At 47.2% G+C, this 213,664-nt stretch overlaps 4 protein-coding genes across 8 annotated transcripts; 3 read left to right on the plus strand and 1 right to left on the minus strand.

Annotated features, from left to right (window-relative positions):
- Nucleotides 1–3,581: 3,581 nt before the first annotated feature.
- Nucleotides 3,582–81,735, plus strand: LOC142560667 (putative ferric-chelate reductase 1 homolog). 3 transcript variants are annotated; one of them, XM_075672912.1, is made up of 17 exons: nucleotides 40,502–40,619; nucleotides 41,776–41,807; nucleotides 47,617–47,825; nucleotides 48,556–48,689; nucleotides 54,515–54,606; nucleotides 55,757–55,853; nucleotides 56,691–56,912; nucleotides 59,958–60,056; nucleotides 66,221–66,386; nucleotides 67,040–67,147; nucleotides 70,360–70,475; nucleotides 71,193–71,279; nucleotides 73,197–73,253; nucleotides 74,439–74,538; nucleotides 76,602–76,748; nucleotides 78,884–78,984; nucleotides 80,675–81,735. In XM_075672912.1, exons 1-17 carry the CDS (start codon nucleotides 40,578–40,580, stop codon nucleotides 80,774–80,776), a joined length of 1,911 nt encoding a protein of 636 aa, XP_075529027.1. In that variant the 5' UTR covers nucleotides 40,502–40,577; the 3' UTR covers nucleotides 80,777–81,735. The 3 variants fall into 3 exon arrangements, with proteins under 3 accessions (XP_075529028.1, XP_075529029.1, XP_075529027.1); XM_075672913.1 differs by lacking the exons at nucleotides 40,502–40,619; nucleotides 41,776–41,807 and adding an exon at nucleotides 3,582–4,282; XM_075672914.1 differs by lacking the exon at nucleotides 41,776–41,807 and having other exon boundaries at nucleotides 40,492–40,619.
- A 4,095-nt stretch (nucleotides 81,736–85,830) lies between these two features.
- Nucleotides 85,831–166,106, plus strand: LOC142560668 (uncharacterized). 3 transcript variants are annotated; one of them, XM_075672916.1, is made up of 16 exons: nucleotides 85,831–86,121; nucleotides 98,791–98,927; nucleotides 102,843–102,928; nucleotides 104,363–104,615; nucleotides 106,039–106,239; nucleotides 108,714–108,812; nucleotides 112,941–113,103; nucleotides 116,659–116,766; nucleotides 122,547–122,633; nucleotides 125,784–125,883; nucleotides 126,060–126,218; nucleotides 154,784–154,977; nucleotides 155,492–155,619; nucleotides 158,234–158,328; nucleotides 160,514–160,589; nucleotides 165,657–166,106. In XM_075672916.1, the coding sequence occupies exons 1-16, from the start codon at nucleotides 86,013–86,015 to the stop codon at nucleotides 165,798–165,800; spliced, it is 2,139 nt and encodes a 712-aa protein (XP_075529031.1). In that variant the 5' UTR covers nucleotides 85,831–86,012; the 3' UTR covers nucleotides 165,801–166,106. The 3 variants fall into 3 exon arrangements, with proteins under 3 accessions (XP_075529031.1, XP_075529032.1, XP_075529033.1); XM_075672917.1 differs by lacking the exon at nucleotides 116,659–116,766; XM_075672918.1 differs by lacking the exon at nucleotides 98,791–98,927.
- Nucleotides 166,107–172,085: 5,979 nt separating this feature from the next.
- Nucleotides 172,086–184,498, minus strand: LOC142559594 (uncharacterized). The gene is made up of 4 exons (XM_075671177.1): nucleotides 184,364–184,498; nucleotides 181,424–181,518; nucleotides 176,753–176,819; nucleotides 172,086–172,335 (listed from the first exon to the last, which is right to left on the minus strand). Exons 1-4 carry the CDS (start codon nucleotides 184,493–184,495, stop codon nucleotides 172,174–172,176), a joined length of 456 nt encoding a protein of 151 aa, XP_075527292.1. The 5' UTR covers nucleotides 184,496–184,498; the 3' UTR covers nucleotides 172,086–172,173.
- Nucleotides 184,499–201,661: 17,163 nt separating this feature from the next.
- LOC142559283 (putative ATP-dependent RNA helicase DDX5) lies at nucleotides 201,662–202,482 on the plus strand. Its single transcript, XM_075670904.1, has 2 exons — nucleotides 201,662–202,046; nucleotides 202,133–202,482. The coding sequence occupies exons 1-2, from the start codon at nucleotides 201,662–201,664 to the stop codon at nucleotides 202,480–202,482; spliced, it is 735 nt and encodes a 244-aa protein (XP_075527019.1).
- The last annotated feature ends 11,182 nt before the right edge of the window (nucleotides 202,483–213,664 follow it).

Genomic DNA, 213,664 nt, shown 5'->3' on the forward strand with positions numbered 1-213,664 from the left:
CATGCTCCAAACAGGCGCGCATGCTGCTCCACGGCTTTAGCGGGCTGATGGTGACACGGCGATCAAAGACGCGGTTGCCATAGTATGCATTGAATTTCCGGAGCATTGCAAGCCTCCGGCCTCGGTCGGCGTGTGGGGAAAGAGAGGTGAAACGCTTCGGCTCGGCATCACTCGGGTCTCGCAAGCACAGTGGGCAGTCGCTCTACCACAGCCGCACAGTCACTGCTCGTGCTCCTCCATTCTTGTCCGATTTAAAAATTTTTGCGCCCTTCCTGTCAAACTCTAGAAAAAACGATCAGTCGGACATGTCAAACCGATTACGTCGGTTAAATGAAAGGTGGACATCGATGAAGATTAATCGCATTGCGGGATACTTTTAATCGATTAACCGTTCATCAATATCACCGAGCCTAGTCCGCAAGTTTAGTGACTATGATGACAATGGCGAGTTACTGATGCTGTTTAAGCCTCCCGGGACAATAGCACCATCGCTTACTTTGATGATTTCTTCATGAACGCTCCCGGTTTCGCTTATGCATCGCTCACCTATAAGAATTCCTTGAAGAAAGGATAAATGTTTAAGATTTCACTAGTGGTGACGAACGTTGTATCGACAACGTGGCACCTTAGGGGGTATTAGAGATGCGCTGCAGCAGCGGATTCTAGGCTGGGGATAAACTCTCGCTGAATTTTCTTATCATGCGGATCACATTATCAAGTTGCTTGCTCGCTGACTAAGCTGCGTTTTCCGCACGATACATGCGCTCTTGTTCTGCGCGCTCATGTTACAAAAGGGGTGTAGACGCTTTGCAAATAACTGTGTGAAGTCAAGCATACAACGCTTTTGTATTTACGTTTCGCGCGCCGCATGTATTTTTGTCTTATTTTGCCTCCAAGCAGGTTTCGCGAATGTACATCGAAGTTTGCTCGACTTTGAATCGAAGCGTTTATTCCTTTATTTTTCTCTTCTTGTGAAATTCTTGGTTAACGTACTGGCGTCCGTTTCGACCGTTTCTGTACACCATAAACTTTGCGAAAGTGAGAGCGAACGCAAATGTAACGCAAGTTCGTGCGCTTTCGCCGCTGCGTTCATGGAATGCGTCAATAGCACCGAGTACAACATATGCTGCCTTCACGTGTAACCTTGGATGCAGCTCACTATGAAGGTTGGTATGTGCTATTGGCTGACAGAGGTATTCGTAATAACAATCCCGATAATGTTGTCACACGCACACGCACACGCACACGCACACGCACACGCACACGCACACGCACACACACACACACACACACACACACACACACACACACACACACACACACACACAAACACACACACACACAAACACAGAGAGAGAGAGAGAGAGAGAGAGAGAGAGAGAGAGAGAGAGAGAGAGAGAGAGAGAGAGAGAGAGAGAGAGAGAGAGAGAGAGAGAGAGAGCGCTTGTTCTTAACCGACCGGGTTTAAAAAATCAAGCTCTGAAAAATGCGTTCGTAATTATATTAGCATTTCGTTGTACGCTGAACTAAACGCGAATAAAAAAATAGTAATATAATTCCTGTCAATGCGACGACAAAAGTCAAGCTGTAGAAACCGAGAATTTTACCATAACATTGTAAAAGTCAGGTGCACCTGTCCCCTTTAGTCTAGAATAATAAAACATTGTGAATAAGTGTGCAACATAACTTTATTTTCAATCTGCCACAGACTATCTCGAAAAAGCGCAACGATGGCAGGAAGATGTTTGTGGAATTTTCTACCTAGTCCTCGTAATTAGAGCTTGAATTTCTGACTTGGTGCATCGTCGGTAATGTCGCGTATTGAAGACAATGTCTTCTTTGCTCAGTTCAGATCGATTTGGAGTTTTTGGGATCTCGGTGTTGGTCTACCTTCGTTTCGTAAATTAGACGATTTGAGGCCTTATAGAATACGCAGGACGACGTGAAAGGAGTCAGTGAAACTTGGAACGAATGCTTCGGCCGGCCAGTCACGCAGGAATTTTGCGTGTATTCGTTGGCTTCTTTCACGCTCGGACAAACACTATTACGTAGCAATATATGTATATTCGATAGAAGAGAATGAAAACCGATTACCTTTTTTTTCGGTCTTGTTCGTCCCGTCTTCTACGGCGCACTCACTCATTTTACGGAAACAGTATCCGTAATATATATATATATATATATATATATATGTCAAGTCTACGGCAGAGAGGCTTGTATCGCAAGTTCATCTCAACGTACAGCGGTCCATTCGTGATACTCAGCCGGTTAAGTGACGTCAACTACGTCATCACAAAGCTGACCGCCAATAATCGCCAGTCGCGAAAGGCTCAAGTGGTTCACGTGGCCCGCCTGAAGCACTACCATCATAAGGTTCCCGAATCAAGAACTACCAATCATGTGGTTACATCGCTCGCTCGAAGAGCTTCGTCTGCGCCGGAGGAAAGTGTTACGCTGCGCGGCGGAGCCGAAGAAGAGGAGATGGAAGAACTGCGCGTGGTGTACGTGGTGTCTCTACGCCCTCTAGATCACTTGTAGTAAATAAATCCATGTATGTATGTATGTATGTATGTATGTATGTATGTATGTATGTATGTATGTATGTATGTATGTATGTATGTATGTATGTATGTATGTATGCATGTAATCTGGTGACGTGTTCAAGTCAAACGTGACGTCACGCGTTGACGTCTTCGTCAAGCGATGATGTCACTTGTCGTCATGTGAGGCCTCTTGGAGGAGCAGTACAGTGTGCACGTTCGGCTTTTTTGCACTGTCTCCGGGATCGGCCCACATTACTGTGTGAGCAACGGGTACGCGGACACCGGAAATACCGTTCAACTAGAGGCTAGCAGCTTCGCTGTGAAACCAGGTTGCTCCGGCGAGATCGTTCGTACATCGCGTACACGCCACTGTGGCGTTCTTTGCAGTCAGGTAAGCAACCGTTGCCACTGTAGAAAAGAAATTACTGGCGTTTCTTTTTTTTTTTTTTAGAATTTAACCACGCATTGTCGGACGTTTTCTCCGGCTTCTGCCTGCGAAATACCTCCAAGCGTACCGACTAACGACAGCCTTCGACGCCGAGGTCGAGATGGCGCCACAGCCGCTGAAGCCGCATATTCTGCAACTTGACCTCGGAGATTGACGACAGGCTCGGCGTGCCGGCAGTCTCGGGCGCGCACCTAAGCAATCCCCACGACTCGAATGCACCTGGCTACGCTGCCGAAAAAAAAAAAAAAAAAAAACGCGCGCCGCTCGAACGCCTGCGCGCGCGCGTGGCGGTGACGAAAACGTGTGGGATAGAGAGAGTGGAACAGTAATAAACAAAAGGAACAGGAAGAAGCACGACGCGGGCGCGTAGCCCAAGGGGCGAACGGGGGGAACCGAACGACCGTTCAACAGGAGCGAGGGTGCGGGAAGAACCGGCTTCCCACGCCCGAATCCGAGCGTTTCTTTCTCGGTTCCTGCCGCGGCCACATGGCAGGCTCGCCGTACGCGATTCGCAGGCTTCCTGCGCCGGTGAAGGAAGGGAGAAGGATCAAAGACAGAGAGAGTGCGCGGCAGAGAGAGAGCGGCATCCTCCTCGTTCCTTCGCTCCTGGCGTGCGCGAACGCGGGCGCGCCGCTGGGCTTCAAAGCTGCCTGCCTGCCTACCTGCTCGGCGGCATTCCTACGTGCCGAGCGAAGCGGCGGCGTTTCGGCCCAAGCTCGCCAGGAGCCCAGCGGGCCTTTTTTACCGCCCGAAGACAGAAGTGGTGGTTGCACCGCGTACGAAACGGCGCCTCAGCTGCGTTCCGGCCCCGTTTTGTTGCTTCTCGTTCTCGAGAACGTCAAGCTCCCACGCGACGACCGCGCTTCTGCTGCCGACGCGGGACGAATCCAGTGAGCCTACGGGGTAAATCTTTTGGTAGTGCGGATTTACGGCGCGAGTGCTTGAGTGTCGAACGGATTTGCCTCTTCGCTTCGAACGAACGGGATGCACCGCAGCATCGGGGGACGACACCGTGCTCGTGTCAGTAGCCATCGGCCGGCTTCGAGTGACGACGTCCCGTCATCGACACGTTCCCAAGGCGCGGCAGCGCACGCACCGACGGTGTGAGGATCAACGGCGACGCCGTTCCGTTGCGAACGCCACAGTGTCGGCAATCGCTTCCTTTCGGAAGCAGTGCGAACAGTGAACCCGTGTCGAAGGAGCCGAGCGAACGCAGGCCCGAACCGGGAAGTTTCTCTTTTGACCGCTTCATCTGGGCCCGCCCGAGCCTCGTATCCAGTTCGAGCAACAGGTGAGTCCCCGCTCACACCCCTCACCCCCCGCCTCTTTACGACCGGTCGTCTTCCGCGCTAGCTTCGTGGAAGGAAGACGCTCCGTTCCGCCGCCCCTGTAAAGCGGCCCGCGGGATTAATGTGGGACCAGTCTGGTCCTGCTGCACCCAACGGAACTGGTCGTCGTCTCGCAAAAATGTCTGTCCCGGGTGAACGACGTGCACGTTGCTGCAGTCTGCGACCAAGGCGTGACCAGACGTAGAGGCCCCATCGACGTTCGCGTACAGTTGTGGCCGCGCGTTCTTGAGACCGGAAGGGCACGCCGCGGAAGCGGCTTTCGTCTCGACGCTCACTGAACGAGGCCGACGCTGTTCCAGTGACTCGCGGGGCACGAAGCTGTTGTGGGCGGCGGTCGTGAGACGCACAATTTTGTAAATCCCAACTCATTCTCGAATGCACACGTTACGCTACATATTTAGCGTCGCTACTTTGTGTCTTCTGTCATCTATCTGCTTTCCATTTGACGCGAAGTTTCGTTCGTGCCCGCCGGTGGGTGCTCTTTGGCTAGAACTGCCCTCTGCGCCATTAAAACCTTTTGGTCAATCAAATCAACCATGCCCGTCATTGCGTTTGCCACTTTGGGACATTAATAGAGCTATCGAAAACGAAAATGGTGGGCCGTGGATTGCGGTCGTCGAAGAACGGTGCATAACAGCATGATGCCTACCCACTCATCTTAATTCTAATCAGAACTGCTTGTTGGCCTAGTTGGTGCTTGCTAAAAGACATGTTGTTTTGCCGCAAGTTAACACACACAAAAGGAAGACACATAAAGACAACACCAGACAACGTGTTGTCTTTATGTGTCTTAGTTTTGTATGTGTTAGCTTGCGGCAAAACAACGTCTTTTAATTCTAATCAATGGCAACCTACCGAGAAGAGTAGAAAGAAAAAAAAAGAATGGTATGGAGATCCAACGCATATGATGGAATCTTGCAGCGATTAATCAAATTCTCCGAAACCTAATGCGATGCCTACACAGTTCTATTTGTCATCCCAGGAAGCGTGCGATCTCGTGCACCGTTCACTTTTTTCACCGCTCAGGTCACAGTGTCGTTCAGTGTTTATGTTCATGCGCACTACGCACGCCGCTCACAAGTTGTGCCGAAATGCAAACTGACAGTTCACCCGGATGCCCGCTGCTAGACGTGTCGAGGCACTCATGTCACGTGGGGCGAAGGCGATGTTAAGATTTTTATGGAAATGTGTGCTTAGACAGAGAAGTATACGACGGGAAAGACAACTGCGTGAGACTGGACCATTATTCGTCCGTTTCAATCCCGCCTCTTTAGCCTAATACGAATGTGCGCGCGCCTGTTTTATTCGGCAAGAGAGCAGGAACACGGTCAGAGAGACCCGGGAGGTTTCGCAAAGAAAGCTTCTCTTGAATAACAAGCTTTGCGAAGCTCTTTCCTTTTTCATGATATTGAGCAAAATTGCGCCCTTAGCAGTGGCCGTGCCTTGCACAGCGCGTGCACATCCCGTTAGAAACGACGCACTCCTTTCATATTTGCTAAAAGTACCGGGCACTTGAGATGCTAGGTCAACAGCAATAACTCCCTCGCCCAGAGGAGGGTGCCCCCTTAGCCGTTTCTTGGCGAAAGCACGATTGGGGAGGGTGGCGAGAGGAGGAGGGAGGGGGCATTTACTTATGACGAAACCATTCGGCACAAATCGCCGCCCCAAGTTCGCTTACGGCCTGGAGAGACTGCTTTGTAAAGCGCAGTTAAAGCGAGGCTATCGCGAAGCGGTGACGAAAAGCTCATGCGCTTTATATGTGGCAATGTGGACTTCACCACAGTGCCGCTGACTTTGCTTCTGAATCGGCCTCCGCATTGAACGCTCGAAATGGAGTCATCTTTCGCTCGGATGCTGCCGACGACGTCTTTCCCGCTTCGCACCTGGCCTCTCGGTCTGTTGTGTTCGAATTGAGTGCGTTCCACTCCTATTCGTGGAACCACGTACTCTCGTACCGTGGCTATATGCAAAGTAGGACTCGCAGATGGCGATAATCTGGATGGATACATACGTGCTGCGAATCGCCTTTCGTGGGAAAACCTGCAGCGTGTCCGTCTCGCATCGGCAATTCCTATTCGCGATAATGTAGACACTACGGCACAATGATAAGCTAAGCTACGCGCGGCAAACAGTTCTGTTTGCAACGTGGTGTAAGTTATAAAGACGCAATCGCAGTACCGGGCTAACGTGCGCTGGTTAACGAATCATATAGTTAATCGCAGTGCACGGGTTAACGAATCTTCGCGTGAGAAGCGTATACGAGCTCATCGAAGTAAATTATATAATATAGTGACCGTTCGTCGACTGAAATACCGGTTACCCTACGAAAGCGTGGAAACTTCGAAGCATTGTGGTTTCTTTCCCGACTGCGAATAAGTTTCATCGCAGTAACAACTAAGGCCGTGAAAGAGTGCTTCCAGCATTTTGTTCTTCTGGGTTGAGAGTGAATTTTTTTTTTTTTACTCGCCATGGCGTTGCGCAACCCAGCTCCAAGTCACGGCGGCTGCATTCCGATGAAGGCAGAACGCAGGAGCCTGCGTGTAAAACGGGCATCACAGGTGCGCGTCAGAGCGCCCTGGGTTGGTCGAAATTAATCCGGAGTCGCCCACTAGGGCGTGCCTCGTGATCAGATTGTGGTATTGTCTCGTAAAACTTCGCCATTTATTTTAATGTCACGTGGCGGTATATGATACCGCTAAGAGCTATCGTCTCCACATCGTATAGTATACCTGCAAGTTTTCGTTGTAGACGCGCCCTGTGAAGTTCTCACACCAGACAAAAAAAAAAAAAAATTCTGGCCACTGCGCAGCATTGGTGGTTCTGGCCACACGCGTGCTGTGTGTGTGTGTGTGCGTGTGTGTGTGTGTGTAAATCAAACGCACATTTTATTGTTTTGGCGTACACAATGCATTGTTACTGCGCAAATAGGGTGCTAAAGAAAGAAAAAAGCTGCATGTGCGCAGCTGGAATACAATTTGCGCACGCAATTTTCCTGCGGAATCCCCCCATCGGCCTCGCTTCATTGTTCGCCGGTCGTTCTTCGCCGCCGAATGGCCGGCGGCCCTTTTAATTGCATTTCCGGCTCGCGCATTCAGCCTTAACCTTGGCGACAGGCCGTCTATACGTGTACGCATATACGAACGCGTCGAGCGGCAGCTGAGCTTGTCCGGCGCCTCGCGCTCGCGGCTTATCGATAACACGGTGGACTCGCTTTCGTTCCCCGATCAGAACCTTGAAACGTTCGGGGAGCGGGGCCGCTATATGCGGGGCACGCGCAATAAACGGCAAGCAGCGTGTCTGTCTGCGTGGGTAAAGGTGTGTGTGAGTCATACAAAATTATCCCTGCTCAGACAGAGCAAGAAAATATGACATCTTAAGGGCAGAGTGATCAATCAGATTTACGGTCTGATTGACTAGTATACACTAAGAAATGGTCAAAAGACTAAAAAAATAAAGGTGCGAGTAAAAGAAGAGAAAATATATGAAGAAAGGTTTGTTCAAGCACAACAAGAAGGCAACTGACAATGGATGTAGTTTTAGTTTTCTTCGTTTCTTTTTCTCCTAGATTGCGGCGAAATGCGGAAGCGACCGCGTACCGTTCGATAGGTGTACGACAGAAAACGCCAGGTGGTTAAGATCAATCTGGTGTGCCCCACTACGGCGTGGCTCATCATCAAATCCTGGTTTCACCACGTAAAACCCCAGAATGTTTAAAAATGTTTTCTATTGCTTAAAAAGGAAAAAAAACGTGCTTTTAGCAGCAACTCTAGCTGAAGTGTTTAAGAGAAAGCACGCGCCGGGTGGTAGGATAGCTTGGATTACGTCAATTGAGCATAGAAATCGAATTCGATGTACCGAATTCTGGTGAGGGGCATGTGGGCGAGCGGATAACATGCGAGAGTGAAATGAGAGGCATAGGAGGTTCTTTGATCGCCTAATTCGTGCACTTTGATTTTTGTCGCGAATTTCAAAATAATAATAATTACTATGGTAACCGACTAAAAGAAACGCAATAGAGAGGAGCGTTAAATTATAGGCCGTATGATTTAACCGTGCTTGTGCTATAGTAACAACGCCACTCTCATCGTGAAAGATGGCTTGGTAAGCCAGAATTGTCCCAAAAACTAAATATGATGGGTGGCAATGCACAACACTCCGTGCCTTCCAAGATTATGAGAGTCTCCTCGAATCCAGTCAGGTGTCTAACGGTCCTAACCAATCATTTATCATCGTAATAACTACAACACTCTCGAAAATATACTTTAATAAGGATGAGGAAAGCCTTGTATGCGCATAGGTATATAATCCAAGTTCCCAAGAAATAAAAATTGAGTCACTGAAGTATACTTACGTGACTTTAATGCGAAAGCATTAGGACTTGTCGAAGTTATCACCTTAAATTGAAACTGTACCTCAATCCAGCTTACTATAATTCGTACCAACCTTAATCCACTTTCATCCATCTTAATCCACCTTGCTCAAATTTGTATCAAACACTCTCCACCTTAATCCACTCTAATCGACCCTAATCTACCTTAACCCACTTTAATTCATCGTAATGCACCTTTGACCCACCGTAATTAAATTTTTGGAGTGAGCCACAGCGTCCGTCCGACGCCGCGCGGTTTCGCAGTGCGAGCCTCAGCAGCTTCCGCGCCGGGAACGTGACGTCATCACTTGGTCACGTGGGTTTCCTTGCCGGACGCTCGCCGACGTTTTCCGCGTCATGGGGCTATAAGGCTTTCTCCTGAATAATATACGCCGAACGTAAATTGCAGGTAGCGATTACTTTTTCCCATTAGCGAATACGATTCGATCACACGTATACGTTCTTGGCCACGCAAGCTAGAGCTGGACGATCTGGTGCTGGTTGCTGGTGGATGTTAAGATGTCTGTGCAGCACGTGTCATTTAGTGCACACGCTGACTGTAAGGGCATTCATGCAATTGTGCGGCTGGTCCAAGTTCCTGTGCAAAAAAAAAAAAAAAAAGGAAGATCCGGCAAGAGTTTGCCATTAACTGCTCTGGTTAATACCCTACGATCTGTCGTATCGCCGAGTCGTATCATTGCTTCAGAATGTAGGTTTTTTATGGGCGCTATGATCTCGAGAAGTTCTTGCGAAGAAGACTCGGTGAATGCTCTCGCGGGATGTATTTCGCGCACGTCCCTGTGCAGGTTCCCGTTGCGCGGGGTGCGCGGAATTCCAATGGACGCAACAGCTCGGCACGAGACCGCTGTCCTCGTGCAGTCTGCTGCACCGGCCTACATCTGTCGTATAAATTTTGAACTCCCGTTGCGGCTGTGGAACGTAGCGCTATCGGGGAGATGTTTTTGCTCGGCAATAAGCCGGTATGGGCTGGCTGCAGTGTGCCTCGGTGGTGTGGAGCAATGCTAGTATAGCGGCCTATACGTAAGCAATGAATTCTCTCTCTCTCTCTCTCTCTCTCTCTCTCTCTATATATATATATATATATATATATATATATATATATATATATATATATATATATATATATATATAATAGGCATTATAGAAAATTAATTTGAAGGACTGGTTTTCCGCATAATTTCATCCGGCTTGCTCATTTAGATGGGGACGAAATGCGAAAACACCCATGTACATAGATTTAGGTACACGTTAAAAAACCCCGGGTGGTTGAAATTTCCGGAATCCTCCACTACGGCGTGCCTCATAATCAGAAAGTGGTTTTGGCACGTAAAACCCCATAATTTTTTTTTTTTTTTGCTGATTGCGTCACGTGAAGGATACGAAGAAACTGTGTCATTCGTAGAAAATGCTGCGAGATTCGACGTCGTAAGGATGAGCTTTCCTCACTCGAGGTGAGAGATCCTAGCTGAACCGCGCTAGCACGTACGCCGTCTTATAAACTGGTTCGAATCGTAATTGTATGTGTATAGATGTGTCGAATTGTAGTCACGTCTGTTCGCTCAAGTTTTTTCGTCGGGCAGGACGCAGCTTCAAAAAACATGTTTTTTTCCCCTTTATTATAAAGAAAGTGTTGTTTTACGGGTGCTGTGATCTTCGGGAATGTTTTTCAGCAGGGATGTTGCCAACGTTGTTTAAAACGAAGGAAGGCAAAGGAGTGCTGCCCCTTGGAGAGTGTGTGCATTTAGTTGTCTGCACAATAGTACGTCTGCTGTTCATCTTTCTTCTTTCTTTTTTCCCTAGGGAATAGCAGCGCTACATTTGTTACAAACGTCCAGGTTGTCTGTGTTGTGTGTCGAGCACCGGCCACATTATAACTTACTCCTCGCCTCCTTTCTTTATGCTCGATGCTTATTTGTCTCGTCCGCAGATCAGTACGGACACACAGCAGGGGTAAAACAAGTGCAGAGAGACGGAAAGAAGGCTAAAACGAGGCAGAATTAATAAACGACCTATAGAAGTGTTCCGCAATTGTCCAGCTTGCCTACGTGACGAGGTGCGTAATGGCGGAGCGTATCTGTTATATGCATGCAGGCAAAGAGCCGTCATTTGCGTGACCTTATCAATATAGGCAGTCGTCGTACTGTTGAACCACATCGCGACACTGCGCCGCAACAGCCACGCCCCGAATGCGTGTGGTCGGCGCTGAGAGGCTCCAGATCGACAGCTTTAATTGTGCGTTTCGCCACGTTGTGTAGAACTGAAACGCGCTGCTGAAGCCTCTGTAGGAACAACAGAAAGCACGGACAAGGCACCAATGTAGATTTCACGATTTTCCATTCTCCAGGCATCGTATCTGTCCTTTCCGTCGTCCGTTTTATAGGGCCTCAGGAATGCGTTTCACTTAAAAGTTTGAAGTCAACTACCCTAACCCTTCAAGCCCTTTCTCGCCACGTTAGTTTATCGACGTGCGACGCGGTTGCTAACTTAACGTTGCCAGCGTTCCGGAGCTTCGCTCAATGCTACACTGCAAATTGGGCGACTGAGGCCTGCCTTCAGTAACTTAAAGCTCGAAAAAAAAATGCCATCACCCGTCGAAGGCACAGTATACCAGATTTAGTTGCACCTACAGGAAAGAAGCCCTGCATTAAAACCTGGCTTCTTGCCGGGCAATTAATAAAACGCGTGGTCAACATGTCCTGCTTTGTTTCTGTTTTGCAGGTTTCTCTTTATTTTGTCAGTACATTGGATGGCTCAAAATCTGGCACTCAAATGACGTCGTTTTGTTTGCGTAACAAGCTGATTTGGTCACGTGACCTACTGCCACCGTCGGACTTAACCAGAACATTGAGCGTCGCAATTGTCGGGGCTTTGATTTAACAAAAACGAAGTGTAAGGACTCGGGAGCAAACATTGAATAGTTTGTAAGGAAGGCGCGTTAAACTTACTCCATGCGAAGCACTCCAGAAAGATCCAGCAAGCACGCATCCGCATTGGAGAAATAAGAAGGCGTGTTATGGTTAAATTCGACGGTTACTCCACAGTCGCCAACAACATTAGAGAGAACACTCACTTCTTTTTCTGTTTTGTTTTTTTTTTAGTCAGGTATCACTCGTGATGCGTGGATTCGATCCTGACTTGTTAATATGTAATGTGTAGTCTTCCCCCTTGAGCCATTCCCATTGAACGCTTTATTACGGAATATGTATGCTTTAGCCACTACGGCGTCTCAAAGCACCCCTTCCATACAGCGCGAATGCCTACTGATACTTCTTTTTTGATGCAACGTGCAAAAAGAAAACATCAGGGAGGGTTTTGAACGGATATCCACGTATTATTAGCCTAGCGAGAAAAAAATGTTTCAACAGAAGGGAGACAGATAATATCTCTTGTTTAGAAATTGTTTGCCAACACGCAAATGACCGCCGCGATGCTGTTAAGCACATGCAGCTCCAAGGAGATATCGAAGGATGCTAAAGGACAGGGTAACGGAGAAAAACAAATCTGTCGAAGGAGATTAAACTCGTACTCATGCCTGGGGCTTTCCATATCACGACGCGAACTTTGGCTCAAGCATTCCCGAAGCGTCAATTGAATGAATCCGAGGCAAACGCTGTATCTAAGGGCACGGCGAACTGATTCTAAGGGAGTTACGACACATGGTTGCCAGGCATAGCGAACGTGCTACGTACGTGATAAGTTGTTTGGCATGCGGCTTGATAAGGGAGTATCTCTGATCACGCAACACTGTCAGCGCAACACTGTTATGCTATACTGTGGCCTGTTGCCAGCCTATGTACACGCGGGGCGGTAAGTGAAGGCGGAAGCGATACCTTTTAATACCGCTGACACTGCGGTCAGATAGCTTTGTCGGCCGCTGCGGCCGACAATAGCTTTCGTTGTTCAAGCGCAACACTTAAGCCCTCCACTGCGACATCTTCAATGGAAGCAAAAAATAAAAAAAAAGAAATCGGCGGTGACGTCGCAGATTAGAAATTTCTCGTTGTTTCGCTCGCTGCGTACGACGTGAATACAGTCACGTACACGCGGCCGAGCTTCGTGGCGTGAAATTCGGCGTGACGCAGGCGGGTTGACACTTCTTCATTGTCTCTCTCGCTGCAACATTTCTTTTGCCCCAACTCCATAAATAATCGACGGGGGATGAGCGACTGTCCCTTCGAACCTGTTGTGGTCGAGAGAAGCGTTTTGTTGATCTTGAGTCACGGAGGACGACTGTGGGTGAGAAACCCCACAGGGGCTTTGTGTATTCTAACCTTTAAGCGGTAATATCTACGCCGCGCTGTGCATATTGCATAGTGTTTCAAGGTCGCGGCGTGAAGTACGGGTTGCGCTTGTGTTACACGGTGCTTTGGGCTTACCGCAACAGTGCACGTGACTGTGTCAGTGCCTGTTCTGTGTTATTTTCTCCTCTTTATTTGCGTTGCCGTGAGCAGTTTTATGGCGCACTGACCGTGTCACGTCTCTTGTTGGATTGAAGTAATTGCATTTGTACCTTGTTATTTCGAAAGGCTTTTTCGCGTGTTTGGGGCGTTTATTTTTTTTTTTTGTCGAGGAAGAAACGTACGATCTCTCTGGGAGTTGAGTCCTTGGTTGCTCTCTCAAGCGGTGTCATTTTTTATTGTCGATGAACAAATAAATAGTCGCGAGAAGGCGCTGCTAAAACCTAGGGACGTCGCGAATGGATAGCGGGTTAACGTCAAGCCCAGGCTACGTTGTTGCGTCTGTTCTGGCTTGCAAAGACTCCGTTCACAGTGAAGGCCAGGGTTTTGTGGCCCCAGAAGTGCAACTTACCAGTCCATCTTAACCTAACGTTCACCTTTAATCTCCCTTTAACAGGGAGCCGTAGTTGCATCTGTTAAAGCATCTGAAGAGGACACACATGGTACGTGAGTTCACAGTCCACATGAAATTTTTTTACAAAGTTTATTGGAACTTTGAAAATTTATCGACTGCAAAAAGAAATTGCTCTGTAGACGGATCAATTCGCAATTGTTCTTAAATTGCGTTAAACTGTGATTTTATAGAAAATTTAGGAGCATAAACCGTAATAAATGACGTCGCGAGAACGTTTTGACGCCACAAGTGCGAAGATCAAATACATGTACTAACCGTCCTTATTGATTGCAGTGCTGGAGTTCCCTCTAGTAATATGTTACGGGAAAATTTCACGGCTCCACCCTAGTGTTTAAGCCACATTGTAGCGCCCATTGTTTCTCAGCTGAGGAATGCTGCCGCTTCAAATATAATCGCCCGTCTCTTTTTATTTCTTCTTTTTTTCTACTCCTCGCTGCCGTGTGACCGTTCGAACCAAAAGCTTTCCTCTCGTTGTGACATTATCCAGCTGTCCGATAACGGGATCGGGGTCCTATCTTGACACAACGCGGTTGGGCACTGTTGAAGAAATACTGTTCACAGTATCTTCGGCATTTAGTTTTTCTCGGGCACTGGCAGAAAGTGTGCACATAAAAGCTCTCTAACTCTTCCTGTCAGCATACAGGGCTCTTGCGTGCTTGGCCGTCCTCGACGGAACGATAACGAGGCAGGTAAGAACTTTGAGATCCGTAGAAAAAGGTTTGTCGATGCAAATTGCTTCCTAATTATGGCATAATTCAGCCGTTCGCGGATAGATCTATTCTCCGATTACGCCCGAATGCTGAGCGTTGGGAACGCTCGTTGCGTATAGGTTTGGTGTGCGCGTAGATTTAATCTCGTGGCTTCAGATTGCTTTAGGGAGTGAGTTTTTAGTTTTTCTTTCTCTTTGCTGGAAATGTGGCTTTTTTTTTGCTTGAGACAAAAAAAAAACCCTTGTGCGAAGATGAGCCTGTTCTTGTAAGATCGCCGCCTTCCACACAGGCGGCGTCAAAAAGAAATGACCGAACGCGGCGTCCGAGAAAAGGTGGGGTGGGAATATTTCCGCAACCTGAGAACCCCGCTTTGTATAAGGATTTCCTACATGTATTTCCTACGTGCGAAGAACGTTGTGTCTTACGATTTGGCTGAATTTCGCGATTTCGCTGAATGAAAACGTCTCGCAAATTCGACGTTTCCCTCGGGCCCAGTCGTCCGTAAGCTTTCGACGCCCGACTCCGCGAAAGCGAAGCCACTGCTTCGCGCGGAAGGAAAGCATGCAGCAGCAGTGGTCTTCGTTTATTAAGATTTCGCCGGGCGCAAAAGGCATCGTGCAATACTGTAAGCACCTTTCAGTCAAGGTGTGTCGATTCGTATGCGCGACTTGGTTTTACCAGCTCCGTCCATAGGTGGTAAGGACCCAGTTGTCTATTATCTGGCTCGTACCCCACTGGGTACGATCACCACTGGGTACGATCACCACTGCGTACGATCACCCGGCTCGCCTGGGTACGAGCCGGGTGATAACCAAACCCCGATTTGTTGTCTACTAGGTGAGACGGCAGGAGCCAGCACCCGCAAAGAGTGGGGTAGACGCAAACACAACTTCACTTTAAAAATAAAGTACTTTTTGAGTAAACGACACTCGTATAGTGCGGACATAGAAACGGATTATCGCGCTCGGACCCACCTACACTCGCAGTTCACCGGGAGTGCACCGCCAAGCAGCCGGTATTTCCCCGTGATCGCGTGCCGCCGTGTCGCGTTCGCGGATGTGCGCCCCGAATACGCTCGCCTAGCTAACCGTCCACGTGTATCGGATCACCAGCGCTCCCAATATAGGTCTGTGTACGCGGTGGTAAGTGACTTCCTTTTACGGGCTTCGTAACCGCTCGTTGTGTTTCTGGGTGCCAGCGCTCGGTGTTTATAAACGTGAACGCTGTTGCAGGCGCTGTCCCTCCCTCGAAAATTTGGAGGCCACCGTCGCACCCGGCCTGGATGTTGCGTGCTTGCGGCTTGCTTTTCGAGCGTGCGCTCACCTGTTTGTCATCTTGAACCAAAAGCGGATGCCGACGCTTCGCGCGTTTGCCTCAACATAAACAAATGCCGCGAGATATTTGTCTCGTGGAAGCGCGAGCGCCTACGAAATTACCTTATTCATTCATTTTTTTTTAATTCCACAGAGCAGTATTAATCTGAGAAGCAGTAAAAAAAAAGAGTGGATAGCTATTTTTTCTTTATTCTAGGGTGGTTTATTATTTTATAACAGAGAACCATCTGGGCGTTCATGATGGGGGCTTGGGGGGGGGGGGGCGTGATACGTGGCTTGCATAGGATCAGACAAATCAGTCTCCAGAGCGCATGTCCACTGGCGGTACGTCTGTAACTTTTGCTGCACTGAATGCAATCAGTGACACAACTCTCTTCATCAGTACGTGAGCCACACGTAGACCTCAATTCAAATGGCCTATCTTATCGGAATGTTGCCACTGTAGATTGCGCATGGAGGCAACACAATTTACGCCCATCGCTGTAGCATAGGCTCGGTGTCACATGAAGTTGTAATTTCTTGAACGATGTTATCACGTTGAATGACAAAAAATGACAGTTAAAAAAAGAAAGCTAGGTTAGATATGGGGCCGTACCTTCTTCCATTGTTACGTTGGAAACGCACGCATGTTCACTGAACTGTCTGCTTTTTCTTTGTTTGACAAGGGCCGATGTAACCTCTGACCTTACTGTGAAATCGAAATAATGGCCTCTATCGATTGCATATGGCCTAGCAACCTCACACTAATTTCTGAACCGTATGCGAAGCAACAGTATCAACGATATCATGCTGAAACATCGATGCGGAATATCTTGCTACGTGCATGAAACGCAATGGCCTTCTCTTTCTTATTTTGTTTTTTCGTGTTCTATCGGGTGCAAAACGGACAAGGTTTCAACTGTTGTCTTGCGTCAAGCAAATGGGAGGTGGGGGCTAGGGGTGGGCTTCGTGCGAAAGCCGAACTGTGCGTCGAGGGCGGGCAAGGAAAATAAATCCGTCATTGTTGTGATCAAGAAATTTGGAAGTTTACTTAAGCTTGGTTCATTCATCCCCCCCCCCTCCCACCAGTGCCCCCGTAAGTGACACTTGTGGCCGTAGAGACGTGGAATTTGTATGCAATTAAATTTGCTGAACTGTTCACGCGAGCAGACTAGAGTGCCGTTTTTTGGGGAACATTTTTATCCGTTCAAGCCGACGCCTAAAACAAAACACATAAAGTAACACCTTATTTATCATACGTATATTTTCGGATATTTCCTGTGTTTTCACCTTTTATCTTTTTTTTTTTGCGTTCTCATACGATGGTGATTGCAAAATAAGCCAAATGTCTCATTTCTCATATCTTTCACTTTACGGCTTGGCGTCTTGGCGGTGAACCTATTTCGCAAAAGGGGTAAAAAAATGATTGAATCGGTAGCACTTGCCCTGAAGGAGGACAGCTTACAGACTAAACAAAAAAAGCACGTCTCTCTCCTTTATGAAGTCATACACAGTTCTAGGGCCACCTACCGTGGTTATTAAACTGCTATGATGCTCCGGTACTTAAGGCGCTCCTTCCCCTCTCACCCCCCCCCCCCCTTAAGCAGCTCTGATAGGCAAAAGTTGTATAAAGTTTGTAAACAGCGATAAGGTGCCTCAGAAAGGCTGGCCAACGTTTTGATAGGAGGACCTATGTCAAGTGCTCGTCTGTGATTTTACGGTTCCCTGCTTCACACGTCGGAACGTCACAAGGGTGACAAGCTGTCGATTGGCCTGTATTCGAGTGGCAGCGGTTGTGATCCGTCTACCAGCGCGTGTTTGCCATGCAGCCACACGTTCGCTTTCGTCGCCTTGCGACGTCAAATAATTTCAGCTCAAAGCGGGTTTTGGACAGAGGTTGCTGCGACCCGCCGTGGTTGCTCAGTGGCTATGGTGTTAGGCTGCTGAGCACGAGGTCGCGGGTTCGAATCCAGGCCATGGCCGCCGCATTTCGATCGGGGCGAAATGCGAAAACACCCGTGAACTTAGATTTAGGTGCACGTTAAAGAACCCCAGGGGGTCCAAATTTCCGGAGCCCTCCACTACGGCGTGCCCCATAATCAGAAAGTGGTTTTGGCACGTAAAACCCCATAATTTTTAATGGTTGCAGCTGTTGTTGGGTCGGTGTGTATTGAAATACGTGAACAAAAATACGTTTGACATTGAGTATAGACACTTTTGACATGGTCAATTTATACATATGACAATGGGCGAACCGGAAAGGCTCGGCGCAAGCGCCTGTATCAACCAAATGGTCCGCGGTAACATGGACCGCGATAACGTTGATGTACTCTTTAGTAAAAGCTGGTAAAATGCTCCAGTTGGCCGAAATAAGTCTGGCGTTATTGACTCGCAAGATCGCCGGCTACGATTCATAAATTGCGCCATCTGCCGTAGTGACTTAAAGTTAATTAATTGAATTTTTAAAATCAATTGATTGAGCATCATTTTGTTTCGCTTGTAAGCAACGTTCTTCGAGTAATCTAGCTCAAGGACTACCGATAAGTTGTTGGAAGTCAGCGCTGTGCGCATGTGTCCTCGTTCGTTCCTGTCTCTCTCGTGCTGTTCATATTTTAAACATGAACTACCAACATCACGCAAGTCTCTACGCTTCATGGCCACAATTACGCTATCTTCCACAGTTCGAAATCGTCGTCGTCGTCGTCATCAACCTGTTTTATGTCCACTTTTTTATTGGCTTCTAGCGCGAAGTGAAACACGGACACAGAAAGGAGCAGACAGGACGAGCGCTCGCCCTGTCTGCTCCTTTCTGTGTCCGTGTTTCACTTCGCGCTAGAAGCCAAAATCACGTTACCGTACCAACTCGCCCAACTGTCTATCCTTTATGGCCACTGCAGGACGAAGGCCTCTCCCTGCGATCTCAATTACCCCTGTCCTGCGCCAATAACAATTATTATTATTATTATTATTATTATTATTATTATTATTATTATTATTATTATTATTATTATTATTATTATTATTATTATTATTATTATTATTATTATTATTATTATTATTATTATTCACCACAAGAACAAATAAATAGTAGGCGGGCCTGTCGAAGCCTAAATAGCTTGTGTGACTAGGCCCGGCAGCACCGGCAACAGCGATCAGGTCAGTGTATGTACATACAGGCGTTACCTTAGTGCCGACAAAACGTTGTGCAAACAAAAGGAAAATTGAAAATATGTTATTACAATGTAGCGTGAACATATTTTCACGCTTAATAATAATAATAATAATAATAATAATAATAATAATAATAATAATAATAATAATAATAATAATTAATAATAATCCATAGGCAGAGGTAAGTTGATGAAATAAAGCATTGGCATTCACTCGACTGTAGCTCCAAGCTGCAAAGGCAACACAATGCCAGTTTCTCAGAAAGATTCACAGTTGAAAATATGGAGAAGAATGCCAAACCACGGGAACGAGATGCTTAAAAAAAAGGAAAAAAAAACAGCGTGTGGTTCAAGCAGGAAGTCCCCTTTATCCTCGCCTCTGACGAATATTTCTCGCGTTTTGCTCTTTGGCCTACTTTCCTTAGTGCGTATAGACCTCGTATCGACTGGCTGACATTATTCGCGTATACTGCGCGTTTATGTTGCGACCTGTGCCCGGAAAGCGACAGGCTCGCGCCGTAGGAGGCGTGGTTTATCGACAGGTGCGACCGTAGTCGATGCGAAAGGTCGTTTGCTGCCGCAACACCGGCTGTGTGCGTATATCAGGTAATACGCTTATTGTGCCGCTGTGGAGTCGAGGCTGGCCTTAGCGCTTGGCAGCTGTTGCCGGATCGCTAGCGTGGTGCCGGTATTTGAAGCGCCTCGTTTATGTTGTGCGACGGTGTCCTGGACACGTCATCGCCATCTCTGGAGACGGATCTTCTCTAAATGAATGAATGAATAATTTATTATTGAATGTGATGGCGAAAGTATTGGCGTGTCAGACCGTTCTAATCGTTTAATATATCTTTTGAACTTCTGAGATTGGGAGTTATTGGGCAATGTTAAACTCGTCTAACGCTCCCTTGATACCGATTTTTTTTTTAATTATGGGGTTTTACGCGCCAGAACCACTTTCTGATTATGAGGCACGCCGTAACGAAGGACTACAGAAATTCGGACCACCTGGGGTTCTTTAACGTGCACCTAAATCTAAGTACACGGGTGTTTTTTCGCGTTTCGCCCCCATCGAAATGCGGCCGGGATACGATCCCGCGACCTCTTGCTCAGCAGCCCAACACCATAGCCTCCGAGCAACCACGGCGGGCAATACCGAAGTTTGCAGCGCTAACGGCTGCATTTTCGTTCAAGTTCTCTTTTTCCTACCTACACGATAATTGTTGTCCTACTTAGATTGTATATTGCACTAATCATTCACGCGAGCTGTTTTCAGTGCTGCACTGCTTTAAGAATAAAGATAACAAAGCGGCAATCAGATCGCGGCGCGTGGGCGAATTACTCGACGGCTCGAAGTGCAGGGACAACAAATTTGGCAAATTGGTCCTGCGGAAGCTTGCGAAAGCAGAGGAAAGTTCATGAAATGACGCATTGGCATCCACTCGACCGTAGCTCGCAGCTGCAAAGGAAACCCAATACGGGTTTTTTCAGATAGAAAGCTTCACAGCTGAAAAAATTCGTCCCGGCCGCTTATATTGAAAATCTAGAAGGCACAGCGCCTTAGAAACAGAACCGTGCAGCTCCATTTGCGACAGAGACTATGACTTCACGAACCGGTCGTCTAATATTGTGTGTGCGGCCTTTGCTCTCTGAGAGGCGCAAGTATTACGACTAACATGACTTTCTAACATTCTAAGAAAAACCGGAACTAATAGTGAAGCTTACCTAAGGGAACCCGCATACGTGCCCGCTCGCGTGGACAAGAGTAAGGAAATGCGAGAGTATAACTGCCGACTAAATATTTCTAAATTTTCGTTTTTTCGCCGTGCTATACACGATTGGAACTGTTTGCCCGGCCTAATTGTTACTGCGCCTTCCACTCCAGAGAGGCTTTAAAGTATGCTGCACGTCAAATGCACTCGACGGCTCCATCCCTTTTCACATTTTTATATGACCACGTTTTATATCTTGACAAAACTGAATTGTGCATCGTTTGCCAATGTTTTCTTGTTTTTTTTGTGTGTGTGGATGTTGTATCTGTGTATTGTGTACTGTTCATCATTGTTTTATCATTCAACTGTTGCATTGTTTTTAATTCGCATTCTGGATGTATTTTGTATATAGCACCGCGTGTCTACAGCCCATGTTTATTACGTTCCCCCTACACTAATTCCCAGAAGGGCGCTGTAGGAAACTGTATAAACAAAAAAACAAATAAACCGCGGTCGAACGCGATTGGCTTCAACGCCGCCGGCCACGCTCGACGCCCTTTGCAACCGCTGTGATAGCACGCCGCGCCACCTAACAATGCCTTTTACGCTAAACTAACCTAGCCTAGCCTACCGCGGGTTGACGTCAGAGCGTCGCCGGGGCCGTTTCAGCCAATCGCGCTCAAGCGCGGTTGCTAAGGCCTTCTAGATTTTCGATATACGTGTTCCGGTCCGAACATCGAACGTGGGACCGTCGCCTTTCACGGCCGTTGGTTCTCGATCGGGCGCTGTTGGATCAATAGGGCCGAGAGAGGCACTTCGGAGGGCCTTGTTTATTGCCTTCTGGTTGGCGATCAGCGTATCGAGAAATGGAGTATAACGAACGTATGTTCACGCCACTGGTGTACCTTACAATCAACGCAGCGCTCTTTACGTTGTGTTGCCAGTATGCGTAACGTCCTATATCACATGAAAGTAAAGGACAGCTTCCCACTTTTGACGAAGGCCCGCTGGCCTCCACTTTTTTTGGGTGTGTGTGATGGGCTCTACGTGTCCAATTTGCGTCCCCTGCGCCACTGCACCAGAAAATGATCGTTCTCTGTAGGCTGACGGGTCCGAAGGACGTGAGTCTTCGTGTCTTAGTGACCGCCCTTAGGACACCCTATCAAGTGATTCGTGAACTGTGACTTCTCTACATTCTGCGGTGTGACGGCGAAGCAAACCTCGCAATGTCTCGGCACACACTCTACTTTTTTTTTTTTTTCGAGATGCCGAGGCCGCGAAGAATCATACCGTCCCATCGTCCGGTCGTCCACGGACGGCTTCCGGGTTATAGGGTACGCCTGTAATCATCTATCCGTGCTCCTGTAAGTGGAGAACCCTGCAATTTTGACGACCGTGAAGGACTCGGTCTCGACTGTTCGGCTGTTTCCACATCGTCGGTGTCTCGAGGAGCTCCTTCTCGCCGGGACGACATTGAGCGGATGCGCAAGTCCTACCCGCGTTTTTTTTTTTTTCTCCCAGTCTACCGGAAGGGCACGGCGACTATCGTCGTAAAAGAGGGGGGGGGGGGGGGGGCGTCGCGCGTATCCTTTCTTCTCCGGATGCATCGCCGAGGGTCAAACGCCATTGCGCGTTTCCTACACGCCCATATCCTGCAAGGGCGGTAGACGGGCGCGTTTATTCTGGGAAGCAGGAAGTAACGGGTTGAGAAAAGGGTTCATAACGGAACACCAGGGTTTCCAAAAAACATCGGGTTTCCTTCATACTCTCGGTTGCGAAGGAGGCCGAAACTTTTCTGGCATTTCAGATACGTGTGCGGGAATGCTTACAACTGAAGTCGAGGGAATTTTTTTTTTTTTCTGATGGGTGTTTATTACCTGCTGCTGCTACTCTGCTGGACGCTCAACTGCTTGGTCGTGACGTTCTTTCTTTCTTCATTCATTCATTCATTCATTCGTTGAGTTTGTAGTTCCAACACAATGCTAGGGCTACGAGAGACGCCGTAGTCGAGGCGCTTGGATTAATTTTTTTTTTTTGGGGGGGGGGGGGGCTCTCTAACACACACCGACCGATGTCTGAGCATACAATCCCTTTTCAATGTCGCTTTACATGCGGACACCGCGGCTGGGACTCGAACCGTCGACTCCGTGATCAGCAGCAGAACGCCGTAGTGTTCTGCTACTGAGAACAGCGTGATATTAACGACTAACGAAACACGTCGATAAACGCAGTGTGCTTCTCACAAACGTATTTCGATGGTGATGCGCACGCTTCTCCGATGGAAGAGGCGCCCTTTTTACCGAGGTTTGCTTTCAATTACCTGTAGCACTCGAAGCCCCTCCCTCTGTTGCAAATCTCCTAGCCTAAACATATCTTTCCGCGTCTCTCTCTCTCTCTCTCTCTCTCTCTCTCTCTCTCTCTCTCTCTCTCTCTCTCTCTCTCTCTCTCTCTCTCTCTCTCTCTCTCTCTCTCTCTCTCTCTCTCTCTTTCTCTCTCTCTCTCTCTTTGCTCGAACTTGTCTGCTTCCTTCAGTGTCAATGGTTTCGGCGCATTGCGTTTAGTCAGAACTGCCGCGACTCTGGCTAACATGTCGTGCTTTCCCAGTTTTCTTGCCGCGCTGTTCTGGAACAGAAAACAGCGCAGTAAGGAAACAGTGCATTTTGCCCTATTGTGCGTCTTTGTGTGCCAAAACAGCACGCTAATAAAACTTAAGGATGAGGATTTAGTTAATCCGAGTTGTCTTTTTATGTGCCCTCAAGCACGGCATCTTTGGCACTGCTCTGCCTGTCCCTCATCAGGCTCGTCTAGTTCCGACTGCCTGGAGCTTCAGAATTTTTTTCGTCAATAATAATAATAATAATAATAATAATAATAATAATAATAATAATAATAATAATAATAATAATAATAATAATTACTATGTATTTGTTCTTGTTGGGCATAAATATTATTATTATTATTATTATTATTAAGAACTGTTAGACCGTACTTAAGTTACGGATATAACCGTCACGTAACTTTCTTGGCGTTGCCGAATGATATTTGCTTTTAGTACCTAGACATCAAATTGAGAGTAATGCTTGAATAAGGGAGGGTTAGATTGCCGGAGCGCCTGAGCAGAGAAGGAAACAAGATGCCTCGAGGCATTTCGGCACCGTTTAACTTGGCGCGAGTGTCTTAACTGGCCGGATACCGGTGACGTAATTACGCTTGGCACACTGCGAGAGCCAGGAGCGACAGATTGCCGCCATTACCCCACCCTGTCCTGGCACGGTCGCGCATACTGGAAAGTCCTGCGGTAGCAGACCCGCTGTGTGCGCCGACGTAGTCAGGGGTGACTGATCGCCACAGATTCAGCGAGTTTGCTCGTGTGCTCGTTACGGTTAAGCGTTCTGGCTGCGCGTTGGTTTGTACAGTCTTATCTCAGCATCGTGATTCGTTCGTCGGAAAAAAAAAAAAGAAGCTGCACCGACGATTACGATACTGCGAATTTCGAGCGCAGCTGTTTCGGCCGACGCGAACTGTTGTTTGAGGTAGCGAAATGTCCGAAGAACGCACGCCCTTACACCTCTAGGCTTACATCACGCCTCCCACCTTCCCTAAAAAAAGAAGAATGTGAACTTCAACACATTCTTTGGCTCTGAAGCCCATAGCCTGTGTGACTCACCGCTGCACTATTGTCTGATGTGGCCTCCGAAAGATTTGAAGGACACTAGAGCTTCCCCTGTAAGAGCGGAACGCGATAGTATTCAAAGATCATTGACTGCTTGTCACGATTCGCGGCAACCGCAGCTTTCTTTGCGGAGGCGAGCGCGATGGTGTTATTGTCGCAAGGAACCGAGCGGGCCGCGCAGCTGTGTGTATGGCAGGAACGCTGGATAAAAGTGTTTGCATTTGAGCTTCCGCATAACAGAACTACGTTTATTGGTGCATTGAGATTATACTCCAACGCTGTCGTGTCTGTCGGTCAGGTTTAAGTCGTACTTCACGATTTTTCTGACGCGTTTTGCCCTGAGGAATTCAATTAGTTCAGTAACTCCTCTGCGCCACGCGGAGCGCTGGCGTGGTTGGGGTTCGGAACGATTTTTGGCGAAACGACGTCCGACGCCTACAACGGCTTTTTTTTTTTGTGTGTGTGTGTGTCTGTGACAAGGGGGCTTTAACGCTATCGCGTTAATAAATGCACGGAGGTCACCACTCTCAGTCTTTGTAGCGGGCCCGCATAAGTTGCAAAGCTCCAAAGCTTCGTGCCAACGCACTCGTTAGCGCGTCAGGCTTGCCAACTGCAGATTGCTTGAATTGTAGCCCGAAGTGACGCAGGCAGGCTAGAAGCAGACAGGACGGAAAATCTAGTCTCTGTCTGCGTCACATCGCGCTACAATTCAATATCATATTACCGTATACCAACTCGCCCAACTTCCTCTCCTTTTGCATATTGCCACCTGGACTTTAGTTCAAACCCATGCGGCCGGCAAAGTATTAGCTTCCTTTGCCCTCTGGCGAGGTTGCAGCCGAGCAAGTGGCTTGACGATGATATCTTTACGACGATGACTTGACAGGTGTCGGCATAACGGAGAAGACAGACTGTTGGAGCAAACCCAGTTTAAAACTCTTAACTGCTGTGTTACAAATGGGAACCAGGTAAACGGAACGGCCAAGCAAAAGAAAAAAAAAATGGAATGAACCGTCATCACTGTACAATATGGGATGCGTTACGGTTAGGACAGAGGTACAGGTTTGCTCTAGGCAAAACACGAGACTAATGGGCCTCGTCTTCTTATATATGTATATATATATATATATATATATATACTTCTGCTATTATTTCATCTCCAAAGCAGAGCATGAAATTTTAGTATGAGGGCGCCAGGCAGGATGTCTGTCCGCGTTCAGTCCCTTCTTCATGCTGGGATGGCCAGCTGTGCTTACGCGCAGGGGCACTTTTTTCGTTGTAGCTAACTCTTTCTTTCTTTTTTAAACGTGCGATAGCAAGTTAAAATTTCAAATCTGGGTTCGCTGTGCGCGTGTGTTCTTTCCGTCACGCCGTCGCCATGACGACGTCATCGTTGTATCGTGCCGTATTCAGGCCACTTCCTCGATCTACGCTACGCCCTCGGCACATGGGCAAACAAACACGTAACTCCAAATGGCAGAGCTTATTAAAGAAAAGAGAAAGTGGCTGGTTGAGAAAATTCAGCACGAGGCAGGTTGTTTCTACTGCTACCTGGGACTAGAGCAAAAGAAAGGAGGTGCTACGTAATTCACCAGCAAAGACGTAAAAAAAGTAGCAAGAGCAGACAAATGCATCTCGCGAATAATTCCTTACGCGGGCGACGGTATATCATATATAATGATGCCGTTACAACGGTGATGAGGCAATTTTCGACGTGTTTCACATCTCCTTGTGAGTTCTTAAGAGTCACCCAGTGCTGTTTGTTGTTCTCCTTCGATATACGTTACGAACTTAATGCAACAGAACGTTTGTATTTAGAACACTGCGTGTAGTGTGCGTTAACCATTAAAGCATCTCCCACTTCAGCCGCTGGGAGACAAATTCGGGGCGCTGCGCGGGAGGAGCGTGCGGTGCGGAGTCGGACGCGCTAGGCCAGGACTGAGCTGTCGCGCAACATTCGCGCTTGTTTCAAGTATGTTGCCCTTATAGCGAAGCTTTCTTGCGACATCTTCGGATGGTCGACGGGATCCTCCGAATCCGAGCCAATCCATTCTGTAGGCACTGCGAGTCTGTGTAGGAGATATCTCGCGCCAACCGAGCGGTCGGCTGCTTTCTGGAGCAGTGAGAGGGAAGGAAGCGAAAGCTGAAGGGGAACTTCCGATAACGCGGCCAGGCGCTACCGCTGGATGCGTTTAGACGTGGAACGTGCCAGCGACTGGCGGCGGCGTGGATGATAATCGTCGCCGCGAATGCGAGCGCAAGCACTCGAACGGTTGGAGTCGAGTCACGTGACCGGAAACCGACTGTAGACTTCTCGGACGCGCGCTGAAGGCGATACTGGGAGCGCCTGTCGTGCGCTCTGATCTGTAGTCGGCCGCCGACGTAGTGAAAGTTCTCGGCTCTGTCACAGATGGTTGCTAAGGCCCTGTGGCGTCCAGGAAGCCCAGCGGCACTTTGTGTGGCCTTCTGCAGCTGTGAAATGCCCCCCCCCCCATGGTCTCGAGATCTTCTCCGACTACAAAGGTTGTCCGTGTAGCTGGTTTAGAGCCTCGCGGAAAGTCAAGCTTTTCATTTTCAGAAGAAGGGGCAGTATAGCACAGAAGGTGTTCTGTAGTTTCTTCGACACCGCAGTCGTTGTCAATCGGCGTTGTCGGTCATTCCATTCAAGAATGAGTCTGCATTGGCTTGAACAGAAAATGTATTTCGAGCTTACGGATGCCCACGCGGCTTCACTCAACGTCTGGGGAAGTAGTTTTCAGTCACGTACTGGCGGGGCATTTCCTTTCCGCATCAATTCCTTCGAAAATCGATTTCGCGCCGTGGAACTTAAAATCGCAGTAATACGTATGCAGTTAGATTAAGCTCGCGCATCTCCGTTTGTCTTGGAAGTGTTTCTACAATGTTCCGTCGCGTTTACTCATTTGTGTGTGCATAAATGCGGTCATGAGTTTATCTGAAGTCTTTCCGCGGCTGGCATACTTGGTGGCAGAGCGTGTTCTTGAGCTCTTCGTGGAGTACTTTTCGAGTACTTGGAATTGTGAATTTTGCGCTCGAGGCCTTTACTTAGCTGCGCTAACAAAAAGAAAGCACGTCGGAGAATAGCAGAACTATTTCTACAAGTGTCACCTGGACAAGGGCATGGCAAGTTGCTGGACACACAACGATGAAAGAAGCAGGACACCGATATGACGTTGTAAAATTTCGGTGCAGAAACTTTTATGCGTAGAAACGACTACTGCACGAACGTACCAGTGACGTGCTTCAAGTGAACACAACTCGCTTTCACAGGTGTAGGCTCTCGTGTGCTGCAACCCAAGCAAAGTTGCATATTGTTGCATGCACTTGTTGAAGCGACGCATGAGGCTCGGGTTGAGGCTAACACTGCGCACGCAGCGCTAGCGACGCCAGTTTCTACTGTGTGCCCTGCGTTTTCTACGCAGCCGAATAACGAAAGGAAATTTCCGTCTGGGCCACTCAATTTGATTTCTTCCCGTCTCGTTCCGCTTGCGATCCGGCAGTCGCATGTGTTCGCGCGCGTATTAAATCTTTGGTGGCTAATAGTTGTCGCTGAGTGCCGTGTCTTCACACTAGGTGCTTCTCCGTACTCTGCTGCACAGAATAACGGACACCGCTGAAGAAAAAAAAAAAAGGCATCCATGGCGGCACGTTCGACGTCTCTCAGGCCACGTGATTCAGTGCGGACGAGCGAAAGTAGCGGCCGCGTTCGCCACGAGCACCCATCTATGACGCAAGCATCATCGACAGGGCGGGGGAAAGGGCGCGGAGGACTGAGAGAAGGTGTAGGAGAGAGAGAGGGGGGGGAGCAGTCGAGACGTGATCCGCTTGGTGAAGCGAGGGAGCGGGGCGTGCAGGCCGGATAGGTATGGGGTCGCTGTGCATGCCGCCGCTTGACCTAGAAAGCGAGGCAGAAAAGAAGCGAACATTGTTGCTCCCCCTGCCGTGCATTGAACCCCGACGGCTTGCTCAAGGCGAGTGAGCCGTGCTTGTGCAGAGGGTGACGCTGCCGGCTGCCTTGACATCCTTCCGAACGCCGCCGGATGGCTTGAAAGAGTAGCGCTACTATGCAAACTCGCTTTCTCCTTTTTGTTCGGCCTCCCCCCCCCCCCAACCCCCAACTCTTCGCTTCCATTCTCTATTTTTTTTTTTCGAGTTTGACATTCTTAAGGGGGCGCGATTGCGCTGTCAGTTCGTATAGCCGTTTTCTTGTCTCTCTCTTTCTCTGCCTGCGAACCGTAAAGGTACACTTAAGACACACTTTGAATCAGTTTATACCGATAAAGTGTTCTGTCAAAGCAATAATTCCGTTGATTTCGTGGTAATAATATAATTACTAGAAGAGAAATTTTGAAACATTGAAATTTGAGAAATTTGTATTTGAGCTCGTTTTGGCTCAGTATAAGTTCAGGGAATGCGCTAACTTCACTCATTGGCTCTTTTACAATACAATGAAATTGACTTCACCTATCAAAAGGTTAATTGCGGCCGAGCAGACGCCGTGCAATACCATGACGACACGGCTAGCTGTTGCGGGAACTTCACGGCGGCGGCGCCAGCAGTACATATGTATTATGTCTTTCCTGGCTTACCAAGCGGCCCCTGACGATGGCAGCTACTCTTTTCCTGTCGCAAGAGGTTCATTTGCTAATATAGCTCGAGTTAGTTTTTTTTTATCCTCGCTATAACTTAAAGGGTTAAACACGGTATTCTCAAACTAGCCTCCACTCGGTGCTCTCGCTCGATTCCACAGAGTAAGTTAGTTCACACGAACTCGACGCGAGCGGGTCGAGTCGGAACTCGAGTCGAGTCGGCCCGACTCGACCGCGTTTACAAGCATCTCGCCGAGCTGGTTGATCGAGTTGCAGGTGGGTTGACAGAACTCGCCGCGGAGGTCGCTCGGCCCTGACCCGCTATAGCGTTTACACGAAGGGTACGCTATACTTCGGTCCATGCGAACTCCATCCGAACTTATCGGATTCCTGTAAACATAGCAACAATAGCGTACCTGTCTGTGTCCGTGCACGGAAATAGTATGCGGTAGGCTCCAGTGCAAGCATATAAATGAACATTACCACAGATCGTTCCAAAGTGGAGTATATAGGCGCCCCTCGAGCTGAGATACTGCGCTTTAATTCTCTCGTTTGGTGTCTACTGCGAGGAGTTTCTCGCGAAAGACAACTCCACTTCATTGCGTTCGAGTAGAACAGGAGAACCGCCTCGTTACAGAATTCAACGCCTCGAGAGTCCTGGCGGTCTCAACATTACTTAAGGGAACAACCCTGTCGTGACAACGTGTGCCATAAGGCAGCCATTTCAAGAAGTTTATGAGTGATAAAACTGGTGTATCTCGATTACGACCATTGAGTCACGTCCGCTCGTGATTAACTTTTTTAGTTACCGCTCCTACACAAATCGATCAATTTGACGGACCGTTCACTGACCCATTGTTAAACATTTCCTTCGAAATTCTATTCGCAACAATCAATGCACCGTCTGAAATCACGACTGAACTTTTTGTCAGATTTGACAATTTTCGGCAGATTGGGGAGTCTACAAAAAAAAAAATTAAACTTCGACTGGAGGTATCGTCGAAATTAGCCTCCAGTACTCCTAGCACTCTTTTCATTAGAGAGACGCAAATTTTGTCCTTTTTTTTCGATTAAGCAACATAATTTTTAAATGACAGCAGCAGTGAAGACACAGAAGCTTCTTTCGGTTTGTCAATTTTGGGATCCCGACGTATAGGCTGTTTTAACCAAGCTTCAAACAACGGCAAATGCTCACAAGTGCGTATTACTTCCATAGTTGTGTTCGACTTATATCAAGTGCAATTTTATTTCCACGCCGTGGGGTTGCTTTTATCCATCAGCACTTTGACACCGTACGTACAAATTATTACGAGGAATCCTTCCCGCCATGGGGGGGGGGGGGGGGTGAGTTTCCTCCACACCCGACCAGATTTCAGACCACGCAGGTTTCAGACCGACCTTCGACCGAAGGTTGACTAGTCGTCTAATCTCTTGCATTTTGAACACAGCCTGTGCAAGTGCCCTTATTCGTTGCTGCACAATATTTTGCAGCACTCCACGTTACTGCATAACATTGTACGGGAACTTAACAAAGCACGCGGAGGCTTAAGCGACAGTTGAACGCACACTACACCACCTTGGTTGCATGCACAGACAAGCCGATCGAATGCGTTAATCAAGTACGAGGGGGCTCCTGCATGCTCCCTGACCTGCCGTCCATTGCTTCCCGAGCCTAAAGAATGCAGTAAAAAACCAGGTGCCTGCTGCAATGGCTAAGATTACCAGAACTTACCCGTTTTCACATTTCTGAAGCTGCGCCATTTCGCAGAGCATGGGCATCAATAGAGCTAATATAGACGCCAATAAGTCTTTATAATACTTTCTTGAGTGATCTGACTTACAAAAGTTGGAAACTAGGAACCAGGTGCGTATTTTGCACATTTCATGCTATTTTTACTCTTATTACTTATACTAAAAATAGCAAATTATTGTTTTCATTCGTGTTCCTTGAGGTGCTTCTTTTGAAGTTTCATATGAGTCACCCAAAAATTGTTGGCGCAATTATCACTGCTATACATCCATTCAGAGCACCAGTGATGAGGGTATAATTTTGTGTGTCCCAGTGTACGTTGCGAGCAATACGTGATGAAACATAACGTTAAAACATATAAGCAACGAAAATGCGCACATCGTTAGCAGTAACGAAAGAGTCACTGAAAAGCATCCAACACTAACTTAATTTAGTTTGGTCGTGTATATAATGAAAACTTGACTTGCATTCATTTCACAACCCTCGATTTCGTACACTGCCGCTTCAGTAATTTGATTAACTTCGCCGCAACACACCAGCGTATATGAAAGAGGGGCGTTCTTAAAAAAAAAAGCATATTTCAGATCTACCTAGTTTTAATCAGTTTGAAAAGCTTAGATGGACCTAGACAAATGTTCATTAAGAACGTTGAGAGGGTAATTTCTGCTAGTAACATATGAATTTATGACACTTAATGAGCACTAAGTGTTGCGTCATAGCAGGGTTCTGGTAAACTGCTCAAACACTGCTATAAAGCAGCAGCAAGGTTAGAAATAAGTGTCGCAAATGCCTATATATTGGAAGGAAGTGCCCTTTCCACGTTGCTGTTTGAAACTTGTTAAAATTCTGCTAAACTTGGGAAATATATGCGTGTTGCTCATTGAGTTACGCTAGTGTGCTGCGGTGAAGTTCAGTAGATTACCGAAGGGGCAATGTCCGAAATTCCTGGACATGGACGAAATAGGATTGCCTTTAGTGCTATAAACTTCTAAGTCTCCAATCTGGAATTCGGCTCCTGAACGGCAGTACCGATGCGTTACGGTATGACTTCATGAATTTGAAACTATATGTTGATATTGTTGCTCGTTCTGGTTCAAAAAAAAAAAAAATATCTACAAGCTCACCGAGCCTTTAGTACCTTGGAATGCATGGAAATATAATTTGCCAAATAAAACTACCAATATATTCTGAAAAGACGCTTTCCAGTTGGCATGGCATCAACAAACTGATCGTCGGAGCTTCAAGCCTATTTTTTTTTCTGGCTTAGCATGGTGTGATCGATGCTTTGGTATGTATTTAATGTCCCTCTGAATAATGGCCCCTACAGAGGTGGATACTCGAGCTGTCTGAGTGAATCGCTCTACTGAAGTACAAAAAAAAAGCCACTCTTGCCGCGCCTAGAGCCATCGCAAGGCAGATGAGACGTAAACGCAAGAACGAAATACGGTTGATACCAGTTCTAGTTACCTGATACGTAGTTCTGGTACTAGGTGCCTATAGTACTATAGAGAGAGAGAGAGAGAGAGAGAGTTTAACGGTAACTGTAGATGTCAACCCTGCTATGTGCATGCAGGGCTTGCTATCATTACCTTTCACTGTTTATAACAAAACTTCCTCCTGCAAATCAGCTGAAACAAAAGGAAAAACTTCGTCAGTTTTTTCCGCCTTTGCTACGCCGCCACTTCGTCAGACTGCAACCATGCACCTACGAGCGACACACATATATATGTATATATACACTGCCAACGTCGTTGGCGCCAGCGCAAAAACTTTCATACGCAAAAAAAAAAAAAACATGTGTGCGCGCGCGCGCGCCTCCACATTTCGCAACTTTTGCGCCGCGCGGGGTATTATGCGACAGGCAGTGGCGTGCATACTAAATAAACTTCGCGGGCACGTGCTCGACTCGGTGCCGCACCCCACCCCATGGGCTTGCTCAACTCGGTGCGCCCACAGCCAGCGGGCGCGTTTTCCACGATGCATGGCAAATGATACCACCACCACCGCCGCACTCCTCGAGCGAAGCGGCTTGAGCGGTTGGCGTTCCGAGACTTGCCCCCCTCACGCATGCGCGAATAAATAACCGTGCAAAGAAACAACAACAAAAAAGCAATAACGCAGAGCAGAGCGCTTACCGTAAGAGACTGCCTCCGGCCGAGCTTCGCGAGTTACTTTGTCGTTTTTAATTTTCATCTTTTTCGCGCGCTTGTTGAGTAACAGCGAGTAAGAGCCTCAGTTGAGCAAGTAACTGTCTGGGCGCGAGTATGTATACCCCCGGTATCTCTGTCCCGGTGTCGCGATATCATCTCCGGGCTGGGTGGGGCGCCCGAGCACTTCACCTTATCGCCGGGTCGCCGCTTGACTCGCGGAGGAGAGGTGACTTTCGTTGCGACACCGCTACGCGTTCTGTCGAGTGTGCCCTGCCGGCTCTAATTTATGCGGAAAGAAGAGAAAGAAAGGCCGTAAGGGGTGGCAGTCCTGCGTGCGTGTGCAGGAAGAAGTGGTTGCGTGAATCAGTGGGTCGCGTTACGTATCGTGTTTGGGCGGAGACTTGATTCTTCGAAACAGTGGAGTGAAAGTAGTGCGCGTGTGCTCCCTTTATCTCCCTTCGGGGGCGTGGCTCTCTTAGCGGCGGCGGATGCTGGGGAGCCTGCGATAATATGTCCCCTTATTTTGCCTTCTGATCCGTTCTGTAAGAAATTGGCTGCTGAGATGTTGCGGTAGAAAACGCCTGAGCTATTCCGTTTGTCTTCGTTATCAATAAATAAATAAATAAATAAATAAATAAATAAATAAATAAATAAATAAATAAATAAATAAATAAATAAATAAATGATGGTGCTACTGATGCCACAGCGCTTCAATTACTTCAGGACGCACTGTTCAAGGCGTGCCGATAGTCCTAGGAGTCCTCAGACAATACCACCACCTTGGATGTATTCGTCCCTATTGCTGCTGCAATAGGGCTAACAGTATTTTCATCCCTTCCTATGCGTAAGGAAAGCTTTCCGGTAAAGTATCTGGAACGCCATTATTTCTTTTTTCTTTTTTGGGTCGCAAGATTGTGAACGGACGTCTGGAAAATCGTTCTAATTTCTGGATTACTTCAGAGCATGGGGTATGCCATGTGGAGAGACTGGCTTTTTTAATACCGCAATCGTAAAATGTTCCGCAAAATATAATTACGCAAATGGTAATTGATAAAGTGAAAGCCATCGAACAAATCTTCGTTTATGAATCCTGATTATCTGAAGCGATAGCAAATGATAATCGCTCATTATCTTACGCCTGCCGGCTTTAATAATGTATCCGCAATAATTAAGCTACCTCTACTAGTTAGGCTGCACCTTTCTTTCTTTTTTTTTGGGGGGGGGTGCATCTTGTATACATGCACTTACGCAACTGCGGCTTGCGGATTCTACATCCTCAGTAAGAACGTCACGTGTTCGACTCCCAGCTGCGACGGCCATGTTTCTAAAGGGAGCGTATAGTAATGACAGCGGCGCATCGCTGCATATTGCTGAACGCTTTTCTACACGAAACGTCACCACTCAATTCCTCGCGTCAACGACGCGCATGACAGCTCCGCGAACGGAGTGCATTTCGGACACATTAGAGAGATTTAGGTAAGGGGACGCAAGAACTAGGGGCCACGGTACTGCGCATGCGCAGTGCTGTCGCCCCTAGTTCTTGCGTACGCAAGCCGCTTGCGTCCCCTAACCTAAATCTCTCTATTATTGGCGAGACTTCGACCGGGGTATGGCTGCGTGCCCTTCATCATAAGCGACGCATAGAACGTCTAAGCTTGAAAGGCGTAACGCAGCGCCCTGCTTAGAAATTGTGACTGAAACGTGGCGCCCTTTTTTGCATATCGGATGTGCTACCCTCACTTGTTTAAAAAGCGAAGCCAGCCTACTGGGCACGCGAGAAAAATGTGTTGCATTCGGTTAACGATCTGGAAAATCGCGTGGAGGAGGAGGAGGATGAAACTGAAGGAAGGAAAGGTAGGAAGGTCAACCAGAGGCACGTCCGTTTTGCTACCCTACACAGGGGAAGGGGTTTAAGGGAAGAGAGGGAATGAGAGGGAGGGAAGAGAGCACTATCGGTGTGAGTACATGCGGATGTCCATAACTTCAGGTCTATAATCGGTCGCTTAGGCCAGCCGCTTTCATGAAACTTTGCAGAGGCCGCGTCGCTTTGTAAACCTGCGACGCGTGGGGCCATGGTCCGAGAATCTTAGTCTCTGGATGTAGTTTTGTGCAGCCAATGGTATAAATGTTTTTTGCGCGCTTGTTAGGAAAGGAAAACCTCAGTATACGTCTGTGCTGAGGTTCTCCTTTCCGTTCGAAGTTCGAAACGCGGTAGTTCGGAACCATCAGACGAAATTCAACAGCGTTCGTATTCATGTAGTGGGAAAGAAAAGCCCATAAATATCAGTTTGTTTTTCGCCGATTTGTAGCTATAAGGAGATCCGCGTTTAGCGCATTCGAATCAGCCAGTTGCGGCGCATACCCGCCGTGGTTGCTCAGTGGCTATGATGTTAGGCTGCTGAGCACGAGGTCGCGGGATCGAATCCTGGCCACGGCGGCCGCATTTCGATCGGGGCGAAATGCGAAAACACCCGTGTACTTAGATTTAGGTGCACCTTAACGAACCCCAGGTGGTCGAAATTTCCGGAGTCCTCCACTACGACGTGCCTCATAACCAGAAAGTGGTTTTGGCACGTAGAAGCCCATAATTTAATTAACTAATTTACAGCGCGTCGTTGTAAGCCGACCCCTCAAACCACGGGGGGAGAGCCTTCGCAGCTATCCTTTCCTCAAATATCCGAATTTATTGCTTCATCCAACCACTGCCTCGCCTGTGTTCAGCCTGCACTTATTCGTATGATCCTATATGTACCCAGACTCCCAAGGTACGGGCTTAATATGTGGCTTGAGTTGGCGAAATGCTAAGGTACGGAACTTCTGCCCGAGAAATTCGTAGACGGATCTCTTTCATACCAGTTTCACATCTCCGCCGAGAACACGCCCTCCCCCCCCCCCCCCGCTCGCCCGCCCCCCAAAGTGTACGCCCATAATGCCGACTGTGGAGAAGGAAGGGAAGATGGCTAGCGCCGGCCTTCGTCGGCTGTATTATTCGCCACGACCTTCGGCGACATCTTTCTTTTTTTTTTACCCGTCCACTCTTTTGTCTTGTTTGTTTCATTTCGCGAAAAGCCGTGTCGCTCGGCACCACTGTGCGGGAAGCGCAGTGCACTCGGTAGGTCCCGAAACAACTTGTGGTATGCGTGTGCCGAACCCGGAACCTTCGGATCCACGGGGCAGGCTGTTTATATAGGGTTCCGCCTATTCGCGCGCGACATCCCTTCTTTGATTCAGCTAGCAGCGGGGGAAATAAAATTGCCCGCAGGAAAGCAACGAAGAGAAAGAGAGACAGAGGGAGAGAAAAGAAAATCGTGTACACGTACCCACCCACCGTGTCAGCGATCTGCGGATGCATTGCATACACGTGGGCTGCGCCACGGTTGGTCGCGCCTTCCGGGCCGCACTGGTTGCATGTTCAGTTGCGCTCCGCTGGCCGCCTTGACCTTGGGGCCAGGCGCCGCGAAGAAATGGTAATACCGCGCGTCTGAGGGGGTGTCCCCCCCGGGTGGAAGGGCCCGCGCTTTCGATGCGCCCGTGCGTTAATGAAGATGGGCCAAACGTTACCGCAAAGTTGAAGAAGAACGTGGAATACGGAGGGGAGGCGCGGCTTGCTCAACGCTGTTGAGGGCACGTATGCGTGTGGCAATGCTGTTTTGCAGCGGTGCGTGACCGCCACGGACCTGCCCGCGCCAAAGTGCGTGGAGATAAGCAGATCTGAAACCGCACTTTACAGATTCGACAGCCGCCAAACTATTACAACGATGCATCTTGTATCCCCACAATGGTCACTACGAACGTCTAGATACGATAAAGGCTGCCAGGATTCTTGCCTTCGGCAAAACCTGCGGGTTGGCTATGAACGTACAGTAATTGCGTAACCATCTCATAACTGCTTTTCCGTTCATGAAGCCTTCTCTCTCTCTCACTCTATAATGTAGCGCAGTGCAGCGCCTCTCCATTTATGGCCGTGGCTGGTGTTCCCTTATTTTCTGCGCCCATCATCATCATCATCATCATCATCATCATCATCATCATCATCATCATCATCATCATCATTTATGTCCACTGCAGGACTAAGGCCTCTCCCTGCGATCTCCAATTACCGCTGTCCTGCGGCAACCGATTCCAACCTGGGCCTGCGAATTTCCTAATTTTGAGTTGGAGCGCATATACGGCAGACATTGCTAGATCCTGACTGCAAGCTTACCAGTATCATTGAAAAGAAAGGTGTACACTCAATGCAATCTACCGGTGCTAACATATGGGGCAGAAACTTGGAGGTTGACAAAGAAGCTCGAGAACAAGTTAAGGACCGCGCAAGAAGCGATGGAACGAAGAATGTTCGGCGTAACGTTAAGAGAGACAGGAAGGGAGCGGTGTGGATCAGAACGCAAACTGGGATAGCCGATGTTCTTCCCCTGGTGCAGGGTAACAAATTGTACTTTTGTGTAGTTAAGCTTCGTTCTCCTTTTCTCTTGGTTCCAAGGCTGGTTGCTTTTTAGTGTAAACGGTTCAGTGGCACAGGCTTTAAGTTACATACTGAACACAACTTTGCTTAACGTTGTAGTCGCAATATTCCCGATAACAGTTAGATTTATGCGTTAGGAATTAAGTAGTTCTCTGATTTTGCGGCCTCCTTTCACTGGTTGGCAAGCCGGATCGGACGCTGTAAAATTGTTCCGGTTACCTGCCAGATGAAAAAAGCGGACGCTGGTCACGGACCTTCGGAAGCACTTAACAAGTGTTAGCACACTACAGGTAAGTTTCGAGCTCTGGACAAGGCGTCGAATGTCAGAAATAAAAGAAAGCAAAACAGCAACAAAAGAAGACAAAAAAGACAACCTCACTTAACACGGACGAAATATAAATTTGAAATACGAAATAATATAAGAATAAAGGGGACGATCCCGGTTGCTAAACACAAAACTAAGGGACGCTACATCTAATATCGCTACGTCTGGACAAAAGGTTGCGTTCACGCTTCGCGAGCGTGCATGTTTGAAGAATGTTTCTTGGAAACAGGCCCGACAGGCAATTGTCCGGCTGCTTCGCGTGCCTCCGTGCAGTCGCCATTCGCCGTGACATTAGCGCTTAAACGCCCGGCTCTGTCCTTCAGTTGGCTCGTTTCACGCTTAGCTCGTCGTCCGACGCTTCCTAACGGTCCTGTTTACTCGCTTTAACGAACTTCGCTCTCCGCCCTCGCGCGCGCTTACACCGGCGAGCGCGGTTCCACGCGTCGCCTGCTGTCACTCATCTGAACGGCGTGAAAGCTGCAAACGTCGCTCGTTGTTCGGAATGTACGCTGCCCGTGCTTTAATCGCATTCTCCGCGGCGGGGTCTCGGCTAGGCGCGTTGCGGTGGGCTATCAGAGATGGTTTTATTCCTTTGTTGTTCTTTGCACAGGAAGCATACCTCGCGCTGTCTGGCGGCGTCATAGTGTTTCTCTTCTTCGTTACTTTTTTTAGCGCTGTTTCGCTTCGCCCAGCCCTGTCACTCTGGAATGCACATTCGATAAAGAATGGACAAACACGCCAACTATTGGTGTGTCCAAAGAGTTCTCGCGCTGCACTGCGCACCTAGATGACTTCCTAACGACCTTGTTTTTCTCGTTTTAGTCAGCGTCGCTGTTTGCCCTCGTGAAAAATAGTTAAGCCGGTAAATACTTCGCTCTTTGCCACTCGGAACCCTTGACGAGCGAACTAAGAACAGCAAAACGACCACGTATTATTCAGCAAATACCGCCGCTGACGGTGTGTTGCTCAGTTTGAGGCCTCTGGTTTGGCTCCTGGCCGAGGCCGTCGTTTTTCGATGGGGAAGGGGGAGAGGAGTGGAATGCGCACATTCGTGCGCTTATATTCCATTGCATATTGAATCACCAAAGGTCATTAGAGGTTCAGTATAGCGCACGCAAAACAGGGAAATTTACAAATATGGAAACCAAAGTATAGGGGAACGTAATTGGCCGTACATACGCAAAAGAAGGCAAGAACTGTAAAATAGAATGCAAGAAAGTTTAGATTTTTGCGTATGCAAAGTCGCTAGGATATGCCTATAGCTAGTCTAAGGTGCGCGTGCGCAGAACGCAATGAAGATCTTTTCGGTTTACATACGCGGGGCTAACTTTTTGGGGCTTAGCGCTGTGCGGATTGCGTAGATGAATACCATATATGTGCCGTAACAATTTGACGACGGCCAGGCCGTCGGCTTGGATTCGCTCTTGCTACTTGCTTTTTGTGGCGACAGCAAGAAATGAATAGCAAAGTCATATTGGACTTATGTTTACTATAATGACATTGCATTAGCGACCTTTTGTTATTACTGTGGTAAGCTTTGCTTCAACGCTGTTAATTTTAACGCAAACAGCCGTTGCTGTCGCGAATGTGTCTCACTTCTATCTAGCAGGTGGCGCAACATCATTTGGCGACGGGCTGTACGTTGGCGATGGGGAATGTCTAAAAGCCTGCAGCGCAGCCGTAACCGTCTTTGCATCTGAAACGCTGTACTGAAGCTGCCTATATACTTATAGTTTGAGAGTGCCACATCAATACAGGGTATGAGAGACGCCGTAGTAATATGATGGGCCGGATTATTTTTGACCACCTGTGTGCTCCCATAGCACAGTACGCAAGCGTTCTTGCATCACTACTCAATCATAATGGGGATCGAACATCCGGGGATCGAACCTACGACCACGGGCTCGGCAGCAGAACGCCACTTCGACGGGTGGCTCGTTAGGAGTTCAGAAAAGCTACTCGAAATTGTTCATATATAGTTGTTCTTTGTCTTTATCCGTTGCCTTCTTCGATACTTCTCTTCCAAGCTCTGTGTATTAAAGAGCGCTCGTGTGTACAGCGTCCGTATTCGCTGACTCATTGCACTCGCTTGTCCCGTCGGCGTTCCAGTATAGTTGACCTTCTAACGGCGCTGTTTACCCTTTTTTAACCAACGTCACCCTTCGTCCTCGAGAACAGAACGCTAAGCACGCGGCCTGCCGTCGCTCAGCCGACAACGTAGACGACCTTCGACCACCGCGCACCGTTACAAGCAGGGGAGCGGACAGAGCTCAATTTAGCCGTACCTCGCGCACGGGGACTGTGTGGATACGCGGGCGCTGTCGCTATAACTGCTAGTCGCTCGGATTGCGCAGGTGGCGTTTCAAGGTAGAAACAACTGCAGCGCGCTCGCTAGGGGGGGGGGGGGGAGGGGAGACGCATCGCGACGACGCTCGGGTTTCGCTATACGCGAGATGGGACTGAGAATAGGTGGTATAAACTTTATTTAATGAAGGCCAAAAAAGAAAAGAAAATTAAGATGCCGCCGTTCCGTGGGTGGCCTTCAGGCTGCCGGTCGTGGCCACCAGATCATGCCTGGCGGCGACTTCCGCTGCCCAGATCGTTAGCCGTAGCTGGACATCCGGCTCCGAGCTGGCCAAAGCAGCCTCCCACAGCTGCGGACTAGATACATTCCAAGAGGCAGGCGGTGTGTGTTCAGGGCATGAATACAGAATATGAGCATAGTCTGCTCGTGGGTGTCTGCAGAGCGTGCATTCAGGTGAGAAGGCACCGGGGTGAATAAGCGCAAGTCGGGCAGGAGAGAGGAAAGTGTGGGCCTGTAAATGGCGCCACGTGCTCTGTTGGAGCTTAGAGAGGGATTTGTGAGGGGGAGGGAGGGCTAGGCGAGAGTTGCGGTAATGAAGGGTAATGTCATGGAAGGTGAGGAGGGAGTCACGCGTGTCCATCCCGGAGTGGAGGGGGCCAGCTCGGTTATATATAGGTTTGCTTCTCTTTACGTGCGTTTGAGTTCTTTTAGTCTTCTGCGTATACTCTTTGATCGCACCGGAACTGGTCATTCTTTGGTCGTTACGGCGACTTTACGATTCGTCGTTTAGCCCGTCTAATGTTTTTTTGTCGCCTTGTCTACTCGACTGAAGAAGCTTTGGTGAGCAAACATTGTTGTCGGAAGCTGTCACAACCTACAGCGCTCTTTTTCTTCGTTTCTTTCTCGCTTTACTTTTCTTTTTTTGGAGGGGGATGAGGGAGGAGCGTGTATCCACTCACGTGCGCTATCTTACGGTTGTTTCCAGTAGTGTTCCTTGACAGGACTTCTAGCTCTTGTAAACCTCAGACATGACTTCTTTTTTTAATCGCTCATTCACGCGCATTACTAGCTCATAGCGCAGCTTATGGCGTCGCTTTATCTAGCACGACCTAGTTGTGGACTTTCGAAATCGCCTCTGCCAGTTTGTAACGTTGTATTGAATGTGCCGTTTCTATTTTATACATTTACTTCTTTTGTTTGTTACCAAGTTTTCATTCTTCAATAGACAGCAACACGACAAATGTGTACGATAAGAACTTCTTGTACTTCAGAATTTGCTTGATAACCTTTTCGGCTACATGGTGCAGCTCGGGGGATTTGTATACGTTCCTGTTTTACTTAGCTATGTGCTGATATCGCCATTGAGGAACCCGAGCAAATTGCGATTTAATTGACGAATGATAAAACCCGCGTTGTTGACGGTTCACCCAGCTTCCCTTCAGTGTTGTTTCCATCAGTTTTCATTCGGAGCCTGTTGCCTATGCGAACGCCACTTCTGTCCCGACGGGGCCGTGAAATAGACGACACGATGGAACGGCACTGAGTTGCTGGACGGTGTAGCATCAAGACATGTGCCTCCGTATTTGGGTGCAGCAGGTCTTTTCCCCGCATGTTGCTAAGCGCGACGCAATTGTCTGTGTTTAACGGTTATAACACATCGTTAAGCGAAATGTTAGTAATGATATAGTATTCTTCGGGAACTTTAGACGTTATCAAGGGACGATATGCCTTTATTGAACCGTTTTCCTGCCAACTTGGTCGCTAGGTATAGTCCACGGTCTAACGGGTACAACATCGGGTATAGAGTTAGTTATACTAAATCCTAGAGGAAAAGCCGTTTGGGAAATAGTGGCAACCGGGAAGCCACTGCCATGTTGCTATCTGTCATTTTTGTAACTCAAAATATACTTAAAATATGATGCAAAAACAAGCATTTGCGCGTATTACGTACTTATGACAACGTCTAAAGTTCATTTTGTTTTTGTTTTTTTTTCAGAAAGATCCGACGGCGATGTATGAAGTTTTGATGTAAGATTTTCGGTGCGCATTGCCATGTACGGCACTCAATACGTTCACTTTAACCGCATCCACGCACTCTGCTCTGAAAGCCGCGGCATCGCTGGAAGAATTACTTTTTCTTTGCTTTTGTCAGGACGTGTCAACAAACTTGTGACAGGCTGAAGTTTCGTGACATACCACACTCGATGAGTCGACGCGTAGGTGACACTTTCACGTAGTGCTTGTTTTTCACTCGACGTCTCAGTTCGCGCCGGTACCACATGAAGTACGCATAATGTACATGGTGTGTAACTCAGTGACCGAGTATTTGCTGATGCGAGCACGCTAAGAAACAAACAAGAGCAGTAGTTATATTCTGGGATTTTACGGGTCAAAACAACGGTCTAATTATGAGGCATGCCGATGTGTGTGTGTGTGGGGGGGGGGGGATGAACAAGGGAAGCGGTCAGCTAAACTTCACCGCGATAAGTGACGCGTAGTTAACAGGCACACTAATCTCATTATGCCAGCGTACCTATGACGTCACGCGCTGTTCACATAACCGGAACAATAGAACAAGCACACTCGCGCAACACGTAGTGAGCACGGCTTAAAGTACCCTTCGGTGGATTTCCTCATACGTGCACGCTGTAAGAAACTAACAAAGTCAAGCAATAAACTCGACAACGTGGGGTAACATGCAACGAACCAGTTCCAGACGCGCGCGTACACCATTACTCTAGTCCTCCCGAACACCACGCCGCGATCCGGTATACCGGAACAGCCAGCTAGCTCTCAGCGGATGCGAGCCGGCCCCGCCCACGTCGCGAAACCAGTTAAGAAATGGCGTGGAAAAGCAACGTTGATATCGCGTCTGGCCGGCTTCATTTCGCCGCCATCTCCGCATCTTCTGGTTTCCGCGTTTCGTTCGTCTGCTCGGCACAACACCGACTCGGAACAGCCCGAGAGCTCTTCGACCAGACGGCGCGCAGCGTTGCCATGCGGGCGCAGCAGACGTCTCGTGTTATTTGACCTTGCCTCGCGTCTTGGCGCGTGCGCAAGCTTCGTTTGCGTGCGAGGCCCCCGACGCGTACGGCGGGTCTGGCATGTCTATGGCTCGTACCTCCATTGCCCATTGCAGGGGGCTTTTGTTTCCGGCTCGGCTTTGGCACACGCAACGACGTCGCTGCCTGCTTCCCTGCGCCGCGGCTATTACGTGGGAGTCAGTGAACCGACGGTGCTTGGCCCTTCCTTCCCGCTTTCTTGCGATCATCACGTCTGCTTTTGTGGATGTGTGTGTGTTTTGTGTTTTCTTTCTTTTGTCTTCTTTGTTCTCTCCTGCAACCTTGGCGTGCACTTTCTACGTGTTCTTCCATCACGTTCGGTATTTTTCTTTTTTTTTCCGCGGACATAAAGCTAGCTGGTGCTTCTTTTTGTGTGTGCCCGTGCGTTTGTGAGAGGAGGAAGGGCGGAAACGTGCTTACGTTCCTCTTCGAAACATTCATTACCGCGAAGGACAACTCCGCACCCTGAAGCACAGGGAACGTTGGGAACGGGATTTACGGAGTCCTCGAGCAGCATTCAATAACTGACGAGAAAAAATATATGTGTAAAAAAAAAAAAACAGTGGAAGGCGGTCAGTTCTTCCAGCAGCGCGTAGTCGTAAAGGCAAGAACAACAATGGAAAAAGTGAATTTTTTTACTCCTGTAGCACGGTCGGCGTAAAAATAATTGTGGGACATTGGTTCTGCGACAGAGGTGGGTTTTGGCGCAATTTTGTCTTTCCGTGGATAGAACAGCACAAAGCCGTGTTAGTCGCGTATGCACCATAGTGCAGGTAGAAGATCTACGTGCTAGGTGTCGTGCCCGGTCTCTAGAAATATGGCCCTTTCCTTCAGGGTACGCGTTCTGTCAATTTTTGCTGCCGACTTTACGAAATACGAGTTTCAATTCGGACTTTGTTTGGTCAGGAAGAAATTGGAGCGAACGCTTAGCAGCATGCACAGCAAGCGCTTCTGGACTGGTGCATGAAAATTTGAATAATCTCGTACTCCTAGTCAGAAAACGTCGCATCAGAATAATTATAATGTGTAGGCCTAATGCTCGTTTTGTTTTAGTCAACACATGGTAAATAAAGTGGACGTGGGACTGCGTGCGTAGACAGCCTAGACTGGTTATATTGTAAAATAATTTAGACCCTTAAAAACGATAAAGGTTGTAAATTGGCATATAACTCGCACCAGTTAAACCAACAAGGGGGTAACGGTGCGGGTTATAGATAAAGGCGATGAAATCGGATGCCCAAGGACGTGTGTGGGATCTGTTCTAAGGAAATCGTCGGTCGAGAAGATTTCAGCAACTGGCTGCCCGGTTTATTACCTCTGACGGCAAAACGTCATCAGTTTATAATGCGTTTAGGAAGCTTGGACCGGATCGCTTAACGTTGACCGCTATTAGTCGCCCAAGCAAAATTCTTCAACGTGGTTTATCACGGCTAAAGACATTTGCCAACACAGATCACCATGCACTAATTACTCTATAACATGCCTTTCAAGATAATAATTTCCTACTACGTGCCAAAATAGGAAATGTTTACTTGTAAATGATGTCGAATCCACGACCACTCACTTCATTCGAAAGAAATCTGGCAAACTCTCTCCTCCTTGGGCAGCACAGTTACCTGCAGTTTGTGTCAATCAATCAATCAATCAATCAATCAATCAATCAATCAATCAATCAATCAATCAATCAATCAATCAATCAATCAATCAATCAATCAATCAATCAATCAATCAATCAATCAATCAATCAATCAATCAATCAATCAATCAATCTTGATGTTTTAAATTCTTCCTTTTCATTCCAGCTTGAATATCGGCTACCTTCGTAATCTGTAATCCACGCTGCTGTCTTCCTGTTCTTTAACGTTGTGCCCATCACTTTCTGTATCATCGCTCGTTGCGTGGTCCTTAACTTCTTCTCAAGCTTCTTTGTTAATCTCCACGTTTCTGCCCCGTGCGTCAGTATCGGCGTAATGCGATAATTGTGCACTCGAGGACAGAAGCTTGGACGCCAATGGCGCAGCGAAAACTTGTTTTGCTTCGCAACTTAATAGCGCATGCCGGCTGAAATAATGTGCTACTCCCGACGTGCGCGTTATCGATGGGCACAATATATTCAACTATAATTTCGTGTTTGCGGCAATGTGCTAGAAATATTACAGTTTTGCCGAAGCCGTGGTCTCCAAACTTTTGCTCAGTACTGTAGGCTTTTATTTTCGAGGACAGCGGCAAGCTGCTGGACTTGAATGGGAAATGCCTGCCGTATGCTGCTCCGCCCCATTCTTATTCTTTTGTGGATTTCCTTCTCACGATCCAATCAGCCAAGTACCCTTGCACAAATTCCAGAGGATGACTGCCAATCACGCCTTACCGGTCTCTTGCTCGGTTATTGAACGTTACGTTAGTCTCCTGCCAGTTAATCTTCGAACTTACGTTTACACTTTGTTGGCTAATGTCCTCCATCATTCGTTGCAAGTCATTTACAGCGTCGCCGAAAGTCATTTACAAACCTCAGGTTCCACGTTGATTTTTCACACATAATCCTTACCCAGTCTGCAAGCTAGAATACCACTTCTAAGCATACAGCGAATAGCACTGGAGATATTCTCCCCTGGCCTGACCCCCCTTTCGTAATCGGTATTTTTCTGCTCTTCCTATAAAAAAATTAGGACAGCGGTGGAATCTTTAATAAAGATAGGCTAAGGTATTCACAGTTAGTTCCTGTACCCTTTGATTACGCACTATACATTAATGACTGCTGGTATCTCCGCGAATCTAATGCATTTTCGCAATCTATAACACTTTGAGTTGGGCACGCCGTAAAATAATTCACACCCTTAAAAGAGAAAAAGGGTGTAAATGCGTCTATAACTCACACCCTTATGGTGTCAGTTATATTCAACACCCTTTTTCACGTTTAACGGTGTAAATTATTTTACAGTGTATTCGCGCAGCGATCGTTGTTACGTAAACGCATCGCAGGCGTCCGACGATGCCGGAAAGAGTTGGCTTCCGAGGTGCCGACGAAACTGGCCGATATTAAAAAGGAGACTCTTGCGTCGAAGTGGGCCGCCGCTCTGCGCAGCTCCAACCTCAAGACACAAGAGTGGGCTGTCCAGCAAGCCCGAGAGGCGGCGACGAGGCAAGGCCTCGAAGTCCCCTCATGGGAGACCTGAGCCCGGGTCGTCAAATTTGCCGGATTCAAAATAAAGTTGTTTCTATCCAAGACGCAGAATCGGAGAGTGCGCGAGATTTTATGTCCTGATCACGGGTTCTTTTTTTTTTTCTCTTCAAATTTTCTAACCCAGCGCGGTTGCTCAGTGGCTATTGTGTTGGGCTGCTGCGCACGAGGTCGCGGCATTGAATCCCGGCCACGGCGGCCGCATTTCCTTGGGGGCGAAATGCGAAAAACACCCGTGTACTTAGATTTAGCTGCGCGTTAATGAGCCCCAGTTGGTCTAAATTTCCATAGTTCCCCCACAACGGCGTGCCTCATAATCAGATCGTTGTTTTGGCGCGTAAAACCCCATAATTAATTAATTGAAATTTTGTCATTTGTAGAACAGCACTGACGAGGAACGGAAGGGGACGTGGCAAAATGTATGCGGCGCAGCGTGGAACTTGGTCGCGTGAGAAACGCGATTACGATGAGGCACTCTCGCCTCGCACGCATGAGCATTGACCTGATGAGAGGTCCTGAGAACTCGGCTCCAACCGGCCTCCTTTTTTTTTTTTACCTTGGAAGTCACGGAATGCTTGCGGCGTGCCGGATAACCGTCGGTCACGGTCGCCCAGGGATTATCCGCGACGTCCCGCTTCCGGCGTGCGGGGCATAGGCGTATGCGCATATCCTCCGCACATTTGAGTCGTTATTTCGTCGAGATTCCGAATGCAGTCCGAGTATTTCACATTCCTGGCATAATTATGCGCCGCATATGGAAGCGTCGTGTGCGTATATCTAAATTCAGGTATTTATTATTTTCTTTCCTGCAAAGGCCTACGTAGAAATGTTTCCTGTTCAAATGGGTTTTGTCAGCGGCTTAAGGATAGGAGGGAGGGGAGTTTCTTGTAAGGAACGTCTGACAAGTTTTGGTAGCCGATTGTATCGGAAGGCGACAGATGTGTCGTTATACCAATCTTGAGGCAACGCTTCCGCTTGGACCCTTCCTAATTAATCACGTGCCCGTAACGCTCTAGTGGTGTTTTACGAAATACGCAGTGGTTGTATAGTTAAGGTACTGGTTCAGTTGTAGGTAAAGTCCTCAGATAGGCCACCAAAAAAGTAAATAAAGGTAAACAACATTTGACAACATAGACGCGAGCAATGAAATTTACAGTTTTGGTAATGTTTTAGCTTGTAACTTCGCAGTATATTGCAACTTGACTCCCGGTCTGTAACAGGGAGCCAATGCCCAGTGAGCCCTACCGCCTTCTGCCTTGGCTTCCCCTTTCGTTTGAAAGAAATAAACATCGAATCAAACATCAAATCAAAATGTGTAACTACGGCGTCAAACCCTTTACGTTAGTCAAGTCATCTCTATTGCACAATTTCCCCATCAAGGGACCCACCTGCACAAAGAGACAACATACCCATATGGGAAATAGGGAACAGGGATTCACTGGGATAGGGGGAGGGGCTGACTAAGCCGCCAGCCTATGTTGGCTTTGCATTTTTTGTTTCGTGTCATCCCAGCGAGTCTGTCCTCTGTCGAAAGTCTCCTAGAAACTCGTGTCTTGACGCAAGTTTCTTTTTTTTTTCTTGTTCCTTTCTCTGCCAGATATCAGGGTCGAACAGCCGCCATGGCTACGCGGTTGCCCTTCTTCGTGGCTGTGCTGCTCGTGCTGCTTGGTGGAGCGCTTCCCTATCACACCGGCTCCCCGCAGAGCGCCTGCGACAACATGGTTCCGGGACACGGCGGCCCTTCGGAGACCTCGGCCGACGCCTACACGCTGACGGCCCAAAAGCAGGCCGACCAGAGCGTCAAAGGTGAGCTCCACTGAGCGCGCGAGGGGCAGCTTTTAACGGGCGGTTCTGCACCATGACCACAGGTAGGTCGTGCGGAATGAGTGGACGAATCAATTAATTCGACGTTGTTTCGAAATGCCAGCTACTGTCTTACCGCCGAATTCCCCCAAAAGCTATTCGAGGTGCTTTGAAAACTCAAACTTTAAAACTTAAACACACGTTGGCCGGCCTCGCTGGGGCACCTTATCCCTTTCTGTCACTTTTATACCAGGGTATCTTTAACTGTACTTGGAATGGTTTTCAGGCCAGAATATTCAGGCTATAAGAGGTTACGATTAATATTTTTTTTCGGCCTTGACGTTAAGCCTTAGGCATCATTTGAAGCGCACTGTTGTCACCGTCGCGCCAACTGCAACTGCCTCCGAGACCGTGTATACGCCGCTTCGGACGCGCTCCTCGACTGACTCGCTCCTGCGACGCCGGAGAAATCCTCACGAGGTCGTCGGGGCCGTGCCCCGGCGTGACTCTGGCGTAAGGCGCCTCAGCGCGTAACGGCACGTCGCAGCCGAGGCGTGGGCGAAAATTGCAACGCTCGCGGACGTGCTAAGCTTGCGTGCTTGTCGAGTAGCTTCTCGTATTTTTCGTCTTCTTCTTTCTTTTCTGTTTTACGATGTTGCAAAGTGACCTTTGGTGTTTCTTTGCTCACCCCTTCCCCTCCCCCCCCCCCCCCCCCTCGTTTGCGGCTTCGCAGTCACGCTGGCTGGCACCTTCAAGGGCTTCTTGATCCAGGCGAGGAAGGCCGACGACGTTGACAGCCTCGTGCCGGGAAAGTTTGTCCCCGAGGGCAACGTCAGCCACACGGTTGACTGTGCGGGAGAGGACGCGGTGAGCAAGCCACGAATGCGTGGTCGACGCTGGTTTTAAAAAAGTCCGTTGGCTGCCGAGTGTTACGTGCACCACCGGGCCCTCCGTATACCGACTATATATTTCTCAGCGCTGCGCGAACTACCGCTATCGTGTCTCTTTATGAAATGCTATACGGTAAGCATCCTTGAAAAAAGAAATGTGAAAAAAAAATTTGGTTTTTGTTTACAATAGTACGTGGTAGTTTTCAGATAGCTGCCAATCACAGATTTGCTTCCGCGCGAAGAGAAAGAGAGAGAAAGCGATAAATAGAAGAGAGCAAAGGCAGGTAGGCTTGGTGCCCAGCAATAGGGGAAGTGGCTATATAGGGATGAGAGAGAGAGAGAGAGAGAGAGAGAGAGAGAGAGAGAGAGAGAGAGAGAGAGAGAGAGAGTACATTTCAATGTGCTATGTACCGAGTATACGAACGATCGCCGCGTCCTGTCGACTCGAGTTACTGCAATAACAGAAGGGCTTGCAACACTAAGGTTTCCAGAGAGCAGCCCACTTGCTTTCACTCCCACTTGCTTCCGTTTATTTAAGCATTACGAACTGCACTCTTTGCACCGACGTGATGCGTCTTGTTCGCCACGATTCGACGGAGTCTGGCCCGGGAAAATGCGCCCATTGCGCTGCCTCAAGTCACATATAGGTATTGGAATGTGCGCGAACGCACTGCAAATATCAGCTAAAAATTGAAAAAAAAAGAATCTCTAAGCACCACTCAATTAGTAGACGCCACATTGCCGACTGTTGGCAACTTTCTAAACATGTTAAGCATATTAAGCATACGTTGGCTATCGCACCATCTACGAATTTCTTTTCAAACCTGTACTGGCCAATGTGCCATATGTGCTTCGATGGCACTGATCCCTCATAGAGTTGATTTAACGTTTGGAACGTAACACAAAGGCTGTAGTTGCTTTTTTGATACGCTGTAGTGAAGTTTCAGCTGTGCATTACTTCAGCAAACACCAATTACTAATTAATTATAATAGTAACTATGTTCTGAGTCAAATAACTGTTTTCTTTTTCTTCTTGTAGAAATGTACTCTATGGGACCAGAAATAAAGCTAAGCAATTTGTTCAAATTCTTTTTTTGTGTGTGTGTGGAACGTTCAGCAGCGCACCTTAATACCTTTACACTATTAATCCAACAGTGCGTTCCACAGGGCGAGTCACCGAATTTGGCAAAATGACCCCCATTCTAACGCCTGGTGCTTCGATTCTACCTCTAGGAGTGCATTACTGTTTTCTGTGTCCGAGTATGTTATTTTCTTGCGCCCAATATTGCCAACTGAGGTCCCGTTTCTGCTCCTGAATTTGAATCGCCCGCGCCAAGACGGACGAGCTGACGTAATAGTCACGTCACCTTCCTCTGTAACACACAGTCATCCAGCACTCACGTCGCGCGGAAAGTACCGTGGCCACCGAATAGGTGACGTCATTCCAAATTTCCATTTCTCGTAATTCTCTCGCTTGCGCAAGTTCTGTTATTTTCTCGACCTAGCTCGACCTAACGTTTTCCTTTTGTGTTCCTCCAAGCTGTGACGCCAAATGTGATGAACGCTGAATGGAATGATGCCTTTCCTAAGCGGTCTGTCTACCATATCTGAGCTAACCAGGAAGCTAACACATCGCAGGGCGCACCGACGAGCTGGATCGCAAAAGGCAGCACTAGTTTCCCCAAAACGGTGCTATACACACAATTTATAGCTAATGAACGCGAGCCTTGTGTCCTGGCTGGACTAAACTTCGCAATTTCAACGTGCACTCTAGAGTTCTTGTTAAAGAATTTAACTTGTGACTTTTATTTGATTATTCTATTCAGTGGTGATTATCACATAGATCACCATGTCCACAGGAGCGAATGCTGTGTTGCAGGAAAGGAATAATCTCTTGATAACCGCTACACTCCGTTTTATAATCACTTAGTGTCTTCCTGAAACCCTTATAGATAAAACTAGATATATAGCGGAGTGCTCCAAGTACCTCAGATAACGCAGAAGAGAGTAGGAGGACCTCTTCACTCTATCTAGTCGTTCGATTGGGTGGGTCTCTTGTCATAGCTGCTTTGAGGTGTTGAGGTTTTGACAAGGTGTTAATATTGCTGGTCCCTTTGATGGTGCCGCGAAGCATACAAAGACCTCTGTAATGGAAAATATAAAAAAAAAATTCCACGGAAGTCAAGCGGAGTGACAGCTGTCCTTTCTGTTTGTCCTCTCCTGCGCCCTGTTCTTTTTTTGAAAGAGAGAGAGAGAAAGGCAAGGGAAAGAAAAGGCGGTTAACCAGAGATTATCTCCGGTTGGCTACCCTGTACCGTTGGAGGGGCAAGGGGATGTGGTAGGTGAGAGCGAAAAGGAATAAAACACGCACGCGCACACGCGCACAGGCGCGCACACACAATACAGAACTGTTTCTGTGAGCACTGCCTTCTTCTAACTTGGGTGCTAACCCAGTAGAAGTAACCATCCCCCTTTCTTGGTTGGACTTCGACGGGTTGACTCAAGCCACTTGACGATGACTGGATCCAGTCATCGTCAGAACGTCCACGTCCAGAGAACGTCCACGTTGCTTGGAAAAGCTTCAACCGCGATATTTTGCGGTCTTCGGCTGTACAAAGATTTGCCCCCGCGGTGATATATGAAGTATTAAGGCCGCGTATGGTGACGAAGTGCAAAATGTTGGTTTATAGCGGAGAAATTGCACGGGACCATAGTGAAGAGTCTGTAATGTCTTGGGTAGATTTCGGACAGTGCCAAAACAGACCCCTAGTAACTCCCCAGTCTATGAGGACTGGCTCACACAGGCTCGCTGTCTTTGATGTATTAGTTGCTCTGATTACCTTCAAATTACCAGTCAGTTATTACCAATGATTACCAGTGAAATACACATATCCGAAGTACCTCTCTCTCTCTCTCTCTCGCTTTTTCTTTCCTTGCCATTACTGAACATAACTGGTTAAAATAAGTCACATACCCACACATGTAAACAGAAGGTGACATTCTATACTGTGACGGCAACAAAACAGATCTGAACCAAAATATAGGTTAATCAGCGCATTGCGTAGCACAAGAGCCGATCGCAGAACGAAGCACACAGGGCGCTGTTCCGCAGTCGTACCTCGTCCTACTATATGCCCAAATTTATGCGCGACCAACCAGCCAGAATTTGCGTTTTGTGGTAACTATAAACTAGAAAATGGCGTGCGCGTGAGTGGCCAATGCGAGCAGTTATACTGGTGGAACGAGACGACGGGTATATGGTGGGGGGGGGGGGGGGGAGGGGTGCTCCAGAGTAGCACAGAGTACCACAGAGTAGCAAAGTGTGCCGTGGAACGACTGAGATCCGTCACTGTCTATGTTGGTACGAACTATCAAATCGAGTGCATGATTGATTCTCCGTGTTAGCTATGGCACGGGAGGGCGCATTCCACCTTCTGGCACTCGTTGTGGATAGAAGGGGGGCAAGTGGGAAAGGGGGAGAGCAGAGGGATATATTAGGGGGGGGGAGGTTCTGCAGCCCGCTCACCGCCCTCCGCGGCCGCCACTGCCGTAGGTGACATTTAATTCGGGAATGACTCCGCAATAACAATTACATACAGTTAGTCAAAGAATAACTGCAGGAGTACGCGCTTGGAGGTGTTGTTGCAAGCTCCGAGGAACACAAAGCGAGGAAAGAAGCAATAGTACAGAGAACGCCTATTATTTATTCCATCCACCGTAAATGCTTTCAGTGCAAGGAGACAGCTTAATTTTTGACCAGTGCAATTTTCACAAGTTGATTTTATACAGGCGCAATAAGGTCCGCATGCAGACTACGTTTGGGGTAGCTGCCCGATTTCAAAAGTTTTTTTTTTAGTTTTTATAGCATCGGATGGCGGGTTTTCGCGGTTTTCGGCGGCTTGGCTTTAGCGTTTTTCGATCTTTAGTTATGAGCACTGCTTGAAAGATCTGAAAGCCGGCGTTCCGTTGGGCTTAAACTCGAGCCTAACCAATCGCCTAATGTGACCGGGCTAGCGCCGCCATCTCCAGTGAAAAGACGGAACGAACGAAGAGCGTTGCGAGCACAGTATCTGAAATCCGCAACTAACAGCACATCTCCGAGGCACTGTTTCAAACGTTCCAGCATCGATCACTGCGTGTTTTCCTCACAGATGGCGAAGTGAGTCCATCCGCTAGGGAATTTTCACCATGCTCCCGATACGGTTTCAGTAGTCCTTCTGTAGCGCTTTCTTCTGCCGAACAACAATACGTAAACCGTTGTTTTACGTTTGCTTTGCTCCTGTGCGCATCCCTTCCTCCCGTCCTCAAAACCAACTTTTATAACTCTTTTGCGACACCTGTCTTTCTTTCCCTGTGCTGAGCAGCAGGGCAGAGCATATTAGCTCAGGCCGACCCAACGACAGGTTTTCCTTCCCAACCCAACAGAATCGCAAGCCTGTTGACATCTCTGTTTCTTGGAGCCGCGGTATCCATCACTGCGTCTCTGAATGTACTGCGGATGTGATGGTTCCGAAGTCCTCAGCATCCTCGCAGTAGAACTCGTAGTGTAAAACTATTAGTATAAATGGCTTTGAGCGATAATAAAACAGACAGCAGATGCAATCATTGAGTTTGTCCAAGAAGCACGTTTGGTCGAGCGAATCTTACAGGACTGTTACCACCGTGTAAACGTCATGCTATTGTCTGTCCTACCTGCCTTCCCCTCTAAGAAAGTCCCTAATCAATAAGTTCCGTTGTTAGGCCTAGCAGGGGCAAAACCCCGTCGGTTTTACGAGTTTTCATGAAAATGGAGTGCTTTATCAGCCAACCAAGCGAAGGCGGCAGCTCGGACGGGAAAACGCCCACCTCATTAGATCACTGAGAACACAATCAAAGCAGGAAAAAGAAAATAAAGTAATGATAAATAAATAAAAATAAAGAACACTAAACTAGCCCTAGCTTAAACTCCCGGACATGTTTTAGTCGAGCATTATGACGTCGCATAACCACCTTTACCTTTAAACCAAACAGAGGTTTTCAGCAAGACAAAAACGATGGCATTAAAAAAAAGCAGTTTTACCTGCAAAAACTACGAACTGATTGTGAGACATGTTGTAGAAGGGTGCTCCGCGTTTTAATGCTTACCACCTGCGGTTATTTAACATGCATCTAAGTCCAACTACACGAGCGTTCTCTTTTCATTGTTACTTTTTTCTTGCATTTCGCCTGCATAGAAATGTGGCCACCGCGTCTGGGATCGCACCCACCACTTCGACCTCAGCAGTGCAATGGCCTAGCAGCTGCGCTACCGCGGCGGGTACGACGTCATCCGCATGCGCATGCGCAGTACCGTGCCCCCTTGCGCTAAGGGGCCCCAACGTCTTGCGTCCCCCTAATCTAAAACTCTCTAATAGAGAGTTTTCGATAAAGGCCACAGACCCCTACGTCTGAGTCTGCGTATTCCCAGTAGCGTGGCCCCTAGTTCTTGCGTACGCAAACCGCTTGCGTCCCCTAAACTAAAGCTCTCTAATGTCTGAAGTGGCAACGTATCGACGGCGTATTTCCGGCCAGCAACAATCTTCGTTTAACCGCGTTTTAATTTTGATGTTTGTGGTCGCTATATAGAAGAGGATGACATCTCTCGCAGTCGTGATGGGATATCCGAAACGCTTGTCTGTTGTATATACATATTTATTTTTTTTTGCTGATCGTTCATTACCGACACGCTGCGCTCGGTTTCACTATTCTGCCTTTTCCAAGAATCTCTTGCCACGGGCGTCTCCCGGCATGCGTCGCCGTGCTATATTTGGGCTTCGTTTTCAGACGGCGCTGACTCACAAGGACGGCCAGGTCAAGAGCCAGGTGACGACCACGTGGATACCGCCGGCCAACTGGGAAGGCCAGGTGGTTTTCCGGTGAGCTGGCGCTTTTTCTGAGCTTGGGACAGCAGTCGAAGGACGCTTGTTGTCCATTTTCTTCGTCCCTCGTTTTGTTTATTAATAGGTATGAGGAATTCGCATGTTTCGACTTCCAGCTGCAGGACGTGCTGTAAGGTTGCAGCCCTTGGACGTCATTTTTAGCGCTTAGATGCCCGTTACTAAGTCATACTGACGAGGCTAAAAACCAACATTTGTTTGTATAGACATTTACATTCTTGGTGCCTAGGTTATTGTGTAAAGACTGCATGTGTAAAGACAACTGACTCACAAAGAAGGAAAATGTCTATCACGACATGTGGACATCATATCGTCTCACGTTTTCCTCTGCTGTTACTATATTTTCTGCAAACAGTAGGTTTGGAAGCGCATTGACTGTAATAGGCAAGAAAAAAAGAAGACCTGTTAGCGGGTTATAGACAGCATGGAGGCTCTATAAAGCGAGAATAAAAAAAAATAGTTAGGCGACGTGTTGGTGTTCTGTCAGTGACATGTAAGCGATCTACAGACTGTTCATGGGAATTATTTTCTATAAGGGGCTGGGGGGGGGGGGGGGGATGGCTGCTGTGGAGGCGAGACAGCGACCGCATACCGGCATTTCACTGTAGTTTGTCAAATTCCGTGAGGACAGTAGTAAATTTATAAACGATGAGATAGATCGAGGAATTTCGCTAGACTCCGCTTTTCTTGACGAGGGACGTGTTTTCGTCGGGGAAAGTAGCTTCTCGTAATGTTGTCCCCAGCGACGTTCCTTGTTTATACCGCTGTTCATCGATCCCTTCACGCCTTCATCTTCCCGTGAACTTCTCTCTTGTTTTGCGTAGTATGTTTAGAGGCATCTGCCGCGGTGCGTTTCGTAGGCGATGTGCGACTCTTTGCGAGCAACTGATGTTTTCTTCGCGCAGATACGTGCTCATTCATGCTCATTTTTCTTTCTTTTAGGATAAATGTGTATTCACTTTGGCATGTCCTTCAGTGGTCTTGCGGGGCATGTCCTTTAAGTGTTTACTGTCTTTTACATGTCTATTCAAGCCAGCCTTGTGTGACACGTAATGCCACGCATGAGATTCGCTTCTTAAAGGAACTCGTATCTCTAGTGATTGTTTTTATTTTTTTGTGTCTTTCTCAGTGCTACGATAGTGCAAGATTACCGGCATTACGTGGAACGTGTCCTTTCGGTGCCCGTCTCCATTCAAAAGTCGTCTCTTGAAGCAGACAAAAAAGGGGTACGTGTCATTTCATTCGCTCCGGTGACAATTGTAGGCAGAGTAAATTCCCTCTCAAAGCACCCGAGGGAACTTATTCGTGTGTATGTTCAACACCGTTCTTAACGAAGAAAAAAAGAACTCAACTATCCTAGACAACTTCCTCTCCCCGTCCCCTTTCTAAAAAAATAAAATGAAAAAAACATATGAAGATACGCCAGCATACACACATGTGTATGCTTGCGCATCTACATCTGTGTATGCTTGTGTATATACAAGGCAAAAAAAAAAAAAGACACGCCTACGCAATATACACCACCTATGCTGCAGACCACGCGTGGGCTGTACACGGAATGGCATATCAGCACTCCAGAAAACTTGTCAAGTCTTCTACACAGCTCCCTCAGTATTAATCGTCAAAGCGTTAAAAGCTTACGCGTTCGTAGGCACCGCTTCACTTATCGCTTGACTTGCACAGTCACGACTAACACCCCCTCCTCCCCCCGCCCCCCGTCCTTCAGTGTTTCTGCTAAATTTATAATTACTATCTTTGTTAATTATTTATTTCCTCATTGGAAACTTAACTCACCTTCGCTGAAATACAAGGTGTTTGTTTTGTTTGTTTTCTCCTGCCTCCTCACGTGCCGTCTATGCGCACGATCCCGCCTGTCCTTCTGAAGTGAAGGCGCGACAACGACGGTGGACGAAGAGGGACCACACACAGGGCGCCCTGTGTGAGGCTGTGTGTTCCCTCTTCGCCCACCGTCGTTGTCGCGCCTTCACTACAGATCATGCTTAACCAACGCGCCCAACTATCCATCCTGACGCGTGTCTCCTTGTGCTGCGCATGCTTTGCAGGACGCGGCGAGCACCACCCCGGCGACGAGCGCGGCGGCGTACCCCGGCTGCGGCCAGACCATGGGCTGCTTCGGCACGCCCAAGGGGTGCGTGTCCCGCGGATCCTGCTCCCTGCTGCTCACGCACGTTGCCCGCGGCGACGGCGTCGACTTCGAGCTCACCGCGACGGCGCGCCACGAGAACATGTGGATCGCCGCCGGCATCTCCGAGACGCCCAGCATGGTGCGTTACACACTGCACGCGCGGTCCCATGTACGCGCGGTCCCACATACCGTAACGAGAAAAAAAAGCTAAAGAAGAACGTGATGTGTATCATGCTTGCTTTTTTTCTTTTATTGGCTTACGAGAGCCGCTAATAAAGTTGGCATTATTGCCGCGAAGGAACAACAGAGGTTAAGCGATGAAAGGCTCCTGGCGAGCTTAATCTGAGCATGCACTCGCGATAACCTGCTGCCCCCCTTTTTTCATTCAGCGCTTGTCCGCCAGCAGTATTGTAGCGTCTCCGCGAGCGCGTCCAATTGCAGCTTGCCATCGAGTGACGGCCGGCCGTTGCGTCCTTCGTCGTCCAGGCTCGTGGACCGCGTCGAAATCGTGTACGCCACTTCACAACAGCGTCGCCGCGGTGAGCTGAACCGTCGCCACCGCGTACACCGCCACCAACTGGGCGCGAATCTGCTAGGCATCGGGTTCCTCGAAATGCAAACGACGGGTCACTGCTCGGGCTTGAAGCGACCTTCCCGATGGACGCCGCCACTTTTGATGTCCTCCGGCTGTCGCGCGGTACTATACGGAAAAAAAGTTTTTTCCGCTATAACTAGAAAGACGTGCGAACATTTTGGGCACACATAGCACCAACTTTATCCACGCCTTATTGCGAAGTCTTGACACTATCTCCGGTTCGGTCCGTCGCCTCTACACTGTAATTTACACCCTCAAAAGTGAAAAAGGTGCAAATCAGTCCGTGATTACACTTTTACCTCCGAAATAGGGTGTAAATGTGTAATCGCACTCCTACACCCGGAAAGGGTATAAGGGTGCTAGTTGTAGATTAATTTACACCCTTATTCCTATTTAAGGGTGTAAATTATCTAACCGCGTATTCTGCTATTCGTTGTAAGCGCCTGGATGTAGCAGCACCGAGCGTGCCGGAACGAGCATCGAAACTTGGCGATGTCCTGCTCTCTCGTGAGCACCCTCTGCCTCAGTGTGTGACGACTCGCACTGCACCTAGCTTGAGCAGTAAACCGAAACTGGTTATTTAAACCGAAGAAGTTACTTAAGGCACTCTGACACTTGACCTTTGTGTCTCCTGTGGTTTAAATATCTAGGACCATCGTTTAACGCAACAAAATGGCAAGTCGGAAATGTCGTGCAAGCCCCCCCCCCTTTTTTTTTGTGTACCTGAATCTAAGTGCACGAGCGTTCTTATATTCATGCCCTCATGATGCGTATACAATACGGCCGCCCTGGCCCGAAAATTCGACGCGCTACTTCACTAATGCGAAACTACATAGGCGGCTGATCCCACCGTCACAAAAAATAAAAAATAAAAATAAAAATATACAGAGACTCCGCCTTCAGTCTAGTGAATTTAATACCATGTCCCGAGGTCCGCGATACTGTGACGCAATCCAGAACATGGGAATCCGCGCGCCCGTTGTCATAACTACACCTGCGCTACCTGCGCTGTTTAAGCAAGCAAAAAATGGTTTCCGCCTGAAAGAAAAGTAGACGCTCACTTTGCAAACGCGCATGCTGCTATGTGCGCGTAGCCTTGAAGAAAGCACAGACAGCGGGCTTTGTCTGCGTTAGTCCGCTATTGCAGGTTTACTCATCCTTTTGTCCCGCGCATTTAGCGGCGCCTAACCAAGTTGCCCTACTGTTTCCACCTTGATATAATTGGAACCAAGCATCTTGAAAAAGGAGGCTTTGCACGGTCACAGCAACATTACTTCTTGTGTTCCTTGCGGTATTATAGTTGTAGTTATCGTCCCTTATGTGGCTGTAGTGGCGCGTGCCTTGAAAACCGGTATCCGCCTGTAGTTCTCAAAACCCTCCTTCTCGTGGTCCTTTAGACTTGGAAAGGTATTGTCTCGTCGGATGTTTGCGGCTGCCGCGAGGCTGTCTTGTGAAGCGTGCAGTTCCGAATATCAGAACCTTTGTGTGCTCTCTTTTGTCTCAGAAGTGTTGTAGCCGAAGTTTGGTGTTACGTGCGTTTTGCTCGAGGCTGCCTCCTTTGCTCGGGAAAAGCCTCCAATATTCAGTTTCACACGCTTCAGGCAATCCTCCGAAGTGGGGAGACTTCTCTAATGCTCGCATTTGCGACCCCCCAAAATAATGTGACATATGAAGAAAAGAAAAAGTGTAATGAGTGCATCATGTAATAGAGCGTAACATTAAGTCTCGTATTTTTATGTCGCAAGACATTTGCGCAAATGTCGTACGCAATTCCGAACACATTTACCGGCAAACTAGCCAAGCGACACGTCTCAGCTACCGCAGCACACCGCCTTCGCTATTTACTATATACGTATACTATACGCTGCATACTGGAAGCACAAAGGTGGACCTCTAATGCGTAAGCTATAACTTAACCTAACGTGTCCACTAGTCGTGGTTGCAACGTACTAAGTAGTTATTCCGCAGGAATTGTCGCAGAACGAGAACAACGGCCCTGCGAAACATGCATAGCTAAGAGTTCTATGACCGCGCAATAGCGTGACTGCCGTAAAGCGCTGCCTGCTGAGTACTGAACGGAGTATTAAGTACGCGAGCACTTTTCTTTCTTGGTATCGCCGAGCGTAAAAATAGCCGAATGGCTGTAGTTCTCACTGTGCATTTCATGTACTTCCGTGCTCGTTATGGCAGTACGTTTGGCTCACACATATGTTGTTGTTGTTCACGTAAGAACACTCTTCGGCGTGTTTTTTGTCCTTTACACTGTCGGTATCGTCAACTTCTTTTGCAGATAAAGAATGCAAAACACCGCAATTTATGAAACAGTCGTGATTAGAAAAAAACTTAATGAAAACGCGCCTCTCCCGCCCCCCCGTGCCCCCTCCTCAGAAGACAACGAAACTAAGCTTTGCGTAATGCTTTATATCGCGAAAGACGAAAGACACGTGTATAAATACAGTCCTTTATTTTTTTCGGTATTGATATCCTGCGAATGTTGTTTGGAAAAGGTACGATGGAGGCCTATTTATGCCCCTGTCTTTTGTTACGCTTTCAACGTGCCAAGGTTATTTTCCCTCTGTGTCCTTTCAGGATATGGCCAGTGTTGTCGAGTGCCTGCGCCACAATGGAGTGATGTCGATGCGCGAGTCTTGGAACAGCGACGGCAAGAAGAACATGCTAATTGTCAATGTGAGTGCTCTTGTTCTGAAAGGGCGACTGCGGAGCTGTAAAGCTTCTGCGTCTTTTACATATATTGTGGTTTCTAGGAAACGGCACAGATGTGTAGTTTTTTATTAAACTGGTTTAAAATTGGATCAGCGCTAGGTACGGAATATTTCTTATGGCTGCACTGTTTTTGTTGACTTCAATATACCGTGGTGTCCCAAATAATCTTAGCCAAGCTGTTCAAAGGAAAAACAAAAGAAAGACTCATGGTTCAAGATTCAATTTTGAGACCTATGGTGTCTTGGCGTGAGAGCTCTGAATACCGAACACCATAGGCCTTAAAATCGTATGTTGCGCGAAGTTTTAATATTTTTTTTCCCAACAGCTTTGCTAACGTTAGCTGGGACAACATATATGTAGCGCAAATAGAAGTCTACGACTCGTTCGAATTCATGATTAATTTTACGGCGAAGAGTATTCTGCTGTGCCTTGAGGCTATAATTATTCGTTTATGACTCCGCTGTGTTGTTCAGAGGCCTCCTATGTTAGCCTGAGGATGCTCGCGCAGATATTTGCGTCGTGCGCACAGGTTTTCCGAGCCACACAATCTGCTTGTCGCTTGTTGGCTCGTGCTTGTACGGAACTGTCATGTATGTTTAATTCTGACGACAGAAAAAAAAAGTGGATCATTATCCTAGCACTGGTGGAAGAATAATACAACTTGACTCTTGAAGGCATCCTTCTATATATATATATATATAATCATGCCTAAGAGCACACTGAAATGAATAAGATGCCGCTCATTAACTATACCTCCCCCTCCCCCGCGGAGAAAAAAAATTGTTGTACCGGAGACATGTATAAAGGACACATTGTTTAGTATCCATATTTTCCTTCAACTTCACTTTTCTTCACAGCTGAAGCGGCGCCGGTAGCAATACTATGCCTATTTGTCTCTTCTTACATTTTATTCTTTTCATACTGCACTTGAGATCAACCTTAAAAGCTAGTGTTCGACAAAGGTGCTGGAGAGTGAGAAAAGTGCAGCGACAGAACCGTCGGGATGTGTCAACATTCGCTTGCCCAATATGCCATAGGAGATTGAACGGATGTGCGCGTGCGTGCTCTGATATTTCGCTCTAGAGTAACTGACGATCATGAATTGCCGTACGGCTTGTGTCGAAGGATGTTGTACGTATCTCTGACCCCCTATAGGCGGTACGATAAAGGGGACCCGGAAAGTCGCAGGAGATATCGAGCGAGCGACCTTTTTTGCGAGATTACGAACTCCCTGTTGCATGCAGAGGAGTATTATTTGGCTTCGGCATTCAGGTATGGGTTGTCGACAGAGCGCAAACGTGTTCATTGCCGCGCTGAGAAAGTGTTGCCATGGTCATATAAATTTCATGCGCGCATTGTGCGTTGCGCTTCTTGTTTTTTTCTGTATCGCGAGGCTTCGGGTCGTTTATAGGAATAAGCGACGCAGTTCATTGATGAAACGGGTGGCTTGACCGGAAGAAAAAAAGAAAGGAAAAGAAAAAGAATTTATAATTACTATTATTTAATTATAGGTAATTCTGAACAATAAGTTAATGGGAAGCAAGGACTTAATATTGCGTTTCCATTGCGAACCATGACCCGTCCCCGTCCACACCCGCCCTCTTCGTGGGTACGTACCATAAGTTGAAGGTGACAACAACAACAGCCGGATGTTTTCACGTGCAGCGAGATTAATCGATGATACCTTCGGACTGATGGTGCGTACATGATGGAACGGCTCGTCTGCCATGGTATCCCAGAAGAGCGCCAGTGAAGCTCACTGCCCCTTTCAGTCAGGAGGCGGCACGTCGAGTGGTGGAACGTTTAAGAATGCGGGGTGTGCCTGGAGTTATTTCTCCTACCCTAAACCTTATAAAGCCGGTTTGATCTTTGCAGAACGAATTGATCCTAGCTCCGAATTGACGGTGCAGAGCACTGTAGCATTTATCGTACGAATAGCGATATTTCTAGCGCGCTGAAAAAAATGTGTGAAAAAAAGTTCCTGGCAGCTTCTTAAAAGTTCGCTTTTAAGTTTATAGACATCTTTTTTATTATAGACATCTTAAGTTTCGTTCCATCCGGAACTACCTCTGGTTAACCATATACGTCATTTATCGCGTATACCGTATTTACTGCTGTAGAACCCGCCATCGTGCAAGGCCCGCGCTACCCCTACTCTGAAGTACAAAAATTTGAAGAAAAAAAAAGTTTCCCTAAGTGTCACGCCCACCCGCGTGCCGGTTAGTTTCTGCAAGCCACTACTATACATGGCGCTAGTCCTGTCGACGATGACTTATCATCACTTTGCATACCTCGCGGGATCGAATCCCGGCCACGGCGACCGCATTTCGATGGGGGCTAAATGCAAAAACACCCGTGTGCTTAGATTTAGGTGCACGTTAAAGAACCCCAGGCCGTCGAAATTTACGGAGTCCCCCAGTACGGCGTGCCTCATAATAGGGTCGTCGTTTCGGCACGTAAAACCCCATAACTTAATATTACTGTGTATACCCCGCACTCAGCACAAAACGGCAGCTGTGGTTGCGGGCTCCGGCGAAGCACTGCCGTGGCACTGGCTAGATGCCTAGCCGACGAGTGCGGTGTGCACCAGCAGGACTTTGGCGGAAAGCCCTCACCCTTAAAATATCTCTTACCAGTAGACCACGCCCGGCGATCAAGCGCGGGATCGCGTGGGCGGGCTGGATTGTAGACCACGTGAGCGAAACGGAAGCTTGGATCCGTGGTCGATCAGCCGGCAACTGTACCGCGAACGCTGTACCAGGTCTGCGTATGGCCATAAAGCCAACAAAGTTGCACGCGGATTTAGCGCAACGCAGCCTGAACCGACAGTGGCGAGAAGCACGTGGTCACGTGCGTGGTATATACCGGGGTTTCACTTGACTACCAGCGACACACGTTGGGCTGCGCCACTGGTCACGTGAACACGAACCGGAGCCGCGACCACCAGCTATCGCAAATTTTCGAGTAAACTTTTTACAGAGAAGCTGTCAGGCTACCGGTGGTTGCATTCTATGTGTCCGTGGGCAAAAAAAAAAAAATGTTGGCCGATCTCGGAGGTACGGCGCAATATCGGGCCGTTCCCCTGTGGAGGTGAAGCAGGCTTCAGAAAGAACTTAGCAGAGTGAAGCAAAAAACTGTATACATTCTTTGGAATCGTGCATACAACATGCAGAAGAGCACTCGCTTCACTAAAGAACGAGCACAAAAGAAGCATCCGAAACACATATTTGATGACAAGCCGATGACAAATTCGTAAGGGCGCGTTCTGTGTCGCTTCTCGATGCATGCGCCCATGGCGTAATGGTTTCGTGACCGAGCTTCTGTATGCATGAATGCTAAGGAACGTTTGATTCTGAAACACCACGAGCTCCGGTCCCAAATGCTAGAGCCAGGGACAAATGTCACGGACTGGGCTGATGTGCGTTGTGCAAAGACCAGTGACGGAGGGCTAATCTTCACAGTCTACATCAACCCTGCACCATTCAACACAGACATTAAGAACTTCACGCGGAAACACTTTGCACGGGCGAGACCAGAGCGAGGCACGCAAGTGGTTATCGTCGGCGACTTTAATGTTGGCATTGCGAAACCCAACAAGGACTGGTTCCTGTCGTTTGTCAGGGCCAGCTTAGGACTCGCTTGCTTCAACGATCCCGACCAACCAACCAGGCAGTACAGATAGTGTTTGCATTGGGTCTTCGCCAAGAATGTAGAGAAAATTGTCGCGGCACCCGTCACGGTCTACCACAGCGACGACAAAGCGATTATCGATTCCTCCACTGTAATAAAACATTTCATACCCACGCCAGCCCGCGTAGTGATTTCGCAACAACTTCGCAGGACATCCACTTTCGCAGGGCTGGGATGGCGAGTCAACTTTTTTTTTCTTTTTTTAATTGAGCACAACACTGCGTAAAAGTCTACAAACAAAGTTTCCGTGAAAGTGGTGCTTTAAACAAACAATTAAACCTCTTTTTACCGTAGCAAATCGCCTTTTCTGGCTGCCAAATTCACTCGGACACTTCCGCGGCGTTATCCGTGCCAGAAAAATCGGTCGGCCATTGTAAGTGTGATCATATGGTCGGCCTCCAGTGGTTGCATTATTTCGCATAGCACGTCTGAGCGCCGTGCGGGGATTCAGGGAGCGGCTAGAGGGCTGTCCCGCGTAATACCGGCATCCAGTAAACATTCTGTAAAAGAAGTGCGGGCCTTACAATAGTAAATACGGTATTTCTTAAATGTTTAATTGTATGCCAAAGTGTGCTCTTCTGGTTCGAGCGTTAAATTTATTTCGGCGACAGGCGGAAGAACCTGTATTTTTTTCAAGTTAGCTATATACTCCGAACCAACACCTGTCGAAGTGGAAATCTTTTCTGGCGTCAATTAGTGCTGCCAAAGCGTCGAAAGCAGACAACTCACTCAAAAAATAGTTTTTAGCCGGGCTTGTTAGTATGACGACATAACACGGTGAACATCGCGTGCAAGGACTGGTACCAAGACAGGATAAAAGTACATGCCCGTATGTCGTCGCCGATAACCATGCACCGAACTGTGTAATACTTCAATCATTTTTTTTCGGCCACATTTCCTAAATGGTAAGCGATTTTAATGCCTTGTTGGCGTGTAAAAAATTTTGCCCACGTCGCACAAAAGCGAATAATGCGGCTGTACATTCTGACCAGCACTAAATGCGATGCGTTGGCGAGCATGGCCTCCGAGATTGCGGGCGCTGCTAGCGCGCGCAATCTGGACTTGTCATGGGTGTGACGGTATATAGTGACGACTGCGTAGAAAAAGCCGGGAGGGCAACACCACGAAAGGCCACTGAGGGCCCCGAATCAAGCGCGTGTGACAAAGTGCTCCAGCTGAGACCTTGACACCGTTGCCACATCACTCTCGCCTGTCAAGTTGGACGTTTCGCAATCCGAGCTATCTAATTCATTTCCGTTTTGTTTTCGCAGCGGTCGCTAAGCGGTGTAATGCGCCAAATAAATTTACACAAAAGCATAAGGGCCCCATTTTGTGCCGATACTGCGAAAGGGACTTGTGAAATGAACTCGAAGTTAACGATAGCTCACAATCGTCAGGTTGGCCAGTTCATAACTTAAAGGGACCCTATAAGTCTAAATCAGTTTGCAACGACAGAGTGTTCTTCGAACACTGCAATTTGGTTAAGTTCGCGCAAATGTGCTGATTATAACAAAAAGGAAGCAAAGTTAAAATTTCTATTCTATTGAATTTCGCTCCGAAACCCCACCGCTGGTACGGCACTGTGACGTTACAGATTTAAAACATTTTTTTTTCGCATTTGGGCATCGTGGGCACAGTAAAGGTTCGTGAAACTTGCCAAGTTCAATCTTTATGTGCCTTAGAGTGCAATGTAGTCAATTTTTGTTGAGAAAACGATTAACTAGGCTTTAGCAGACGGCGTCAGAACCTCTGACGTCACGGTGATAGGTTGCGGGAACTTCAAGGCAGCGTCGCCACTGGCTTTGTTTTTACGGATTTTCTAGCTTACCTTGCGCGACCGACTTTGAAAGTTGTAGCGCGTTGCGTCGCATTATTGTATGCACTTTTCCTTTCTCAATTATTTCTTGTTTCTTCTATCACAATTTATGCCCTTTACCCCTTTCCTCAGCGCAAGGTAGCCAGCCGGTACACACAATGGCTAACCTCCCCTTTTTTCCCTCTCTTTCTTTCTTCTCATCCTTTCCGGTTTACCAAACCTCTTCTCGTGATAAGAGTGGCTCTTTTGGTATTGTACAAGGGTCATCTACAAATACAGGTGAGATAACCTGTTCTTTTGTTTGACACCCATCCCTATCGCATAATCACGGATGGTCTTTAGTGTGTCATGCGTGTCTGAAGCAGATGACCCGCGCCCTCCGCAGACGCAGGCGGTCAACAGCTTCGGATATTTGACGTGAATTGTAGACCCCAGGTCCAAGTGACGGAAGGTGTAAGCGCCGTAGTGGCCGAGATTGTTCCGTGAGAGAGACTTCCTCCACTCGAGAAATGATTGCGAGTAAAAGTGCAAGAAGCATGCGGGGATCAGATGATGGGAGTCGCTTTCCGCCAAAGAAGATATTTTTTTAGCAGACGAACTCATTTTTTTTTGTCCGTTTCAGCAAACTCCTGGGCTGACGTTCCTAAAGCGAGACTACAGCGACGGCATGCTTCGTTGCTCCTGGCACCGAGCCCACGTCACTAGCGTGCAGAAGACCACGTTCAACACCGCGACCAATAGCTACCACTTGCTCTTGGCAGCCGGCCAGTTTGAAGGAAACAGCGATGGTACGTTGCTTCGTCTTTTAGTCCGTTTGGTGCATTCAAACTGTCTTGTGCAGCGAAAGCGGTCGGAACGAAAAGGGCCTTTGGCGACGGCGTCCTTCCGGTTCTTGAGAATCGTCGTGACCGTTGTCGCAACTATACAGCTTTCGCTTCGGCACGATTTGTCCCACAATAATGTCAAAATATGCAGTATTTTATCTTAACATGAGTGAGGAATATCAGGGTTACCCGTCTAAAGTTCGGTGGTTTTTAGCTTCGCGTGTCAATAATGAAAATGCTGAATTACTTCGTTATTGTGCGTCCATTTTACAACGCTTCCCCTGTCATGTTTCGCCGTGATGGTCGTGTCTGTTCACTTCTGATGGAAGCGTTCCTGGTGTTCATGAATGATTGAATGGTCAGTTTATTTCCGCGTTTGTACAAAAAAAAAAAAAGCCACCTGTGCCTTTATCAGCACTGCCAGTTCTGGGCCCGGCCATAGAGTTAATACAAAACTTCATTGTAAAAAAGTTTGAAAGGTCACGTGAATTCCATGTTCAGATTCTGATAACGTAAAGAAAATTGTTACATTACGTGCTTAGCGAGCGCGCCACAGAACTTTTTCTTTTTTACCACATTTCGTACCTCTTAAGCGACTCCTTTCTCTTGGTTTTCAGTTAAGAAAGAACACTACGAACGGGATTACACCAAGACTCATGTAAACCTGAAAGCAATGCAGGTAGCTCTCGGCGGGGCAGGCTCCGACATTTTCATCAAGCTTCACGGTAAGTCATTGCATAGGATACCTTGCCCTTTTGTATCGTTTCCGTTGTTTCGTAAAATTAGTTACTGTTTTTCTCTCTGCCGAACAAACCACACCTAATGCCGAATGAATGCAAAACGCGCGTTTTTTAAACAACAACGAGGGATTTACTGCTTGTTCCCTTGGGCAACTCGTACACAAGCTCGTAGTTTCGATACCCAGTCAAATATGCTCGTAAGCTCGAGCGTTTCTTCAACCTGTTCTTGGTAATTCAACCCGCCAGACATTTGGATTCCGTCAGCCCCGTAAAGGTCAATGAATGCAAGTCGATTGTACTCACTGTAAGTAATTGTATTGTGCTGTACGCTACTGCACTATGCCGCACTGTACTGTCCCTCATTTTACTGTACTGTACTATACTGTATTGTACTGTACTGTGCTGTACTATATTTGTGCAGGATGAAATACCCCAGGTAGTCACATCTAATCCGTAACGCTCCACTATGGCGTCTCTGATAAGGCTCAATGATATTAGGGACGTTAAACTACAGTAATAAATAATTCAGTCAATAGTTAATTACGATCGGAATGGCGATGACTGCGACGAAACATGAAGCATTACAGCCTGCTCAGCGCTGAAGAAAAAACTGGCAACGACCAACGGCAACGACAGCTCGGAATGACTGATACATATCATTAGCAAAGTGTTGTAACCAAAAAGCTCAATATATTTGTAAAGTTCTGGAATAGGTTTTATTTTGTCTTTCGAGTTACTTTGTGATTTAACTGCGGATTTTGTCAAAAGGTTTTTTCTTTGGGGGTGGGGGGGGGGGGACTTAACCCTCACATCACAAAGCCGGTGGTCTCACGTCGGGCGTTGACGCAGTGTTGCCAACGCAACACTGCTTTGGAACACTGCGTTGGCAGTGTTCAAAAGTGAAAACATTTTGCTACGAAACCCGCCGCGGTAGCTGAGCGGCTATAAAGCGTTGCGCTGCTCAGCTGGAGGTCATGGGTTTGATTCCGCCTTGACGGTCGCATTTTCACGGGGGGCTAACTAGAATGGCACCTGTGTACATATATATGCAGGTGCATGCGGTGAATTGTATTCCTGCCTACCCCTATATACGGCATGCCGCATTATAGGATCGTGGTTTCTCGCGCGTAAAACACCACAGAACAAAAACAAACTATCCTAGCTAAAGTTTCACTGAATTTCTTGCCAAACCCACCCTACTTACGCATCCTGTGTGTAAAAAAAATTGTGTCTGCAAAAAAAAAAAGAAAAACTCTTCTGCACTTAAACGCTGAACACGGATACTTGGCTTTCAACGTCGTTCTCCTGGCAACAACACTTAGTTGAACAATTTTCGACCGCCCACCCCCCCTCCTCCAGAAAAAGGAAGTCCTAAGAAAAAAAGGAAGAAGTTCTCTTTACCAGCTGTCGGAAGCATTCCCAGATTCTGTACTACAATGAAAAGCGGAATGGAGGACATTCTTGCCCATTCTTCAAGGGTCCCAGAGAACTGGAACAATGCGAACCTTATATTAATAAACAAAAATGGAGACGTTAAAGAATTGAACAATTATAGGCCTATTAGCTTACTTCCAGTATTGAATAAAATATTCACCAAGATAATTTCTAATAGAATAAGGGCAACCCTGGAATTCAGTCAACCAAGAGCTCAGGCTGGTTTCTGGAAGGGATACTCAACGGCGGATCACATTCATGCCAATAATCAGGTTACCAAGAAATCCGCAGAGTACCATAAGCCTGTCTATATAGCTTTCACATTTTACTTAAAACCATCTTATTCTGTAGAGATACCAGCAGTCATAGAGGCATTGCGTGATCAAGGAATACAGACTGCTTACGTAAATACCCTGGAAAATATCTACAGAGATTCCACATCCACCTTAATTCTGTACAAGAAAAGTAGGAAAATATCTATAAAGAAATGGGTCAGACAGGGAGACACAATCTCTCCAATGCTACTCACTGTGTGCTTGGAAGAGGTATTCAAGCTATTAAACTGGGAAGGCTTAGGAGTAAAAATCGACGGCGAATATCTCAGCAACCTTTAGTTTGCCGATGACATTGTTCTATTCAGTAACAGTGCAGACGATTTACAACAAATTATTGAGGACCTTAAACAGAAATAGTGTAAGAGTGTGATTGAAGATTAATATGCAGAAGACAAAGATAATGATAAATAGCCGAGCAAGCGAACAAGAGTTCAAGATCACCCGCCGAGGTTGCTCAGTGGCTATGGTGTTGGGCTGCTGAGCACGAGGTCGCGGGATCGAATCCCGGCCACGGCGGCCGCATTTCGATGGGGGCGAAATGCGAAAACGCCCGTGTACTTAGATTTAGGTGCACGTTAAAGAACCACAGGTGGTCGAAATTTCCGGAGTCCCCCACTACGGCGTGCCTCATAATCAGAAAGTGGTTTTGGCACGTAAAACCCCATTTGTTTTTAGTTCAAGATCGCCAGTCAGCCTCTAGAGTCTGTGAAGGAGTGCGTTTACCTAGGTCAATTAATCACAGGAAACCCTGATCATGAGAAGGAAATTGGGTTGGATCGGCATACGGCAGACATTGCCAGTTCCTGACTGGAAGCTTACCATTATCATTGGAAACGGAAATGTACAATCAGTGCATTTTACCAGTACTGACATATGGGGCAGAGACTTGGAGACTGACAAAGAAGCTTGAGAACAAGTTAAGGACCGCGCAAAGGGCGATGTAACTAAAAATGCTAGGCATAACGTTAAGAGACAGAAAGGCAGCGGTTCGGATTAGGGAGCAAACAGGGATAGCCATGCTCTAATTCACATAAAGAGGGGAAAATGGAGCTGAGCAGGCCATGTAATTGCGTAGGGTGGACAATCGGTGGACCATTAGAGTTACAGAATGGGTGCTAAGAGAAGGGAAGCGCAGTCGAGGGCGGCAGAAGACTATAGGTGGGGCAATGAAATTAGAGAATTCGCATCGGCTAGTTAGAATCGGTTGGCGTAGGGCAGGGGTAATTAACGATCGCAGGGAGAGGGCTTCGTCCTGCAGTGGACATAAAACAGGCTGACGATGTTGATGGGGATGAGTTACCAATGGACCGTTTTCCCCCAGACGCAGCCCCAAGCAGCAGCCTCGTGACTAAAAGCCCACGTACAGTTTTGCCTTTCTTATGTCGTGTCAGTTCATGGGAGTCACTTGTCGTCCTAATGCTTTTCCAGGCTCACTGATGATTGTCGCCTGGGTGCTGCTTGTTAGTGTCGGCATCCTCCTCGCCAGGCACTACAAGAACGTATGGGAGGCCACCACCGTATGCGGCGTCAAGCCATGGTTTGCTGTAAGGGCGCTTCTGGAATTCATCTCGAACAATGTGACCAAGAAATGCTGGAATGCTCGGAATTGCTTTCTGGGAACATGCAGTATGCTGGCGGGAGAAGTGTGTCCAAGTTAATTAAGATAATCGTTAGGAAGGTGCTCGTTTTTTAAAGACAGATACGAATGAGTGGATATGAATTGTTGCAAAATATGAATTCTCGGTGAAAAGTGCTGACATCTTCTTTTTTTCGGGGGGGGGGGGGTAGACAGAGACCGGTTATCTCTGCACATGCCGAGTGCGTCTACTTCTCCATCTTTATTATGTGTTTAAATTTGCTCGTTTTAATGTATGTAAATTTCCACCTTCCGATGACTTAACTCCTATGAAATATTTCCGAACAGTCGGCGCGGAATGATTGTCGAATGCATTTATTATGCCTTCGCAACTTTTGGCAATACCTACGGTTGCCCTGAGACTGATGACCCGGCATAATCAGTGAATAAAAAGAATTTTATTCATTCACTCAAAAAAATAAAAGCATAGCAACAACATATACAGAAGGAGGTGTCAAAGCTCAAGGCTGTAATGGGACCTCCTGTTTCTAATTAAAAAGGGCAAAACAAATTAGGGCTAAGCAAAGCCAGTTTCGCACCGGTCATTTATTTCTTTGGGGTTTGCCGCATAATTTCCTGCCAACAAACATCTTCTGAGGAGTCTCTCGTTTCTTCACATTTCCAGTTCCACCGGGTCCTCATGATGCTTGCGGTGGCCATGATGATTGCAGCCCTGGTGCTAATCTTCTACAAGGTCGGCCAGTGGAGCGTTGTGAGTTGAGGCGTCATTTATGGATTACTCATTTCCAGCAGCGACTGGTGTACTGATAGTTGAGTCTGATTATCGATACTTAAAGCCGTTGTCCTTTACGGCCTGTTCGTGCAAAGCTTCGATCGCTTGCGTAACAAATAATTGTTGGTGCCGTGAGAGGTCGCCCGTCATGTCTTAGAAAATTGCGCTTGAAGTTTACCTATCGGTTCCTAACTACGCGAGACTGTGTAGTCTTGGGAACAAATGTTTCGCCTACACCATTTTCGTGTTGTGGAAATGGCGCGGCGCCGTTAGCTTTTCACCATCTTGCCCGCAGAGTGTTACTCCACCATGGTGGATTTCTCCACCGGTGTCCAATTTGCAATCACTTTTAATTACCATGCTTTAGGTTAAGGCTGTTGTGTTCACGGTGTCGGGAACAGATAAACTATCATAAAAACAATTTGCAGTTATACAGCGAAGCTCTATATGGCTAGCCGATTCGTCCGTCCATCCGTCTGTCGATCACCTGTGCACCGAAAACTCCTCCGACGCAAGCCCATGCGCGTGCACGAAAAAAAAAAAAAAGAGGCGCGCTATAGCCAACATCGAATAGATAGCACAAGGCCTGTTTACTCCGATCCATTACGTGACGCTACCTGGCCCGAAATTTCCACTGACAAGGCTGGCGTGATGAAAGCGATGACGTCAAAATCACTGTTGTCTACTTGGGAGCACCCCATTAGATTCTATGGCAGTCGGGCCAAGTAACATGACGTCATGGATCGGAGTGAAAAGGCTTTGTGCTATCTAGATGGTGTTGGACTAGCTCCGCCAGTAGTCAGGTCGTTGCTTTTAGTCGCAGCAGAGCGCGCGCGTGCAGCAGTTTCTCTCCGACTCCGAAATTGGTAGGCCACGTGTCATGCGTGCCCCTGAGCAGCAGGCAGCTTGCGATCAGCAATGCCGCGAGCAGAACCAGGAAGGAGCTCGTCTACGCCCGGCCGATGGTGCAGCCCGGGCACAAGAACAGGCTCGTGCAGCCGAGCGCAAGCACCAACTGCGTACCGAAGATCTGGCAGCTTACTAAGCCGCCGTTTAATGAACCGTTGGGATTAATCCAGTGATAAACACCGGGGCAGCACGTTTCAGCTCGCTGGTTAACCATCTGCACGGAGTGCTTGGACGGTGTTCTTTTATGTTTGTTTTGTAAGGGGGGAGAGATGAGGGGTTGGAGGTCGTATGTGTCAACACAGGTACAAGGAATCTGCCTATATTTAAGGTCGTAAATTAACAGTTTTGTTATGTCGTATACGTGGTGGGTGACGTACTTCACTGTGCTCTCTGCTGTCAGCTCCAGTTCCAGTGTAACTTTCGAGGATTCGCAGCTATTGGACGAGGCGAGACTTAGGTCAGAAGTAATGGTTGGACACGTTTGCAACACCGGCTTAAATTTTGCTATTTTTAAGGCCGCTTTCCATTGTAGACCTATTTGCTGGTTATATGAAATTGTATTAGGTCTAATTAAATCAGGCCATGTTTAGGTCAAACAAGACTTTTTTTTTACTTCAGCGAATGCTTGCTATGTTTATTATCTGTTATGTGATGGGTGTGTCCGGAGGGGGGGGGGGGGGAGTCATCAGGTTTGTTTTGTACGACATTCAAGTCAAAGAACAGTGTACCTCAAATTGAAACCCTGTCTGATATCATCATTGTCGGCTGACATGTGGTAATATTACACGTTTTTAATTCATTGTGATATGTCCCTTAAGTGCATTACTTGCATTCTGGCAGAAGGTTGACTACAGGCCAGCTTAAGTATGCCCCTTTCATGCTTGTATGAATTGCACCTGTATGTATAGAAAATATCATCGTTTCAGAATGAATTTTAGAATAAGCAAGCCGCATCAAGTTTGACTGGTTTGTTATGCTTTCTTCCAGACTGAAAATCCGCATCCAATCTTGGGCATTGTGTGCTCAATTTTAGGGATTCTGCAGGTAACATTACTTTCATGTACCTTTCTCCTGCTGTCTCTACCTAAGCATTCTTGGGAAGTCTTTAAAAATGTCAAGATATATTTTCTTACTTTTGGTGGGGTTGGGGAAAAAGAAGGAGGGGGTGACTCCTTTTGTAGCTGTGCGCTATATGTATTCTCAACTTGACCTGCCGTTTTCTTTCACAGGGGGACCGCTTCATCGCTTTCTGTTAGATATTGGGATGTTGCTTGGTAATAAACATAGTTCATTAAGATATAAGTGATTTTGTTAGGTCCTCACGTTTCACTAAGTCATGATGACGACGTGCAGGACAGACTGGTTTCTACCTGTGATCTTGGGATACCAGCCTCTGTAGTTTCCCCTTTTTCGCAGTTAACTAAAAAAAAAAAAAGTCGAGGATCATGAAAACCGAAGGCAAAAAGTTTACTTGCTATTTCGGTGGTGAGAAGCAAAAAAAAATTTGTTGGCTGTGATAGTTATCAACGCAGTGATCTGGGTATGATTTTGCAACTGCGATTACAGGTGGCCGCTCTTTTCAATTTGCCATAAAATAAAATGATTATACAGTAATCATAAAGGTAATAATGATTATGATAGCACTTGCGGATGCACTAGTCGCGATGAGTCAGCAGTATACTTTCCAAAAACGTGTCAGGACCAAGGCAAATGGAAAGTCCCGTTTCCAAGCAGTTCCACCGGGGCCGGGACGAAAAGATTTGTGGTCATTACAGATCCGCATATGAGATCAGAGCGAATGAAGGCACCGATGACATATTTTTTGGGGTTTCGCGGGACACGTTTCTTTTTTACTGAAATAGCCACGCCAGGCTTATCTTGCGTGACAAACTTGATCAGGTGTTTGTGAGTGCGTTCTCCTGCATGATTTTTTTTATCATTAAAGGAAGTTCTTTAAATATGGGCCAAATAATTATTTAGAGCGCTGAAAATACGCAGGTATGATGAGTAGAAACGAGTTTATTAACGACATGCTACCTCTTATGCTTGTGTATTTGATTGTTGGGATAAACTTCGTTGTTTAAAATGTTTTATGCACTTGTTGGGTCTGTTTGTAGATCAGAGACCGCCTCACTGCTTAATGGTGTCGTATCTCTGCTAATAGGCAGACCCTGCGGATATTTGGTCTGACATGAAATATTGCAACTGCGCCGTCATTTAATATTTCAGCCCATCATGGCGCTATTCCGATGCCACCCCCACGAAGAAAACAGGTATATCTTCAACTGGGCTCACTGGTTCAATGGCAACGCTGGCCAAATAGTTGCAGGTAAGCGTTTCCGTTGAAACAATCTAGTACACTGAACGTATCAGCGAATAACTTAAGCTTTATTTTAAAATGTGTGTTTCTTTAAAGAAATAGAAGTATCGTTTGTTTTCGCCCCTGGTGTAAGTGCTGGCGGCGTACCGATGAGATGCGGTAATTATAAGGCCATTTAACTAAAAACATCTAATCACCGTTAGAACAATCAAACTTAGAATCATCTTTAATGGGTAAGTGGAACCGAGCTGTCCGTACGTACCAGATCGTCTTTTTCACGCCGAAAATTGCGAGTCCGCCTTCATTTGTGGCAGGACGAATCAGTGTTGTTGAAGCCGAAACTATGAGGCTGGGAGGCCCTCCGAACATACGTCAGTGGGCGACGTCACTCAGCGGCGGAAAGCCAGGGAAGGTATTCTGTAAGAGTCCACCCAGTGGACATGTCCGTTCCGTCAGCTTCTGAAGTGCTGATTGGCTGGGGGCGGACTGCGCGTGCACAGCTGCCACGCGGCCACAGCCAATCAGCGCTTCAGCAGCTGACGGAACGGACGTGTCCACTGGGTGGACTCTTACAGAATGCCTGATACTCGGGCTCTGGCCACATCCGTCACTGGCACGAAAAGCGATTCGAGCACTAGTGCAATACTTGAAGTGCACCGGCTTAAGAGACCGTTTATAGTGTCCCTGTGTGTAGTATACCTCCCACTTGCACTCAGTGCTTACTCTCTCCCTTTCTCCCTCTTTCTATTCCCTCTCCCCCACCCCAGTGTAGGGTAGCAAACCGGGTGCTCTTCTGGTTGACCTCCCTGCCTTTCCTGTTCTTGTTCTCTCTCTCCTCGCTGCGCGTGCGTCTGTATTTGCATAGCTCAAGTAATTAGTCATCGGCGGCGAGGAGCACGTATTTGCTTAGCCACGCTGCGGGCGCGTAGATTGCCTGGGCGCTGCAGGCCGCACATCTCAGAACATTCACGAGGTAGATATGAAACAGAATACAAGAGTGTGTCAACAGTGCGGCAATGGTTTTGACACGTTTCCTTGACGGTAAAGAACTACGCGGAACCAAAAGTATGAGTCACCAGTTTTATCTGTTTATCGGGCGAAGTTGTACTCAGAAAAACAAGTGACGCTCAAAGCACAACGATAGCGGTGAGCACGCAATCTGATTGCGAAAAGACTATTTCGCTGTATACTCGGTGACATTATCCGAGAAAATTCTAATACATGTAGGCGTGCGCTGAGAACTTTGTAACCGTTGTGATCCGGTAAACCGGCGGTTACCGAAAAAAAAAATAGTGTACGTGCGTCCATACAAAAAAGGCTAGCTGACGGTTCGCGAGCCTTTAAGGATGGTGCTGTTTCTTTTTTTTTTTTTGCCTCCTAAGCGTGATTTAGAAGGCAAACTATTAGAGTGTCAGTAAGGATGAATCTTGATTTGGGGCGCCGATTACGAAGTTGCTCTTCCTGAATGATGAAAAGTTCACTTTTACCGCGAGCGGAGGTCTTGTACTGCAGAAAACCACGGAACGGCGAAGTCAGGCGGCGACGCCTTGTTGAAGTAGCCCCGCCAGCTTTTCGTCACGTGCCGTATTTCGCGAGCTCCTCATTAGGTTTTGATAATTGTTCACGCACAAGTGAAGGCTACAGTTTGAGTTCTAAGTAAGGCATACGCGATCCACTTAAGAAGGTTGGAGGAATTTTTCGGAGCTAAAGTGGGCCAAATGTGGTAAAATGTTTTGAATTCCGTTACATCACACTGACGTATGGACGTTGTAGTTTGTGAACGGAATTCAGCGTAGGGAGCTTTGACCTTCATTTTCTTCCTCTAGTAATCAACGTGTCTGCGCCGAAAAAAAAATGTTTTTTTGAATAATGCTTTAAATGTCGGAACTGATCCAGTGTTTCGGCTTGGCGTCCATTTAGGGAAATGTATAAGCGAACAACGGGGGCGGCAGCAATGTCAGGTGTAGTCAGACTTGGAAAGCACGCCCTTAAGTTGTGCGGCGATGCTTGTAATGACGAGAGATACGGCAAAGCTGTTGATGATGACAGTTGTCCTCTTGCCCTCTGTCCAGTGGCCACCATATTCTTCGCCGCGGGCCTGGAGAAGGCACAGCTCAAAGGCGCCGACTGGTTCGTCTACATACTGGCGGCCTTCGTGGGCTTCCACGTCCTGGTGCACATTGTGATGCAGCTGCACTCTGCGCTCATGTCCAAGAAAGGTAAATTACTCACTCACTCACTCACTCACTCACTCACTCACTCACTCACTCACTCACTCACTCACTCACTCACTCACTCACTCGCTCGCTCACTCACTCACTCACTCACTCACTCACTCACTCACTCACTCACTCGCTCACTCGCTCACTCGCTCACTCACTCGCTCACTCACTCACTCACTCACTCACTCGCCCACTCGCCCACTCACTCACCCACTCGCCCACTCATTCACTCACTCACTCGCCCACTCATTCACTCACTCACTCGCCCACTCACTCACGCACTAACATACACACAGAAGTACACACGCTCTCTCTCACACAAACACAAACATGCACACACAGACACACGCTCACGCACTCACACACACAAACATGCACGCACAGATTCACGCACCCACACCCATCCACACTCACATTGTCGCGCATGAACTAGACACACGCACACCGCTACCACCACCACCTCTACAAAAATTGAGCGAATCAACCAACTCTGAAATGAATTACTTTAGCAAAAGCTTGTTCTCACTGCGAAAAAAGCCACCTTTTGAAGGAAGACTTCACTTAAGTTGACTGTAACAAGCGGAGCTTCAAGGAGTCCTTTTGTTTTGTTTAGAAACCGGTGATAGAAAAAAAGAAAAACAGCGAGTAATACATTCAATTGCCCTGCAAAAATAGCGTAGCGCAAGGATTACCAGAGCAGACCTGTGTACATATAGATATAGGTTTCATGAAAAGATACGGCAACGTGACCGTGTAATCGACACATCCAATTATTTTAATGGACGCCGTCGATTCCTCCAGAGAAACCCGAGCTGTTAGGAGTCTGTCAAGAGTGATCATGTTTAGATGGAGTCTCTAAGTACCGGAAAGTTTCACTAAGTTACCGCTGCCACGTAAGCCTATGCTGGGACGATTGTCGTTCCGTTGGCACCGGGTGCCCGCCGTAAGCCGCCAGCGGCGTTCTTGCGAATAGCGCCGCCAACGGCAGCACACTTGAGAGCACTGGCACGGGAAGGGGACGACGTGACGAAGGCGCTCGCGGTGCTTCCAGGAATTTCGCACTGCGGGTTTTAAGGCCTGACGCACCGGGAAACGCATCTTAGAGTGTCTGCTTTTGAGATAGGTCGCCGCCTGTACGAGACAGGTCACGTTCATGGCATCAGGTAGTGTATCAAGTAGAAAACTAGCGCAAATTGCGATGCAGATGCACCCCGCCAACAGCCCTCACCGCGGTGAGCTAAGACGCGGAGCTCCAGCAGTTATTTCCCGCATGTTATTTTACTGTGCACGTTAATATCGTCGTGTATTTAATTACGTAAATGAGCGAAGCAGCACTAAAATTGCGGACAGAAACGGAGACGTGCGTTTGCTTTTCTCTTGTTTGTTTGTTTCTTGAGCTGCTTGAGTCGATTGCACATGAATCGGTAGGTTCCCGTTCTCTGCCCGTTCTAATTCTTTTTATCTTAGCCATGCTTCGCTGATCTAAATGTCTTAGAAACTAGCCCGGTCTTCAGTTATGGTCAATTTCAGACAGCAAAACGAGAGCCATCGGTGACGGCGAGTTCGAACACACCGTTGCGTTTGCGTTCGCCGTCGGTGCACAGCAAGCAGTCACGTACCAGACGCACCGAGAGTTGGGAAGCATGACGAAGTAAAATGTATCCCAAAAGGAAGACTGGGCCGCTGAGAAGACGGCAGAATCACGACTACGAATATGAGTGTTTGCCTTCGTAAGCGCTCCGTACGCATGGGACACGAGGCTGTCGCGTATGAGCGTCTCCGCTGTTAACGTTAGAACAACCAGGCCAAGGCGGAGCAGCGTCGGAAATGTAGTGCTCAGCGATTGAAACGCCATACTCGGAGTGCGCGGCTGCCGCCATCTTTTTTTTTTTTTTTTGCCGCCTCCCCACCTCTCTTCCTTGCGGTGAGCGCTCGGTTGTCGCCGTGGGACCACACACACGTCGAGAGAACTGACCGAGCTTCCTCTCGGTGTACTTGGCACTTTCTTCTGCTGCCAACTGCAGACATCGCGTTGCTTTTTTTTTCTGTAATAGCAGTGTTTTAGCTGTATATGAGTTAATAAACGTTTATCAATTGCATTGCTGTTTTATTTTTATTTCGTTCCTGCGCAGAAGTCTCCAACGATATAAAGTTGCAAGACAGGACGCCCGGAAATGGCGTTCACTCTGTGGAGCCAGGCCTTGATATGCAACCGCCAGCGACGGACGCACCGGTATGTGATCATGTTGCCTGCGCCTTATGAAGAGCTTTGTTAGTCTATAACGGTAGGCGTTTTGTATTGGGTGTCTCAGCTAACCTCAGCAAGAGCTTAAAGAAACGCGAATGCCGAGTAGGTGGACAGAACCAAGGTGATGTTGTTTGCCGTCGCTTGGGGATGCTCAAATTATTATTTTTTGTCATTCGCCGACATTCGGCGACTTCGGCGATCGTGAAGTCTGTACAACGGTGCACGCAGTTTCTGCGTAGCGTAAGCTGCTATCAGGAAAGTACTGAGCAAAGTGCACTGGTCCCGGACATGTTGAAGTTTGACACGGTGCCTCAACCGCCAGCTGTCACATGAAAAAGAAAAAAAAAGGTAAGGCGGCAAATTGGCACGGGGTGCGCGCGCGTAATGTTTGAACGAGCTGACAGGCTTTGGGGAGTTAACTGGCGTGCATGCCGCAACCTGGAGACCGTTGAACACGTCTTCGTAGACCTCGTGGAGGGCGGACTCTTTTGGGACGCATTACAGGGAACTATTAAGAAAGGACTTGCACCTGTTATGCACGTGGCATGAAGTGTTTTTTTTTTTTTTGCCATTACCTTGTGAAGAGGACGTACTGTTTGACGCTGCCATGCTCGTTGCTCTGTATAGCATTTGGAAGAAGCGTTTGACAGTGTTTAATGCGGATGTTGACGATAGACCAATTCGTCTGTGTTTCCGAGAACTTATTGCAACATTTCTTGGAGTATATCGACGGCAAATACCTGTACCGGATTGGCTGAAGAAATTGGAGCTGCTTGAATGCTTAGACGAATTTTGAAACTTCTGATTCGGCCAATGATTGGCCGGCATGTTTTATTCTCTCTTACTATTGTATTTTGAGCAAACTCAGGAAATAAAAAAAGAAAGAAAGAAATGATCGTGTTCTAATGATAAAGCACCCGGCTGCTGTGCTCGACGGCAGAGGTTCGATTCCCCCCTCGGTCGCGCATTATTTAATTTTCCTAAAGCGAGGCGAGTCAGGAGCCTACTTACCTACCACAGCGTGCCAAGAATGAGGCAGATGATGCTTAACATTAAAATAGAGGTAAAAAAAGCACAGAACGACATACACAAGAAAACGGAGATCGAGATGGGGTACTAAAGACAGATGCCTTGAATGCTCTTTTAAATCACTATAGCGACGTTAGTGGCTTTATATGCAGTGTAGCTTTGAAAAAAGAAATGTGCATCAGTAAATGGCAGAGTTTTTGAACCATAAATATTATGCTCACGTGGCAGTTACTTCGTTTGGCTGCAAAATCTGTACCGTTAGCATTGCACAATAAATTCTTACTGATATGTCCGAAAATCAATTCGTTTGGCTGCAAAATCTGTACCGTTAGCATTGCACAATAAATTCTTACTGATATGTCCGAAAATCAATTCATATTAACGAACAAACAATAATTCAGTACTACCTTAATTGACGTATCGTGTTTTGAAGAGGCCGCTTATGTGAGTGTTTAGACCAGATGGTGTGCTATTCATGCGCTGTTGCAGACCACAGAAGAGAAAGTTCGAACATTTAGCCACTCGTCTTGGGTTTCTGGCATTTTTATTGGACGGCCCAAACGCGCGCGTCGTGCAAAAGCCCATTCATTACGCAACTGTCGCATAGCTGCATGCAGTGTTCCAATGTTACGCTATTTCGTTCCAGGGAGGCGGCTTCAGGCGCTTCATGCTCGGTATCTACCTGGTCGTCGCCATACTCGTCGTAGCTGCTTTGGTCTCGACCATCTGGTTCGCCACGGCGCCTTGACGACGACGTCGTGATAATGCCTTCATGGAGTGATGAGAGACGTGGTTGCGACCACCACTTCGTGTCTTGGTGAGGACGCCCCCATACCTGTTGCCCCCACGGCGCAAACTTCACGGCGTGTCAAAGAAGCTGAAGCCTGTTCAACGATCTGTGGTCTTCTCGTTTACGGACCAACTTGCGGACAGTTACCGACCGAGCAGACGACTTTATTTGCCGTCACTGGTTGTGCCTTCGCAAGTGAAATGCGACGTCGGTAGGGTTCCTCGAAGACTTTGCGAAACAAAAATACCGAAACGTTGTTCATTCATCGCGAGGGTTTCGACGAACCGGCGTACAGCGTCGTGCCAGGAGGCTCGCACGAGAGCCTCGACGCCTGCCCGTTTTGGACATGAATAGTGCCAATGCTTCGTCGAAGGAAGCTCTTCTCGTGCGTGTGCATTTTGTCTTTTCGAAGACTTTTGAACAGTTTTTTGTACCGTCGTCTACGTTTTCCGGTGTGTGTTATGTCGTTTTTTTTTTTCCTTTTAACCAAGTACGTGCTGTTCGAGTGAGCGAGGCCACCTACATACGTTCGCTTTTTAGAAGCAGCTGGCGCTTTCGTGCTTTGTCAGCGTTGAGATTTATATAAGCGATGAGTTTGGTTTGTCATTTTTTTTCTTTGCTTTGGATGACTTTTAACGTTTCTGACACCTCGTTGAAGGCGTAAGAGCGGCATGCTTAATTTTTTTTTTCGCTTCTACCTCATATGAAATGTCTATAGGCATAGTGCTTTAGCCAGCCTAACAATAATATAGACCGTAAATTACGTTAGTAAGCTTTGCTTCACAGTTATTAGATGCCGCCACGCATAGCGTACTGTACATAGGGAAGCAAACTTCTATGATACCTATGTCAATGCAAATCGTGATGTAAATAAGCGAGTAATATATTGTGTTAATAAATAGTTGTTTTCTTTTTTAGTGATGTCTTGTTTTCCTGAATGCCAGGGTACTATGGGGACTGCTGAAGCATCCAGTGACAAAGGCTTTACTCGTTGGACAGATTGAAAAAATTGTAGCCTAATCACAAGGATAAACTGGACTGATGCGACGTGTCCTTGACACGGATGTGTTACTGATCGAAATATAGCTGTCGACTTTTCTGTAGCCTAGTGGAACATAATCAGAACCCGCCGTGGTTGCTTAGTGGCTTTGGTGTTGCGCTGCTAAGCACGAGGTCGCGGGATCGAATCACGACCACGGCGGCCACATTTAGATGAGGAGGAAAGGCAAAATCGCCAGTGTGCTTAGGTTTAGGGTCACGTTACATCCCCAGATAGTCAAAATTAATCTGGAGTTCCCCACTACGAAGAGCCGTTTCAAATAAAGTTTTATTCAGTTACGGCGTGCCTAATAATCAGATCGTTGTTTTGGCACCTAAACCACATACTTCGATTAATTGAAATTGACATAATCAGTTTCTAAGACCACTTATTTTACAGACTGCTGTGTTCCGAACGTGAAAAAATCATAATTTGTTTAGAGACTGGTTAAGCACTAAAATCAGCATCTCCATCTGTGCATACAAAGTAACCGCCGCTTTATATGTGTTATGAAAACTACCTCGCCTGAACACTGAGCTGAACATGTCGAATGGTGTTGTGGGTTGCATTGTGAAGGCAGCATCTGTTTTCATGCCACATTAAAAGTAATACACGCTTGAGTGAAGTGATTGTTGACGCCTCATCGTGAAGGGAGATGGAGAATGATAAATGAAAGCTGGGGATTTTAACTAGCCCGACATGCATCTAAATTTTACCGTGTTCGCTCTCAAGCCCGAAAACATCTTCCTTCCTGAAGAACATTTATTTTTAAGCATATCGCAAAAATTTTCTCCCCTCTAGCTGTGATGACTAACATTTGAGAAAACTTTACAGGCGCCATTTCAGTATTCTCTTATTGCGTACAGACGTGGAAAAATTCAGTGTTTCCCGTGTATTCGAATTTGTATTACATTTTTTTTTTGTGCAGCAGTCTCGTAACATTAAAGGGTTAAATTCTTTGTATCGTAGTCGGGGTAAAATAGCGCGCAGTGATTAACAGTGCACAAGACAAGAACAGAAACTGAAGGTTTAGGGAGCTGCACCATTGGAATAAATGATTTGAGCAGCGTTAAAAAGATTCCTTCACGGAAGATGTTACCACCGAATCGGGAAGCATGTTCTGTTCTCTCGTTAGCTACCGAAATAGCTTTATTTTAAGGCATTGTTGCGTGTGTGTGTGGTGGATAGATAAAAATCGTGTCCGTAAAGTCGTGGTGCATTCTTGACTGGTCACAAGAAAACAACGAAAAATAGAAATGTAAAATCTTCACTAAATGAAAACTCTCCATGTTGCCGTAGCATGATTTGCAAGGGTGTGCGCACACATGTGATGACAAAGCACCACGAACCGCGCCACGCAGGCGATGACGCAGCACCGCGAACTGCACCACACAGGTGATGACGCAGCACCACGAACTGCGCCACACAGGTGATGACGCAGCACTACGAACTGCACCACACAGATGATGACACAGCACTACAAACTGCGCAGCAGCGAATCAGCGCACGCCAGTCTAGAGGTGGACGGTCCAGAGGAAAGTTCAATGTGTTCTGCAGCTTTCTAAATTCCAATCCGTGACCAAAGTGTGACGTGAATATATCCTCGCGTGTACAACGAAACGCCACCGCATAGGAATAACATTGATCGATGGGATAAGCAGTCCAAGGATACCAGTAGTTTGTTGGAGAAACCCCGTTCTGGATGGATATCGGTAAGTGACGAGTCTGTAGGAGGCTTACACCTAAGCAAGACAAACTAGGAGAGTTTTCCTTTTATTTGCGAAGATTTCGCGTTTTTATCTTGCTTCGTTGATTTCCTGTGACCGCTCAAAAGTACACCATGACTTTACGGACGGCACTGCGTACGCTATGCCGATGGCCTGAACGCTCAGTGGGCTGAAATTTAAGTTGCTTGCGTTGATTTTTACTTCATTGTGGGTTATTAGAAAAACAAATTTTAGTGTTTCTAACTTTGTCCTCAGTTGTAAAGCTGGTAGATTTGCTGACCTGGAAAGGTCTGTACGAGAGTAGAAGCGGCGACATTTGTTAAAAAACAAACCGGGAGTTTAGGTGCTGTACTTTTTATAGCTTATAGCGATTTGCCACTGTGCGTGTATGCCTAACTATTTTGGCTTACTCTGTCATATACCTCATGAACGTCCTATAAGCCAAGTCAAGCGTTTTTAGCATAGTGCAATCGACCGTCGCGAAAAACTAACAGAATAATCCGCGTTCTGCAAGCAGCTGCAAATAACAGAGGTGAGAGGGACGCTAATATATTCACAGAAGGTCACATAAAATCCAACGGGCAACTCGTCCGGCCCGGAGGCCAAACCACGCTTAATCGAAGATAATACAGCCTTCATCACATCAGCTAACGGCCGTGCTCAAATATGTTCAGCCACCTCAGGTGGTTCCCGAGGCAGTCAACTAAGCTTTGTATGAGATACGCGATAAACATGCTCCGTTGGCGTAGTCTTACTCGCCATGATTTTTTTTTTCTTTAATGTGCTACAAGGAGCGACGTCATCCTCCATCCCAGTGTTCTCCCCCTTGTTCATGTGCAAATCTGTACGTTAGAGCACCCTAGCTTGGACCGACCCTCCCTGCCCTTCTATAAATAAACTCGATGCGAAGCTGGTAAATAAATCCTATGCATCGAAGTGTGATGTCAATAGCAGTGTTTAATCCAAACCTGCGCAGAGGGTATACCATACTGGAATGAAGAATGTGCATGTCTATGACACGGCGCAGGTTGCAGCTTTAGCGTTTATGCGTTACATGTTTCACAAGTTAAGGCTAAATAAGAACATAAAATGCTACTACTACTACTACTACTACTACTACTACTACTACTACTACTACTACTACTACTACTACTACTACTACTAATAATAATAATAATAATAATAATCAGCATGGGTGGGAGGGAGAGGAGGATGAGCTTGGTGTTGTTGTATGAAACTTAATTCAAGCCGGAAAGGTCAAGAGGTCGGCTGGAACGATTTACAAAGTGAATGTGTGTCACTTTGTGCTTCAGTACATTGAGAGCGCCTCTACGTCGATAAATATGAGCTGCTTCGTGAAACAGAGAACGACGCTTTAATGGCATTCCCCAAAATGTATCTTCCTAAACTTTTTCTAATGCAGTTCGTTCGCTGTTTATTTAGTAAACCCTCGTTGTATACGAAGATTCGACGAAAGAACAGATATCGTTCGTTGCGCATACATGCCCGTGGTAAATAGAGTGTACACATGATGTACTAGTTAACTTTAGCCAAGCTGTTGAACGAAAAAAAAAAAGATTGAGAAAGAAAGAGAGAAAGCATGGTGCAAGATGCACTTACGATAGCCACGATGATCTCTCACTAGATCTCTGTGGACCGAACACCATATTTCTTAAAATCGTGTCTCGCACTGTGTTTTCTCAACCGTTTCCGTTGAACAGTTTGGCTGAAGTTAGCTGGGAGACCCTATACGCTTGAACATAACCTACTCCGAGAGGAGGCGGATCTGTTTTTTATCCAACTAACACCGAAGTAGTTGCAAAAGCCTAAACGAGCATACTAGGAACCCGAGGTGCGCTCTACCGTTTGGTTACAACATCGTAACTCTAACCAATTACGATGTTCGAGGATTGTCGGGCTAGTTTAATCGTGATCAAATGAGAACAGTACTAACAGTCGGGACGAAGCAAGGAGCGCTCAGACATGGTCATGCTCCTTGTTGTTTCGTCCCGCCTGGCAGCCATAACGATATCCGTCTTGCGCCGTCAGAGACCGAAGCTTGCGAGCGATGGCAGACGGACGGCAGAAGGCCGAGATAACTGCATAGCTTCGTCACTTCGCATCTCGGTACAGTCTGGTTTAGAGAACGCACCAAGCGCATTCATTTTGCGGTCGCAGGGGTGGCCGCGCTACGGCAGCCTTACTTTTGCGGAGCGGGTCGCAGAACCATTGACGCCGTATGCATAGGCGCTGTCGGACGCATTCTTTTGGTTTCTTGCACGGTTTCTTGTTTTTAGTAGCGCCGGCGCCGTGACAGACGCCCCTTAGCGACCCAGAAGCCACTGTACCCGGGGCGTGTATAGTAATGCATGCGCCATCTTTCGCGCAACCATTGCGGCTTGCTGAAGTTTCTCTTACGGGGTGATATATGTTACAAAAGCTGAACCATGCGAATATGCGAGAGTGGAGTCGCTGTACGTCAAATGGATTTCGCATCGAGCGACTTAAAGGATCTCGGAGGAGGGAGTTCGACCTTGGTGAGTTCAATTTGGTGTGACGGCGCTGCTGTTCGGCGAATTTGTGCGCAGCCGTCTCCTTCGACCGCTTCCCGTGTCTTTTGTCGCTTGATAAACGCCGAGCATTTTTTTTATGGAATGCATATCGCATAAACGTAAATTATCTGAAATCTGTGTCAACTATGACTGAAGAACTATAGCAAAAGCACTAAAAAATACTGTAAGCGATAAGTGGACGGACACACACACACTGCGCTGCGTGTGTTTCCCTTTAGTGTGTACGCTGTGTTTTAGCACGCACTCAGGATAATGAAGACAATGCAAATATTGTTGCTGCTGCCTTCTCAAGACACGTTTATGTAATTTCCACACTTACTATAATATTAGTATGGTATGTATTAACAAATTATTTGCAAGCACACGGGTGAGTTTAGGAGTGAACCAATAGATTTCGTTGCCTTTTTATTGTGTATTATTCCTGCTTCGTTCTTCTTTTTTCGCCGTAGAAGAGACGAGGTAGTAATATGAATAGGCGACTGCCGCTTACTCTGTGTACAACCGGCGACAAAGTATTACGGACCGTGAAATATGAGAAAAAGCTGAATATCTCGGCAACGTCACAACGCAGTCTCGTGGCATTTGCATTTCGGGCCTCGACTAGAATGTGGTAACCTTGTCGTGCATAGTTTTACTGGCTACTTTTGCAGGCTGCTCGGGATTTGAATGTTTTCGGAGATCCCGGAGCCCCTAAACTTTTGTCGCCGGGCGTACTATCGCGTTCAATATGAGCCGCAACACTCGAGCCGTGGCCGCAGCGACATTCTCGAAAAAAAAAATGGGGAGAGAGTTCCGCGCATTCCAGAAGTGCGTGTACCGCCTTGATTCGCGCCGTCTGCTTTCTTTGCGGAGCGATAACGCGGTGGTCCGCAGGGCAGGCCGTGAGCCCTCAGCGCTTAGCCCAGAGTGCTTCGTCATGACACACGCTACCCTAGCAACAGCCCTGGCTTCGTAAACATTCCTTTTTTTCTTCTTTCGCGTCATTTTCGTTTATCTGCGATGGAGTTATAGCTACTTGGTGGGCCCGGTGTGTTATCGCTCCGCGAAGGAAGCAGACGACGGAAAAGGGTATGTGCATTGTTCAACTGGCGATATCCTCTCCACTTCTGTTTTCTCGAGAGCATCGTTGGAGCCAGGGCTCACATGTTGCAACTCATATTGGGCGTGATGTCATTTGTCCCTTGCTTGCCAGAGGAAAATGGTAGGTGATCCTTATCTTTGACTTGGATCTCTCTCAGTGGTACTCGCGCTTCGGCGTTGTTCTTTAGGTTAACTTTAGGCGAACGCAACGCACGAACCGAACTCGGAGGCAACTGTTTTCGATTAATTAACCGGTTAAGTATCATGCCACCTTCTTGCGCGTGACGACGTAGTTAGGCACGTCGTTACTTCCGCTTTCTACTTAAGGGTTTTCAGGAATTTCGCCAAAGTCGTGCTCTGGTGGCGGGTCTCTAAAGTCTACGATTCTATGCGTTGGTGTGCCGTAATCAGTGATTTCTAATTGAAATTATTCCAGACACTTCAGTAACACAACTTGTAACTAACCTTATACTCTGATGTCATAGCTACAATAAAACCGAGGAATTTCGTACTGTACTCGAGGTTTTCCAATCCATATTGAGTTTCGTCCGCGGTCGTCTCAGTGGTTTACAAATAATTCTGATTATTCCACAGTCTTCAGTAACTCAACTTGTTACTAAACCTATACTCTAATAACATATCTATAATGAAACCCAGAAATTTTGTACTGTACTTTTCTTTCTATTATTTTTTTTCTGACTCATTTTGAATTTCGGCCCCGGTAGTCTCAGGAGCTGAACCGGAAGTGCTGCGCAAGAAACAGGAGTGTGACACGATGCTCATGTCACTAAAGAAAGGAAAAAAAAAGAAATAAAAACTATGGATAAATTAAAGACACCAATATGAGCCCTCGTCTACAAGCAGTGCATCCGGGGTGAGCACATTTCGAATCGTTGCGAGGCGGTTGTAGGGATCTTGTCAGCTCTGATTTCGCATGGGACGGGCTCAAGCCGATAGCCGAACTAGCGTTTACTTCCTACAAAAATCGGCAACTATCACAATCTCAATTTATCATTCAGATTTGAACACCGCCACCATCATTTAATCCTGCTTCAAAGCTAACAGCTATGGATCTGCGGGGCCGTTTGTTTGCAGGAAAAAGAAAAGGGAGAGTGATGGCGTTTCGCATATCAGCCTATAGGATTCCGCGCCGACAGCCATTCACATATTAGACGCCGAGTACGCTACAAACTGCGTATGTAAAACGTGTGTAAACTTACGCGCGCGCACCGCAAAAAAAAAAAAAAAAAAGCGCGTCAACCGAAAGGGCAAGAGTCACGGGAAACCGTGGGCGGCGAGGAGACCAAAAGGAGGAGCTGCCGGGAGACAAAGAATGCTACTTCTTGCAAGTTTTATTCAGGGGTCTTAGCTCTGCCGGTATTGGCATCATCCGCGTACTTATGTACCACGTAGCATACTATTATAGACGACACTGGAACTTCTAGCGCCATCTAGCCAACATCGACGCCCGTCGCCAGCTTGTCTAACGGTGTGTCCGAAAAAGTCCTGCTGTGCTAGGCTATCTCATGTCATATTGTATGTCGCACTGTCTTAACGGCATTTTGGAAATTACATTTCTCCCGCGAGCAACATAAAAGAAAATACACAAATTTCTTTCTAAAGGCTTGTGTGCGTAAATACATTCCCCGCGCACAAAAAATGTTCCATGAGACTAAATTTTCGACGGGAAACCTATAGATTACATCTTAGCATGTCAGGTTCGAATCCACAGATCACGAGTTATAGTTGCCTAAAATTCGGTCTTCCTTCTCATATGCCCTTGAGTCACGAATTATGATGCCCCGGCAATAAATGTGTCAAAATTATGCAATTATATTCTAAGCTGTCGCTTTGTCCACTGAAAGAAAGTCAAGGTGGTAGGAGGATGTCATTACGCATATTGTGGTGAGTCCTCGCGTATACATAAAGAATAAATTTTGTCTTAGCCTAATCTCTATTATTCCGCCTTTTTATATATATAAAAGGAGAATATTTGAGTCACTTGGTCTAAACTACATGCGCAATTTGCTTATTTGATGTGGGCATTAGGAAAAAGGGAAGAACTGTTCCTTCACATTGGTAATGGAGCGCGTCGCGTCGGGTTCAAAGCTCGTAGCGCATTTAGTGATGTAGTCGCGTAGAGAGAGAGAAAGAGAGCTTTATTTACAGAAAGGCAGGGAGGTCGGCCTGAGCTATAACTTGCTCTGGCCTACCACTCTACACTGTTTAAAAGGGACGGGGAGAAAAAGGTCTGATGAATGGTGATGATGCTATGAGGAAGTTATGCGTATATACTAGTTCATAGAGTTGTGGCATCTCCAAAGCGGTGCGTTCAGCCCAGTGGCTTGGAGAAAGGCTATAGCGGCACTTGGTTATCAAGGCTGTGCTGTTTGCGATAGACGAAGGACCTAAAAGAAACTCGTCTGATAGCGGCCTCTTATCTACGTTTGCAATGGAAGAGACCACTTGATGTCGTGTATAACAGTACCTTGCTCTCTCTTTACCGAAGTACCGGGTTACGGTCTAAGCGGACGGCAAAACTAGAGTTATTGCACATGCTCCCAAGGGAGCCACATACACAATAACGCGGCCAGCGATACCTTGCGGCGTTTTGCCTAACAACCACGGGAGACGTTTCTTTTTTGGTTTATTTGTGTGTGTGTTATATGGGTGTTTTCGATGAAGGAATGTAAAACAAAAGGACTGCTCATCGTAGATTGCGTCGCTGCTGACGTTTTACCCCAGCATATAAGCAGTACGTGATTAATTACTGCAATGGTAGCCTTGTGACAAAAGGTGACGCCGCCAACTCCGCTGCCCAAGTTTGTCACGGCTAACCGCAGCATTCCGTGAACGAAAATTTCGCATACGCACAAGCTAAAACTCTCGATTCTGTAAGCAGATGAACCAATCGTGCAGCTCCATCGACGACGGTGATTTATTTCCGTATCCCTACTGGACAGAATCGGCGGAAACACATCCTACACGCAGGTGACTAAACTGTTACGAAACAGTCTAAAAGCCCTCTTCAGTACTGAAGGGTTTTTTTTTGGTCTCGACTCGTCGTACACATTCTCAGGAGGATCGCCGTAAAGTTTCACTGTGAGGGAGAAAACAACCGTTTGTTCTGAGTAAACGCACTGTGCCCCCTAAATGGGCGGCCTGCTCATGCCAGGTTGCCGCGGGCGATGGCCATTTCCCGTGTCCATTCGATCAGGCTGCGCTGTTTCTTCGGGTCCAAGTCTGTTAGCTTGGCCTACCGCTGCTGCTCAGTTAGTGTTCGGATATTTACTGGGCCACATTTTCGCACACATCTGCATACCATATGACATAGGGTGTCCGAGGCACCACAGTACTTGCAGATGTATGAGTGCTCATATGGCGAAATTCGATGCAGTAAGATACCGTGGACATAAGTATTGGTTTGCGATTTCCTGAATGTTACTGCTTCTTCCTTAGTTAGGCTTTGGTGAGGTGGAGGGTAAGTTCTTCTGTCTAGCCTGTAGTGTTGTAAAATGTGTCGTAAAATTAGGCTGTATTTTTTCCGCACTTCATCCTTCGTCCTTAGCGCGTCCTCTGAGAAAGCCTGGTGAACGTGAGCTCGGGCAGAGGCGTCGGCTCCCTAATTTCCCAGCAGAGATTCGTGGCCTGAAGTCCAAACAATGTATATATCTAGTAGGTACTTCTTTGCCGGGGTTGTGAGGATTTGCTGGGCTTGCCTGGAGATTCTCCCTTTCTGGCAATTTTGGCAAGCCGTTTTTTTTTCACGTTTCATTGTGAAAAAAAAATCCGTGATGGTTTCCGTATTGGAAACATACGTTGCCATCAGTATACCTTGCCATTACCGCGGCTCGTTCGTACTTATGCTTCGTCCATCTTCTCATACTTCCTGTAAGGTATTTGCTAAAACCGGAACTCTGCAAGCGCAGACGAGACTGAAGAACGCTTTCGTCGCCTCAAATTTGCTGACGCAGACATAAAGCAATTCACTTCTTCAGAATGAGATGAGTATTACATTTAACAACACACCACGTGACCTAATACCTGCAGATTTGTTTGGAAGTATGCGCAAGTGATGACGCGTACGAACACGTAAAAACTACACAAGACGACGATGGGAAGGGAGGAGGCGTGGCAGGGGAGATGATGATAATGATGATGATGATGATGATGATGATGATGATGATGATGATGATGATGATGATGATGATGATGATGATGATGATGATGCAAGAGGGCTGGTTTAGCCTGGCTAATGGTCCGGTCCCCTAGTTCAGGGCTCTGCCGGCTCTTGCCATCTTCTCAGCTCTCAGGACCAGCTTGAGCTGGACAGAAGTGCCTCCCGTTGCTCCATCGTGGTGTTCGTTTCGGGGTGGTTTGTGTTTTGCAGCGTGCGCTCCCACGTAATGTGGCCGAAGGTTGGTGTGGCCTCGCATCTCGGGCATTCGTCCCTGCAGGCTGTGGGGTGTATGCGACGTAATATGTGTAGGTTCGTGCAAGTGCTTGTCTGGAGTGTACGTCAGACAGCGGCATCGTCCTTCTTCAGCTTTCGACGGGGTGGTGGATATCGTAAGCGGCTCCCTCCGTGGAAGTTCAGGACGGCTGAATGCACGAGGTCGACCGGGTCCGGGTCTTCTGCAGTGGCGTGATGAGCGCTCGGGTTACGTACAGTCGCGATCAATTTGAAGGTGATCGCTCGAGCGACGACCAGAACTAGGAGCAGCGCCACTTTACGTCATCACCGTCGGCCGAGAGGGAAACATCAGATATCTCCCCTCTCTCTCTTTTGGTGTTCCCTGAAAAGCCGTCATTCCCGTTACCGTTCACGGCATAACCTGCGAATTTATTTCGATTGCGTTATGAGCTTTTGCAGAGAGGCGTCATTGTTTAGCCAAGACATGCATTAGGAAGCGACGCACACAGATCACTGCCATGAATGGGAAACAAACACAAAAGTGTGGCGAGTTGGTCTTGGGGGTTATGGTTGCCGGCTGGAAGAGCCTAATCGGGGAAGAAGGCAGCGCAATTTTTATCTTCGCAGTTCCGAAATCGGCCGCTATGTTGCTTGGAAGGCCCGCCGGTCGATGCTCGCACGATCACCTTCAAATTGATCGCGAATGTACGAGGCCTCGATCTGCTCTGTCGGCGTGCAGGTTACCCATGATGCCAGCGTGGTCCGGCATCTAGACGATGGTTAGGGTGGTGAGGCCCCCAGTGTCCTCCTTTGGTATTTGGGCTGCGACTTGCGCAGCGGGTCTTCCGATTCTTCCATGTAGGAAGCTGCGGCGAAACACAAGGGGGAGGTGTAATATGTATCTTTTAATGATCTGGTGGTCTTCCTGGAGTCACTAAGGGCTGCACACAGCCGGATGGAAATTCCTTTCTTGCTGGCCATTGAGTTGTGGGTCTCACTTCGCAGTATAACAACGAGCGAAATCCTCTTGTTCGTGTTTTCTTGTACCTGCTGTGGTATACATAGTCCAGTGGCTATGACTTCGCGCGGCTCAGCCCGAGGTCGCAGTTTCGATCTCAGCCACTGTGGTTGCAACTCGATGGGAGCGAAATGCAATTAACGCTCGAATATTTAGATTTTTCTTGTGCTTGCAGTTGTTGACCTCAGTGGTCCTGGATTTAAGTGCACATTAAGGAACCCCAGGTCGGCAAAATTAATACGCAATCTCCCACTACGGCGTGCCTCATAATGAGGTCGTGGTGTTGGCTAGTGAAACTCCGAACTTTTGAATGTTTTCCTTTGTGACTTGCGGTTTTTTATGAACAGTCGCTTATGCAAACAATAGCGCATCCACAAGCCCACTGATATATCCCAACGCCTTTACCGGGGGCACACGACTTTCTCCGACCCATTTTGTTAGTTTATAGTCATGTAGACGTGGTCCTGTTGTAACCGGAGTGAAGTGGAATTTGCTGCAGTGCCATTCGGCGAGTTGGACCGTGGCCTCCGAAATGGGACAGCGCACGGTGTTTGATATACCGCGCGCACCACCGGATCATGAAGGCCTTGTTTGAACCCGTGGTGCCAGTGACGTCACGCCGAGACCACTGGCATGCTTACTGTCGAAGCCCACTTTCAACGACGTCCGGAAGAAAACGGAAAAATCGTTTGAGCTTGTGAAACAGCGAATTCAAAACTAGCTTTCTAAAAGGTGTAAAACATTAAATTTGCCCTTCTTTACGATAATTCGTGTCTTTTTAATTTCTGCTGGGAATCTATGTATACGGGTGCACTTATAATAAACCGCATCATAAGAAGCCAACAAAGACACCAAGGACAGCATAGGAGAAATTACTTGTACGTATTAATTAAGTTTTAAAAAATAATAATGAAAATGAAATCGGATGAAAGAAGTTGTTGGCTAGTTGTTTTTTTCATACACTTTCAATTCCATTAATTGATCATCTCTTTAATTCAAATAAGTACAAGTAATTTCCCCTATGCTGTCCTTGGCGTCTTTTTTTGCTTCTTTTGATACGACCAATAAAAATCGGGCCCCTCGGTTTGCTTTCTTCTCGTTCATTATGAGAAACCAGTTAGACGGGACAAACATAATGTGATTAACGTTCATAACGCGCGTGATGTGTTAAGTGCGGCCAACATATCGCGCAAGTCTGGACAGGTTAAGACAAAGGGTGGCCGTCACTGCTTGCACGCCGTTTTTTTTTTTTGAAGTTTTTCGATGACCCATTGGCACAGAAGATTTAGCAGCATTTCTAGAGCCTCACGGGGTACAATATTTGCCATACGACTAATAGTGGCTTGCAAGTACAATATTAAAAAGAAAGCAGAAATAGTATCGTTTTTTTTTTTCAATCTAGGGTAGGCAAAGCGCTGGTGTGTTTTCCATAGGCATCGCGACTAGTTGAAGAAACTATAGCCGCTGTAGATGAATTCACCGTGTTTGTGCAGACTAATGTTCACATTTTCTTTTCTCATCTTCTGTTCTGCCGATTGCTGTGCACGTCGTGCGTGGGTTCAACGATAATTGCATAATGTTTCAGCAGCATGAACGGCAATAACCTTAAAGGCCCAAATATGACTCGCGATTAAATGAGAGTAACGTTTTCCGCCTACTGAGGAAAATGCTAGCCGGGCAAATTAGGCGCCTCCCTCATTCGAATGGTTAGAAAAGTAAATGGAAGAAGAGGCAGTTGAAGTCGCCGACGTCCGCTCGCTCCCAGGTAAGCGGCGGAACGGGATAACGTCGGATAAATAAGGCCCTTGTCTTCTTTTACTGCATCATTCTGCATGTTGGGGGTTCAGACCGCTGTTGATTTTCTTCGCTGACGGGGACTACAAGACTATAACTTGAGAGGAGAGTGGTTATGAGTATCAGATGGAGGCGAGCGCCTGCGCCAAATCTCGTTTTGCTGTTAACTGGATGTGGTAGCTTTTGTAGGCATAGTTTTCTGCTGGTGCTCGAGCACAATGTCGTGGGTACAGTAGCATTAAAGCATTAGCATAGCATTAGCAATAGAATTAAAATGTTGCTGTCTTCATATTTGCGTATCTGTGAGTGCGTTTGGAACCCTGCTGAATAAGAATAAATAAATAAATAAATAAATAAATAAATAAATAAATAAATAAATGAATGGATTAACCATTTATCGATTGAACGATCGAATGATGAACGTTTGAATAAATAAATAGTCTTGATTTCTGTTAGGCATTATCATACACCAGGCAAGTTTCCCATTACATGTCACACGCATACCAGGGTATTCCGCAAAAGTTGCGAAGGACCAAGTATAGCTCGCTTAATGTTTCAGGAGGATCAGGTTTGTTCGACATTTATGTACACTAAATTCGAACTGGTGGCTATTGCAACGTTAATTGTAAGTAGGCTGATATGAACAACAGAGTGACATAGAGCGAGTTTGAAATTGCGTTTTAGGTGAAAGATCGGGGTAACAGAGGATTTTGATAATGTGATAAATTATGCTGGGTTATAGTTTGATGGTATGGTTTATGATAAACTTGTTTCCTTCTGCGAAACAGTGTAAATTCTTGGACGATTTCCATGAATCGAGATGATCAAAGAAAGTGTGAGTGCCTGACAGAGGGTGCGCGTTGAGACACATAGTATGCCGCAAGAGCCATATGACCAGCGAATAACCATTACTCATTATTCGTTTCATCATCGCCTTCTACCCTGCACACGGACAGAACCCGAAAAAACAGCGCACCAAGATGATGTCTCTTGGCAGCTACCTGATTTTTATTTCCTTGATGACTCGCTACGCCCACACTGGCTGGGCTCCCGAAGATCCGTGCGCTGCGTTCGAAACGTGGTCCGCGTCGCAGTCGCGGTCTGAAAGCGACGACAGTGCCACCATGGAGGACGACGGTGATGAAGCCAAGCTTGTGGTGACGCTGCTCCCGGACAACCGCAGCGCCGAAGGTGAAAAATAGGAAGGAGTTTGCAAAGCGCCAGCATATTTATATTCGCGATCCGTGTATATTTATTAACATATTATTTATTTATTTATTTATTTATTGGTACCTTACAGAACCCTCGTGCGGCATTGTGTGAGGGGGGCAGTACAGTAAATATGTACATAAAGATTAAAATAAACACCTTAACAAAGTAAAACATCGTTTAGTTCAGAAAGTTGCCCATGAACCCAATAACTTAAGAAGACACACTTATAAAAGCAAGGCAGTAACAATAGCATTCAGAGATGAAAAACAAAAACAAAAGCATTCAAATGAAAAAAACAAAAAAAAAACAACGCCATGGCAACAGCGCTTCGGAGAATAAAGGCAAATGACAAAACGTTTTCATGTAAAGAAGACAAAGAAATGTTCATATCGGCAACATTTATATAGGCAAAGGCAATGGTGAACGTGGCAAATTCAGAAACATCAGATTTTGGAGCATAGATACCATTAAGATTATCGCAAAATTTTGCGTGATCTCGCTCCGATGCAAGGTTATCCGGAAGGTAATTCCACAAACTGAGAGCTCGTGGAAGAGATAATTTAAATGCGTCAGTATCCCTGTACTTACGCGCTTGAGCCAAGGTAGATATAAAGTTTGATGATCGCGATTAAGGTGCACAGAGGAAGTCATACTGGTGTGAATGAATTTATGCAATAGTGATAAGAGTGCAATGTCACGATGAATAATTAATGGCTCAAGTGAAAGGTCTAGTTTATGGCTATTTGTAAGTATGCGTAGTGAACTGACTGGCTCTGTTCTGAATAGCTTCTAACACGTTGATAAGATATTGTTGATGTGGGGTCCGAATTGACGAGGTGAACTCAGGCTGTAGGCAAATTAAAGCGACATAAACCTGTTTACGCATACTAGAGGGATACTTATGCAGGTTACGGCGACGACAACGTAATAACCTAGATGGGTTAGCACAGATGGAAGTGATACGTGGGGACCAAGAAAGTTTCGGGCTTAGGTTTGTACCTAGGCACTTATAATGCTTAGTGCGCTCCACAATGTTGTTCACAGTTTTATATAGACCACTAGAGTTATGAAGTTCACCGCTAAACGTGATTAGCTGGCCCTTGGAGACGTTTAAAGTCATTAACCAGGTCTTATATACACCACTCACCGATACATGTAAGGTCCTGTTGAAGGGCGACATGGTCACTGGTGTTGTACATTGGACGGTAAATAATACTGTCAACAGTAAGCATGCGCATAACATAATAGCCCCGCTCTAGAAAAGCAAATCCTGGCCGTCCAGCGTGCCCGCGACCGGGCCGGTGGGCTAGACCTGCCGGTCCCGACGTGGGACTAGCCGGGTGCGCGACTAGTTCGCGTCCTCGCCGGACCTGCAATAAAATTGATTCGCGCACTCACTCACTCATAATCGGGTCCCCTCGGCTGTTCCCATTCTGCTCATATATATATATATATATATATATATATATATATATATATATATATATATATATATGTTATATGACTGCAGTGGCTAATGTAGATGTATTCGTTTTCTGTAGACAGGATGATGGTACTCGCCTGTGCAACTAGGCTTGCAAACTTTGGTTACTGGTGATCATTATGGCATCACTATGAGCGACTTCTGGTCTCCGACCTTCCGTGCCTTTCATTATTCGGTAACTTGCTTAAATTATCCCGAGCCTTAGCGGGTCAAGTTTTGTCAGGGTAAGGCAGCCCGATGCCACAGCGCGTGGTGAATTCCCATCCTGAGTGCTCAAATAGCGGTAGCCTGCGCCGAGGTGAGACAACACAGGAGCGAAGATATCGCGTTTTACTTTTTTCATTGCTGCTTCCAAACCAACACACCGAGCCGTCCGCGTTATAGCCTTCACCCCAGAGCAGATAAGCTTAGTTAACTTATGAGCATTTAGCCCGGCCTGACTCTGATTACAACCCCCGTTAGCGTTGGCGTACACCCGCTGGTCAACTTGGTTTGATTGCAATTTGGAAACAAGAGAGAAACCGCGGGAAGGCGATAAGCCACAGATTCCGACTTGAGCCACTACACAGTGTCATTACGGTGCTTCATCCAAAAAAGTACTACGTCAGAATTGCGGAAGTTTCAAATCGAATAAGAACATCGAAACTTGGAACGCTGAATTGAATATCGAAGATATTTTCTGCTGAAGAGAAAGAAAGCTGAAGGCGAAAGTGGCCAGAAAGAAGATTGATGATTTGCTTATTTTATTTATTTATGCAATACCCACAGCACCTTTTACAGGCATTACAGGGGGCCGGGGGATACAGAACATCAAGCGTATTCGTGCAATAGGATTTAGTTCAATTTCATTTACTTCAGCATGCACGATGTTACTTCGAGCGCCATTCATCAGAACAACTGGGATATGAGAAGATACGAGAGATATGAGAACTTTCTGAATAACCTTCAAAGGGCATTCGATGCGCTCTGTGTACCATATGTATGTTTTTTTTTCTTCCATGTCAGGCAGGTTCCAATAATCTTGACAACTTCGTACGTTCGGTATACTTGAATACAAGAAGTAGCCATACATCAATATTTTAAACTAATGCTTATGTTCAAAGCATCCGTATTCCCACTGTAGTCAAAATCTCCAGCATTTGCACACCATTAAAGCATATCAGCAAATTGTGTCAAAAGTTAAGGACCGCGCAAAGAGCGGTGGAACGAAAAATGTCAGGCGCAACGTTACTAGACAGAAAGAGAGCGGTGTGGATCAGAGAGCAAACGGAGATAGGCGATATACTAGTTGGCAGTGAGAAAAGAAAGTTGCTGGGCAGGCCAACTAGCACTTAGGGCAGATAACCAGCGGACCATTAGAGTTCAAGAATGGGTGCCGAGGAAAGGGAAGTGCAGTCGAGGACGGCAGAAAATACGGCGTGGTTATGAAATTAGGAACTTTGCAGGCGCAAGTTGGGATCAGCTAGCACAAGACAGGGGTAATTGGAGATCGCTGGGAGAGGCCTTCGTCCTTTCAGTGCACATAAAATTATGATGATGATGATGATGATGATGATGATGATGATGATGATGATCAAAATGTATTATGGGCAGTGGTTTGTTTATTCACCCTCGTGTTTGTCTTTGGGACAGTGATCCTAGAGGGCTCGTTCCGAGGTTTCGTAATTCAAGCCCGGAAAAGTAATGAACGCGGTTCGCTGGTGCTGGGAGAGTTCAAACCCGGGTCAGACGACAGCACCCGGACCCACACCTGCAGTGGCCACGAGAACGTGAGTCACTAAAACACATGTTATTAACCTTACGTCACGCGTGCATTTTTGTAGCTATTCTACCGGTGAACCATTTTGCAACGGGTTATCGCTTTCATCGTGCTACCTCTCGGCGCAAGACGAGCCTATACTGCATCCGAAATGTGTTGAGTGTTGCCGTGAATTCTATAGCGAGTAAATCGTGTCTAACTGAGCGCTCGGTCCTCAATAACCTTGCAGATTCTCGGGTGTACGCCAGAATCGACGATTACGCCTAACTGCACGGAGATACGTTGATAAGTAGCGAACGGATTCGACGCGTGAGATTATTAGTCACGAATGGGCTGACCTCTATCACAGTTGCTTGATTGTTGCATTTGTTTTTGTGTACAGGTTCGCGCAATGAGGACTCGGCGTCCATATTCGCAAAGGCGTTCTTACGCCGGTGCATTTCGTAAGACCAGATGTCAGTGGATCGTGATGTCAAGCGTACTATTGAGCCAAAGGTAGTGATCCATTAGTATTAGTATTGTATATCAAAGGTAGTGATCCATTAGTATTAGCATTAGTATATCCAACACTTAGTATTGAAAAAATTTTGTGAATTCGTTCCGAGGGACTGAATCTACAAAAACATTTCGTTCGTTAGGGCAGTTTGCTTGTTGGCAGGCATTACCTTATACCTTCGCTGGCATTAGGTGCAACGTCGCGGTTGATTTGCATCTGCTCTCACGAACAGTGACACTGAAACCGGCTCCCACCGACTGCAAAGTTTTTTTCAACGACTGCAAAAAAAAAAAAAAAGCACACTTTTAGGCTAGAATGTCCTCGTAAAACCTAATTCCAGTCGATTCTGATGTCGTGCAGGACATTAGCGAAGGCGGCAAGCCAATAGCAAGGAGCACTTACGAATGAAGCGCTTCGTGAATTTTGCCCTTGAAGCTACATCGCAAATTTAGCGCTCAGTATTAATAGTTACACACTTCAAAAGAAACTAAACACCCTTTGATAAAAATGAAGTGCTACTGAAAGCGTTTGGGATAGCGTTTTTGTAAAAGCAGGATCAGTGGGTCGCTGCAAACACTAGTACCTGGCTGCCACACAGGACTTAGCTATTTCATTAATTCTTCGAGTCTCTTTTGTACACGGTGTCACCGAGGTACCGGCTCTTACTCATCAATCACCATTTCAACCGTGCGTCAAGGAACTTCTGCTGCCAAAACGCTCATACTACGGGTTAAGTTTTTTTTAAAATGTTACTAGACAGAAACCTGGTGCTAGCGCGTACAGAAACTGCAAGCGTAGCAGTTCAGCCAGCACGGGAACGGCGGTTAGTTAATGGATCTGTCTAAATTTTGTCCTTCTGGCTTCAAATGGCTTTGTACTTTTCGGATATTGATAATTTGCATCAAAATATTGCGTTGCAAATGCCAGAACTGGCAAACGATGCTGGCAGAGACCATAGGTCGGCAGACTCATGAGTCGACTCACTCATGCTCAGTTAGGCCCACACCGATCCGTGAGTCTGAGTCTGATGCAGCGAGGCTAAGAGAAATTTTGGTCACTCCGAGCCCAAGTAAACCTGCTTGAGTAAAATTCTGCTTTGCCTGATTCCGAATGAGCCTTAAGGAAAATATGGAATTTGGGAATGAGTCTAGTGAGTCCAATTCATTTTGGGGACCTTTGGTCGGCTATGTTTATAAATATTTGAGTGCTTAGAAATTTAGGAGAAGAAAGCGTAATAAAAAACGTCCCAAGGAAGTTTGAAGGAACAAGCACCAAGACAAGACAAATTCATGTATTTAAAATTATTCTCATGGTACCTTAGTGATCGCAGCGCCAGAGTCCCCTACAGTATTATCTGTGTTACAAACTGTATGTTCCGGGCATTGGTGTAGCCTCTCTATTCGCTGCTGTGTTGCTGCTGCTACACAGCAATGGAGTGGTGGCACACGGCAGTAAACTAATTATTTTAATTTTTCTTGTTTTACGAATTTTTTTTCACGTGACACTAATCACCAGCGTCCTTATTCTGCGTTTATAAGCTGATAATCTGTTTATTATCGTTATCTGGTGCCGACCGATCCCCATTATTTCGTTGCTCCATAGTTGTAGCGCTCTTTGTGGTGTTAAACTCCGCCAGTCATCGTTATATACAACCTTCCTGGTCTGTCTAATTCCGTAGCTAGTTTCCATACTCTAGTCAATATCATCCAATAGAGAAAGTTCGCTTCATCGCAGGTTTTGCCTTTTCTTACTTTAACATTCTTCAAGCCGTCTCTTTGTAGTCTCCACCGCAGAATAAATTGTTTGCCCAACTGTGCTCAAAACCTGACCTGGGTCAAACCAACTACTTCCGCATTTATAATTTGATCGATGCACCGACAATCTGCCACAAGTATGGTCAATCGTTTCGGCACCATTTCGACAACCTTACACAGGAGCCAATTTTCGATAACTATGTGTTCTGCGACTCGGACGCGTTCTCGTTCACACCTGGCTTTGAGCAGTTGGCCAGTTCCTTTTGAATTATCACGGAAGTTTTACCTTCATGCTTCATTTTTTTTTGCTGTTCTACATTGCTCTATATTATGCTTCCTCTTTGTCGCTCCCATCCAGCTCACTGTTTATGCATCTTCGAATTTACATTGAACACCCTTTCCTCTATTGCCGCTCACCACACTAGCATCATATCTGCCAGCTAGTTTCCTGTTGTTTTCTTTAAATAAGGCGCCATCTACTTTGTACCTGGTGAATGGTGTTGCCTCAGAGATGTTGGTGCACACATTTCCGTCTGTCTCCCTGCTTTAGTGGTGGTTTCAGACATATTACTCGAAACAGGCTTCAGAGAAAATGACAAGAATGAGTAACACACGAGCTAGCTTCTGCAAGAAACACTAAATGAATTTCCTTGAGGCTGTTCTCGGATTCATTGCATTTTGGCTTTACATGGCTACTGATAATCGAGCCCATTGGTTTTCCTTATTCTCACTCAAGCCAAGGGGCGTCGCTAGGGTCGTCGGCACCCGGGCGGGGGCCCGCCACGACACCGAACACTTCCACAACACCGCGACAAAAAGAACGCTTCTCGAAAACTAATCTGAGCAAAACGTCTTCGTCAGATGGATGTCCAGATTAAACGTGCGCATAAAACACAAGAAATGCAAACTTTTAACATGTAGAAAGACCTGTCGCGATATGTTCATGCACAGTGCATGCACAGCTTATGCACGGCGTCTGCATAACCACATGCAGTACGCGTTACGTACGTAGCCGCGTAGGGTAATATACAAGAATACACTATCCGCGTTCTTCAGGGAAAGTTGAAAAAACGACTTCCGAAGGAGGAAACTTGAAAAAAAAAAGAGGTTAAATAAAGACGAGCCAGAAATTGTAGGTGACTAGGATGAAGAAGAATACACTCTCAGTAGAACATGTGGTGCTTTAAAAGAAGTTTCGTAAGAAAATTAAAGCACACATTCTAATCTGGCCCTATCCGCTAGCGCTGTCGGGTGCCGGAGGGGAAGTATTTCTACAGCAGTTACCACGAAAGGCTACACGGGTGTATCTGCGAAACATTTCACCTAAATCTCAGGGTCGACGTCTCTAACGTGTATTTCATTTTGATGTTCTAAAGCACCCAGGCAAGCTAAGCTTTGCTAAGGACACCCTACTACAAAGTTCAACTTTTCTATTTTTTTATTTTTGTAGTTAGAGCACAGGGCCACTGTTCCACTCAGCGAAAGGTATTCGTAACCTTCTCGCTTCTGTGACGAATAATTATTTGCCACTTAACCGCCACTCCCTTACGTTGCCCTGCTGCGACCCCCTGAGTGCTGCACCCGGGGCGGACCGGCCCGGGTGCAGCGTTTCGTGCCTGCCCCAGTGCAACTTTAAATACTAATTTTTTGTTGTTGTTTCAACTGCATTTTTCAGGCTGTCATTTCGGGCGCAGACGGTTCGACGAAGGCGACGGCGACTTGGCAGGCGCCGTCGGATTGGACGGGTGCCGTTGTTTTCCGGTGCGTCACTTCCGTGCTTTGTTCTGTTTCTGGTAATGTATGGTGTCTAAAACACGGCCTCTATGACGCCTTTCCGGCTCCCGCAATCACTTCTGGCGCGTGCAGCCTGCGTAAGCACAGCCTTCGAGATCCGTTTCGGTTAGCCAGAGGGAGCTGTCAGTGGGGCGCGAGTTTGGACGCCACCTATACAGTGATTGTGATTAGTCGCGTAACGAAATTCGAGAGTTGATCTGCGTGAATGATCGTGACAAACAGGGTCAAAATATGGCTAGTTGGTGATGTGGTATGCAAATTCACAGCGCGGTATTAAGGCAGTAACCAGAAGTACGTGAACGAGGAATAGCGTTGATTTCAAGTTTTTCTTGCAACTCTAAACCAACACGTTTTCTGACGAGTCTCTCTTTCTGAGATTGGGACACGAGGTGGTAAGTCAGTCATCTGAGTTCATGTCGAAATGAAAACCTTGTGTAACGACAGAGAGACAGAAAGAGTGAGAGAGGAAAAGCAGGGAGGTTAATCAGAGGCGAGTTTCTGGTTTGCTACCCGGTCATGAGGTGGGAAATATAGGGGGGGAAAGAGGGCCGAGAGAGCTTTCCCATAGTAAGAGTGAGCCCAAATTTAATGAATTAAGTTGAATGCACCATTACTTTCTTCTATAAATTGCTGGGATTTATTAATAAACATTCTTGCTTGTCAAAATCTGATGGTTCTTATTTGAAAGAAAAACAGAGGACCACAATTGTCCTTGTTTACATTCCTCTCATTCATGTCTTGGCAATTCTAAGGCGAACACCCTTAAAAAATGCCCATCTCTTTCCAAACTCCTAGGGGGACGCTTCAGAGAAGCACAACTGGAACTAGCATTTTTAAAATAGTATCGCGAAAGTTGCCTTTGTCTCATTATATCTGCTCAGAGGACATAATTTCACTAATGGTCCGCTTCAGTTTCGGAAATTGCAATATATCCTAAATGCATAGCTGAAAAGCTAATATTACCTTCGTGAACTTTCCGATCTTTCTTTCAGGTATTTCTTCTCCTCTCCCAGATACAATACACACGTTGAGAGAGAGAGAGAAAAACAAATCTTGATTTTCCAGATGACTCTTAGTCACCTTAATAATTGCTTAGAGAGACTTGCTTAGCGCTTTTTGCTTATCTACTCCCATGACCCGCCGTGGTTGCTAAGTGGCCACGGTGGTGTGCTGCTGAGCACGAGGTCGCGGGATCGAACCCCGGCCGTAGCGGTCGCATTTCGATGAGGGCGAAATGCGAAAACACCCGCGTGCTTAGATTTAGGTGCACGTTAAAGATCCCGGGGGAGTCGAAATTTCCGGAGTCCTCCACTACGGCGTGCCTCATAACCAGAAAGTGGTTTTGGCACGTAAAGCCCCCATAATTCAATTTGTCTACTCCCGCAACTCTCCGCCTTTCAGGGCGCTGGTTATGAGAAACCACGAGGCGACGCCGCACTACGTTGTCTCCGATTCCGTCGTTTTGGGAAAGAAAGCACCGCGAATGCCGCAGTCGGCCGAGCGTCTTCGCGACGTGGAGAGCCAGCAAGACGACGAGCAGCCCAGAACGACCGACTCCCCGATAATCTCGGTCGACGAAAATGACCGCGAGACCAAGGTGGTCGAGGCGCTGGCGGTAGACGACGAGAAACACGAAGGGAACAAGGAGGCGCAGGTGAGTTGTGCAGGGATAATTACTGTCCCTATTCCCACTGCGAAGCGTTCCCTGTACTTGCACACCTCCTCGCAATTTCCTTCATTTTTTTTTTTCGCCGTCGTCGTCCGAATAGTCGTCTGCGCCGCGGCCACTTGCGTCGTGAAAAAGTGCTTCGTTGATACCAGACGACACGTGCAGCTTAGTGTTGTACGCTTCACTTGAGGTGGCATCTGGGTGTTTACAGTTGCCGATGAGATATGCAAAGGGGTTTCTCACCCAAGCTCACGCTCCACAAGAAAAAATGAAAGAACGAACAAAAAAAAAAGACTTACGCGGCCGATTGAACCAGATGCCCGGGCTCTAGAGCGAGAGCCTTTACCTATTAGGCTACATGCGCTTGCATGATAACAGGTAGTAACAATATTAACACACTGCTTCCCTTGTACGAGCTAGCGCTTTGAAGCGTCGGTGCGTCTGTGATTTCGCATAGCGACAATTTGCTTCTCCGTGTGCCTGAGCGTGGCAATTCTTTCTCGTAGCTATGTTTTCGAGACGTTATACACCAGATCTGCCACCTAACTTTTGTGAACATTTAAAAAAGAACACGCCAGTGCCACGTAGCTGTAGAGAAGCAAAGTAATGTTGTTTGCCGCCGCTTGTAGCAAATCTGACGATTGTTCAGTATTTCGCTTAATTACATAAGTTGTTATCATTAGTTATAATCAACTGCTCGAAAGTATATTCAGAGCAACAGTGACAATGGGAAATTGCAGACCATCCTGAAAAATTACCAATACACCTAGCTTTACGGTTGCTCAATACGTGCTGCGTAAAAGCTTTTTCTCCAGGCCTGAAAGAAAGCCAGCGCACTGCGACTAGCCGCGCTACGACACTCGCATAATTGGGCCCTCGTTGCGTGGGACATACGGTATATCGGACGGCGTGTCTAGCTTAGTTCAAAAGGATAGACAGTTGGGCGAGTTGGTACGGTAACATGATCTTGGCTTGTAGCGCGCAGTGAACACGGACACGATGTTGTCACGGGGATGACACGGGGGGATATCGGTTTTTGCAATCACCTATATATATGTTCTTCGTTTTAATAAAAATTTAGTTGAGAGTTAGCGCCCGTCCTGTCTGCTCCTTTCTGTCTCCGTGTTCACTTCGCGCTACAAGTCAAGGTCATGTTAGTTTAGTTCGTTGCGCTCTATTCGAGATGGCGTTGGAGCGTCTGCAACTGCCGTTGAGATGCGGAGGAGGTTATGACACGAACTTTATCTCACACAGACATACACACTCTCTCTCTCTCTCACACAACCCTTGTCCTTTGGCGTCGTATTATCGCGCAAATGTCATTTCGATGCATTTATACAAAGGAGCAAACCGGAAAAATCCAACGTTCTTGCTGCGGCATTCTTTTTTTTTTCTTCCTTTATTTAAGGGTGGCATGGATGAAATACAGAAGGCCTGCGGTGAGACCAAAGGATGTTTCGGCTTTCCTGACGGATGCATCGCGAAGGGAAGCTGCCAAATGTTGGTCTCATACGTAGCTGAGGAAGAGGGCTACCACTTCGAGCTGACCGGCCCTGCCGACGCCGAGCGGATGTGGATAGCCGCGGGGATCTCCGAGAGCGCCAAAATGGTGGGTGCTCTTTTTTCTTCTTCTGCAACCACGCACACATAAGAATCCTTGTAGTTTTATGCCAATCCCAGCAACTCCTACACTAGAGGCGGCGAAGCTGTATGAGAAAGTTGTCGCCTCCCCCCCGCCTCCCCCGTTCTGTGATTAGCTCCCCAAAACTCACCCAAGACATTCACAGCAAACGCTTGGCTTTATGTTCGTTGCAAGCCTTTTTATTTAGCTTGGGCTTTTCAAAAGCTTCACGCTATCATGAGTTCCTCTGTACCTATACCCTATACCTCTGTACCTCTGTCCTCTGAGTTCCTCTGTCCCTATACCTCTGTACCTTCCTGTTAATGGCACTGCGCGCGATCGCTGGAGGCGCTGCGAACGGGGCTCCCATGACATCATCAGGGCGACTTGGCTTTGTCCTTTGCTACATAGGTGCATTTTCATTTGTTTGCTGCTGCTCTTACTGTGTGCTCACGTAGTATGGCATTCTCTCATAACTGTCTACGTCGTTTTTGGGTTTAAGTTTACGAATGTCGATACTGTTAGGCCAAGAAATGTTTCATGCAATGTGCGCTTGCCATAAAATAGTGGCCGTCGCCGTCAGATCACGTGACTCCCTCACATAATATCACGCCGAGCGAACTCGATTCTGCACAATTTCGGCGAGCAAGCACGATTTTAAGGCTCATTTGCAGAAGGGCCTGTCGACTAAGCCGCAGCGTAGTTGATCACAAATTTTGGACTTCGCTCATAATTCCCCACCGTTTGGCTCTACCTAAATGGAGTTATCGTTGACATCAATTTTTCAATTTCACAAACAAACGGTTACTCTTGGAATAGTCGTTATCCTATACATCGTATTATGCATCGCAATTCTCAGGCATGTTCTACAGAGTTGGCTTGCACTGTCTTCCCGAATGGGAAGCTTAGGATCAATTTCAATTTGAAAATTCGGTGTTATTGATTTCGGCTAGCATGATGAAACCACTGCTGTTTAATGCACCTTTAGAACATATAAAACCAGTCGCCAAGCATCACTTTGTCTTTATAAAAATGAGAATGTTGTCACGGGGATGACACGGGGTGATATCAATCTGTTGAGAGAAATCAAAACAAAGAAACAAACAAACAAACAAACAAATGTAAGAAAGCTTTTTTAAGGCATCCGAGTGCGTACAATATTTTATTGCGCTTGCGTGCATCCCTTTCCATGTCTACGTCTGCGTCACGCTAAACTTAATTCATCAAGCATTAGCAAGCTCAACTTTATCACTTTATTGACTTATAGTTTGGAAATACACATGACTCGTCTACAGAAGAAAGGCCATGCAAATCGAACGCACATGTTGTAATCTGTGTGAATAGAAGCGTTAGTGAGTGAAAGTGAACCTACGCGTATAGCTTTTCCTTTTTCTAGCTCTTTTTTGGTACTCCCGCGGTTCGTGGTCTACCCACTTTTCTGCCATCAAACCTCCAAACTCCTTTCTTATCTCTATTGTGGACATGTTTGCTTTCGCCCGGCTGTTCCTAAACGCCGGGACTACGAGGAAGCCAGCGGAACCTGAACCGACAGCCGGGTCAATATTGTTACGTGGAAGCACAGCAGTTAAACAACTTGCACGGTGTATATACAAGGGATAGCAAGCACTGGCCAACATGGAAACCAGCCAACATCAAAACAGTGCACGTCGTCGTCCTCAGATAAGCCGGTGACCGCTTATGGGTAGGTCCCACCAAATCCCAGTGTCCACATCATCGTCTTCGAATAGCTCATAACAATATATTCACATTCTAATAAAACATGTTCCATCGTTTCCATAGCTTTACCGCAGCAAGCACATACTTCTTTTTTTCCTTGGCGTACCTCGCTTTATATCGACGTGTCTTAAGACATCCTGTACTCATTTCGAAAAGTAGAGGGCTTCCCTGTTAGTTCTCCTAAGCCACGAGCGAGCGAGCTCGGCGCTCCAGCGGAGTCCCCGTGCTTACGTCACACGCTAGAGGGCGTGTGAGGCGAGCGCCGAGAGCCACTCTCTATCAGCCATTGCAGCACGTGATGGTTGGCGCTTCTTATCACTGAAACTGTCTCGACCTGAAAGTCCATTCACGTACGGAATTTCATGCCGGCTGAAAGTGTGAGCCGCCGAACTCGGCCGATGTATTTTATTATTTTTCTGTTTTATTGCCCATTCCCTGCAACAATGTTTTTTTTTTTTTTTTGCGCGGAGCAGGTTTGTATTAAAATAATGAATAAAGATACAAATAAGTGATAGAAACAGGCGACGACGTGTTCCTCGAGGAGTGTTCCGAATTCGTCACGGGCATTCGCGAGAAGTTTGCTTTCCGAATGTGCTCGGAAGCCGTCGCTTATGAAACGCGAGCGGTCGCCGCAAGTGATGGCGTTCTAATGGAAGCAGTGCCTTGACGCACTCTGGCTATCCTCGGTTTATTCTTCTTTTTTCCCTTCTTTTTCTCCGTGCCAGGAACTGACAAGCGTGGTGGAATGCATCCGTTCGGGAGAGAAAATTTTGATCCGCGAGTCTTGGAACCAAGAAGGAACGGCGAATACGCTCTTGGAGACGGTACGTGCGTTTTGCTATATCATCACTCTAAACGCAGGAATCGTTCTCATGATGCGCACTTTCGCATTTTAGCTCATGTGGTACTTTTAGCCTAAACGAATGCAATACGGCAGAGATAAATGAATGAATGAATGAAATTTAAGGAATGAATGAATGAATGAATGAATGAATGAATGAATGAATGAATGAATGAATGAATGAATGAAGGCTTTGTTTACTTTTTCTTTATGCAAAAAAATTGTTCGTAGCGAGGAGTAAATAGAAATAATTTTATCTGCCTAATGCTATTATGCGGAATAAAGCAATTTAAACGTAACATTTACATCAGTCGGAGTGAAATTTGTCAGCTAACCGTCGCTAATTGCGCCACCAGCTACAATGTTAAAAGAACTATTTGTCAATACGCCAGTCGTCAAAGCTAAGTACCTAGCAAAGTATGTATTTCGGACGTATTTCGATCACACGTGCAGTTCCCAAAGTATCCGAACATACCAGGCGTTTTTTTTTTTTTTTTACAGTGTACATTTCTTAATATCGCCAGTGTCAGATGGCATAATTTTACTGCTTCTGCTGGATTGCTCAAGCAGGCCGTCAATTTACGGGAAATCAAAATGCATAATTGACTAATTGACAAAAGTATGAAAATTAAAGTTAACCAGGCTTTAACGAATACTTTAACGGCAAATATATATTGCAATTTAAAGTTTTAGCTGGTTAGTTCGCAAGGCAATAAGAACGAATTTTTCGCCTGGCACCAGTTTCGAGATATTTATTCCCAAGGTGCGCGACAATATACATGGACGCCCCATTTATTTTTTGTGCGTCAATTCAAAAACAATGTTTTTTTGTTCAGAAAAGTAAGTCGAACAACAGTGCACATTTACCGCAAGTTTGAAGGCGCATAGCTTGAAACCCGTGCCATCCTGAGAATTAATTTATACTGATACGCGCTCAAAATTCATCGGCTACAATTCGGTGATTCCTTATATACGCCCCCCCCCCCCCGAAAGGAATATATATATATATATATATATATATATATATATAATATAATTGTAATATATATTGTTCTTGTGAATTTTTCTATTCGTATTTTCTATTTCGTGAAAAATCATAGGCCCATTAGCTTACTCCCTGTATTATATAAAATATTTACCAAAATAATCTCCAATAGAATAACGGCAACACTGGACTTTAGTCACACAAGGGAACAGACTGGCTTCAGGAAGGAATACCCTACAATGGTTCACATTCATGCCATTAATCAGGTTATTGAAAAATCCGCAGAGGTTCTACAGCTACCTTAATTCTACACAAGAAGAGCAGGAAGATACCTACTTATTAAGAAAGGAGTCAGACAGGGAGACTCAATCTCTCCAATGCTATTCACTGCGTGCATGGAAGAAGTATTCAGGATATTAAACTCGGAAGGCTTAAGAGCAACAATCGACGGCGAATATCTCAGCAACCTTCAGTTTGCCGACGACATTGTTCTATTCAGTAACAATGCAGACGAGTTACAGCAAATGATTGAGGACCTTAGCATAGAAAGTGTAAGAGTGGGGTTGAAGATTAATATGCAGAAGACAAAGATAAGGATAAGCAGCCGGGCAAAGGAACAAGAACTTAGGATCGCCAGTCAGCCTCTAGAGTCTGCGAAGGAGTACGGCTACCTAGGTCAACTAATCACGGGGAGCCCTGACAACGAGAAGGAAATTCACAGAAGAATAAAAATGAGCTGGATCGCGCACGGCAGACACTGTCAGCTCCTGACTGGAAGCTTACCATTATCGTTGAAATGGAAAGTGTACAATCAGTGCATTTTACCGGTGCTGACATATGGGGCAGAGACTTGGAGACTGACAAAGAAGCTTGAGAACAAGTTAAGGACAGCGAAAAGAGCGATGGAACGAAGATTGCTAGGCATAACGCTAAGATACAGAAAGGGAGCGGTTTGGATCAGAGAGCAAAAGGGCATAGACGATATTCTAATTGACATCAAGAAAAAGAAAATGGAGCTGGGCAGGTCACGCAATGCGCCGGTTAGATAACCGTTGGACGGTTAGGGTTACAGAATGGATACCAAGAGAAGAGAAACGCAGTCGAGGGCGGCAGAAGACTAGGTGGAGCTATGAAATTAGGAAATTCGCGGGCGCTAGTTGGAATCGGTTGGCGCAGGACAGGGGTAATTGAAGATCGCAGGGAGATGCCTTCGTCCTGCAGTGGACATAAAACAGAGTGATGATGATGATTTAGACTGAAAGTAATGTCGTCGTCTTCGAGTAACCCACCTCAGAGGATAGGATTATGTTATCTGCAACAAGCGATCTAAAAGCAACTTGACTTATCCAAAAAAAAAAAAACTTATAACGTCTTATAAAATCTTAATTTGAAACTGGATCTATCTAACGGGAGAGTTCTTAACGGTTAAGATTTGAAAACATAAAGTCGGCGACGAAACTTTTCTTTTTCTTTGCGCATTTATTAATGGCCAGTGTTATTGTTCGATTTTGCCTCAATCTAGGAGGGGAAGATCCAGAAGTAGCGAGAACTGTTGGTTCTTTTTTTTTTCAAGCTCACGTATTTCCTTGAACATTCCAAAAACATTATCCATCGCTGAAAACTTTTCGGCAACTCTTCCAAATTGATGTCCCCCAGTACTTTCACCGCTTTCTTCTTTATCTCCTCTGAACCTCGGAAACGCTTTCCGTTAAAGTCACCTTTCACATTCGGAAATAAGGCGCAAGGTAGTAAACACAAATAATAGAGAGGGCAAAGCAGCGTTGTCAAGTGGTCTTTTGTGAGGATGATTGACACGTTTTCAGTGTTTAAATTAATTTAATTCCATGGTTTTACGTACCGCAACCACTGTATGATTGTGATGTATTGGTAGTCGCAGTGGACACCGCTTTAATTTCGACCACCTGGTACTATTGGGTCACATGCACCCTATGAACGGCACATTTGTTTTTCTTTTTATGTGCATTTCTCCTCCCGATGGAAAGGCAGCATCCGATGTCGGCAATTGAACCCTTGACCTCGTTCTAAGCGGCGCAACGCCACAGCCGCTCGGCCGCTGGGCGACGTTCAGTGTTTTGTGAGTGGCAGGCGTCGTTGTGCACAAAATCGAGTTCCGAAGATTGGGGCGTTTTCTTATCTTTCTTATTCTTGAATTTGGTTTTGTGCTACACGCAGTTTTTTTTTTGTGCACTTCAATTTAAATATGCTGGTCATGACTGTTGACCTTGTTATACGAATTTAACACGAACAAGCTATTTCTCGTAAAAAAATATATTGTGAAAGGTTGGGCCATAAACTTCACGCGCATGCGTCGTTACTCAACGTGCGCCATCGCGAAACTGTCGCGAACAACGACAAATGCTCCAAAGAGTGCAATATCGACACGTGCCAAGTGGCACGCTTCGATATCCACTCCGCTTCCTTCTTAAACGTACACCAAGGAGAAAAGATAATTTGAGCTCTCTTTGTAAAGTTACCCTTCTACAATGCTATAAAAGCCACTGTTATTGCGAAAAAACGAAAGCTTTACAAGCCAGCACAGATAAAAAAAAAAAGACGAAAGGCTATTGGCGACGCCGCCGAGAAGTTCCCGCACCTGTTCGCCATGACGTCATAGATTTTGAAGGCACCTGGTCCCGCCTAGTTACTTTCTTGTTATCGTTAATGATGGACTACGACGCATTCTAAGAGAATCAAAGACTCAACTTATCCAGGTTTCAATAACTTTCATTGTTACTGCAACGACCCAAATATGCAAAACCCCATTTGAAATTCGCGACCTCACAGCGACGTGCCGGGTGCTTGTGTTACGAGGCGAAAAAAAAAAATTGGACTTTGACCATCAATTTCTCTTTTGAGTGATTAACCTATTTCCGAGAAATATAACCAAAATTGATTTGCAAAAGAATACTTTTGTCAAGTCAACATGGATTCCCGGCTTCCCTTTAACGTCTCTTTTAGGGGTCGTGTCGCTAAACAGCGCACTCCTTATGAGTTTAATAAATTTTGCAGTAGTCTTGGGACTATTCGGAACAGTGTTTGCCTATTACGCGCCTTCGGTATGGGCTGCCCAAGATCTTCGCGCTTTTGCTTTTTTTTTCACTGCAGCCAACTGCAGGCATAACTTTCGGCAGTCACGCCATGACCGACGGCGTGCTGAAGTGCACCTGGAAGAGGAAGGCTATGACCACCGTCCAAGGGAAGACCTTCGACCTGGCCAAGAACAAGTACTTTGTCCTCCTCGCAAAGGGAGACATTACAGACACGGATGGTACGTCGAAACCTTGTTTTTTTTTTATGCGCGCGCTCTGTTATTCCGCCCACACTTTTCACTCGCCTAAGCGGCCTCTGACACTTCGGCATCACGGCTCCGTTTTTCTCATCGGCAAAGAGGAAAATCTATTTCGCGCAGGAACCGCAAATTTTGGGCCAAATACTTTTATTGCGACTAGCCATCTTTTAAGACTTCACCCAGTTTGCGGCATATATATCCCTCCTCTATATCTAAATTTGCAAGCGCAAGTTGACATCAGCGCAAGACATGCGTAATCGGAGATCGCTGGGAGAAGCCTTCGTTATGCAGCGGACATTAAAGATAGGATGACGATGATGATTATCTAACTTCTTTCACATGCGCAGTGACCAAAGTTGTCTGCTTGATTTGGCTCCCAGGTTAGCACTTGCTACTGTCTTACCGAGCAGACAACACGGATATGTGCTTGTATAAACAACTTGCTGCTGGCCAGAATTGTACATGTTACAGTAAAAAAAGAAGGTAGCTCATTACACTTAGTTGCATGAGAAATGCAACTGATTACAGTTACCAATAACTGTCCCAGGAAAGTAATTCAGGAATTACTCAGTAGTGATCGATTAATTCTACCGTAGTTTCCTCCAAAATTTTATGAAAATTGCGTAGATGCGGTAAGCAGTGTGAGCTGCACTGGCCCCTTCACTATGTACTCAGCAGCCTTAATGCATCGCTTATCTGCTTTAAAATCGATAACAGCTTTAACTGCATCGATAACTGCTTCAAAAGTTTTTGTCGGTCATCGCGTACCTCGTCTTCGTTGTGGAGGCAGCATCAGCGTCACCGAAACTTTCTCGTGGAGGGAAAAGTGAGGGGGATCAGCCAGTTCGTTTGACGGTGCGGACTGCAACTTAGGTTGGTGGTGTCTTAACGCATGCGGATCTTGCGCACAAGATTGAGGTTTACTCTGAATCTGGGTCTTCTATAAACTAAAGCGCTCCATTGTTGCTGGGACCTCGGAAAATATCGTCTGCATGTGACTTCATGAAGTCAACGCGGCCTTCGCTATCGAGACATGCCACCACGTGTTCAATTCATTGGTCAACCTCCGCTAGAGCTCTAAGATGAGCAAACGAACCTCAGCCCTCCGGTTTGGCCTGTCTGAACATTCACATTTGCGAAGCTGCTGGCGATCTTGGCCGTTCTACTGTGGTTTTCACGAAGTTCAGGTTCTCGAGGCTGCTTCCGTTGTTACGGCTAGTCTTGTCGATAAAGTAAACGGTTACAAGTAACTGGTAACCGAAAGAATGTTATTGAGGTATACTGAGCGCAGCCGAGTATATAAGTAACCGAAAAATTTGCAAATAGCAAGTAATGTAATTGATTAGAAGTAATAATTTGCATACAAATTATTTCTTACAAGTCTGCCAGTGGCTGCTGTCTGGCCTAGTATAAACAACTCGCGTCCCCGTGTATGGCACCACTTGTTACGTGCTCAAACAGACAACTACGACGCGGCATATGCGATACCGGTATGCGCGCCCACTCTTGTGCAGTAACCCAGAATGGATCTGTCAAAGTGTGGAACAAAGGGTTGTGAAGTCTTAAGTGTGGACGGTACAGTAAATGGGTCATCTTTGTTTTAGCATTCTGTGGCATAAACTACTGCCTACGTTAATCTCCAAATTTTCGTCCAGAACTGCCGATCGCCTTTAGTTTAAGATTCGTATTTTTTTAATGCCGGCCGTGGCGGCGTCGTGCATTTGGTTTTGCATTGCGAAGCTCATGGTGCAGGATCACATCCCGGCCGCGGAGACCGCATTATTTCGATGGAGGGTGAAATGCAGACCCCGGTGTACCGCTCATTGGGTGCAGCCAATGAGCGGTACACCCAAGCCGAGCACCCAAGCGGAGCAGGTCAAAATAATACGGACTTCCTCACTACAACGTGCGTCTCATTCATTCATTCATTCATTCATTCATTCATTCATTCATTCATTCATTCATTCATTCATTCATTCATTCATTCATTCATTCATTCATTCATTTTATTTTTCTTAACGATCTCGCTGAGTGATAGAGTGGGTTACAGAAATATGTAAAATGAAATCATGGTATTGGCTTGTAAAAACTGGATAATTTTTTTTTCCTACCCATTATCTCCAAACCATTTCGTAAGGTTCCGTTTTCCTTTTTCGTCTTTCATTGCTCCACGCAGAGCGTCAAAATATTGCTTTGCGAATCCTACCTCCACCAATGTCATAGCTAGAAATTCAACAGGGATCTCGGCCGTAGGTTCGGCTCTTTTCGTCCATTTTCATTTACCTTTTCTTTATTACTTTCTACATTTCAATTTCAACCACACCTAATTTCCACGATGCTTTCCTTGGCTTCATTTCATCTCCAGCTCCACGTTAGCTCTTTCATCTTTCGCTGTGCTTGTTCGCTCGGTTACGCCGCCAGCGCTGCCGACGCCGACGCTCGCCGCAAGGACGGCCGCCTAACATCTGAGCTCTAAAATCGAGCCCATCGCTTTCCCTTCTTCACTCATTCATTCACAGCGAGGGACTCGAATATGGCATCCTTGATGTCATTAGGTAGCATGCGAGGTTTTTCTTTTTTTTTTAGCGATGTGCCTACTCCCCTAAGTTCACGTGTTACGTTACGCCATCGGGCAAAAAAGGATGTTCCACATCCGCCCACCATGGTTCTGAGTGACACCTGCTAACACTCCAAGCGCTAAGTCTAGTAAAACCGAAGTGCCCAAGTTAGCTGACGGATTGATAGCCGTCGCCGTAGCACAATTCGTAGGGCAACGCACGCGTAATGTGGAGGTTGTGGGCTCGGCTCCCGCCGGCGGCAAGTTATTTTCTCGTCCACTTTCAGTTCGCTTTTCTTCATTATTTCCTGTATTTCAATTTCAACCACAGCTAATTTCCCCAACGCTTTCCTTGGCGTCATTGCTTGTCGGCTTGATATGGCTATGACTAACAAAAATCAAGCCTCTCGGTTTCCCTTATTCTCTCGTTGATATATATATATACACACACACACACACACACATATATATATATATATATATATATATATATATATATATATATATATATATATATATATATGAGAGAGAAGGGAAACTGAAGGCTCGATTTTTGCTCACACACTCACCATAATATTGACAATCGCATCAACGTTTCCAATCATCTGCCAAGGATGGATGCGCCGCATGGGAGGTTTTGAAGGTGACAAGACATGTAATCGTACCGGCTTGTGCGGCAATCCATGTACTGCGAGAATTGTTATAGTGTTTAGAATGCTCACCTTCCACGGAGTGGAGTTATCTACGAGTCAGGGAACGCGATGAGATGTTTGTTTGTTGGTGTATTCGCTTTTTTTTTGCACGTGTGTATGTTTGTATGCTTGCTTGTTTGTTTGCCGCTCGTGGTTGGTATCATGCGTGAAGGCACGGTCTGAAGCATGATAATCTGATCACTTCAAAAAACAAAACAAGACAAACGAATGTGTCGTCTTATCGACAGCACGCCTTGTTCTCGTTCTTTTTTCTGCCTTACGCAGCTAAAACTTACCACAAGCATCGCTTAGCGTCGAAGGAAACATTGTCGTTTGGAGAAAAACGTCTGGCCAAGAGTGGTTCTGACAGGAACCCACTAATCTTAGTGCACGGTGAGTGTTTGTCACTTCTGCAAGGGATGGTTTATGTGCTGCTTGATATTTGTAACACCTAAAAACTCGATCGCCGTGGCAGCAAATTTTACCCGGCTTATAGTGGCGAGGTGGCTGATCCCTTACATCAACAGGGACAAACAAACAGGCATGAAATACGCGGCTCTGCTTGAGTGTAGATGTTGTTACGCGCGTAAAACTATCTACAAGATGAATTTACGAATGTAGAACGTTCGCGGAGGCAAAAGAGAGTCCGCCTGGCTGTGTCCGCTTTTCATCGTCTTTGGCACCGTAACAATCGTTACGTAACACCGTAATAATAGTTGTCTTGGTAAAGACAAAACCTGACGTGAAGGTCCTGAAAGAAATAAGATGGGTATGTTGGGCATGGTCAAGTGACGACGTCAAGCACGGGCTTTATGTTGAGGGGTATTTCTGAATACGGGGGTAAGAATCCAAATGCAAATGCTTTCTACAGATGGTCAGTTACTCTCTGGCTACATGTGAACTTAAAGCTTTGCAGCCACATGAAAACAGGAAGAAGTGGAGAAACACACGTAGAAACAGCGCTGACTAAGAACTGCAATTTTATTTAAAGATTTATACAATGACGATGGGGCTTTCTTATCACTCATTACAAACGCGCGCAGACGCATTGAAATTTGTAGACACGCCGAAGCGCTGCTAACGCAGCTATCTTTTGTTGTTGATTTTCGAAGCTTACCATCACGAACCGGACAAGCCTGGCGTTCACTATTATGCATGTTGCTATTCTCTATAGAGACCACCCATCTTTATGGTCTGGGAACATTTGAATTCATAGAAATTGAATTTATGAACGTACAAATTGTGAACAGATGCTCGTAAACTTTCCACCGAGTGGTATTGTACATTTTATGGCCAAGACTACTCGCGGTTATTGAGTAAACTTCTAATGTGGGTGTGTGCATGTTCTAGGCTATTATACAGAAAGGTATAGGGCGTAGGGCGCAGGATGGCCTGTTCCATGCGTTATCTGAAGCGGTGGATAATAGTTGCCCGACAGATCGCTATGTACAGGTGGCCAATAGAAATATTCACTAGGTACCTTTATTCAATTATTCGGCGTAAATCGCACACTAAGATTTCGAAACTGAAGCCGAGAACTAGCGATACCATGTCTGCTTATCAGTTGTTCTAAGACTAGAGCTAGTATTCAGACATCCATTCCCAAAATTTGCTAGAAAATGCGCCTCTGCACTGAAGCATAACATTATTTCGCAGCACACTTTAAGGGCCTACTATCTTGGGTGCTAACAGTAAGTTTTTTTTGCTAGAAGGCGTGATTTCATTGCCTGCGCAGTTCAATTTCGCAATTACAGTATGTGCCGAATGAGGCTAAGTAAAAATTTAAATTTGATAGTCTAATTAGCTACTTCGACACTGCGCTTTTTCTTGCAGGTACTTTCTGAATCTTCCAGCGGTTCGCTTGAAAAGACGTCACAGTGATATCTGTCCCAGGAAATATTTAAAGTTTGCGTTCAACCAAAAACGAAAAACGAGGGCGGGGTACATGCTTGCAGGGTTGATCCAGAAATAATGTTTATACAAGCTGAGTGAGCATTCCGCCATCAAATATGCGCTCTGCCGCAGCGACTTCGTTTGGTGCAATAGCCTGTTAGCAAGCAGCCTTAAGAACGGGGCAGAAAGATGCTGCTAAATGACGGAGGGCTAAAAATTCAATCTTGTGGACAAATATCAGCGAAAACGGGGAAAACGGTAATCGTTAGCTCTCTCTCCTAAACCCACAATATGAAACGCGCTGTTACCATACGGCACATGCGATGTGTGTAATAGGTGTACGCAAGCTTCCGTGGTGTGTCTAAACCGAGATGTGCCACTTTCAATGTGGACGTGTCATATTCCTTGCATCTTCCACAAACGATACTCATCAACGAATGCTCTGCTCTCATGCCTGGATGCACAGAACCTTCTTTTTCACGTTATACGCCCGTACCCGCGTCCATAAGTATAGTAGTGCGGCTTCTTCGACAGGAAACATGATGATTCTGGCTTGGCTCTACCTCGTGAGTCTCGCTATTATGATCGCCCGCCACTTCAAGTCATCCTGGGAGGGCTCAATGATCATGGGCGACAAAGTCTGGTTCGTCGTAAGTACACCGTCACTGACAGCATTTCTTTGGAGCCCGAATTGCTTTTAAGGCGCACATTAATTCTGAATGTAGTTTTTCTTTGCCCCAGCACTTGGTGTACTTGCCTTCTCCTAAAAATTCTGAAGGCTTTTCGCGTGCCACGAAAGCCTACTCGGGCAATGGTGCTTTGAGGTACTCAAACGAAGCTACCGGACTTCTAGAAAGCCATAGTTTTTAGTTACGACTTTCATCTCCTGGCTCATTGAGTGTAAGGGCTATTGAAGTGCAATACTGAGGCTGAGTCGAAATAGTTCGCACAAACTTAACCGCTCCCAGAAGTTCACTCAAGTTGAAATTTACTTGAACTGATGGCAGCGTTGTCTGTCAAGATGGATTCATGAAGTTCCCTAACTCGACTGAATAGTTCGACTGGCCCATCACTGTGGCCAGCGCCAGCGTGGTTCCGCTGCCTAGATGCCTTCGTGCTCATTCCTAACAAGCGTCGTGGCAGACACATCAAGCTTAGGTACTCTAGGCTAGCCAAGCTATCGAAACCTGGGAGCTGCGTATCGTGACACCTACCTTCGCGCCCGCATGGCCGAAGCGCTTGGAACCTTGATTATACAACGGCAGAGGAATCAAATAATGCGGACCGAGAGTGCACCAGTCCATAGGTGACGTTCATCGCTTCCGTTGAACTGACAGAGATCATGGGTGCATGTACTCATCCAGCACCACCTCTGTAATATGTGTTCATTCTAAAGACTTCGCTCAAATGAATGGACGTGAACAGACGTTTATAGGCATCTTGTGCTCGCTGCTGCATGTGCGCGTGAACTCGGTCTCCGTTTGTCTTTTTCTCCTTTCGATTCCGTCCCTTATCCCCTATACGCCATGCAGGGTAGTCATCCGGACATCCGTGGGGTTAACCTAGCTATATCCTTACCATTTCTAGTTATATTCCTCTGTTCCTGTCTCTGGTTCGCTGGATTGCCCAATCAACCTGTGGTAGGGTCGGAGATTTAAAACGAAAAAAAAAAGAATACTAGAAAATACGTTTTGTGATCTCCTTTTTCAATGGCGTATAAAATACTTCCATGCATTTAACCGCAATGATGATGATGATGATGATGATGATGATGATGATGATGATGATGATTCATTGGCATCCCCTTTAAAACGGGCGATCGCAAAGAGTCACCTAGCTTTCTTGAGTTAAAAGGTATGCTATACATTATTTTCATTCTAGGAGTTTTATATACATCTCCTTAATTTCTTTTTCTCTCCCTCAAAACTTCTACAACTGCCTTGTACCGCTGCCTATGCCTGTAGCGGATCAGGCCATATCAATCTCTTCCCTGCTTTTTTTTTTCCACCAACACTCTAAACGTCTCTTGTTTATCTCGACTGCTGACCGATTGATGTTTCCGTCCACTTTAAATCCAGGTGCCTCTGGAAGGTGTACGTTAACCTACAGGTCTCACTGGTGAATAAATTTTCATTCCATCAGGATGTGCTGAGGGGTCTACGGAATATTGCTGCAGCAGACACATATGCGTCATGTTGTTGGGAATATTTGCTCCGGTTTGTTTTTGTCCTTAGACAACCAGCTCGAGCCTCAAATAGCAAGGAACTTCCCTTTGTGTTATCTTACAGATTCTCCCTTCTAATTTCATTCTCACTATTCTTGTAAATCACCATGGTGTTCTTTTTTTTGTTTCCGTTATTTGCAACCAATTCACTGTCGCTGTTTCTCTACCTTTCTTTTTGATTACTGCTGGTTGTCTATTCACCCTGTCTATGACGCCGTATTTGGCGGCCAACTTTTTTGATCTCTCTATCCATTCTGTGTCCACGCTTTTCAGGTACCGATACCTATGCGCTTTAGCCGCGCATTTATTTTCATCCATGTTCCTGAGCCTTCTTCATATTTAATATTGCTCTGCGCTTACCTGATTTCCAAAGACGCCCGACCAGTGCCACCCTGCACTGCCTTATCTGGAGTTTTACCGTAAGATTACAAAGCCAATCGGCCTACCGATCTTTTGTTAAATTGCAACCTCGACAAGATGCCCCATTTTAAGCACTTCAGCCCAATCTAGTTGTAGAGAGAGAGCAACGGATGAGTGCGCACTAGCCATGGTACTTATAACTACGGCGTCGATTCATGTCGCACAAATCAGCTAATCGTGACTTGTACGGAGATGCCGAGCTGAAATTTAAAGAAAACTCGTAATTGGGCACACTTGAACGTAAAGCTTGACTCGCTCGTCTTAACCAAATTGATAATTATCGCGCGAAAGCCTGTAGTGAAGCGTAAATTATGAAACCAAAAAAAAAATGTCATTGACGTGGCAGTAGCACTAAGCAAAGCATGCAATCCTTCCGAGTTTCTCAGGGAAGAACACATTGCAATATGAAAAAAAAAAAATGGTTCTCGTCCAGCGAACAGTGCAACAGTCTATGAGACAAATTTTTACCTTTCATGAAATTTCGCCAACCTCGCGGATTTCTCCAGAACATTTGTCGTGTTCGGTGCCCCTGAGCTAAGAGTTGGCGAATAACTCAGCCTTATTCAGCCACTAGCTAGCCCCTCCTACTTAGCTAAGATGGCAGAGAAGCCGCGCAAAACAGTGTTAGTCCTTGTCTCGATAACAGGGCGAGGAGGAATTACAGACGGGCTTCGACATATATATATATATATATATATATATATATATATATATATATATATATATATATATATATATATATATGGGCCGATGCCGGAGGCAATGACAGCATATCAAGGCGCCCAGGATCACGAAGAAGAAATGCGAGGAACTGATGCGTGATGCATGCGCCAGACGTAGGCTGCAAAGAGCAACTTTGGCACGAGATGATCGTGCGTGCAATTGTGACCCAGTGGTTAGGGAATTGGGCTGCTGTGCGAAAGGAAGGCGGTTCAATCCAATCAGACGTCCTGCAATTTTTTTTTGCAGCATTATAGGCATACTTCATCCACTTTGGAAAAATTTTACAGAAAACTCGAGGTGTGTTGGGGGGGGGGGGGAGCGTCGCACGCGAGTACGTGACAATGTCCACGAGATGAGAAATGTAATTACTCTAATTGATGTAACCCACTGTTATTTGTCTTTCATTTCTGAAAGTGTTCTTTGCCACCGGTCTGTCAATATGTAAAGGGGGCCAGGGACCACTCAAGCTGTCAATAAGCAGCTTTTACCTTGGCCCCCTCCATTTGCTTGTAAATTGGCCCAAATAAAATGAAATGAAGTGAGATAGCAAGTTTGTAAGAGGTACGAGGCATAGAAACGTTACTTTGAGAAATGAGAGCCGGATGTACGCGCGAGCAGGCTGGAGAGACATTACAGTCTAAGTATGCTACATAGTGAGTTTGTGGCGCTAAGTTCTGTCCTAGTGTTTTTTCAACTGTGAAATTGTTTTGTTTTCTTATAGTCTTGCCTGGGTTTTCTCGGTAGCTTCGTCTTACTCACTGGCAGATAATCTTTCGCTTTCATAAGAATATCTGCACCATGCGGATTTCCGCAGAACTGATTTGCCTTAATAATTGTATGTATTGTGTAATCCACCTGTGGCGATGTCAACCTTTGATTCCGCTGCTTTCTGCTCCTTTTCCCTCGATTACAGCTCCACCGATGCCTGATGGGGACTGCTGTAATCAGTGTGCTGATAAGCGTCAGCGTCATATTCTACACATCAGGAGGATGGAACTATGTAAGTGAGCTCTCGTGTAAACCAGGTTCGAGAAATTTGCAACTTTAGCGCTGAGATTTCAGTTTAAAGAGCAGCCTCGAGATGGCGGGCGGGCATAATGGCTGATAAAGAACTGAACAGGAGGCCCAGAGTCCGTGTTCAAAGAGCATTTCGTAATCAGGAGTAGCTCTTGGGAACAGACACAGGGGTAGAGCGATAAGGAGCATGTCGAAGTTTGCTAGCGAAGACTGCCTTCGATAAAAGTTGTGAAAGCAGTGACAAACAAGTACCATCTGAAGGTTTGCTGGTTTGATGTACGGCTTTTTCTCAAAGAGAACTGGTTTTGTATGCAAAAAACGAACCCTCAAGACCACTGTAGTTAGCGGCAAATATTTGTAATTCAGAACGTTCAGTGGTCTATTGTCCTGTCGAATTGCAGAATGTTTGGTGGTCAGAGCCTTTGGCAGTTTTTTAGAGCGCAGCCCTTAAGCACCCGTTCCTGCGTTGAGCGTCGGTGTGCCTCGACGTCGGCGTCCCTCGGCGTAACCGAGCGAAGGAGCAGAGCGAAGGATGAAATAGCGAAGGCGGAGCGTAGTGGTTGATGAAAAGCGAGGAGAGCGCGAGGAGAAAAGCGAAGGAGGAGGATACAGTGAAAGCATGAGGCGGAAAGTGGAGGAGGAGGGTGTGACGAAAGCGTGAGAAGAAAAGCGTAATGCCGCTCTGCGGCGACGATAGCCACGAGATGGCGCCACCGTAGAACGCGCCGTCGGTTCAACGATGGCATGCGGCGAGCGCCTCCACCGATAATATATATATGGAAACAAAGCGCTGCATTAGCGTAGGCATTAGCGCGCCGCCTCTTGCGATCTCGTGGTTAGCGAGGCAGTCGCGCCACACTTCGCTCCCTTTGCAACGTGCCACAGGAGACAGACTGTCCGCACCAGCCAATACATCTCGAAATGAAAACACGTACAGAGCTACACTCAATTTTGCATTAGGGAGTACTGTAATCGTGGGTGATTTTTTTTTCATTAAAGAAACACAGTTTTTTTTCTTCGAGACAGGTTGAAGTTTCGGACTAACTCTATCAGCAGCAGACCCGTTGGGGATGGTGGCGAACCATTCCAGAACTTTCAAAATCAGCCCAACATCGCGGGTCAGAGTTGTGCCTGAGCATTCGAGTTTCTCGATGATGTCGGTTAAAGTGAAATGGGCGAACGAGCCCGCTGAATCACCTCGAAGTCTATCGCGTCGTGTCGCAGTTTGTGCTCTTCTGATAGCGATGCTCTCGTAAGCTGCAAAGCTGCTAACAAGAACATGTACACCGCCAAAGTGTTTGTGGTAATAATGGGCTGTCTTAAGCCTAATTCCCCAGTGGGTTCTAACATTTAAACAATACGAGGCTAGGACCAAGCGAGGGAAAAAAAAAGGCATTTTCAGGCTGTGAATATCGCATATAGGAACGAATGAAATAGGCATTTATACGCACAATAAAAGTGCCACAAAAGTGTTTTATAGTCCCATAGCTTGGGCTTATGTGTTAAAGAGGCACAATAAAGAGGTAGGAAGAGACAGCAATCTTTCCTAAAGTTCCGGTGTCTTTTCGTCCGGAAACGGTCTACCAAGAGTGGTAGATCGTTTCCGTATACCAAATGAAATCTTTGTGAATTTGATGCAAATATACATACGCAGTACAGGAGTACACGAGATCATGCGCACCCGTTATGCATATTGTCCTTCTGGTCCAAAAGTTGCGCGTTTTTGACATTTAATGCGCGCCTTTTGTCACCTGTGCGACACTCAGTGTTTATCTGCATTCGCAGTACAGAAGAAAAACGGGAGTCACCGGAAAATCATTAAATTTTGTATCATTCTCTCTCATTCAGAGCGGGAACCTCCACCCAATACTGGGAATAACAGCGGTGGTCCTGGGTTGTTTTCAGGTATGCAAATGAAGCATTCTTTTATGGAATTCATCTATTTGACGCGGCCCCGAGCCAAACTTATCAGCGTTTTTCTATAACCCGCAATATTTCATTTATAAAGAAAAAAAAACACGTGAGCGAGCAGACTTCACTTTTACGAACTTACAACTAATTCGGGTGGTTTCTACCGCACTGCTAATGGGTTTTAGCTACGTGGATGCCCCTGGACTTTGTAGCCAAGGAAAAAAAGAAAGACCGAACGTTCAAGTTGCTTCCAGAGCAATCGGAGGAGCCACGCGATTGCAATTCGGTCGGATCTCGGTCGCACTCCTATACAGGCGCTCAGAGCTCGAAGGAATTAAAGCACGTCCGTGCATTCCGAGGCAGAGCACATCACTCTCAATGAACAGGGCGAGTGTGTTTCGAACGTTCGAGTTCGATCGACCAAATTTAACCTACTCCGCATCGACCTGGCCGAATGTCTTATAAACAATACATTGCTCGCTGAACGCTTCGAGGGGTTTTCGATGTTTGTAGCACAGGGGTAAACTCAGTGAGAAACGAAGGATGAAACGCAGCATAAAAAAGGAGCACTGAGAAAGGTTAGGGCGGGTTTAGGCGCATTTTCAGGAATTTAGTTGCTTTTTGCCGCTCCTTCCTGCACAACAACCGCGTAAAAACTCACTTATTTGTCTGAATGAGTGATTGAATGAGTAAATATAAAAGCAAAAAAAGAAAGAGACAGCGGTTGTGTTGCCCGAACAGTTATATTGTGCGAGTTTCACGGTAGCATCTTTAGAGGTTATACCGACACTGCAATCGTTCAGTAACCATTATTAGTGAAGGATTTTGTTACAAGCCGCGGTGGCTTATGTGGTGTGTTCCTCAGCATGAGGTTGCAGGAACGATAATTTGCTGGCCAGGCAGCGTTCCGATGAGGGCGGAGTGCAAAAAAAAAAACGCATCGTGGCTTTTGGTTCTTGTCCAGGTAGTGTTAAATTAACCCGTAGCTCTCCATTGTGACGCCCCTCGTAGCCCGTCTGTTTATTTGGACCTTAAATTCATAATTTGTGCAGCATTTCTTCATAATTCTGAATGACTTCGTTTATTAAGCAGATTACGACTTTCTTCATTGCCATTTGCGGTTTAGTAGCATTCAAGCAATGGCTCTTCGACGCTTGTTCAGACGATGCAAGTGTTAAGAAATCTTCTGAAGAAATGTGACAGCAAACTTATCTCCTTCCAGCCAATCATGGCAAGCTTTCGCTGCCACCCCGAAGAACAAAACCGGTACATCTTCAACTGGTTGCACTGGGCAAACGGCAACACGGCGCACCTATTCGCAGGTATTCATTGCGTCTTTTTTTTTTCATTTGCGCATGTCTTGCGACTGCACCACGCAACCTCATTACTTGTTGTTTAGAGCGTGTGGTATAATATTGATCCCAACCCAGAGACTCGCGTAACATTTCGCACGCAGAATGTTGTATTCTTGCTTTCTTTTTTTCGCACCGGTTCCTAGTGACTACCATCGTCTTCGCCACGGGCTTGAAGAAAGCGAACCTGGGTGGTTCGAAGTGGTTCCTCCCCGTTCTGGCGCTGCATGTCACGTTCTACGTCGTCGTCCAATTGGCGCTGCAGATCCACAAGTCGATGACGTTGTCGGCGGCCGCGTCAACCCGTAAGTTGTTGCAACTTGCCACGCGATCTACTCAACTCGCTCTCTTGTGCCCGCTCGAGATTGACTTGCTGTCAGCTCATTTTATTGAACTTGCAAAAGCTCGCCATGAAAGGGGCACCACATAAGCAAAATGGAGAAGCGGCACGAATGTGGCCCTGGCTACTTCTGTGCGACGCCAACCACCTCGGAGGACAAGGAAAAACTGCGCAAAAAAGAACAAGACAGAGAAAGAACCACACGACACAGGCGTGTCCTATAACAGTCCTAACATTCCTTCTTTGTTACGGGATAGTTAATATGAGCTTTGGTGAGAGTCCGGCTTGCGTACGTGACTACGTACTCATCAAATCCGGATGTGGGCTGAGCGAGCCCTGCGCCCAGTTCGACAACGGTGCCGTGGGTGTGTACTTCATTCTGAACAGTATAGCGTCTAAAGGAAGCAACACTAGTGGCGAGTTATGGAAACGACGCCAGTTGAAGACATCGTGACAAAGCTGGTGACCAAGCAAAATTGTTCGAGTTGCTACGTAGAAAGCTCAGTCAAGGAAGCGTGGAGTCAATGGTGTCACGGACGCAAAATTTATAATGAAGCTGCGGAAGTATGTACAGAGTCCAAAGAAACTTCGGAGTTCTTTCAAGAATGAAGGTTTTGGAAATTCGGCTACAATACGGAGCTTGGTGACGTTAGGAAGGGTGCCGTTTTTGGATACCACATGGCCTATGATGCTTAGCTGCCTTGTGCCGAAGCGGCATTTCTTCAGGTTGAGCTGGACGCAGGTGCCAGTAAGACACTGCAAGACTTGTCTAGCCGGCTGAGGTGGGTGGGGAAATTGGGGGAAACATGATGACATCATTTATGTAACACAGGCGTGTTTTCCCACTTGAGGCCGCGCAGAAGATTGTTCACCATCTGCTCGAAAGGTGCGGGCGCCTTGCAAAGCCCGGAAGGCATGACTCGAAACTCGTATAAGCCATCTGGTGCGATAAAGCCCGTTTTAGGTTGGTCGTCTACTATAGTTAGGACTTGCTAATAGCCAAAGTGTAAGTCGATAGAAGAGAAAAACTCCGCTCCTTGAAAACGCTCAAGTGCATCATCAATGCTCGGCAAAGCGTAAATATCTTTCCGAGTTATCTTGCTAGGATAACGGTAACTGATACAAAAGCGAATCGATCTGTCTTGTTTGTTAGCGATAACAACTGGGGACGCCCAGGGACTGTTCAAAAGTTGCACAATGCCGTGCTTGAGCATGTCAGTTACTTGTCGCCAAAAGACGGCGCTTTGACGCTGACACACGGTAGGGCCTCTGTCCCAGTAATGCACTGAGACCTATGTCGATGCGATGTCAGAGTTGACGTACGTCACAAAGAAGCACGTTGGCTGTCAAAAGAAGGCCGACACTTCTCTAAGAGAGGATGGAGATTGGCGCATTGAGGAGTCATCGTGTCGGCGATGGAGCGATTCAATACACCAGGAAACGCGGACTCTTGGGCAGGACTACAGGTCAGCGCTTCGATCCAAGAGGGAGTAGAACCTGGGTGCACGCCAATGATGGCAGAAGATGTCGACGCTCTGGACATGGCCACCACACTTCCCACGAAGCAAGGTGAGATGATATGGCACCTGGTTGCAGACGAGTAATCAGGTGGCGCCGTTGCGAACTTCTCACTGCGCAAAATGCAGCGGCGAACTTTTGCGATGAACGAACATGGCAGAATGCCTAAAATGGCGCTTCCATCGGTGCCGCTGAAGATGGCAGGATCTGCCTGACGCAGGATATCAGCACAAACCGGTGCTGGCGAAGCCGGTGGCATAGTGTGGCTGGCGTCGTCAAGCATTACGGACGGTAGAGTATGGCGGCGCAGGTACATAGTGGGAGAAAACCGCAGCAACCTCCACCAAAAAACTTGGAGTGGGCTTAAGCTTCGCCTTTAAGAGTGGAACGCGGTAGCATTCAAAGATCCCTGTCTAATCCTCACGCTTCCCGCCAACTGTAGCTTATGTTATCGCAATGTTACCTGGAAACGCTGGCGGTGAACGCTATGCACGAAGGGATAGTTTTCTGGTTCCTTTTTTTTCTCTCCCCCGCACGGCTGGTGCCGCCGCTGCCGTGGATGCTTATAAGCGAGCGCCATCTGGATGGTGTTGCCAGGAACCGAGTGGGGCGCGCCGCTGCTACTAAGACCGACCTCAAACGGCAGCTGGAAAATGGGATTGTGTTTGAGTTTCCGCGTAAAGGAATGATGTTTTTCTTCTGTATATAAATTACAATCCGACGCTATCATGTTTGTAGGTTGTGTGTAAGTCGTACTTGACACATTTTTTGACGCATTTTACCTCGAGAAATTTAATTGACGGCTCGCTCCACGCGGAGGGCTAGCGTAGTTGGAGATGATTTTTCTTTAATGGACAGCGCCGCCGACACCGACAGCGGATCTTCTGCAACACAGGGCCCTTAACTGTATCGCGTTAAAATGTAAGACAATCGAATAATTCGACACAGCAGCGTTTTCACGAAGCTGGTCTGGGCTCCAGAAGCACCATCTCTGTCCCAGAAGCGTAGGGATGGCGTGGCATTTGTCAGGCGCGCGGAATTTGTCTATTTGTCTTCACTAAAATACTTATAAATAGGGTGTCGATCCTAGCTTGCTTTAGCCAAGCTCTTCGACGAGGAAAAAGGTTGAAACAACACGGCGTAAGACACGATTTTAAGACCTATGGCGTTCGGTCGTCGTACAGAGGTCTGACGACCGAGCACCGTATAGGCCTTATAATTGTATCTCGCAGTGCATGTATTTCAGCTTTCTTTTTTTTTTTTTCGTTGAACAGCTTGGCTAAATTTAGCCGGGACAGCCTGTATATCCGCAACATCGTGATGACGGTAACACGTGCACTTGGAGTATCCATATAATTGCTCACGCAATGTTTGACACCTTTCATACAAGTGATTTGTGTTAGGAGTCCTGGTTTTTACTCCTTTCAGCTGTACCTTCGCTCCGGATTCACAATTGCTTCCGTTTATAAGAACTGTACCACTCTAATACGCTTTCTTTCTGTATGCACGTGTCTCTCATAACATGTTTTCTTATCCTGGCGGGATCTCTTATACTATAAAGGATTTATGGCAGCGTGCGGCTTTTTCACTCGACATGATGATATTGGGGTGTTTCTGATATTTGCAGTCGATGGCTTGAGTCAATTTCTTTTTCTTTGCTTTTTCTGTGTTTCTCTAACGACCTGCGACCTCGTACCGTTTTCGCGGGCAACCCTTCCCTCTGCCCATCACCCCTTTCTTATACTTTTCATCACTTTTCTGCCAAATGAAAATCCCTGGGTTTTCCTTAACTGCTAAATAACGGAACGGGCGGGACCATTGTCCAGAAGCCTTCGCTAAGGATCATTCCGCCATCAAAAATTCACCCGCGCCCATTTTTTTGAACGCGGCATCCCGTAGCGTGAGAATCTGCTCGCGAAAACGGCTGCCGCGTGCGATTCCTCTCTTCTGTACCAGCTTCACTGGCCGTCGGGATCGACGGGCCCATGAAGCCCGAAAATGCGGCTCCGCCACCCGTTGACGCGCCGTTGTCGCCGGCGGGGGCGGCGCCCAACCCACCCGCGGCTCCTGCGGCCCCTCCCGAGCCCGCACCGGCCAAACCGGAAGCCCTGGCGCAACTCAGTGCGGCGTCGTTAGGACTACCGCCGCCCGGGACGGCAACCACAGGCCAGGTACGCTCATTACACGGGCGTATCACACCATGCACAGTCCCGGTGGCTTAGCGGCTACGAAGCGACGCTGCTAAGCACGAGGTCGCGAGTTCGTCACACTGCAGCAGTGGGCCGAATTTCGGTGGGGACGAAAAAATAAATGATACAAGCCACTTTTTTGAAGAAAGAAAGATGGTTGAGCGCGAAGCTTTCCCCCAATGCAAACTGAATAAAAGTTCAAAGCCAACGACCACGCAAGGAAACCAAGGAATGCTGAGCGACCCGATGCTATGCAAATGTGATATCATTGCTGGTTTAGGATTGTGTTTTCTGGAAGTTGAAGTTGAATGAAGACACATTTAGTTAAATTGCATAGCCTTTATTTTAGATCTTGTGGCCCCTGATTACACGCACACACTCACACTTTCGCGGAGGACTCTACACTTGCACGTTATTGCCTTGTGATCGCCGTCGTAGACGGTCAGAGGCTCTGCCATCGTAACCTGACACAGCGTGCTTGCAAACGTGAAATCAATACAGGAACGGTGTTGCGTCGTGGGTCTCTGCAGCGTCTTCAGTTTCAATGAGTAGCGATCTAGCGCGAAACTCTCGATCCCTTTGCCGCGCTCTTTCGCCACGTCGATGTTAAAGTCACCGCGCACGAGGATCGGCGTACTATGTGGTTTAATCGTTTCTGCGAGGAACGCTTCCGCGTCACAACGAGACGTATGCGGTCTGATGTACACGCTTGCGATCACAAGACCAGTAAGCATCTCGACTGCACAAGCGTCTCACACGTGACTTTTGCACGCCGTTGCCGATACACGGGATCAGCCTTACGGGCACGATCGCGCTCGCGCTTACGTTCGCGTACGGCAGCCTCTTCTGCCGTGCGCTGCACCCATGGTGACGGCTGGGAATGCATTGCGTGACGCGCGTAAGGCAATGCAGATTGTATACAGTTTGCGTAGCGTGGCGTTCAACCATCTTTCTTTACGAAAAGCGCTTTGATTTTTTTCCCCCAGATCCTAAGACAAACCCGTGTTCACGCGCACTTGCTGTCTCCGATAGACTGGGAAGCTCAGTTAATTGCGACAGGTGTGGTGTCATGCCTAGCAGACGCAACTTGCGCTTTCAGTGAACTTTGTGCGCATGCGCTACTCTTGCTGAGCTCGTCGCTTGCCGCCGTTATCAGGCACTGACCGGCCGGCCAGTGAACGCTGCAGGTGCGGTACTGCGAATGTAAACTGTAGTGTTCTACGGATATGTGTAAGTTGGCTTTCCTGCAATGGCGTTTTCGGCGCCCACGGACGAATCGGTGAGACCATAGAAAGCTTCGCTTTATGAAAGCATTGATGTCCAATTGAACGCCGCTGAGCGCTTCTTTGTGATATAAACTCCTCGCGGGCAAGCGAGCGTGCTGAGACGCTTGGCGCGTTTTGATTTAGCCTTGCCTAAAGAGTGAGAGAAATAACTTTATTGATCTGTTAATCGTAGTTATGGCAGGTCTGGGTGGGGCCCTCAGTCCAGCTAGGCGCAGCTGGAACGCAGGGAAGAGCTTTCATGGGCAAGGAACGCGCAGAAAAATAAACATTTCACTATACCATTCCCTCCTCTATATTTGAAAAAATAGAGGAGGCGCTGACTATATAGACTATGATGTTTCGCATTCCCACACGTAAGTAGTTTTAAGTCTCTCTACCGATTTCTTTTTTCGGGGGGAGCGTCACCCCTTCCGCCGCTCACAAACGGGAATTCCCGTTTGGGAACGGCGGGTTGGCCGCGTAGCTTCGCCAGAGGTTGCGGCCATGTGTCGTCATTCTCGGGGGCCTCTTCGATTGACGTGCTGTCGTCGGATGGTCCCACAGCGCTAGCTGTTACGAGGGATAATTATGGAATGGTCCGCTTACCACCCTGCCACCATACGGTGCTGAACGGTACTACCCTCCCAGCGGTACCAAGGTAAATGGCGGTACCACCATACTGTCCTACGGCGCGGTTGCGAGAGGTTGCGCGGGCTTTATCTTGAAAACGATTTGCTTTGGAGGCACAGTCTAGGTGGGCCGACGGCTTGTAGTTTTGCGTGCGCTGTGTTCTCACCGCTCAGTTTCCGTAGAAGCGATGTACAGCGCGAAGGTCCCTTCACTCGCTGCTGCTGCCGCGATTCCTCAGGCCAGTGTTTTGCCAGCAAGCATCCGCGATCACCCAATGTGAAGTGTTCATGTTTGCCTGTGAGCGCTGACACCATGCTAGATAATTTAGGTAGTAATCGAATGTTTCCAACGGGGCCTTCTACTCCGGCGGCTGCTGCGTTTGGCGCAGCCGCGCGAGCCCTGGCTTGAATACGATCTGCGATGCGGACAGTGTAGGCGTCTATAGGCGCACCGATGGCCGATAGTGTCGTGTGCGCCGTAGCACCCATGCGCTTGCGCGGCACCCGTGTTCATGAAGTGAAGCGTCACTGTAACTTTTTGGCAAAGTGTTCACGTTCAGCTAGGACAAAGCCACCTACTAGGTGGCTTTGGCTAGGACCGGCATGCGCACGACGCTAGTACAGGCAGCAGAACGTAAAACGCTGTCCACGCTGCGCTACAGAGACGATTGAACGGATCGTCGCGGTTGGTGCACTTGGCTTCCTTGTACTCGTAGTCTCGCAGCCAAGTTGACTACGCGTCGCTCGAGTCTCCGGTATGCTTGCTTGTTAAGCTAGTGAAACTGGCTCGCTTCTCTGCCGTCACGTGAGCGCTTGAAATGCGAGTGGAGCCGCGAGTGACGTTCAGCTAAAAAATGTCTAGCACGTGTCTTCTCCTATTCGCTCTGCAGAAGGCAAAGCTGAGCGCTATAACAACTAGCAAGGAGGGAGTGTCTAGGCAATAGGTTCTAGAGGCCAGCGATAGGCGTAAGCGTTATTTGTGATTTGTGACGCATGCGACTGAGAAGGCATGTACACTTCGCCCCGTTTGCGCGTCTCCAGGAAGGCGAGGGCTTCAGGAAAACTGTCCTGGCCTTGTACGCCGTGGTGTCTCTGGTGTTTGCCGGCATCCTGTGCGGCATCGTGTGCACATCGGCGCCGCCGAAGTAGTGAGGACGTGCGGACTCGGCGCGACATGGCTCCCACGGCGTCAGAATAAACGTGCTCCGGACACTAGCACTGGGCTCGAACCACGCTTTCACTCCTCGGATCGGGCTATACCAAAGCTCTCTGTTAGCACGCTGTCGTAATTAGCTTTCTTTTCTTTACGAGTTAGAAAGCAAAAATAAATGCACGCTATTGTGGATGTTCAAAAGCCTGGCGAGTGAACAAGAATTCGTGACCGCAAGTCAGCGTCTACAGTTTGTACTAGGAGTGCGTTTATCTATAGGCCAATTGCTCACACGGAACCTTGGTCATGAAAAGACATTTACAGAAGAATGAAAACGGCTTGGAGTGCATACGGGAAGTATTACGAAATGCCGACTGGGAGCGTACCCCTGTCCTTGAAAGGAAAGTGTAAAATCATTACTATACCGGTGATAACAAATGGGGCAGAAACTTGGAGGTTAAAAAAGACGCTCGAAAACAAGTTGTGGACCGCGCAAAGAACGATGGAACGAAAAATGTTAGGCCTAGCGTTAAGACACAGGAAGAGAGCGGTGTAGATGAGAGAGCAAATGGGGATAGTTGATAGCCTGGTTGGCATTAGGAGAAAGAAATGGAGATGAGCAGGCCATGTTTTGCGTAGGGTAGGTAGCCGATGGACCATTAGAGTTACAGAATGGGCGCCAAGTTAAGGGCAGCGCAGTCGTGGACGGCAGAAAATTAGGTGGGGTGTTGAAACGAGGAAGTTTGCAAGCTTAAGTTAAAACCAGCCAGTGCAAGACGCAGGCAACTGGAGATCGCGGGGAGAGGCCTTCGGCCTGCAGTGTCCATAAGAAATGTGATCGTGGTGGTTGTGGTGGCGATGATGATGATGATGATGATGATGATTGTGAATGAATCGACAAAGGCGAGGATTTCACGGGGTGTAGCTACAGAAACCGATGTGCAAAGGCCCCTTTCGGTTCGAGATCTGCGCTCTGGAACGCACTGGTAAATCCTTCTTTTGATGAGGTATTTTCTAACCTCTCGTAGCCGAAATTCTTTTTCCCGAACAAGAACAACTGTACAGCAGTTAGGAATACCCTTATGCAGTGTCAGAATATATAAAGTTAGCTTCACTATATTTAGCACCACAGGGCCAAATTTCCGGGCTCGTTATAAAATATCCTTAAACGGGCCTCTGGCTCAACAGTACACGTGTATATGGGCAAGTTTTCGCACTGTACAAACCCCCATTTGGTTGCTGAATTGTCCGAGATCTTCAGGCAGCCTTTAAAGCTATCAGTATTGAAATATGAATGCAGTTTGTGCACCGTTATTAGGAGAGCCCCGTGAGGGTAATTCGAACGAAAAGACCCATGGATTGAGTTCATTCGATGACCGCGAGCAAGCACTCACGCTCGTAACTAGAGACTTTAGGTGAAAACCTTTTTTTTTTCATCCTTACTGTGCCTTTTTAACATATAAGCATGAACTATTGCTCTTTAAGCATCTTAGTGGCACTTTTAATGCGCTATATCTTTAAGTGTCGATTTCAATGTTAGTGCCTGTAGTCGATTTTCAGAGCCTAAAAATGGCTTTTTCTGTGTTTCGTCCTAGCCTTATTTGGTTCTTAATGTTATATTGCCCATGCACTGGGGAACTTTGTTGAAGGCAGGCAGTTATTACCAAAAGCACATTGCTGGTGCAAAGACTGTTATTAACAGATCTGCAATAGACTGTATAGTCGTTGAAAGAAGGGTTGAAACTGCTGTACGCAACGATAGCTTAGAAGGTGACCAAGTAGACTTGTGTGCTCACTTAAGTTTTTAGCCGGAATCATCTAGAGGTTTGAACGCTCGCGTGCGACTGTATATGCCTTAAATGACAGCTTTAGGGCCTGTTATAGGTGTATAAAACAGCAATTTCAGTGCCTAAAGATCCGGGAACTAGTCATACAATTGAAGACCGTAACTTTATGTAATATGCCTCTTTTTCCCCTTACATCCTTATTATGCTGATTTAACATGTAAGCGCGAACTATGGAACTAGAAACATTTTATTGGTACTTTTATTGCGCCTATACATACCTCCTGCGATGTTCGTGTCTATAATAGATTTTCAGTGCCTAGAATATAATTTTCCGTGTTTTGTCCTAGCCTTACTTTGTTTATAACGTTATCACTGGCTGGGTAACTTGGTTGAAGGCGTGAACGTAGCCGATTATTACGACAAACACTTTGACAGTGTGTAGGCTGTTATTAGCAGCTTTTCAGCTGACTGGATCATCGCTTTAAGATGGGCTCGTACTCCGTTATGTTCCAGAACAGTTGAAGATGACTTAGCTTACTTGTGCGCTCATTTCACGTTTTCAGCCGACATGATCGGGCAACCTGATTGATCAGCTGCAACTCTGACCCGGAATGCAGAGCTCATCTTGGACGTTCAGGAAAATTTCGCCACCATGTCAAGTGCACGCACCTTTTGATGATAGAGTTAGCTCGAAACTTCGGTCTCCTTCGGTCAAAAATCCCGGCTTTTCGGTACTGAAAACAAAACTGTCAGATTATTCCGACCAGCCAACATTCTGGAATTCCAGAGGGTGTTGGATTGTCAGAGGTTCCTAAGTACAAATGTGCGTCTAACTTCACTGGATATTGAGCGTTATTTTGCTCTATACAAATTAATAGTGAGTGGGAAAAGGCGCTAGATAAAACCCGAAGACCTTGAGATGGTGCTTGTTCGTCGCTGCTCTCGCATTTTCTTTTTCATGGTGTCTATAGGCATACCAAATTTCAGATGTCTTCTAACGTAAGCAAATTGTCTCATTACGTTTTATTGAGAAATTAATGTGAATTTCGACAAGTAGGTTTAGTGGGCTGCATTACTTGGAAAATCGTAACTTATTGTTAATTGCACAGCGGAAGTTTTCATTATTTGTGCCTCTACATGGGGCCTAAAAGGACAGTATCTGGCGGCAATACATTTGCTAAATTCCAGTGTTAATGCGTGTTGTTGGCGCCTAAAACTATTTGCTTTAGTGCCTACACATGGGGTCTCTTGTCGTCTGGCTTTCTAATTAGGGGCTCTGCAGGGAGTGTACGTGCCATGCCGGCACTCCCTGCAGGCGGGGGGGAGGGGGGGGCAATAAAACACGTGTAAGAGTGGTTAAAAACGTGCAATAAAACCAACAACCACACTGTTGATCTTGTGCAACTTGAAACAAGCAAACAAATAATACGAAGGTAAAGAAACAATACGACATACATAATTAAACGGAAGAATACATTAGGCGGGAGAGTTGACCGAGGTAGACTATATTAAGAGTGGTTTGTGACGAATTCTAAACGGTGAACACTGGGAACAGAAAGTTATTGAAAGTGATGTGTTGGATATTCACGGAATTTCTTGCGGTCAGTACCGGTAACGAAGTGGTCGGGGAGCGCATTCCAAAGAAAAAAAAGAAAAACGATTACATTTGGGAAGACGGCAGTGATCCTGGCTGTTGCGCGGCCGGGTAAAGGTGCTATGGCAGAGCTGTGACACATACGAGAGGATGTTCGCAATGGTGATTTAAGAAGGTGGTGGGTTCAGCGCGGATTGTAAAAGAAGAAGAGAGGCAAACAAAGGCTTGATATGATTCGGAGTGACTTCAGTGTTTGCAGACCGAATGATTGCTTCATGGAAGTAATCAATGGGTCTATGCCTAGGTGACTGTTTGTCGCCGCCTCGCTTCAAACAGGACGCCAATAAGTCATCATCGTCATCATCATCATCATTACCATCATCATCATATTCATATTCGCGGCAGCGTTGGCATCGACCGTGCAAATAGCTCGCCTTCACGCATCCACAGCACCAGCGGCGGCATAGCATTAGCCTCTCTGCAATGCCCAAATAAAGCCTGCCGTGTCACTTTGTTCACACAATAAATAAACACAAACTCGTGCTTCGATACTTTATGCATTCACACGAGGCTTCGCCGTATATACACTCGGATTTGTTGTATCAGACGATTTTTTTTTTTGTAGTGTGACGTTGTAGAAAGCTTGCCACATAATTTTAAAGCTTTCCTGCACCCGGCGCACCACCTCGACTCAGAAAGCGGATGGCATCGCGGCCCCTCAACATCGCCTCCGAGAACTGCGCTCCGACATGGCGCAGTCTCGGAGGCAATGGACCGACACTTCACGGCATAGTGTCTTTTTCAGTTAAGGGGCGGCGCTATGATTAATTCGAAGGAGTGTCCACTTTTCTGAAGCGCTGGGATTCAAACCGGATGCAGGGGTTAACGGGTCACCAGTTAATCCAAGTTCTAGAGACTCTTGCACGAGTGCGCTGTGGAATTCCGAAGGTTTAGGTGTTTTTGGTTGGCGGGGCCGCTGTGTGGCGTTTGTCTTCTATACAGGCAACCAGGAGTCATCAAAAGAAAGAGTAGGAAATGGATATATTAATTGAGTGGAAACTAGAGAAACACAAAGAACGATGACGGTTTACAACTATGACGAGAAAGAAATTGCCAAGAAACATTTGTGTGATACCACAAGGAGTAGTACCTTGCCATTTGATGCTGTAGCTGGTGGACTAAGGACAAAAAACATACCTTAAAACAAGTATTCGCAACAAGGTGAGGCACGTGAGTGCTGACGCAAGAAATCTGGAGGCAACTCGGCGCATCCTTATGGAATGCGAAGCTGTTCACCCGGTGAGACCCGTAGGTAACGAACACCTTCCAGAAGTCCAGGGATTGAAAGTGAATGGAGCCACTTACCGGTCAGCAGTCGGAATAAGAAAGATATGTTTAGACTATTACTGGTGAAGAAAAGACGAAGGGGTTGATAGGACTGGATCCGTTACAGGTGTCAGTAACGGTACACCGTATAGAACATTTAAGGAAGATGAAAAAGATGAAGGAGACGTAGACGAAATTCTAGACTTCAAAGCATGCATAACATACCTGATGAGCCCAAGCAGGCTATTTGATCATTTGTCGCCACCCCGTCTTGAAGGGAGCGCCAATGGGAATCATCGTCATCGTCATCATGGAAGGGCGTAGTGGTTTCGAATCGAGAATCGTTTGAGGATACTGGGGTTAGACACATACAATAGCTTGGATGGGAACATACTAAGCGCCCAATGTTAGGGCGTGAAAATTGTCACAGTAGTTGTAAATTTTACTGTCATAGTATTGAGTTACTCCATGTGGCAGTGCCAATTGCTTCTTACTCAAAGATAGAATGTATTTCACTCTGTTTAAAATTTGTAGCAAATTATACGCTGTTGCATCATATTTGTATTTATAATTGCGAGACCACTAGGTAATGTGCAGCTTCTGGACAAAGCGTTATTACATTTTTTCTAAAGGCAATTTTAGGTACTGCGAAATATAAAATGTTAAGCGTTATCCAAATGTTCTTTTTTTTTCGAAATGACATTTTTGCTACGTGATTAGTTTTGGTGCATTCGTAACAGTCAAGTTGCCATCTCACGCATATATTCAAGTTAATTTTTGTTTAGGTGGTTGTCTTTATCCACACCAATTTTGCCGAAGCCCCCATAGTGGGTATGTGCCATTTGTTGAGGGAACAAACAAACTGCTAACTGAGTTCCGGAAGGAAGTACGTAGGCCCTATGCGGTAATGCGCCGATATACAGCGTGCATAGAAAAAGATTACAAATAGTTGTTAACTTTTAAATATTGTATATATGGTTAAAATTTGGTTCAGGTTCACAGGGGAAGCATTACGTCGTGATTTTCTTTCGACTAACTCAATCTTAAGCAATTAATCAACATTAAAGAGCGGAACGTAAAGAACTGAAAAGCGAACACGCCGATTTACGATGGAACCACACTGGAGATCAAAAAAAAAAAGAACGGAAATATGTATGTTTACAATCTAAAAAAAAAGTGTTTAGCATGTCATCCTCGCTTTAGCAACAATGTAGTGGTACACAAAATTACAGATTTCCTTGCGACCATGACCCAGGCTCTTCGCAGCAAAAGATAAAATATGTGATCCAGATAAACTAAGACCACTACGCGAAAGGAATTGCTCTATGTGTATCATACGTTCGGGATTATATCTTCGATAAAAGAGTACAAGGGAGGAAAATGCTTCAACGATTCTAGATCTTCACGCGGCGCTTCACGTCTTGTTTGCGTTCCCAGCTTGCCCCCCTGTCGGCCCTGCCTCTGTAGTGCAGCAGATATTTTGTATTATGCTTGAATTCCCAGAAAGCCGCGGCCTCCTTAAAGAACGGTCTCGTGAAATTTGCCTGATTTTAAACTGCATTAGTAGTGAAACTGTTAGCCACTCAGCTTCGTGGTCTGATGTGTTACGCAAAGAAATTGAAAATATTTTATTTCATTTCATAATATCTGCGTGTTTCAACTGTTCTCGCCTTGTTTCTTTGTTGCGTGGGTTGAGCAATTAGCAAAGATGACGGCCGCACAAGCAGGTCTTTGGGTGGTGCGGTACGCTGTAACGAAATCGCTCGTTATACAAGAGAAATTTGAGATGAACGTATGAAAGGCGTAGACCAAACATAAAGACAAATGACGCGTGCCTTCACAATCTGCTAGCCACGGGGAATGTCCGGCTCGGGGCAGGAAACGCTCATTTGAGGAAGCGGTGGACGAGATCAGGAGGGCGTACACCATAAGCCCCGAAATGTCAATTCGTAGAATGTCAGCAGAGCCCCTGTAGAAATGTATATATTCATTCATTCACAAAACTTTATTAGTGTCCTGAAGCCGGTCTTTTCAGACCGAGGCGGGCCGCGTCCACGTCGGCGCCGCCAGGCCGAGCCTTATGGCGTCATCGCGGACCCTCTGGACAGCCCGTAGCTGATCTTTATATGAAGAGCTTGTTATCAACTTGTGCCAGTAAAGCCATCTTTCTTCGGGGTTGGCGAGAGTCGCGGGACAGCCCGCCAGCATGTGTCTGATGTCAATGATGCCATCGCACACGTTACATCCTTTCCTAATTTCTCTTTCGGGGTGAATTTTATTTATGAAATACGGAGTGGGGTACGTCCCGGTTTGCAGTAAACGTAGCGTGACTGCCTGAGCCCTGTTCAATTTTACTTGTGGCAGAGGGAATTACTACTTGGGCCTACGCCCCAAGTAGTAATATTTAGTGATGTCGTTGTAAGTTAGTAAGTGATCTTTATGCTCCCTGGAATGGTAGTGGGCGTCGGTTCGGTTCTGACCAGCACGGCAAGCAAGTCCTCGTGCCAGGTCGTTCGTCACCTCGTTGAGGTTGGGCCGAGTCTCGTCCACTTGTCCCATATGTGCAGGAAACCATCGGATTTCAGTTTTGATAGTTTCGACCTTGTCGATAATTTTAGCCACAGTCCCAGCTACATAGCCTTTGTCAAAGCTCTTTATTGCTGCTTTGGAATCGCTATAGATGAAAGACCATTTACGGTTCCTGATGGCTAGAGCAATCGCGGCTTGCTCCGCCACCGTGGAATCCTTAGTGAAGATGGTGACGGCGTCCCGTACCTCGCCCCGGCTGTCGACCACCACGGCCGTGTAGGCCTCTTTGCCTTTGACCCAGGCAGCATCTACAAGGGCCACCTGTTGTCCTAGCTGTTCAATTTCTTTCAACAAAGCTTTCGCTCTCGCTTTTCTCCTGCTAACATTGTGTTCCGGGTGCATATTTCTCGGGAGGGGGGTGGTTCTGATCACGTCTCTAAGGTTCGCGCTTGCCAAAATATATTTTTCTGAGTTTCTTTATGACAACACAGACTGCGAATCTTTAAGGCTAATCGGTTACTTGAAGTTAGCACTTGAAAGCGTGGAGATTATTGACGTGAACACTCTTTTCTTCTGGAAGCGTGGTACCATGTAGTCTCCTACAAATCGCTAATACAAAGAACTCCGCGGCTGCAATCATTCTGATATCGTTGCAATCACAGCACGCGTGTTCGTCTAATCTTGGTACTCTTGGCTTATGACTTCCCAAAGGCTGACATTGGCGCGCTTTAAGTTCCTAACTTTTCAGATTACCGTTTTCTTCTAACGCATAAAGGCAAGTACAAAGCCAACGATGATGCTATACTGATGTACCTTGCACACGAGTCCCCTGAATTTCATTATTTTTGTACCGGTGATCGTTATAGTATTGATGCGGTTTGGCTAAAATTCAAGTCTCACGTCATGCATCGTATGCGTACTTTCGTCCCAACTGTGTACAAATCAACTCAAAAACGCAATCCGTGGATCACGCCTGAAATAATCCATACTACACGTAAAATAAAGAGGTTACGAAAAACTAGCAAGCAACGGAATGTTTCAGGCTACCGTTCTCAAGTAAATTCCCTTACTAGATTACTTAGCGAACAAGTGCGTAACGCTAAACAGAAGTTCTGTGTCTCTACACTGCACGAGTTTATTAAGAACGCGCCTCAGAAATTCTGGCAGTATATGAATGCAAAGCTGACTAATCCAGCTTCCCCGCATGCGCTAGATCAGGCCAGAGCTCATGATCTTAACGACTATCCTCGTTCGGTTTTCACAACTGATAATGGTACTGCGAAAATAAATACTTCCTTTTACAATCAGGATAATCGATTGCTAGGAATGCCTAGCTTATCGGAGGCACGTATCCTTTCACTCCTATTAGGCATCAATAAAAAGAAAAGTAGCGGTTCAGACGCAACTCCCAACAGCTTTTTGAAACGGTATGCGGAGCCAGTCAGCAAATATCTTTATCTCGTATATTTCAAATCTTTTAAAGACGGTTGCCTTCCTGCTGAAGGCAAAATTGCTAAAATTACTCCCGTACTCAAATCAGGTAATGCAGCGTCTCCTTCTAATTACTGGGTCTATTTCTATCCCTTGCACTTGCAGCAAAATTCTAGAACACATTGTATTAGAATTTGTAATAAGCTTTATTGAGTCGAACTGGTACATAAGAAACCGATCAATGAGTTAGCGGTAAGAGGAAAAATAGAGGAATTCCGGATCAAGATACAGAACAGCTATTTGACTTTAACTCAGGAAGAGGACCTTAGTGTTGAAACAATGAACGACAATCTTATGGGCATCATTAAGGAGTGCGCAATAGAAGTCGGTGGTAACTCCATTAGAGAGGATACCAGTAAGCTCTCGCAGGAGACGAAAGATCTGATCAAGAAACGCCAATGTATGAAAGCCTCCAACCCTACAGCTAGAATAGAACTGGCAGAACTTTCGAAGTTAATCAACAAGCGTAAGACAGCTGACATAAGGAAGTATAATAGGGATAGAATTGAACATGCTCTCAGGAACGGAGGAAGCCTAAAATCAGTGAAGAAGAAACTAGGAATTGGGAAGAATCAGATGTATGCGTTAAGAGACAAAGCAGGCAATATAATTACTAATATGGATGAGATAGCTCAAGTGGCTGAAGAGTTCTATAGAGATTTGTACAGTACCAGAGGCACCCACGACGATAATGGAAGACAGAATAGTCTAGAGGAATTTTAAATTCCACAAGTAACGCCGGACGAAATAAAGAAAGCCTTCGGAGCTATGCAAAGGGGTAAGGCAGCTGGGGAGGATCAGGTAACAGCAGATTAGTTGAAGGACGGTGGGCAGATTGTTCTAGATAAACTGGCCACCCTCTATACGCAATGCCTCAAGACCTCGAGCGTACCGGAATCTTGGAAGAACGCTAACATAATCCTAATCCATAACAAAGGGGGCGCCAAAGACTTGAAAAATTATAGACCAATCAGCTTAATGTCCGTTGTGTACAAAATATTTACTAAGGTAATCGCAAATAGAATCAGGAACACCTTAGACTTCTGTCAACCAAAGGACCAGGCATGATTCCGTAAAGACTATAGCTCAACAACAGACCATATTCACACTATCAGTCAGGTGATAGAGAAATGGGAGGAATATAACCAACCTTTATATATATATCTTTCATTGATTACGAGAAAGCGTTTGATTCAGTCGAAACCTCAGCAGTCATGGAGGCATTACGGAATCAGGGTGTAGACGAGCCGTACGTAAATATACTGAAAGATATCTATAGCAGCTCCACAGCCACCGTAGTCCTCCATTCAAAACGCAAAAAAAATACCAATAAAGAAAGGCGTAAGGCAGGGAGATACGATCTCTCCAATGCTATTCACAGCGTGTTTACAGGAGGTATTCAGAGACCTGGATTGGGAAGAATTGGGGATAAGAATTAATGGAGAATACCTTAGCAACTTGCGATTCGCTGATGATATTGCCTTGCTTAGTAACTCAGGGGACAAATTGCAATGCATGCTCACTGACCTGGAGAGGCAAAGCAGAAGGGTGGATCTAAAAATTAATCTGCAGAAAACTAAAGTAATGTTTAACAGTCTCGGAAGAGAACAGCAGTTTACGATAGGTAGCGAGGCACTGGAAGTGATAAGGGAATGCATCTGCTTAGGACAGGTAGTGACTGCGGATCCGGATCATGATACTGAAATAATCAGAACAATAAGAATGGGCTGGGGTGCGTTTGGCAGGCATTCTCAAATCATGAACAGCAGGTTGCCACTATCCCACAAGAGAAAAGTATGCAACAGCTGTCTCTTACCAGTACCCACGTACGGTCAGAAACCTGGAGGCTTACGAAAAGGGTTCTGCTTAAATTGAGGACGACGCAACGAGCTATGGAAAGAAGAATGATGGGTGTAATGTTAAGGGATAAGAATAGAGCAGATTGGGTGAGGAAACAAACGCGAGTTAATGAAATCTTAGTTGAAATCAAGAAAAAGAAATGGGGGGCATGGGCAGGGCATGTAATGAGGAGGGAAGATAGCTGATGGTGATTAAGGGTTACGGACTGGATTCCAAGGGAAGGGAAGCGTAGCAGGGGGCGGCAGAAAGTTAGGTGGGCGGATGAGATCAAGAAGTTTGCAGGGACGACATGGCCACGATTAGTACATGACCGGGGTAGTTGGGGAAGTATGGGAGAGGCCTTTGCCCTGCAGTGAGCATAACCAGGCTGATGATGATGATGATTGAGTCGAATAATATCCTCCACATGAATCAACATGGCTTTCAATCAGGATTATCGTGCTACACAGCTTGTCGAAACACTGCATGACCTGGCCCTCGGCATTAACGAGCGCATTCACACTGACGTCATTTTTCACGATTTCTCGAAGGCTTTCGACCGCGTCTCGCACGCGAAACTACTTCTTAAACTTAATTACATGTTAGGTAATGACCAAATTTACCAATGGATTAATAATTACTTAACTGACTGCTACCAATTTGTACAGTACGGCTGTCACTCTTCCGAACTTGCTCCGGTGTTATCAGGCGTTCCCGAGGGATCCGTATTAGCTCCAGTTTTGTTTTTAATATTTATAGATGATATTACTAACTATGCTGACGTGAAACATAGGCTCTTTGAAGATGCCTGCATGCTATATAATGAAGTACGACACCGCGACGACCAGGTGAAATTAAATAATGCATTAAGTAAGATAGCTCAGTGGTGTGCAGATTGGCAAATGACAATAAACATTGATAAAACCGTATTCATGTCCACTACAAATAAAGCGTCTAAGTTTGATTTTCCATACCATTTTAACGATGTGCCACTTCGAAGTGTAAACCAGTATAAATACCTAGGTCTCATAATGTCGTCTGATCTCAGCTGGACAGAGGACGTGCGTCAAGTTTCAAATAAAGCATTAAAGAAACTATATTATTCATTAAACGGGCCTTGTCATATTCTACACATTTAACAAAGCTCCTCGCATACGTCCCTTTTGTTCGCCCGGTCTTAGAATACGCCAATACTGTGTGTTTCCCTCACACTGCGAACGATATCGCAATTTTGGAAAGGGTGCAGCCGAAAGCGGTGCGTTTTATCTTTAACAGATACGGACGCCTTGACTCGCCTACTGCTCTGTTACAGCGTGCTGGTCTAGCTACCCTCGAAATTCGGGCAAAGCTTTTTCGGCTCAAATTTGTGTACCAACTATTGGCTAGATCTTTCCGTGTAAACCCTGACACTTACTTGAAATTTCGTGACACTAGACCGACTAGAAGGAGGCATGCATGAGAACTTGTAGAATATCCGTTTATTAATAATACTTGTCGCTATTCTTTCTTCCCACGCTCAATTTGTGAATGGAATACACTGGATGTGGTTGCAAAACAGCAGACAACACTAGCAAAATTTATGGAATTAATTGAGTATGCTGTATTTGCCTAAAATGAGTTGTCAATATAAGTAATTAAATTGCTTTCGCCATGCAATCCATCCCGCTTCAGTTTGTGATAGGAAAGAACTTGCCTACACTTTTTGTTCTGTGCATATTGTATCTGAATCAAACTTTCTTCTCTGCATTCTCTTCTCTAGTTTCACTGCTGGTTGATGTACATTGACTTCGTTGTGTGCATTATTATGTAATAATGTACAACTGCTATTCTCGTATAGTCTCCAATCATTATGTGCTCTTTTTCTATAGAATTCTTTAGTAGTGTTCATTGATGAGTTGTGACTTGTTGCTCACCCCTGTAATAGTCCCCATGGGGGATTGACAGTATTCTGTAAATAAATAAATAAATAAATAAATAAATTGCTTCGCACATTGCCGATTGCAGCAATTAAAACGCAACATTTTTTTAAGTGTCCAGTTGCTAAGTCACAAAGCCACGTGAAGCCTGAAGAACTACGTTTGTGCGAATCCGCGTACTGCACCCATCATTCCCACGATGTCTGAGCCACCATACTTGCAGCTCTAATATACGCTATAGTGCTACAGTTTTATCTAATAATTTTTCTTTGAAGCTCTATCCCACGCTGCTCTCCTGACCGGTTAGCCCAGCTTACATGAAGGAAGTTCTATTACTATGTGTTCTCAGGAAGACGAGGTTTCGTGTAATATGTTTTTCATCTTCATATGACATCTACAAGCTGCCTAACCGACCGTTTGTTTCCTGAAGTTCATACAACATACTCAGATCCCAGATAGGCCAAATTCGTCGGAATTCAGCTCGGAAGACTTTGTGTTCAAAGAAACACAACAAAACCTTTTGCGCAGGTAAGACCAATTAGATGTTATTCGCTACGTTCCGAAAGAGCTGTCGTTATTTCTTGCGTCCTCGTCTCAAATTAACAGTTATGATTTCTCCAACAACTTAATTACTAACTTTGTGGCAATAATATCAGCACAAGATTCGTGGTAGAGCATTTAAAAAATCACGTTAACTTGTTTGTGACGCACTACCTTTCATGTAGCTCTTTTTCACTTACAAGGAAAGAAGAAAAAAATCTTTAAAATAATGCTGCTCTTGGAAACGCATATGCTTACAATGGGGGCATTTACACGTACCGTTTGCTGTTTCGTTTGGTAAGTTAGGACGTCGCCAGGATGAACGAAAGTGACGTTTCCAAATGCGCTCTACAAGATTTGTAGCGAACATTGTGGCTATAAATATATTAATAGAACTTTTTTAGTTAATGAGTACTCGTCGATCAAGAACAGGAACACATAAATACGGAATGGCTTTCCAAGGAGGTTGCAAGCGATATGCTATTGATTTCAACTGCACAGAAGGATCTCGCGCCTTTTTTTTTTAAACATTACTCCGCGTTAAGTGGCCCCCAGTACTGGTATATTGAATACGATTCGCGAACAACAACCATCTACGTAACTGCGGCGCTTCCGCCGGTACGGTGATCATGCGTAGTACCTGGACTTGCCTAAGCTTCATACTTCCCGCTTCGGAAGACTGGCTCTGCAAATTTGTGGCTTTGAATGCGTCACATTTTGTGTCGCAGGGGCGAACTTTCGAACTAAAAAGACAATTGTAGCTTTGCGAATTGACCAATTTCAACAAAAATGGTGCATTATAAGGGCAACAATTCGCAATGAATACTGAGTTTTGCGGTGGCTTGTTGTTTGTAGTGATGAGCTATAGATACAGGTCGCAGTTTCGATCCCGGCCGTGGCGGCCTTTTTTTTTTTTTTTTTGATGGGGGGCGATATGCAGGAACTCTTGTGCCTAAATCTAGGTGCACGCCAAAGAGCCTCAGGGGGTCAAAGCTGATCAAGACTCTGCCGCAATTATATGGGAGGCAAAATGCAAAAACGCTGTCGTGCCTAAATCTTGGTGCGTGCCCAACGAACTTCAGGTGGTCAAAATCGGTCGGGAGTCCCCCACTATGGCGTGCCTGATAATCAGACTGTGGCTTTTTCAACGTAAAACCCCAGGATTGATATTTTTTCGAGAGTCGTTGCAAGCGTTTATAAATGCGTGGTTGTTTCGGTGAGAAATGGATACGCGGCAGAAATAATGCGAACACAATGTATGAAGCCGCAAGCATGAAGCGCGAAAAGGCAACGTTATGCCCATCAATGAAGTAAATAATTAATTGATATTTAACTCTACATTCCATACAGCAGAAATCCAGGGAACAGGGACAAAAAGCCTGTAATACAAAATATTGAAAGGGTCCATGTAGCAAGGCAGATGCTAGTTGACAGCACTGTCAAACGAGCCGGTAAGTGCTAAACAAGACGTAAACGATAAAGAAAAAAGGAAATCCTGATCCGCGTAGTCAGATACAGAGGTAACACTGTGATTGACAATAATCGCCACCCCAACATCTGAAAGGCTTCGCAGGACAGAATAAGCACTGCCACGCCCTACAACAGAAACTGAAACACATTCAGCTACCACATTCCTGCGGCTGCTGAAGGGTATCGCAGTGCCAGTGGTTCAATTAGAAAGTTTAACAGAAAAAAAAAATTATGCAGATCCCACGCACATTTTGGAAACTGTGAAGTGAAGCGTTAGATAAGTGGTTAATGAAATGCCATAGACGTTCATTCCTGCGTCCTTTTCATTCATTCCTTTTCATTCCTGCGTCCTTGACACAAAGGAAACTGGGGTCCGCGCGCATGCGCTTTCGCGCAGCCGTGCTCCGCATTGTGAAACACGCGACGTTCGTCTCAAAGAGCCAGTTAGTGTTGGCACGATAGAAGTATACGTGTGGCTGTTGACAAATGGTTATATTATGTGGATACAGTGCCCGGGGATCGAGGTTCGATCCCCGCTATGGTCCCCGTAATTCACTATTATAAAGCAAAGCGTTCATTACTTCTTCCTTGGACTTTTCCGCTGTTGCTGCTGCTGTCTTGCACGCCGCGTTGGTGTGTGCTTCAGAGCGTGAATATACGCGGAAGGAGCATGGAATAGTGGAAACGAGACTCGAGTAACTCGTTGGGACCTTTCCATCGCGTCATGTGCACAACACATGTGCATCGCGCATGCGCACATCGGCCTTTTGAGCTCCCTGGGCGTCGTCACATTAATCACTTGAAAGCTGTAATTATCCGCCAGCCCCCGCGAAACCATTGCAGAAACTGCAGCGTGCGCCCTTATACTAACGTGTCAAACCTAAGGAGGGGTGGATAGAATGGCACAGAGGGGCGCAGGGAAAAGAGGCAGAGAATGGGTAGAATCGCGCAGTCACGAAACGAGTGAATGTAGAGTTTTTAGCGTGTCCGGTATTCAGGTAAACGCAAGCGGACTGGCCGTTTTACCGGATGAGCGGAGACGCAAACGTGAATGCCCTGCACGGTGCAACCTCCAGTCTTCGCTCGTAGTTTCCATACAGGGGTAAAGAAAGGGAGGGACAGAGAAAACGCGACGTCAGAAGGCAAGGAAGCACCGTTACTATAAACACGACAGCAGTGGCGGGCAAACCGAAGGTATGGTACTTTTCTTTTTCAAGGGGGCTACTGACACAGGGTATGTAGACGCAAAGCCGCCTTAAATCACCGTAGCGTCCGTCTAGGCGACACTACGGAAGCGGTCGTGCGTCCAATCAACACTTCTGTGCCCGCCGCAATAGCTATGCGGCTGGAGCATTGCTCGACGTCGCGGGTTCGATGCCGACTTTGGGACGCGGAATTTCGAAAGTAGCAAAATACAAGTACGCTCGTACACTTAAATTTATGTGCACGCTGAAAAAAAGCGCCATGGTGTCAAAATTAATCCGGAGTCCGCTACTACGGCGTTCCTCATAATCCGACTGTCGTTTTGGCTCTTACAACTCCATAATTCGGCCTACACCCTGCCGCAATGCGATGTGCCACGTGAGGCAATGAAAATGCTCAACCTTCTCATAGGTTATGAACAATGCTACACAACCACGCCTCAAGCAAACAGGTCTCCGTTGTGTGTTCCGTGTACTACGCAGATAAACGGCAGTGGTGCACGCAAGGTAACGTTTCACATCAACTCAACACTCCCGTTTTAGACCAAACGCTGAAGAAATTACACATTCGCCGTCAACATCACCGTTAATTATCGTCAATCGTAGCAAACAGCACATAAAGTTTCGCCTCCATCGATTACTCCAGTGCGTAGGATCCGCATATTATGTTATGAGCTCTTTGTCGAGAGAGCGGCAGCGTCCAGCAACCCCGGTAAGGAAAATCAGGGCGTGTTCGCAAGAAAACTTGGCTTTATTATATCTAATGTCAAGGTCACTGTGCGGGGCCTGGCGGCGTAGTAGCTATCTCAGCGAAAATGTCCGTTGTTTCTTCCTGCGGCAGGAAAAAAAAAATAGAAGACGAACGGCAATTTCCGTCCTGTTGCAGGCGGATGTGTAAAGGAAAGTAGATGACACAGACGCTGAGAAGAGTAGACGACTCCTAGATACTTCTTTGTGTTTTCTTTTTGTGGGATCCCCCTCTCCTCTCCTGTTCAATATAAGCGGTCCACAGAGGTCTATTTTTTTCCCCTGCTTTCCGTCGTCTCGCGTTCGCTGATCAGCCCTTCCCACCCACTATTTTTTACGTGATACGTTTAACGTTTATTCATTTTTATTTCCACCGACAAGATAAGGTGAGCAAGTGAAATCTTTCTTTTTTCCTTAGCTTTATTCACGCAGTGTCTGCTACGAGTAGCACCTCCGTGAAGTGAAACCTGACAAGAAAACGGACATCCCAATCGTCACTGGCACAACACTATCGCTTTCACGAGTTTGCGCGCGCCTCACTTTGCGTTCTTTTGCGTGTCAGACGCGCACCTGTCTACGCGTAGCCTCGGTTAGTGCACTGGCAGGCGGATATTTTAACGCCCACGTCAACACTTTTGCCTGGAACTCTCGAGCATAGCGACCAGCCGAGCAACAAGCGTGAGTAGATGGTGCCGTGGCATCCGCTCTCATGATTTGCGATTTACCAAGCAACAACGCTATAACTCTTGTTAAGTATTGCCGTGCGCCGCTAGCTAAGGGTGCCAGATGGATTACAGTGTTTACGTTTCGTGTGCTGTTGTCGCAGATTTCTGCGTTCTAGGTGGTCAACGTCCAAGCTCTGTGGCCGATGTGTGAAGTAGTTGCTTCCGTATGCTAAAAAGCTGTATCCGCTCGTGGGCGGGTCCACCTAATCACGCGGCATGAACGCTGTTATCGTCGCGTTTGCATCGGCATCGAATAACCAATGAAACTCTGCAATGGGTGCCCTGCGTTGGCTGCAAAGTAAAGCACTCCAAGTGGTTAGTTCATCCGGAGCGCCCCTCCTCCCCTCTCTGCCACTACAGCGCGCCTCGCAATCGTATCGAATGTTTGACACGTAAAATCTTATAACTTAAGTTGTTTAGGTTAAATTAAGTTAAATTCAGTTACACCGCCGAGAAAGGTTGAGTACAAGGTAGATTGGCCGTGCAGGAAACCAGAAAAGCAGAAGTGCTGTGCATGGAGCGCGAATAAGTGGAGGGCGAAATGAAAGCGGGTTACTCCAAAAGCAGCTCGTCGTGACGACCTCGTACTTAACGTCCGGCATGCGTGGTTCTTGCACATAACCGACTCTGCTTCGTGTCGTGTGCTTGTGGAGGAGAACGAGCAGGCTGTGTGGCGCGCGTCCCGTATCGTTGTTTTCATTTGTCGCGCCGTGAAACGGGTGGGCACATGGGCATCCGAAATCGTGCTATAGAACTGCCTGGCCTCATTCGCAGCTCATGCGCTTGGCATGCTTACATATAACCTACCACCCAACAATGACGTCGGCATTCCAGCTCACCGCATATCCAACGGAAGATTCCCCTAGCAGGCCGTTTACACTGCGCGTGTACTCTTCTTTTAGAGCGCAGCTCTTTGGCGTCCGTTCCTGGGTTTCGCGTCGTCGTCGGCGTTGTCGTCGGCCTCGTAACCAGCTCCGCCCCCCTTTCATCCCCCCAGCGCTAGCAGCGACCGACTGATACCGCTGGATGCCGCTGACGCCGCTAGAGAGTCAAGATAACGTGACTGCATAGAACACCGTCGCCGCCATGCAGAAAGAGGAGGAAAGGGTCCCCCCCCCCCCTATTCTTGTGTGGCGGATAGGGTGCTCTTCAGTTGCCGACGCGCCGGTTATTTCACGTAGGCCCCGGCACGTCGACGAATACGTGACCACCTTCCCACGGCTAGACCTGGTTCTTAGCGCTGCGGAAGCGAGGGTATCATATTGTTTGTGTCGGCATCGGCGGCGTTGTCCCTGAAACCAACTCCGCAGCTGGGGTTGACTCACTATCGGCGTCAGCGGCATCAGTCAGTCGCTGCTATCTCTTCCCTCCTCCCTTTATCGTGTTGTCCGCTTGCAGCGCGCGCTTCTGCCCCCATCGTTTGCCGCTGGGTGTACACGCCGCCCCCCTCCCCCCTCTTCCTGCGAGTCTCCGGTTGTCAAAGCGCCGGCTCGAACTTAATTCCTTTCTTCGCTCCTCCTCCAATGCAACCCCTGTGCGGTGGCAATCAGAGAGCCAGATCGGTGGCGGCGGATCTGTATATGTGCACCGCCCGAGCCGAAATTGCCGCTGCCGTTCGCCCTGTGCGGTGGCAATCAGAGAGCCAGATCGGTGGCGGCGGATCTGTATATGTGCACCGCCCGAGCCGAAATTGCCGCTGCCGTTCGCCACTGCGAAATTATCTGCCAGTTCTTTCTGAGCCATGAGCGAGACGACCGATGGAAGTCCTCCGTCTGCTGCTGCTGCTGCTGCTGCTGCTGCTGCTAAACGAGCTGCCAGAGCAGAGGCCCAGCGCCGTCGCCGTCAGAATCCAGAGGTGCGTGCCGCTGAAGCAGAAGCTTACCGTCGCCGCCGTCGAGATGATCCAGGAGTACGCGTCGCCGAAGCAGAGGCTAAGCGCCGCCGCCGAGAAGACCCTGCCGTTCGCGCCGCCGAAGCGGAGGCTCATCGCCGCCGTCGAGAGCAACCAGCAGTAAGCGAGGCTGAAGCAGAAGCTCATCGCCGCCGCCGAGAAGACCCTGCAGTTCGCGCCGCCGAAGCGGAGGCTCATCGCCGCCGTCGAGAGCAACCAGCAGTAAGCGAGGCTGAAGCAGAAGCTCATCGCCGCCGCCGAGAAGACCCTGCCGTTCGCACCGCCGAAGCGGAGGCTCATCGCCGCCGTCGAGAGCAACCAGCAGTAAGCGAGGCTGAAGCAGAAGCTCATCGCCGTCGCAGAGAAGACTCTACCGTTCGCGCGGCCGAGGCCGAGGCCAAACGCAAACAAAGGCTCGCAAACAGATTTCTTTGCCTCAATCTATCCAAAAGGTGAAACAGCTTATTTGCTGCGCTCAAATTTCGCATTAGGAAGTAACGTAATCGTCGGTAATTTTTTTTTTGAGAACCTCCTGTAGGCTGCTATACTGTGGTATAGATGTTAAACAGTAATAAACTGCCTCAAAAACGATATTCCCAACGTCATCGTCCTCACAAACGCGTCACATTTCACAGTCGTTGTTGAATCAATTTTCATGGTTATGGCTTCGTCCGCCTATCTTTCTCCTGCTCCTTTTATTTCTTTTTTTAAATTTCTATTGCGATAATACGTTTCGCATTTTTGTGCATATTAATATTGGAGCATACTCGCAACCCTCATTCTTGCTTTTTTGCTCGTGGTGAGTGCCTGCATGCATAATTGAACTTTGATGCCTGCTGTTAACTTTTTGTATCAGTCATTCCTTTTTAATGTTGAAGACGATGTTTCTCTAATTTGCACTACGCGTTTCTGAATACATTTTCACCTGCAACAATATGCCTTATCGCGATCAATGTGACCTACAGCGCGCGAGCGCTTGACCAAGTGCTCTCCCAGTTTGAATAGTGCCGTCGATTGGCCGCGCGCTCCACGCATTAAAGGAAGGGTCCCGCTGTTTTTCTTTTTTGTTTTTTTTTAACATCACGCCTTCATTCATGCTTTCGCCCGCTCTCCCAGGCTTGTGGATGGAATGATCATTTCGAGAAAATAATCTGAACAGACCGATGGCCGCCTTTGACACGAGCTGGGTATCGTGCCTCTGCAAATTAATGCGACCGTTATCTCGGATAATTTACGCTTGATTTATATCCCCTCGTTGCGTCGTCACACAGGCGTTCTGCATTGCCGCTGAACGCCTGCATCAGCCTTTTCTCTCCGTCGTTTCAACATCGCTGCCGGTTCTTCGTCTCGTATCTGCGATGTTTCGCTCGTGGCACGGCGCGGCACAATGATGGACGCCTTGCTCGCGCAAAAGGTGGCCGCCGTCGGTAGTTGTCGCTTTCGTGAGACCAAACTCATGAGCGCTAAAATGGCGGACAGGCCACAAACAAACAGACATGAAAGGGGCGTTATTTGAAACAGCAAGACCCGCTGCCTCGGCAACACTATGCAAGCAGGGAGAAACCCGCCGTGGTTGCTCAGTGGCTATGGTGTTAGGCTGCTGAGCACGAGGTCGCGGGATCGGATCCCGGCCACGGCGGCCGCATTTATATGGGGGCGAAATGCAAAAACACCCGTGTACTTAGGTTTAGGTGCACGTTAAAGAACCCCAGGTGGTCAAAATTTCCGGAGTCCTCCACTACGGCCTGCCTCATAATCAGAAAGTGGTTTTGGCACGTTAAACCCAATAAAAAAAAAAGCAGGGAGAGCGGTTTGCGACGCACTCGCACGTTGAAGCTCGTACATAGCGTGATGCACGGTAGTGTTTGGCAAATCCCTCATGTAAAACCCCTACACGAGGTATGATGAATAAATTTCAGATATATCCGAGCGGTTGCGTAGATCTTAACAACTATAGATGTTGATATGAGCAGCTGTCGTTTTACGCGATCATGGCGTGCCGCTTACTGGATCCTTTTCGTAGGTCTGGGTTTTTAGCACCGCTCTGGCCGAGATGCAAGAGCGAGCCGTATTGCGTGAAGTGACATTCAGTCGCGGGTTTTCGATAGAACTATCTCGGGCTCTTTGAAAGCACGTGTAGCATTGCCTCGAACCAAATTTGTGTCGACGCGCGGTGGTCGCCGTGAAAGTGGAAAGAAGCACGGTTAGGGTCATACCCGCCCAACCTGGCATTTCTCGAAGACCCCCTGCACCTCCTCGGCAACCTGCAGCGATAACGTGCGTGCATTTTGCAGAGACTGGCGCCTAATGTGGTCGAGTATATAACCATGAATAATGCTACTGCTGTGGTAATATGCAACGTTACGAGTGTGAGCGGAAATGAGCGAGGGGTGAACGGCCCCTGCCAGCTCTAGATGGAATGCTGCCCGTTATCGTAGAAATGAAGCGCGCCGTGGGGGAACGGTCGTGCAGAGCAAGAGGCGCTATTTTCTGCACCCTTGCAGGCAGAACTGCTCTGCGCTCATCGGTGAATTCTATAACACCTCCCTTTCCCACTTGGTTTTGGGCAGCGACCGCGTGGCGTATCGCACCAATTTGGATATCAAGATATCCAAATCGAGCAACCCTGTTTCCTTCCGCACTGCTAACAATATTACCTTTTAACGTGACGAAAATTATTTCTTTTATTTGACCTTGTTCTCTCTGTTGCCGTCTCTCGCAGTATCAGCGGCATGTCGCTACGGCATCTGTTCTTCCTGGTCATGCTGAGCCGTGGGGCTGTGTGTTACCCCAACGGAGCGCCGGCTGAGGCCTGCGGTGACATGACACCCAATCATGGACCCAACGCCAAGGCATCCAGTGACAAGGGCGACCTCAAGCTGACTGCCGCGCCCCACGACAAGCGAAGCGCCAAGGGTGAGTCGACGCGCGAGCTGGGTATAGTGCCTCTGCCAAACGAAAACTGCCGTTACCTCGGGTAATTTATGCTCGTCTCCCCTCGATGCGTCGTTAGACAAGTTTTCTGCACTGCCGCTGAACGCCTGCATCAGCCTTTCCTCTTACACCCTTTCCAGACGCAAGCGAAGATACATGTTGCTATCGTAGGGTTTTTTGGGTGCACATTGACTCCTACAGGGTCAAAGTTCATCTCGGGACACCGCCACCCAGGTTTCAGGTTCATGTTTCAAATGGCCAAATAAATAGTGGGACCTTCAAAGACGATTTCGGGCATGTAAAATGAAAGGGAGGCAGATGTAGAAAGCTCCACCCTTCTCTCTTCTTGAAATCCTCCCCTGGCACCAAGCTATAATTGCTGACAAATCTGCAAAGCAATCACATGATGAACACCTAGAGCGAAGGTTTTGTCTACACCACCAGACATCGTCGAGAAGTGTGGCAATGGCACATTGCTAAATGATCTCTGGTGCAGTGACTTTGGAAGGAACCTTCAAAGGATTTCTGATCAAAGCAGTGGACAGCGATGGAACGGTGGTCGGAAGTTTCACACCGGACATGCCTGACATAGCGAAGGGAATCGAATGCGACGGTCACAGTAACGTGAGTATTGCTCATTCTTTTCTTTTTTTTTTGTATGAATGAAATAGTACTGACTTATATGCATGATACGAAGCATAGTCTGTCACTTCCAGTGCCACAGTCTGACGATAACTTACTATGGCTTCGCCAGGGTTGTCGCTACGTTCCCTAGTGCTTTCCTTGGGCATTTTTTTTTACCTTTGTGGTTGCTTGTGCGCTTAACCACAAGTTCGGCCTTCAGCACAGAGAGCTTGTTACAACATGTTCAGCCCAAAGAACATGTTAGTTCAGACCACAACCGCTCCATAGAAATGCCTTTCCATCGAGCGAGCGTGCTCCCGCTGACCTCTCTGCCTTGATCGTCATTGACGGACGCCTTGATGCACTGTAACGTCTGGCCCTGTGAAGGCGCTCGGAGCATGTGTAAGCTTTCTCAACGCTTCTTGTAACTTGCACGAGACTGCCATCTCTTCTGCCTTGGTAATAAACATGTACGGGAGCATCTTAATAAACGTTCTTCCCAATAGACTGCTTCAGGTTTGCAACGAACCGGTCGGTACTAAGAACAAAACTGAAAAGCGTCCGTGCGTCTGAGTTGTCTTTAGGCCCGAGGAGGATATCTGTGCATCTGCCAAGGAAAACCGTTGCCTTATCGAACACGTCTCCTGGATCAAGCGTAGGCTGCCGCTGAAACATCGCTTCTTCAGATACTATTCATTGTTTCGTTTTCACCGTTCTGTGAACGTGTCTTCTCTGGAAGCATACCAGCTGGTACTGCACAAAAACTCTCAGCGCTCCCTTAGTTCTTCAATGGACATGTGCCTTCCTGAATCATTGCTAGCTGCTCTGTAGGTGTGCAGCGTTTGCCTACGCTTTCAAGGTACGGCATTTAGGTGCTGATAAGCAGCCCCGCTTCAAGCATCTCGAGGCACATTCGATTGGTCGCCTCCGAGCTCTACAGGGCCCTCTGGTGGCGTGCAGTACATAGGGCTAATTTTTGGTCGGCTCTTTCAGAACGCCGCGCTCAAGCTCAGCGCGCGGAGGAGCTCACTCTCGACCTAGGAGCGTGACCGAGATCTGGTGGAGTTCCCGTCACGTTGCGGCTCCGGCAGCCTCGGTTGTTGACGCGATGTCAGCCGCTTCCGTCGCGGCGGCGGTGTGCCTCGACGCCTGTGCGCCTTGTTTGGGGGCTGGCTAAGGGGAACGACGCCGTTGGCCGTATATATCTATCGCCGAGGGTTGCTTGCTGGTGAGCAGATGAATCCGGGAGGTTGAAGGAAACGAAAAACGGGTTCACTTTACATATTTACACAACTGGCTCCAGATGTGGGAACACATTCATGTCGCTACATCACTACATGTCTGATTGAGCACACACGTGTCGGCTCGCAACTCACTACACCAAAGATGTCCGCTTTTGAAACATTCATTTTCCATAGGTAACTATACGAGGTGATCTTACCATGGTGCCTCGTCCAATTATAACGCTCGAACTCTTTGCAAAATCCCACTCACAGTCGCACCACTGTGCTGGACTCGGGCTCTGATGTACAGCCTTCGAACCCACATAGGAAACAATGGCTAGACAATCTGGAAACGAATCCATGCTGTTTTCACGGAGGTTGTGTATACTGGCTCATTGCTCTACATGAAGGTCAGCTCGTCAGGACCATGAGACCTCCACGATCGTTACCGCCTCCACGGAGTACAGCGGTTGTTGTCGCCTCGAAGGGAGCGTGTCTGTTTTCCCGACGAAGTCGGCGTCAAGCCCAGTCGCCGTCCCGGCGGGCGCTGGTGAAAGGGCTGTACCTCGTGCGAGACACCCAAACAGCATTGATGTTTTGGGACGCAAAACTACCGGCCACGACTGCCGACCAAGAAGTGGCTCACGACGACCGTTTTTCACGCCGGCAAGCGCTATCTACCAGTCGCCACACCGAAATGTTTTACGATTGGTACCGTTCAAGTCTACTCGTACCTCTACATCCTCGTAAATTAAGCGTTAGCCTATACGGGCCAAATGTTTCTGCGTCTCTGATTGGCTCAAAAGCTTTGCGTCTGCAGTGTCACTACTAAAAAAATAGAGCAGGGAACGGCTGATCCAAAACAGAACAAAAACGATAGAAGGCTTCTAAAAGAACAAAAAGGGATGCCGTGCCTGTACCACTAGAGTATCACAGAGGCAAAGGTGTCGCTGTTCGACCAAAGCGGCCATTAGCGACTATTTGATACCTACTTTACGAGACCTCTGCGATTCGCCGATTCGAATAAAGCCTAACACCAACAGTATACCATCGGTCTCGACTCGCGCCCCAACGAGGCGCAATGCCTGCAGCGCCAGTGGCGAGGCTACTCATGACACCACCGTAGTGAGACGCCTGGAACCTACCAGGGCGCTGTTTCTGCTCAGTAGCGGTTATCTTGCGTGGTGCGTCGCGCCATGCTGCACCCGTGTGTAACTAAAACACTATCAGAGGAGTTCAAGGTCAGTGATGAACCGCGTTATCACTGTGAAATACTTCGCACTTCGTTCAAAACTGCCATTCTGTTTTTTCTTTTCTTCTGTGTCTAGTTTTCTGTCTAGTTAATGATTGACCTCGTGGAAATGTGCATTTTTGACGGCTTTCTATCGCAGAGTGCCATTACTCACACGAGCCGAGGGGAGAAAAGTTCCGTTCCAGTCACGTGGACAGCTTCGGACAAATATAAGGGAGGTGACGTCATATTCAGGTAAGAACATGTGCTATCGCAAATTTCTGCTATTGTGACTGCATCTAGCTGACATAAATGTTGCGCCGGAAATGTTTGCCGATGTATTTTTGCACTGTTCGCCAAGAAAAAAAATGGATCAAGTACCACGTAACTTAACCGAGAAAGGTTCATGCTCTGTCAAGCGTGCACTTGGTAATCTTATGTAACGTGCCCTTTGAACTGAAGTACTTGCATTAAGCATGTTCAAATGTTTGATTTCTGTTCGCTGGACGAGAAATGTACTGTCAAAATCTATAGAACATTGTTACGAAAATTTGCGATAGACCGGGAGGGTAAGCTCGAATTTCTTGAGGTATTGCGCGAAGGATAATCGAAACGCTGAAATATAAAAAAGGTGCTAATGCTTACGTCACGCCACCTAATGAAACGCGTCTGGAAGATTAGTGGCGTATAGATAAACAGCACTGCATTTAAGACAAACAACCTTTTTCTCCAAGCTTCTTCCCCAGATGACCTCATTTTGGTAGCGATAGCTTTCTGTCGGTCTCTTCGGCACTGCGTATCTGATATCAGCCTTGGCCAATCCACTGTAATGCAACAGTTACGGTTACATAATGGCGGAGCCTTTAAAAAAAGTAGGCAGAAACCATCTTACGATGACTGTCGACGGTTATACGTTTAACATTGAATGAAGACAGCGGCACAACGTATTGCGACCATAGCAACGAGTTATTTGTTCGGAGTGTACTGCAGCGGGACTCTTTTTCGAGCTTCCCTAAGAACACTAGGTGCCATCTGGCGCCGCCGCCACTAAGCTTGCGCGTGGCTTCCCTGATGCGTGGCACGCCAGTGTTCGCGAACGCCGAGAAACGCGTAATGCTGCGACCGGGCTTCTCTCTCTCTCGCTTCTTTCTGGACACGCTGCGCCATCTAGTGGCGCTGCCTAGAAGTCTGCACGCGGCCTCCGAGACCTCCGAGAGGTTAATTAAAGAGGCACATGCCTTGTTTTGTAGCAGTCTTCTTCGACGGCTTCAAATTTGTGGCGCAGCCTGCTAAGGCATCGGGTTGCTCTTTGTTAAAAGGCACCTCTCCAGGCCACATAGCAAGTTTCGGTGATACGCTGGTGGTTGTTACGTGCTCTCTAGGGAGCGTTCTGCCGCAATAATAGACTTTTAGTGCGTCCGGTATTCCGGCAAGCGCGGGCGGTTTGTCGGTATAGCGGTGGCGTAAACGTGAATGGCCAGATTGGTGGCGCCAGCTGGTGGCGCAGAGCTTAACCACAGAAACACAAAGCTAATTACTATATTATGCTTAGCTGCTGGTGTAAATTTTCGACAGTGGCGTAATCGTGTTCACAATTACGCCGCTGCCAAAAATTTGTACCAGCACCGAAGCAGGATATAGCGAGTTACTGCAGTTTTAGCTTTTTGTTTGTCTGGTTGAACTCTACGCCACCAGGCGTCTGCACCGCTCCGACCGCTCACGTTTACACCCCCGCCAATCCGCCCAGACCGCCCCCGTTTGCCGGAATAGCGGACAGGCTTCCGAAGGGGCGCGTGACCATTTTAACTACTTGCGCGTACGAACCTGCGTGCGCACGCCATGAAGCTTACAACATGCGAGTAAGAAAACCTGACCGCGCTTTTCTCTCAGCAAACGACCTTCGCGTCAAGTTTTCAGACTTCCTGCTCAGGTGCCATCTTGTTCGGGCGGCAAAGTAGCCTGCATCATATTGTACTTGAATGCTCTCTTTGTGGAGCCGTCTTAAACGGTTTCACCATTGGAATGAGACTCAAGATGTCCGCTGTACGCATAGCCTTCTATTTTGCCGCCTGCGGCGAATACTGGAACACGTACAGCTCCAGTCGGTCAAAATTATTCCTAAGCTCTCCACTGTTTAGTTCCTTACGGGCCCAGGGCTGGTTTGAGACGGCAAACCGACACATACCGAATGAAGTCTATGTTGTGGCCTCATGAGCTTGCAGGGTTTTTCTTACTGAATTCTTATTCGCGTGCTTCACGAATTGCCAGTGATAAGGTAGCGCCAAATTGCTTTACACCGAGCGGTGAGTATCACTTACTTGCTGGTTTCTTGATTTTCTTACACCGTATTTATGTGTACTACTTCGCTGCCATAAATTGCAGTAATTATACTTATGCTAATGGCTTTGCAATCTCGCAAAAATGCTTTCCATTGCTTCAGGGCCACGGTTGTGAGATCGAAGGATGACTACTACCTCAAGCTGGAGTCATCTGCCTTGAAGATTGAGGGGCCATCGGTGAGTGCGAATGAGCGAACTTCAAGAACCACTTTAGAAATTCGTAGATGGACAGTCAAAAGAAATGGTTAGTTGAAGGGCCTCTCACCAGGCCCCGTTGCAAATTGGTTGTGATGTTGGTTGGTGCAAATTCACCCTATGGAACGGGGTCTGTGCAAGTTCCCCACCACGGGTGTGATAGCAAAAAATTGAAACAATAAAATAAGTGTAACAAAAGAAAAAAGATCATTCCCCCCAGAAAAGCCTAAATTGCTCCTGTCTACTGGAGTCTAATACCCTTGTCAAGCGGGCAACTTAATTGCACTTACGGGGAGTGCACTTCAGGGCCTTGAGTAACATTTTAGGCTATGCGATGCTAAACGGGAAGACAGAGCACACTCGCAGTAAAGAAAAAAAAAAGCGACAGTTTAAGAGCGCGTTTGTTGAAGATGTAGATTAAAAAGAAACTCCTAAAAAGTGGTTGTTTTACGTTGTAACACGAATAATAAACTTAATCTATATTTTTTCAAAAATAGAAAAAAGACGAAACAATCCGTGACCGCTCTCCTTGACAGGGGCAGTCTAAAACGCTTGTCTTAACGAAGAAAGATAGGGCTGATGGAAAACGAGCTTTATAATAAAAACTCGAAAATAGATCGGGACCTATACCTACGGCGTCCAGTATGAGTGTCAGCTCGTACAAATCACCCTCATGCCATTCAGCCTTGCACGCCAAGGGTTGACCCATTCAAATTTTAATTTCATTAGAACCATTGCTGAATGGAAAAGACTCGACGCCAGCGCGTTCACAGGGTGCTAGTTAGCCGAAATGTTTCAGCAGAGGCTTGAAATGCTTTTTGCGTAAATGTGTTTAAAATGTTCCCCCGCTCTGCAACAGCCCGTAATGGTTTAACTGTATTGGAAAGAAGTAAAGATTTGTATTATAAGAGTGTTGCAAGTCAATGCCGGACAAGACTAATTCCTAGCCAATCCAGAACAACATGGTGACCTACAACGAGGTGGCATTTGATCCTGTTATGCAAAAAAAGGGTGAGGCGTTCAGACAGAACACAAGATAAGTGAACAACACAATCATGTTGTCCACTTCTCTTCTTTTGTCGTGTTGTCCACTTCTCTTGTGTCCTGTCTGCACGCCTCACCCTTTTTTTGCATAATGAGTACTTACCAACTGGCTCAGCTTTCTGTCGTTCTAAAATTTGATCCTGCTAGAGCAGAACTCTAGCGAGTTCACTTCTGATTATGTTGTTAAGATCTGTTCAACAACTAAAATGAACATATTTCCTTTTTTATGCATTGCATTTTGTAACGTTTAAACCGCTGGCGGCGAGGCTACACACTCGACCAGCAAAGTGCGCTGCGTGAACGCACTGCGGCCGGAGCGCACTCTTCGGCAGGTGACGCTCCACTTGCGACGTTCTGATTTGGCAAAGTGCGCTTAAATCGAGTGACTCTCCGTAAGTGCACCTGCCCGCTTGGCAGGGGTATGACATCAGTCGTCTTCAGGGGTATAACTTCAGTATAACTTTGTCGTTCAGTTCATGGTGATGATGGCAATGATTTATTAGCGTCCCCTTTGAAATGGGACCGCCGACAAATAGTCACCTAGCCTGCTTGAGACAATCAGGTGTGCATACATGCTTCATTTTAGTATTTTCGCATACATGTATTTTTTTTTTCATTTCCTTTTCAAAACTTCTCTACTTATGGCGTTCATTTCATAGACGCCGTCTAGCGAGCGTTTTTTGCGAATGTTTCGAGCCCTAATTATTGGAGGGGAGAAAAAATTCGCTGTCCAGTTCATGCCGCCAGGGCACGAGTGTCACTGCCAAAGGAGACCGGCCGTCTCTCCCGCGGCCTTCAGTAGCATTCCCAACTGGTGTTCCTTCCCTGCTTTCTCTCACACTGGAGACGAGCGAGGTACAGCGGCGTCTAGCCTCGCCTCCTTCTTTCAAAGTGGAGCTTTCCTGGCCTCTTCCTCCGACTCCTTCACTGCTGCTGCTGCTGTTGCTGCTGCTGTCTTGCACGCCGCGTTGAGGGGGTGATTGAGAGCTGACAGCAAGGGTCCGGGAGACGAGATAGGCGGCGTCGACGACGTTTCCCTAGAGCGGGGCCACAATGCTTTCGGAAGCGCCCTGGGGGACGCAACAATGCCCTCTGGTCGCCGTAATTAGACCATGGTAGAGTGTAGAGGTGCGACTGAACGAGGACGAAGAAACATAGACAGAGCGCTTCGTCTGTGTATGTGTTCTTTCTTCGTCCTCGTTCAGTCGAGCTTCTACACTCTACCATGGATTCTAACCAACTAGCCCGCCAACGTGTAACCACGTAATTAGGCGTGACCCCTCGAAAAAGAATTGCAGGAGCTGCCACGCTTGCCTTTGTGCTCAAGCGCTACAGCAGCGACAGTCGAGGGAGGAGGCAGGGAGAACGCTATAGAGGGAGTAGAGAGGCAGGGAACGGGTACAACAGGATCCCGTACCGACACGCTCGGAAAAGGGTGATTAACCTTATCCCTCTCCGCTCGTGGCATTTCACTTAATATGACACGGGAGAAAGCAAATGCGTCGTCAGAAAGCATTGCTCATTTGGGCTCTCTTCAGTAAAAAAATGAGTGAATGAATGACACGTAGCTGTCTGGTATGTGTACTGCGGGGACAAACACCAAGGGAACAGGCAAAGTAACGTATAACATCGCATCACGACTGTCGCTCACTTTCAACGTCACCGGCAAATACCATCAATGATTCCCACTGTGCGTGGGATCTGCATATATTTTATTTCCTATTTGCTGCGCGGCACATTTACATCGACGACGTTGCGCCTTCCACGTTGAATTAGTCATAGTAAGTGACGTACATAGCACAACGAAAAGGCATTTGTGCGTGTGACTATCTGGCTCGGAGCACGGCCTCCTCAAAGAGGCTGGGCGCCGTTTCGTTTGAAATTTTACCAGTATTCGCGAGAGCTCGCAGTGCTCTAAAACTTCGCAGACACGATCGCCAGTGCTTGTAGCATACGCGACTCTTGTTTAAAGAGGCCAAATTTCTTGAGTTCAAGTTACATTTGGAGTTTACGATTCTGGCTTGAAATAAAGGTAAGTCCCGCCTTGATCAGAGGCTTTGTCATCTAAGAATGACGCATAGGTGAAACGTTGACAGCGACCCAACGAAGCAAATCCCGCGCCTGCCCCCCACGTGATGTCATTAATTCTGAACTTGAAATGAAGCATGAGCTACTTGTAGACGAATAGCTGCCTTTAGTTTTGTGGTCCACTACGACAATGACGGTAATGAAACAAGAAAAACGATACACAACCAGGTTCACCTAGACAGCCGTGCTCATTGAACGAGGTAAGGGTGACACTACTGCATCACCGCACGTTTTTATTGACATGCAAACATGGCTAGTCTGAACAAACATTAGCTTTACCTAAATCGAGAAAAAAGTGCTCGTGCAGGCTGCATCAAGACAAGGCATTCTCGGACAATGACGGAAAGTTATTGAGCAGAAGTTATCTGCCTTAGCGCCTTATCTGTCTTGCCCATTCGCTCAGGAACTGTTGCCACTGCAACATCAGCGCTCCCCTGTAAAGTTGCATATTTGTTTGCGAGCTCCAGCTTGAATTCGTCTGCTTTTACGCTTACTGCGTGCAGTTGTCCTGTTTCTTCTTGTCTAACTTTACTCTGTCTTCAAATTGAGAGAAATCCTACCTCCCTAACCTATGGTCCTTAAGCTTTACCTTAACTATAACACCTCTACTTCCTGCAGCATGCTGGGATCGGCAGAGTATGAAATCTATTTCAGTTCTTGTTTCTCCATTAGGGCTTTTCCTGGTCCACTTCCTGTCACGGCTCTTACTGAACAAATTATTCGTTATTCGGAGCCTATTCATTCCCGCGAATTCTACCAACATGTGTACTCTAGTATTCTTATAGAATTGAGACGCCGTAGTTGCCCATTGCTTGATCCTTCTATGCGTTTTCTATAGAGGCCAATATTGCGATTGAATGTTCCTCTGTACATAAAACACATAGGACCGACAAAACCCTTGTCTGCATGGTATTGTGCTACCTTGTAACATTTCAATGGACTTATTGAACATTGCCATTCTGGCAGTATTCAACCTCTTCATCGCCTATCTCCGCTTACTACAATATTTCAATGTGGACGCTTCTCGGAAATGAACTGCGCACACACACACGCTCTCTCTCTCTCTCTCTCTCTCTCTCTCGTGCCGTTTGCTCCCACGAAGAATTAGCGCTTAAATACGTTTGTTCATCGTCGGTTCTTGTGACTTAGTAGCGTATTTCAGTTCAGCATGTTCGGAAGGTTTTCCCACAGTCTCCATGTAAGCTTACTTGTACACTGAGTGATCTCTGCGAATGTATTGCTGCTCGCCCTTTTCGTAGGTTTCGTGGGCCTTTTTTGGTTCCTCTCTGAAATGGGGCCGCTGCTTTCAATGTATGTCTTAGCCCTGTAGCGAAAGATTCAATTTATGGGGTTTTACGTGTCAAAACCACCACATGAACGCGATGAACGCCGTAGTGGGGGACTCGCGATTAATTTTGGCCGCCTGGGGTTCTCCAACGTGCACCCAATGCATAGTACACGGGCGTTTTTGCATTGCATCTCCTTCGAGATGCGGCCGCTGCAGCCGGAATTCGATTCCGTGCCCTCGGGTTACATGGTACCAAACGTGGTGGTAGTGGGCACCATGTAATGAACAATTACCTTTCCGGCGCAAGCAAGGTTGGCGCAGCTCCACCTTTATTTTTGGCCACGGAGGCTACATTTACATAAAAGGAAAAAAAATAACGAAATAAATGTTTTGGATTAGAGCTTCATTTGTATAGTAATTAATAATTTGGCTGAACTACCCGCAACTGAAAAGTCGCTCACTCGTATCAAAAACTCTATACTGTAGGCTACATGCGGTAAGTTTACAATGCTTAAACCGGTATTTCGAGATACCAAACTCGGGCCAACGTCTATAATACGACGTTGGGAATTACGGGTTAATAACGGTTTCCCATTATTTGAGTTAATTTTGTTTATTGTTTTGTGCAGCCAAGCGACCCAAACAAGAATGACGAAAAAGAGAAGCCTGGTAGTAGCCCCACATCGCGCTCCGAGGTCACCGCCTGGCTGGTTGTCCCAGTCCTCGGCTGTGTCATTCTGAACGTCCGACATCGCTGCCTTGCGTACCTTTAGGAAGTCGCCGGACAGACGCGGGTCACCACCGTGCTGCCGGTTTTGTTTCGAAGAAGCTGTCGTAGATTTTGTGGCCACGAGTTGGCGCCCCCGTACACGTATCGATCGTAGTCCTGACAATTACAGGACAGCTATATGCGCACAGAGCGTCTGGAAGCTTGTTTTTTTACAGGACTGCATCTCTTGTGCACTGTTTGAACTACTGATACTTTTTCGAACGATATATCCTCGGCGCTGTGCAGTTGGTGCTCGCACGCGCACGTTTCTCGTTGCTGCTGTTGTAATATTAAAAGTTTGGAATTCCGGCGTCCTCTTCATTGTCTGCTATTCGAACACGTGAAACTTGTAGCAAAGTTTGACAGGGCTTTACGGAAGAATAAGAATGGGTTGGAGCGCAAACGACCGACATTGTCAGATCCCGACTGGAAGCTTAACTGCTTCTTTGAAAGTACGTACAATCAGTGCATTCTACCGGTGCTAACATATGGGGCACTAACTTGGAGACTGACAAAGAAGCTCGAAAACAAGGACCGCGCAAAGAGCGATGGAAGGAAGAATGATAGGCGTAACGCTAAGGAGACGGGAAGAGAGCGGTGCGGATCAGAGAGCAAACTGGTGTATAGCCGATATTCCAATTGACATTAGGAGGAAAGAATGGAACTGGACAGGTCATGTAATGCGTAAGTTAGATAAGCGGTGGACCATTAGGTTACAGAACGGGCGCTAAGGGAAGTCCAGTCGAAGACTGCGGAAGAGTAAGTGGGGTGACGAAAATTAGGGAATTCGCAGGCGCTAGGTGATATCGAATGGCGCAGGGCACGGGTAATCGGAGATCGCAGGGAGAGGCCTTCATCCTACAGTGGAGATAAAATAGGCCGATGATTATGATGATGATCGCGAGGCGATCGAGCAGCAAAATCTTGATTTGAGCAACAAAATTGACAAGCCGAAGCTTTAGCTCGAGGGTGATTCTGGATTTGTTGTTCAGAAGCACGTTGAACGCGGAAATGCGTTTGAGACAACCGTTGGACGAATTTGAATGAAATCCGTTGCAATTTACAGGAGTAAGGTGAATTATGCAGAAATTTGGGCAGTTAAAAAGGATGTAAATGCGCCAAATTATTAAATCCGTAACTCCATACGCACAAGAAACGGATGCCTCAGTTCTGCAAACAGTTTCTATTTTATTGCGTAGGTGCTGTTGACAGGACTGAATCGTCATTTATTACTGACTTGGGAGTTTTACTGATTTGCAGTCCTGTCTTAAGGACCGGCTGTTTAAATAGACGGACAATATAGAGGCCCCACCATCACGACGAAACATGGCTGAACAGGTGAACCCCACAGTCTTTCCTCGAAAACGTACTCTTTCCGTGGGCGCGTCGCAGCCTCTTCCCTCACCTCTTTGCTTATCTTTCGTTACGAAGTGCGAAGATAAGTGCGGATATAATGAAGCAGCCACAGCTGCTTCGTTATATCCGTTCCTGCGTTTTATCCACTATTGCATGTATTGCATATGAATCCCTGTGGATTTCAAGGGGTAGTTTCACTTCATTAAATCCTGTTTCGTTATAGCATGTTTTGACTTGGAGCGTCGTCACCCGCTACGGCAGCTCGGCGTCTATGATGTGGCGCTGCTGAGCTAATACAGGTCGCGGGTGCGACCCCGGCCGCGGCGCCGGCCGCGTTTCTATGAGGCAGGAAGGCGAAAATGTTGGTGTGCCTCACATTCGATGCGCTTTAAAGAAGCCAAGGTCAACAAAATCAATCCGGAGTCCCCCCACTATGCACTCTTACGACTTGCATCAGACGGAAAAAGGGAAAAGACAAACGCGGTGGAAGTTCAGGTTTCATTATGTATTTTAATTGCTCGCGCTTGCGCAATAGATTAAGAAATTAACTTTCTCCGTGTTCTTTTTGTCTTGTTAGTTTTCCCGTCTTGTGCAACTAGTAGGTGCTAAAAAAAATCGCGCTCTCTAGGCCGTTAAAATGTTCTGCTCCCGGCTATGGCGCACATCATAATCAAATAGTGGTTTCGGAACGTAAAATCGCATATTTTTTTATTTTTTATACCAATAACGCCATATTTGGTTAAGTACCGCCTGGAAACATTCCGCGAAGGCAATGCTTAGTACGACAGATGGTGTTACATGCCTGAAATTCCTAGAAATTTGAATAGCTTCGAATGTGGACACTCCGCAAGCGAAAGTGTCATACGCGAACAAGAAGTCTTGAAAGACAAGACTTGTTGACAAGACGAGACAAGACGCGCAATTTAATTGCCTATGGCGGCAAAACGTGAATTTTTATTTACGAATGCCTAACAGATGGCGTTTTAAAGGCCATCTGTGCCTCGATGTCCTCCTCGCCCGCCACTCGAGGAGGACATCGAGGCACTCTAACGTAAGTGGCTCTTGCCTCCTGAAGCGTCGTCCTGCAATGCTATCATTGTGACTGCGACGTTAGAACCAGTAACTGAAAATACAACTAATCCTAGTTAATTAGCGAATAACCTGCGACGCGTAGTTGACCGTATAGTGTCCGCAGTGCTGAAAGAAGAAATAGTGCAGAAAACATCATCCCATTGACAATTTCGTGTGCGTATGTGTTTAAAACAATTATTTCCATCGAAATAGATCACGCGGTGTTGCCTGTTTCTTGGGGTTTCGGGTATCCGTAGGCATAGTGTTAGAGGGGTACCTGGCGCTGCCATTGTTCCTCCACGATGGGAAAAACGGGAAGTGCATGCATTTGTCTTTATCTTCGTGCTTGTGGATTCAGACGTTCTTGCGGCTTTGTTCATTGCGCTTTTTATGTCTTCGTTGTCGTAAATTGCAGAGCAACCTACACTTTTCGACGTGGAGAAGACGTTGCGAACACGCACAACCGCTGCTAATTGCAACGGTTCAGGTTGTCGAGGAGGCCAAATCGAAACGCGGCAAGCGTCTCAAGGCTTGCCCACGACAAGTTCATAAGGGCGCTCTAGGTCGCCCGTCGATACGTGCGTCCGTGGCGTAATGGTTTCAATACCGGGCCTCTGTGCTAGTGGAAGTGCTGTGTTTGAATCCTGCCGTCGGACAACTTTCGCATTGGTTGCGCAGTACACTGTTGTAAATGAAGAGTTTACGAAGCCGCCGGAAGGACGGGGTTTATAGGCAAATCCATGCACTTCCCATAATTACCATGCTGGCTGAACGGTCGTCCATTGCAGCTCCCGTAGTCACTAGCGCCACAGTTCCCTCTGGTGATTACTGCATGAAACTGTGTCTGTAGGGGCGAGCAATGCTATGGCGGCTGCGGGTGAAGGTGTTTTTTTTTTTCTCCCTGTATATGGGGAAAGGGAGGGAGAGTGGGGAGCGGGTGATGACTAGGTGCAACAACGGGTTGTTTGGCAGTGCATGTAGAAGCGACTACATTGCAAAAAAGCAAAGAGACAAAAGTCGGAGACTCGCGAGTGTTACCCGACGAATTAGAAATACGCCGGATCTTTCTTTCTTTCGTATTTTTTTATAAGCTGCAGTAAAAACATCTGACAAAAGAAAGAAAGTGATGACGCAGTGGCAATAGCATTCTGCGGCTGAGCATGAAGTCGAGTGCTCGATTTCCAACCGCGGCGGTCGCATTTCCATAAGACGGAGTTGGAAACGCAACAAGGCTCGTTAACTTTATATTTGCGCGCGTTAAGGAACATCACGAGGTCAAAATTTATCAGATAAACACCGCACCATGTGACGTTTATCGTTGCCCCCAGTGCTAAACTCCCGGTTAAATCTCGTCCACGAATCGAATCCACTTTGAAGCGCAGGGACGAATAAAAGGGGCCAACACAAGCGCGTTATTTGTCAATTTGTTTCCACGTTGTAGTCTCATTAATGAGGCGGGGTGGCCTGAGGATGACGCGATAAATGAGGACGACTCGATTGTTACGATTACGGCGGTCCTCGTCAGCGTAATCGAAGGGGCTGACGGGACGGATAAAACGTAACCACTCTCGAGCTCACCAGGCCCCGTCTGAAATTTTGACCGCCAGGGCCTCCTTTTGCGTGCATCCAACGCACGGTATACACGGGCAGGTTTTTTTCGTTTCGCCCTCATCGAAATGTGGCGACGCCGCGACCGGGATTCGCTCCCGCGACCTCGCGCTAAGCAGGGCGATGCCACAGCCACTAAGCTACACCGCGGCGGATGCGAGCTATATATATACCTTCGCTGCCAAACACGGATACACTCTCGCCATGCCTCGACTGTAGCGTCCGCCAAGGGAAATTCCTTCCCTGCGTCCCTTCATACAGCATCCGATTGGCCCCGTCACTTGCACGTGACCAGCCCCGCCTTCTTTTCCTATTCCTGACCCCCCACCACCAGCATGGCGTAAACTGAGCGGCGGCTCTGCTCGCTTTCTGCATCGAATTGACACGTGACCGAAGTCACGTGTCATAATCGGTGACGGCGCAGGGCAATGCACCTTGCGCAGAGGCCTTTAAGCGTGGAACCTTGAACCTCCAGCAGGAAGCGGGCATCCCTGTAGGCGAAGGGCGGAAGGAATCAGTTTGAAGGTTGAGCTGTTTGAAGGAATCAGTTTGAAGGTTGAGCGCCGACCTTGAGGATCAGCAACGGCTGATTGCGAGGGCCCATGACGCAGCCCGAGCTCAAGACATTCTGGAGTGACGACGCCTCTCCAAAGCTTCACTTAATAAATATGTTTATTCGCTCCTCCCAGATCCACTCTTTACATTTTCTTTCTCCTTATATATTAGTCTTTTCTGTGTATACGTGCTTCACGGGCATATGTAATTTCGGCGTCATTGATACGACTGAAGGCTCATTTATCGATTTCCCTTGTCAATATTTTTTTTTCTTAGTGACGACTGTTAATTGTCACAGTTCGGCGTGAATTCACACAATTCTACAATGCCTGATCAGATTGCTCGACACAGCTATCTGCTGGCACCTGTGTCGGTGTTCTCTAAGCTTGTCACAGAGACAACGTCCGGTTGGGCCCACGCATATACCTAGAGTGCATTCTACCGAAATAATTTTTCAAGTTGGTTGTTTATTAGAGGAGATGGGCATACAATTTTAACTGTCCCGTTACCATGCCCCCGAGAGGCGAGCTTCTCGCCTAACGGCGAAACTCTCTTCCTTTTCCTCGACTAGCGTCGGCCAGCGCCAGTCCTACCCTGGCTCCTCCTACACCAAATCCCCGAGACCACGTCATCAACGTCAAAAGCCAGGCCAATTTTTTTTCCTGGCTTTTTTATTTCTGTGGGGTGTAAGGAGCAGCGACCTTCTAGTAGCGGCATTAATTCGCGTCCCTCTCATTAGGCGAGTTGCCGAAGTCGCGTGCCGTATAGTCGGCGACGTTGCAAGCAGTACGAGGCTGTGTGTGTCATGCTTGACCCCCACTGGAAGTGAGGCTCTTTCTAGAGAAAGGGCTGGCAGCATATTTTTTTTAAGTTTCGGTCAATATCACGCATCGCTTTAGTTTTTCGCAGACAGAGTAGCCAGTGCCTGGTCTATGCACCGTCCATGTCTTTTCTCAGGGTGCAAACCTGGTGAGGCGCCCTTTACACGAGAACCTTGAGGTAATCCACCTCGGTGAGCAAAACTGATCCGTTGGCCATTACGTGAGCCGCGTTCACATAAATGCGACAGTGGCGTATCGCATTTCTTAGCGCATCGCGGCAACACCAGGCGACCGCGCTTACACGTGGTGCATGGATCTATCCCCCCGCTCTTTTTTTCGTTCGAAAAAACCGCGCGTGTTGACAAACCCGTGTCAGTGTGCCATCTCCTGGCACATTACCACGGTTTACATGGACGCGAAGCGCCCGAAATGCGATGCGATGCGCCACTGTCCCGCTCGGGCACACCCGGCTACGGTTAACTGCTGTCGCGGATTCACAACAGATAGGAATCCAGCGGCGACTTAGCCATAAATGCGCGACAAATGCGTTTGCAGTGTGGGGTACCTCAAGACTTCAACCCCGTTCACCGCATTGTAAGTGTCGTTCAGGAGCTCGCTGGAAACACGTCCCGCCTCTTCGAGGAGCGAAGCGCAACTGACGGTGGCGGTCCGGACCAGAGACGCACCGTCAGCTGCGCTTCGCCTACCACGTGACCAGCTTTCCCCACTTCACGTACGCTGTATTTTTTTTCCTTCTCACTTGGACGCGCCTACTCCTCTCACGCATTGCAAAAAATGATGACAAGGAAAGAGGAATGGCCGGGACAAGCAGGTGAAGGCTCTTCAAGAAAACAAAATGCCGAGCATTCTGCGGAGACCGTTGATCGCATTTGATGCGGCATCAACCATCGTTGTTCGCACGCTGGCGAGTGGGATCCCTGCCGGACGGGCCCCTGTAGTGAGCGGCTAGTTCACAGCCTCGTTCAGGCGATGGCCGCTGACTACGATGACTCCGATCGCGACCACCATCGTCCACACGGACAGGCCGCCACAGGGGCCGGCTGCGGCCGACTTCGAGTCTTTCTTTTTGTCTTTGTCCTCCGCGGTCGGCGCGTGGCTGTCTTTTGCCTGCGCAGAGATAAGCAGAAAGTGTTGGTGAATGAAATGGTTCCTATGCGTCAGCGACAACCTGAGCATAAAAGGCAACTCGAAACACGACGTGCATAAATCGGAAGAAAAGTTATTCACCCGTAGGCACGCGCACGACTGCGTTAAGAACATTTAGTACAATGCAACGTATCGCAAATGCTTGATATATACACTGTTACTTCATGTCACCGAAACAAAGGAACAAGCAAAACAGTGAAATTTTGTCTGCTTGACACTGGCTTTGCTACTCACCCATCCAGAACGCTATTACAGTGTGCATGCAAAAAACGTTATCGTCAGCCTCAAGCTCACGAAGGACAACCGGGGAAACGCACGAGTACAGTGTTTGTACCCACGCAGAGAGAATTTGGGCATCATTCTGGCTGAGAGAAAACTTTGCTTCGAGAGACGGTTAGGTAACGCGTAGAGCAGCGGCGAAGGAACTCGTCTTCGCCGAGTTTGAACAGCTATTCGTACAGCTGAACTCATACCATGCCCCGCAGTCTGCGCAGTCTGGGTCCCATTGCTTTACTGGATTGCCGAGATCATTCTGCGGTGTCGCGGAAGCTCCACACAGCATGGCTAGCGCTGTAGCGGACGAGTCTTGCAAGCTGATTTCGCCGCTGTGGTGGCCACACGATGAACATTACGTTCTCGCAACCAGCTTCCAGTTCTACGACGCATTCCCTTACCACATGCGTGGTCGTCTCTTTTGGTGCAGTGTGTGCATTTATCATTACGTACCATACCACAGTGTTCAAGCCTGTCTCTTGTAGGTAGAATGCCCCACTGTTGTTGCCAATGAAGATCCTTCCCTTGAGAGGGCAAATCAGGTGAAAGCACGGCTGTATACGTTTGCGTAGTAGCTGTCCCTGGAGGTATACAGCCGTCTCGGACAACATTTCACAAAACCGTGAGGTATCGCACGTCACTGTCATTTGTTAGTTGTGCCAGCTGGCTTTATAAGCGCGCAGCCGCTGCGCAATGCGGTTGCCCCTGTCGGAAGCAAGTTGCCTGTACTTCGCGGCATTAGCGTTCGAGGGCAATGACCCAGCCAATAAAGGATCAGCGGCCTATACTTGATTGCTCATTGTCATCAAGTAGGTCACGCGTACTCTTAGTGCAAACGGCCTACTGTTCGGCAAGCTTCATCCTCCGCTGGCTTTTGGCAGACGCAGGAGTTGCTGCGCTACGTATTGTGACTTGTTTAGCCAGAACTATGAGAATATTGAAGTTGGTTCACTATTCCTACTGATGGTGACGGCCGGAAAGCTGCCCTTGCAGCAAACAGAGTTTACGGCACAATGCGGTCTTAATGACGAAAGCCCTTTCCGCTAGCGGTAGTGCAGACGTAGTCACTTCTCCCCGCTAGTCTCTAATAGAACTGACAATGTCTCGCCACGTGCGAAGTAGATACGCCACCCACCTATAGGTTCGCTTATTTCCGTTAAGTCGACAGTTCTTACGGTTATTTTAACGCGACAGCGTTAAGAAGCTCGTGTCGCAGAAAAGCCGATGTCGTCGGCGTCGGCGGCGTTGGTCCTGAGCGAAAAATCCCGGAAGGCAATTCATAAATTAAAACAACTTGCAAGAAGGGCTGGGTGGGAATCGAACCAGAGTCTCCGGAGTGTGAGACGGAGACGCTACCACTCAGCCACGAGTTCGATAATTTAAAGCGGGACAAAAGCGCGTCTAGTGAATGCAGTGTCGCCTTAGAAACGTGCCGTAGAAAGTTAAACTGCGGTGTATATCGGTAATTATGAGCATGTAAATTACAGAAGTCGCAGTTACACGAGTAGCGATGTACGTTTCCGCTATATTTCTTCTGCGCACACGCAGAGCCATCTTGCGGCAAACAGAGAAGACCCCCTCCTCGCAATGCACGGCGCTGCCCCGACACGTGGCGCGCCACTCGCCCCATGATCGCGTCCGCCTTCATGGCGCGTCGCGGCCCGGCTGTCCTTGCCGATCACGACGTTTAGCTCGCGTAGATCGTTTTGAGTGGGCGGTGCGAACGGGGTGCGATGACGCTATCGCCTTCCACTCTTGAAGGCGAAGTTTAAGCGTCCTCCGCTTCCCGGCAACTGCAGCGTATGTAACAGTAATGTTTACCGGGCAACGCTCGCGGCGAACGCTATGCACGAAGGCGGGCTTTCTGGTCGAAGCCCGGCCTCTAGCATGGGCCGCGATGCGGCGGAGGCGAGCGCCATCTGGAAGTCTTTCAAGGAAGCGGGCGCGCCGCTCCGTGGACTCTGAGATACGTACGTGCCGGCGTGCGCAAATGGCCGACCCCGTCTCCGGTCTTTGCATTGTAGAAACGCTATTGGGGTTTTTCGCGCAAGAGAATTATGCGATCTCGTGCATTCAATGTGCAACCCGAGAGCTATCGTGTCTGTAGGTTGTGTGTAAGTCGTAGTTTACGATTTTTCCACGTATTTTAGCTTCAGAAATTCAGTTTGTTCAGTGAATTCATTGCGTAAAATGAACGGACTGGATATGTGTGGTGCGAAAACATTTTTGCCGTAACGACGTCTGACGCAGCACGCCGCACGCGGAACGCTGCCGCCAACACCAGGTTTTCTGCGACACGGGCTCCTTAGTGCTATCGCCTTAGAATTATTAAAAATGCGAGACTATAGAATCTGTACAATAAATAAACTTCATTCAGTTAACGTTATCGATAAAAGATTTCAGAGGCTCGTTTCACGTTATAATTGATGCTCTAGGTGAAAAAGGAAAGGCTTTTGTTCGACAGTAGAATTTTCATTTCAATTCCAACAAAATGTTTAGCGCATTTTATGTACGTTTACGGGCAATATATGGAGCTCTGGAGCGATTTAAACTGAGGGACAACTGTGTTGTGCGGTGCATAGCGTCTGTAGACCTCACAACCTTGGCCAGGCGGAGCTACTGCCCCTCTTGAGAGCGCCTCCAATGTTTAAAAAAACGAAGCGGGACCTCCCAGTACGGGAACTGTCCAGGATACGCGTGGCATTATATGGCGGTTATCGCTGTACGGAATGTGTTTTGCGTGTTAATGATGTTCGTTAATGATGAAAGGGAGGCGTATGCTGATGCAGTATGCGTTATTTAGATATATATGTATGTACGCATGAGGAGTACGAGCCGAGAGATGTAGTACATATATACACTGCCCAGCATAGCTTTGCCCCGGTTTAACACGTTTATTTGTTTAAATACCTTAAGGGCCCGAGGCCATTACAAAGGGAGTGAAACGCCTGTTGAGGTGCCCTCTTTGAGAGACAGTTACGGCACTGCACTTCTCTCTTCCTTTCTTCTAAAAATCACTACACACACTACACAGTGAAACGCTTGAGAAACAAATGTATATAACACAGAAATGCGGCAACACAGAAAACAAGAGCAAACAACAGTTAACTATGTCGCAGCGAAATGCAGATTATTGAAAATAAACAAGGCCTTCAATAGTAGATTTAAACAAGTCAGCGTCGGTAATTGCGGCAATTGAGGTGGGAGGCGGTTCCAGTGGTTACTTGTCTTGCCCTTAACGTCATTGGAACGCCAATGTATTACCTCGGACACATTGAATATCTCCATTGTCTAACGGCATAGCGCAAGGGCGCAAGGACGCAGGCCCTCCGCGTGGTCCGGGTTCGTTAATGAACTAATTGAGTGCCTCAAAGTAAAATACGTAAAGAAAGCATTAAGTACGACCTAAACACGACCTACAGACGTGAAAGCGTCGGTGTGTAATTTGAATGTACCAGAAAACATAATTCTGTTGCGCGGAAACTCAAACACAAACCCTTTTTCCCAGCGGCGTGCCCCACTCGGTTCCTTGCAGCAACAGCATCGCGCTCGGCGCCGCTAAACCGCAAGAAAGCCGCGGTCGCCGGGAAGCGTGACAAGCAGTCAGGGATCTTAGAAATCTATCGCCTCCTACTCTTAACGATGCTTAAGAGCCCTCTGATATTCTTGTTTTTGTTTTTATTATGGTTCCCCCCTCCCCCCCGGTTGTCCATTTACACTTTCAAGTACCCTCTATGGTGGCGCCCTCCCTGTAAGATGGCGCTATCAGCAACAACGCTGGGAGCACGATCTTCCGGCGCTTCGCCTAACTACAGTGCCTCTAGACATGTTTTTTGTGTTCCGCAGCGCTCTTGTAGAGAAGCAAATACACTTAAAATGGCGTCTTCACGGTTACGTCGCTCCTGAAAATGTACACCAAACCGCGAACTAGAATGCACTTGGGGACTGTAATAATAGCTTCATGTTTGTCTGGTTGCGCTCTGCCCCACCAGGTGGCGCGACCAACCAGGCTGCTGGCGTTTACGCTCCCAATAGCCTGGTAATTCGCAAACAGTAAGAAGTTTGTGGATAAGCTAAAGCTCTCTAATAGCAAGCGTGTACATACCGGCTCGAAGTCGTATGCGGCTGTTGTGCTGTTGTAGTAGGTCGTGGCATTATAGATGCCCCGTGCCCTGCGAGAAAAAAAAAAGAAAGAAAACGTGGTGGAAGAAGGACGCAATCCGTGTTTATATACAGAAATTCGGAAATCAAGTGCACGCGCGAAGGCAAGGCCCTTCCTTTAGCTGACGTCGATAAAGGCAGTGCACTGTGTCGACACTTCTGCGATTATAATGTGCGCGGAAGCCGAGCCTGCTGCTTGCCATTTTTACAGGCGTCTTCAAAGGACGCCGTTCAACTGTAGCGCTGTGAATGGAAAACTCCGAAATCGTCTGTAGCCGACAGAAGAAAAACCGCGAGAACCATTTTCTGCCGAGGCCTTCCACGCAACGCCTGGTGTTCTCGCTACGTAGCGTTGAGTGGATGAGATGGAATGTCACTTCGATTTGGCTGCACTTTCTTCCCGAATTTTGGGAGGCGTGGCAGTGCTTGCGTCCTCGATTCGACGACGCAGCGCCCGCCAGGTGCCTGAATCGCGTCCTTTGATGGCAATTCGTGCCCAAACCAGTTCAGAAAGAGGCCGAGGTTCTCTTGCATTCGCTGTAATTTAGGAGTGCGGTGTCGAGCAACGTCCCTGCCTAGCGGACCACGTGACACAGCGCGAGGTGTGCGTGCTTACCTGTTTTCAGATATTGGTTCAATTATTTCTCAATGCCCAGAAGCCCAGAAATTCAACTAAAGATAAAGTTGTTGAATAAAAACTGTATTTTTTATTCACAACTTTTCTCTAAGCAGAAAGCCTGCTATGTGGAATGTCAAATTCGAAGAAAAATGTATTCAAGGAGTGCAAAAAATATATTTCATTTAGTTCAGTAAAAAAAAAGCGATATAGCAACGAGAACGTGAGAGAAGTTTCATCGCACTAGTAGAATAGTTGTCATAAAGATGTTCCTTAACCATGGTAACGAAACTGTTTTATTTATGTTTGTATAATTTCTTATTCCTAGATATCTTTGACTTAATTTCTCTATGGGAGAACTAGAGACTAGTTATAATATGTCTGCAAGTTTTTAAGCGTTTATACCATGCAAAAGTTGAAATGTTAGCTAAAAAAACCTTAAAATCATAAATTTCGGTACCGTCCCCTTAAAAGCAACAGCTTTTGTTGACTCTTCGTCCCCAATTAGGGTTAGCCAGTTTGTGGCCCTTCACAGACAACTTGGGTTCTGGGGCACTGGTTGCCACTATCTGCCACTATTTGCCTCTAGGCACCAAATAAAGGTACCAGCGAACATGATTATGTAACGCTGGTAGGCTGACCAAGTATGCCCACCTCTGTTCTACGCAAGGAAAACGAAAAGAACCTCCTACATCGCTCCTGTGCTACATCGTTCCGCGCACAGGTCTAAACCACGCCGATCTATTAAAGGATTCATAGAGTTTCTCACTATAACACCTAGAGGGTAATCTGGCGCCACCGTCTATGGGAGTTTCTTAAGGGGGCACCGTGCCGTCATGGGAATGACGGTATATGTGTCTGTGAGGCTCGTGTTGGCTGGTGTTGTAAGAGGCTTCGTCTAAAACGTGGATATGGCTACGCAAATAACGCGTTCTCAAAGTAAAATCTTCATAAAATGTTTCCATTCACGCATATTACATCTTTACTCACCCACATTGCATGATCAAGCGAAGAAAAGCAAGAACAGACGACTAACTGTTTCAAAGCGAGCGCGAACCTTGTCGTCTGTCTTCCAACTTTAGCGGCCCGCTGATACTTTTTACGTAACATGTAGTCGTACACACAATAACAAGTTCTCATAGTTAAATAAAACATGTTTTCGCGTAATAATAAAGCTAAAACAGATTTTCACGTGCTGTTTTAGTAGAAAGTGAATCATTGTGACAGACGGAACGGTACTTGCCAAGCTCGTCTTCAAGGTGTCCTGTCTCTACGAGAACGATGCCAATCCGAAGTCACAATATACCAGCATTCCCCTGCATACCACAGCGCAGCAGCGCCAGATTTCCCTCTAGGTAATATAGTGAGAAACTCTATGAAAGGATTGGCGAAATATGTTTACCGGATTCCTTGACTATCTTTTTCCATTAGGGCACTCGGAATCTGCCAGTGGACGTGTGACTGTTCTAGCCAATCCTACAGTTTGGGCATGTTCTACAACAATTCGAGTTAAACCTCGCCAAACCAAACCAGATTAAAGCAGTCCTCACATAGGAACAAATGGATATGATCAATAAGCAAAGGTTAGCATATCTAGGAAATGACACGGAAATATATATATATATATATATATATATATATGAAGCGATTTCTTGTATTTCGGCCAGGGTCCGGTTCATCAGATTGCAATGCATGACATAAGTGCAGTTAATATACGTAACCGGATGAAGCTATGTTTGCATGAACAACGAAGAAAATGGACGAACAAAATAAACAGGTGGCATTTGTAAACACGTCATTTCAAACTACAAAGCACAAAATAAAATGAACTTCGAAATGCAATCGCTAGGTGAAAACAGAAAACGACATCAAATAGGTGCTATGTTAGCAAGCAAAAACAAAAAAATAATGAAAACAAGGAGTAGTGATGCGCTAGCAAAAGGGAAACGTGTGACGAGCTACGAAGACAGGCAACTCAATTTTCCTACACTTTCATTTAGACCAGACGCGAAGGTATTAAACATATAGGTCAGAAAGCATTCGCGGGCTTCTCTATCACAAAATTATGGTACAGTATGTACATATATATAGTGATCATGTCAACGCTACTTCATAACATGAAGAAATGATTAAAGGGAAAATCAGACATCCACCCGTTCGTAGCAATTGCTACAAAGGAAACCCATACGGGTTCCTCGAAAGAAAGGCCTCAGTTGAAGAAAAATTCGTCCTGGTCCGGGACTCGAACCCGGGACCACCGCCTTTCCGGGGCAGCCGCTCTACCATCTGCGCTAACCAGGCGGCTAGCAGAAGGCAGGGCGAAGTCGAATCTGTCGACAACACGAAGCAAAGGCAAGAGTTTGACGTAGCAGTTCTGCGGAAACGCAGAACTACTACGGGTTTCCGCAGAACTACTGCGGCTTTCCGCAGAACTATGTCAAACTCGTAACATGAAGTGCCGAGGGATGCTTACAAAAATAAACCGAACGTTGACTCCACCTGGATTTTTTTTTTAAAGGGTATATTAGACCACATACTGTGGGCACTGTACACAGTATTACTGCAGATAGGCTATTTTAATATGCGCAGGCGTTAACTCAGTGTTTAGATTTATATTAGCATGTGCCTGTTGGGTTCCTTCATTCTTTGTATTTATTTTAAGTGTGCTTTGCTTTGCATTGTAATGCCGTAAGTGTCGTTACCATTCTTTCTTTCTTTTACTTATGCCCCTGCCCTCTGTTATGCACAATGTACCTTGAAGGTATAATAAATAAATAAATAAATAAATAAATAAATAAATAAATAAATAATATTTCGTGTGACACCAAAATCGTGGCATAATCGCCAAATGTGCTGCCTGGTTGCCAGTTAGCATTTTTTACCTAGTGCGCGCGTAATGCGACTGCGGTATCGACTCCGGGCAGTGGGCAATTCAGTTTGGATTTGGCGGGAAAAAAAAATGTCGGGAAGAGCACTAGTTTCCAGATTTACTGTCCCAGAAAAATCGATCGACGGCGAAGTACATCACTGCTCCGCGCAGTTTTTTTCTGTCCCGCGCAAGGCGTCCAAGAAGCACGTCGTAAGAAAGGCGAGAAGTGCAAACACATTTCGTTCCAAGCTCGGATACGAATACCTGGACAATTGCACGGTCGCTGCTCGTGCGCTGACCCTCCCTGTTTCAGCGGTCACAAGGTGTGCACTTTGGTCGACACCTCAAGACCGCTGGTGAAATTGTAATTAGCTCTGTAATTTATCGGCCCTTGTCACACAATTGCCGTGCAGCTCCTGTGAGTGTACGCCAATAGAAGCAATGATTGTCCGATTTTCTGGCTCCTTGGTTCGAGGGGTTCGCTGCTGAAACAGCCAGAATATTCTTGGAATGCGAGGAAAGTGCCGTCGGCTGCTGTTCTGGGCTAGGTAATGAGCGTCGTTAAGTTTCATGCCGTTGGCTTGAATGTTGAGCCTTGAACTGGCCCGTTGCAATGGCTCATACCCGGAATCAGCGCCATCTAGTCCAGCGAGACGAAACACATCAGGAATGGCTCAACCCCGGCCCATAAGCATGTAAAGATGCAATGGCTGAATATAAATGAAGAAACGAAAGAAAAAGAACGAAGGAAAGAAAGAACGAAAGAAATGAAGAAAGACGGAAAGAAAGAGATGACGAAAGAAAGAACTTATAGATAGTGCATTAGGTGCCCACATGTGTTCTTGAGGAGGTCGACCTACAGCGCCGATACGTTTACTACCCACTGTGGCTGGTTATGTCTTGCGTGAAGTCTGACCATCTCCTCGCGCATAACTTATTGCATTATCACGTGTCACATAGTGTTCACGTGTTACACATGTTCTCAAGAACCAAGTGAATTGGAAATATCAAGGTATTTTGTCATAGATTGAAGAAATAATACTTTTTTTTTCTTCCACCCTTTCCAGCAGGCGTGTTGAGTGAAGCCCATCAAACCATGACGTCAGTTACGATACGTTTACTATACTTACTCAAACATGACCATGCCCTTATAATCAGGCTTAGCCATCCACTTGACTTGGATTTGAGTCGCAGCAGCGGGCGGTTCCATGTTCACTACAGAGCCCTGCACAGAAAACGAGCGAGGTCCACGCTTATGAGGTTTTTATGCATCCCACAGTACTGTCTTGGCGACTGTACTCGTCACGAAATTTCAAACTTACTTTCTGAACGGTTTGCAAAGAAGGAGGGAATGGTGAGCCCACTCAACCATTTGGATAAAATAGAAAAGCGTCACAGCAACGAAAGGGACAACACAAGCTATCAAGCCTAGTCACTTAGCAAAAAGGCCGAGGTATGGCTAGGAGTACAAGCACCTCAACAAAGGCGCGATGATCGTACCTGTAAAGTTCTGGAACTTAGGAGCGCGTTTGTTCACTTGGGTTATTCACCACTTGTATCGATGAGCCTGGTGGCCGACGCTACACTGTAAACTGACACCCTCAAGCCTGCATAAAGGCGTAAATTGGCCTATAGTTCCCCTACCCTACACTCTTAAAAAAGTTGCACCCTTAGAGGCTTGTCTTGTCCCACAACAATACTCTTTGAAATTTCACACCCTTTAGGACTCATCTCGTCCCACAACAGCACTCTAAAAAAAGTTTACACCCTTTGGGGCTTATCTTGTCCCCAAACAATAATCGTCATCTGCCTTGCTTGCGTTTCCTCTCTTGAAGACACGGCGCTAGCTACTTTCCTGTCGAGAATGCTGCGTCAAGCTGATAACGCGCAAGCCGTTCGTGACTAGGAAGTACCGGGCTCGCAGCTTTAAAGAAAGGGAATCACTGTACACTCTAAAGAGAGTGTAAAGCGTACTATAGATACTGAAGGGGTCAGCTGCGATGGAATTTAAGGCCACGTAATAAGCATACTGTCAAACAGCGTGGATATGTAACGCAGCCAGCGCGCAAAATCTTTGTTTCAAATACGAGCGAGCCACGCGCGACAGCCCAGTGGTTAACGCGTAGCGCTGTTGAGCTCGTGGTCGTGGGTTCGATCGCGACCGTCGCGGCCGCATTTAGATGAAGAACGCTGAAGAACCTCAGGTGATCGGTAATTGATCCGGAGTGTCCCCGGCACGTCTGATTATTAGATTGCGGTTTTGGCGCTTAAAACGCCACAATTTGATACTGTCGCGACACGATAATCAAAGAAGACAAAGTGAGACGCGGTGAGGATAAAAACGAAACGACGAGGGACTCTCCTGCCGTTGCCGCCCCGTCTAGCGATTGCTACTGCGTCTCTCGAAGAAATAAACAGCAGCGTAACAGTATATGGGGCAGGCTTCACGAGTATCGCAACCAACAACGGAAACAAATGCACCGAGCATCGCCGGACTTTGCCCGTTCCCACCGGAAAATGTGCCGCGACGCAGACGCTCGGGCGTCAACACCAGTCGATCACTCATCACCTCGGGACAGAGCCACGCCACCTCCGGCGGGAAAGATGGGAGATGTGGACTACCGGCCGACCCGCGCAACAAACGGATGAGCGGGCACAAGCAGGACTTTCGTAAGACCAGCTTACGAACGTCGCATTCTAGAAGGCGACCAAGAGCGGACGTGAGTTTCGTTCTCGTACGGCGTGTTAGCACTGCGCCGTGCCTGTTAACACGACGCCTGCCAACCAAGTTTGTACGGTCAATCACCGGCGTTTCCTTGGCCCTGTATTATGCGACGAACACGTCGCATCCCAGAAGCGCGTTCTGGCCAGGAAGCTTAAAGAACGCCTCTCAGACCGTTGACCGGAGTCTGACGCCGCCAGCTGCTTCTCACACGCTCACCATCGCCACGGTGTTGTTCCATGTCCCATCCTCCGGAAAACAGGCCACAGGGGCCGAAGGGCGGGGAAGTCGCTGAAAGCTCGCTACCGAAAGGTATGCCTCCTCACGTTTCTATGTTAAAGAACAACGTTTCATAGATAGTGTTCCTACGATGACGTTGATCGACACTGCTGCGACTGTTTCGGTGATGAGCCTCAATTTAAGAAGAGCGGCAAAGTAAAGTTTCGACGGAACAAGCGGCAACGTTTTTTGTGGAATGAGGGTTGAATGATTGTGCTCCGTTGATTTGTGTACCGCGGACGTGTGCTCGGACAGTTCGCACTTTACTAGCGAATTTGCAATTATTCCTAATTGTACGGTCGGTTGGAAATTATTCCAAAGCGTGAATCGTCCCCACGTCCCGGGGAAAGGGGGGGGGGCAGATCCAATATTACAGAAACCATGTCGGGTATCGGCATCGGAGCGCGAGATCGTTGGTGAGCAAATCCACGAAATCCTCAAAAGAAATTTCTTTTATTCTGGAAGTGGGCAGTTCATGGGCTGTTTCTGTAATACTCGTCAAAAAGAAAAAACGCAGCTAACGGTCGTCTAAATTCAGTAACTAAAGAGGATATTTACCCGCTACCGCGATTTGATGATGCCATCAAGTCTCCTATTCCTACTCCTATTCGACCTCTTGCAGGTTAGAATAACCTCATTGTGATGCATTAGATATTAGCTTACACATGCCCAAATGAAGCTTCTGTAGGTGTTGGCGGGTGGAAAATTGTTGTGCAGTAGAATCACAGCTATAGTGAGTCGCGATGCCAGAGTGACATGCTTTGTCAAGAACGGCTAGGCCAGACTTGCTGCACGTAATCCACTTTAGGAGCTGAAGTGAATGAGCGTATCGTGTGGGCAGCGCAAAACGACCTCCGAGTTTAAAAAAAAAGAAAGAACGCAATTATATTCACGCCAGGAAGAAATGCCCTGCTGGGTGCAGCCAGCGAACTTTCCCGCGGTAGGCATGACCTCCCGGTTTTCCAAAAATCGTTTCTGCAATGCGATCCACCTTTTTTGACAAGCTAGTTATGGCCATCTCTCAAGGAGAGGGAATAAGAGAGAACGACACCCGCGGCCGATAACTTACCTTGTGCATGTTGGCGCACATCATCTCCTTAGCTGCAGTTTTGGAAGCCTCCTGGACTGCAAATTCTCCCATCGCAATAGCTCCTGCGCTGTCCACGGGCGTTATTACGAATACCTTGGCTTCTCCCAGCATGAGGGTGACTGCGTGAACAAGACTTGTTTTTCTGTGGGCCGCTACCGCGTGGGATCAGAGCATCTGAGCAGCAATATCTTTTCCTGTGGGAGGGGGGGGGGGGATGCTCTTATCTAAATGCATGATAACGAAATAATCGTTTATCTCGGCAATCCCTTCACCGAAGGTTAGTTGCACGAAAAAAAAAAAGAGCAGTAATTTAAAGCCTAGTGACCGTAGAAAGCGGGACCTTGATTTAGGTCGTCACTATCTTAACAAAAATGCCTCGAAATTGCGAAATTTCGACAAAAGAAGGAGAAGCTATCACATTTGCAACTCTCTCTGTAAACTGGTCAATGAAAAGCGACGTCGCCATTCTATACACTGTAGCTGATACTGCATCTAAAGAGGGCAACATAGATATATTACACATCGCTGTAAATATACGGATATTATATGAGGAGGACTTTGGCAAAACACATGTGAACATTGTAACGAATTCACGTAAGCTTTAAGTTCATATAAAAAAAATCGTTCCGTATCGCGCGTTCTTTTGTGCTAAAATATGGTTGTTTCCTGCTAAAATTACTAGAGGCAACTTTGGCGCTGCGATACTTCGGCCATCACGGGAATAATGTTTAGTACGTGGATTCACGCGATTTCAGACGTTCTTGTGGTGTTTTTTTACTATGCTTTGCTTCGCCTTATCGGCGAGGATTTCGCAGCAATCCCATTTTTCTAAACGCAAGAGGCAATAAAGCTTTAAAAATATGGCTAACCGAGAGAGTTGGGGATTGTGGTTCATTGTTAGGAAAAGAGAGGAATGAACCGTTATATGGCGTGCGCTCGCTTGGTGGTTTCGATATGTCGGGCGATTTTATTTTAATGCTAATAGAATTTAAAAAAAAACTCCCTTGACGTTTAGCGATAAGTCTACCTACTGAGTCGAAATACGAAACTTTATGCAAGTGCTTACCCTGATGGTAAACGCACGGAATTGACTAATTAGGAACATTTTAATACTTTTCAACTAATTACTTTGCCGCTGATCCTGCGCCGTGCGCGAAGCCGGTAACTTCGAAAGGCGCGTACACTTGGAACTAACCTTAAATCTAGCGCCCCGTTTGAGATAAACCGCAGTCAAACGTGCCTTAAAAATTCACTGTGGCGCTTTCGTGACAAAACGTTTCTTTTATGCACGGATGCTCAAAGGTTGCTGGAAAGCCAGTTCATCGCGTCACAGATTCTTTCAACGCACATCTCTAAACTGGCATGATCCTCAGAATTTGTTCCAAGTGGATATGACTTCGAAAGACACAGGCTAAAATTCACAAGTTGCAATATATGTGGCGCAAGGCAATTAAAAGCTAATCTACAGTATTTCCTAATTATTCAGGTAATTTTTCTTTTTGGTGCCTATAATCGGGCTCTTTTATATTATGTCTGCCTCTGGGAGTAATCTAGCTTAGTGAATTTGAATTTCGCGACACTCCACGAGTGATATTTACAAATTCTGCTAACGACGAAACGCAACACCCCGTACGCCAGCTACTAGTAAAATATTTTATGTCCGCAGCGAGGGCTCGTCCTTCGTTCTCCTGACGTCTTTGCGTGTTCGCGCTTTTTCGAACAACGAATGCGTTAATTCTGCCCACAGGCAGACTGACTGCTAATTGTCTCTTAGAACGCAATAACGTGTTGAAATTTACATAACCGCCTGCAATGACGCAATGCCGTTGAAAGCCAAGGGCCAGGCTTCGACCAAATCCACGTATACTAAGCGTCTTTCCCGTGCTGCCCGAACCGCCTTGCTTACAGTTCCTGCGCATGCGCACTGTAGAGCCGAAAAAATCATTCCGTCCCGTGACACGTCACCGAAAATCTCTTGTGGTTAGGGCCATCCTACTCTCCGGACAAACTTCTTGAAGTATGACTACTTGTTCTGCTTAAACCTGTGGTATGCTCTTCTAAATGTGTCGCAAGATTGTTATTTTTTTTTGCTTGCGCTGTTGGCATGACAAGTCGTATCTCGCACTAATTAGTTTCCACTGTTATTTTTTGAACTGCTAAGTTGTGAACAAGGTTTATCACTTTTACAGAAAATAAAAGGACAGCTACCGCTCATATATATATATATATATATATATATATATATATATATATATATATATATATATATATATATATCGTTCAAACTAAATGTGCTGTAGGTTTGGTGCGCACGCGGTTTAAAAGTAAGAACACATGCGTATTTCGTGGTATGTTCTTCTATGTGGGCTGTAGTGGCGAGAAAAACTTATCGTAGCGTGCTCAGCGTTATCTTTGGAATACAATGTAGCCTACGGCACTGGTAAAACACTCAACAAGGCCAAAGCGCACTCCTCTTCAAAATCCGCTATGTAAGGGTCCGCTGGTCAGGGGACTTCAACTCGGCGTCGACTCTGGTGCAAGCTCCTTCGCACGGTAACGCATTTTTTTTTTAGTGTCCCGCCAAAGTGATAAAACACGCTTGAGCACGTCAAAACTATCCAATCTCTCGAATGGCTGTACGGTATGTTGTAACCTGTTGGAGGCCTGATCGAAACTTGTTTAGAAATCTGCAGCGTGCCTCGTCGGTATGTACTACTCCTACCATGGGTCGGATGGCTTTAACGCCAACCGAATTTTGTTATTTAATTTACACTGCCGTGGAACATACATCGGTCTGGTCGACTATAATGCGCTCACGAGGTAGCGTTACACGTTACATCTCAATGGCGCATAGCGAGCCTCTCACCCTCTGCGCTACGTTTGTCAGTCGACACGGCGGTCACTTTGAAAGTACTGCCCATTGTCGGTTTAACCGTTGCATGGATGGCTGCTGGCATTTTCCTGCAGTCAGTGAACTTCAGATCGTTCGCCCTTACGCTACAGGCCAGCACAGTCAGCAGGAACAGTCCACGTAGCTCCATCCTGCTGGCTCCAAAGTCTCTGCACATCGCAGGCAGCGAGGAAAAGGTGACAAGTGAGCTGTTAAAAACGTTTTTCTTTTTTTTTTCATGGACTATGTGTTTACGCGCCAGCGTAACTTGCCGGTAGGCGCAATCGGCGGATGTATGTTCGAATCCCCGAAGGAAGCAGAGGAGGAACGCGCCTGGAGGGGAAGAGAATCTCGCGCTGAGCATGCTAGGGATAGAATGCCTCCATGTCCTCCTCACCCGCCGCTCCCTACGGATCGGCCGGTGAGGGGAACATCGAGGCATTCTAGCTAGGTAGCATGCATGCAAGCGTTCAGTGCATGTAGGCTCCCTAGAGCGTGCGGCAAAAAGCAGACTAGAGGAAAGGCTAGGTGGCGTTGAGCGAAGGGCGGAAGGAGAAAGGAGGCGAAGCGTCGCGGAGGAGGAAGGTAGGCGGAGGCGCGCTGGGTTGACTTCCTCTGGCAGTTGCTTCACCTTTTGTTTGCGATGCAGACGTACCGCATTCGTCTCGTGACAACATCGTCCTCGCGCGTTGTACGCTGTGTGTGCGAGTGAAAGCGTGCGACTGTGGGCCGACAACGGCGGCTCAATTTCGCTTGCGCAAGGGAGGAAAGCGGAGGGAAGCGTGCCGTATTCCCACTGGGGCGGAGGGGAGGGCTGCTGCTCCGGCGGCTGCTGCGTATGGCGCAGCGGCGCGAGTCCTGTCGTGAACACGATCGGCGATGAGGACAGTGTAGGCCTCTGGCACGCCGGGGGCTGATGGCTTCGTGCGTGCTGTAGCTCCCATACATACGTCAACAGCGTTCAAAAAGTGAAACGTCACGGTAACGTATTTTCTTGTCACTTCTTTTTCGGATGATCTTCAGGAATCGTAGAAGACGTCGGCACTCTCGCCTACAAATAGGTGTCGAGCCCTCACGCGTAGCGCTCATGCTTACAACTGCTTGTACTCGGCCAACCTGCTAGCACACGGCAGGGGAGGCATTCTGTAAGAGTTCCACCTAGTGGGCACGTCCCTTTCCTCTGCTGCTGTGGTTCTGATTGGTTCGGCTCGGCTGCGCGTCCAGGCAACCAGGCGCCACAGCCAATCAGCATTTCAGCAGCAGACGAAATGGGCGTATCCACTAGGTGCAACTCTTGCAGAATGCCTCCCCAGGTCTCATCGAGACCGACAAGTTTCCCGCAGAAGTGAGCCGCCAAAGATGAGCTTGTACGTGCCTCGTAAGGCGGTCTCAGTCCGAGTAATGGTCTCGACGCGCTAGCGTATGCGACGTTAACCCCCGCCTGGCCTCGTCGAGGCGGTAACGCCCCGGGACTAGGTAAACGAGAGGCTTCGTATAAGCCTAAGGTGAATAGGGCTCGCCACGCTCACCGTGAAATCCTGGTGCGCGGAATCCGTTGGGTTACAGCTGAACGCAGCAGGAGACAACCACGCGCCGCATGCTGCAAGCGTGGACTTCCACTTCCTCGCTCTTGGGGTGGCGCGAAATGACCAGCGGAATGGTTCCGAGATTGGAGCGAGTAATTAAACGCCTTCGTAAAAAAAAACTTACGTAACTGAAAAGGGGAACTGAAAAGAAAAACATTATGAAAGCAAGTTTAGAAATGGCTTCGGGGCCTCGCAAAAATGAATTAGTTCAAGATGTTATTAGTTCAAGAATTAGTTCAAGAGTTCTAGACGCGCTCGCTGTTCCGCGCGCACCGTTCTTTGTAGGGCTAGCCTTCGACCTCTCGAACAGTGACTGTCTTTGGAGCTCTTCCTGCTGCTGGACGGTCGATGCTAGGCACTCCGGCAACATGTGCACTAAACTTGGTGCGGTTAGATGAACCCATAGGAGGAACTTCAACCGTTCTCTCGGTGGTGGCAGCTAGGTGACCCGCCCCGTTACACTTCATATAACGCTTTCGGCGTCGCCCTGCTGAATTCAAGGCCATGGGCGTGATCGCCGCCGTGGTGACGGCCGCATATCGTAGGGGTGGAATGCAAAGACGCTCGTATACTTAGAATGCAGTTAAAAAAAAAGAACAGGTGGTAGACAAGTGTGTCGTTCTTCCCAACTGCGGCGTGCCCAGAGTGTAGCTCTTGTACGCAAACGCTATAAATTTAAATTTTCCTTTTTTTCTTGTTTTCGGTGATGGCTGCGTGTGCGGCCGGTCGGCTGCGGTACCACTTTGCAGTTTTCGGCGCGGATAGGTGGCAGCTACACTGTTATTGGTGCCCCTGTTCTCATTCCTGTAAGTACGATGGAGTCTCGTCATGTTTACATATTGGTTAATAACGATGCATCAAAATATCGAGAAGACGAACAGAATGATACAAAAAACAAATGAGAGCGTAATAATCGCATGTATTGTGTAGCGTGCAAGAATAGATCGCATGCATGCAACGGTAACACAAAAGACGCGTGTGGCACATGATAACAGAGCTGAGCAAAAAGAACCAATGACTCTCACGTCGTTATCATCATCACCACCACCAAGAAATGGGAATGATCTCGACGACAGACATGGTTTGGGGCATTGTGCCTGGCATTCGGTCTGGGCTGTTTGATCCGCCGTCCAGGACCTTTCTTATTGACTCCAACCGATCGCCCCGTTACGTTTGCGTATGTTTTCCCCCCTGTTTAGCGATTGGAAATAATTTGTTTTTATTGTTAATATTTTCACTTAATTAGGTAAGTTCGCATTTCCACAGTGTTTACTGTATATCAGTTCTGATAATCTATTTTTGATTACGTTCTAGAATAATCCATTCATGGCGAATGCGCCATAGTATGCGTCACATCTTGGCCGAGCAACAACTGCACCTACGGTAACAGCAACAACAACAACAATAAAGCTGTTACAATTACCCGCAATAATAATGCTCCGGGACACTTGCCAGAGACTGTAGTTACCTTTTGACCATCTATGCCTGTGCTTGTTTCTTTGGTTGCGCATCCTGTACCTGTGTGTACTGCAATGTGTAGCAGTGGGTCATTTCATGATTCACTTTTGTCATCTGGAGTAGCATGTTAGGCGCATGGGCGGGCACACATCTCAAGTACCCGTTAAAGAATATTCGTATCCCTTCGCAGGAAAGCAGCAGCATTGTAGCTCTTTTCATGGGCACGAAAATTTCAGAGAGATCGCATTGACGACTCGCATCATTCTCGCGAAACGAAAGAGCCATCGATGGGAGGAGAGCAAGTCTGTACACACTGTGGGTCACTTTCAATGTAATGTTAATCGCGTTCCTTGCCTGCTTGTTCCTCCGTGTGTGAGTAAGCATAAATGCTTGAGTTGACATAAAAGCAAGATGGGATTATGGTAGAACGAAGACTTGCAATCAAAACTTATTTTAAGAAAGCGTGCACTTCTGCAGCCGTGGCCATGCTTTACGACAAGACATGCGCTTTCGTGATCAGCCAAACTGTCTTCATACCAGCCTTCTCGCGGTGACACTGCGTCCCGTGAGGAAGTTCGCGTAGACAGTGGCGCCAGATTTCCACGTGCGCATCACTGTACCAAGCGTTGATGTGGGCGAAGTCCGTCTATAAAGCAATAATGCAATGCACGGCCTATAGTGAGATCGAACATTGACTTTCAGTACTGCAGCCTAGAGCCCTAACCATTAGCCCACGAGCGCTCGCACAATTTTTCTCGTGCCGAAATCACCCTTCGAAGCGTTCGCCGCGCGCCTATTGTGGCAGTTCCTGGCATTCTTGCCTCGTCACAGCTGGCGCTTTGAGATGGCATTTTAGGCAGCAATGCCTTCGGGATCGGACCATATTTTCGGTTAGACACATCCAAATGGGGTCAAGCTCCCCTAAAACCAATGTCACATTTACTTAAATAAAGAAACAAGGAATCGCGGGATAAGGTACCCAAGCAAGTATTGGCAAGCGGTCGTTTCTTTATGGTGACCGAACGCGCTTAACCTGTAATGTAACTTACATCCATAAGTTTGAATAAAGTTGTAAATTATTTGCTTAACCCGGCGTGATTGCGCAGTGGCTATGGTATTGGGCTTCTGAGCGCGAGGTCGCGGGATCGAATCCCGGCCACGGCGGCCTCATTTCTGTGGAGGCGAATTGCGAAAACACCGGTGGTGCTTATATTTAGGTGCACGTTAAAGAACCCCAGGTGGTCGAAATTTCCGGAGTCCTCCAGTACGGCGTGCCTCATAATCAGAAAGTGGTTTTGGCACGTCAAACCCCATAATTAATTAGTTAAATTATTTGCTTCTGTGGAATGCCGTTCGGGAGTTCTAACGCGCGTCCCATCGTGTGGACGTTGCGAGTTCAATGTTGCCATGGCGACGACGGCAATGTTTCTAGGTATTATGCGGACAACTAGAGGTACTCAACGCAGCAGGGACCGGAAGGCTAGCGGCACGAATTTGAGCAAGCGGCGACAACTATGCGGCGGCCAGCGGAACTCTAAATGCACCACGAACCCAGCTACGTACAGCGCACGATGTGTGCATATTCCCATGAAGCGCCGAGTGAAAACCGAGAGAAATGGCGGCGGATGAGATTGCTTCGAGAAGACTTGCTGCCTGACGTCATGCTTCCTCCTTGCGTTTATGTCTCCTCTTGCGTTGTTGTTTCTTTTCCCCTCAGTGGTATTATGGATGCTTCCATTATAAATATCGTCTATACCTCCGCTACAACTGACCGAGAGTTCGTTGGAATTACATTTTTCAGCGTTTGGAATAACGCACGAGGAAGATATTTCGCATTATATGTAGTATAGAACGTTACTTGGAATCTAAATTTAGTAAAATGTTCAGACTAGCAGATTAAGCAATCGTTACCGGGTCAAGTTACCTACCTTTACGTGTACCTTTGTGTAACATCATACCGGTGTCATCAGTAAACACGCACCCGAAGTCGATAATTAGAATTAGGAGCCGTAAAAGTTACTGTTACTGAAGATAGTTCTGGTCGTACGTATTTAGATTAATGTAACTGCAGAGCTTGTTACGGATCACCTTAAATGTTAAAAAATATATAACTATTAAGTGCATTTGTAGGACCTAGGGAAGAGCCTTTCAGTGGCCGGACATCGCATAGTGAGAATTGGAGGAAACACGACTTATGAGAAGGGTTTGCATTTGTGTGGGCCGGTCGGATTAGCACGAAGGCCACTTTAGCGAAAAACAAACAAAAAAACAAAGCAAGAAGAACTGTAAGTGATGAACCGTAAGTGGTCCCACCATATTACCGCAAACCGTAAGTGGTCTCACCATATATTATGCGCAAAAGCTTCAAAATCTTTAGGATATTTACGTCGAAATCTACATAACTGTCCCACTCATGTTCGTCAACTAGCTTATCAGACCTTCGTTCGCCCACAGCTTGAATTCGCCGCATTTATCTGGTCCCCCCACCACAATTATTTAATTAACATGCTTGAATCGGTTCAGTATAGGGCCGCCCGTTTCATTTCACGCAATTATGACAACCATAACAACATAACGCAAATTAAGCTCAATCTTTCACTTGAACCCCTTAGTGCTCGTCGCAACATTGCCCTTTTATGCCTTTTTCACAAATACGCATACAGCAACAGACCATTCCTGCTTCACCTTGATGCTCCTTCCATCACATCGCGTCGGTTGCATAATCACTTAAGTTTCACGCAATTTTATGGGTCAACTCACGCCTTCAACTCATCTGCTCTTCCTCGCGCTATACGTTTGTGGAATGGTCTTCCAGACAACATCGCATCCGAACCAGACCACGATAGTTTCCGTCAAGTTCTGCACTCTTTCTTTTCGCAATAAAAACTTGCCAATAGTTTTTCCGATGTTGTTTTACTTCCGGTGCCATGCTCTGTATACCACCCATGTATTTGTTTATTTGTTATTTTGACAGCTTTAAGACCAATGACATCCGTCATTTTTGTACCACTACACGAGTTTTTTTTTTCTTTTTTTTAGTATCCCACTATGTGCCCGACTGCATTTCTTATATTGATAAATGTTTTTACTGTGCACGCAATTAGTTCCTGCGTTTTTATCAAGCGCTCTTTATCATGCCATTGTGCGTCTTTTAAACCATGCCAGCTTTCATGCGCCTAGAATCCGCATATTTGGCAGTCTATCTTTGGTTGTAGTTTCTTTTCTTTTTGCTGTTGTCATTGGGATTGGTACACTTTATAGTTCTTCTGTGCAGTTTTGCCATAATGTATAATGCCAGCCAATATTATTTTTTCGTGTTATCCTTTTTCCTGCCCTACCTTATATTTGCCGTCATACCACATTATCACCGATTCCTCTCCTTTGTGTTAAATTGCAAATTTGAGCCGTATGTTTGTACACTGACAAGTTACTTAGCACATTTTATTACCCCCCTTACTCAATGCCCCGTCAAGGGGCCTGTAAGGTATGTTCAATAAATAAATAAATACACCATCGTCAGTTTCGGTTGCAGCCCGTGCCAACGACGGCAAAGACGGAAATTCTTCGGCGTATAATCTCGCTGTTCAGGAATGTAGAGCTACTCTTTAAGTACCGGGCTAGGCGCGTCTATTTGCCGTTGGCGGGGGAACGCCATGGGCAACGGCTTCTCGTTCTACGAGCTTCGATTTCCGATGACAAAGCAAAATACCGTTCGTAGCGGTCTGTTCTCAACGAAGGAAGAGCATCCGGGCATCTGGCGGATCAAGAAACGCTGACAGGGACGATGCAGATCAGCGGGGGCTGCGCCGCTTGAAACCAAGCACCAAGCCGCCCCCTGCGAGCTAAATATAGACATGTAGACTCGTCTACCGGGATGTTATCTCATGTAGCTGCGCAGTTTGACCTTTGGCTTGGTCGTAGGAGTCCTTCACAGAAGCGTATCGTCGACGCTTGCATGGTTCAAGTTATATTTTGCGTGGCTTATAGCGAGGGAAAATAAGCAGACCTTGTAAGTTTTACTGGAGCAGGCCGTCTAACGAGCTTTGTCTTTCGCGTGCAGTAACATTAATGTTATACGCCTTCTGGAACATTTTGCAGATGGGTTCGACGAGCTCGGAAAGCCATGGAACATCGTGTACGCCTAGGGACTTAAGTGCGGCGTCGTGGGGATCCCAGCCAGAACAACGGCGTCCACCTTCACAGGATGAGGGCAAAGATAAGCTACGAGTAGACGGACGGCAAGGTGCAGCAAAGGTAAGCGAGCTTACTGCGTGGTCTCCAGCCTCGCGTTTGCACTTCAAAAGTACAACGGGCGCAACTGTCCAGGCCCTGCACGGCGCCTAAGAAGGCGCCTAACTCTAAATATAGCGCATATCCGTTATGCGGGATGGTACAAGAATTGGATGGAATTGCTACTTGCGCTTGTCTTCACGCTCGTCACCGGGATGTCACTGAAATTATCGTCGTACCAGCTGCCAATTTCTTTAGGGTGGCACAAAGTCATCAGGCTGCTGAGCAGGAGGTTGTGGGTTCGATTCACGCCTGAGGTGCGCCCGAGTAAAGACTCGTGCAACGCGCTTTGAGTGCACATTAAACAGCCCAATGTGGCAAAAAAAAAAAAGATCTCGAGTCATCCCACTGTACGGCCACTACCACAGCCTGCGAATTGAAGCGGGGGCGTTAAACCCGGTTATCTAGACGGCAAGAAAAACTGGCGTAAAATTTATTAGGTTAAAGAAAACTCTTTCTTATAGATACTAAAGCACCCATTTCACGACAGGTGTGTATGCTAAGGAACTAGTGGTACGCAGCAGTAGGAAAGCGAAAGCCTCCTGGACTTTCCTGACCCTGTACTGCTGCTGCTATGAGGCGCAGCTGCTCCTGTATTGTCGAACAGTTCACACACGTAACCGCGTTCTTACATAGGGTGTGACAGGTATATAGCGTTAGCCAAGCTGCTAAGAGGAAAGAAGGAAGCCAAGAAATACACAATGTGCGACGTACGATAATAAGACCTAAGATGGCCGGTCGTCGGACCTCCGATTATTGAACATAATCGCTCCTATTATCGTATCTTGCACGCTGTTTATTTGCTTGTTCTTTTTCCTCTTAATAGGTTGACTAAAGTTAGCTAGGGCAATGTATAACTACACTGTTAAACAATATTGCGGCCTTTTGGTCGTATCTCGCCACACAACGATAATCGTCATCTGTCTCGTCCGCATTTCCTTTTTCCAACGCTGCGAGCCCGGTACTTCCAAGTCCCGAAAGGCATTGCGCGTTATCAGCATGACGGAGCATTCTCGACAGGAAAGTAGCGGCCGCAGCGTTTTCAAGAAAGGAAATGCAAAAAGCAAGGCAGATGACGATTATTGTTGCGTGGCAAGATACGACCAAAACGGTGCACATTTGTCTGAGTGTAGTCGGCTTGTATATATGTACGAATATCTCTACTCACACTACAGATGTGCCTCTGACCGACTCTGCGCCCTACGGAATTACGCAATAAAATATTCGGTACCTAAATATACTCGCTGGAGCAAGTATACGCCATCATCCACATAATTTGTTTTCTAAAGCGAAGCTTTCTTTGCCCTCTTTCCCGGCGTATAAACTGAAAAAAAAAGAGTTATTTTAGCATACTCCAAAGTTGGCGAAGGTGGAAGCCTGCGCGCTCAAGATACCTTCATTAAGTTGTCTGACATCCTCATTCGAATGGGTTGTGACTTCTTATTACTTGTTTTCTCCCACCAAAGGTCGTGGGTTTTAGTGCCCTAATTAACTCTATAATAATTTACTTTGTCTTAACTTCGCCTTAACAGCAAAGGTCGTGGGTTCGAGAGCCTAAATGAACTCTATCTGAACTTTGCCTTTTTTTTTTGCGCGATGAGCGGCATAGCCAGCTGTGCAAGAACACAACGGCTACGAAAGCGCAAGCCGTGGCACGAGCGCGTGTCTGAACGAGGCGAGCTCGCGTGACTTTCTGTACCGCACGCCGCGTTTTCCACACCGTCGGTTGTGTGAGCCACTTGAGGCTATACCGCCTTAATTCAACCCCTTGTTTACTTTGAAGCGCGTATTTTTTTTTTTTTTTTTACAGGGTGCGGCGCGCATGCGCATTCGTTTTCTTCCCAAGTGGGCTGATCCCGGAGGTGGATCGGCGGTCGTGTGGGTCACGCGGTCGCTGCGCGGAGGCCGCCCACATAAGCTGGGCCCGAGCCACTTTCACCTATCGCGAGTTTGACGTTATCCCAGCTTTCGGGTATTCGCCCACCTCAAGTAAATTACCCTTGTATAATAATAATAATAATAATAATAATAATAACAATAATAATAATAATAATAATAATAATAATAATAATAATAATAATAATAATATCAAAAAAGAAGCGGTACTCTACCCGCCCTAGTGGCTTAGTTGTTTTGACTTTGCGCGACCAAGTCCGAGGGCGCAGGATCGAATCGCGGTGGCCGCATTTCGATGGGGGCGGAATACAAAGAAGCCCGTGTGCCGTTCATTGGGTGGCCCGTTGAAGAAACCCCAGATGCTTGAACACTAATCCGGAGCCCCCCACTGCGAGGCGTATGTCGAAGTCGTTTCAGCACGCAAAACACCGGAATTAATTTCTTGAAGAAATACTTGCCGTGTGAGTGATGAGAGCTATAGAAAGACACCAAAAATTTTGGCAGTGTCTGCGCAGGCTTTGTTTATACATATATATATATATATATATATATATATATATATATATATATATATATATTTCATCAGTGCGGGTTTTGCGCTGCTTTAATAATGCCTACAAAGTATTTACTAAGGTAATCGCAAATAGAATCAGGAAGACCTTAGACTTCTGTCAACCAAAGGACCAGGCAGGATTCCGTAAAGGCTACTCAACAATAGACCATATTCACACTGTCAATCAAGTGATAGAGAAATGTGCAGAATATAACCAACCCTTATATATAGCTTTCATTGATTACGAGAAAGCGTTTGATTCAGTCGAAACCTCAGCAGTCATGGAGGCATTACGGAATCAGGGTGTAGATGAGCCATATTTAAAAATACTGGAAGATATCTATAGCGGCTCCACAGCCACCGTAGTCCTCCACAAAGAAAGCAACAAAATCCCTATAAAGAAAGGCGTCAGACAGGGAGATACGATATCTCCAATGCTATTCACAGCATGTTTACAGGAGGTATTCAGAGGCCTGGAGTGGGAATAATTGGGGATAAACGTTGATGGAGAATACCTTAGCAACTTGCGATTCGCTGATGATATTGCCTTGCTTAGTAACTCAGGAAACCAATTGCAATGCATGCTCACTGACCTGGAGAGGCAAAGAAGAAGAGTGGGTCTTAAGATTAATCTGCAGAAAACTAAAGTATTGTTTAACAGTCTCGGAAGAGAACAGCAGTTTACGATAGGTAGCGAAGCACTGGAAGTGGTAAGGGAATACATCTACTTAGGGCAGGTAGTGACCACGGATCCGGATCATGAGACTGAAATAACCAGAAGAATAAGAATGGGCTGGGGTGCGTTTGGCAGGCATTCTCAAATCATGAACAGCAGGTTGCCACTATCCCTCAAAAGGAAAGTGTATAACAGCTGTGTGTTACCAGTACTCACATATGGGGCAGAAACCTGGAGGCTTACGAAAAGGGTTCTTCTGAAATTGAGGACGACGCAACGAGCTATGGAAAGAAGAATGATGGGTGTAACGTTAAGGGATAAGAAAAGAGCAGATTGGGTGAGGCAACAAACGCGGGTAAACGACACCTTAGTTGAAATCAAGAAAAAGAAATGGGCATGGGCAGGACATGTAATGAGGAGGGAAGATAACCGATGGTCATTAAGGGTTACGGACTGGATTCCAAGGGAAGGGAAGCGTAGCAGGGGGCGGCAGAAAGTTAGGTGGGCGGATGAAATTAAGACGTTTGCAGGGACAACATGGCCACAATTAGTACATGACCGGGGTAGTTGGAGAAGTATGGGAGAGGCCTTTGCCCTGCAGTGGGCGTAACTAGGCTGATGATGATGATGATGATGAATAATGCAAAACGGGCAGTGGAGAGTGAGGTTATGCGAGAAGGCGGTGACCTATCCTATCGTGCCGCAATTGCCTGAAATCAAAGGTTATCTCACACAACGTAATCGTAAATGAAAATTTTCTGATAAGGTGTCAAGAAATGCTCTGGTTTTACGGGCCAGAACTGCGATCTGATTATGAGGCGCGCCGTATAATGGGCGATTCGGGATCGCCTTTGACTACCTCAGGCGTTCTACGTGCACACATTGTCCGGGCGCTCCTTTTTGCATTTTGGCCCGGTCGAAATGCGGTCGTCGTGGCGGGGATTCAATCTCTCGACCTCATGCTTAGCAGCGAAATGCCTTAGCCACTAAGCCACCGCGGCGGGTAATAGCGCTTTCGTTTGCCCAATGGAACCGGCACGTATCCTAAAAGAAACACTCAGATGCGATAATTAATTTGGACACATGAGTCGACCGTGTACGGCACACATTGTGAAGCAATCAATGTAAGTGACAGCGAATTTTTTTTATGAATCATGTGCTGGCAACTGGTATGCAACCTGGATGGTGAAAAAATCATTATATAGTGACATTTCGTCGAAACTCTCACCCCTTGGGAAACGCGTCCGGGTACAAGCGGGCCGGGAGGGTATAAGCGCAGGCGCGCGGCAATAAATACTCAGTCGCACAGCGTCCTTCCTGACCGGTGCTTTGCCACTGAGCACGATCGGCGATTCAGCATGCAGACATCCCGGACGTTAACAGAATATTCATCTCGCCACCCCCCCTCCCCCCGCCTCCCTCCGCCAACCTCTGCTTCATCGTTTCCTTTATTCTCCTCTCTCTCACTCCTGAGACAGCGGACAATACGCCATGCTCAGCACAAGCGGATGATATTGCGCTGAAGCTTTCAGAATGTCGTCATAAGGAAAGAAAAAAAAAAAAAGGAGAGACTCGCAGGTTTACGCCTCCTGAAAGTCACCCTTGCCAAGTCGGGTCTGTTCGCCCCCTTTATTATTACGTTCGCGAAAGTTGAAAACGGGAAAGAAGAAAAAAAAGAACAAGAAACAAAATCGACTGGCGGGTCACAGTTGAGAGAGTTCAGCAGCCGTTGTTTAGGAGCGTCGACGACAAAGCGGCCGCTATCCCAGGCGGCCCCTGGGGAGCGGTATCGCCTCACGGCAGGCGCCAGATGAATGGCTCTCCCGAGAGATGGCGCGCTCTCTCTCGCGCGCTATTCGCTTGCGCCAGCGGCTTGGAACTGCATGGCTGGCTTCTCTGCGTGCGCCGGGGTTTTCGGGGGATGCGTGGCGCCTTTCTGCAGAAATTAGTAGACGGCAGCTCTGGCGGCCTAAGGGAGCTCAACTGTGCCCTGCTAGCCAGAATGGGAATGATGTGCATACATTGTAGCACGGATGTGAACAAACTTCGCCACTGGATCCTCGAATTGATTGGTGACTTAGCGGAATGTCTGTTTTCGAGCGAAATATTGCATTGCCACTTGAACCGCGCGATAGAAATGAGAATGTGCGCTGTAACTTTGCAATAATGCTAGTCGAACGAGGAGAAGTGGAACTGAGGGATCCGATGTTTTGTTAGCCGCAATGGTATGACGCCAGCAGAAACTGAAGACCAGGAAAGCGTGAGGAAACATTATTTGTAGTTTTCAGTTGAAGTGTACAGACGGTAAGTTAAACGGAAACGAAAGGGGTCTAAAACAAACAACTTGCCGCCGCTGTGAGCTTCAAGTAAAATCAGCTCGTTATGTAAAGTAATTTACATGACGAGTTTACGAAGGACAAAATTCAGCGAAAGTGTCAGGCTCCTCGCTGATATATTAACTCTGTTCCCCAGCTACCCTAGGCTTTCCCTTGTGCCTTTCACCATTTAGGAGAGCAGATAGTAGGGGTAGTTGGTTGAAGGGCATGCTCAATAGTTTACACGGGGTAACACGTAACGTTCAGGATGATAGCCTTGTTTTGTTCTGTTTCCGTTTTCCTATTTATTCGTGCAAGTGTTTGGAATAAACTTCAGTTCTGAGTTAGCAGTCTGCCTGTTTTTTTGTCTTTTTTCTCGGCTTGGCCTCGTGTCTCCATGCAAACTTTTTCAGTGTGTCTTTCACCACATTGCTTGCCAGCAACAGGGCCAGGGACATCCCGTTGACCCCCGCTCGATGGTCTCTATAGGCGGGTCGCCGGACCTAGCGAATGTACGGCGTTGGTAATGTGGCCTAGCCCGAGGAGACGAATTTCGTTAAAACCTCCTCCCCTTGCGCTGAGCTGACCAGCGGGGACCGTTGCGCCTAGGGACGCACTCTTGACCGGGCTTCCCTGGTGTTTCTAGTTTGTTCTCTAGTTATCTAGCAGGTAATTATACAGTCATTGACTACGGGACCTGCTCCTGCACATCGAATATCACAGTTTGATATTTCAGAACTAACAAAATTCTGATTTTGAAACTCCAGAATGAACGAACAGAAGTCGATGCACAAACAAGCGCCATCAATCGCACTCACGCACGCGCACACACGTACGCACACAAGCGCTGTCGATCATATTGATTTGCGGTGCTTGCCTCTTTGCCAGCCCTCAGGCTTCGAACCAGCGTTCAGGCGAGAACGTCACTTAGCGCAGCATGATCGCGTGCGAACCACCTCTGTTTGGAGAGGAGTGCTGGGCACACTACCCTCACGAAATTACGTTGCCGCAATGCTTCTTCGAACTTATGCTCCCACAAGTCAGGTTTGGTGCTCTGCCCTCTCTGCTCTTTATGTAACGGGGAAGTAACTATTATTCGCGATTCCTTTTACCTTGTCGCCGCGTTATTGCTGCAAGAAAATAATATTGGAACTATACCTTCGAAGATGTGACTTGGACTTAGTAGTGCCTCTTATTTTTACGTTTGGGGTCTCTAATCAGGGATACAGACACAACATTGTTTGCTTCGCTGCCCACGAGTTTGTTACGGAATGGCCAAACAAATTCTCTGTTAAATTTGCATCTTCTTTTTTCGTTCCTTACGTGAAAAAAAAAGTATTGGCTGATTCTTTCTTCTAATATTACCTCGATCTATATATACACGTGATTTCACCCTTCAATAGCCGTTCCTCTGTAGCAGTTCTCAAATTTTATTTTGGATTATAACTTAGAATATTCCACGCAATTCATGACCCATACCCCATAGTGGGTTTGAGCCTCGTGTTAGGTGGGCAACAACAACAAGCGGGGAAATATGCGACATAGCAGGGACACGGGGCGCCGCCGTTCAAAAAATTTCACTGCCAGAGGCTCGGGTTGGATATTGGTTGAATATGGATATTGTCCTCATGGTCAATAATGGACTGGACAATGTGGTGGACATCTCTAGGCCACCCCTTCAGTTCGGACCGATGAGCGGCTTGGCTGCTGATCAACCTACAAACGTAATTCACCCGGCCTACCGCCAAGGCATCGGAGATAACGAGCTGAGTCAAGCAATTCTCGAGAAAACAAGCCGAGCTGACCACGTCAACAAGAGCCAAGTGGAAGTCACTGAAATGCCTCCGAGGTGGGATCGCACTGTGGTGCTGCCGGTCGAAAAGAACATTTACCGACAGCACGTAACAACAGCTCTGCGCTCAGAGGCAGAAGTAGCCGCCTATCGGCTTGCCAGAGAGATTGCGGTCAGCGGGCGATGCGTTCCCAAGCCGCGAAGAGGTAGACTTACCAGACTGCCTAACTGAATGGTGCAACCCGTGGCTGCACGGGTTGCACCATTCTCTTGTTGCATGCCTCTTTCACAGGCGTAGAAGCTCAGTGTTGGCCTGTAGCACTCAGTGGCAGAGACCTTCTAGCTGTAGTCCAAGCTGTCCCTTCGGAAGTAAAGGCGGTCGCCTACCTCCTCCCCGCCATGCTACACGTCTTGAGCCAGCCTCCCTTGCAATCCGGCGACGGACCTATCGCACTGGTTCTGGTTACGACCCGTGAGAGGGCTCGGGAAGTTCACCGGGTAGCCTGTGACCTCCAGGAATACACGAAGGTTGGAGCGGCCTGCCTCCCTTGTCGCGAGCCTAAGGAAGCGCAGCTCGAAGATATCGAGAAATGTCCTCAGATCTGCATCGCGGCTCCTCTGGCCGTCTCCTCGCCTTCCTGAGAGATGGCAGGCTGCGCCTCTTAAGATGTACCTACGTGGTGTTAGACGGAGCGGACCACATAGTGGACATGGACCTGGAGATTGAAATTCAGGCGGTTGCAGAGTGGATCCGACCTGACCACCAGACACAAATATGGCTTACCTCGCGAACCCAGAACGTGCATCCGTTCTGCGAGGACCCACTGGATGACTACGTTCAGGTCAGCATCGGGGTAAAGCCGGCGTCTCGTGACCTGACCGTCGAGCAGGTCGTTTTTGTCTGCGACGAGGCAGAGAAAAGCGAGCGACTCGTAGCGATTCTGCAGGACACTCTCAACAAGCCACATCGTAAGGTCATCGTTTTCGTTGAAACGAAGCAAGCAGTGGACGACCTTGTGGGCTTCTTGGTGTTTCGGGATATCCCTGCTGTCGGCGTCTGCGGCAAAAGTACGGAAAAGGAGCGGGACTTGGCTCTTGCCTCGTTTTGTGCCAGCGCTGCCCCCATACTGGTGTCCAACGACTTTTTTTTTTTTTTTTTTTTTTTTTTTTTTTATTGCGATAAGGCTTGCCCTTAAGGCATAATTCTTGGACTGTATATGTGTATTATATGTGTGCTGTGAGGCCTGTGTTGTGTATGAATTGGAGCATTGTTTTGTGGAATCTGTTGTCATGTATCCAGCGGTGATAGCTGGTTGTCACACTGTAGCGGAGTCCGGCTTCCAGTAGGAGACGCGAGCGTTCCGATTGTAAACCCGTACATGTCCATATTAGGTGGTATGCATCTGATTCCACCACAGGAACGGAGCAGTATGGACACGTAGCACCCAGTGGTAAATGCGACCAGTTCCACCTTGAGGCAACAGCCGGTGTAAGGGCCACCCCGGCCCGAAGCCTCCTAAGCACAACTTCCTCCGCCCTAGTAAGGTGAAGGGGGAGGGAGCAGACACACGGTGGGATAAGAGCGCGTGTGTCCTGCCGGAGAACATTTTTACGGGCTCGCAGCGAGTTACGGGGTTGGGGTGGGAGGGGAATAGGTGGAGGATCAGGATTAGGAGGGTAGTGTGCCTGCTGGTCAGCAGCAATATTGTGAGGGTTCGCTGAATGGCCTTGAATCCAGTGTACCTTGACGCAAGTAGATGTCTTACTATTCATAGTGTGTATTGTCTCGCAGATTTCCATCGCCTTATCAACCTTCTTGAGTTCCTGGATAGCCGCTAAAGAATCGGTGAAGATATCTAGTTGCTTGATGGTAGGCAGCTTAGATGTCGCATCTTGCACAGCGTCGTGGATGGCTTGAAGTTCCATTACTAGAGCGCTGGCTTCTGTAGATAAATAGCGCTGGTGGCCGCTGATGAAATTATGCGTAGTACTCAGGAATGATGTCCTTCCGCCATCTGGGAGAATGGCAGCATCCGTATAGACTTGGCAGGTGTTAACGCATGATGCATCGACGATGTTGTGTGCGTCAATAATACCTGTTGTATCGCGGCGTCGTAACCTCGTTGGCTTATTAGTTGTGATGCTGGTGAATTCCCAGGGAGGCATTGGATAGGGCTGATTGTCAATCCGAGAGCCGCGGTGAAAATGAGCATGCAACGCAGCGACAGCCGGAATAAGTTGCTTTTTTATTTCACGTGCTTTTTCACGTTGCAAAATGAGCTCAGCAATTGTGTTGAGCTGGGCATGTTCCTGTAAGGTTGGTATCGGAGTGATGCGGGGCAGTGCTGTGATTGTGCGCATAGCATCACGATTAATCGTCTCCAACTGTGCCAGCTGTGCCAAAGTCAGCCGTTGAAATTGAGCTTGATATAAAATCCGTGGCTGCAAGACTGCACGCACCAACCGTCGAGCTACGTCAGTACGAGCTCCAGCGGCTTTTGCTGCAATGCGACGAATAAGGTGAAGTGTTTTTGTCGAACTCTGTCTGGTTTTACGGAGCCAGTGAGCACCACTGCCGGATTGGTGAATATCGAGACCCAGTATGCGGACCTCAGAAGCCTCAGGGATTGTCACTGCGCCGAGTCTAAATGTAAAGGGGTGCTGCGTGATTCTTGTGCGGCCTTTCTTGTTGGCCACCACAACATAGCTTGATTTTTGGGCGGAAATGTCCAATCCTGCTTTCCGAGCGTAGTTGTTCAGCACATCAAGGGCTTCTTGAAGCTGTTGAGCTTGTCTAGAGATATCTTTATGCACGGACCACAAAGTGACGTCATCCGCATAGATTAAGAACCTCACATCTGGAATCCGATGTAGTTGCCAGGCTAGAGGTATTAGAGCAACGTTGAAGAGAAGAGGAGCCAGAACCGAACCTTGTGGGACTCCTCTGTTCGATGTGAAGTATCCTTCTTGCCTTCCATCTACTCTAATCGCAAATGTGCGATTCTGAAGGAATGAGTAGATGAATCTTATCACCCGCGGTGGAAGTCCCAGGTCGATGAGGTTGGATATAATGATTTCATGGTCTATATTGTCATAAGCTTTCGTTATGTCTGTTGCTACTACCGTGCGTACAGCGTGACTGTGTGGAGAAACCTGTAAAACATCGTCTGATAACATAGAAAGTCCGTCTTCAGTTCCCAAGTAAGAACGGAATCCAATTTGGGCAGGATGATATTTACCGTGGCGTTCAAGCCACCAGGAAACTCGTGTGGCCAGCATCTTTTCAGTGAGTTTGCAGACAGTTGAGGTTAGTGAAATTGGGCGTAAAGACTGCAGGCTATTTGGAGACTTTCCTGGTTTCGGAATCGCAACAACAATTGAATGCTTCCAATCAGGTGGAACGTTGCCAGTCTCCCATACTTTATTAATAGCCTGACGAAGTGCGTCGAGAGCTGCTCCTTCCATGTTCTTGAAAACCTCATAAGGAATACCATCGGGACCAGGTGTTGTTCGTTGCTTCGAAGTTTCAATCGCCGCTATTAGTTCGGCCATGCTGAAAGGGCTGGATATTTCGGAGTTGGACTCATCAATTTCGGGGCAGTTTATAGGTGATGCTTGATCGTATTTCGGGAAAAACGCTCTAGCAGCGTGTTCTGCAAATTGATGTGGCGAACTCTGCATCGCTAACCTAACGCTCGCTGCAGGGTCAGGTTGCTTATGACCGCGTTCCATTGACCGGAACGTACGCCAAAGTGCTCTGTTTCCAATGCCCGATCCAAGATTCTCGCACCACTCATACCATCGTCGTCGAGAAAGTTGCTTTTCGTGCTGACGCGCCTTCGCCGCTATATGGTTAGCACGTGCACGGCTACCTGGTGCATCGGGATTCCTCGACGCATACAATTCTGCCTGCCGTCGCTTTGCCCAAAGTTGCAAAAGGGTGAGGTCCGGTTGAGGTTGTTCCTCGTCAACTGTGGTTACAGTGGTGTTCCTCCGTAGCAGTTCTTGCAAAGCGGGAAGAATTTCTGAGGGCTCTGAGGGTACTTTATCAATCGATGATTCCCGAAACTTATCCCAATGCGTAACTGTTACTCGTCGTCGAATTTTCTTTATGCACGTTCTGTGCAAACCAATCATTATGGGCATATGATCACTGCCCCATGTATCTGGTTCCACCCGCCACTGCGGCATTCCAGGACCCAACCACCACGTGAGGTCTGGAGCGTTTGTTCTAGATACTGCGGGTACAGCACAGGTAGCCACAGCGTGATGGTTCAGTAGTGTAAAAGTGGCATCGCTCATGATGTTTTTAACTTGGCATCCTCTTCGGGAGTTGTACTTGTACCCCCATTCTGTATGTGGGGCATTGAAGTCTCCACCCACGAGAATAGGAATTCCCGGGTACGTAGACCGGAGATGGGCTATCCACCCTAAGTTCAAACGTGTGCGCTGCGGTCTGGCGTAGAATGACACTAGAATGACAGGAGTCTTCACTGGTCGTGTCAGGACCCCGACAACTTCTTGATTACCACTACACCATGGCTCCAGGTCAAGCACTGTGTGAGCAATACGCGATGATATATAAACTGCAGCTTTTCCCGGAGCTGAAGCCATTGTAGTAGCACGTCTATCTCTAATAGATGGGTTATGATACCCATTAAAATTGGATAGGGAGCATAGCTTATTATGCTCTTGAATAAGCAGTGCCCATACATGTAGCTTATTGTATTGAAGCTTGGTTTTAATTTCTCCTAACTTGGAGTTGAGGCCCCGACAATTCCATTGTAGAATTCCATCCTGTGACAGCTGCTGCAGAGAATTAGCCATGATGCAGGCAATTCTGAATGAGCAACGTTAGTTGTGCAAGTTGATCTAAAACTGCTGTCCAAACAGCTTGGTTGACCTGTGGTGCCGGACGGGATCCAGGCATAATGGTGGCATTCGCAGTGGTTGATGCGTCACGTGTCGGTCCTATTTTCTGACGACGCAGAATTACCAATTCTTTGTGTTTGCGGAGTCGCTCAATCTCTCTGGCCAGTGCGTCTATCCGAGCGTCAATGACATCATGGTCATCATCTGACTGATGCAGAGGTTCCGGTAATTTCTGTTTCTTTGTCTGCGACTGCTTGCCACGTTTAAGAACAGAAGAATACAGTTGTGTTTCTGGGGCTTTTTCTTCTTCTGCCAAGAGCATCTCTGGCTCTTCTGCAAGAACCTCATAACGATTGTGTGTTGTTACTATAGTCGTTTTTGGTATAGCCTTTCGTATCCGTATTGTGGCCTTCTGTTTAGTCGGACAATTTGTGCTTGTCATATCGTGCTCATCAGATTTACATAAGCCACATCGATATCGTGGTTGGCCTTCTGGTGTGAGCTTTTCAGGATCAATAGTACGCTGTGGGCAAAATGCCTGCATGTGTCCACGTTGAAAGCAGCGGTAGCAGAATATTGCTCGAGGAAGGTAGGGTTTAGGTCGCAATATGCAACCATAGTAATAAAACCGTTCTGGGATACATTGAGGGCCCTGTACCGTCACTAAGCATGTACGGCTCTTGCCCATGAATCTAGCTGCGAGCACCCTGTGTGTCGTGGAGGTCAATTCACGACATATTATCTCAGGGGTGTCTTCTGGGTCAATGCCATAGACAACACACCTCTGTATATTAGGGCCCGATGCAAAGTAGCACTGCACAGGCAGGTGTTGATCTTCTGACAGCGGGATAGATGTTAAAGTGCACATTTTCTGCACATCACTGAGAGATGCCAAGTGCACAGTGATCGAGTTGGTAGATTTATATGCTGCGAACCCTTTGTATCCGGTGGTTTCAAGAGATTGGTCGATGACCCTTTGGACATATTTTGTGGCTACTGAAGTTATGTCGTAGCATGAAAGGGGTCGTATATGAACTCGATATGATTGAGAAGGGGTGGGCGTTGGGTAAGACTGAGAGGGAGCGGGCGTAGGGGAGGCCGTGGAGGAAATGTCTGGGGTGGCCCTTACCTTTTTTGCCGGTTGCTCCGAAGCGAAGGCGTCTTGTTGAAGCACGTTGATAGGGGCACCTCGCTTGGCTGCATTCGTCGAACCGCCAGACGGCTGCACGTCCATAGGGTCACCAGTGTCCGTCGGCACGACTGCGGATAGGTTCACATTCACATCACGAAGAGGACTGTCCTTCGGTGTTGCATCTTGGGTATTGGAGCTATCGGTTGCACACTTCGGCTGCATAGTTGGCATGGATGTTGTCACGCGCAGCAGTCCAGTTGAAGGTACAGATGAGGAGCTCACATCTGGCAGAAACACTTCTTCTTCGTCGGGCGAGCGCGGCGGCTCGGCCGCACTAAGCCTAAGCGCCAGCCGTGCTTGTTTAGAGTCTATCAGACGAGCAGGATCCGTAGGACAAGGCAAAGAAGAGTCCTCACCAGAGTCCACAGGTCCCCATAGGCTTCCGATGAGCTTCGTATCCGGATAAGGGCGAGATTTTCTTTGCTGTCGAGCAATTTCCAAGGAACACAAGGAAACCACGTCTGCGTGGAAACGTCGTCGTCTTCCTGCCAATCGTCCAACGACTTTGGCGCGCGCAAAGTGGACGCGTCCGCTGGCGCAGTCTTCGTGGTCAACTACGACTACCACATCCATTCCGAGGGCTACATGAGGCACCTAGATCACGCCTCGCACTCTCTTCACACCGGTAGTGGCGTACACGTTCTTCACGCGCCAGGACAGGTGCCACGCTACGAACCTCGTCTCTATTCTTTGCGACGCTAAGCAGCCGATTCCGGACGAGCTGAAAGAGTTTGCCAAGGAAGCCGTGCGTGATGGTAGACTGGGAGCAGGTCGTAGGAGGAAGCGATGTCAGCCGTGAGTATGCATGCCCTGTCCACATCCCCCTTCGTACGCACAAATGGTTTTTTTATGGCTTCAGCACCCTTCGATGTCGGCCTGGAACTCTATAAGAAACAGCCGCGTGTTACATATTGCGAGTAGTATATGCAAAAATTTACCCATGAATCAAACATGATTTCGTTTCATGCTTACTGAACTGCAGTCCCCTCCAGACTGAAATTATTTCTGTGAAATTTTCATTCCAGGCTACACAGTTTTGATGCCTCTCGCAAATATTTGTTAACCATGTCTTGGTCATTTTAGACAAATTAAGCGACATGCGAAACACACGAACTGGGCACCAATGTAAATACGCAGTCAATTTCCTGCGTCTCGCCTGGCGTGTATGATTGCAAAAGGAAGAACACGTTCTGATTCACAGATTTGTAGCTTTCCGTGTTTCTACAGAGTTAGCTTGCCGTTCTCTGAGCAGCTTACGCCAGCTGAGATAAACGCTCCAGCAATCTCTCTCGTATTACTTTTCTCATGTCTCCTCCTCTTCTCCCCCTTCCCTATATTGCTGACCAGGTGCCAGCTTCAGGCGCCAGACACGCGCTAGTCAGGTAGATGATGTGGTCAGCAGGCTTTCCTCTTCCCTGTCAGCTAGTCTCTCTGTCTCTCTTTCACAACCTCCCAACAGGCAATGTACGAAGTAATGCGCGGGATGTGTCATTACCAGCTCAAACCATTCACGGTGTTTTAAATACACTGCGGCTTAACGTCGTCGTGTTTTAGTGACGATGAAAAATTAAATACGCACACAAAAGTGTGAGTTTGGGCCTAACGTGGGCCATATTCGAAGGCGCTGCAGCCATAACACATAGCGTCTCAAAGTGTTAGCAGCCAAGGGGGAAGAGTGCGAGAAATAGAACTTGACGCGCGCCAGACGTGTCAAAGAGCTAGTGTCCATCGGCACAATATTTTTGCGACCATGGGCTATGGTTATAGCATTGGGCTACTGTGCCGAAAGGCAGATCCCACCATGGCTCAGGTACTTATTGTAATGCTATTAGCATTTTTTGCCTACTTCAGGTATTTTCGAATCTGTCTATCTATCCATTTAAATACATAGCTATCTAACTAGCTATCCAGCCATCCAGACTCTTGCACCAGCCCAGCGACAGAGTATCTCTACTAGCTTGGGCAGCTGTTATCTGCTGTACTGAGGTTAAGTCGCGTTAAAGAACCCCAGGTGGTCTAATACCGGCGTCTCTCACTACGGCTTTCCTCATCGTGGTTCGTGGATCGTGGTTCTGGCACGTAAAACCCGATATTTTTTTTAAGTATCTGCTCATTCTTGTGAAGTTGTTGTGGTCATTAAATGGCCATATTGCGACTCTCGTGACGCCGTTGTCGTTATGCGATCGTCATCATTCCGTCTGCTGTCGTCGTGCCATTGTCACCATTCCAGAAACATCACCAAATTGTTCTCATGTCATCGTCATCATGCCGCGTTCTTCGTTCTATTGACGTCATTTATTGATGTCATTGACTTTCTATTGACGTCATTTAACGCCGAAGCTACCTAATGGTAGCTTCGTCGTTAAATCGTGATTATGTCACCATTGTCATGCTGTTGTCGTCATACAGTCGTCGTGATGTGGCCGTTCCATCGTCGTCATTCCAGGTTCTTCATCTCGTCGTCACTCCTTTGGCATCGTGACATCCTCACCATGCCGACATCGTCAGGCCATCGTCGCGATGCTGTCGTCGTACTGTCGTCATCACGTCAGAAACGTCAGCCATTAGTCGTCGTGCCATCGTCATCATACCGCTTTCGTCGCTCCATCAATGTAATGCCTTGATCATTTCACCGTAAACATGCTGCCTTCATTCCATTGTGATTATGCCGCAGTTTCGTGCAATCTTCGGCCAGTCGAACAGCCCTGATTGTGAACACTACCAGATGCCTGAAACACTAGAACGCATACTGTGAGATTGCCCAGTATATATGCTGGAGCGACAAACGTTGGAAAGTTTCCTAGCCAGCTTTGGCAGGCAACCACCTACGCAGGAAGCTATCCTCGGCCCATGGCCTGACACTGCAACTTCAATGCTTGTAACTAAAGTGTTGTTGAAGTTTCTGCAGCACACCAAGCTCGACGAGTGGTTCTAGCAAGGCAACTGTCTCATATACATAGGCATTCACCTCTTCTCTTATCATCATCACCCATCTCAGTACTTTCGCTTCCATTCCCTCTTCCCCAGTGCAGAGTAGCAGAGTAGAGCGCACTTGCTCAAGTCGATCTCCCTGTCTTTCCTGTCAATAAATTCTATTCTATGTTGTCACTGCGTCATCGCCATCCCATCGTCGTCACGCATTCGTTGTCTTGCCACCGTCGTTGTGCCATCATGTTCATTCTTTCGTCGTCATTCAAGCTTTGTCGTCCTATTCACGTCGTACCGTCATCGTCATTCCAGTTTCGCTTGAAAGTCGCCGTCATGCTATCGTTTCCATGCACTCTTCGTCATCCTATTGTCATTCCGTCGTCGTCACGCTGTCTTCCGACCATCGTCATTTCAGAGACGTCATCAAATTCTCGTCATGCCATCTTTGTCGTACCGCATTGATCAGTCCATCGTAGTGACTGTGTCGTCGTCATGCATTCGTCGTCATGGCGTCGTGATCATGGTAGACCCCGATCCCATGGAGAGAACTTATGTTGCGTATAACTGAAGCTATGTAAATCTCTAAACGATCACTACAAATTCTAAACAAAGGCGTCTTCAGCTATGTGATGTGTTGCTGCACTGTATTAACGTCGATAGTAATCTTGACATGCGGTGTGTCAGAAGTTTTCTATTAAGAGGCCTGAAACGAGGCGACACAGGAACCTACCCGGAATTTCACGGTAGGCACGTGAGCCACGTGACATCGCATTACTTAGTCTCCGCGATAGGCACAAATTTCATTACGCCATCTGAAGTTTCAGCCCAGTATTGCACTGACCCCAGGACCGGCCCACATTACTCGGCAAGAAGCCGACCGAGCACTTGTTTAAACTTGTTTAAAGATACTCAAATACCGTTTGTTGTCTCGCTGTGGAACATTCACATTCCAGAAGGCAAATACCTGTCTATAGCGTGACGACGACGGCATGGCGATAGTGGGATGATGAAGCAGGAATGACGACGATGAAATGAGCACGACGGCGTGATTCAACCACGAGCACACCTGTCCAAGCTAGCAGACACCTTGAGCCACTGGGTCACTGTAAGAGTCCAGCCAGACAGACGGACGGATCGAAGAAGCGCACTGGAACATGCATGTGTTTTCAAACGCAACGGCCACTGCAACGGAGCTAGCTGGCAGCTGATTTACGTTAACGTGAACAGCTGCATTAATTGTGCCATGTGCGGCGTCCATTGTGGACGCCGCATATGGCACGGCTGACTTGAACAGTCCCGTAGCCACGGCACACTTGTGGGCGGAAGATGTCACTGGCTCGATGGCCGGCGACGGGCGTTCGACGATCCAATACGTGCCGTGGTATGAGAAGCCAAACTTTAGGGAGTGGCAGGAGTCCGACATGGGATCCAATTCCACACGACAGTGGCGTCGAGAAAGGTGCGATCAGGTCTGCCTAAACCGAATCGGTTTTTCATGAGGCCTAGTTTTACGGGTGGACCGAGGCGCCGTACGCAGATATGTGGACACAAAAAATTCGCAGAAATTCCCCTTTGTGAAGAGTCTCAAAGCGCTGGCTTGTCCTCGAGAAATTCATAAGAGCGTTCTATGTCGTTTGTCGATACATGCGCCCGTGCCGTAATGGTTTCAATGTCGGGCTTCTGTGTTAGAGGTCCTGTGTTGGAATCCTGCCTACTTTGTTGAAAATTACGGATTTACAAAGGCTAACAGACGTTTAAGGCCAGAAGGACGAAGCTTAGACAAATACATACACTTCCCAAATTCCCATGCTGGCTGATCCGCCCCGATTGCAGCTACCGTAGACACTAGAGCCAAAGTTCCAATTAGTGTATGAAACTATGTATTGGGTAATTGTATGAAACGATGTATTGGGTAGTATCTTAGCTTTCCTCCTGCTACGCCAGGTGTCAGCAGATACCTTACTGCTTTGCCTCCTCACAGAGGGCACGAGAGCGTTGAGGCATGGACATTGAAAAATGTATAGGGGGGGAGTGTACATATACAGCTCCGCTGTAAAAAGCTTTAGCGTACTCATTCTTGGTGCACCAATAATGAATGCATATAAATGTTTTAAGATATAATGGATTAAATGTGTATTGATGCATGCGTTAGCGACAAACGATGACACAGCCGTTTCACTTGTGTATGTTGCACAACGTTATTCATGCAGTGCGTGCTGTACTGCATGAAAAGTGAGTGCATGGAGAAAAGCGAGAGTTCTTGAATGTTTTGTTTATCGGTTTAATATCTTCTTGTTCTAGTTTAAAACAAGTGTGCAAGCGCGTAATGAGATAACGTTAGGTGTGCGTTGTCGTTAGCTGATTATATGAAGTTTTTTTCTCAGTATATCATAGTCTCGCATGATCCTGCTCTAAAACTGTATATTCGGGTGGTTGCTCGCACATGGACTATGTGATATTTTTAACATCGATGATAAAATTTGTACAAATCTAAGTGAGCAAATAGGCGCCTCTTTCTAGGTTGCTTTTCCTGCTGTAAAATAAGCAATTGTAAGGGGTAATTAACAATTAAGTGCTAAGGCGCCTCAAGGCCGCAGTAAACGGTGCAAGCAAAGGGACGGGACTTGAATGTCTCGCGTCAGCACTGTTTAAGGCGGAGAGCTGGCTGTTTCCTCTTGACCGTCTACCAAACAATATCGCTGCTCCTCAATGCGTTGACTCGGGCGACGAAGGGGTGCCATCCTGGCGACTCAAGGCATTGCGACAACCAGAGTAGGCTAATGTCATCTGTCCCATGGCCACGGCGCGCTCGTCGGCGCAAGGTGTCCCTGG

This window comes from Dermacentor variabilis, chromosome 10 (genome assembly GCF_050947875.1).
Source record: "Dermacentor variabilis isolate Ectoservices chromosome 10, ASM5094787v1, whole genome shotgun sequence".
Taxonomy (NCBI): domain Eukaryota; kingdom Metazoa; phylum Arthropoda; class Arachnida; order Ixodida; family Ixodidae; genus Dermacentor; species Dermacentor variabilis.

Bases quoted from the DNA above. Each gene is read 5' to 3' on its own strand.
- LOC142559594 (XM_075671177.1), bottom strand. From the start codon at position 184,495: ATGCTGGGAGAAGCCAAGGTATTCGTAATAACGCCCGTGGACAGCGCA. The intron at 181,519-184,363 runs GTAAGTTATCGG...TTTTCTGTGCAG, and splicing joins TGTGCGCCAACATGCACAAG to GGCTCTGTAGTGAACATGGA. The intron at 176,820-181,423 runs GTAAGTATAGTA...TTTTTCTCGCAG, and splicing joins AAGGGCATGGTCATGTTTGA to GGCACGGGGCATCTATAATG.
- LOC142559283 (XM_075670904.1), top strand. From the start codon at position 201,662: ATGGATATTGTCCTCATGGTCAATAATGGACTGGACAATGTGGTGGAC. The intron at 202,047-202,132 runs GTAGACTTACCA...CCTCTTTCACAG, and splicing joins CGTTCCCAAGCCGCGAAGAG to GCGTAGAAGCTCAGTGTTGG.
- LOC142560667 (XM_075672912.1), top strand. From the start codon at position 40,578: ATGTTTTTTTGTCGCCTTGTCTACTCGACTGAAGAAGCTTTG. The intron at 66,387-67,039 runs GTACGTTGCTTC...CTTGGTTTTCAG, and splicing joins GTTTGAAGGAAACAGCGATG to TTAAGAAAGAACACTACGAA. The intron at 76,749-78,883 runs GTAAATTACTCA...GTTCCTGCGCAG, and splicing joins TGCGCTCATGTCCAAGAAAG to AAGTCTCCAACGATATAAAG.
- LOC142560668 (XM_075672916.1), top strand. From the start codon at position 86,013: ATGTTACAAAAGCTGAACCATGCGAATATGCGAGAGTGGAGTCGCTGT. The intron at 113,104-116,658 runs GTACGTCGAAAC...TGCCTTACGCAG, and splicing joins AGACATTACAGACACGGATG to CTAAAACTTACCACAAGCAT. The intron at 116,767-122,546 runs GTGAGTGTTTGT...CCTCGATTACAG, and splicing joins CCCACTAATCTTAGTGCACG to CTCCACCGATGCCTGATGGG.